The sequence below is a fragment of the Euleptes europaea genome, chromosome 4, assembly GCF_029931775.1.
Source record: "Euleptes europaea isolate rEulEur1 chromosome 4, rEulEur1.hap1, whole genome shotgun sequence".
Lineage (NCBI taxonomy): Eukaryota > Metazoa > Chordata > Lepidosauria > Squamata > Sphaerodactylidae > Euleptes > Euleptes europaea.
This window is the reverse complement of record NC_079315.1, coordinates 49,004,182-49,271,315: the sequence shown is the minus strand read 5'-3', so window position 1 is coordinate 49,271,315 and position 267,134 is coordinate 49,004,182. Positions and strand designations below refer to the sequence as shown.

General features: G+C 43.6%; 4 protein-coding genes across 4 annotated transcripts; 1 reads left to right on the top strand and 3 right to left on the bottom strand.

Annotated features, from left to right (window-relative positions):
* The first annotated feature begins 19,345 nt into the window (after nucleotides 1-19,345).
* KLF9 (KLF transcription factor 9) lies at nucleotides 19,346-38,368 on the top strand. The gene is made up of 2 exons (XM_056847936.1): nucleotides 19,346-19,923; nucleotides 37,697-38,368. The coding sequence occupies exons 1-2, from the start codon at nucleotides 19,398-19,400 to the stop codon at nucleotides 37,924-37,926; spliced, it is 756 nt and encodes a 251-aa protein (XP_056703914.1). The 5' UTR covers nucleotides 19,346-19,397; the 3' UTR covers nucleotides 37,927-38,368.
* Nucleotides 38,369-51,219: 12,851 nt separating this feature from the next.
* Nucleotides 51,220-136,184, bottom strand: SMC5 (structural maintenance of chromosomes 5). The gene is made up of 24 exons (XM_056847923.1): nucleotides 135,904-136,184; nucleotides 133,007-133,148; nucleotides 122,676-122,728; nucleotides 122,325-122,487; nucleotides 120,489-120,623; nucleotides 111,786-111,926; nucleotides 108,188-108,349; nucleotides 105,931-106,002; nucleotides 104,961-105,216; nucleotides 97,678-97,832; nucleotides 93,517-93,630; nucleotides 88,634-88,728; nucleotides 86,956-87,088; nucleotides 80,025-80,198; nucleotides 77,244-77,413; nucleotides 76,006-76,129; nucleotides 71,856-71,978; nucleotides 66,303-66,428; nucleotides 60,719-60,814; nucleotides 59,893-59,997; nucleotides 55,184-55,303; nucleotides 53,076-53,255; nucleotides 52,898-52,993; nucleotides 51,220-51,516 (listed from the first exon to the last, which is right to left on the bottom strand). Exons 1-24 carry the CDS (start codon nucleotides 136,182-136,184, stop codon nucleotides 51,388-51,390), a joined length of 3,345 nt encoding a protein of 1,114 aa, XP_056703901.1. The 3' UTR covers nucleotides 51,220-51,387.
* A 7,137-nt stretch (nucleotides 136,185-143,321) lies between these two features.
* On the bottom strand, nucleotides 143,322-211,157 carry MAMDC2 (MAM domain containing 2). Its single transcript, XM_056848979.1, has 14 exons — nucleotides 211,127-211,157; nucleotides 210,326-210,466; nucleotides 186,065-186,336; nucleotides 179,657-179,741; nucleotides 179,058-179,195; nucleotides 171,555-171,811; nucleotides 169,510-169,603; nucleotides 163,144-163,290; nucleotides 161,733-161,998; nucleotides 153,440-153,533; nucleotides 152,133-152,285; nucleotides 149,713-149,972; nucleotides 143,570-143,654; nucleotides 143,322-143,474 (listed from the first exon to the last, which is right to left on the bottom strand). Exons 1-14 carry the CDS (start codon nucleotides 211,155-211,157, stop codon nucleotides 143,410-143,412), a joined length of 2,088 nt encoding a protein of 695 aa, XP_056704957.1. The 3' UTR covers nucleotides 143,322-143,409.
* A 40,252-nt stretch (nucleotides 211,158-251,409) lies between these two features.
* Nucleotides 251,410-265,654, bottom strand: CFAP95 (cilia and flagella associated protein 95). Its single transcript, XM_056848828.1, has 6 exons — nucleotides 265,544-265,654; nucleotides 264,953-265,061; nucleotides 256,727-256,848; nucleotides 255,978-256,046; nucleotides 253,948-254,005; nucleotides 251,410-251,607 (listed from the first exon to the last, which is right to left on the bottom strand). Exons 1-6 carry the CDS (start codon nucleotides 265,639-265,641, stop codon nucleotides 251,410-251,412), a joined length of 654 nt encoding a protein of 217 aa, XP_056704806.1. The 5' UTR covers nucleotides 265,642-265,654.
* Between the last annotated feature and the right edge of the window lie 1,480 nt (nucleotides 265,655-267,134).

The window sequence follows — 267,134 nt, the reverse complement described above, 5'->3', positions numbered from 1 at the left end:
TGGTGCAGTCTACCTGGATTGCAACAGAGGACAACCTAGAGAGGGGGAGGGAAAAGGGCCAGGAATTCTCAGTGGCCAATAGAAACCTAGGTTAAGAAAGAACAGTGTTCTTTCACCAATCACAGAAGGTGATTTTTGGCTGGAATTATTTTCAAACTTTTCTGTGCTTGGCCAAAGACTATAAAAGCAGGTCTGGTTCCCAGACCAGGCCATTCCTCACAGAGGTTTGCGAAAGTTTGGTGGCAAAGCTTGGCTTTAGCTCCTGCTGCCTGATTCTCCCTCTGTGTTCCTGTATCCTGGTGCCTCATCCTAGCCTTCTGGATTACAACCTGCTGCTTGCATTGGCTTCCTTCCTTGCTGCCTGGAGGAGAAGACATCGAAGGGTTTGAGATATCATCATTTCCCTTTTTTTTAAAGTTGTTGTATTTGGTGCTTATTTTCTAAATTTTTGCTAGAAGCCAGCAGGCCTTGGCCTGTTGGTTGGGGGGGGTGTGATTTGGAGGGGGTTTGAGGTGGGGATTTGATTATTTTGGGTCTGCTTCCATTTCTCCACTGCTTGCTTGCTGTTTCATAGTTCCTTTTAAACCAATTGTTGTATCTGAGGATTATTTTCTAAATTTTGCTAGAAGCCAGCAGGTCTTGGCCTGTTGGTTAGGGTTTGCTAGTTTGAGGAGGTGATTTGATTGTTTTTCTTTGGGGGTTGTTCTCTGCCTCATTTCTGGCTTTCACCTGAAAGGAGGGGTGATTTGATTAATTGTTTGGGATGAGGACCTGCTTTGTTGTTATCGTTCTCATTGTTGCCTTTATTGAGAGGTTTTTTGTGGCAGTTTGGTGTCTGCTTGTGTTCTCTGGTCTGCATAAGGTTTTGGTGGACTTATTGAGTCTAGCACTTTCTCTTGGAAGGTTTGCTGTTCACTACCATTTTAGAGACACTACTAGCTTTAATAAGGGCCTATTAGGAACTTGTTAGGTTACATTTTACTCAAATTTAAACCATAGCTGTAGGGCTGCAGTTTCTTACCAATTAGGCTTCTGTTAGGCCTTAAAGAGCAAAGGATATCAATTTCCAAATATTTAAATAAATAGCTTAAAAAGTAATTGGCAGGCTCTCCTGGGCTCTATTGAGGCCAGTTGAGGTTACAGTTGCACGGTTAGTGAAGCAGTTCCTTGTAGAAAAAACTCCTCCTGGTTCCTTGGGAATTCATTGGCAGAGCACAGTGTTAGATAGGGTTTAATATTCTCAGTGCGGGTACTTCACATTTTTAAAAACTTTCCTAATTCCATCTCCAGGACAGTGTGAGAGGTTAAACTTGGGCAGGTCTAGACCAGGAACTCATCTCCGGGTAGTTGTTTAAAAAACAAATTATTTACACAAGGTTAGGGCCTCTTTTCTTCACAAAAAAAAAAACCCTTAGTTTTCTTGGGGGAGGGTTCATAAAAAGTTTTCAGGGCAGGGACTGATCATAGTACAGGAAAGGTAGCTAGGCCCTTAATTTCCCTGCATTACATAGAGCCAGAGTTTTGCCCAGGGGAACAATGAGTGGCAAGGATGCAGCTGAGAAGGGCCCCAGGAGCAAAGTGAAGAAGAAGACTAGAGGAGGGGAGGGCTGCAGCTTTCCCCTGACCTACACGGAGACCAGCTCTAGAGCCGCCGTCCACCACCCCAGCCTCTGGCTGGAGTGGTGCGGTGAAGAATCCACGCAGGACTCTTTGTCAAGGGGGCCTCTGGAGTTGCCCATCCACATAGGTGACTGCAGGTGCTGGCACTGGGCGGGGGTCTGCTGCTCAGGCTGTCCCTTCTCCTCCTGCTATTGTTGATCCTTCCCAGCAGCAGCAGGAGGAGCAGCCTGGGCTGTCTTTGGGGCTGAGCTTCATGGACATGAGTCTTTTGGAGCTCACCACAAGGTCCATGAGGGTGGTGGAGGAGCTTGCAGAGGTGCTGGGCCAACCATCACCTTTGCCTCCTTTACACCCCAGCAGTCCTTCCAAGGGGAGGCAAGACGAGAGGGTGGAGGAAGTGCAAGAGGAAGAGATGGGGGTGCACGTAAAGGTGCAGCCATCTCAACCCCTTCCCCCACCACTATCTCCCCCTGTGTCCCCTTGACACGGCATGTCTCCCCCAAGCTCCTTAAAGAAGGGAGCTCCAGTAGTGCCCGGAGCTGCTCGACAGTGTGAGTGCCCCTCACATCCTTGGTCTGGAAGTACTTCCACATGGTGGAGGATTCATGTAACTCACTATGCCAGGTGTGTAGGGCCCGGATCAGTCGAGGGAGAGACCTTAATCATCTCTCGACCTCCAGACTCCAGAACCATCTGATGAAGCACCACCAGTCGGTGCTTCTTCAGGGGGAGAGAGAGGCAGGTGCGTCGGTGGCCAAGGGGCAAGGAGCCAGCCAAGGGAAGAGTCGATCACTGACCTCACCTCATGTTCTCCCTGCTGCACACAGTGCAGGGTCTCCAGTAGGGAAGGGATGCCAAGCAACTCTGTCCAAGATGCTTGGGTGGCACTGGTAGGGTGCCAAGAGGTGGGAATAAGGTAGCAGCGAGAAGGGCCACTTGTCTCATTGGCAAGATGATCGCCATTGATGGGCTGCCCTTCAGCATTGTAGAGAGCTTTCAAAGGGTGCTCCATGACCTTCAGCCCTTTTAGCACAGTTGCTCTCATCTGACATGGCTCTGGTCATTCCCTTCATGAGAGGATGGCCAAGTTTCTGGAACCAGCCGAAGGATGTGAAGACTACATTCCAGAAGTGTGCGCACTGTTGCTGAGGCTGCGAAACGGTGTGACAACCGGTCTTCAGCCTCTCACCCAGCAGCCAATCTACATGTTGGTGACCATGTGTGACCCTCACATCAAGGGCCTCATCTCCGAGCAGGACAATCAGCTGGTGCACTGGAGAGATGAGCTCTCCGAGCATGTGCAGCAAATGCAAGGCCAAAGGGGGACCTTGCTAGTGGAGGAGGCAGGGGTCCAAGCTCCTCTGCCACTTGTCCCCTCCCACCTCCCCCAACCTGCCACACACAGACCCCAGGGCAACTGCCAAGATGAGCCTGGAGATGGATATCATTGGGCGGGTACTCAGCCTCTCTAGGAGGAGGAGACATATGAGAAAGGACACAGCGGCTGCGATGGTGAGGGAGTACCTTGCAGAGTCCTGTACAGAGTTGCAGTCCACAAGTCCGCTGAACTACTGGGCCATGAAGGAGTCGGTCTGGCCGGACCTCTCTCTAGTGGCCCAGAAGTTCCTCTCTTGCTCTCCGACCAGCAGTCAGAGTGACCCAATCTTTGGGGTTCATGCAAGGAGAGTTGTTTGAAGCTACCCTGAAAATTTGGGATCTCTACCTCCAAAAATGCCCCCACAGGAGTTTTGGAAAAAATCCCCATAGACTAAAATGGACCTGAATTTTTTTTTGGGGGGGGGGGGGGTAAACCTGGAAATAAAGCCAAATACCATTTCGCTAATTTCAGGTTTACAAAAAAAAAAAAAAAAAAACAGGCCCAATAAACCCAAAATGGAATTCCTCGTGACTATAGCAAATCCTGGTGATAAATGTGTGCACTGAAGTGTATTCCTCACCGATGTGTGTTCCACACTGATGTGTGTTCCAGTTAAGCCTTGAACATGGGCAAATTCTGAAGATGTTGCAACATCTCTTTATTTGGGTTTGCTTTCTGTTGATGCAGGTATTCTCAGGTTTCAACAAAAAATCTAACTTTTTGTTTTCATACTTTTTGGTATGTTTGTTTTATACACAAAAATTAACCCCCCCCCCTAAAAAATAAGGGTATTTGGGCTCCAACGGTTCTCCTTCATCTGCACGAATTTCAGTTTCCACCAGCTCTTGAGTATATGTAAACAACCAACACAACAGATGTATCTTGCCGCATGTCTGGAAGGTTATCTTGGAGAATGGTTGAGGAGCGCCCCCTATAACCAAAGCCTCTGTCCATTGCAGGAGCTGTGGGTTGGCTGGAGCAAAAGGCTCAGCTTTATCTTTTTCGGGAATTGCCAAGATAAGGGACAGTGTGTTCTGTGGAATGCTTTCTACGTGGCGGAGGTATAACCCTTATGTTCTATGCAGCGATGATGTCCTGGAACGAGGGACATTCCTCCAAAGGAAGGGAAATCTGGCAGCCGTAAAAGCAATTCTACCCCCCAGGAGGTCCCTAGCTGATGAGATCTTCCAGGGGAGGGGGACACCACAGCTAGCTGCCTTGCGGGGAGGAGGGAGAACTGCATGACTGAAGATAATTCACAGTGGGTCGCCGTGTTAGTCTGTCTGCAGTAGTAGAAAAGGGCCAGAGTCCAGTAGCACCTTAAAGACTAACAAGAATATTTTCTGGTAGGGTAGGAGCTTTCGTGAGCCACAGCGTGAGCTGTGGCTCACGAAAGCTCCTACCCTACCAGAACATATTCTTGTTAGTCTTTAAGGTGCTACTGGACTCTGGCCCTTTTCTACTACTGTATGACTGAAGAAATTCCCACCAAGCACGACTGTGTAATCTGGGGCACCCTGGATTTCACATAGTGCTGGCGCAAACAGCCTCACGTTTAAAGGGCGGAGGGGGGGGCTCTTCAGCGTAAAAACCCTTTCCAGGGAAATCTCATGACTGCGACTGTTTGGCGCTAGGACTGCCCAGAGGGGGGGGGGGGAGAGAGAGAAAGCAAACAGCAGGGATCGCGATGGCAGCTTCCAGGAGGGAAGCCACAGCTGCTCCTGCTCCTCCCTTTCTCTCCCCGCGGGGGGTGCTCCTAGGCGCATCGGGTCGGGAGAGGGGCCGAGATAAACCCCCAAGGAAAAGCGCCCCGGGGCCGCACCCTCGCCCCAGCTCCCCCGCAGCTAAACGGGATGCACTGTCGGCTCAGCGGGGCGGCGGCCGTCTCCGAGGAGCGTTAGACCATGCAAAGGGGGGGGGAGGCCGAAAGACCCCCCCCCCTTTTAGGCGCCTAAGCAAGCTCTCCCTGTTCCTGCCGGGAGATGGGTGCGGGGGCGAGGCTGCAGAGCGAGCGCTTGCGATGTGTGCAACACGGAGGAAGGAGGGCGCCTGGGAAGCGGAGGGAGGGGGCTGGAGGAGGAGGAGGAGGAGGAGGAGGGGAACGGCGGGTTATTTCAGGTGAAACGGGGAGGAGACGGAGAGAGGCAGCCGGATGGGCGGGGGGAGAGGAGGAGAGGGAGGCGGCGGGCGGGGGAGGGCTGTGACGGGCGGGGAGGGTAGGAAGGGAAACGGCAGGGGAGGGGTGCGTGTGTGGGGGATGGGGGTTCATCGGAAGGGGGAGGGATGGTTGGGGGCGGGCAAACAAATGTTATTAGGCGTGAGCGCGGCCGGGGGGGACCGGGGGAGGGCTGATGTCATGCCGCGCGAGGAGGGCATTTCTGGGTGGATGTGGTGCGTGCGCCAAATGTCTCTTCTCGCAAGGCTTGTTGTTTGGCAGAATGACCCGTATTCCAGAACACGACATCCCTACAGAAATTATTCATCTGAGATAGCTAGCTAGCTAGATAGATAGATAGATATCTCCATGGATTGACTCAATAAAGGAAGCCACAGCCTTCAATTTGCAAGATCTGAGCAAGGCTGCCAAAGACAGGACATTTTGGAGGATTTTCATTCATAGGGTCGCCCTGAGTCGGAAGCGACTTGACACACATATCTATCTATCTGGGTCGTGTGCTGCAGAACCCCTTCGCGTGTTAGACCAAGTCACAAAATGCAACTCGGGATTGTCGCATGTCCTGTTGGAATGGGGGGGGGGATGCGGGCGTGATTTTGATCTGACAGGTTTAGGTCACCTCCGTAGGGAAGGATGAAGTGAAAGGGAATGTGGGGACCTGGGACTAATGCGACGCAACGGCTCTGATGCGGGAGGAAGACATAGATGATAACGGGTGGTGGTGAGCCTTCTGGTATATTCAGCCAACAAGGTGTCCAGTGAGGTGGGAGGGCAAGGACAGAGAGAGAAAAGGAGAAGAATGGGAGCGGGAAGGAGGCCAGAGCGAACTGGTTTTTTAAAAAAAAGAAAAGAAAAGAAAGAAAACCACCAGCTACAGGAAACGCATCAATCTGACTCACAGGGTGAAGCAACAAAAGGGGGGGGTGGAAAGTACAACTTAAATGTGTCATTTACATACATGCATGCTACGGCTTAAAGGGATGCGAGTGGTGGCTTTTATTAAGGGGGAGGGGCCTGAAACGCCCCCCAGCGTGTACTGCTCTGTCTCAACGGTCTATTAATAAATATGTACCAGCCTGGGTTCATTTATTTAAATACTTATTTGTTTAACCAGCGTGGGTGGTACATCATAACGCCTCTCACCATCTCACACACACGTGTGTGTGTGTGTGTGTGTGTTAAGGAAGTGATGTAGTGCTCTCCCTTCAGAATACCTTGTTGCACGCCACCAGCTTCCCAAGCATATGTGTTCCATATAGATGTATCATATTGAGGGTGATGGCGGGTGTGGGTGGTGCTATCGCAACCCTGCACGGAGCTCATTCTGATGTTACAAGCTTTTGGCTCTGTAGTTGCCGTTAAAATGCACCAGTAGCCTCCTCAAGTGGCAAAAAGAGGGTTCATTATGCCCTGAATACGAGGGTCTCGAAAGCAGCCCTTCCCCAAGCAATAAAAGTGGCACAGTGATCTAGCGTTTACACTGAGTGACATTAACACTGATGATGGCCCGGGGCCAGAAGTCACGCAGCAACCTTAGCTGTCAGTGAAGCCAGCACTTGTTTCTCTGCCTCCCGCCTCCCCCTCCAAATCTCCCCTTTTTTTCTATCTGTTTCTGTCTGTCTCTGAGGTGTAGGTGCTAATTTCAGTGCAGCTCACGTGGGTCTGGGCGCCCTGAGCTTCATGCACGAGTTGGGGGCGGGCTCACCAGCCCCCAATCTAGGGCAGTTTGTTCAACTGCAGTAAAGGGAGCTCGATGTTCCAGCAGCGAAGGGATTTCTGAGAACTGGGACTGTGTCCTCAGATGAACTCCACTCCTTCTCCTCCTCCTCCCTTCTGCTGCCTGCAGAACAGCTTTAAAAGGGCGATGTCTGTACTTTTGCCTGAACAGCATGTGGCTTCGGTGCACGTACATCTGCAGCCTGCAGTGCAGTCTGTTAGTGCGGCCCCACCAATATTCGCTCTGCATTGAATGGGAGAATGTTACTGAACTTCTGTAAACAGTACTACTGGGGAATCAGGGAGAGTTGGGAAAGCTAAACTTGCCTGTGAGAACTGTTATAAAGGTAGCCATTTTCCTGATCAGGCAAACAGCAGTGTGTTTGTTTGCCTTTCTAATAAGATGATTTCTCACCACATGGAAGAAACTACGTCCAGCTTCAAAACCACTTAAATGGTGTGTGTTACTTCTTCAGAGTTCCTCTACTTCCTAAAGTGCTGTTTAGGGTTGGGCATATCCATAAACCCGAACCAAAAATAAACCCGAAATTAGCTGTTTCAGCAATATTCGGACTTCAGTTTTACCGAATGCCCAAACCTGATCGTCTGCCCGAAGCCAAATACGTGATCCCCCCCCCCCAAAAAAAACCTGAATAGATATTCAGCTTTTCGGGTTTCGACTATTCGCTTCTGCGGGGTCTCCATGTTGTGGCCTTGTTGCATTTAAAGGAGAGCTACCACCTTTCTTTGTAATCCTGCCCCCTGACTGGTTTCCAGGGCAGGGAGCAGGCACCTTGGTGTGGCCAACAGGAAGGCTCACTGGAGCTTCCCATGTGGCCAATGGCAGCAATGCATTTTGCATTGCTGCAAAGCCAGCTAGTGCAATCTACCTGGATTGCAACAGGGGACAACCTAGAGGAGGAGGGATGAGGACCAGGAACTCTCATTGGCCAGGTAAAGAAGAGCAGTGTTCTTTCACCAATCACAGAAGGTGATTTTTGGCTGGAATTATTTTCAAACTTTTCTGTGCTTGGCCAAAGACTATAAAAGCAGGTCTGGTTCCCAGACCAGGCCATTCCTCACAGAGGTTTGAGAAAGTTTGGTAGCAAAGCTTGGCTTTAGCTCCTGCTGCCTGATGCTCCCTCTGCGTTCCTGGCTGCCTGCCTGCTTGCTGCCTGGAGATAACATCGAAGGGTTTGAGATATCATCATTTCCCTTTTTTAAAAAAGTTGTTGTATTTGGGGCTTATTTTCTAAATTTTGTTAGAAGCCAGCAGGCCTTGGCCTGTTTGGTGGTGGGAGTGCTAGTTTAAGGGGGTGATTTGATTGTTTGAGAGGGGCACAGCTTCCATTTCTCCACTGCTTGCTGTTTCACAGTTCCACTGTTTGGATTTTGGGGGGTTTCTCTACCTCAGATCTTGCTGGCTTTCACCTGAAAGGAAGGGTGATTTGATTGAATATTTGGGGGGAGGACCTGCTTTGTTGTTGTCATCGCTCTCATTGTTGCCTTTAGAGAGGTTTTTTGTGGCAGTTTGGTGTCTGCTTGTATTCTCTGGTCTGCATAAGGTTTTGGTGGATTTATTGAGTCTAGCACACTCTCTTGGAAGGTTTGTTTAGCCAACCAAGACACTACTAGCTGTAATAAGGGCCTGTTAGAAGTTGTTGGGTTACATTTCCCTCAAATTTACACCATGGAGGAGGGGGGGCACCCCTTCCAGACCCCATAATATCGGACCCCCTAACCCAATCTTCACCAAACTGTACAGTTCATGCAAAGAGAGTCCCTTCAAGCTACCTAGAAAATTTGGGAACTCTACCTCCAAAAACACCCCCACCAGAGCTTCAAAAAAATCCCCATAGACTACAATGTGCCCAAATTTTTTGTTAAACCTGGAAATAAATCAAATACCAAAATTTACTGGTATGAGTATTTGGCTTTTTTCGGGTTTATCGGAAAAATTGGGCCCAATAAAGCAGACCCCGGAATTTACCGAAATTTTTTGTTTTGCACAACCCTAGCACTGTTAATATATAACAGGAGTACATACTACTAGGGCAGTTCCAAAGAAACAATCCTGCCTCCTTTGCATCCTGACTCCTTCAGATTCTGCCTTGCCTCACCAAGGACTCTGACATCAATTCCTTCTTTGTCTCCCTTCCGCATTCTTGTTCTTGTCCACCCACCCAATGCATGGAATGCTCTTCCAATAATTATGTACAGGCCTCACCCACTTTTTATTAATTTCCCTCCTAAAGACACAGCCATCAGACCATCTTGGAAAAAATGTTGGATGGGTAACTAGTTCTCAGGCTCTTTTATGCATTTCCTTATGGTACATCAGTATTAGACAACATATCTTTAGTGTGTGTCAAATGGATTTACTAGGGTCACTGTGACCCATTTGACAGAATATTGTTGAACATGTATCCAGAGATTCCAAATCCCAAATAGCAACTGGCCCTGGGTAAGTCACACTCTCTCAACTTCAGGTTTCTGTTTGTAAAATAGGAATATCAGGGTAGCTGCTTCACAAATCACAAGGGTAGTGCAAAAGACTGTAAACATTTTGCATAGTAAAGTGTTACAGATATAAGACAAAATCCAGTCAAAGTTAAGCATTTATTCTATTTGATACTGTGCATATTTTTATACTAAATCAAACAGGATTTATTTTCCCAGTGGGGACCCATTGTGGCTTGCAGCATTTTATCCTCCTCTATTTTATCCTTATGACAACCCTGTGAGGTAGGTTAGGCTGAGAGTGACTGGCCCAGGGTCAGTCAGCAAGTTTCCAAGATAGAGTGGGAATTTGAAACTAGATCCAGAGCCAGCCTGTCCACTAACCATTGGTGGAGGGGTGCCAACAAGCCCTGTTGCATACCCCTTCCCACCTACAGCATCAGGGTCTGTTGCGGCAAGCATTAGCTCTGGGAGATTCCCTCAGCCCCAATGGATGGCTGAGGAGAGCATGCTCTTTCTCCCTCTCCCTCCATCAGAGAGTCAGGCTCAGCCCTACCCTCTTCCTCCTTCACTCCATCTTGCCACTATACTTCACCTCAACAGGAGGTGAAGATGATGGGCAGTGGCTTCCTGCCTCCCCTCTCTGCCTTGCCATGGTGCGAGGGGGACACGAAGGGTGGGTGTTGGCTTCTCCATGGTGTACCACATCTTGGTGCAGTGCCGGGAGGACAAGGATGCCAAATGTCCGTGGGCTGACATTTTAACCTCTACACCATGCTGGTTCTCAAAGTACTTCAAAGTACTTATTGTATTCATTGCATTTTTAATGTTAATTAGTTACATTTTTAAAAGACTGCAAATTTTAGAAGACAGCAAATTCTAAAGTTTTAAAACATAAAAATGGCCAACAGAAAAAAATTGTGAGGGAATTTAAACGAGATACACACAAACACCAAGAATGCAAGTGATAACTGGCAAAAATTGTAAGGCCAGGGCATGGTACAATGCAAGGATTGTACCTGCAGTTCATGAGGTATACTGACAAATATAGTGTAAAAATGAGTGGGCACATAACAACCAAAAGGATTCCTAGTGAAACTGGAGGAGGAGACATCAATGATGTCAAAGGCCTGTGGACCCATTTTTGGATGACTGGACTAGATGATTTTTATAATCTTTTCGTACTCTTGGACTCCGGTACCATTTTATAACCTGGCATTTTGCAAAAATGACCCTAACATGGGAACAGAATTGCACTTGAACTGAGACTGCAGAGACTATCTTGATGTGTGCAGTACTGATCCAAGTGTGGCTACTTGAAGATACATTTGCAAAAAATGCACCTCACTCAAGTGAAGTGCATTTGATGATCATTTATTTTAGATACATTACAAACAATATAATGTGGGACTGCCACTAGTATATATGAATCTATGCTAAAGGAGTAAGAAAATCTCATCTTTGGAAAGCATACTGGAATGAATTAACATTCACTATCATATGTAGTCTGATTGCCGAATTTAGGATCAGAAAGGAATGTGAGATTGACTGATGACCTAAGCAAATGGGGAAGGGTCTTAGAGTAAAAAGTGAAGCCATCCTCTCGGTACCATCCATTGCTATCTCGTCAAGTGATACAACATATTGAGGTTTTGAACCATAGTATCCCAGCATCCTCCCTTGCTAATTATCAACCCAAGAAAAGTAGTTCTCTGGGCCAGTTTTGTGACCTGAAATGGTATGTACGTGACTATGAATTACTGTTTCAGAAAATTGGTCAAAACAACCCAGGGTCCACACTAAACCTGCTGTTCACTAAGCTTACAGTTTTCAAATGCCACAAATAACATTCTAGAAAGCGTATATGTTGAGTTGATTTAGTGATGTGTGACAATATCTTCAGTACACAGTAGAAAGCCCTGACCTGGATGGCCCAGGCTAGTCTGATCTCAGAAGCTAAGAAGGGTTGGCCCAGGTTACCACTTGGATGGGATGCAACTAAAAAATTCCAGGGTTGCTATTTAGATTGCAAACAACCTCTGTTTGCCTCTTGCCTTGAAAACCCAATAGGGTTGCCATAAATCGGCTGCAACTTGACAGTACTTTCCACCACAATGCAGTAGAAAACCATAGGAAGCAGCCAAATAAATTTAGGAGTTTTTTATTTTTAAATGTTTGCTGTTTTCTACCAATAGTAAATGTGCTAACTAAATTAGTTCTGTATTATATTTTAATACAGTTTACATGTGAAATCATGAATTGTCTCTGTTACTACCTGTGTAGTCCCATGTTACTATTGTTACTAACAGTGCAGTCCTAAACACTTGAGGTCAATGGGATTAAGCAGGTGTAACTCTTTCTAGGATTGCTGAGCAAGACACTTACCATCTTGCTATTTAAACACTATTGAAAGCATTCTGAACTCTGATTTTTTTACCTCATCTGAATGCTCCCAGATTTAACCTAATTTCTGCCAAGTTGGTGGATCCTAGAAAACAATGCAAACAGAAAGCATCTTTCTTTCTAATTAATAATAAATACAGTAAAGAACATACATGCAATTATAGTGAAATGATTTAAACATCATGCAAGGAAAAAAATTCCAATCCTCAAAGAAACACAGCACTTGGTACCTAAAACCTTCTTAAGCATTTGAATTTGAAATTGTGTAAAGTGCAGTCAAGTCGCAACAAATTTATGGTGACCCCAGAAATGGCCTTCCAAGGCAAGTGATTAAGCAGAGGCGGTTTGCCACTACCTTCCTCTGCAGAGTTTGCTTCTACCTTCCTCTGCAGAGTCTTCCTTGGAGATCTCCCTTCCAAGTACCAACCCAGCGTAGCTTCCAAGGTCTGATGAAATTGGGCTATATCATGCTGCCTTCTCTCCCATTTGAATTCTTGCTGCCATACTAATAAGGATTTGCAACTGGTGCTGAAGATTCACCCCCATATCTGAAAGACTGGGAAGTCTACTGTGATTGTGCCATTCTGACATCCTGTTTAGTATATATTAATATCAAATATGAATACTAATTTGTTTTGTAAAATTTCTGAACATGAACATAGCATAGCGTTCATAGTTCATCATTCAGACTTCAGTATGAAAGGAATTTCAACCCAGTATTAATTTTATCCTGTGATTCATGAAATAAACCAAGAACGTGTTGGCATAGAATTAAACTCATTTTTAGACTAAAAGCCCCCAAGAGAACGGAATAATATTGTCTCTTTCAGTGAATTTTTCCCATCTTTTCCCAACATGGAAAGCTTATAGTATACTTCCCAGAAAAAGCAGGCAAAGGACATTATTCCTTGCATCCTTCTTGGAAAAACCCATGCGTTTCTTTCATCCCTGGTCTCCATGGCAGGGGTTAAAAGGAAGAAGGCGAAGGCTTGCATTACACATCACATTGCTTTCATGTTTCTCTTAATCCAGACATACCTTGCTGAAAAAGAGATTAGGAAGCCTGACCTACAATTCCACTCAGCTGTGGACTCACTGGGCTCATCAATGTATTCTAACCTCCAAAATTCTATCTGCAACATGAAAACAACAATGTTGTTGTGAAGATAAAAAAGAAACCAAAATACCTCAGCCACCACATGGTTTATCTACAAATCTAAATGATCAGAAGAAACTGTGTTAATTCTGCCTTGATTCACATGTATCTGGATCTTGCTTATTCTCCATAACAAAAAAGGATAGTGATTTTTATTCTTTCCCTTCCGCTTACCCACACAATGGTTTTTCTCTTTCTATTTAAGAATGGCTCACTGGTTCTGACCTGAATCCCAATCCATTCTTCATTCATTCAATCTGAGGTCACTATGTTCCTCTTTTACATCTTTCCATTGGAGGCAGCTTAAGGTATTTGTTTCTTCTTTCTGGGCAGAGGGACAAGAAGCCATCTCTAACCCTTTTCAGTTTCATGACCTTGGCCCTGACGTCAATGGGGTAGTTTTCTTGAGCAAAAGGTGCCAGTTGTGCTCAGCATCTGCTCTATATGATTGTCCCACAATGTGAACACCTGTTCATTAGTTGATTGACAGTGCAATCCTGTGCACAGTTACTCAATTCTAAGCTCACTGATTTCAATGGGCTCAAATTAGAGAAACCCTGAATAGGATTTCAATGTGATTCCAGGAATAAATATCAAATTAGATTTGACCTCTTTTTATGGGTGGGGGGGGAATCCCACTTCTTTGTGTAAATGTTCAGGTTGTTGAATTTTGCAATATTTATATCTGAACTTATTTTAAGTCGCCTCTCTATAATTAAGAGTAATCCTGCTTGATAATGTGAGTATTTGGACAGCTTTAAAGAGAGGAATAAAGCACATCAGAAATACTTCAAAAGTGCAATAATTCATTGTGTGTTGCGGCAAGTACGTATGCAGCATTATTAAACTATGTGTACCTCATTTATAAAAATGAAAATTTAAATGAACATTATTATCACCACTAAGGAAAGAGAATAGCAAATTACTTTACTACAATTGCCAACCTTCAGGTGGTGGCTGGAGATCTCCCACTATTACAACGGATCTCCAGGCATCAGAGATCAGTTCACCTGGAGAAAATGGCCGCTATGGAAGGTGGACTCTAATCGCATTAGACCCCATTGAAGTCCCTCCCCTCCCCAAACTCCCCCTTCCCCAGTCTCCACCCCCAAAATCTCCAGGTATTTCCCAACCCGGAGCTGGCAACCCTAGATTTTACACAGCATATAAAGAACCACCAATTGTAAAAACTGTGGTAGTAACTTGGAAACCTTTGCAGGAGAACAGACAAAGCTCTTTCTGCTCATATACATCTCTTCAGATGTATATCATTTTGAGATCCTGCTTAAATTACTAAGAACAGGCCTTTGTAAATAGGGTCCAACAGAATCTGCTAAATAAATGACCAGTCTTTGGTGGGAAACTGTGATCTTAGCACCTACACTTTATAAAAGAAAACAAAATTTGGGGGAGGAAACAATATTTGAAACAGCATCCTGTGTAGTCGGAGCATTGCTCCCTTCCCATCTCTCTCTTCACCAGCTTGACTGGGAATTTTATGGCAATTCCACAGAGGAATATAATCCCAAACATTCAAACACATAATGATTTCATTGTGAATGCATGATATAAGGCTAGTACTGAAAAGTTCAAAGTGAGTCAAAATAGTCCAAATTCTGCTTGGAGCAGGTAAATGGGTATATCCCAGTCCCAACAAAGCAATAATATTGTGAATAAATAATGTTGATAGACGAGACAGAGAACCGTATGTCTGCCATTTCGAAGAATGACTTCAGTAGTCTACATATCATGCAATAAAGAAAAGATGTATGCATAAACAACCTTCCTCACATAGGACCAGCGAGTAGTGACCGCTTTGGAAAAGTATATTTCTTATTGTTAGCCTATTGTGCTGTTTGGTTTTAATTCCACAGAGGAAGAACATTTTGGGAAAGGGAGTGGAAGAGAGGGGACTCTCACTTCTTGGTCTTAGTGCTTCTTTCATTTGAACAGGATAATTAAAAGGATCACTGCACATTCCTGACACAAGAGGGGCTGGGAGAATCTATACTGCTGCATCTGTGCTGCAGGGATATCTTTTATCAAACTGTAAGCACCCTTCTGAGCTGATGTTCAGGAGTGCCAGATGGATTTCCAGGAAGACAGGCCCTGTGGAGTTGGAGTTCAACCAAATGGAATCAACTCTAGTCCATAGGCCTGGATTCTTCCCTAGGCCACCATAACCAAAACTTGTTTCTTGCTTGTTTCCTGCCTCTACTGCAATTCCTCCACCCTATTCTGTCATTGGTTGCACAGCACCTACTCCCCATTGTGAAATTTCTGGGAAATGCTATGTGCCATCTTCCTTCCCTAAAGTTCCAAGAATCTGACTCCTGGTGGTACACGGATAGACAGCAAAGCTAGTCTTTCACAGGGAGAATGTCACCTGTTTCTCTGCCTCATAAGGCAGATGTGAGGGTATCTTAAGATTGTGGCAATGCAGCTGCCAAAAGTATTCTTAAAAAGATGCCACAGTGATAAATATGAGGACCAGTTGGGTACCTTACAGAATTTATACCCCGCCTTTCTTGCATATCTGGAAACTCAAAGCAACTTGTAAAACAAATACAATTTAAACAAAGACATATGCACCACAATGTTGCAACATCTTGGGCTGTTGCTGGCTTCACTAGGCCGGCTCAGTAGTGCAACAGCCACAGGCTACTGCCCTTTGGCTCATGCCAAATCTCAAAGCCTCTGGCCATACCCAAGCTACATATCTGAAACAAAAAAAGAGCATAAACTCGGCCCAGATCTCATAAAACTGGCAGAGATATTCCTAGCCTCCCTCCCATATTACATTAGTAACATTATTATGGATCCACCTCACCATCAGGAAATATTTGATATCATAGTAGATGTGGATTAGATTGCTATCTTTTAATCTGATTTATATATGTTTTTAATTCTATGTTCTAATTTTAAGATGGAAATCTAATTCACACCTTATATTATATGATATTATATTACACATATTGACTGTTGGAAGCTGCCCTGAGCCCAACTTGGTTGAATAAATTGAATAAAAATAAAATAATATAAATATGAGGCTGCTGAATGAGATTGTCTGGAGCTGTGGGGTTGGATGTTACCGATATGCAGATGACATCCAACTACATATTTTATTATCCAAGCCTCCAAATCTTGGTTCTGAACTAATGCTTTGAGGCTGTGGTCAGGTGGCTAAGGCAGAACAAGATGAAACTGAATCCAGACAAGACAAGGTAATTCTGGTTGGGAAGGGTGATATTGTAGCAGGACTAAATCTACTTGTTCTAGATGGAGTGATGTTGGCTTTTTCAGAGCAGGGTAAGAGCTTGGGGGTGCTCATGGACCCTCCCTTGCTGTTTGAAAAGCAGGTCAGCATGGTGGCCTGGAATGCCTTCTATAAGCTTCATCTGATTTGCCAACTTTCTCATTACCTAGATGCAGCCTATCTGGCCACATTGACCTGAATTTCTACAATCTCATGGTTGGATTACTGCAATGTGCTCTACGTGGGGTTGCCCTTGTAGACAACCCAGAAACTGATCCAGAATGTGGTAGCCCAATTGCTGTCAGGAGCTAGCTGCCAGGAACATAAGTTGCCCATTTTGAAACCGCCACATTGGCTGCCGGTCTGTTTCCAAGCTCAATTTAAGGTGCTGATTATGATCTTTAAAGCCATTCACAACCTTCCTTACATACCTATACACCAATTATAGTCCCATGCAGCAATCTGTTGGCTATCCCACCACTTAGGGTGGCCCTTCTGGCATCGACCAGAGCCTAGTCCGTTTCCATTGGGGCTCCAACTCTATGGAATGGGCTCCACAAAGTGGTGAGCCCCTCCCCGGAGATCTTGAGGAGGTGCTGCAAGGTCTGCCTGTTTGCCAAGGTTTTTGAAGGGGCTTAAGTGGCAGGCACGTTTCAACAGGGGAAGGGGAGGGATTTGGGGTTTCCATTTTATCTTTGGTTTTAACTGAGGATGTTTTAATTATTATTGTATGTCGCCTTGAACCAAGAGGAAAGGCAGCTTATAAATATTTTAATAAATAAATGAATACATCTGACAGAGAGCTTTGACTCTAAAACTCTCATTCCCCCCAAAATCTCATTCGTCAATATGATGTATCACAGGTTGATGTACGCACATCCAGAAACATTGTTAATTCTGTACCAGATGGCGTAAACAACTGTCCAAGTAGCAAGACCCACTATTTGGGTTAAGAGTCTACATCAAGGCGCACAAGACATTAGATAAAAAATACCTCATAAGGTGCATTTCCAGATGTGTTTTTAATTAGTTTCTGTATTTATGACCACTGAGGAAGGCCTAATATTGGACATATGGTCCAGTATTGGTCATTTATACTGAATGTATATCAGCTGTGCATAAGAATTTTATCACGGATAATTTTATCCTGTGTTTTTATCTGTAACAGCCCGGTGTGTTTAACAATTTTATAGTGTACACCTTGTAATAAACATAATTATTTTGGGATCTCTTTGCCTTCATAGATGCCACCCCTTAGCGACACAGGGCACCAAAAGCTTTCATGCTGAATTGTGTGTGTAAAGTGCCATCAAGTCACTGCCACTCATGGAAACTCCAGCAAGGGGTATTCAAGGCAAGTGAGAAACAAAGGTGGTTTTCTATTGCCTTCATCTGCAGAGTCTTCCTTGGTAGCCTCCCCTTCAAGGAACAACCCTGCTCAGTTTCCCAGATCTAATGAGACTGGGCTCTTCCATGCTGCCTTCCCTGCCTGCATGTTGAATTAACCCCAACTCCATTGCCGACCTACTGCATCATATTTTAAATCGAGTTTATTCACTAATTTTCTTATCACTGGAAAGCTATATTACTGTAATTCCAAACAGGAAGGGTGTGTCCTGTCTGTTGCAGCAAAAGAAAAGTCCAGCGGCAGCTGCAAGACTAACTGGGTTTAAGGCTGCTGGAATAAATTTTGTTGAATCTTTTCAAGGTTCCACTGGACTAGTAATACATTGTTGTAGTTCACGGCGATCTCCCGGAGGACAATCCTGAGCCCTATAAAATAAAACCAGCGTAGCCATGATTTAATCAAAGACTGAGAAAACACACATTTTAATTTTATAGGGAAATTACGATTTAAAATTATACACGTATCGAGTTTATGGCGATTACTGTCGTGGCATAATCACCTTCTGCTACCAGTTTCCAAAGTTTACATTTGACTCCTAAAAGCTCTCGATTCCATCCAGTCTTCTTAGTTCTCCAGGTTTGTTCTGGGTGTATTTTTGATTGGCGGAGCCAAAGTTAGTGACATCAGCCAAATCACTTTCGATTGGCCAGCCGGTTGCTGGGACGATAGGAGAGTCTTAGTGAGGCATTTAACCCGAGCTCTGCCGGTCTGCAAAAGGCGATCCTGGCGAGCGGAGAGCGCAAGAGGCCGCCCGGGACGGCCAGCAAGCGAGGGGGAGCGCGGGGCAAGGGTCCCGGGCACCGCGAGGCGTTGCGCCGTTGCCCTCCCAAGCCGGCTGCATGCAAACTCCTGATCCCCCCCCCCCTCCAACCCGGTGCTTCTCGAGATAGGGCATCCTTCAGCTGGCCCGGATCGCCCTTTTAAACAGGGGCGGCGAGGCTCCGCGAGTAGCACGAGGCGCTGGGAGGGGGCGGCGCGATTGGCCGAGCCTCCCGTTTGATGGACACACCTCTCCTGCCAAAAAGGCCCTTCTGAGTGGAAGGGGGCGAAGGTAAACAGAGTTGAATCACTCTCCCGCCTGGCCAATTGGTGGTGGGGGGGTTGGGTTGGGTTGGGGGGGGGGCGGCGCTCGGCGGAACCTTTGCGTGATGGGCTTCTGCGAAATTGGTCCTGAGCAAGACCGGCGCTGCAGGCGAGGGGGGAGCGAGTCAGGCAGTGGGGGGGAGCCGCTGCTGCCAGACCTGGAGCCCGGGCGGAGCTGGCCACGCCGCGCCTCCTCCGGAGTGGCTGAGCGCTCCGGGAATCCTAAGGCAGGGCAGTGCGCGATCCACTGAGTCCCCCCACCCGGGCTGATTTTTTTTCCCTGCGGGTTGGGGGGGGGGAGAAGAGGGAACCCCCCCTCGGTGCTACTTGAATTCCTTGAAGTCCCCGCTGGCGACCCTGTTTTCCGGGGCGAGGCGGGTGTCCCCAGCCCCCCGGCGCGCTCGGGAGCGCATGAAAAGCGGGAGGGGGCCGGGGGCCGGGGGCAACAGGTAGGCTGGGTGCCCGGCTCCCTCTCGGGGGGGGCTCTCGGACGGCCGTGGTTATGTAAGCCGCTGAGCGGCCGGCGTGGATCCCTTGCCTGGCTGGCGAAGGCACCCCACCCCGACGCCTCCCGGGCGCTGCAGCCCGAAGGCAAGACGACGAGCCGCCTGCTGGTTGCAACACCCCCCCCCCGCCTCCCCACCCACCAACCCCCCCCCCCTGCGAGCGAGCGAGCAAGTTTTCGCCATTGGGCTCTCCTCCCTGTCGGGGTGGGAAGGGCGGCCGATCCCCGCCTGCAGGATGTCGGCAGTGGCTTACATGGACTTCGTGGCCGCCCAGTGCCTGGTGTCCATTTCCAACCGCTCCGTGGCCCGGCAGGACGTGGCCCGCGAGGCGGAGCTGCTGAAGATGCCCGAGGAGGAGGAGGAGGAGGAAGCGGCGGCCGGCGGGACCAAGGAGCTGAGCGACCCCAGGGACGCCTGGAAGGATTATTGCACTCTGGTGACCATCGCCAAGAGCTTGTTGGACCTGAACAAGTACCGACCCCTCCCGACGCCGTCCGTCTGCAGCGACAGCGTGGAAAGCCCCGACGAGGATGCGGGATCGGACAGCGACGGGACCACGGAGTCCGGGTCGAGCCCTTCCCACAGCCCCGTGGAGGGGCAGGAGGCCGGCGGGCGGCCGGACCCCCTCTCCCTCCTGCACGGCGGAGGGCCTGCCAAGGGGAAACTGGCCACGGAAAAAAGACATAAGTGCCCCTACAGTGGATGTGGCAAAGTCTATGGCAAATCATCCCATCTTAAAGCCCATTACAGAGTGCATACAGGTTAGCTGTGGTCTCTCTCTTTCCGAGGGACGGGGCGGGGCGGGGGCCTTCGGGGGGGGGTCATGCGATGGGCACACGGTCTGGTGACCGCGCAGCTTTGCCTGCCAGAGAGCAAAACCTGGTTAGGGAAACGCCTCCCGTGGCTTACAGGCAAACAGCGCCCCTCCCATGCGCGGGGTGTTTTGGTGGCGGTGTGCTTTCTCCCCCTCCCGCCCAGTCAGGTTGTCCTGGGTTGAACCCTTCCGAAAGATGCTGTGGTTATTTTCGCTCTTCTTGCCTTCGGTCGTCAGCATCGACATCCAATTCTTCTCCTCGGCCCTTCTAAGCAGTCGTTAGACCAGGCTGGCTCCATTTGGGCACAGGGTGTTGATACAAATGGTACATCAAGAGTGTGGCTGGTTAGGAGAGCCCAGGGTGTTTCACTGGCTTGTCATGCTGCTGAATCCTGTTTTCTGCTCATGTGTCTGTATATGACTGAGTTGTGCTTACACTGAGGAGATCTGACCAGTAGAGGAGCTGTTTAGTCCCCCAAAAAATGCTTCTTTCAGGCTGGAAGGAATTGAAAGGGAAAAAAACCTGTGTGGATGCTTAAGGTTGTGCATGTGTCAGAGCCATTTAGGGGTTGCCATCTTCTGGTTTCCTGGTGGCCCTTTTTTTCTTTACCAGAACGGTCCAGAGCTCTCCTAACAGACTCCTTAGATTGTTGCCTGGCATTATATTTGGATAAACCAGTGGGTAGGAAGCTTAACTATGATTCTCTTTAGCTTCGTCTAAAGAAGTATTTCAGAGCAGTATTTGGGTTAGCCTCAATGGCAGATGTTGGTTCCATAAACGTCACTGGGCGTGGCCACATCTTGGCGGTCATGGACTAATGACGTATTTTCCAAATTCTTGTGAAGAAACACGTGGATGCTCACGATGTCCAAAGGCTTTGGAATAATATCAATTCTCCAGTAACAGGAGTAAATTAGTTGGGGGGCAAAAGTCAGGGAAGGCGAGACATGGTGAAATCCCTGCCTTTGGAAAGTTTCTTATTTATTTATGTTGAACATTCACAATACTGTAGTTATAAGTGGATAATATGAAAAACCAATCTCCTTCCCTTTCCGGAAGAGTTTATTTCATTTGATCATTGATAATACGATGATCAGCTTTATTCTTATCCTTTAGGTTTTAGAAGCAGATATTGAATGTGGCTTCAATAAGATGATGCTTCTGTCTAAGGGAATGCTTATTGTTGATTCCCAGTCCCAACCATTTGTGAAAGGTTACATGCATGTCTAATACTTCACTGCTGAGCATATCTGGTACTTCACTGCAGTCATTGGACATGCATCCTTAGAATTTGGTGAATATGTTTAAAGATGAAACCAGATTACTTATGCCAGTTGGAGGAGTGCTTTTGTGGAAGACGCAATGGTTAGTGACTTCTACATTTTCCAACAAGGTTTATTGCAGCTTTATGAGGAAAGCTGATTATTTTTATGATATGGTGCTAGACACACTTTGCTACCTTAATGTGACTTTTCTATGATTAATGTGATGGTTATATATTGCTGGAGGGATGATTATATATTGCTGGAGGGCATGGTATAGCCTGATTTTGTCAGACATCAGAAATTAAGCATAGTGAGTACTTGGGAGACCACCAAGGAAGGCTCTGCAGAGGAAGGCAATGGCAAACCACCTCTGCTTGCCACGTGCCCTGACAGCCCCTTGCTGGGGTCAGCACATACATACAAATATATTGATGGTCACGTGCTAAGAAAGCATATGCCTGTATTTTCCTTGGTCTTTTCTTGGACACATAATGATAAGCAACATGGGATGTATGTTATGTTTAACTGTTACTTTCCTTTGCCGTCTCTGTAAAGAAACAGTTCAACCACAGAATGGCTGTAATACTCCCCCTTCTCTAGAAATGGGCTTTTTAGAGCAGACATGTTGCAACAAAGATGTTCAGTATCGTCTCAGGCCACTCTGCATGGTAAATGGAAAGTTTTCCTTTCCTGCTGATATGGATTTTTCCAGGATTTTTCCAGAATTGCTACATCTACTTTATTTAGAAAGCTGAATTACTATCCAGAATCCTATTTTTCCATAAAGCAGGCTGTTACACACCCTCGCCTAGCCTTTGTATGTTAGAGGATAGCGCCATTTGGCCAAAAGCTGCCTAGTAATATAGAAATGTGCCTGCCCTACCAGATCAAATTCTTACAAACTATTGTCATGATTTTATTTTATTTTAAAAATGCTGTGTGACACATACCTACTTGCGTAGCTCTTTTAAAGCTCTGAATACATAAGCTGGAGTCTTAGGACAAGGGCCAGGCAAAGGAGAAAATGATTTTTCTCAGTATTAGTTTTTCTTTTTTAGACATTTTTTTCTTTCATTTTGATTTAGCTGAGAGAAGAAGTAGTCTTCACACAGGGAACAAACACAAGAAGGTACTCCTGAAAAAAAAAAAAAACCTTATGTACACTGAACTGCATCTTCTTTACCAGGAGGGTGTGGCAAAGGGTGAATTTTGGTTGAACTTCCCCTGAAATGCCTTTTCCAGTGGCCTAGTTCTGGCTACCATGAGAGGAGACTTGGGAGCGAGTCCCAGTACTACTATTTTTGCTCACCGTGCTGACATCATATGTAGCGCAGGATGGAAGATGAACCGGAAAAGAGGTGTTGTAAGTCACACAACAGTGATTCCTGTAATGAGCAAGGCAGGAAAGGAGTGTAAAACTATAACCAGTTTCCTTATTATGTTAGAAGCACCAGACAGAGAGATCCATTGCTGAGAATGTCACATTGGCATTCCTTCCAGATTAAAAAAATTAACCAATAATATTTATGCACATTAGAGTTGACTTCTTTTGGGAATAAATATAGAATGTGGATAGGTGCTATGGAGAAAACTTGAGAAGGTGATGTATGTAAATGTAGTTTAATCAAATAAGAGTTTTACTCTAATGTCATCAATTTAAATGGACTGAAGTTTTGTCCCGTAGTGTAACCCTTAGTCTGAAGATGTGCATACTATGAAACGTTCCTTTTGTGCCACTCATTTATACTCTACAGACAACTGTTTGTTGAGGCCTTGTGCAAGGGAAATAATTGACCTATCATGTTTGTATATCAGCTCGCTTGCATTCTGCTTCAATGCTTTGTGAACACAGACTCTTTCCATCATGAAGCTTATTCAGTGAAGTATTACCTTAGCAACTTTGTATCTTTTACTAGCTGGAAGAATATTCTGGATAGAAGTTAACACAAACTGTATTTTCTGTTTTGCTTTGAAATTCCTTCAAGCAGCTTTGTTATTTAATTAGAGCTTCTAATAGTTAAATATTTCCTAAACCGAAAACACCATTGTACTCTTGGTTGATAAATCTCAACGTATTTTCATGTCAACCAGATTCAGTTGCCTCTGTAGTAAAAATATAACAAAAGTGGTATGCATAAGAAAACTGAGGAAGCCATATATAGACTTATGTTCAAAACCTTATTCTGTAGATCAAGATGGCTGTCACTGAGATAAGTCTGTGTCCTCAGCAAATAATATGTTTGACCTTCACAGTATTGTTAATGTTTGCTTGCCAGAATTAAAACTTATGGCTCCCATTCCACACACGGTGTATTCCACAGCTTCACTGTGGTATTTCCTGAGTAGACCTTCTCCTCCATCAGATGTGGGAGCTGTCTTCAGTGTTTTCTTCATTCTTAAAAAAAAAATCTTCTTTTCATATCTCCAGGCTTTAAGACGTATATAACAGGTATCTTAGAAACAAGTCTCTTCTTAGTTTGGATTTATCTTCTCTGTGTTTTTAAATGCAGTCCATATTCCTCATGTACCCTTAGCTATCCCCTTGTCTTGCATTTAATGCTTATCACATTCTCTCAGATTCATTCTGAAGAAGAATTCCTGTCATGGCACCCATTCATTTTCTGTTCTAGTGACACATTTTTTCAATGAGCGTTGATTAATTGGAATGGTGTAAGACTGCAGAGACATGCTCATCTTGATGTTCCCAAAGAGCTGGTGCCTGGAGATGTCACGAACAAGCAAGCAACAGGGCCTGTAACTCTGATGAAATGTTTCTCCTCAGACTGAGGAAGTGGTAGAGTTGCCAGGTCCCTCCTGGCCACCAGCAGAGGATGGTGGGGTAGGACTCGCAAATCCAGGTTTGGATACTCCTGGAGACTTGGGGATGGATCCTGGGGAGGACAGGGACCTCAGTGGGGTACAATTCCATAGAATCCACCCTCCAAAGTATCCATTTTCTCCAGGGGAACTGATCTCTGTAGTCTGGAGATGAACTGTAATTCTGGGTGATCCTCAGGTTCTGCCTGGAGGCTAGCATCCCTAGGAGGTGGTGCACTGCCTCTCCTGCCTTAGTAGAGAAAGATCCATTGGATTTGCATGGGAACTTTCCCTTTGTCCAGAACTGTGGAGGTTCTGGCCTTATACCAGTAGTGCTGCTGAAAATCTTTGTTAGTAGAAATGGGGGGTGGGGTTGAGCAACACAAAAGTGGTGTTGTTCTGTAAGCCTGAGGTAAGAATTCCAGTAGGATCAAGCTCTTTTCTCAGTTCGCAAATCAGAAGTTAGCATCTGGCTAGTTAAGAGCAGGAAGAGTGGTTTTTCTAGAAAATAAACAGAAAGTAATAGTTTCTATGATTGTACTACTTATGGCTCGAGGTATCCATGGAGTTTTTGGTTTCTAGTATAAATGATAAAAATTAATAATGTTTCCTTGAAGAATCCTCTGCCCCAGAGTATAACAAGGTAGGCGTTACCTTACAGTCTCTCACTGTATGCCCAATACATTTTATTTCCCCACAATTATGTGCTCACAGAGAAAAATGCAATGACTGAATGGGAGGATCATGGCTCTAGTCAGTAATAACTCTGGTAAATACAGTGACTACTGACGTGAAGGCAATAATTTCTCTTTTTCAAGAATCTCTTCATTCTCCATTCCGAATGCACATGTTAATCTGTACATTAGGTTAAGATATACAGCACATATATGGACAAAATTGACAGGTTTTAATAAAGTACTCATCACAGTTGTTTTCTAGTGCTGTCTTCTTCATCTGAAATGAGAAGAACCAAATGTTCTAGTCCAAAAAAAGAAAAAAAATACACATTTGAGGAAGAAGTACTGAGCAGCAGAGTGGTGCTTACTCATCACCCTTCACACCAAGTCTGGTAATTCTGGTTGCCAGAAACGGACATATTGAAAATGCCAGTATGAATCAATTGTTGCACCTAGTTCTGCTTAGCATAGAAGAACATATATTGCCTTTATAGTCTAACCCAGTGGTTCTCAAACTTTTTGAGTCATGGAGCACTTTTCAGGAGAGAAATGTGTCACAAAGCATTAGTTTTCACCTAGCACCTATATACTAAACCGAATGACAGTAGTATTTTTCTTTCCAATCTCTAACCTATATTTGTGTGTGCTTCTTAGAAAAGGAAAATATCTCTCTGGGCAAGTACATTCACGTGAGATCACTGCTTTCCTACTTGGATCAAGATGGCTATGGAAACCAAGTTAAGATCCCAATGTCTGGACTGTCCAATGAGAAAAGAGCCTTTCCCCTAACATTTGACTCCTATTCGACTCCTATGGGCCCAGTCAACATCTCTTGCCCCAGTGAGCAAAATATAACCTTTAGCCAATTTTCAAAATTCTGTAAATTAATGAAACTAAGAAGCAAGGTTGAAATTGCTAAAATTTGTAAAGCAACAATACTATTTGGCTAATAATAAAAAAGCAGTGTAGAGAATTCCAAGCTGATTGCATTTATTACAAGATGCAATTGTGCCACAGCAAAATAATTCTGTAGAGACAGTTAGATATTTTGCCTATTTTCCATACAAATGTTGGAGCACTCTGGAGATCCTGGTCTCTATTCTTGCTCCTTGAGTAGTGTGCATGTCTTCAGAGAACTGCTCCATCACACAGTAGTGTAAATTACCTTTTCCATCAAGCATGGGGATCGTGATCCATGAGCCAAAGTTGCATCTCTCATACTTGTCCAAAAGCTAATAGGTCATAGGGTTGCCTCTTACCTGATAATGGCGAGAAGACCTCTGGGTAATGCTTCCTGTCCTCCTCCCTTGCTCAGTGAAGTGACAGGGGAAAATGGAGGGAAACAGCATAGAGATTTCTGAAATTCCTAGAGTGTCATGATGACACTCCCCATTTAAAAACATAAAGTCACTTCCAAGTCACCCCCCACCCACCCACTCATCTGGGCAATAACAGGAAGATTGGGGGGACACCAGCACCCTGCCACATTGACATCATTTCTGGTGCAACCAGAAGTGACATGAGCACGATGACACACTAGCAAAAGATCGAAATTCTATGGTCAAACCATAGTTTCGGCTGTTGCAAAAGCATCACCAGCAATATTGGCAAGGCCCCACTCTGTTAGATGAGTCTCCCAAGGTTGCTAGCCTCATGCTGATCACCCTAGCTCCTGGAGGTTGCCAGCTGAGTGCTGACATCCATAATTGGTCATCAACTACATAGAATGTCTAATGGGTTAGCTGTGTGCAACAAAAGCAAGAGCACCTAATGGCACTTAAAGACTAACATAGTTTGTTGTTTTAAAGGTAACATAAGACTCCTTTGGGTTTTGTCTACATACAGAAACTTTTCTAGTGTAAGCTCTATTATTTAGGCACATTTTAGCATCTAGTAGGCATCATGCTCATACTAACAGAACTTTGCATACGTTAAATCTGAATCCATTTTCTTTCTTACCAGCATCGGTATCTTTGCAGCCACTGTGCATGTGTGTAATAGCATGCTGATTTTTGTGATCACCTATTAGAAAGAAAAGAATGCTTTGTAGGCCTGGTGCCAGCTGGCTTGAGTGAAGTATCCAGATGCTTGTGAACATCTGGATTAAGTGACAATGGAATTCTAAACTCAGATCAAGTCTTTGGAACTGGGTGTTCAGACTGTATTGCCCAGCCCATAATAATTTGCTTGGGATAATTAATACCAGAAGAATAATGAAAAACAAGCAGTAATCAGTACAAAAGCCCCACAATAACATCAGCCATTCTGGAACAAGAAGGAAAACTGATTTGAGTTGCCATCCATGAAAACTTAGCAGCTTTTGGACGGTTCTGAGATATCCATTGCTGAAAAGAACATGCATCAAGATGGAGGTGACAAGTACCACACTGTCTAGTGCTAATGCAGAAGAGTAGATGTGTGCCAGGAGGATGCCAGATCTTATCAAGACCCTGAGCTCTCTAGGAAGAAAGCAAGAATAGCACAAATTCCAGAGGTCTTTGGAGACAAAGAGGAATGCAAGGTATGTTAGACTGTCTTGTTTGTATTGTTCTGTGAGGATAGGATTTTCATGCTTGGGAACTATGGGAACATCTTTATCTGTCCCTCAAGTTATAGGGTAGACAAAAGTCTTGAGGACAAGATAGCTATATTTTTCCTGGGATTTGGGTTTTTCTTGGCTCTCTATACTTTGTAGACCAACTCCCATATGGTCTGTTAAAATCTGCTGTAATCTGACATATTTCCACTTTTTAGTTGTGCAGATAAACTGAGCAGACATTTAGTAAGAACTTTAAAATTTCCTATGCTGTGTAAATGCTGCTTGAGGACATCGTTCTCAGAACCATTTATTTTGAAGTAATCAACAAATTTTAGTGGGATTGTTCCAATATAAGCGAACACCAGCTCAAGGGACTATCAAATGGAGTATTCTGTTTCTAGGAGTGGTTAACCAGAGACTTCGGGGAAGCCCTCACACAGGACATGAAGCAGTAGCTCTGTCTTGTTAGCACCCACCAGCTATTAGCTCCAGGAAAAAAAAATTCAAAGTTTTTTTTCCCTCTCCACTGCATAGGAAACCAGTGCAGCCTCATCCCTCCCAGACACAAACACACCCTCTAGAATTTTCAGTAGCCCCCTTCCACAGGGAAAATGTCAAAGGGAGGAACAAAATATGACAGTGAAAGGCAGCATTCAACTTCCTGGAGGGGGGGTCTATTTTGAAGAAACAACCAATCTCCATAGGCTCAACTGCACAGAAATTCACAATGCAATCTTAAAAATACTTTCCTAGGAATAAGCCCCATTGAATAGACTTGAGTAGGATTCTGAATGGACCTACTTGGATTGCATTGTTAGTTCAATGTATACTTTCTTTTCCCATCATGTACAGTATGTCTAACGTCACATGAGATAAATTTTGGACCCTCCAGAATCCCTGGCCAATCTGGCCTGGAGGAAAATTGCTTCCTGACCTCAAAGTGGCGATCGGTACTATCCTAGGCATGCAAGAAAAGGCCAAACGCTGATGCAAACATTCCTGCCCTCCCTCTTATGAACTGCCTAAGGTCATAGAATCAGCATTGCTTGCAGATGGCCATCTAGCCTCTGCTTAAAAACCTCCAAAGAAGGAGAGCCCACCACCTCCCAAGGACACCTGTTCCACTGAGGAACCACTCTGTTAGAAATTCTTCCTAATGTTTAACTGGAAACTGTTTTGATTTAATTTCAACCCAATGGTTCTGGTCCGACCTTCTGGGGCAACAGAAAGCAACTCAGCACCATCCTCTATATGACAGCCCTTCAAATACTTGAAGATGGTTATCATATCACCTCTCAGTCATCTCCTCTTCAGGCTAAACATACCCAGCTCCTTCAACCTTTCCTCATAGAACTTGGTCTCCGGACTCCTCACCATCTTTGTTGCCCTTCTCTGGATATGTTCCAGCTTGTCTACATCCTTCTTAAATTGTGGTGCCCAAAAATGAGCACAATACTCTAGGTGAGGTCTAACCAGAGCAGGGTAAAGCGATACCATCACTTTGCGTAATCTGGATGCTATACATCTGTTGATACAGCCCAAGATCGCATTTAGCTTTTTAGCTACCGCATCATACTCCAGGAACACATGAACACATGGTTTATACTGCTTTATACTGAATCAGACTTTTGGTCCATCAAAGACAGTATTGTCTGTTCAGACCGGCAGCGGCTCTCCAGGGTCTCAGGTAGAGGTCTTTCACATAATCTACTTGCATAGTCCCTTTGACTAGAGATGTCGGGGATTGAACCTGGGACCTTCTGCATGCCAAACAGTTGCTCTACCAGTGAGCCACAGCCTCTCCACTGTTGATTCATGTTCAGTGTTTGGTCTACTAAGACCCCTAGATCATTTTTGCACACACTACTACTAAGACAAGTCTCCCCCATCCTATAATTATGCATCTGATTTTTCCTACCTAAATGCAGATTTCTACAAAGATCCTATGATACTTGCTGTTTCATTTTCAGTCCCCTGTTGATAGCTCCTACCATGGAAACTGCAGCCTGGGACTGGAATCCAGAGGGGCATGCTCCGATGTGTATCATCTGCCCGGTTTTTCCTGTCACCCTGAAATCGTTTATCCAAGCTCAAACCACAGTTTAGATGTGCAAGCTTCAAAGGAGGAATTCCATCTGTTCCCTTTGAGCAGCTCTCATGCTTGTTTGTTACATTCTCCTGAGCTCATGTAGGACCCCTCTGGGAAGTCACCTGAATGGGAAATGCAAAGGGGGAAACAGAACATGTTCAGATTGTTCACATTCTCTCCCCGCCTTTTCCCCACTGTGGGGATGGGATGTACCTTGAAGTTTCTGGATTTAGTTTGGTGCTTAGTTCTGGAGTTTGGGCATAAAAGGGCTTATTGCTTCATAGCCCTTCCCATGGGCATTCATTTACAGTTGCCAACCTCCAGATGGTGGCTAGAGATCTCCCGCTATTATAACTGATCTCCAGGCAACAGAGATCAGTTCACCTGGAGAAAATGGCCACTTTGGAAGGTGGACTATATTGCATTATACCCCATTGAAGTCCCTCCCCAAACCCTGCCCTCCTCAGGCTCCACCCCCAAAATCTCCAGGTATTTTCCAACCTGGAGCTGGCAACCCTCCATCCATTGCATTGTGTAACTACCATCTGAGTATACTTCCTGACCCTTATTTATTTTTGTCCCAATGGGGACCCAAAGCAGCTTACAACACCATTCTCCCCTCCTTTAGTTTATCCTCACAACAACCTTGTTATGTAGGTTAGGCTAAGAGCATGAGTGGCCCAAGGTCACTCAGCAAGCTTCCATTGTAGACTGAGATTTGAACCTGGATTTCCCAGATCCGCTCTAACCACTACATTATAGCTTGCTGGCACTCTTATCACATCACCTTGTATCTGGCTGTAAAGATGTGGGGAGGAGGTGAAGTCTGCACTAAATTCCCTTGATAAGAGAGGTGAGCAAAGCTTTTCAGTCATTTCCTTCCATAGGCCACTCCCAAATATACCTGCAGTTGCCCAATTGTAACAGAGTTCAGAATGGAGAGTTCCCTTTTGGAGGGACATTTTTAATACAGTTGCTGCTTAAAGTTTTATAAAATATTTAAGATAGTTTTAAATGTAATTGAAATATATATTGTTGATTCTAACTTTCCACTCCACTACTTTGAATCTATATAAGAGAAACAGTATATTAAGCGGTAATAGTTTAGAACTACCAAACATACCCATGTTGTACATTTTTTAAATGACCATTATATGAAAGCAATGAGAAGCAGCAAGAAGGATGGGTTCGGTGTAACACGCACCCTTTCTGGTTTTATCTGAAGCTTTGTGCATAGCCTTTTGGAATAAATTACATTGTAATAAAATGTGGGGTAGCATACTCATGCAGCACGTGCATTATATCATTTCTTAGGCTGGGCATCTGTCTGCAGTGTTTCAATCTGCTACTCCACATGAGTGTTAACTGGTATATTAAAATTGTTAAGTGGATGGATTCATAGCCAACCAGCAAGTGCAGGACAGCAATGTAGTCATGTTCTAAACTATGTTTTGCCTTCAAAAGTAATCTCTGCAAAGTTTTTAATAATGTCAGTGCTAAGTTTTATAAGCCAACAAATCTGAAATAGCATTTCTTTTTGCCTTGCCCCAAAGGAACTTCTTCCAGGGCCAGTGTATGCTATTTTCATCCAGAATATAATTATCTGTCTTTTCTGCATTCATCCATCCTGGTTTTCTTCTGCCATCAGTTAAAGTGTTTATTGGGTCAGCTTTTCCTCCACAAAATTAAACTGATTTTGGATCCACGCCCCCATTTACTAAATTGTTTCACAAGAGGACTCTAAATGAAGGGAACACAAATTGTTGCATTGGACGGGTTCCTTGCTACTCTGCCTGCACAATTACTCACATTAACTGCCTCTGTTTCTCGTTCCAGAAACAGCCATCACCCCACTTGGGAAGGCAAAGGTGCTTGTCACAACTGGAGGTGGAGGGTTGGCTTTAATGGCTGAAGACCTGAGAAAGTTCAGTGGAAGGAAACAGAAAATCTCATTCTTAATCTGCACAAAGACTTGACAGGAACACTTTGACAGTGCTAAATTCTTGAAGGCAACTAGATAAATCTTTTAAAGAAACCAATTTAAGGCAGAAGAGAGCGTAAATATCACAGAATCTATCAACAATGGTGTATAAAAGAAGCCTCCATAGCTGTAATTCCATAGGAATTTAATAAAAATAGGCAACTGCATGAATGTCTTATTCAGCACTCTTTAATGAAACACTTGGGTATGGAATGACAGCAGTTGTTGTTGGACTGCTTTACCTCTTGACACTTATTGCCTTCTTGTATATTTCCATCTCTACTACAGAGCAGACAATTTCCCAAAATGTGTCTTCTGGGTCTTATGGTGTGGTAGCATTTGCTTCATTTTGGGCCCTGGGTCTGTACTGTGTGGTTGTTTTTTAAATAAAGATTTACATATATTTTGAACTGGCCATCTCTGTTGCACATCAATCTGTTGCACATTGTAAAGTATTTGCAGAATATTATCACCACTCAACTATGTTGACTTAGTATACTAATAGCCTTCTGAATTTGAAGTTATCTTTCTACCATTTCAAACAAAACCACCGTTCTTAAAGATATTTAATGGCCCTCAGTATTACTGCTCATGTCCTCACTGGTTCAGCCCTCAATATTAATCATCCTATCCACTATTGTTGTACAATGAAAATGTATGTGCCCATAATACCCCATGTAACTGGACATGCGGTTCAGTGGTAGAGCATCTGCTTTACATTCAGGAAGTACCAGGTTCAATCCCTGTCATCTCCAGTTAAGAGGCTCAGGTGATAAGTAATATGAAAGACCTTTCCCTATAGCTGCTGCCACTCAGATTACACAATGCTGAGCAATGATCTGACTTGGAATAAGGCAGCTTCATGTATTAATGGAGATAAATAATGCTATTAACTACATTTCTAAATTGTATACTCACTACATTATTTTCTGTACCTGACCAGTTTGTCTAACAGTTATATTCACAAACGCAGAGAATTGAACAAGTGCATGGCATCTTCCAAAATTCAGTTACAAGACTTAAGTTATCAAATATCTTTAGAAAATCTTTTTTGCAAATGGTATGGAAAAGATCAGAAGAGAAAAGAGGGAAATGGGATTGTTTTGGCGTTAGAGAACAGAAGCCAGCTGAGAAAGGTAGTGAATTTTTGGGAAACAACAAAATGTTCATGGTTTTTCCACTTGAAACTTTTTCTGTCATCAGGTTTGCACAGAATGCACCATTGCTGTAAAAGACATCACTTTCCCCATACTATCCACTGGTGTTGTTACAGTGGAGGAATCTTAACTACCCTGTTACCAGATCTAAGCTGCCAATAAAAGATTCTAAACCCTAGAAACGTTTTAAAATGTTTTAGTGTCTCAGGCAATCTTAGATATATAAAAGAAATAATGCGTGGAAAGATCAGAGTTCCTTGCTATCTATAGTTTCCCCAGCTACTCAAGGATGCAAATTTAACAACATGCCATTTAAACATCACAACAGAGTCATTACTTTTCTTTTATCTGGAAGGAGGTCACTAAATTATGTTACCATCAGAGTCCTTTAATAGCTCTTTTATATTTTGCAATATATCAGTCCCAGACCCCTTCATGATCTCCAGAACATTTGCCACTTTGGCCTTCTATTCCAAACACATATTGTTCTATCTATCCATGTTAGGATTTTGCATATTGATAAACCTGAACTGAAAATAAACCCGAAATTAGCCGTTTCGGTAAATTTCAGGATTTGGGTTTACCTGATACCAAAACCTGGGGATAATGCTGAATAGGTGATTCCCAAAAACGCAGAATAGATATTCAGCTTTTCGGGTTCGGCTATTCACCTTTGCTCAGAGGCATGGCTCTGTGCTTTGCCCCCTTTTTCTTTCTTTCGTTTGACTGGTTTTGTTAGGGCCTCATAGTTGGGGCCCTTTTGAGATAGGGTTATTTAAAAGATGGGGCTCATCCTCCAACTAATAGAGCTGGCTTCAACAGCCACACACCAGGCTTCCGAAGGAAATTAATTCATCTACGTGGATGAGCAATCTCCTTCAGACAGCCCCCGTGGTCATGACTTCAGCCAGCTCCGATATCACCACCGCCACCCCATAAAAACCTGCTTTCCTCAAGAAGGTTGCCCTGAGGAGAGGCTTTGTTTCCCTGCACCGTGACCATCTCTTGGAATCAGATTTTTCATGACCACAATAAAGGACTGCTCACAGGATGTCGTTTGCCACCAAAAGGAATGTTTTCCATGCCTTATTTGTCTTGCATTTAAGTCTTTTTCCTCTGGAAGCTAATTTGCAAGGACAACATGAAAAGCGACCCAGAAATGAAGTAATCCCCCAAGACGTTGAGGCGCCAGCCAGGCAGTTGGCTCTTTCTGTCAGTCCTTGGTAACGCTGAACTTTTGAACCTGAAAACCGATGGACAGCTCAGCTTGCAAATGCCTGGAGGATGGGGGTGACCCCTTTGCGAGCCCATAAAATTGGACCCCCTGTCCCAAAGTTCACCAAACTTTGGTGACTGTCTAAGGAGAGTCCCTTGCAGCCATGCTGTAAATTTGGGGACTGTACCTCCAAAAATACCCCCCAGGAGCTTTGAAAACATCCCCATAGAGTATAATAGACGTGAATATTTCAGGAAACCTGAAAATAAGCTGAATACCAATATTTACCAGTATGGGTATTTGGCTATTTCATGTTTACCGGAAAAAAATTGAGCCCAATAAACCCAAAATTTACCAAAATATTTTTTTTGCACAACCCTAATCCATATCCTAGCAGCATAAATCTCATTTGGTTATCTCGGAAGACAACAAGAGTTTGCTGCTTTCCTTTGCCAGGACACTGACTCAGTTTGAAATAGTCTAATGCTTCATTCTTGGGTTGTGTTCTCCAGAAGTATAAAAATGTCTCTTGCTCAGGCAGAGTTCAGAGTATTGCCAATACAATGCTGAGTGCCAAGAACTCAGTGGATGTCCATTTAACACCTATGTGTATAGTTCTCGGGAAGCTGAGAAAGGTAGTGAATTTCTGGGAAACAATAAAATGTTCATGGTCTTCCCACTTGAAACTTTCCCCATTGTTAGGTAAACAGGTAAATCCAAGACCTCATTTAGTCATATTTGAGTTTCACCCAAAGCTGAATGCACAGACCTACCAGGGTTCAACTTCAAGGAATGTTGTGGACTCAAGCTACATTTTCCATTTTTGCTTTGTGTTTGTCTCCCACAATCAAGACAGGTATGGGCACTGCTCATCTCACTGTTCTGAGTTATATCTGAGGGCGGGCCTCACAAGCTGAGGTTTGGTGAGCATCTTCCAGTGATCCTTGTTATAATGCTGTTTGAGAACACAGTGTCCCTGCAATAACAATCATTCCTCTGACACATTATGAGGTGCCATACAATGGAGTCCTATGCAGAGCTACTCCAAGCTAAGCCCATTTATTTCAGTAGGTATTGACCTGGAATGATTCTGCATAGGATTGCACTATATGTTTTCTGGTTTGTGTCTCAGATCCTCCTTGTACATTTTTCAGCCATGGGATGATAACTCTCAAATCTTCAGACACACACAAATGACTCAAGGGATCATGCTTTTGATCATACCGAATCTATTAATGTTGAGTTAACTTTTATTTGTTCAAGTGGCTATCCCTTCAATTAGGGGTTTAGTAAGTTCTTACCACTCCTTAGAAGCCTAATATTGCTATTCCTACTGCTAATCTTCATGCATGCAGGAGTGCATATGTACACATGGAGAGCTTCCTTTTACTCTTTCAGATGGTACAATCATTCCCTTTGCGTGTGCAAAATGCTCTCTGCTGATGTGAATTGCAAGTGCAATAAGTGTATATTAGTACACACATGGGGCTCTGGAAAGGAGGAGGTAACTGCAAATCGTTCTAATGTTCAGAGGCCCAGTGGCTCTGTGCTTTGCAAGGTCCCTCTGCCCATTGAACCAACTAACCTTTACTTCCCTGTACTTGTATTCTTGCCAAAATTCTCTGTGTGCATATCAATTTAACTAAAAAATAAGCATGGTTTATATATAACATGCTGTGACCAGAGTTTGGAATTCCTGCATGCAGGTCTTGCCTTGCTACAGAGTTTGGACATTTCAGGCACTGTGAACAATCTTCTATGTAGGTAGGTTGTTTCTTCCCACCCAGGGACTGACATTTTCTTTTGAAATATAGCTCACTCTAGTGGGTTTGAAAGTATTGGAAGCAGTGAGTGGGTATGAATATCTGGCAGGTTATGTCATCTTCCCAGATCAGTAATGTGGATATTGGTCTTTCAGAGAGCAGGCTGTAGGAGGAAAAGCTATTCCTAATGATTGTTTGCTCAGGGTAAATGGCTATGTCATTAGTTATATGCATTTTGCTTTGAGATGGCAAGTTTTGACCCACTAAATCACATCAGGTCTTGTTGATGTATCTAAGGTAATGGACGGGGAGAGGGACGGAGTTCAATTTACTTAATCAAATCAGCCAGAGTAGTAGATACAGCAGATTTATTTTTCTCTATTTGTTTGGAATATGGATCATTTTTAGTCTTGTTCCTCACAGCTACAGTTGATTGTATTAAAATGCCACATGTGTGAGAGAGTGCGAGTGAGCAGACTTGTACATACAAAAATAATTAATCACGTCCTACAAGCTGCTCATGCACATGAAAGAGGGAAAGAAAACTGACACAGGTTTGTAGAGATGATTCATTGAAAACCAAGCTGACCTTGTACACACTTTTTGGCTCTTACTACATTGGCTACAGTCCAGGTGAAATGTTCTGAAGATCTTACAGTAATGATGTTGTGACCAACGTTCCATTCCAACCTGTTTAACAATAAAAAGCATTTATCTTTGGCAGTCACTGAAGAAAATATATCTCTGTTTGTTTGGGTAAGCGCTGAAACTATAAAAGTCAGTGAGACATAAAAGGACTTGGATGGTTGGCTTTCCTAGCAGCAGCCACACATACATGAAGGTTGAGTATCCTTGTATCCCAAGCAACCTCTGTTTGACAGGAGACGTTCTGTGATGCATCCACCAGCTATACTTATTTTTATGTCATCGCTGGGGTGGACCACAATCCAGTGGACAATCAGCATAATTAAGTTATATTGGAATGACAAGGGACCAAAATGGTCCATAACTCTGCTGAATAAAGGGGCCTGCATGCTGCAGTTAGTGGACTATGTTGCACTGGTAAGCAGTGTTGGAGCATACTGCCAGCTAGACTATTTGGTATGTCTAAAATGGGCTTCTTGAGAATTGGATCTAATCTCATGACTTTTCTGGTGTGAACTGAATTTTAAAATGCTGAAAAATTATAATAACTGAGATATTGTGTAATAACAACACAATAGTAATCAACGTCAACTAAATATGAAAATGTTCACAATACCATTCTATTGGGTTCCTTGAGTACATTTTGCTGTCAGAATGAGACATGTTTCTTATATGTCTTGAGCTCAAGCTCTTAACAGAGGTTGATACGAGTTATTACATGTTAATATTTTAAGGAACTCATTTGGGAAGGTCTAATTTTGCCTACACTTTGTGTTAGTGACCAATTTTGAATCAATCTTTCCATCACTTTTAAAAATATGTATTTGGGTGGGAGTGCATCTGGAGCCAATAAAAAAGCAAGAATACAATCTTTAAAAACAGCAATAAAATAAACTAATATAGATAATTGCAGTGGCAGATAAGAAGGGTCTGTAAAGACTATAAAGTATGAGTGATCGACTTTTCTTCTCTGAGTTTAGTAAAATAACCAAATGCACACAAATATGTTGCAGTATGATTACAGTTGTGTCCTTGATGTTCTACTTATATCCCCCCCAGTCCATACAAGGTCAATAATCTGCCAGGTTAAAAGGTTAAAAATCTTTTGCTATCTCTTGGCACTGGACAATTCTGAACTACTCTGCTGCTCCTAGGGCTAAAAACACTAATAAACATGACTTATTTGTTCTGTACAGATTAAAAGCTATAATGGCTATGGCTATATGGTAAAGCTCATGCTTTTAATATCAGACATTACAAGTTCAAACCCCCATCTTCTTAGTTTATAGGAAAAGTTCTCCATTAGGACCCTAGAGTTCTGGTACCTATTGCCAGAACTGGGCTATCTGTTCTGAGCAACCTGTTTCACTGTGTTTGGGCAGAAGGAGGTGCTTCTATGCCACAAATAGATTTTAATTAAAGCTGTTCCTACTGATGAATCCAGTGACACATTTAAGATTATTTTATAATACTTTTGGAGTCCTCTGTGCTGTATAGTTCACAAAACCAACCTCAACTGTTGTGTTCCTGCTTCCTTTAACTCTGTCATTTGATGTTTACCTTCCCACAGGTGAACGACCGTTCCCTTGCACATGGCCAGATTGCCTTAAAAAGTTCTCCCGCTCTGATGAGCTAACACGGCACTACAGAACCCACACTGGCGAGAAGCAGTTTCGATGTCCGCTTTGTGAGAAGCGGTTCATGAGGAGCGACCACCTGACGAAGCATGCCCGTCGCCACACTGAGTTCCACCCTAGCATGATCAAGCGATCTAAAAAGGCCAGCTCTGCCTCCTTTTGAATGACAGACTAGAATTGGAGGTTGGGTGGGAGGGGACAACCATTGTTGCAAAAGGCATAACTGATCAGCACAAATACGTCCACCACTGTACAGTAATTCCCCCTACTTGCATTTTGAAAGCACATGTAGCTGGAAGTTTAACATTTTGTCCCATCCACTCTGCTATGCTACCAACAACAGTCTTAAACCAGTGGCTGCTGGGTGGGAGCGGGGAGGGGGGCAGTGTGGGGTATCAGCAGAAATAATGCAACTTTTTTTGTAGTTTAAAGAATCAACACTGGTGTATATATGTCTGACTGGGTGGTTTGACCTGTGACAACACAGTAGTGATTCCAAGCTCTTTGTGATTGCTGTGTCATGGACATGTTTTGTTGACTAATGTAATGCTGCTTGTATTTAAAACAAAAACAAAAAAAGTTTAGTAAAACCACTTTCCAACTCACTCAGATATTTCTCAATTAAAACTCCATAGTACATATTCAGAAGAAGATTCACTTCTCTCTCAATGATCCATCCTGTTCAAGACTGTTAAGAAAAAAAACACATTACATCTGGTGTTCATATTTGCTGATCGGTATTTTTTTGAAAAAGGAAATAAGCTGAAATTTATACTGACGAGAACCTGTTTGGTACACAATCCAGGTCTTTTCTTTCTTTTGAATATAAGCTGTTTTTTCCCCCCAATGAAAACATGCTGACATCAATCCGATTCAATAAGCAAAAAGGAAAAACAAGAAATCAGCTCAGATTACTTCTGATGTCACATGTATTTTGGCTCCATTATTCCGTTGCCATTTACAAACAAGAACAACACCACAAGTCATTCTAAAGAATGCGGCAGAAGCTGGAGACCAGGTTTCCTCCTCCAACCCAGTCGTTCCTGTACTTTCATCTGAAAACCATATACTGTACTGTACTATATAAAAACCACTAACAGTGCTTTATTCTGCTGTATTTTGTTGGAATGAATGCATAACAGCAGCTACCATCTTTATAAGCTGCCACTTTTGTAAAGGCTTTTTCCTTATGATGAACTCTCTCTCTCTCTCAAAGGTGCATCCTCTACATCTACTTTGCCAGATTCCTGTGACAGCCAATGGGAACTGTGTGTGTTTATGGAAGCCTTTCCCCCCTCTACAAACAATTCCCTATGCTGATAGAGACAAGTAAAACTCATTTTTTTTAAAAGTACTTTTCAAGAGACTTCTACATTCTTCACAAATTGCAGCTGTTGTACAGAGTATGGGGGGAAAAACAATACCACAACCACAAAAAATGAGGTCATAAAAATCTAACATGCAGGAGGTGTGTCTTAGTATGTCTTGTGGCATGCCACTGTGTTCCTTGCAAACTCTACCCCGTGTGTCAGGCTTGAAACATTCAATGATATGGCAATATTTCATCTGTTGAAAAAGCAAACGGTTGCTCTTTAAAAGAAGAGCCAAGGCATCATTGGAGGAAACTTCCTACATCTAGCCAAGTGTTCAACTTTGTTAATGTTAAAAGCATGAAACTTACAAAGGTTGTTATCATGGACTTTCCCTCCCCCATCTCATGTAATGGTGGAGACCTATGTTTACAGACTTTCCCCCTCGGAAACATTCTACTGGTCTGCTGTTCTTTACTCCTCCTTCACAGAGAAGGCAGGAGCGGTGCAAATGTTCTATCTAAGGCTAAATTCATCCCCAAGGTAATCACATTGCAGCCAGTGGGGTGATACAAGGATCAATTTAACCTATCTTTGTAAAGAATCTGTACATACAAATCTTGTGAAGTACTCCTGCAATGACAGTATCTTCTTGTTTCACCTGATGAAAAGCTTGCTTCCTAGAAAAAAATAAAACAACATCTCAGAGAGTAGAGTATTCTACAATCGTCCGTGGCTTCCAGCACTAGAACTCAGTATGCATCTAGCATTTTTAATTGTTTGGTTCATTATAAAAATTGTGTCTATGTGAACAGAATGGCTTCTAATTAGAGGTGTTAGGGGCACTGAGCAATCTGTGGGATTTCAAAAACAAAAAAGGGATGAGTTTTCTTCAGTGAAGACATGTCAGGAAACCAAGCACACTTTCTACCTCCGTTTCAGCTTTTTGAAACGTTTGTTTTATGATAAACCAAAATTAATTTCTGGCGTCCAAAATAAATTGTAGGGACATTTGTTCTTCCTTATAGAAATAAGTAGTCTGGCTATTTCTATCACTGTAGTGTAATAAGTATTCTGCTTTACCAGTACTGTTAATGCTGCCTTGTTTGATTAGGGGTCAGGACCGTGTGGTAGGCCAGCAACTCACAACATAGCATTGTTCCAACTGTCCTTCCCTTCTATACAAGACCAATTATTAAGAGCATAAACTCTAGTAAGCGGCCTACTAATCCAGCAGTTGCTCAAACTTTACTGTTGCTCTGATGTCGGACAAGTGCAGTATTAGCTACACAGAGGCTGGATGCTGAATGCTGTTATTTCACCTTAAGTCCAACACAAGTCACAGGCACATACCACATCCTTGACAAATAATCGGGTCACATGGGCACAAGACGCAAAGACATGGTGGGACAGTGGTTAGGGGATTTGCCTACTTTCCAAATGGTTGTGGGATCATGCCTTACTTGATGACATGCTGCATGGTCACCGCCAGTCCACAAGTAAATTATAATGTGGTTGCTTCCATTGGGAAGTCCAAGATGTGCAGGCACCACGCTGGCTTCATCGCTCCTTTGCATAACGTGGACTATAGACATGGGGATGCCTTAATCACACCACCAAACAGCTTGGAGTAATACTTTGCTGTGCCCTTAAAATGCATTTCTGCACAAAGCTTAGGTATCCAAGCTTGAACGTTGTAGGCAGAGTATATTTTAAGACAAAAACATGTACGGGGGAAAGTGGGCAGGGAAGATTTAGTTACCGCTACTGCTTCTCCTTTGCAAATCCTCCCCTCTTTCTGTTGCTCCACGCTGGCAATGGTTCCCAGCCTCCTGTTTGCTGAAAAGTATATGCATAGACTCAAATCTATATGAAAAATGTGATACAGAAAAGGGTAAAGTACCTGCCGGGCCCCAGAAAGTACACATTTAGGCCACACCTCCAGGAGGTCATGAAATAGAAGCCTGTTTCTTTGGCTGTGAGCCTCAACATGCTTACTTGAAAGTAAGTTTCATTGAAATGAATGGAGCCTGTTTCCAAATAAATATTAGCATTGAGGTATATGTCATGCATCTTAGGAGTCTTCCAAAAGTAATCTACCCAGTTTTTTAACCACTAACACAAATGGAGAAAAGTTTGTCGCTTTTGGAGTAAAAGATAATAGTGAATTTAATGTGCAAACTCTACAATGTAGTAAAATCAGTTGTATTTTGTAACAAAAGGGAACTTGGGAAGAGACTGTTTTGCAAGTGTCGAGAAGAAAATCAAGTTATCTGAGAACCTATTTGCCACGTTACTCTGAAAATTCTTAAGAGTGCTGACGTTAAGACGGCTCCTCTCCTCAGTTCAGAAAGACTTTCCTAGAGAAACTATAGCTATAAAACATCTTTTGCAAACTATTTTGACGACTTCTATACAGGTCTCTTTTCCATTTGCCAATGGACTTAGCCCAGTATGCACCAGATCGGACATACTCTTCAAATGCTGTTTTACTACAGATTAACCATCTGTAACACTGTAAAATATCAACCTTTACAAGTTTAATCCATTTTATTTTTGTACAGTATTCGTATTCTTTCTAAGTTATTTTGCTGTCCTGTTTTGTAAATCACATGAAATTGTAAAAAAAACAAAAAAGTAGGCATAGGTGTTTTTGTACATATGTATATAAATTGTCCAAATAATAAAAAAAATAAAAATAAACTTGTTGCTTGGGATTTTTTGCATCTGTGTATGATTGCACTAAATGTAACTTGGATGTTTGGTAACTACTGCAGTAACTACCTTATGTATTATCCAATAAGCAAGTTTAACTAGACCATTTCATTTCCACTGAAAATAAGAACTCTGAGGAATCCAGTGCGGTTTGCAGAATCAGTTAAAACCAGTGTACTTTAGTTTCATTTGATCCTATTAATTTCAACAAATGCAGTTCTGGAGGCTGCAAAGGTTTCCTATTGTCAATAGCGGAAAATCTTTGCTCATGTGGTGTGTATAAGGACATTTTCTTTTTGTAACCAATGAAGGCAATCCTGACAGGAATGACTAAGATAACAATTTTGATCTTTCAAGAAGTGACAATTTTGTTGGCAGCAAGTGCAGAGCTGCAGGGTTCCATCTGGGATGTGTTTGTGCTCCTCTCCTTGCAGGTACTCAGTCTGGGTGGGGCCAGAGGGAAAAGCTCTTGGAATCTTAACCTGTGGTTTACAGCCTGAGACCTGCAGTAGGCAGTCTCATGGGCCAAGACCAGTTCAGATCTGTTTGAGTTTCCTTTGCTTAAAAGGCATTATTTGGATTTTGATCTAAGCCATTTTGGGGCCCTTTGGAGAGAAAAGTGGCATAGAAATGCTCCAATAAATGAGTAATCTACACACTTGCCATTTTGAGGATTATAACCTAAGGTGACGTGCATACAAACTGCAGATTTACCATGCAGTGTGCCAAGCTACAGATGATACAATGCATGGCTCACATGGAGCATGTCTACTAGGAACATTTGGAGATTCGCCTGGACACTCATTGGAAGCAGCATTTGTACCATTCAAATTACATGACTTAAGAACATAAGAAAAGCCATGGTGAATCAGACCAAGGCCCATCAAGTCCAGCAGTTCACACAGTGGCCAACCAGCTGTTATGAATTGGTGTGTGCATTGAAACAGAAGACCACCCCGGCAGAATTCAGAGCAGTGGTCTATCTCGTCCAGCATCCAGTTTCACACAGTAGTAAACCAAATGCCCCCAGAAGGCCTAGAAGCAAGCACAGAGGCTAACCCCCACAAAGCCACTGTTGCCCTACATTTGACAACATTCAGAGGATTACTGTCTCTGAACATGGAGGCTCCATTTCATCATCATGGTTCTTAGGTATTGAAAGACTTCTCCATTGTATAATCCCCTTTTAAAATTATCTAAGTTAGAAACTATCACTACATCCTGTGCCTGTGAATTTTCACAATTAATTAAAGCAGTTCCTTTTCATGAGGCCTGAATCTATTAGTTCAATAGGTTGAGAGTCTCTGTTCCTCTTAGCTTCGCACATTCTGTGTTGTGTGCCAAGTTTTACAAATCAGCAGAAGTTTCTACAACTATGCTGCTTCAATATGATGGACATGGACCATGGCACATTTCACAAGCAGCTTTAAGCCAGTTATTTAAATGGCCAACCAAGCAGGGTGAGCAAGAAAAGTATACCAACAAAGTATGGAAGCAGTTGTATTGACAGGTAACTCCCACGGTAAATTCTGGAATTGTTCATTGTTAAATACAAATGGGTGCAATTTTTTGAAACAATTCTGATCAATTTTGAGTTTTGGAAAGCTGTGATGTTGACAAACGCTTAAATGAGTTTGATCTATGGAACCCAGTTTGCCTGCTCAATAAAGCATATCTTTACTTTTACCTTTAAAAGCTTCACTTAGAAAAAAAAAAGAAAAAAAGAAAAAACTATTGAAGGGGCCAATATTAATGTCCGAAACAGGTAATTTTTCATTGGTTTGTAATTTATCATTACAGTTTGTAATTTATCACTACAGTAAAGTCTGAAGCTATCATTCTAATTTCCCGTAATCAAATTCTGCTCAGCAAACAGAAGATAAGGAGGATATAACCCTGTAACACATTTTCCTACTCCTACCCTGAGTCCCACAGCAGTTTCCACTTGATAAATGTTGCTGCAGGTTTCACCTGTTGTCTATTGTTATAAAGCATCCAGCATGTTGTTGGGCAACAACAGGGTGGAGCTTTGGCCTCCATGCCTTATGCGTAGGCTTTCTGGGAACATTTGGTTGGCCACTGTGGGAAACAGGATGTGGACTAGATAAATCTGTTGTCTGATTCCCCAGAGTTCTTATATTATTAGATCTTAATGTATTTATGATTGAGTAGCTACATGGCCGATCTTAATGAGGACAACCCTTTTATTATATATAGTGAGAGACAGAGGAAGGGGAGTCTTTTCCCATACAAAAAATAAAAATCCCATTCTCTGGAACATAATCATTACTGACTTCATACATTTATTTATTTACTTACTTCACTTGTACGCCAACTTTATCCCCAAAGGGAACCCAAAGCAGCTTACATGATTCTTCTCTCCTCCACTTTATCCTCACAACCACCTTGTAACATAGGTTAGGCTGAGAGAGCATGAGTGGCCCTAGGTCACCCAGCAAGCTCCCATGGTACAAGTAGGGATTTGAACCCAGATACTAGTCTAATACTCTTAACCATTACACCACACTGGGAGGAATCTTCTTAACAGCCTGTTTTAAAAAATGGCTTAAGTCATTTTGTGTGCCCTAGAAATACTAAAAGGAATCTTGTGGCCACTTAGAAGACTAACAGGTTTACCTTGACAACAGGATAGGTTTTCTTGAAATAAAACTGTCCTTCAGTGTTACTCCTCTGAAGATGCCTGCCACAGCTGCTGCCGAAACGTCAGGAAAGAAAATACCAAGACCACGGTCACACAGGCCGGATAACCTACAAGAACCAATAAAACTATAATGCCTGAAGCATTATACATTTTCCAGATGAGGATTGTTATACAGGTTGACATACAAGTTGAGCATACCTTATCCAGACTGCTTGGGACCAGAAATGGTCCATATTTTGCAATTTTTGCATATTATGAGATATCTTGGGGATGGGACCCAAGTCTAAACATGAAATGTATGTGTTATATATACTTTATACACATAGTCTGAATGTGATTTTAAACATTTTAAATAATTTTTTGTACATTGAACCATCAATGGCACTGCTGAGGGCCTGTGAGAAACGCCTATATGCTGGCTCAAAAGGTCCAGTTTTGGGGTCAGTCCCGATATCACATGTCCAGATAAGGGATACTCAACCTGTAGTAAGTCTGTTATTCTTTAAAGTGCCACAAAGTTGCTATTTTTTTTTTACATGACACCAACACCTGTCGCTACCCATCTGAAATATCCAAAAACAAAGACCATGTAACGACTTATAACACCACATCATAATACAACTCTGTGGATCAACACAGTTCCCTGCCTTTTTTCTCTTCAGAAATGCCATTCAGGAAATAGAAAATTGACTATTTAAGCAACATCAGCCATGGACCACTAGATGAAATTTAACTTTTGGCTCTAATCGGAGGCAAAATACAACACACTTGCATATTTTATTTAATTTCTATTTAATACCCCGCTCTCCCCGGCCAAGACCCAGCTCAGAAGGGCTTACAGAGAATAATAACCCATTTATCAATTAAAAACAATTAAAACAATATTTAAAATAGCACTAAAATTATGTAAACCAAATATCCTAAAACTACTTAGGCGCCTCTAAGTGTAAGAAGTTACAACTAGGTGAGCGGATGGACTAAATACAACAGCGGTGAGGGGTTAAGGAGGCCAGCAATCATATATAGGAAACCATAGCATGCAAAGCAAGCCCAAGCACCATCAGGTGGCAGAGACTGCATCCGCTCCCTGCCTAATATTGCCTAAGGATGATAGCATCACATGATGATTTTTAAGTGTGAACAAGCCAGTACTAGGCCATCGAGTATCACAGACAGAATATTCCTATCAACCTGCATCACCTCAAATGTTTTAAAAGGAAGTATTTCTCCACACAACACATAGTTAAATTGTGGAAATCCCTGCCCCAGGATGTGGTGATGGCTGCCAACTTGGAAGGGTTTCAGAGGGGAGTGGACATGTTCATGGAGAAGGCTATTCATGGCTTCTAATACAAATTAATACTAGTCCTGATGCATACCTATTCTCTCCAGGATCAGAGGAACATGCCTATTATATTAGGTGCTTTGGAACACAGGCAGGATAATGCCGCTGCAACTGTCTTGTTTGTGGGCTTCCTAGAGGCACCTGGTTGGCTGCTATGTGAACAGACTGCTGGACTTGATGGACCTTGGTCTGATCCAGCATGGCCTTTCTTATGTTCTTATGTACATGGAGCTGATTCAAGTTGCATGTCATAAGTGCATAGTGAGGAATCAGATTCCACAAAGACCTGCATGAACTGGCCCTCAGAACAGCAGAGGACAGAGATCTCAGTGCACATTTCTAGCATGGGACAGCAGGTGTTTAATTTTTAATGGGTTAAAACAGCTAATTAAGTGAAAAAAATGAGTGCTTGCAACTGTAGAAAACAGACCTCATTACAAAACAATGTCCAAACACAAACATCACATTACAGAAGTTTCAGTATCCTCAAAAGCATTAAATGCAAAAATATTATGTTAAAATATTGCATTAGTTAACTTAGTTGGATACGTTGTCATTCCCAGTAAAACTTAAAATTCACTATTTCCCTGGGTTGGATCCAAGGAACTGCAAGTGATACTCCACTTTTGGATCAGGTCTTTCCCATTTCTCCCAGTCTTCTGCAGCCCTTCCCCTGCCCAAAATTTGAAATTTTCTTTGTGATAGTTTGGGGAAACTCAGGAATAGTATGTAATATAGTACAGCAGGATGTAGCTCCTGTGGAAAACCTCCAGAAAGCAGATTCCTACCTTGCCTGAGCCAAGTGCTTTCCTACTCACACAAGGATACCTTTGGATCCAGCCCATTATATTCATCATATTGCCCAAATCCTCTTGAAACCTTCTGATTATCATCTATATGTTCTGTAAAATTGATATGTTCTGTAAAATATTTCACTTTTTTTTTTTAAATGAAGTATATTTTTCCTGCATTCTCTTCCCTTGCATCTGGCCCACAGTGCTTATTTTTTTCAAAAATGTGTTACTGAGACATACAGCTAACACAACAAAAAGCCAGTAAAAAAGCTCTGAAGACTGAAAATAAAAATTATCCCAGTAATACAGTGAGCAAGATTCATCTAGTGGCAAGATTAACAGTATCCTGAATATTTTCCAATATTCAAGGCCAGTTTCTTTTCAATCCCCACAGTTCTGGCCAGCTCATTTCTATGTTTACTCAGAAGTATGTTCCACTGAATTCAATAGATCTTACTTAGGGTTGCCAGATGCCCACTAGGAGAGGAGGATTCACTGCCATCATTTCCTATTCACTACTGGTACTCAATGGAGCAGTAGGGATACAGCTGGAGTACGGCATTGAGCAACACCATGTCACTTCCAGCAAGGAACCCACAAATGATGTTGCTGCATTGTGCAATGCTCTAGGAATTTCCCTTATCTCTGTGGTTTTTACCAGATTATCAGAGAAATTCTGGAGCATGAAGCAGCGTGGTGGCATCACTTCCATCTGGAAGTGACATCACAGCATCAAGCAACACCATTTCACCAGGTCTGCTCCCTCCCTCTCGTCTCTTGCTGATGGCAACCCTAATCTTACGCCTACGTGCAAAGGAGTGTCTGAAATTGCTACTGGGGAACAAATAAGCATGGTGTTCTCTTCTTAAGATCAGCAATGATGTAGAATTTCACACCTCAAAACAGAAGTGTATTCCATAGCCTTAAGGCAAAGGATAAAAATTATTCATTTAGTTCATTTAGCTCAATTATTATTTATTTAGTTCATTTCTCCCCAATGGGGTTCCAAAGCAACTTACATCATTCTCCCTTTCTCCATTTTCCCATCAGAACAACCCTGTAAGGTACGTTAGGCTGAGTGTGTGTGACTGGCCCAAGGTCACCTGGCAAGTTTCCATGGAAGAGTGGGGATTCAAACTCAAGTCTCCCAGATCCTAGTTCAACACTCTAACCACTACACCACGCTTGCTCTCAAAATGGTCAGGTATTAGTTCTTACTCCTTTCACTGATGAAGCCCTAAGTAGGGCTCCTCCCCAGAATTTAATAAGTAGAAAGGTCAAGAAGTAATTTTACGGGGAGAGGTACTCTGATACTTGTAGACACCTGGCTGAGAAATAATTGTGCAGCCTATATTTCAATATTGAATTTGGCATTTACCACAGAACCAACTGAAAATATTGCCATCTATATTTGGAAGGAGGTACGTTGCAGCACTGTGTGCAACACCCAATATTCCTCTTCTATCATCACTAAAATGAATTAAATTATTTGTATAGCATCACCAATGAACATTTTATAATCCCACAAAATGGTGTTCTAGTTGTTAGGCTCCCACCCTAGAACTTTATTAGGTCTGCTAAATTGTGTTCAGGTAGCATCTTTATTATTTACTAACATTATGCTGAATACAGCATGTCAGTCCCTCCACCACAGGTTCAGATCCTGAAGGAAGCCTGCTTTCAGAGACACTGTCCTTCAGTGTTACTCCTCTGAAGATGCCTGCCACAGCTGCTGGCGAAACGTCAGGAAAGAAAATACCAAGACCACGGTTACACAGCCCGGATAACCTACAAGAACCAATGAACTCTGACCGTGAAAGCCTTCGACAATATTCTGCTTTTCTATCTTCAACTTATTAATGTACATTCTGACAATACTATCTCTCCAGCTCCAACATTTATGTTGTTTTTCCTGGCTCAAGCATACGCCAGCCCTTTCCCACAATCACTCTTCTGAAAGTATTTATTTTATTTTCTTAAATAATGTATTAGCCACCTTTCTCCCTTGCAGAACTCAAGGCAACTTACCATAGAAATAAAACAATTATAAAAACACAATAAAACATTATAATTACTAAAACACATGAAAGGTCACAGTAAAAAAACTCCAATCAGGACTGCCAATAAATAACTAAATCAGTCAAATGCAGTCCTAAATAAAACTACCTGAAGATCAACAGTGAGGGGGCCAGACACACCTCCCTGGGGCGATTGTTCCATAATTGTGGAGCTGCCACTGAATGCTACACTGCTGCCAGAGACTTTTCAGCTGAGTGGTGTTTCCACACAGCCAAAAGTTTTGAAAATAAGCACACTTCCATTGAATTTATTCTCTGTATCCTACAACTTTGTTGCATCCTCTCATTGTCTGGCTGTTAGAATTACAGTGGCCTCTGGTGGCCAACGTTGGTAGCTGCCACTGAAGTATTCCTGTACAGGATGTAATTTGGCTAATGATTCAGTTTCAGCAGAACTTCTTTCCCACAGATGAGCTCTGTAGTTGAATGAGGCCCACACTGTCCTCTGCAGAGTCAGCATTTCATCTCCATGTACAGAAGGTAAGAACAAACGCTTGACAGTTGCAGACAATTCATATGACCCATTGTTAACAGAAGATACCTCAATATTAGAAGAATATGACCCCCTTCGAAAGTCTACTGCTTGGCTTGCATAATGGAAATCTACAACTATATTCTAAGCAAAGTTACCCGCCCCCAATCTAATTACATTGGATTCAATGGGCTCAAAAGGGTGTAACTCTGCTTAGGACAGCACTGTAAGTGACTAAAAGAGCTCTATACCTGCAGCTTAGCCCTTCAGAGAAAAAGAGTAAACCCTCCCTTGGCTGTGCCCTAATGGGCAACACTAGTACCTTTATTCACAATGTTAGCATTATAACTATTTCATCAGTTGGTGAAAGAAGATCACTGACCTCTGTATCACAATATGTTGTTATTGTGATCCTAACACACCAATATGAAATTACAGTAACTAACCCTAAAGACCTAATTGAGACATTATTGGATGGATTACACCAGTCATTTTTGCTGGCAAAAGAGGAAAGAGTTGCTCCTTTAACTATTAAAAAAAGCTACTCTGGGTAACATGGGCCCCATGTGAGCTCAAGCTATACAGGACAGGAGCTGCAGTGTACTGGGATATTGGACAAGGTCAAATATACAAACCAGAAGAATCCAACCCAATCATTTAAAAAAACAAAACCATAGTGAGATATTTTTTTAAATAGCTGAAAATTTGAAGCATTTACTCACATGATACCAGAAACTGGAAAAATTTTCCCCAAAAAAGCCAGCCTGCTTTGGGCAAGAAATTGTTGTATACATTTCACTTTTAGAAAGCAACAGCACATCCACCACAATCAGAGATGGCCAATTCTTAGATGGGTCTGCAAAACCTGCCTATTGTGCCTTCTGCTTGAGGATTTCTGAAGGATGTCAGGCCAGCTAAAAGTTCTCAGTATATACTTTACAGAAACTCAGTACTCTTTTAGGGGAGATTTAGTCACTGTATATGAAAAAAATCCCCAAACTTTCCACTCCCTATAGTCTTTTCTATGCTGGTAAATATTACAGCATACTTTCCTGAAAGCAAAACTCATGTCTGAGTAAATCTGTTAATCAAAACTTAAACTGATCCTAATTTATGAACTGACGTTCAAAGTATTTTCCTTGCAATTTTCTCGTATTGGAAAATTTGAGTATATTTCCTATTTCAGTCTTACATTTTGCAAAAGACCAGAAGCATTGAGAACACATATTGCCAGTTGGAATGGTTTCTAATATAAATTTATTATACAAAAATTGCTATAATATTTTTGGCAAAAGACGTATGTATACAAAAGCCATTTGGGGTAAAATTTACTATTTTCCATCACACAACAAAGGTACATTTAAAAAAATTAGCAAATGCAAGGCAAACAAATTGATCTCTCTGCTTTGAAGATTTAAAAAAAAAGACACTGCGTATTTGTTTTCAGGGGAGTCTGAAAGAATCTCTTCCTCCAGATCACAGTTTGATTAAGATGGTACTTACCTGCAAGTGAAAACCTGCACATTTTATACCTAGTGCTAAACATTAATTACAAACATCAGATCTTTAAACAGGATGTTTAACAAACTTTTTTGGAGTTCACAATTGTTCACAGTGACAATTGTTAAACTTTCCTATTGAACAGATTTGGTGAAATCTTTACCATATTACCTGCAAATCCAACAGGTATATCAGAACATTTACAGACATAAGAAAAGGATCTGAATATGTCAATGCTGTAAAAGATAGCCACAAGTGAAAGCCTGCAGCAGTAATGTTTCGTTTCCCCACCTATTGCCAAGGATTGGAATAAAGTTCTTCAGATCTAACCCCCCCCCCAAAATATGGCACACTGTCCTGAAGAGGAAAATAATAAAAAAGTAAAAAGATTATAAATACACGCATTATAAGCATATATAATATTGGCCTCTGAAGGAATATATATTGTAAACAGAAGGGCTTGAAGATATTGTGAACAAACCAGTGGAGGAAGACTGCATCACTCAGTTGAACATGCTGAGTTCTGACCTAAAGGTTAAGCCAAAAAGAACTTTTAAGATCTTGGTGATTTGTTGAAAAGAATTCAAGGTTCCTTCTTTTCCATAAGAACCTTGTATCTGAGGAAGTTATTAGATCTACTGATTCTTCTTCCAGTTCTTCTAAGAAAACAAACTTCCTGAGTTCTCCAGACTTCAACTAATTTTTGTTCTGGGTTCCAAAAAGCATTATGAAGATCTTCGTTGAATAGTCATGGCTGAAATCGCCGTCGTCTCCTATGGAAAGCCTTTATGTTCCATTTATTTGATTCTATCATAGAAGATCCATTGTACACCAACAACACAGTCATTTTCTTTGCATAACTGAGGTTCTGTAAGAGCTGTTAATAAACCAAGGAAGAAATTGCCATTAAACAATACCTCTTCTACCAAGCACTACAATTGTTTATTAATATATCTCAGCACTGCCCACAGACTTCTGCGCAGCAGCCGCATGTCATCCCTCAGGAACATATTGCTGTTGCACTCTCTCCTTTTTGACTCATCAAGGACAGGGAATTTTTTTTGTCAGGTGGGAAAGGCAACTCATGCAGAATAAATTATGATTACAGTAAGCTCCCTGTTATTATTGTTATTCTTCTTTATAGCGCTATTCATTACAGCAATCGTATAAACATCACTTCACTGATGATATCAGCAGCTATATTCCAAATGACATTTTGCTGCCATTAGCAGATTTTCAGGATCCATGAGAATATAGGCAAAGGCAGAAAGATTTTTAAAAATACAGGCAGAGATATGGTAAACAAAGGATCCCAAAGAGCAAATACAGAGAGATGTAGAAGATTTTAGAAAAGGAGTTGAAAGGAAGAACAGTTGTTGAGAAAGGAAAATAGGGAATGTGAGGGAGCTCCAATAAATGTGATTTTTATTCTAACTACGAATAGAGGCTGGGTTGGACCCTACTGAACAATTCTAACAGCAGATGTACTTTCTTCTAGCAGAACTCCTTGTTAGAATTTACATTTTGGTGAGAAATCAAAATATGTCCAGAGATGCCTAGAATAAAGTAATATGGGTATGATGTGGCCAAGGAAAAGCACTCTGAAGCCTACTGACTTCAATGGGAGAGATTTCAGAATGGGCTAGCATAAAAACCCAGGGACCTTTCATATATACTGTTTCTCCAGCAGGATCACACCCATTATTCAAATTTCCTTCTGGACTCAAAAGACAGGAAGGTTTCCCTGAGAGATGCAAGCCAGCCCTAAGCATCTATAAGCAGAGAGGGAAATCTTGGGAACATGTCTAGCAGCTATAAAAGATCAAGGCTGAGTTTCTGTTTCAGGTATTAAAGTCTAGGCACGGCCAGAGACCCAAACCAAAGGGCAGGAGCCAAAGAGTTTTTGGCCTGTGGCCTTGAGAAAGCTATCCCAGCTGGATGTTGAACCAGGCCTGGAGTTATATTGGATTTCATTTTTGTTACAGGTGGTTTGTTTAATTATATTTTTGTAAGCCCTTTTCATTCCCTAGTGGGAAGAAAAACGCAATATAAATAAATAAAACACAATTTAAATTTTAAAAAATGAACATCAAATGATAATAACTATACCTTGTATTGTGCCTCTGTGGTAAGAGGCAGCTGATGCAGCCAATTGAAGACGGCTTTTTATGTCCCTAGTAGCCCACCAGTTAGATCTCTATCACCACTCTTTCAACATCCAAGTAGATGTACCAAAGACACAGTTTTCAGCTACTCACCTTTGGTGTAATAAAGAAGTACTGAGAAGTACTCTCTTTGCAGGCAGTTTCTACCACCACATCAAAGACTCTCCTTTCATTAACTGGGTCCATTCCCTTTAAAAGAAATATCTGCATTAATATTTCTTCTCTCACTATTGAACATAGTTGAATTAGATTCACGGGCAAGCATACATACCTGATTTATTTCATCTACTACTCTGAATGGGCATCTATTGAGTTCCTGCAATGCCATCAAATACAACATAGTTGAAACACTTCTCTCCCCTCCACTCTGGTGGTGTGGAGTTAGTTCATGAAGCTGAGTGCTACTGCGGAACTTGACTCTAATCCGAATCCCATATTTATCATATTCTTCCTGTTAAGTATGAGAGAGAAGTATTAGAGATCCACAATTTGGCATATTGTTAACAACAATAGAGAAATACATTTTCACCTCACACAGCTGTACATTGTGTCAAAGTGAGTCTGACCCATGTTCAAATCCTCACGCAGCTATGACGCTACCTCCCTCTCTGTCTGCCTAATCTTTCTCAGAGGTGTTGCAAGAATAAAATAGGATGGCTCCACACGCATCCCTTGAAGGACTGGCAAGATACCAACCTAATCAAGAAATGGCAATATTAAAATGTGTGCATTTTAATGACATCAATATTTAATCAAAGACCTTCCAAAAATTAAGAAATCATCCTCTATTAAATAGGCACCACCTTTGAAGAAGCATTCTCTCTCCCACTCTTCTACACTTATGCCTGCCATTTTCCTACCTATGACTCTCCCATTTGGTCAACAGGTAGAGGCATCTTTGATGGTCCTCATATCTTGGAGGAGCTGACTTAGTGGCAAAAAAACAACAACACAATTAGTCTTCCTCACTGCTAATGCAAATTCCAAGCAGACTGCAATTCTGCACATTTCCTTGGAAATAAGCCTCTCTGAAATCAGTGGGCCTTACTTCCTGAGCAGGCTGACGTAGAAAGCATTTACTTCAGAATGAGTGGTTTCGTGTATATGCAGATATATACAAATTAAATTATTAATCTTATGCATTTAAACTGAACAACTGATTGATTAAAACTTCTTTAACTGGATGAACCTGTTAATATAGACAACTGAACAATGGCTTTAGAATATAGACAACTGAACAATGGCTTCAGAATTAAGTCAATGAACTAACTGCTGTGTTTTACAAGAATACTTACAAAGATGAGTTTCTGTTTACACACCGAACAATGGATATTAGCAATGGATCAGCAGAATGTTTTGCTGGTGTTTACATGAGGATATTTTTTAAAATTAAAACTAGCTTAATTTTTGTAATTAAAATTTTATTTTTTAATTTAAATTATTTATTTTTAAATTAACTAGCTTATTTTAAGTAGATTGGTTAGACTCCTGTGTAAAACCTCTGCTACACAGCATAAGGATTTCTACCCCATATCAAACAGCCCGTTATCAAAGTTATACACATTCATGGTTGTTCATAGGTACCCTAAGGGTTCCAGCCCTGTCACAAGGAAAGACAGGCTGTATACCTGTAACTGGTATTCTTCAAATGGCCATCCATGGGCTTTGCTCCTGTGCAGAGCTTTGATTCAGAAACTTCCAGTTGGTTTTTTACAAGCAAGGAGGTTCAGTGAACTCTGCATTCAAACCCTGTTTAGTTGTGGTTTCAGAGAGACAAGACAGCCCTGCATCCAGTTGTCTCCTTCCTGCCAACATGGCACTCATCAGTAGAAACACAGTGCACTTCCCAGGACTGTTCTGTTATAATGTAGTCCTATACCTGAATTGGAGAGGGTTGCATTCAGAGTGTCTAAGTTGATGGGCAGGTTATGCCTCCTCTCAGCTGGGTGATAGCCTGCATCCTGTTTAGTATGTCCCAGACAATTTACTAGGAGCTACTGAGAAGAGACCCAGCCCCTACTTGCAAAGACCTACCCTTTCCATATGCCTCCTCTAGCTTCTGCTTACTTGATGTGATGCAAAAGTATAACCAAGCCCTGGGAACTTGTTAAGTATTCCAGTTATTTAGCTGGTATAATACAAATCGTATTTAAGCTGCAGAGAATAAAAACAGACTTACAGAACTAGGTTGTTAGAGTTCAATTTGGAACACTACTATTAATTCTATTCTAGGAGGAGTGCTACTTCCTTACAGTAGCTGCTTCTACAATGACAATATTAAGCATATTACCCCTCATGCTTTAATTCTGGTCTTAAGATTCATAATTCACAGGGGGAAATTTCCTCGCCAAGTGTTAAATAATACAGAACACATAATACCTCATTTTCTGTGTGAAGATCCACTTCTCCTGCACAATGCATGGAACTAAAAAAACTACTGAACTTGTCATTGATTCGGTCAACCAGCTGTTTTAGAGGGTTTAGCCACTTTTCCTTAACCTAATAATGAAGAGATTGATGTTAACAGAAGTGATCTGGCAGCAAAGAGCGTTCATGCACAGCAGCGAATTCCAACTTGGGTAATGCTTTATTCAAAATCCCAATAATAGCCTTCTGGCATGTGGGCAGGGAAGGGTACCCTGGCTACTTACTGTGAGGGTCCTTTCTCCTCTGAGGACAAGGTTATCTTGTTTGGGTGATTCTCGCCACTTGCCCGGGGAGGCAGGAAGTAACTTCATTTCCTGTCCCTTTAGGCAGGAATCTCCCACCGCTCTTCAGTTCCATTCTTGCAGAGCTCCAAGGGACAGTAAAGAATCTCAAACCTGTTAACTATTATAAATGAGTGAAGAATATACTAAGAAAAAACTGTAAACAGTGGTCTTAGTCAAGTAGATAAAACAGTGTGACAAAGGACCAGTTGTGGATAGCTCTAGAGGAGAAAAAACAGAGCTTCTTGAACTACCCTTAATACAATCTCCTGCTACAATTGTTTCCAATTGGCTATCTAAGCACTAACCTGTACCTGTACCAGTCCCCCTTTTTTTGGGGGGGGGGGCAAGATGACCTTGTCCTCAGAGGAGAAAGGACCCTCACGGTAAGTAGTCAGGGTACCCTTCTCCCTCTGAGGAAAGGTCATCTTGTTTGGGACCTCCAAGAGTTGTCCATCCATCTGGGTTGGAGTTATGCGTCCTCCACTACATGCTGCAGCACCCTCGGCAGAAGAGAAGGTATTTATCCTGTAGTGCCGGACAAATGTGGAGGCCGAAAACCAGGTGGCTGCTCTACAAATTTCTTCTACCGATGCCTGCTTGGCAAGGCTGCTGAAGTAGCTGCGCTCCTCACAGAATGAGCCGTTACCCCCACCGGCACAAGAATGCCGCTTGCCTGGTATGCCTCTGAGATGCAGCTTCTAATCACAGAGCTGATGACAGACTTTGACAGCTTCTGTCCCTTTCGGGGCCCCAACAAGGAGATGAACATAGTTTCCATCCTCCTGATTTGTGCTGTACGTTGGATGTAGATGTGCAGGCTCTATGTAGATCTAGCCTATGCCACTCCCTCTCCTTACCCCACTGGGGTTTGGCACAGAAAGAAGATGGGAGTTCTTGTTGCCTGTGGAAGGCCAAATTCACTTTGGGCATGAAGGTAGGGTCCGGTCGCAGGACCACCTTGTCAGCCTGAAAGATACATACCCCTGAGTTGATGGATAGGGCTCCCAGTTCCGAAACCCAGCGTGCCAAAGTAACCGCAACTAGGAACAAGGTCTTCATTCTGACAAACTTCAAGGGCACCTTTCTCAGTGGTTCGAAAGGAGGCTTTTTGAGTGCCGATAATACCACATGAAGACACCAAGTCGGTAATCTGTGAACCGGCGCGGGCCTGAGTTGCGCTACTCCCCTTAGAAAGGACTTTATGTGCGGATGTTTGGACAGTTCGCATCCATCAAGGTTTTTTTTAACTTGCTGTGGTTTACTTTTTGGAAGAACTGAGCAGGAGCATGTGAGTTCCCTCCCTGAGTCAGGACCCTTCTGATGGGGAAGGGTTTTCATATGTAAAAATCTAGGATAGTGCTCACCACAGTCTGGCTGTATCCGAAGCCTAGGAACCTGTCCCTTTCAATAGCCACATGGTCAGCCTGAACCAACCTGGCTCTGGGTGGTGGATGGGACCCTGCTGTAACAGGTCCGGTTGGAGAGGAATTCGCCATGGAGCTCGGATGGATAGCTCCCTCAGCGTTGGGTACCATGGTCTCCTGGGCCAGTCCGGCACCACTAGGATTACTGTGGCCCATTCCTTGCGTACTTTCCTGAGTGCCCTGAGAAGCAAGGGAGGAGGAGGAAACATATAAAGAAGACCCTCCGGCCAGGGGGCTAGCAAGGTACCTGTCTGCTCTGCCTCGGTGTGACAGAACCGAGAATAGAAGCGGTCCAGTTGACGATTCTTGTGGGAGGCAAAAAGGTCCACCAGAGGGTTGCTGAACCTGCATACTATTTGCTGGAAGACGTTCTTGAGGAGAGACCACTCTCCTTCCTCCACCTGTTGCTGGCTTAACCAATCTGCGTGGACGTTCTGTATCCCCTGGATGTACTCGGCTCTCAAGGAGCAGAGGTGTTTTTCCACCCATTGCAGGATAGGTAGAACTTCTTGATGCAGCTTGGATGACCGTGAGCCTCCCTCGTTGATATGGGCCTTGGCAGTGGTGTTGTCTGTCCTGACTAACACATGCTTGTTCACCACCAGAGGCCGGAAGGCATCCAGGGCCCGCCTGATGGCCCTGATCTCCAACTGATTGATGTGTAAGGCCTGTTCTTGTTGATTCCACTGTCCTTGAGCCAGCTGGTCTTGTAGGGTGGCCCCCCAACCCTCCAGGCTTGTGTCTGTGTAGATCTGAATTGGATTCTCGTGAATGTAGACCAGACCCTTGTTCAGGTTTGACGGAAGTGACCACCAGCGAAGGCTCCTGCGTACCTGGGCCGGAATGTGAACCAGCCGGTCTCCTTTTGACAGAATCTGCCTCTGGAATGGTTAAAGAAGCCACTGTAGGGGGCGGGGGCATGAAGCCTGGCCCACTGTACACACCCCAGACAGGAGATCATCAAGCCTTGGAGTCTGGCCAGGGACATCAGCTTGGCAGATCTTGCCCTTGCCACCTTGCTGGCGAACTTGACTAGTTTCGACACCTTGTCTGGTGGGAGCGTCACACAATTGTCGACTGTGTCCAAGATGACTCCCAGGTGGAGGAGTCTCTGTTGCAGAGAGATGCTGCTCTTGGGCCAATTTATAAGATAGCTGTGCTTTTTCAGGCACTGGGTCACTTGGATGGAGCACAGATCAAAATATCATCCAAGTAAGGGTGTATTTGTAGGCCCTCCTGCTGTAAAGAAGGTATTAAGGTAACTAGGACCTTGGTAAAGATCCGGGGGCGGATGCCAAACCAAATGGAAGGGCTCGAAATTGCAGGTGTTCTTCCAGGTAGGCAAACCTGAGGAATTTTCTGTGTGCAGCATGAATGGGGACATGGAGGTACGCCTCCGTGAGATCTATGGATGACAGAAAGGCTCCCGGATGGAGAGCATCTATAATAGAGCGAAGCGTCTCCATCCAGAACCTATTGTGGAGGATAAAGTGATTTACGAACTTTAGATCCAAAATAGCCCTCCAGTCCCCGTTCTTTTTGAGAACCGTGAAAAACACTGAATAGATCCCTGAGTGGCGTTCCCCCACTGGAACCTGCTCTATTGCCCCTATCTGCTTGAGATGGTTTATGGCCCTTAGGGTGCGTAAATGCTTCTCCGGCCTGCGAGAGGTCGGTGACTGCAAGAAACAGTCTGGTGGGAGGCGTTTGAATTCCAGACAGTAGCCCTAGTGGATTATTTGCTGGACCCAGGTGTCCAGCTTTAAGGAGTCCCATTGGGACCTGAAGGCCTGTAGCCGACCTCCCACTGGCAGGGGCCTGGGGTCACTGCTTCCCCTGCTTTTGAGACTTCTCTGTCTTGTTGGCCCTGTAGGCAAAGGATGAGGAGGGCTTGCTGAACCTGCCCCCCGCCTGTGAAAATTCCTACTGGACCAAGATCCCAAGGGAAGGAGAGGGTACATCACCAAACGCTGCGGTGGAAGCTCCGCTTGATTCCAAGCCTGGAATCACTCCCTTGTTGCCACCAGGGGCTGAACGGGAGGTGCCGGCAGCCGCTTCAGTGGATTGCTGCGTTTGTGCACCAAAAAGCATAGGCATGTTGAGCTGGTTCCTTTTGAGCGCACTGTTCCCGCTGCAATTTTCTGGCTGAGAGGGAGTGCGCCTACGACCACCCACAGCAATCCAGAGCTGCTGCTTGACAGCAGAGGTGAGCCCGCCGTCATCTGAGTCCCCCTCAGACAGTAGAATGTCTTCTCGCTCGCTTGCCCCATCAGCCATTTTCTAGCTTTCCTTCCCGCTCCCAATAGAATGGAGGGGGGGGCGAGTTCGGGCAAAGGAGGTATAAAAGGAGAAAAAGCAGGATTCCCTAAGGGAGTAAAAGTAAGAATTCTAAGAAGGAAGAAAAAGTGCCAGAAATCACAATCCTAATCTCGTTGAGTTGGAGAACTCTCTCCAACCAGCCTTCCCTGGTTAGGCAGGAAGAGAAACTGAAGAGCGGTGGAAGATTCCCACCTAAAGGGACAGGAAATGAAGTTACTTCCTGCCTCCCTGGGCAAGCAGCGAGAATCACCCAAACAAGATGACCTTTCTTCAGAGGGAGAAGTGAAGGTGTACCTAGGCCATGCACCTAGGGAAGGAGAGGCAGAAGAGGTCATACCACCATTGAACCTCCAGAATGCCTAGCAGAGATAAAGATGCAACCTCTAGTTGCCCTGCCTCTACATATGCACAGCTCCTGATGGCTGCCCAGCCCCTGCCAATGCCTGTGCATTCCTGGGTCCTTGTATTTCTGTACAACTTCACACCCTGCGCTCACAGGCATGGGTGTGTGGGCTATATTTTTATTATAAACAGCCATTTACACTTTCGCCTGTATTGCACTGTGCTAGCAGTTACACATTTCAAGGTAAAACAACAGTGAAAATAGCAGCACCCACAACAATACACACAATACCTGTGAAATGTTTTGCCTAAAGTCTTCCAACTCTTTCTTCTTTTCCTGTAGTTCAAGTGTCATCTGCTCTATTTCTTCAGTTCTTTTATTACACTCTTCAACAACCTAGCAGGAAAAGTCTCTCGTAAAAGGCAGAACCTTTCAGATGGACAGCAAAGAGATTGCACAATCCAAATATTTAACTAAAAACACCACACTACTCATCACTAGTTCATATACAAAAATGACATTGCTGATATTATGTACTTGCAATACTTATGTACTTGCAATACAAAATGTATTTCCAAGCTCAAGTGAAGAGGACTCAGGACGCTGCCAAACTTTATGCTGCACGTGGTGGTCACAGATTCCTAATACCATATAAAGAGCTGGGAAGGAAGCTCCACTTTTAAGCACAAAAGCTGTGCAAATGACAGCTCAACATTCCATGCCTCACCTCCCCAGAACCCTTCACCCAGAACTTGTTGTCCCCTCAGCTGGCTCAGAGGCTGGGACTGATCCAAACAGGGAGAAGTGTGTAGAAGAAGGGAAGAGGTGAGCCACAGTTGAGGCAACCTGCTTGGTCCACTGAGCAGGCCTTGTGTTAAAAGAAATGAACCTGCTGCTGTCCTATGTAGTTTGAGCCTGAGCTAATCCTTTTTTCTATTTCTTTTAAAACACAAGAAGCATAGAACACATTGGTCTTTGGGAAGAACCTACTTAAAATTCTAATAGATTCAGACTCTGGCATTCACAACACATTGTTCCTGCTGCTTAGCTTATTATTATTATTACTACTACTAAGCAACCCAGTACAGTGTGGGAGTCAAATACAGGAGGTACGTACTGAAGCACTGAGGCCTGTGAAGCAGGAAGCTCTTGACTTCTCTTCATTCAGTGAAGCGTCAATTTCATCCAGAGTTTTCGGAAGAGCCTGGAATGCCTTAAAAAAAAAAACACCTTTTAATCAAACTTGTGTGTAAAATGGGAGATAGTTAAAATCCAACCAGCTGCAACCAGAGATTAAGACAGACCATGACATTGCAAATGCCTGATTTTTGACTTGTCAATTGCTCCAGATCTATGGCAGCTCTGCTTGTACCCCTAATTTCAACCACATGACCTGACTGTTCTCTAAGACATAGCAGATTAATGCAAGCTGCCCTGTGTCAGAATCTCCAGTGCTCCACAAACGTACATTTCTGTTTGCCACTAGTGATCACATTTTCGATTCTGGTGAGAGCTCTTGCCCATCTCTAGAACCTGCAGCACTGCAAAGGTCTCCCTAATCTTGCACTGAACCTTGGAGAATCTCAGTGCTACTGGGATGAACCCCTACCCTGCCTAGTTTGGAGCTATAAACCCTTTGGGGTATGAGTGTGTCTGAAGATCAGTCCAACATCACAGTCAAACCCAATGTCCCTCCTTTCTTGGGGAAGGGGTAGGGTTGATAGTGAACATATATTTTAATGGGCTAGCTAGGTCAGCCAAAACTTGCAGACATTAACTATCTCTCCCTCCCTTCATTAGGTTATACAAATATCACAGTGCAGTTACACATATTATGAAGCCAATTCCACACAGAAATGAAGAATTAGCCACCTTGCTGTCATATCCAAACTTGTCTAAAGGAGAAACATCCCTCACAAGCTCTCCACTTCCATTCACTAGAGGCAGAGCCTCAGGTTGAGGGAGAGTGAAGGGACTCACCCTCGTCTGTGTATAGATTGCTCATTGCATGCCACCTAACAGAGACAGGCTAATACTAAATTCTAGTACCTACAAACCAGACTACCAGGCAAGGCCTATGACAGTGTTCAGGTCCGCCATCTTTCTACTACTCATTCTCTGTGAATGCAAATAGCCAAGATCCCCAAAACTCTTTTGTTTTCTGGGAGAAAGATGGGCTGGGGTGTTCAGGAAAAACATTTAAATTTCTAACAATATGACTCAGCATTTCTCTCCACCATGATGAGCCTAGTGTTCACTTGCTTCCCTATTACAAAGACTCATTTGCCTATCAATCACATGCTGATTTAATCTTCCATTTCCCCCCCCCCTTGCTTCAGGTAAGCTGTTTACGGTTTCAAGTGCAGCTTCTAGGAAGAATTTTCTAACAGAGCGGTTAAGAACATAAGAACATAAGAAAGGCCCTGCTGGATCAGGCCAAGGCCCATCAAGTCCAGCAGTCTGCTCACACAGTGGCCAACCAGGTGCCTCTAGGAAGCCACAAACAAGACGACTGCAGCAGCACCATCTTGCCTGTGTTCCACCGCACCCAAAATAATAGGCATGCTCCTCTGATACTAGAGAGAACAGGTTTACAGCATGACCAGCATCCATTCCAACTAATAGCTATGAATACCCCTTTTCTCCACAATTTAACTATGCGTTGTGTGAAAAAATACTTCCTTTTATTTGTTTTGAATCTCTCACCCTCCAGCTTTAGCAGATGACCCCGTGTTCTAGTATTATGGGAGAGGGAGAAAAATTTCTCCCTGTCCACTCTCTCCAAACCAAGCATAATTTTATAGACCTCTATCATGTCTCCCCTTAGCCGCCTTCTGTCCAAGCTAAACAGCCCTAAGCGTCCTAACCGCTCCCCATAGGACAGTTGTTCTAGTTCCCTAATCATTTTGGTTGCTCTTTTCTGCACCTTCCCAAGCTCTGTAATATCCTTTTTTAGGTGTGGTGACCAGAACTGTACACAGTATTCCAAGTGTGGTCTCACCACAGATTTGTATAAGGGCAGTATGATATCAGCAGTTTTATTTTCTATTCCTCGTCTAATTGTGGCCAGCATGGAATTTGCCTTTTTTACAGCAGCCGCACACTGAGTTGACATCTTCATTGAGCTATCGACTACCACCCCAAGATCCCTTTCGTTGTCTGTCGCTGCCAGCACAGATCCCATCAGTGTATATGTGAAGTTGGGATTTTTTGCCCCAATATGCATCACTTTACGCTTACTCACATTGAAACTCATTTGCCATTTTAATGCCCATTCTTCCAGTATGTAGAGATCCTTCTGGAGCTCTTCACAGTCCGGTTTTGTTTTAACCACCTTAAATAATTGGGTGTCATCTGCAAACTTGGCTACTTTACTGTTTAACCCCAACTCCAGGTCACTGATGAACAGGTTGAAAAGCACCGGTCCCAACACAGATCCCTGAGGCACCCCACTGCTCACATTCCGCCATTGTGAGAACTGACCATTGATTCCTACTCTCTGTTTCTCAGTGGAACAGGCTTCCTCAGGAGGTGGTAAGCTCTCCTTCCCTGGAGGTTTTTAAGCAGAGGCTAGATGGCCATCTGTCAGCAATGCTGATTCTATGACCTTAAGCAGATCATGAGAGGGAGGGTATCTTGGCCATCTTCTGGGCATGGAGTAGGGGTCACTGGGTGTGTGTGTGGGGGAAGTAGTTATGAATTTCCTGCATTGTGCAGGGGGTTGGACTAGATGACCCTGGTGGTCCCTTCCAACTCTATGATTCTATTCTACATTTATACATTTAGGAGTTCATTTTCCCCCCTGAAACTCAGTATTATCATTTTTTTAAGTCAAAACTCTTCTCAGTAAATGAAGGAGCTGAGTTGGGGATATTAGCGCTGTGAATAGCTATAGCTGGCTTTTACTGGCAGACTAGCTGAACCAGTTTCCCCTGAGCTCGATTTTGAAGAGAACACTGTATGTCTGAACAAAACACTATGAATGAACTTCCACAGTGGCCCCGATGCTCAGATTACATATATCTGTGCACACCCCAAGTGGCTGAAGTGAAAGCTGTGACAGGTTAAATAAACCATCCAGCTCAAGTCACCCACTTTCTTGTGGGTACAATGTGCAGCTGCTGGGATTAAATTTTGCCTAAAACCAGTAAAGTAACAGGAGAAGCATTTTAGATAAAGAAAGTACACCCTTCCTGTCCTCTAGGAACCAAAGTCTCATTAGGATTACACGAACGTAGAGAACACACAGACATTCCCCGTCCTCTGTCAGGACATTTTGCAAAGTCATAAACAGATGAGAGTTTTTGTTTCAACTGCACTATAAGTACTGGCTCCTATGTGGATTCTAGCACTAATGAGGACAGAACTAGGAAGCAGCCTGCACTGACTCTCCAGAAAGGTTCACAGCAAGTTCTGAACAAGAAAGCTTTTCTCCTCAGACTGGGGTTAAAGACTATGGGGATGATCTCCTCTTTTTTGCTCCTTATGATGATTATTCCCCACAGCTCAGTAGAACATGTGCTTTGCACGCAGAGGACTGTAGGCTTCATCCCAGGCAACACCAATTCCAGAATCTCAGGCAATTGACTCCTGCCCAAGTCCTTGGACAGCAGCTGTAAGTCAGAGAAGACAATATAGGCCTAGATGCATCAGTAATCTCAGTACAAGGCAGCTTTATATGTTGAGGCATGTGAACTAGGAGTGTGCATAATGAAATTCCTGAGCCAAAGATATACACAAATCTCTGGTTCAGGTCAGTACACTGATTTTCTGGAACAGTAATAGGAATCTGGGGCTGTCGGTATAACAAAACTTCCTTCCCCAAAACAATTCTTTTTTAATTTTTCTTTTGAGTTTGGGTGCTTACCAGCCATGCAGTATGTGCTCATCTTTTTCTTTGACTCCCCTGAATTCCTGGACAATGTCATTTCTTCCTTCCAATCAGATCCTTGCAAGAGAGGAGGACAGAGAGCTCCCAGCCAACTATCTTTGGAAACAAGCTGCCACTATTCTTCGCTTCCTCATTTATGGGGAAAGGGCCTTTCCCCCCTCTGCAAGTAGGATGGCTGAGGGCATCTTGTCTGAAAGCCTGTAGAATTGGAACTGTTGGTCCAATTCGCTTGAAACTTGGGTGGTCTTGAGGGAACATGCAGTCCTCCCCTCCCTGCAATTTTGGTGTCATTTGCTTGGAAAATAGTCACCCCAGACCCCTCCTCCCAAATATCCCATAGGGAATAATGAAAAAGCTGCCAATCTCTTTCCTCACTTTGTGAAACAAACATACCACAACAAAGAAGCACAGCAAACGAGAGCTTTCAGCAGGAAGGTAAACATTTTTTTACTGCCAGACAGTCACTATAAGAGTAGGAAAATGAATGCAGACAGGTTTTTTAAAATGCCAGTGCCATTCCCCCTGGCCCGAAAGGAATCAGTGGAGAGACCTGAACCAGCACTAAGAGGCATCTACTTCAAGGGTCTCTAAAATTGAGCCCCTTGGTCCAATTCACTTGACACCTGGGGGGGTATCTTTAGATTAGAGGGTGGCGTGTATGTTCTGCACAAATGTGGTGCCATTATCTTTATTAACAGCTGCCCCAGACTTTCCAGTAGATTCCCCATTGAAAGTAATGGTCCCAAAGTTCCAGAATGCAAAAAAAACCAGGCAGATTTGAATCCTGAGCCAGTAATGCCCTACACGAACGTATGCAATTATGGAAAAAATATTCCCCCCTGAACCCTGGATATGAAAGTACAACAATTTTCTTCTTGATGCACACCCTAATGTGAGCCCTCTTGAGAAGAGATTAAACAAAAAACACCCCATTAGGGGCGGAGGAGAGATGGCATTGAATAAACCTTTTCAGATTCCACTTATCTTTGCTGTGCTAAACAGAAGCATCTCTCCCCTATCCCAAGATTCCTAACCTGAGTCCGGGAACAGTATAATCTTAAACAGTTACCCTCTTTAAAGTCCACTGAATAGACGTAGAAGGATGTAACTCTCCTTAGGCCTGCACTGTAAGCCTTCCAGAAGGAAGCATAAGGGTAGGAGGGGCATAGGTGTAGACCAGAAGCCCCTACTGCAAGTACGGTTTACCTGCACTTCAAAGCTCTCTCACTTGGCTAAGACTAGCTCCCCAAAAAGTACGGAGGGGCAGCACAGGAAAAAAAGAGATGGATTTCAAAGAGGAGATACAAAAAAGTGATTAAACAGAAGATATGTTCACCGTATTTCAGTTGTAATTATTTTTCTCAAGAGTAACTATTCATATTTTTGTGCAAAAGCTAAACTGCCTGTTAAAAGATCTTGTACCACTGGTAACATACAAGTGACAAGAAACCTAAAATATATATATTCAAGAAGATCACGATAAATAAGCCAATTTCTTTTTATGAAGTGCTAGGGAAAATTCTATTTTAGAGTACATAACATGACACTGTCCAATAATTTGGGGGTGGGGTTATGTCTACAATTTTAGAGGTATTTTCATAATAGTGGACAGTGAATGGAATGCAGTACATTAGAATGCAGCCTTGTCCGAAATCTATAAATAGACTGTTAAGAAAAGCAGAGAAAGGCAGAATTCCTCCACCCAACAGAGGTTCTGCCAGCAACAGAGGCAATGGTCAAGTGTAGTTCTAAAGAAACGTAACAGAGCAGGGCTTTGATAATACCATTATTCTGCCATGGTGATACTTACATAGTAATAGTCCTCAGGGAACTTTTGATCTGGGCCAAGGTTACAAGCCTGCCTAGCTTTACGCATTAAACCCTTACAGTTTTCACGGAGACTGAGTTTCCTTTCTTCCAGCTCCTTAAACTGTTGCTGTAACAGAGGGAAAAAAATAAAAAGCAGTATTATTGTAATGAAAATACCAATGATTTCAAATAGAAAATTGAAATTTAGTCTACCTCATACCTACAGTATGACCTACCAGGCCAAACAGCCACTTGCCACATATGGTAGCCCTCTGAGGACTCAGTGAGCCTTCTGGTTTTGCTACAAGAACAATATAGGCTTTATCAAGCAGGCCACAACACAGGGATTGTTGTCTGCATTTGGCATAGTGAGTCACAAAATTGTGCAGCATAACCCAGGCAGTCATTAAAGGTCAACTACACACACACAAAAAGCACAGTAGCAATCCATCACACAACGTTCAATCCTTCAGATTAACCATTATGTTCTACCAGAACTGATGGTACACAGAGGTTGAAGGAATGAGCTCTAATCCAGGAGTTATCCAAAGCAAGTTTCACCACTGACATAAACTACTAAATAGCCTTAGGCAAATTACTCATTCACAATACAGGGATATTAATACTGAAAGTGTTACATACGTATTTGGTATCAATATGATCAATAATAAATGGGATTTGTGGAACCAAAAAGAATGGCTTGCCAAAGTAATCTCTGAAAGGACCTTACAAAAAAAGATACCCTGTCAAACTCCTCTTTTCACATATATAAAAGAAACTTCAGCTCAGGACAGCTTGTTAATTTCATAGAGGAGCCCGGGTTGCCAAGTCCCAAGTTTCCAATCAATCAAGCAATTTTAGACCACAGAATCAAGTTGAGACAAATTTTCCCAGCATTCTCGCAAAGGTGGGAAATTTTTTCACCAAAAATACATTCTTTGAAGTGTTTTTTTGTGGGGCTCTGGGGGGAGCTATTTTTTGAGAGAGAGGCACCAAATTTTCAGTTTAGCTGCTGGTGTTTCTCCTTACAAGAACCTCCAAGTTTGTTGAAGATTGGGTCAGGGGGTCCAATTTTATGGTCCCCCAAATTTTCCTCCGTTGTTTCCAATGGAAGATGGATGGGGCACCCTCTTTGCCACTGGCACCAGGCCTGGAAGACTACTCTGCTACAATGCTAAAAAGAGTTAATAACATTGACATGATCAGCACCTTAAAAGCCAAGGCCAGTTTCTCACAGCATCTGAAAAACAGGCACACAAACCAATTTAACTCACCATGCCTCGAACATCTACGTAGGATCAGACAAAACCACAGCTTCTCAAGAAGGGAGCTTTTGTCCCTTATCAGTGGTAAAGAAATTTTAGATTTTTTATTTTTCCCATTCCCGATCCCTTTCTCTACCAAGGGTGAAAGAACTTATCTAGCTAGAGGCAAATCTGATAGGCTGCATTACTGCATTAAAACTCATCACAACATAATGTATTTTAGGTATTTTTACGTAATGCCATCGACATACTAAACTCATTTGACATTTTTGTTCATTTTGAAGACTTTTTGACCTACGTATGCATATCTTTGTTCAATGCGAAATAAGTGTTGCACACTAAGTACAACATTCTGACTGAGTTTCACTGCACTATAACTGAATAACTAAGAGCCTTCCAGTGGTGAAAAATAATACAAATTCACACAAAAAAAGTACAGTTTAAACAGCTACCTAAACTTAAGGTGGTTAAGAATCCACTCCCAGTCCATTATGAAGGACTGATGCTCCTTTTATAATTTTTTTTAAATTATAAAATTAGTTAACATGCGTAGGAAATGAAATCAAAATTTTATAATCTGTATAGTATTATACGACCCAACATGAATTTTGAAAACCCATATAAATTTTAATAGAACAAGAATTTATTTTAAAGGAAAATGACTATTATAACTGCTTTTTATAAAAAGGCAAGAAGCTACAGATAAAACACCTGTACTGTGTATCTGCGTTATATTTCACAGACACGTTTTATCATATTGGAGTCTGTCTCAAAGGCACCCCCAACTATGGGGAGACAAAAAAATTCAACCCTGGTGTGCTGCTCTCAGACCACAATACAGGGTATTGAAGAAAGACAATATGAAATAAAGCAAAACCATTTCATATATATTTATACTAATCCACAGGAGTTGTTCCAGTTGTTAAGACTGGGTAAATTCAACCAAGCAAGACTGTTCTATTCATTTTTTAAGACGGAATAAGTAAGATAATAGGGGAATACATGAGGAAAAGTTTATTTGAAGGAAACATGCACCTGTTGGGACTTCCAAAGAATGAGACTTTCCCCTCTTGTTTTGCAACACTGGATTACCACACTTCCTTTCTTGCAAATTACCCATGATCAATTCACTAATGCCTTGCTGACATTCAGCCTGGACTACGGAACATATTCTACACGGGGATGCCTTTGAAGATGGTTTGCAAATTTTGACCGGTTAAAAATGTAGCACCTAGAATGCTAAGTGGGGGCTCTCTACAATAAATATAGAACAGCAACTTTATATCGCCTATACTGGCTCCCAGTTTGTTTCTGGGCCCAATTAAAAGTCCTAGTTTAAAGAAGAAGAGTTGGTTTTTATGTGCCGACTTTCTCTACCACTTAAGGAAGAATCAAACAGGCTAACAATCACCTACCCCTCCCCTCCCCACAACAGACACCCTGTGAAGTAGGTGGGGCAGAGAAAGCTCTATCAGAGCTGTGACTAGCCCAAGGTCGCCCAGCTTGCTTTGTGTGTAGGAGTGGGGAAACCAACTCGGTTCACCAGATTAGAATCCGCTGGTCAAGTGGAGGAGTGGAGAATAAAACCCGGTTCTCCAGATCAGAGTCCACCACTCCAAACCACTACTCTTAACCACTACACCATGCTGGCTTTAAATCCCTCAGTGGTTCTGGATTGACATGCTCCACCCATAAGCATCAAGTATCTGCCTGTACTTGGAGATCTACACTTCAGAACTCCCTCTCAGGACCTAAGCTTAGCCTTTTCACTACAGGCTTTCTAACAGCAGATGGCCCTGTTTTTATGTTATTTTATTTTCTATGTTTTTAATATTCTATATATTAAGAATTATTAAATGTGTGTTTTTATTTATTATGAACCACAACTATATTTTTTATAAAATGGTAAGACTATAAACATTCGAATAAATAGACAGAAATTCTCTAAAGTATCAAAAAAATTCTATATTCTTCATTTTCCAAGTCTTTCAATTGGCTTTAGGAGGAGTGATGGCAGAAAGTCTAGCAAACCGCAACACTACTTCCCTGTGGAACTCAGCTAAAAATCAAGCACATTAATAATATTTCATAATTATTACAGCTGAACAGTTCCTACAGAAAGAAAACAAGATTGTCATGTTCTCAAAACATGTTCTAAAATAAATATTGTACATTGTGAATAGTACTCAGTGGATTTTTCTCCCCAAATGTGCACCAGTATATGAACCCAAAAATTTTAAAATCAATCCAAGTAAGACAATTAACAAGTTTCTCTCAAAACAGTTGTCAAACATAAAGGTGACTGTGCCAATTATCTGATGAACAGATGGGTCTAGCAATCCTTCCCACTGTTCCATATGGGTCATAAACACACATTTGCCTCTCACATTCATGGGAAACAATTCAATTGCTTCCCATGCAATTGAACAATTCAACCAAAATTGCTTAAGATAATGCTAGAGTTCTCGACCCAACATACCATGCTGAACTAGATAAACTAACAAAATCTGTAAATGTTCAAGTGACATGAGAAAATGCACATGCATGTTAACAAAGAAAAACATTTTAAGCCAAAAAGATAATGTTTTACTTGACTTAATGAATCCCTGTGTCGACAAGCTCACAGAAGGCACATATGCGGTATTTGTCTCCCACAGAAAGAGTGAATTGGATTTGCCTGTCTGCCACAACTTGTACAAATCATTTTAAAAGACTAACAGTAGAGTTTGGTAACACAGGAACAGTAATCATTCCAAAGCACACTGACAAAGCAATGGCTTAAGTTTTTGCTTAAGTTTTCAGCCTTCCTATTTACATAAAATCCAAGAAACATCAAACAGCTACTTTGCATAGGAACTGAAATGAATAGTTCTTGATCGTGTAATTGATCGTGAGTTTTTCTTTGCTACAATACTCGCCCAGGTTATTAAGGAGCCTTTTTAAACCAACTCTGGTTAAAGATAAGAGAGCCATGTCGTCTGCATACAACAGAAATTAGATTTCTTGTTGGCCTACAGACAGAGGGACAGAAGCAGGATGTTAGCTTTGGTACTATGTCATTGATATACAGGTTAAAGAGGGGGGAGCACAAGAACACACCCCTGTTTAACACCCTTCCCTGTAAAAATTTCATTTGTTAATGTACCCGAAGTGCCCACTCTAATTTTCGCATATGTATCTGAGTGGAGCTCCTTGAGAAGAAATGGCAATCTTTTATCAATGTTGGTCTTTGCCAGTTTCCCCCATAGTCTTTCTCTGTCGATGGAATCAAAGGTTGTGGCTAAGTCAACAAAGGCCACATATAAAGCCCCCGTTGGTCCGTTCATACCTGAGCATGCTAACTGGTGGAGTATTTGGTAGTTATCTAAAGTGCCTTGACCTCTCCTGAAGCCCATTTAGTGAGTATGTAAGATCTGGTTCTCTATAACCTAATCCTCCAGTTTCCATAATAGGTATTTCCCGTATATTTTAATGCTGTATCTAGGAGACTGATTGAGCGATAATTATTGGGATCAGACTTGTCCCCTTTTTTGTGAACCAAGTCTACGCTAGTCTTCCATCCAGTGGAAAATACTCCCATATTGTTTATCTGGGTGAACAGTTTAGCTAAGATCGGGGTCCACCAGCTAGGGAAAGCTTTGTACTGGTGGGAAGTAGTCTGTGCTTTGACACTAGAATGCTAAAGTGAGCAGGTGCCCAGCTTCTGAAGTAAATTAAAAACAAAAACAAAAAAACATTAATAGGTGCAAGGCTTTTTCCAGTGACAGAGTATTACAGTTTCATTACTGGGAAAATGAAGTACCCTGAAGCATAAATGCCTTCTTGGGCAAAGATGTTTAGATCCTTTTCAGTTAAACAGTGTGTTATTGCACTTGTGAGGAGCCCCGTGGTGCAGAGTGGTAAAGCTGCAGTTCCTTTTTAATGAAAATATGAGCTTTCCAACTTCTGTTTCTGTTACTGGGGTCCATGTAGGTAACCTATAGGGATCTACAGCTGAGAACTGTTTTAAGCCCTTATTAATAAATGGGGATGAAATAGACTCATAGAGTCTAGAAAAGTGATCGTACCATGTGATTTGGGCATCAAGCTGCAGAGAGGATCCACTCAATCCAGGGGAGACAAGCTTCCAGAAACAGGATATGAAGTACTGACCTAGTCATGGCCAGCCAGATCATTGTGAGTTACGCCTTTTTATATGGTTTTTCAGACTGTGAAGGCAGACCGGTATATTTCCCTTACATTTCATATACTTTGAAGTTCCTTCACCTGATTAAAAGAGAAAGTTTTACCTCAACAGCTTTCAGCTGTACTGATGCAGCTTTATATTGAGCCTGGAGTCTGTTCTTGTGGAAAGCAGCTGTAGTACTTTGTAGAACTAAATCTGTTCTGTGTTTGTTCAGGGTCATACAATTCTGCAGAACACAAACACAAAGACAAATATAATCTGGAAGAGGCTGCTGAAGAAGGGTGCATTTGCCATTCTTAAAACTAATACAATCACAGAGGCAAAGGATTGAATCCAACAAACCCCAAGAGTGATGACAAAGAGTTAATCTTTGAGAGAAGCTCAGAGAAAGGGAGTGGGCGGAGCTAAGGAACTCTCTCTGTTCTGAAGAAAGGGATTGATTCTGATATTGGTAACCTGCGTGATCAGTAGACTCTGAGAACCTGAGGGTTCAGATTTGCCTAAGCTGGTGTAAAACAAATCCTGTGGAGTGACAGGCAGAGACTGGGAGAAAAGGGACTCTTTCTCAGGTCACTGGAAGGGAATAGGCTCTGGGAAGGAGATTTTCCAAATACAGGGCGGTGTTTAGGGATTACTGCCACAAAAGCGGGGTATATCTATAGTGAGAACGGGAAGAGAGATTTGAGGAGAAATCTCCATATGTCTTTGTTTCTCTGGGGAAGAGAGATTGTATGGTCACCAACTTCCCTGATAGCTAGGCAGCAGAGTCTGAACAGAAACATCTATAAGAAGTTCTGGGAACTGAACTGAATTTTGTGAACTAAATCTAAGAATTGTATTACTGTACCAACTAAGCCATCTAAGATCTATGCCTTCTCTCAAGTGAAACTTATAAAATAGCTCTGGTTCTAAGCTTCTCCTAACCATAGTTTCCCCTCCAAACCCATCCCTTGTACAGTGTTTAATAAATATCTTATTTGTGTGTTAACTTGAAAAAGCCTCTGGTGTCTCATTTCTTCTTAGGTGAAATAAGGGGACTAAGGAGAAAGATTAAAAACTCCAACTAAACATTCGGGCAAACAAACAAGCAAGCTCTCTCTCCCTCAGTACCCAGTAAGGGGGATCGCGATACAAGGGTGGTCACAGATGTAGATCTTTCCTGTCCTCCCCCTTGCCCTTTCTCCCAGCAGAAGCCCACACACACACACACTCAAGAACCCCTATGTTTCCTCAACACAAAAAGACTGAGTTGCCAGAGGCCTGAAAAAAATATCCAGTTTAATGTCAAAGTAGGTGCACCTGAAATAGCAGGAATTTCTCTGGACACTCTCACATGGACGTTGCCCACCTGCTGGAATGCTCCAAACCTCACACTGATTAAAGGTCCTTGTTCTACAGCTCCCACAGGTCCCTCACACCCAGGGCCATGAGTAATTGACTCAGGTTTGCTGGACAATAACCTGAGACCACCAAAAAACCCTCAATATAACCTTCCCTAGTAATTCAATGCCTTGACCTGGATGGCCCAGGCTAGCCTGATCTCATCAGATCTTGGAAGCTAAGCAGGGTTGGCCCTGATTAGTATGTGGATGGGAGACCACTAAGGCATTATAGGGTCACTATGCAAAGGAAGGCAATGGCAAACTACCTCTGTAAGTCGCTTGCCTTGAAAACCTTAAGGGGTTGCCATAAGTAGGCTGCAACTTGATGGCAACTTCTACTCTTCTGTTTCCCCCAGCAGGTTCTGCACCCAAGCTTCCTTCCTCAATGTTGCAGTTGATTTATTTCCCAGACCTTTGCCATGTTTGCTTAATCACTTAACCCCCTTTCTTTTGGCTCTTGGCCCTTTATCCTGTGTTTGGATCCCCAGCTTCATAGCTGGTTTTGGTTCTGGAGGCACATTTTTTCTATTTCTCCCTTAGTTGTTGCCTAAATTGGGATGAAAGGGAAATCTAAGGACAGCCTTGCAATTACTGCATTGCAACATTGTTCTGTGTTTTTGCTTTTCTTGCATTTCAGTTTCTCTAAGCTTTATATCTTGTTAGGAGAAAAAATATTTTCTATTTGATATTCTCTATCTCATTTCTCCTTAAATGGAGTGCTGCACCAGGGACCAGTTACACAAGGTCCCAAATAATTGCCCTGGTCAGACAGTCTGACCCAACACATGTAGAGGACACTTCGCATATTACAGGCCAACACATTCCCTGATGACGGAACTTGTGGGACTTACCTGGACAAAAGGTCCAGGTACTGCAGTGAGGAGGGGGAAGTGGGCAACATTGCCTCCATCTTGCTCTTCTACCAGCATTGCTTCCGCAGCTGCAAGAGCAGGTTGGGGACAATTTTGCCTGGCTCTCCCTCACCAGTGTTGTGTCCAGGGCTGCTTCAGAAGTCTCGGGGACTGCTGGGGGAAAAGGGAGGCGGGAAAGATCAGCATTGGTAAGTACCTTCAATTTGAGCAAACATTTTGTGATCAGAGACAGCTATTGTAGTGGTATGTTTCATGTGAGACATATATTTAAATTTAAATGTAGTGTTTTACAGCAACTGGTCTAGGAGGGTCTTCAACTGTTCTTTCTGCTCTTCAGTTAGGTCCTCATTGTAAGTTGGTTGGCCGCCCACATTTGAAGTGGTGGTTCAGGGTAATTCTCCTTCTGATAACTCGAGGGGATCAGCCTCCAAGAGACAAGCGTCTGCCCTCCCCACATGCCATCGCTTCACATCGTTGATATGCAGGTGTTTCTGCTGGCTCGGGGAATCCCCACAGTGGACCTTGTAGGAAAAGGGTCCTAGGGCCAAAGTCACCAGGAAAGGTCTTTGCCAGGGGTCTTCCATGAGGGTGGCCGGTTTGTTGTGTGTAATCCACTCTTTGGCTTTGGTCGGGACCATGGCAATTAATTGCTCTAATACTACTTGGCCAGGACGGTCAAATACGGCCCTAGCAGGCGTGTCCAATGATCCCAGGGCCAACCCAATGCTTCAGCTGTCCTCTCAAAAGCTTCTAGGTAGCTTTCGATCTCATCGTCTTGGCCTAGTTTCATTAGAGGAACAGGGGGTAGGCAGGAGGCTCCGGCTGCTAGGATCCCTTGTGTACTTGCCCCAGCGTCTGCTGGTTTGCTGACTTCTAAGACATAGAGTAACTCACGGAGTAGCGATGCTTGAGCTTCCTGCTGTTGCCGTGCATTGTCCCGAAACAAGCGTTCATCGTGTTCTGCTAACCATTGGCCAAACTGAGTCAGATCCATTTCAGGAGGTTGGATGGCATCCTTGAAGCTATCGACTTCCTCTGGTTCCAGGGCGTGTTCCGATAAGGTGGTTGAGGGTAGTCTCAGCAAGGCTGGTCGCAGCAAGGTGCAAGCAGTTCTCCAACCCGGGTGGGAAGATATGGCCCTCGCCGCCTTATAGCAGGATCAGAAGTGCCCATATTCTCCACCACTTGTGGCGCTCAAACTGGCTCCGCTGGTGTTAGAGTAGGGCTCGACCCTTGTTTAGATGAAGCCGTCTTTGTAGTAGTTGTTACCCTGAAAGCGCTCCTCCATCTCAAAGGGGAGGGGGCAGGACACCCCTGTGCAAAGGTTGCACAGGGAGGCCAAAGAACAGGGTGGGGGAAGTTAAACAACACTTTCCCCCTGGTCTCTGCAGCCAATGAACCGTCCTTCCGTCTCAGCGTGGGAGGTCTTGGCTGTCCTCCCTGGCTAGAGCCTTGCTGGCCTCATATAGGGGATGCTCCGCCCCATGTCCTCTGCCCTCCTTGTCCCCCCCCCCCCCGTGTTGAGTGTATAAAAGGCCATCTGATGCTTCTCAGCTGAAGGCCCTTTTCCTGGCTCGGCCCTTAGCTGCCTCTCTGTGCCGCTCTCCCTCAGGGTAGTGTGCTCTTGCAGCCTGCCCCTCCCAGCCACTCTTCCACATGGCCATAAGGCACCGCACTGCCCTGCTGGCCGGTTGAGCTTGCTTCTGTGGCTTGGATGCTTGCCATGCCTGATTGTTGCTGCCACCTGGCTGTCCTCCCCGGGAACCTCCAGCTGCTAAGATAGGGGTGTCGACGGGAGTGCTGTTTCCCCATTCGAAGTCTGCCTCTGAGGAGGGCAGAGGGGTGGTGGAGAGTCCTGAGACAGGTTGTCGTGCCCGGGTCTCAGGACAGAGTAAATAGATACAAGCCATATTGAAAATATCAGTCAATATTCTCAACTATTAGAATTAACTCAAATTATACGCAAAACTGATTATTGCATAAAGAAATTGATGTTTACCTTTATGAGCTGCATAAATTCTGATACAAGTTTTACTTTCTGGGTATTAATTCTTTTTATTTTAACATTTGCTTGTTCAGATTCTTCTTCCAGGTTGATGGCATCTTGTTCCAGTTGTCTTAAACTGTGTAAGAAAGATTTATGGGGAAAATTATGTGGATCATGATGAAATTCCCAATTCAATATTATAGAAGCTAGAAAAATGGATACTCCTCACAACTGGGAGGAAGCATAACTACCTTTCAAAGTACAGAAAATCAGAGTATACTGTGTCAGGCATCTAAAATAACTGAAAAGACTCTGCAGAGCTTGTTGCTTTTACCAAAAACTTCATTTTCAATCATGCCTGTAGGACATATCTGTCCTAGAACATTTGATTACTTATTTGTATCTTGTTTGATACTAACAGTACACACAGGTTACACCCTGAGTAACCTTTGTAAGGTTGTTCCAAATTATTATCTGTTTCCCAATGAATTCAATTCTCTTTTAGCCATATAAGGCTCAATATTAAAAGTGTGGGGGTTTTTTACACACATGAGGACATTCTATTAACATTAAGAATCCAGTCAAAAATTGTTCAGCCCCACTAGGTTCAATGGAAAGACTTATAGTGTAGTCCTAAACAGATTTACATCCTTCTAAGTCCACTGAACTCAATGGACTTGGATGGGTTTAACTGTGTTTAGGATTGCACTGTAAAACACATGTTCGGTCCTCCCCACTGAACTCAGCAGAAGTTGAAGGAGCTCAGCTGTGAATGGACTTTGCTCTGAGTTTTTTTCTGTGTATTAAAATACTGATATGGTTTAGTAAGTACATATGCTATTTTCTACAGCATGTCTAATAGTTTTAAAGTCAAACACATTAACTTAAATCTCTGCGTGTATGTTTCTTCACTTATCCCTCTAAAAAATTTTCAAGCAGCTTTGTAAATGAAATAATTAATGGGTCTGTTCACATTCTGTGTTTACAGGTTATTTGTACACTATGTATCATATAGCAGACATGCAGGTGTTTGATTGGACCAGATATATCTTGATGTCCCCAAATAATGAAGATTTAACAAAATCTTTTATCATGGTCAAAATCTATTGGCTGAAGCATTTCCCCCCTAATTTGTGGTATAATGACAGTATATAGGTGAAATTAACCAGTTCTAAAACTTCTGAGACCTGTTTCTCTGCCTAATTTTAAAAAGTGATACTGTAACTAACGTGATGATATAAAATGCATACCTCTCATATTTCATACTAATTTTTGATTCCAGCTGTTTCCTTTTGTTTCTTTGTCCCAAAAGCTCCTTCTTCTGTTGTCTAAGTTCATTGTCTCTGCGTTCCAGAGATTTCAGTCTCTCCGATAGTGTAGTCATTTGAGAATTCAGACATTCCAACTTCCTATTAATTTGCTAAAGTAAATGCCATTTTAAAAATCCCTGTTCACATCATTTTCAATCATTTTAACTAAGCTTTTTAAAAATTGTTTATACTCCAAATGCTTGTTAGTGCTTTAAATCAGTGCAACCTCCTAAATGCTTAAGATCTGCACTACTTCATTTTCTATCATGTGAAAGTGACGCTGACCTCTAAGAAAAGCAAGGCCTCATCTGTTGATGTCCCAGAACTACAGAACACTCACTTTCCACGCAAGACTCATTTGGCTTCTTCTGTCACCCTTTGGAAAGCATGCTAAAACTTCTTTTTCAATAGGCCCTCAGAGATTATTTATTGCTTTTATTTTGCTGCATTTCTGCTGGTTAAATTTCTTTTTCTTTAGCAGATATTTTAATTTGCTGGTTATTGTCTTGGCTTTTTATTTACAACATTGTGACTTTTTATTGAAAAGCAAATATAAAAAGATGCAAATGGCAAACTTTGAGATCTTTGAGTAAGGTTTCACTTTGGCTACTAACAACTTCAGACATAATGCTTATGCCAGTGATGAGAAGCAGGTAATACTTTAATTGGTAAAAAATTAAATCATTTTGGGCTTTTAGCTGTCTTAACCTTCTAGTAGCTCAGATATCATTTGTCTAAAAGCCACTGTGCTCTTTAGTCATTTCTAAACAGTAAATCAGAAGTCTTTAGGTTTATATCTATGGTAGGCCTTCTACTTAGTGTCTCTGAAATTAGAGAATAAAGTATTTAATTTATTCTGCTGCTATTGTATTGTCCTTGTACAAATGGATTACTGTGAACAGTTCTGGTCACCACACCTAAAAATGAATATTGCAGAACTAGAGAAGGTGCAGAAAAAAGCAACCAAAATGATCAGGGAGCTAGAGCAACTGTCCAATGAGGAGCGGTTAAAGCGCTTAGCTTATAAAAAGGGGAGACATGATAGAGGTCTATAAAATTATGCATGGTGTGGAGAGAGTGAACAGGGGGAATTTTTCTCTCTCTCATATAATACTAGAAAACAGAGTCATCTGCTGATGGTGAAGGGTGACACATTCAAAACAGACAAAATGAAGTATTTCTTCACACAATGCATAGTTAAATTGTGGAACTCCCTTCCCCAGGATGTGGTGATGGAGTGGACATGTTCCCCAGGAGTGGACATGTTCATGGAGGATAGGGCTATCCACGGCTACTAGTCAAAATGGGTATTAGTCATGATGCATGCCTATTCTCTCCAGTATCAGAGGAGCATACCTATTATATTAGGTGCTGTGGAACACAGGCAGGATAATGCTGCTGCAATCGTCTTGCTTGTGGGCTTCCTATAAGCACCTGGTTGGCCACTGTGTGAACAGACTACTGGACATGATGGGCTTTGGTCTGATCCATCATGGCTTTTATATGTTCTTATGAAAAGTGAACTGAAAACTGACTGTCTAACAATGTCACTCAGACTTATTTTTGCCATTCTGAACCAGTAATTTTAATGTTTTTAAATGAATGTTATATTCTTAATATGATTAGCAGCTACCTTAAAAGCCGTTTTGGCTGAATGGCAGAATTTTTTTTTTTTTAACGAAATCAGTGGGCACTGTGTAGCAGGCTGCCAGCTGAGGTAGTGGCTCTCACAAGCTGATAACACAAGGATCCAATCAAGCAGAAATCCTCTTTCATGCAAATAGGAGCAATTGTATATTTAGGGTTTGCACAGCCAACAATTTAAAAACAGAAAGTAAAAACTAAAATTTGCACTATTAATAAAACTGTTCAAGACGGTAATTTGACTTTTGCACTATTATTGTGGAAGCAACGTTTCACGTCCTGTAATTTAATTTCACGGAAGGGCTAAACTAGACAGAAGTTCAGGAGAACCAGGAATAGATACACACACACACACACACAGGTTCTACCATATAAACAAAAGTCAGAGGGACCTGATACAGATCAAGATCACATTTAGGGCTTTCCAGGCTATAGCAGGACGCCTCCCAGCAATTCTTTTCTAAGCTTGCCAGTGCCTTAGGCATCAGCGGGAGAAAATGGGGGCGGTGGGTGGGGGGAGAGAGAAAGGTCTGGCACATCAGTGTCATGCCTAAACTGTAAGAGACACAGGATGCTCAAGCATTTTGCAAAGACTGTATGGTAAAACCAGAAGTAGCAAAGGCATGATGCCGGCATGCCAGAACCCACCCCCTAACCGCAATGGGGGGGGGGTGTTAACTGTTTTCCAGAACTCAATCCGCCACTACAATTGCTATTTGTTCTACAGCATTTTTGAAAACACAGGCACCATACATATATATATTTCTCCCAATGGGCAAATACTTTCTCTGGGGTTAGGATAATAACACGGTGGAGGGACAGTTCACTCCCCCCCTCCAATCAAGACTTAACCTCCTGTGGCTGCTAGTTATATTTACAGAAAAAAGTGAAGATTAATTCATGAGTCTCCAGACATCATGTCTACTTTGGTTCCAAGTGCACTTCAAATTACAGTTTTACAGTGGAAAACAGGTGTAACTCAGAATTGTTCATACTAAAGAATTTACTGGATTAACAGCTTCCACAATTTCAAATCACAGACTACTACAAATCATAGACCACCATAAACCAATTTACCTGGAGTTGAATTTCCAACTGCCTTCTTTCGTCTGTGTCCAATGCAACATTCAGAAACTGGGCTGGCCTTAATGATGTGTTACTAGAAACAGTTTGATTTGTGTAAGAAGACTTTTTTACCACATATCTTTCTTCTGCGGTGTAGAGTTGCCTCAGCTTGGTCTCGTTTATGACCTGAGCAAAAAAAAAAAAAAAAAAAGGCCCCAAGTACAATTGAATGAAGTGATTTGAAAGTGGGGGAAAATAATAAATAATCAGTATACCTGGAACAGCGGAATTAGCACATGAGATTTCCTAAGTGTCTTTTTCAACTGTTTTGTCATATTACAGAGCAAAGTCTTCATTAATTTAAAGGAAGAGCTCAGGACAAGAAAGGGAGAAGATTGCTACTTACGCCAGGTAAAACAAAGGTGCTGTTAGCTGGAAACATGGACTGACCTGTAACAGGCTACTAATTATCATTTCATTTGAGGGTCTTTTTTATGTTGCTGATCTCTGTCATTTTTTCTTTGTATCGTTATAACAATGTTCTATTGTTGTTTTAATATACTGAGATAGACAGCTTTCAGTACTACAGTTTTGTTTTTTTCAAAATGATGCTTGTAAGTCAACTAACAGATTCTTATGGGATGTTGGGATGGGACAGAAATTATCCGGTAATTGTAACATACTCTACCTCAAATCTCACATCTCAGAATATCATGAGTGCTAGTCCGAGTATACTACCTTCCAAGACTCCAGGAGAGCATGTAGTTTTGTGACATGGACTCTAATATGTACTACAATAACTGACTAGAACAGTGAATTTGAAAAATTGATAAAAGGATGCCTTGGTACTCACCGTGAAGGCTCTTTCTCTTCCGAGGCGAAGGGCATCTTATGATTGGGTGTTTTCCCGCTGCTTCCAGGAGGAAGGACCAAACAGAACTTCCTGTCTCCTTGGCGGGAAGACCGACCACTATTCTCAGTTACTGGCTTGCCTAGCTCCTAGAGAATTGCTAAACAAGACTGAGAACAGTACACATGTAAGGAAGGAAACAGGAGTGTTTAAACATTGAACAGTGAACCTAAATGACCCCGGAGGGTTAAATGGTAACTGGACCACCAAACGAGCAGACACTTGAGAACTACAGGTCCATCAGCACTAACGGAGTGTTGGCGAACAAGGTGTTGGCAGAGTGAGCGTCATCAACTTCTTGGTCTTTCGTCCAATTGAAAGAGGTGCATCCTGGTCTGCAGGTGTGTAGATATTTCAGCCGGGTGGGCCAGATGCCCTTCGCCTCGGAAGAGAAAGAGCCTTCACGGTGAGTACCAAGGCATCCTTCTCCTCCGAGGCAAGGGCATCTTATGATTGGGACCTTCTAGAGCTCCCATACTGGGTGGGTCAGTTCTCTTCCAGCACATGTTGTAGGACCCTGCGCCCAAATGCTGCTTGAGCAGATGACCAGGGTTAATTCTGTAGTGCTTGATGAATGTGTTGATAGTAGACCAGGTGGCTGCATGACAAATTTCGTCAACTGGGGCCTGCCGGTTGAATGCCGCTGAGGTTGCCGAGCTGCGTAGGGAGTGAGCGGTGATACCTTCTGGAGGAGTGACCTTAGCGGCCTTGTAGGCTTCTATGATGCACCTACGCAGAGTATAGCTTATGGAGGCGGACAACATTCTTAATCCCTTGTTGGGGTTGGAAATGTTGATGAACATAGTCAGATTTCCACTCTTCTGTTCTATCGATGTAGATGTGGATAGCCCTGCAAAGATCCAGGGTGTGCCATGATTTTTCGGCCTGACAGGATGGTTTCGGGCAGAATGATGGTAGGGAAATGTCTTGGGCTCGATGAAAGGAGGAATTTACTTTCAGTAGGAAGGCTGGGTCCAACCTTAGGACAACCTTATCTTTGTGGAACGTACAGAGACCCTTGTGGATTGAAAGGGCTCTGAGCTCCGAGACTCTGCGGGCCGAAGTGATAGCCGTTAAAAATAATACCTTCATCCGAAGAAACTGAAGGGGTATCTTCCGCAGAGGCTAAAATGGGGCCGAGGTGAGAGCCTGTAAGACCAGGTTCAGCTTCCAAGTGGGGAAGCGGTGGATGGTCGGAGGACGTGTGTGACACCTTTCAGGAAGGCAGAGATGTCCCTGTGTTGAGAGGTAGGAACGCCCTCTACAGAAGGAACGACTGTGGAGATGGCTGCGAGCTGATGCTTGAGAGTTGAGGCTGATAACTTCAGCCTTACGCCCTCCTGTAGAAATTCCAATATTTTACTAACTCCTGGATTTAAGGGGTTCACTTTCTTTCTCTGTCCCCATCTAACGAAGGCCTTCCAGGATGCTGTGTATATATGTCGCGTAGAAGGTTTGCGAGCTTCTAGGATGGTACCCACCACCTCTTGTGAGTATCCGCATGCTAAGAGTCTTGAGCGCTCAAGAGCCATGCGGTCAAGCAGAACCACTGGGGCTTTGGATGGGTCAGAGGGCCCTGCTGAAGCATAGTTGGAGTGGTTGGAATCTTCCAGAGCTCTTGTACAGAGAGACTGCGGAGTGTCGCGAACCAGGGTCTGCGTGGCCAAAAAGGGCCACTAGAAGAACCGTGGCTCTCTCCTGCTGAATCTTGCGCAGGACTCTGGGAAGAATTGGAATCGGTGGGAAGGCGAATAACAGCCCCTGAGGCCAGGGGAGAAGAAGTGCATCCGTTCCCTCTGCTCTTGGATGGTAGTACCTGGAAAACAACCGAGGGGTCTTGTGGTTGGTGGCGGACGCGAAGAGATCTATGACGGGTTGACCGAACCTGTCTGTGATGGCCCGGAAGATCAGCTGGTCTAGGGACCACTCGCCCTCTTCCACTGTCTGTCGGCTTAGCCAGTCTGCTTGGGTGTTCAGGACTCCTCTGATGTGCTCTGCCTTTAACGATTCCACATTGGTCTGTGCCCACTTGAAAATCAGAGACGTTTCGTGGTGAAGGGCCGAGGACCTGGTTCCTCCCTGTTTGTTGATATACGCCTTTGTGGTCATGTTGTCTGAATGCACAAGGACGTGATGGTGTTGAAAGTCCCTTGAGAACGTCAGCAAGGCTAGCCGTACCGCCCGAAGCTCCAGGAGGTTGACGTGGAGCTTCTTTTCCTGTGGCGACCAACGACCTTGTGCTACTTTGGAGTTGAGGGTTGCTCCCCAACCTTCCAGACTTGTGTCCGTGAAGACCTGCAGCGGATTGTCGTGGATGTAGTTCAGACCTTTGCCCAGATTGCATGGGTTGGTCCACCACTGGAGGCTGTGCTTCACAGAGAATGGCACTTGGATTAGTTTGTGTGTCTTGCGGGTGATGTCTCTTTGAAAGGGCCGGAGCAGCCACTGAAGTGGGCGAAGGTGGGATCTTGCCCATGGGACGATGTTTATGCACGAGACCATATGACCCATGAGTTTCGCTAGCGCCTTTAAACTGGATCTTTTGTTCAGTATTGTGGCCTTGGCTAAGGTGATTATTTTGTGGATCCTTTTCTGTGGCAAGGAAAGAACGTTCGTGGCCGAATTTATGTGGACTCCAAGATGGATGATGTTCTGGGAGGGTTCCAGTGAGCTCTTCTCTAGGTTGAGAATGTATCCGTGTTCCTGCAGGATCTGTGCAACTCTCGCGGTGTCCACCAGGGACTGGTGTCGAGACTAGGCGCATATCAGTATATCGTCCAAGTAAGGGTGGACTTGGATAGATTCCTGTCTGAGGGTTGCCATGATGGTAATGAGGATCTTGGAGAAGACTCGGGGCGCTGAGGAAAGCCCAAAAGGGAGTGCCCTGAACTGATAGTGTTCCTGGGCATAGGTAAAGCGGAGGAATCGTCTGTGAATAAGATGGATAAGGATATGAAGATAGGCTTCTTTTAGGTCCAGCGCCGTCATGTAGGTTCCCGGGAGGAGGGATTCTACGATAAAATGCATTGTTTCTATTCGAAAACACTTCTTTTGGATCCTGCGGTTGACAAATTTCAAATCCAAAATTGCCCTCCAGTCCCCGTTTGCCTTGGGAACTGTAAAAAAGATGGAATACACTCCCTGAAACCTTTCTTGGGTTGGGACCGTCTCTATGGCTGCCAACTGCTGGAGATGGAGAATGGCCTGAAGTGTTCTTTGATGTTTCCTCCTCTTTGCTGGTAATGGGGAAGGAATGAAGCGATCCGGAGGTGGGGTAGAAAATTCCAGGAGGTAGCCCCTGGAAACAATCGGCATAACCCAATTGTCGGGGTTTGATTGCTGCCACCTGCTTGCGAACACCTGCAGCCTTCCCCCAATGGGGAGAGACCTGGAGTCATTGGGAGTTAGGTTTAGCAAACTTGTCGGATTTGTCCGACCGGGCTTGTTGACCTTGCCTAAAGAATCTGCCGCCCTTACAAAATGGTCGGGAGTTGTTGTTGTTGTTGTTCCAAGACCCTTTCCTGGACTCTGACCTGTACCTGAAGGGAGCTCTGGGGGCACGAAAGGACTGGTAACCAGATGGGCGGTTGTCCTTTCTCAATTGCTTAGGCATCACGTGCCTTTTATCTCTAGTTTCCACTAGGATTTTTTCCAACTTCTCTCCAAATAACCTCCCTTCTTGGATGGGATAGGCCATCAATGTAGACTTGGCCTTAAAATCTGCAGGCCAAGCTCTGAGCCATAGGGCTCTTCTAACTGAGGTGACCGATGCCATGGAGTTGGCTGAGAAAGAAATTGCATCCAGAGAAGCATCAGCCATCAAGGAGGTTGCGTTGAGGACCCTATCCAGGCCAGTAGCCACACGTTGGTTCTCCTCCGGAACCAGCTGGATAAGTTTCTTTATCCAGAGGTAAGATGCTCTGGCAAAGATAGAAGTAGTTGTATTTGCTTGGATGGCCATGGCAGCAGCCTCGTGAGCCTTCCTGGTCAACGATTCTGCTTTCCTGTCTAGTTGGTCTTTGATGGATCCAGCACCATCCTCAGGAACTAGGCCGGGGTTTTGAAGGTCAATAACAGGTGCCTCCACAAGGGGGACCTTGAGAAGGCTCATTGCATGAGGTGCTAGGTTGTAATTCTTTTTAACCCCACTGGGGATTTGTTTCCCTGATGTGGGATTATCCCATTCATCTTTGACCGCTTGGAGAAAAAATTCGGGAAATGGCACCGTGTTAGTCTGGGGCCGTTTTCTAGGAAAGCACTTCTGCACCCCTCGCTTGCGCTTTGGGGTAGGTTCCTCTAAGGCTTCCTGATCCTCATTGAGGTCCAGTGCCAGTAGGGCCTTAGCTAATAGATTCTGAAAGTCGTCCCCAGAAAACAGCCTTGGCTGTTGCTTATCTGAAGGCAGCATGTCTTCGTCTGAGTCATATTCACCTTCTTCGCGCTCCTCTAGACCTGAGGACTGATCCTCCTCTAAGGAAAGGTCCTTGTCCTGAACCACTGTGGCCTGTACTGTGGCCTTCTTGGCCGCCTTAGTGGGCCACTTAGCAGAGGTAGAGGGGGCGGACTCCAGATTCTCTCTATCAGTGCTAGCAGGGTAGGAAGAGGATGAGTGTGGGGAAGCTTGTTGCACCACCCAGGGGAAGGGGGGGGAAGCCTCATTTGAAAGGCTTGGAAGGCTTGCCATTGCCTCTGCAGGGCCAGGTTGACCAGGTCATTAGCCTCCTCGTTGGTAAAAGTTCTCCCCTCACCTGCAGCGCTCGAAGGGGGGGGTTGCCACCTCCTGCCTGGAGTCCCCCTACCGGGAATCCGATGAGGTTCAAAGGCTGCACCGAGGTTGCAGGTTGAACTGGAGCCGTCTGCCTGGCGGATGATGGTGCGGGCTTGGAAGAGCCGACCTTCGGCTTGTTGGAGCGCCTCTTCCTTTTATGAGCGCCAGGGAGCAGCGCTACCTTTGGCGCGGCTTTTTGCGCCTTTTTCTTTGATGGCGCGGGCTCTCCTTCCTCGCCCGAAAGCGTCGCCACAGCTCCCTCCCTTTCCAATGATCTGCCAGTGCGGTCATTGGAGGGGGCTTGGGCGGAGTGGACCAGCCCGCCGGCTTGATAATCTTTGACGGAGAGGAGATCGTCCTCTCTCCCCATTGTTGCGTCGGCCATTTTGGTTGTCGGGACGACTCCTTCAACCCCGTGCTAACCCGCACTAGCGGGAAGGAGGGGAGACGAACAAAGGGGGGGGGACCAAAAACGGGGGAGGCAAACGAAGAAGGACAGTCAAACAGACACAAAAGGAAAAGGTTTTTTTTGTTTTTTTAAGAGTAAGCTAGAGCTAAACGTAGTTGCTGCTCTCCGGAACAAGGCAGGACAAAAACTGAGGATAGTGGGCGGTCTTCCCGCCAAGGAGACAGGAAGTTCTGTTTGGTCCTGCCTCCTGGAAGCAGCGGGAAAACACCCAATCATAAGATGCCCTTGCCTCAGAGGAGAATGCAAATGGAGAATCAGCTCTGAAAGATTTAATATTATGTGGCTGGACTCATTAGAAATATTACAATTTGCTATTAAGCAAGAATTGCTTTTGGAAATGGAGATGGTCAGAAGAAGCATCGTCTTAGTCACTACTAAAGCGGTAAATTTATACATGCGAACAGATTTTAGCTAAATAATGCTATGCCAATCTAAAAATGAAAATGATGGGGTGTACCCATAGAGATACCAGTGTGATATCATAGATATGACATCACAGTCAGGTCTGATACTGTAAATGTTTAGGCCTGAGATGTTTTACAGTTCTAAGCCCTTAACCTTTCCATTTGTTCAAAGAACTATAGAGATCTGAACATCAATTCAACCTTTAAAAAAAAACCTGAAATGTATTTCATGACAATTCTAACATCATGTAAAAGTCTGAAATTATATAGTTTGTAGTACATATCTATAATACACAGGAAAGGTTTCTAAGGTCTGTAATGTCCCACTGAACATTTATTCATCTACTTTCCCCTTCAATACAAAACCTCCAAAAGCAAGAAGCATCCCTCACCCTTTCAATCATATTTCTAGTCTTCTCTGTTCCCACAGGGACCTCATGTACGTGATACTGGTGGCATAAGTAACTCATCACAGGCTGGGGCGCATCAAATAACTCTCGCAAGTAGGAGAAAAACCCATAGCGTCTGAGGAAGAAAGAGAAGTAGTTTGACACATTTATCCTTTATCCATCATGAAGATACCATAACCAACTACACAATAAATAAGCAATTCTTCAAGAAAGTATGGTGGAAGAAAAAATACCTAAACGTACACATTAAGAGATCTTAGCCAGAGGTTAAAAAATGTCACTATTATACTATACAATACCAAAAGCCAATTTCTGCAAACTAACCATAAATTAAACTACACAGCACAAATGGTAAATAATTACCTAATGAATTAATCAAATATGACTTACTGGTCAGAAACATTCAACCAACAGCAGCTGAGCTGAGGCACTGCCATGCAGGCCAGAAGACGTGCTCTTTCTTAGGCTCAAAACAGAGCAACCCTCTGCCTGGCAATGAACAGGAAAGCTGAGGCAGGGGTGGTTAAGTAGCGCAAAACCTCTTCCTTCCATCACATAAGTTTGCACTTAATGTTTAGTAAGCTTTTTAAAGAAAATCACGCCCATTAATTTTCTTTACCAATAAGGAACAAATACTTAAACAGAAATATTTGATTAGGAAAAAAATAAATCATATGGTTTAAATGTTATATTCAAACAAATTCAAAGATTTATGTGGAAGTAATTTTTACTGGACTAATACTTGTAAAAGCATAGCATATACTTCACCTACACTGTTTACATTTAAGGGGGGGGAGAACCCTAAGACTCTAAAAACTGTTGACACACTAACAGTGCATTCCTAAGGAGAGTTATTCCAGTCTAAGCCCATTCATTTCAATGGGCTTTTACTCTAGTCTAAGCCCATTCATTCAATGGGCTTTTACTCCAGTCTAAACCCATTCATTTCAATGGGCTTAGACTGGAGTAACTCTCCTTAGGAATGGACTGGAACAGTACCATCCGAAGAAGAGTTACACCCTTGTAAGTCTACTGAAGTTAATGGCCTTGAAGGATATAAACCTGCATAGGTTGATTTTAGCACACCCAAGCACTGTGCGGTGGATAGGGTGGGCCACTCACCCACTCGGCCAGAATTTAACTCTCTTCTACTGGGACACCTCGGTTTCACCATCAGTCTCCCTGGTATTGCTTGCATTTCTTGTTAATTCCATATAGACTGGTGATTATAATGTCCCTTCCTTTGTATGAGACTTATAAATAAGAATTTTAACTGGATGTGTAGGTCAAATCAGGCGAATTCATAACTTTTTAAAAAATTGTAATTATTTCTGATTTTTCTCTCTCCCCTCCCCCCCTCCCCATTTACAAATAAATACAACACGCATGTCCTCTCACTCCCAGGGATAATCACCTCAAACACATTAATTACTATCAAGTTTTGCCTCTTATTGTATTGTAAATGGCATTGTTATTAATTCTCTCTATTTTGGAAAATTCTCCTCTCAACATCTCAGGTGGAAATCATGCGCTGATCTATGGACCACAGTCACCTCCACACAGGTAGCCAGTGTTCATTAATGTTATGCTCAGTTACACAAAGTTTTCCTGAGAGCAGGAGATGTGCTTAGGTTATAAGAGAAAATGTTTTAACACTTACTTGAGTTCTTCAATTGGTTTGAAAGGTCTGTTTTCAGCACACGAATCACTAGGAGCAATCACAGCATTCACTTTTAGTCTCAGCTTATCACGTACCTAAACCAAAAGGAAGTACTTTCACTAACTTAAAACAATAGTGAGCTGTGGCTCACGAAAGCTCATATCCTGCCAGAAAATATTTTTGTTAGTCTTTAAGGTGCTACTGGACTCTTGCTCTTTTCTATTAAAACAATAGGTACAAGACGTGTAACACAATTATTACAGAGTATGGTGGAACTGCTCTTTAGTGGTTCAGGAACCAGAAAGAAGGCATTACTCTTATGCCAAGCCAGTTAAGATGTTATCCTAGATATTGTTGGTTCCTTTCACAAACTCAAGCAGGTAGGAAAACAAAGAAAAGAAGCTGTACGTCACAGGATCTTCTAGGAGCCACATCCTATATCAGAAAGGGCCACTAATACATCCATTAAGGAGACTGCCATGATGGGCTGTCCAGAGATGGTCACTTTTGTATCAATCAACCTGATATTTTAAACATCAGCATTTGGTCAAGTCACAAATTTAAAGCTTCCTGCGGTGTCATCTAAGTGTAAAGATTAACACACAAGGGGGTTCTATATCAAGCTTGCAACCCTTTCTGTTCACAAGCCAAAACGAAAAGCTTGCATTGCACCTCGCACTCCAAAGCGATCTAACATAACTGCTCTCAGCAATGTCATAAGGGAGAGGGGAGTCTTCCTCCTCTTTGAGAAACATCTCTTGGAACATGTTCTTGATTGGCTTATACTGGTCAGGGGGTCAGTAGTTGTTTCCTACAAAGTAGTCTATAACTATCTGACAAGGGGAGAGAGAGTAATGCATGACCCTTAATACAATCAGGAACAGCAATGAGACTTAAAGCATCTCATACCTGATGCTTTCACTTATGCAGATTTGTCTGCCTTCTTGTTTGAAGCATATGTTTGGAAAGTGTGTGTGTGTAAAGCGCCATCAAGTCACAGCCGACTTATGGTGACCCTTTATGAGGTTTTCAAGGCAAGAGACATTTGGTGTTGGTTTGTCATTGTCTGCCTCTGCATAGTGACCCTGGTATTCCTTGGTGGTCTCCCATCCAAATATTAACCAGGGCTGAGCCTGCTTATCTTCTGAGATCTGACGAGATTGGGCTATACCATTCTGCCTTCCCACCTGTTAGGAAGTTAGACTTTGTTATTTTAATGCACCTACTTCCTTGTCTTATATTTAAGCCTGAACCTTTTCTCTAATCCTTTTAATAAAGCCTGATACTTTTTATTGGTGTGTTCTACTGTGTGTGTTAAGAGTCCAAACCCAGCCTTGGTTGAGCTACTAGAAGGGTATTTATTCCAGGGTCCCAAGTCCTGGACAAGGTTGGAAAAACCAGGTTGTTCACATGGGCCTCAATGGCACATTTTGATTTACCTACAACGCTTATTGAAATAAAAATGAGTTTTTCAACTTGAGGTCAGCATCAGAAGAATAAGGAAGCCTGATTAATTTGTTAAACTGGAATGCCAAAATAATTTCTGTTTCTGTTCAGTAATTCAAGCACCTACGTGCCAAAGCACATGGGTGAATCGAAAAACAAGTGCAAATTATTAAATATATATTTTTTAAAAGTTCAATCCCTTGGTTTAGATTTATTTATTTTTGTATTTCTAGCCCACCCTCCCCCGTCCAGGCCGGGCCCAGGGCGGGTTACAACATTAAAATTTCCAATATAACAATAAACAATAAAATATATGAAACCATAAAACCACAAAACAACCCAATTAATTTAAAAGATGGTTGCCATATATAAGTGCTTACTGTAGCAGATGAGGCCAACCATAATATATAATTGGTTCGGCTATCCACCCTCAAATAGATCACAAACTGAGGGTGGGGAGTAGGGAGGCCAGCACAGATCTCACTTAAACTCACCTGCGGCCATCCTCAACCATAGGCCTGGCGGAATAGCTCTGTCTTACAGGCCTTGCAGAACTCCTTCAGGTCCCGCAGGGCCCTGATGTTATTAGGCAGAGCATTCCGAGAACAGCCGCACATTCCTCGAGCCAGGGACCACCAACAGATTATTGTCAGCAGAGCGTAATGCTCTTTGGGGGGTATACCAGGAGAGGCGGTCCCGAAGATACGAGGGTCCCAGACCGTGTAAGGCTTTAAAGGTTAAAACCGGCACATTAAATCTGATCCGATACTCCAGCTGGAGCCAGTGCAGTTGTTGGAGCACTGGCTGTATATGGACTCGGGGCGAGGCCCCAGTAAGGAGCCTCGTCACCGCATTCTGTACCAGCTGGAGCCTTCGGGTCAGTCTCAAGGGCAGCCCTACGTAGAGTGAGTTACAGTAGTCTAGCCTAGATGATACATACTAGCTCCTACTTTTAAGACTAGAAAGAATAAATTTAACTACAGAGAGTGTAATTCCCTTATCACTACCAGCCAAGAGAAATAAAAGGCAAAAATCATGTGAGCAGACAGAAAACTCTGCAACAATAGGTGTTATAAAGCAAGCCCTTTGAGTGGAATATAAACCACAACTAAAGAAAAAATGACAATGGTTCACTGTCGGCTCTTCCGCATAGACAGGATCTCTGCGCAAGAGGGACTCCAGCACAACAGCCCACTGTTTCTGCCAAAGGCAGTGCATTTACTCAGGCTAAAAAGAAAAACTGAGAACATATTGGGACTGTAAGAAAGTTAAAATATTGTTGCTGGACAGGAAATAAAGTGGTTGAAAAGACACAATGAAGTGCAGAACATACTTTTAGCATCCTGGTTAATTCTATCCTGATCATACTTTCTTAACAATTCAAATGTTCTCTGCCTAACACTAGAGATTTCCAAAGGAGAGGATGGTAAAGCTACTCCAATGATTCTTCACTTTGTATCTCCTAAGATGCTCCAAGATGTCACATGGGAATCCTGCTGTGACCACTGTAGTAAAACCGGCAAAGAATCATGAACTAACAAAAGAAAAATCTAAATTTAACTGCAGCAGTCCTAAATGAAGCAGTAATTTCTGATGGCAAGGATTCTTGGCTTGACTAGCCAAAAAACCCACCTGAATCAGTCAGCTTGAAGGGGAGCTTGGACCTAAAGGGAAATGATGGCAAACTCCAGGGGGATACTTCCCATTTATCTTCACTTTCCAGTTTACCTTTATTTTTAAAGAGTAGAGTTCTTCCTTTCCTCTATTCTCCCTTTCTTCCACACTCCTCATCCCATTTAGTCCATTTGCTGCTTCAACTGGCTGCTTTAGAATTCTACAAATCCAACAATAAGTAAAATGGTGCAACAGCTAGGAGACAGTTGGCAGTAGGTTTGGAAATCCTACTGTTTTGTTTCCACTGTGCTGTTTTCAGGTTACCACTTTCCTGCTGAAGCCGGTTGACAGCATATCCCCTATGGCTGCACTCAGATGTTTCCGTTAGCTGGAATTAAGCCAGGATGTGCATGGATCCAAAGTTTTACTGGACTCATGCACATGCCTTACCTCTTCTCAAATGGGTAATTACCACAAGAAAGTAATTCTGGTTACCTCTGCACCTGTGAGCACTTGTCCCGTGGTAATCCCACAAACAGCATCCAGAGACAAAGAGTCCAAAAGAGAGCTGATTTAATGGAAAACATACAGGTAGAGCTTACAGGTACATTGGCACGAATGGCAATTGGGAGCACGGGGTAGGCCTATAAGGGAAAGTATTAGTCACAACAGGTCAAGGCGGCCCCCCTTCTACTGAGGAGCCGTTCCCACGGGAGATAGCACTGGAACAGGAATTCGGTAGTTAGCAAGTTTGGCCTTGAGAGGCACCTGGTAGAATCGAAACTAAAACAGTCAGAGTCTGACAGGCTGCTTAGAGCTGTGGAAAGCAGGCCTGACAGCACCATGAATGTATGTGCATGGGTTAATCATGCTCCTGTCACCAACCAGGGTTTAATCCAGACTTGCAATCTTGGTTGGGGGAAGGGTTAACGCCAGTTATTCCAAGCGTTTGCATTCATATATCACAAGCAAACTGAGTTATTTTCTTAACCAGCATTATTTGCACAAGAAAGGAGAAGCAAGGTTCATATGAAAGCTCACCAATAAGCCAGGTCTGTGCGCACCCCAGCTTTAAAGAAGTCTCTGAATATAAGCTTTGTGAATTCCTATCTCTTTCTTACTCTAAATCTAACATGAGTGTCTAATAGGGATCTTCTCTTTTTGTCCCCACTGTGTTATGAACAATCTTTGACCAAGTAAATGAAGAATGTAGGGTTGCCAACTCTCAGCTGGGAAATTCCTGAGGATTTGAAAGTAAAGCTTGGGGAGGGCATGGTCTGGGGACAGGAGGAACCTCAGTTGGGTATAAAGCCATACAGTCCACACACACACACACCCAAAGCAGTCTTTTCTCCAGAGGAACTGATCTCTGTAGTCTGGAGATCAACTGTAATTCCAGAAGATCTTCTGGTCCAACCTGTGGGTTGGCAACTGTTTCTGAATGGGTTGTTTCTGTTTCAGTAAATTAATTTATAAAAAATACAATATTTAAGGTGCCAGTTGTGGATGGGGGTTAATGGTATGAATTTATGGAAAGAAAGAAAGAAAGAAAGAAAGAAAGAAAGAAAGAAAGAAAGAAAGAAAGAAAGAAAGAAAGAAAGAAAGAAAGAAAGAAAGAAAGAAAGAAAGAAAGAAAGAAAGAAAGAAAGAAAGAAAGAAAGAAAGAAAGAGCTGCTCTTCAACGTTTTTTCATGTTACTGTCATAAAAACACACAATGCTGGATCCTAGCTAGGAAAGAAACAGCCTACTGTTAAGCCAGACTCTCCACTCTGGGGTTTCCGCCATCAAACCAACTCTGAATAATGAATAGCTATGTCCTTGCCTCTCTCAGAAATATTTCCATATCTTCTTTACTTTCAAAGACAAAGGCCCTCATATCATTGGATGAAATGTGATTTTCTACATATTTAGCATGCTTCTGGTCTTTCATATTGATCTGTACAGGAACAAACACAGCAAAGGTTAAAAAATGAGGGTGTGATACATAGAAAAATGATAATGAAATCTACTTAAGGTATTCAAAAATAATAAGTTCAGCTTTTAAGAGAAGGCTAGATATTAAAAGGCGGTGGGAGATAAAAAACTTTTTTCAGCCGTGATGAGCACAAGGTGTTGCTGGTTAACATCAGAATGTGCCTTTGGCATGCTGAGAATGAGAAACCTAAAAAAAGTTTTTAAGCCGAACTGAAAATCTAAAAGCCAATAATTGATCAAATGACTTTGTGATGCCAATGGGACACACAACTTCTTAAAAGGCCAAGGGACAATGTAGTAGCCCTTACAATACTAAGATTAATTTAAGATGATGCACTAAGTAAAGACAGCATGTAAGCCAAACTATTGGCTAGGGCAGGGGTCGGCAAACTCATTAGTCAAAAGAGCCAAATATCAACAGTACAACGATTGAGATTTCTTTTGAGAGCCAAATTTCTTAAACTTAAACTATATAGGTAGGTACACTGTTTATTAACTTAATAAACTGTAATTAAAGTTTCAAGTCTTAATTAAACTATAGGTACACTGAATAAAACTTGATATCATACTTAATAATGCTCTTTTTAATTGATAAAAATTAAATTGCAAGTCCCTGCCATCTCCCCCTCCCCATCCGGAGTCCTCGTCTGGAGGCCTGGTCTACCGCCATAAAAACCTATTGGTAGACCTGGCCTCCGGCTGAGTCCCATTGGGAGGCCAGGTCTACCCATTGGGTTTCTTGGCAGTAGACCTGGCCTCCGGAGGCCCATAGAAGCCAATTGGTAGACCTGGCCTCTGAAGGGGGACTTTTTCCCCTCCTCAGAGTCCAGGTCTACCACCAAGAAAGCCAGTGGGTAGACATGGACTCCCAATGGGACTCAGCCGGAGGCCAGGTCTACCAAAGGAAGCCTGCCCCGCCCAACAGATGATAGGCGGGTGGGGCGGGCCAGGAACCGCCGAGCCGCCCAGCAATCGCGCAACTAGAGGGGAGGCTTTAGCCTCCCAACCATTGAGGGAAAGGGAAAGGGGGACCCGGCCATTCTCCATGGCGGGGGGGGGGAGAGACAGCGCGCCCGCTCTCTCTCTCTCTCTCTCTCTCAGGTGTGCCGGCTCCACAGCCCGGCTGCCAGCGCGAGCGGGCGCGAGAGCAGGGGCTCCGAACCAAGTTCGGAGAGCCGCACACAACGGGCCAAAGAGCCGCATGCGGCTCGGGAGCCGCGGTTTGCCGACCCCTGGGCTAGGGAAATTCCCCAATTTGTTTTTCCTCCAGTTGAACGATTCCTTTCTTAATCAGTTATATGTCGATTATTTTCAAAGAAGACAAAAAAGTAGGTTGCCTTGTCAGTCCAGAAGACCCACTCCCCACAAAAAACTATGCAATACCTTTTATTAAGACCATTTAGCACCAGAGAATTGACCAACTACTAACTTTCAGATTGTCAGTTGGGGGGCTTCTGTTTCTTGCTTCTTGTTCTCGGCATGCCAAGGGCACATCCTTATGCCTTCCAGTCATACTAACCCTGTGCCTATTTAATCCAGCAATGTATTCTACACAGGATGCTAGCAAAGAGACCTTAAGATCCCCCCCATTTTTTGTTTTACTTTTTAACATCCAGCCTGATGAAGAGTTCTGTACAATGCAGATGTTTGCACACAGTATAAATGTCAATCTATTGTTCATTATGTTGTGACAAAGACAAAGAAATTCTTTAATTATGGGTGATGAATATGTGGTCCGCTTCGTACCTTACAGATGCAGCATGGGAGCTTCTACAGTGCTGCTCCTTCCTGCATCCCTCAGGCAACATAAAAAGATACAGGCTGTATAGGAAGAGCCTATGCTAAAGCTCCTTCTGGGCCAGCCCTATTCCTATTTCCAGAGTAACACGTGCATGGAAAGAAGGCCAGGACTTCTCATGACCAGCATGTTTCATGCAGAGTGGTGCAAGAATAAGTCATGCTAAAGTTGCATCTTTGCCACACAAGCAATGTGAGAATGGGGCCTTCATACAAACAATCTGAAACGTATAGGGTTGCCAACTACCAGATAGTAGCAGGAAATCTGCTAATTCAACTGATCTCCAGCCCATAGAGATCAGATCACCTGGAGAAAAATGGCCGCTTTGGCAATTGAACTCTATGGCATTGAAGTCCCCTCCCCAAACCCCACCCTCTTATGGCTCCGCCCCAAAATATTCCATCAGTTGCGAAGAGGTACCTGGCAACCCTAGAGATGTACCTTAGTACTACACAGCTCAGGCAGCATCATATATCAAGGGTAACCAAAAGTCCTGAGAAGAAGCCAATTTTGGGGGGCATTCAGAAAGATCCACACATTCCTAGGAATTTTTGACCTAACAAGGATTGCCTTGGACAATATATATTGCAGGAAACATATTTGAACAACATGAACTTGGCAGCAATTAACCAGGCCTGAAGGAAAAAGCGAATGGTCCTTAGATCAGGATATGCCTGTGATTAAGCTGACCAGATCACAGCACTTTAATGTTGATGGAAAAGCTTTTTTTAACATCACAGATCACAGCCCGAAACAACCTACTCAAAAGAACTGGTTAGTTAGGTTATCAGATGCAGAATAAGCTGTAGAAAAAAAGGTTCTGCAGGCCTCCCATCCTAGATTTTTAGTGCTTTTATGTACATCTCTCAACAGATAAATAAATACCTCACATCAAAACAACAATGCTTTTCTCGAAAATCAGTACTTTTAATGGAGGGGGGCATGCTTTCCATTGGACTAACTTACCAACAAAGAAAGGTTGTTACAATGGATCCTGGCATCTAACATCCTGAAGATATACTGCTTTACTTTCATATTTTTTTAGACATCGTTAGATGCTGCAGCTCCTGCAGAACCACTTTGATACTCTAAGAATTCTTCCACTTTGCTAGGACTGATGTGGCTCTGGGATCCACCACTCCATTAGAAGTATTTACTCCATTCACATTAATTTTTGTTACAAATCTTACAAATGGAGGTACTTTGGGATATTTAGGCCCACGTTCTATTTTAAGGCTGTATATTCTGTTTTCATAAATTGTTCTTAGAGGCCCAATGAACATGCCTGGCCATCTTGTGTCATAACTTCATCTTGTTCAAGACCCCAGCTATCAGTCCCATCACCTACTCCTTTCTGGCCTTCAAGTTCTTCCAACAGTCAAAAATTACAAGGAACTTTACTCCTGAGCCTGTGGTAGCCGCGATCCTGCACCACTGTCGTATACTGCTTTTAATTCATGGGGTGGATCCTAGGCTTGCCCAAGCAGAAGGCACTCACAAAGACAGATGTTTTCAGATTTTCCATAGCAGTCCACTGTGACTCCCCAAAAGATGCCTCTGGGGGTGTCAGGAAACTCCCTTGAGCAAAAAGCCATTGCATACAGGTGGACTAGAGAGGGATGGGAATTGGACAAAACCACCCAAAACCACTCTTGCGCCAATTAAGTTTACTCCACTGCACTTCCTCCACAAGCAGAAGAGAGTAGAGGTGATTTCACCTGATTCCCCCTCCTTACCACAGGGATCCTACAACTCCTGGCAAAGCTTTTGGGGGAGGAGTCACAGAGGTCTGTTGTGGGAAGAGGAAGATGTGGAAAGATCTGCCACAGTGAGTATCTTCAGTTTGCTCAAACACAGGATTCAGTCCATGATATGTACATATCACATTAAATTTTCAGAAGCTTCTAGCAAAGATTTTTTTTCACTTGCACAGTTGCATGAGGCGAATTAAACTCATACAGACAAATGAAGACATTAAAAGTACACGCATGCCAAATTTGGTAGCTCATGTTAAAACTGTGGATTATTTAGGAAGGATTTAGAAATGGGATTACAGTAGAAGTGACATTTAATTTTTAGTGATGACTAAACAGTGCCATCCTAAGCAGAGTAATACACTTCGAAATCTATTGACATCAATGGGATGAGAATGCTGTACCTTTGCTTAGAAAGGCACTGCAAGTAGTGTGATATTTAAGTGAATTGGCTTACTGAAAGCATCATGGGGTCACAGACATCTTTTTTAAACCGGTCTCTGTTCTTTCTTAGCCACAGAAGAGCAACGTGTGTATCTTCGTATCTTCGTCTGAGCTTCTCTTCCTTCATATTCATCATATTGTCAAACTGTACAATGCGATCAGTTTTCCCTGTAATTTTGAGACAGCTTTAAATGTCATGTTTACAATCACAACTACAAGCACTATTTAGATACTGGGAGTGGGAGATAGTAAACTTTCTTGGGCCAAATGTTTATACCTGGTCCATATATTTGTCATCCTCTTCTGTCATGCACTTACAATCTTCACAAGTGCCCAACAGAAGTTATACGAAAACGGACACCATAAATGTGGTTCCTAAATCGTTAAGGGAAACCAAACCTGACCACGGAGGGCTATCATCCACATGGTGACAACAACTGGAGGAACTGGAGGAGCAAAGCTCTACAGAAACAATCACCCACTCCAACTAGAGATTTAGGATCCACAGAGCTGTGCAAGGAGCTCCACATTTACAGTGGGATTTTCTGAGCCACCTTGTAAAACTATGCCCCCAGCAAGCTACTCCCAAAATTTGGAAGAACTTTAGAAATTGCTTTTCGAACAACATAAAGAACTATTATGCCAAAAAAATGGGGAAATCCTGGTGAATGGAAATGCTTACACACGATTAAGATGAAGGTCCAAAGAGCCCTTGAGAACAAACCTTGGATGACTTACTGTGAAGGTTCCTTCTGCTCTGAGGCAAGGAGGGCATCTTGTAACATTGGGTGATTCCCACTGGTCGCTCAGGGAGGCAGGATCAAATTTTAATTTCCTGTCTCCTGGGCTGGAATCGCCCACTCCTCATTTCAAAGACTTCCCAAGCCACAATGAGACAGGAAGGAACCAGAAGGCACACCTAACTAGAAAAAAAATGGAATAGGTGCCAACAGTTACATGAAACAGAGTGAAGGACAACAGAAGGACGGTAGAGGATCACTAAATTGACCTAAGTTGTCCTTCTCCCTTTAAGTATACTCAAACCTTGATTTGAGATTGTTCCATGACCTGCATGTTGAGCTTTGCCTGTTAGGCGCAGGGCAAGCTTCACAACCATATCACCAAATTTTAGTGACTTCTTCGTCTATCTTATTCATTTTGAGGTGAGCAAGATGCCCTCCTTACCTCAGAGCAGAAGGAACCTTCATGGTAAGTAATCCAAGGTTTGTTCTCTTTCAGGAGGAGGGCATCTTGCAACATTGGCACCCTCAAGAACTATGTTCCATTATTGGGTGGGTACTAGTTTTCTTCCACCATTTGCTGCAGAGCTCTTCGTGCGAAGGCTGCAGCCACTGAATCAAAGTAATGTAGTTAGTATTGTCTGACTAAGGTAAATGTGGGAGACTGCATTGTTGTATGCATAGCTCCCTAATCAAGACTGGGTCACAACAGTCCTGGGTTTAACTGATAAGTTGTGGAGAGGGCTATCGTGACTCTAGTGATGATGGCTGAGGACACTGTTGTTCAAACGGAGGGAACTAGTGCCTGTGTGCCTTCTCGGAGCTAAGACTGCTTTGCTAATGAAGAAAATTTGGTTGAACAACAGACACTGAATGATAGTAAGCTCAAGATGGGAGCTCCTCTAGGGGGAGCCTGTCGCGCACAGCTTGTCTGGACTTCAGGAGTTTATCTGGTAGCAACTTCACACCACGCAGTTCTGCTATGTACAATATCTACACAGAGTCCTTTGGCTGTTAACATTCACAGCTCTGAGCATCAGCATGCTCCGCCAGCATATATATTTCAGGCAAGAGGTAACTTACATTCACTACACAGACTTATATACACATTTATGACCAATCACAGTTCACCTGAGATGAGTCATTCTGGAAATCCCCATTCCTGGCTGTACAAACTGGATCAGACCAGCCTCATCACATGACTTAGCTGTCACTCTGATCAGTATGATCTGTTTAGCAAACTGCAGACTAAGCATAACTTTGACATATGTTGACACGCCTCCCTAGTCAAGCGTTTGTTAAACACAGCAATTTCTTTAAGTATTGACATCTTTCAGTATTCAAACATTTCAGTCTCCTGGCTTAGTGAACACCAACCATTCTCATTTCTGGAGACTTGCACCCCTAGGTAATTCTTAATAGGGCCTAGATGTTTCATTTTAAACATTTCCTGTATGGTCTGCATAAACCATTTCAACTGTTCCTTGTTGTGGTACATTAAACATACATCATCCACAAAAAGTAATAAATAACAGGTTTGTTTACATATTTCCACTTGATACAGACATGGATCAGACACACTCTGCTTAAACCCTTTTTTGGTTAAAGCATTTTTTATACACATATTCCATGCATGTCCTGATTGCTTTAAGCCATATAATGCCTTGTGCAATTTTAACACTGTTTTGGCATTTTGACATTTGAGCCCTGGTATTTGATCAAGATATAACTCTTCCTCAATAGGTGCGTTCAGATATGCAGTATCAAAATCAAAATGATCAACTAGCATTCCTTCTGCCCCAGCCTTGGTTAATGCAACTCTTATTGTTTCCATGCGAATCGTGGGGGCAAATGATTCATAATAATCCTGTCCAACCACCTGCGTAAATCCCCTCGCAACTAATCTTGCCTTATATTTAACATTCCCATTTGGCAAGGTTTTGAGTCTGTACAACCAACGGCAACTCAGAGATTTCTTATCTGCCGGCAATTCAGATAAGGAAAATACTTCTTTGACACCAATGAGTTATATTCCGCCTCCATGGCTTGCAGCCAAGCATTTTTCTCTTCTGAGGCTAGACTTAACACATCATTGTAATCAGCTGGAACTTTTACAACCACATGGTTAGCAGTTACACCATACATTTGAGGTGGAATACCTTTTGTAGATCTAGAGGACACTCTTGGCACTACTCTCTGATCTGCACTTTGTGCACTCTCAGAGTCTGCATGTATTGGTGACTGCACCTCCTTTTTTACTTCTGGCATGTTATCAGAATCATCATTCATAGGTAACAGTACTGTGGATGGTAATTGGTTTGCATGTATCTTTGGCCAATTAGCATCCTCACAGAATGTAGCTGAACGACTGAAACGTAATGCATTTTGGTTATTTACAAAACGGTAAGATTTCATTCCTGTCTGATACCCCAGGAATGTCAACTTTTTTGCTCTTTCACCACCTTTCCTACGTTGTTTCAGTGGTATATTAACCCATGCTTTACTGCCAAATATCCTGATATGATCCAAACTGGGATCTTTCCCATACAAAGCCTTGTATGGAATATTATTTGTGGCACTTGTCCAAATTCTATTTGATATATAACAAGCATTTTTTGCCGCTTCAGCCCAGAACATTTTTGGCAATCCAGCATCAAGTAGCATTGATTTTATCATTGTTTGCAGTACTCCTGCCTTTCTCTCTGCAACACCATTTTCTTGACTCATAGATACATTAGCAATTCTGTGTTCAATACCTTGAGTCTTAAACCAATGAGCCATTTCACCAGACATGTACTCGCCCCCAAAATCACTTTGGAACTTACGAATTTTATGCCCCAATTGCCTTTGCACATTGTTAGCCCACATCTTTATAGTGTCACACACCTCTGACTTCTTTGCTATGGGATATACCCATGTGAACCTTGTGGCATCATCTATCAAAAGAAGAAGATATTTTCTTTTAGATATACTGTCTGGGAAAGGGCCTACCACATCACTATGAACAAGATATAGAGGGGGTTTTGTTACTCTGTCACTCTTTGGTGCAACTGGGTGTGCTTTAGACTTACTTTGCTTGCACACATCACAATCCAGATATGTTTTGCACCCTTCAACCTTCTCTTTGCCCAGCAGGGCAAGAGTTTTATTCAAGGTGCCCCAGCCCACATGGCCGAGTTTTCTATGTAGCAAATGTATACATTTATGGCGTGGGTTTTTATTTAACACTGTTTGTGCTTTACCTGTCATGTTCTCTAGCACATACACATTATCTTTCAAATTCCCCACTGCCATCATTTTATCACCTTTGAGAATATTACAGCACTTATTTCTGAAAATCACACTGAATCCAGCAGAATCTAGTGCACTTATACTTAATAAGTTTTTCTCAAGAGAGGGTATACAAAGCACATCATTAAATGTATGGTTTAAACTTCCAAACATTACACTTCCTTCACAGGAAACAGTTGCAGAACGTCCATCTGCCAAACTTACATGACCTAACGCCGATTGATGTGAGTTCATTAGTAGTCTTTCCTCCCTCACAAATATTTGTGAAGCTCCTGAGTCAATTATCCAAGAGTCATTCAGGGAGTCTGGACTTGCTCTCACCAGCGTAGCTTGCTGTTTGGTCACAAATTGAGTCTTTTTTCCTTCTTTGTATTTCCTTGCAGCAGGGCAAAATCTTTGAATGTGCCCCTCTTTTCCACATCTGTAACATCTGACACGTAAAGCTACAGGTATAGGCTTACTTGCTTCAGAGACTTTTGCTTCACAGCTGAGGCTTGTATCCTTCCTTATCTCTTGCTTGGCACAGCTCCCGGTCTGGCCGACTGCCAACTCCCGCTGCGTATATCGCGCCTCCTCTGCTAACAATCTCCCTGAGATATACTGCAAAGATAATTTTGCTGCATCCACAGATTCAAGGGCTGAGATAAGTGAGTCAAAACGCTCCGTCAGGGAACTTAAAACAATAAACACCTGGTCCTGGTCAGAAATCTGTTTTCCCCTCTGAGCCAGCAGTTGAAAATATGTGGCTAAGGTATTCAAATGAGCTCTGACTGTCTCATTTGGCCCCATAGTCTTTCTATAAATCCTTCTCATCAGGGAAATAAGGGATCCAGCCGTGTCTTGCACATATACAGCCTTGAGGCTATTCCAGGCATCTTTAGCTGACCCCTGTCCCGCCACATGCACCAACTGGTCATCAGCAACACTTAATATCAACGTGGCCAATGCCTTCTGGTCTTTTAAACTTTCCTCAGGCGTGGGAGCTTGTGGGGGAGAATCCACATACGTCCACAATGACTCACGCTTAAGATAATGCTCCATTCGCAGGGACCACACGGCATAGTTATCTGCGGTCAGTTTATCAACCAGCAGGGCAGAAGCAGCTTGCGCCATGATATCTTCGCTCACCGGCAGTAGCTGATTATCTTCCCCTGGTTCCTCCTCTGACTCTGTCAGAAACAACTGAACCGTCTTCAGACTGTACATCAAGGTCCTCAGCGTCGCTGGCCTCTGTAGACATCCAAACCGCTCACAGCAGCAACTCACGGCAGTAGCTCACCAACTCCAATAGAACCTCCAGCTCTCAGCGGAGTCTATCTGGGCCCATAACCCTGTCGGGCACAGCTTGTCTGGACTTCAGGAGTTTACCTGGTAGCAACTTCACACCACGCAGTTCTGCTATGTACAATATCTACACAGAGTCCTTTGGCTGTTAACATTCACAGCTCTGAGCATCAGCATGCTCCGCCAGCATATATATTTCAGGCAAGAGGTAACTTACATTCACTACACAGACTTATATACACATTTATGACCAATCACAGTTCACCTGAGATGAGTCATTCTGGAAATCCCCATTCCTGGCTGTACAAACTGGATCAGACCAGCCTCATCACATGACTTAGCTGTCACTCTGATCAGTATGATCTGTTTAGCAAACTGCAGACTAGGCATAACTTTGACATATGTTGACAGAGCCTCCCTAAGGTCCCCCTATGCCCCCCTGTACGGCACAGCCCTGGCACAGGGAATCGAGATATAAGGCCCTTTTGCTAGTGTTATTAGTGATCTGTTTGCCAGGGGTTTTTCCCATTCAGCCTTAACCAGTGACTCAGACGTGCTGGGAGCAGTACTATTTTAACTGAGGCTATTCATATGTGAAAACCTTGGAACCCTAGGCCAAAATGCTTTCCTCTGGCTCCTCCAGAGTCTGGAGTTTTCTACATGACCCAAATACTAAGCACCATGTCTAGCAGGGAACAGTACTCCTCTTTGTAGAAGAGGCTGGTTATTACACCTCAGTTTGCTGGTTCGTCCCTTTGAAAGGAATTTTCCTTCCTCCTTTACCCTGTAATTAAGGATGGGAGGGGGTAGGAAGCATGCTGCGCCATGTGGCTGGGGTGGGTTCCTGAGGGGATAAGCTTCCTAGCTGCCTTATGGATCCATTTTTATGGAACTTGCCATGATAAGCATGAGGTCCCATCCTTATGCTTTCCTGATCAGAAGGTACTTGCAGGGGGGAGATTGGGGGAGAACCCTGCATTTCCCTAGTGAATGTGGAGGGGGGAGGGCAGTTGAGAAACTGCAACCCTTCCCAAGGGCATTTATACAGTTTGCGTAAGCAGCATTAAAGGCGGGTTGCCCCTCTCCCCTTAGCTGTTGCCGGGGGGGGGGGCATTATGTTACCATTCAATGAAAAACTCAGTCAGAACCACCTGCATCAATAGGCTGCCCTCTGGAGAGCTAGACATACTCTCACAGCTGCATAGGACCAAGCTGTTAGCCTGGGGGCCGATTTATTGGCCAGGCCTTTCCTGGTTGCCGCATCAGTGCTCTTTCCTGTGGCTGCAGTCAGCTTGCCCCTGCTCTCCTCCTCTGTTTTGACATGAAAACAGCTGAGGGAGGTTTTGTCGCTTCTTGCCCCAGCTCTCCTCCATTTTTCTGTGAAAATAGCTGCAGGAAGTTTTGTCGCTCTTCTGTGGTTAGGCCGTAACCGGATCCATCTGGGTCTTTCCTGTGGTTGGGGAGTCAATCTGTCTTCAGTGCCGCCGATCCGCCATTTTGTTTTGGTGGGAAGAAAAATACTGAGAGGGAAAGAGAAACAGCAGAGGAGGACAAGGTTGAGAGGAGAGAGGGTGAACACCAACTCAGAGATGGGATTGGGAATTAAAGTAAGAATTTTAAGAAAGAATAGAGTAAGGTACGTTTTTCTAGATTAAGAAAAGAGCTATTTGCAGCAGACAGCTGCTTCACTGCCGCTCTCCCTGTGCTAAGAAGAAAACAAAATGAGGAGTGGGTGATTCTAGCCCAGGAGACAGGAAGTCGAAATTTCATCCTGCCTCCCTGAGCGACCAGTGGGAATCACTCACTGTTGCAAGATACCCTCCTCCTCAGAGAGAGAAGCTAAATAATCCATGGCCATGCAACCCAATTGGGGAGGGATTCTATACTTGCAAGGTCAAGCACAGTCTGCCAGTTATTAAGCCAATATTCCAGTGGAATTATAAGTAGTATTCACTGTAAGTACATGATTATGCCCCCTTACCTTTTTGCTCCATTAATACAATCTCCTTTTCACTGAGCACACCCGCTACTTCACCATCAATATGTGCCTTCTCTTCCATCAAGTGTCCCAGTTCTGCATTAACAGAATCCATTTGGGGCTGAATATTATCAGAGTTTTCTGTGTTTCTTAGCTCAGCTTTCAAATCTTCTATCATCTTACGAATGTTGTCAATCATCTTCTGTCGATCTATCTCCTTTTCTCTCTTCATCCTCAAAGCTAGCTTAATCTTCTCAATCTAAGGAGGGGAAAGAAATCTTTTCAAAGTATGTTAATAATACAAAAAAGTTCCTTCCGTAACACACAGACAGATAACCACCGGACCATGTTAATATGCAAATTCAGATATTAATACATGTTTGAGAGTTACCTAAAGACTGGTATATTTAAAAGAACAGAAAAGCACCAAAATAATTGAAAAGCAGCTTGTATAACTGGCCAGAAGACTAATGAAGCCAAAATGTGCTTTACAATTCTTACTTGCCCGTCTGTTTGCCTAAATCATTGTTTAAAAGATTAGAATATCTCTAGATTTAAAATGCTATAAAACAACAACAGCTACATAAGCAAAAAAAAAAGATAGGGGGGGACGTTTCTAAATTTCCTGGAGCATGTGCCAAAGCAAATGAACACACAATTTTCCAGTTCATTACCACAAAATTACCATATCTACCTGAAAGAAAGAATAATTTATTTTCTAGTTGTGTTGACAAGAAACAGAGGGGGTTGTGTTTTACATGTTACAGGTATGTATGATAATGAAACTTTGTGTATAACCTTTTTTTCTCCAGTAGGTCAGCCTACATTCGAGGTTATCTTTTCAAGTAAATATGGTGTTTGCATCCATAAATTTTGCAACAAAACTGTACAAGGTTGCCAGATTACAAACACAAGAGTTAGAAAGTCACAGGTTTACAGTATCAAAGTTTAAAATATACCAACAAAATCTTACTTCTTTGTCATTTTTCTCCAAAGCATCTTGTTGCTGTTTGCATTTTCGGGACGTTTCTTGGATAGCTGCAATCTGTATACCAAAGGAATTTTTTAAAAGTTAAAAATAAATTGTAGTTATCATGAAAAAGTATTAAAGATTCACAAACATGCCACCTCTCTATAATACAACCAACTGAATGCATGAGACTGAATAGGTATATTTTTTTCAATTTGAATAATATGCTCCAAGAACAACGAGATCTAGTTCTATCGGCTCCTAGTCATAGAATCATAGAGTTGGAAGGGGCCATACAGGCCATCTAGTCCAATCCCCTGCGTATTGCAGGATCAGCCTAGAGCATTCCTGACAAGTGTTTGTCCAGCCTCTACTTAAAGACTGCTAGTGAGGGAGAGCTCACCACCTCCACAGGCAGCTGATTCCACTGTCAAACAACTCTTACTGTAAACAAATTATTCCTAATATCCAGCCGGTACCTTTCCACCTGCAATTTAAACCCATTATTGTGAGTCCTATTCTCTGCTGCCAAGAGGAACAGCTCCCTGCCATCCTCTAAGTGACGGCCCTTGAAATATTTAAAGAGAGCAATCATGATTCATTGAAATTACCAGTTATTACATGACTAGTAATCTCTAGAACTGGTGTAAGGATACAGTTTGTGAACTAAAGGGGTAGCTAAAGATATGATTATTAAACCCATGACAATTAAAGAAAATGGAAAACATGAACTACCAATGTGCTTCAAGCAACAATATCCTTCATTAGAGCAGCAAAAAAAATCAAATCTCAATATATTTAGTGCTGAGATGCTCATTATCAAAAGGTATTTGAAGCAGTTTTTGAACACAGTTCACTGGTGAAGAAAGAGGGCTGAGCAGAAAGGAGACTTATATCTCCCAAATGGGGAACTATATTTGAAGCTACACTTAAATTGAATATAAAATGTCATACACAAGAAGCCTTATCACAATTAACACTCTCCACCAAAGAACTCTAATTTAAACTGCTTCAAACATTCCTCCAATGAAGAGTAGCCAAAAATGCATCAAGACTTGGTATGTTCTATTAAAAGAAATCTGATGCCCAATTTACCATACACAATGCATTCTGTACATTCTTTTCCAAAGTGCAAAAATGCACTTCCTTTAGGGGAATGCAGTAATGCATCCTAGATTTCATAAACTTCTCAGAAAGCAAAAAGATAGTAATAGTACTTGCCAACCTGACATAGGAAACACAAATTAAATCAAAGCTTCACTAAATGAACCCTAAACAGAACAGCCCTGCCAGACTGAATCAGAGGCCTATCTTGTATGCCAAAGTAACCTATAAAGAGCACATCTGTGACACAGCTGGGTATCTAAACATACATCTCAGTCTAAAATTAAATTACTTCATAAACGCAAATATTAAAAATCTAATGGAGCTCATTAGCATGAAACTTTGAAGACAAATATTTTTGGTAGTTTTGAGCTAACTGGAAATTATACGGAAAGATCTCAGAACACCGACTGACCAGAAACTGAGTGTAACCTGCTTGCCAGCATAAGGTGAACATGCTAGAGCAGTGATAGTCCCTCAAATGGCACCCGTGGCTCTTACAAGCACAGATCCCCAATGTTGCAGTGCAGTTTGGTGCAGTGGGGCACAGGCATACAGTGGTCGTTTGGCTCTTTTGGTTGATGGTAATAGCAAATGGGGCTCTCTGCAAGCTTCGGAGCTAGTATCCCTGTGCTGGGCAAGGCATTTCTAATATGGAAAAGGAAGTGTTGACACCATTGCATTGATGAGAAAATTTCTGAAACACTGTGTTTTCTTCTCATCTACTTCAGGAAGAATAAGTTCAAGCAGGAAATTGGTTTTTTTAAAGGAACTACAGTTATGAGCAGAGATTAAAGTTGTTTGGCTATGCCACTATAAAGTTTGATCAATTTCTGAACATTGGTGTCTCCATTACAGCCAATGGAACCAGAAAGCACTTTTTTTTCACCTATGATATTTGGAGTCCTCCCACTCATCCTGCATTTGGGCATCCTGGACAGCTACAACTAGAACAAAAAAAGAATGCTGGAATGTGGCACCAGTCTCCAAAGAATGAATAGACAGGTTGGCTGGTACCAGCATAAGTAACAGGAGGTTGGGCTTCTGCCTTTGGCTGTTTAACATTGTAATAGCTTTTGTTTGTTTCACTTCAATGACAGTTTCATATTGATTGCCACTTACAAGCAAAGTGATGCTGCAAAATCACAATATGTACCTTTTCTTTTATTACAGCATCCAGTCTTGCACACCGCTCCTCAGCTTCTTGGATCTGACGTACTACTGGAGACTGTGCTTCTTTTAGTGCTCTTAATTCTTCCATCTGCCTATCTCGGCTTTGTTTCACCTCTTCATACTGCTGACGAGCATTATCATATACCTAGCAAGAAAAAATATGAACTAATGGAAGACTTTACACCCCAGTGTTTAAAACACCATAAGGGTTGTCTGACAATTCTGATGTATTCATTTGGTTAAATTTGTAATATAAACAAACATCACCATAAAACATTCTTCTGGTTTCTTAGCATTTTGTTCCCTTTGTGGGACATGCCCTTTTCTCTCTCACTAATATGTCATAAATAGGCTACATTCAGACATGACAATAAGCCCCAGTTTGCTTAAACCAATGTTTATGTAATAATCTCTGGTTAGTCTACCAGATGTTAACAAGAGATTCTGGTTTCAATATTAATCCCTTTTGGCCTGCTCCTTGCCTTCTCTCAGTATACTTGAAGCAGTTATTTACCCAAAGGACAGTGCTATTATTTACCCAAAGGACAGTGCTATTCAAAGCATTGTAGTTTGTTAATTCAGGCACCACAACAAGTCACAATTAGTACAAATTGTAATTAATAAACCAGTAATAAAACCCTAGCTTGAAATCACAGCTTGGAATCATCTCCTGCAGCTAAATGTCACGACTGGAATTTGATCAAAGCATGGGTTTTATAAACCACATTATACTGTGATGATTACATGAAGCCCTGCAGTCATGATTGCTGCAAAAGCAAAGAGTGCATAAAGTGATATTTCAGCATGTGGCCAAGATACACCCCTGCTGTATATTGTTTCATCGCTCAGAAGGTCTCAGAGGTCACCAGGTCTGGACCTGACAATCCTGAGATGGCTCAGAGCAGACTACTGAAATTGGCCACTGCCCACAGCTACAGGATAAGTCAATTTAATTTTCCCCCTGAGATCTCTCAAGCTAATTATCAATAGGACTGCTTGCTTCCGCATGAAACTGTCCTTTTGTTTAACGCTTCTGTAGAACTGTTCTGCATGCCCCTGTGTTTGGAGGTGAGGTGGTTGCTCACCAGAGTCTGCTCTGTGGTGGCACCCAACTCCGGAATGCCCACAGATGTCCAGCTGGTACCCAACTCATTTACCTTTAGGTACCAAGTGAACACCTTCTTGTTTATGAAGGCTGATACAGATGTGGCTGCTCCCCCCACCATTCTGCTCCATTGATGGTTTTTAATTAAAGGTTTTTAAATTTAATATTATAGTTATTGGTTGATATGGTTTTAATTTATCTTATGCTGCTAGCTATTGTTTACAGCTGATTATTTATAACTGATTCATTTTATTTATTATTATATTTTATTGGAAACCTTCATAGAGTTAGGAGTTGATACCTTTCTGGAAGACAGAAATCTTCATAATGTCGTATTTCATGACATAGACAGCATGCACAGCATGCTGTAAGCCTCACAGTTAACTCAAGGATCATATAATTAGTACAGATTCTTGGCTAATTTAGAATCCTGTGGATCAAAGAACAATCAGATATTCTTTGATGGTTCTCCATTTTGGAAGGTTTTTGTCAAATAGTGGACTCCCACCACTATCGGTTGATCTTTCTCTTTAACCCTTTCATACAAATACCCATAGTGTTCAGCTGTGCTTCTTTAAAGGGTCAGCCGTCATTTTACAAATTATGGCAGTAGTCAAACCTTTAAAGTAACCATTGTGAACATAAATATTTTAACTGATGTCAATAAATAGAGCGAAAAAAATTCTGAGCTCAGCTTGAGACGATGTTTTTTCTTGAAAAGTAAACAATAATCCAGAATCACAAGGATTTCAGCAGATGTTGAGTTAATCTGCTTTTGCTTGTCACAACAGAGAAACTCTTCCATTTTGAAGCATATATTTGTCTAAATAAGAACTTACAGATCCATATCTGGGAATCCTCCAAAGAATACGGTCACAAATTCATGAAGCCAGCTGTGACGATCCAAGAGTAACAAGGAAAATACTCTCCCCTGTTTATGAAGAGGAGTCCAGATTCCCCAGCTAATAGAAGTTATGCAATGCACTTCTATGAGAACAGGTCAGTAAGTTATCCAAAACTCATAGTACCTATAAAAGGAAATGCTCTGAGCCCAATGAAATAAATGTAGCTCAGTTCTCTAGCAATAATACATGGTCAGTAATCTATTATTTTATATGATTTATTGACACATTTGGATTTTTATCCTACCCTATCCTAATGGCTCATACCAGGCTACATATTTACAGCAGAAAAATCATTAAGAATTCCCCTCAGCACCACCAAAATGCCAACAAGATGTAATCCTTCCTGTATTCAGGAACTTCCAAAATATATCAGCGTGTATCCAAACATGCTTCGAAGACTTAAGAGCACCTAAGACTTTGAAAGAGGTTATGGCCATTTATGGTACATCCCCCCTTCCACTGCAAACCCCAAGCTTTCCCCCTATGCTGCTCCTTAGAGTTCACTCCCCCCCCAAAAAAAAGAGGGGGAGGAGTCCTATCTTTGCATTCAGTACATGGATGGTCAGTGATATGCCGGTATCCTTCTGGAGTCTGAAAAATCCAGCACTCAAGCAGGTACCACATGAAGACTTTGCTTATGCCTTTGGCCAGTGATATTCAGCAGCTTCGACACAATTGATTATGAGGTGTTCCTAGAAGACAGTTGGATTCAACAGGCATTTACTGAACTATCCTCAAGTGGTTCCTTGAAGATTCACAAAGTGGTTGCTCACTGGTTCCCTAAGACTGTATTTCACTTGTGTGGCCCTGTCCTGTTTCTATGTTTATCTGAGGTTGCTTGTAGAAATTGTATTTATTTATTTTATTCATTTAAATATTTATTAGCCGCCTTTCTGCCTTGCAGAACTCAAGGCAGTTTGTAACTGATATAAAGCACCATCAGTAAGCTGCTCATATTGAGCTCTCTCTCTCATTACCATTTGACCAAGATTCCCAGGTCTTGGTGCAATATCTACAGTGATGCCATCAGAGCCAGACTGTGGAGTGTAAATCTGAGGTACTGGCTCATGAGGGGTCACAAAAGTAGGCAGTAGCTTTGCCATGAAGTGTATGTAACTCCTTAAAAGATGCCCCTGTAAGACACCAGTCTAAAATTACTTAAGCACCGAACATCTGATGACAGCGAGGATCAAGGTATGGGCAAGCAAGCTGAATCAACCTGCCATATTTCTTTGACAGTTACACATATTCAATGGCTTCCCCTTCTGCACACCTATTCTAAAACACTGCAATTTTTGAACAAGATGCTATTATGTGATTGGCTCCACCTACCCAGCCACAATTTCATGACTGGTAGCTCCACTAAAGCTCTTGAAAAAAAATTAAGGAGATCCCAGAAATGATGTTTGCCCTCCCCTGGCCTAGTCTAGTAGGTTTAATGAGACTGGAGAAAATATGAAGTTGCTTTGAAGAATCCACTTTTTATGATCTGTCAGATGTTATTTTCAATTTTGTTACATTGTACTGAAAAAGCATATTTTCAAAAAGTCTCTTAAAAATTAAAAACTTACCAGCCAAGGTCTTTTTCTTTCAAGCATTGCAATTAAATCTAGATGCCGCTTATGTTCATGATATCGCTCCACATCTTGCTTACACCTTTCATTCTTTTGCTTCATTTTTTCTAGGTTAATATTTCTCTCCTTGCATGAATTCTGTCAGAAAACAAATCTCAAGTTACACTGATAGCTATACTTTGAACACATTTTTATGTAGTTAAAAGGAATGCAACTCACAACAGGACAAGGAATAAAACTTTGAACATGTATACAGGAAACGACAATCTGGCTAGACTCAAAAGACAGTGACTGCAGCTAGCCGTGGGGAAGAGACCCGCTGTCTCCCCTTGGTTGAACGTCTAGTAGAGGTTCTGGAGGGTGCTCCAGTCTTTGCCCCAGGGCAAGATGCCTTTCTTACTGCAGAGGAGAAGGAACCTTCACGGTAAGTAACCAAGGTCCCATTCTTCCTCTGAGGCGAAGAGCATCTTGGAGACAGATGGGATGTCCAAGAGCTATGCCATCAAAGGGTGGGAGTCGTCCGCGTCAATGTGCTGGAGCACATGATGGCAAAAGGCTGCATCCGCTGAGGAATACTCATTTAGGCAGTAGTGGCAGACAAAGGTCAAGACCGAAGACCACGTGGCTGTTTTACAGATCTCCTCGACTGATGCCCTCTTGTCGAATGCTGCCAAGGTGGCCATACTGCGGATCGAGTATGCTGTGACGCCAGGAGGGACAGGCCTGTTGTTAAGCCTGTATGCCTCCTCAATGCATTTCCGCAGTGTCCTATTGACAGCTGACTTGGAGTTTTCTGCCCTTGTTGGAGGCAGTCATGGAGAAGAAGAGAATGTCGGTCTGACGGGACGGCCTTGTACGGTTGAGGTAGATGCGCAGTGCCCACCTCAAGTTGAGGGTGTACCAGTCCTTCTCTCTGGGGTGCTGAGGATTAGGGGCAAAGGAGGGCAGGTGTTTCTCCTGTTGCCTGTGAAATGCCGTGTTGACCTTGGGTACAAATGTGGGGTCCTGCCTGAGGACCACTTTGTCCTTGTGGACCACACAGAGTCCCTGCCGAGAGGATAGGGCAGTCAACTCAGAGACTCTGCATGCCGACGTAACTGCTGTGAGGAATAGAACCTTCATAAGGAGAAACTTCAGAGAGACTTCTCTTAGAGGCTCGAAGGGTGGCTTGGTGAGAGCTCTGAGGACCACATGAAGGCACCAGGATGGGAATCTGTGGATGACCGGGGGCGCAGTCAGAGACACCCCTCTCAGGAATGTGAGGACATATAGATACCTTGAGGTGGTGTAGTATCCCAGGAGGGGAATAATGGCGGCGATCACTGCCAGCTGCTTATGTAGGGTAGAGGGCCTCAACCCCTGTTGAGCTTCCTCCTGCAGGAAAGCCAGGAACTTGGCCATGGAGGGAGTGAGGGGACCCACTCCCTTGCGCCTGCACCAAAGGACAAATGCCTTCCATGTGGTGTTGTATATTCGTTGGGTGGAAAGACGCGTGGCCACTATCATAGTGTTGACGATGTTGGGGCCATAACCGAGGTTTAAGAGCCGTTGCCTCACAATACTCAGATGGTCAAGCAAAGCCAGTCTGGACCGGGTGAAGGACAGGCCCCTGGTGTAGCATGTCCATGGAGGTTGGAATCCTCCACGGGGGTTGTATGGACAGCTCCCTGAGAGTGGAGTACCAAGGCCTGCGAGGCCAGTCGGGTGCCATGAAGAGAACCATTGTGCGTTCTTATCACAGCTTCCGCAGGGCCTTGGGTATCACCAACAGTGGCGGGAAGGCGTAGAGGAGACCCTGGGGCCAGCAGGTGAGGAGGGCGTCTGCTCTGGGGTGAACGTAGCGTGCGAAGAACTGAGGCACTTGGTGATTTGCTGGGGATGCGAATAGGTCTACAGCTGGTTTCCGGAAACAAGCAGTGATCGCTTGGAACGTCCGAGGCTGCAGCAACCACTCGCCCTCTTCGACCTTCTGCCTGCTCAACCAGTCGGCTTGTATGTTGAGCTCCCCCCGGATGTGCTCCGCCCTGAGGGATGTGAGATGTTTCTCTGCCCAGCACAGAGTTTGTGCAGCTACCTGATGGAGTGAGGATGACCTGGACACACACACACCCGCTTGTTCAAGTGGGCCTTCACAGCGACGTTGTCTGTCCTGATCAGCACGTGAGAGCCTCCAAGCCGGGGCTGGAAGCGTTGGAGCGCATTGTAGATGGCACTGAGCTCGAGTCGGTTGATGTGAAGGGCCCTCTCTTTCTTCGTCCATGTGCCCTGAGCCATCTGTTGATTCAGTGTGGCGCCCCAGCCCTCCAGGCTGGCATCGGTGAAGACCTATGCCGTCCCCTGGTGCCAATACCTTTGGCCCTTCTGATAGCGTATGGGCTGCCTAAACTCCTGGACTGGACTTGGCAGCTCCATATGCAGGCACTCGACTACTGTTCTGGCCAAGCGCCCGCCCCAAACGCTACGGAACGGTTGCTGCGCGCTCCGTTGAAACGGACACGGCTGCTCCTGCGAGCACCGTGCAGTCAGCAGCTAGGAAACCGATGCAAGGGCAACCTCCAGCGAACCTGAAGGACTCCATGATCCTGTGCATTCACTGTTCCAGCCGAAGCCATGTCGTGGAAAACAGACCGTCGCGTAGTCAGTGCCAAACACCCCCCCTTCCCATTGCGACATCCACCGCTTAATGAGCCGTCAGCAGCAATCCTGATAACAGCAATGAATCATTCTTCCAGCTATGCAGCAGCGATCCCCGGACGTTTGCTGAGATCGCACCCATTGTTCCAGAACGTTAAGCACTTCAGTAAAGATCTCTCGGTTTCTCCCGGGTTGCAATAGATTTCCAAATTCTCACTACCCCACCCCGGTAGCCACAGATTAATTCTTTTGTCACCTTTTGTCACCTGGGAACCTAGGAGGGGTAAACCCCCTCTCCCCGCCCCCAGCCCATTATGGTACTTTAGGTCTTTCCTGGCACCTTTGCCGTTACTCTGTCAGTTCGGGTTTTGCGCAGCCCGACCACGCTCCCTCCCGCCTTGCTGGTCAAGTCTACGGGAACCCCTGCCCCCATCTCAGCTTCAACTTTCACTCTGTCTTAGTCTACTTGAACTTGGACACCACTGCATCTGGAAAGGTAGATATTACCCCTGATCGATACCTGCCACGTTGGCATCTGTGCTTGTACTCCTCTCTTTGAATTTTTTAGATAGCTTGTATGTGTGCATGCAACACTGATTTGATTGAAAACTACATAAACTCTATTTAATCTGGAATCCATTGCTTCTGTCTCTATTTAAAGGTCACAGTTACAGGCTCTGGTAGACAAAGGTTGCGATACCGCTATAAAAATAAATATTTGTAATTTGCCATCTTGCTTAATAATTCCCCAAGTTAAAGGGCAATTTGGCTCACTTCTGCAGGTAGACTGGGTTTGCCCACCAGCGTAGGCTGTGCTTGGTGGAACTTGGGAGAGTCCGGCGAGTTTCTCCACTGAAGTATGTGCTGCTGGTAGGGCTTGAGGAACCACTGGAGGGGACTGGCATGTAGCCAGGCCCATGGGACTGAGTCTATGCATGCAATCATCTGATCCTGTAGCTTGACCAGGGAAGTAAGGCCAGTTGTACTGGACCTGATTGTGCGCCGGGCTATGGCGGAGACTTTGTCGGCTTTCTCTCTCTGGAGGTAGAGGGTGCTGCAGGTGGTGTCTATGATGACTCTGAGGTGCTGGAGTCATTGTGTTGGAGACATATGGCTCTTGTCCCTGTCGAGCAGGAACCCATGCACCTCTAGTACCTGCATCACCCTCCGTGTGTGTTGGATGGCTGTGTCTTTTGCTGGAGCGGCAATGAGAAGGACGTTGAGGTAGGGGTAGACGTGAACGCCCTCCTTTGTGAGGAGGGCCACCAGAGTGATGAGCACTTTCCTGAATACTCAGGGAGCAGAGGAGAGGCTGAAGGGAAGCACCTTGAACCGGAAGTGGCGACCTTTGTAGCTGAATTGGAGGTAACGGCAATGGCTGATGCAGATGGGTATGTGGAGGTACACTTCCGTCAGGTCTATTGATCGCAGGAAGTCTCCCGGGCGAAGTGCCTTGATGATTGAGCGAAGGGTCTCCATCCGGAAATGTTTGGCATGAATGAAATCATTGACATATTTTAAGTCCAGGATGGTGCGCCAGTCCCCCTTCCTTTTGGGAACACTGAAAAAGATGGAGTAAACTCCGGAGGATTTCTCTTCCCATGGGACGCTCTCGATGGCCTCTATCTGCCACAGGTGTCATATGGCCGCCAAGGTCCTCATGTGTTTGTTGTGGTTGGATGATATCGGGGACGGGACAAAGCAGCCAGGGGGAAGCTGTCAGAACTCAATCTGATAACCTAGCCGGATTATCTGGCGGACCCAGTGGTCTGGGTTGGCCTGTTCCCACTGTTGTCTGAAATGGCAAAGCCTTCCCCCCACTGGGGATGACCAGATGTCATTGTCACTTCTGCTTGGTGAAGCGGTCAGCTCTGTCGTTACTTTGGGCCTGGAAACCCATGCTGGGTCTGCCACCTGCTCTGGCTGCCCCCCATCCAGAGGGCCATGATGGTCGCCGTGTGTCAGGTCTTGGACATGGGAGTGGAAGGAGCGAAAGGATGGATAGGAGGAAGAGTGGTCCCTGCCGTCTCTCTTGAGGCTTCGGGGTAGAACCTTCTTGTCCTTTCTGTCCACAAAGATCTGGTCCAGTCTGTCCCCGAAGAGACGACCTCCCTGGCAGGGATAGGCCAGGACTATGGATTTTGAGGAAAAGTCAGCCGGCCATGCCCTTAACCAGAGCGCTCTCTGGGTAACCATGCTGGCCGCCATCGCCCTGGCACTGAGCATCAAGGTGGCGTCTGCCAGGAACATGATGGCTTTCTGAACTCTATTCATGCCCTCAGTGGCATGCTTGTGTTCAGGAGGAATGAGGGTAGCCAATTTCTGTGCCCACACGATAGCTACTCTAGCGGAGGCCTGAATAGCTGTGGTCAGGGTCTCGTGAGCTTTTCTGGAGACCAGGTCAGCCTGGGGGTGTCTTTAAGTGAGCCCATGCCGTCCTCGGATAGGAGTCCCAACGATTGCAGCACTGCCACTGGTGCATCCACTAGTGGAAGTTTTAACATGTCCATGGCATGTAGCGCCAGGGTGTACATGCTGCTGCAGAGCACCGCCACCTCCACGGGGACCCAGCTGGCAGTCTTGCTCTTCCCAGGCTCCACCGCGGGGACCCTGCCAGCCTATCTGCTGCTGCCAAGCTCCACTGCCTCCACGGTGGCCCGGCCGGCGATTCTTCTGTTTTCGGGGTACACCAACTCCACAGGAGCCCAGCCGGCCGCTCTGTTGTTCCTGGGCTCGACCACATCTGCGGGAGCCCGTGCAGTTGGCTTTCCTTACTGCGCCGGCGAGAGGAGTCCGGACACGTGGTCCTCTGGCCAGAGGAACCCATCTGCTCCCATTTCAAAAGGAACAGCCATTCGCTTGGTTGTAGTTTTTTTTCCCCTTGTAGGAAGAGATGCGATGAGGAAGGGAGCTGGCTGCTCCAAGGTCTAAGTTCACATCTGGTAAGGTTGCAACCAGAGCAACCTCAGTAGCTGCCTTACCCTAGTGAGGCAGGAAGGAAAACTGAAGACAAAGGGCGATTCCAGGCAGGAAGCAGGAAGTGGGGGGGTTACTACTTTTTGCCTACCTTAGAACCAGAAAGGAACCACCCATCTGTCTCCAAGATGCCCTTCGCCTCAGAGGGAGAATGCAAGTTTCCTCAGAACCACCATTTGCAATAGATTCAATGTAGGATTCACCAGCTGCCAGAGTTACCTGCCAGAGGGACATCCTCTTCTGGCATAGCCCTCAACAGGAGGGCTGCATTATGAAGACCAGCTGAGTCACAAGGGGCTGTCTGCCAGCAGAGCTGAGTCAGCATGCAGGCTTCTCCAGGTGCACTCAATGTCACAGTTAGGCACCTCAGGATCCTTCCAATACTCACAGTAGTTCAGCTTGGTCTCTCTTCACTGAAGAGCTTTGTCTTTGTGATAGTATTCTCTTGGTGAGATTAGAATCCATGGTTCCTACCTGCCACATAAGTGCTTTATCCAATGTATTACTGGGCAGATGAATACTTTCTGTGAGTGTGCAGTCATATGTTCTCATTTTGAATCTCCTTTGCCTGGAAAAAGGAAGCTATTCTTTAGCCCCCCTCCAACACTTATGCAGGGAAGGTCTGAGGCACTGTATTGGGCTTGCCTCAATGAGCTATGTGGTCAGAGTGGCCATGTTTCTTCCTCATGTGTTTGCCAGGCAAAATGTAAAATGATCACAGGACAGGACACGAACTCGTATCTAGAGTTCCCTGGACTGTGCTAATTCCTACTGATCGTGCCACAGTCTTACTTATAGCAGAGGATGCTGTGTTTCCTTTGTTCCTTCAGTTGTTGAGCTGTGTATGGGTGAAGAAAGGGCAATGTTATGGAAGCATGCCAGCACCTCTGCATGTAGACTGGCTGCTTCCATATATGGCTGACATGGGGGCATCTTTAGCAAGCTGCTTCATGATTAGTGAGATCACTATATTCTGTGTTCCTTGGAGTTGAAACTCTTTTGTACATATTCTTCCTCATCTGGGAGACAACAGGATACTGACTGGATACACCAGCACCACGCAACTATCAGCACTGTGCTGGAATTCTCATTTTATAATTGCTCCATGCCAACTTGCAATTCAACTGAACACGTGTAAAGAATTAAGATTTTAAGTAAAGTAGCCAGTTACCCTCAAATGAAAAGCAATTTTTTTAGCACTATTAGACTCACAAATTAGAATGGATGGCTGGATACCAATATACTGTCTAATTTGGTCAGTGAGCAAAAAAAATTGGCCACATTAAATCTCCCTTCAAATTGGAATAGTTACTAAGATAGCAAACAGATGCTGTACGACAAGCACATTTAAACATTTGTCCAAATATTCTATACTAACATTTTTTTCCAGTCACTACTCAATATTTTCCTAACACAGAAATGAAAAATGCTCAGATGTGAAGGGTTGGCAAGCTGACTATGGCAGAAACAGCAACAGGCTTGCCGTTCTAACCGTAAGTGAATAGGCACGGGCCAGAAGTGACACCAAAGGGCATCCTGCAGGCTGTTATCAGTCCTCCCAGGTTAGGAGGGAATATATAGACTCCTCCTGGTGGCATTCAGGACAATAACTTGCTGGTAATGCAACAGAGCAGATTAGAAAGAGCTAGAGCTGCTACATAAAACTTCCATCCTCCTCTAAAACTTTGCAGGTGAGAATGGGAACAAAGGGCTTGTTAAGATGCAGGCTAGCACCTCTAGTATCAGAGTGGATGGTACACAAGGAATCACAAAGGCCATCTGTACAACATGAACACTGGAGCCTTCAAACCACAATAAAGAGAAAAGATTATCCTCTAAGAGAAGGAAATTGGGTAAGTGGAGCCCTACAGTACCACCAAACCAGTATTTATTTAAAAATGCTTTTACCCTCCATTCTCCCACAAGCAGGACCCAGGTCAGCTCACAATAAAAGTCATTCTAAAAGGGATGTGACAATGAGCACCAAAAATCTCACACAATATGGATCAAATAGGTCATAGCCTTTCGCCCCCAGAGAAAAGTTCTTTCAGTGCCGGTGGCATGGAGGGCACCAGAACTAAACAATTGGTTTCTCTCAGCCCTGCCTGGAGCTCTCTCTCTCCTGTCTGAAAGCAGCAGGGTCCTGGAGCCAAGTTAAGGATTGTGATGAGATAAGCTTCCTTCTCGTTATGGAAAGCTTGGACATCAAACAGGCCTCTGGACAGAAGCTGGAGAACCAAAAAGGAGGGCTGGCCCCTCATGGAGTTACATTGTACTTCAATTATAAACACTTAAGCCACATAAGGGCCACCACACATATTTAGGATTCTCTTAGATGCTTTTGAAAATCTAGAGAGGGCCACATAATTATAACATCCCTTCCATCTTCGATTGTAGTTAAACATCACATCCCCATTTATGTTAGCACAGAAACTACAGAAAGCCAGAAATCTTGGTTAGCCTTAAACATGGGCTGTGGTAAATATGGTACCAATTTAGCATGTAACTTCTAAAGCAGAGTCCAGAGAAGACAGCACCGATGTAGCTCAGACTGATGTCTAAAGCAAACGAAAGGGGTCCTGCAGAAGAGCTCAGTCCTACATCCCTCATTTTTTGTGCCATTCTGGTTACAACACAGGGCTCTACACAGCCAATTCTAAAGACATTTATAATCCTGAACTGAGGAAGAATAACTGAGTCCCTACAGCTGACAAAGAGAGGTTCAGCAGAGGAACACCCAAAATACACTGAAGGAACCTTGATCACTGCCTGTCAAGATCTGCAGCCCTAGCCTATTCAGAGAGGGTAAAGGAGAAGATATAAACCTGAGAGAGGGAGAAAGTGGAAGAGCAATGGGTAAGGAAAGATGAACACGGATGAAGAATGACATGCTTTCCAGTCTTTGGACCAGACTGAGCTGGCACTTCAAGAGCAGCACATCTTCTCTGAACAAGAGCAGAAATTATCCTACCTTCAACAAAAAAAGAGGGCTTCCACTTCAAACCTGTTCTCTCAGGACTGAGAAATAGTTATGTATTCTTTTTCAATGTGTGTGGGGATTTAATACTTGTCAAACTTGCAACCACTTACTTCAAGTTCTCGCTCTCGGTGCCTGAAGTTCTTTAGATCACAGTGAAATTTGTACATTTCTGGAGGGCCCACTGATTTTTCTGTGGCTTCAAGTAGCTCAATCTTGGATAATTTTGCAAATTCCCCAACTTTGTCCTGAAAAGCAGGCAATAAAATATTTGGAGTGCTATATAAAAGCAACAAAATAATATATTCTAACAAAACCAACATAAATATCCAGCATATTATTAGCAATTATTGCAAAGATCATAGTAGGTGATATGACATTCAGGAGAGCCACCTCCAGTAAAGGTAGTTCCCTGGATGTGAGGGCAATCTGGCTGCGACATCTGTCACCCCATTGATTGCCAGGGTTGATCGGATGATCTGACTGGCTAGGCAGGTGTCCCCTATCTCCCTCGCCACTCCATGTGCATCCCTCCCGAAGCTGTGCGCTCGGTGGAAGAGGACAACCATCCCAGATAGAAGGAGTGTACCGTTCTTCGGTCAAGGGTATACAATAGCTGCGCTCCCCTGCTAGAACCTCCAAATAAGAACAAGGTCCATTTGTAGTCCCCTGTGCAAGCACCAAGTCATTACTGATCCATGGGGTGACATCACAGCACAACATTTACTAGGCAAACTATGTTTACAGGGTGGTTTGCCATTGCCTTGGCCAGTTAACCACACCAATGGTTCTCAACCTGGGGCCATATGGCCCCTCAGGGGGCCCCAGGATATTCCAAGGGGGCCACAGGTGAAAATTGCCTAAATGGGGGGCCAAGGCAGGAGACTAGGGGGCCACAGAGGGAAGTAAGAAGTGAAGAAAACAGAAACCCATGAAAACCTAACACATGACTTTCTTCATTGCACTTCTATGTATCATTTGCAACTGTGGATTTTTGTATCACTGTAATCTTGTGCAACTGTGATAGAGGCTTTGTTCTTCCTTGTATGTGGATATTGTTGTTTATTAGCATGTTGTATTCCCTTTTTGTGGGGTATTTTTTGTAAATTTCAGTTTCCCAATAAGAACTGCATGTGAGCATTTTGTGTGGCTGTTTATGCTTCTTTGTTCCTTGGCTATTTACAAACAAAACATTTAAACAGCTACGTTTCAACCGGTAAGACAGGGGGACCACAGGAAGGAAACAAGGTCGGAAGGGGGCCAAGGTCGGAAAAAGGTTGAGAACCACTGGTCTACGCTTTACCCCCAGCAAACTGGGTACTCGTTTAACCAACCTTGGAAGGATGGAAAGCTGAGTCAAACTTCAGCTGGCTACCTGAAACTGACTTCCATCGGGATCAAAGCAGACAATACTGAGCTTGACAAACCAAATACTGAGCTTGACAAACCAAATAAAACACCACTATATATTCACAAATAGTTCTGCATCCTATGATCATGGCACATGGAGCAACCTTCATAAGGGGGGGGATAACCCTCCCCCTTATAGCCACTTCCATGTGTATTCTTCAAATTTGTTTATTTAATGCTCAAAGACCAATCAATCGACAGCATAAGGGAAAGGTACACTATTAAACAACATATTAAATATATAAGCAGGGAAATATATGCATATTAGTCTTCATAATTTCTGCCTTTTGTCAAAAATTTATCCATCTTTGAATACTGTACATATTTTCTGCATTGTATTGCTCACAGTCCCTGTGCTCTCTTTATAATCTATTGCATTTCTGTAAGAATATTCATGAGAAGTTAAAAGGCAGAGCTAATTTTTCCATTCTCTTACAGTGCATTCCTAAGCAAAGTTATACCCTTCTTTGAAGTCAGTGGGATTAGGAGGGTGTAACTCTGTTTAGGAATGCACTGTTAATAACTTAATCCTTCCATACCTGTGGAAGAAACTGGCACAGATTGCCTACTTGGATGTTTAAGGCTGCAATTTGGTCTTCTACTGTTTTGAGGGTGGAAGGTTTTCCATTAACAAACCATGTTGACTGGTTGTTCGCCACATATATTTCTCGTGTGATAATGAGGTGGGATGGAATCTTAAACCTGATGAATAGAGAAGAATTATCACTTTTATCTACAGCACTGAAATAATACTAAGCAAGAAAAATAAGAAATACACAGACCCTACATATGCCCACCAGCTTCTCAATACTGTATCTTCCCCCCAAATTCTCAGAAAGGTAGTTCATTACATACAAAGAATGGAAATATGAACAAATCTGGTTACTCACAGCTCAATTTCAACTATTCCTTTGTTGCAGCCTCGCTTCACATAGAGACCAACCTACAAAGAAAAAAACAATTTTAATTTTAAAATACAAGAAACATGGGAAAAAATTTACAGTGCAATCCTAAACAGAGCTACACCCCAGTGAGTCAAAGGGAAAGTCAAGTTCCAGCATGAGTGTGTGTTAAATGCCATCAAGTTGCTTCCAACTTATGGCGACCCTATGAATCAATGTCCTCCAAAATGTCCTATCTTTGACAGCCTTGCTCAGATCTTGCAAATTGAGGGCTGTGGCTTCCTTTATTGAGTCAATCCATCTCTTCTTGGGACTTCCTCTTTTCCTGCTGCCCTCAACTTTTCCTAGCATGACTGTCTTTTCTAGTGACTCTTGTGTCTCATGATGTGACCAAAATACGATAGCCTCCGTTTAGTCATTTAAGCTTCTAGGGTCAGTTCAGGCTTGATTTGATCTATAACCCACTGATTTGTTGTTGTTTTTGGCAGTCCACGGAATCCGTAACACTCTCCTCCAACACCACATTTCAAAGGAATCTATTTTCTTCCTATCCGCTTTCTTCAATGTCTAGCTTTCACACCCATACACCCATGCACAGTAATAGGGAATACGATGGCATGAATTAACTTAATCTTGGTGGCCAGTGACACATCCTTACATCTTTTCTAGCTCCTTCATGGCTCCCCTTCCCAGTCTCAATCACCTTCTGATTTCTTGGCTGCCATCTCCCTTTTGGTTGATGATGGAGCCAAGGAATAGAAAGTCTTCAACAATTTCAATTTCCTCATTGTCAACCTTAAAGTTGTGTAATTCTCCTGTAGTCATTATTTTTGTCTTCTTCATGTTCAGCTGTAGTCATGCTTTGGCACTTTTTTTAACTTTCAGCAGTAGCCGTTTCAAGTCTTTGCTATTTTCTGCCAGTAATGTAGTATCATTGGCATATCTCAAATTGTTAATATTCCTCCCTCCAATTTTCACTCCACCTTCATCTAAATCTAATCCAGCTTTCCAAATTATATGTTCTGCATATAGATTGAAGAGATAGACAAGGATGTATTTTATCTCCCTAACCCTTTTGCCAATTGGAAACCATTCCGTTTCTCCATATTCTGTTCTAACTGTTGCCTCTTGTCCAGAGTACAGGTTGCACATCAAAATGATCAGATGTAGTGGCACACCCATTTCCTTTAAAACCAGCCATAGCTTTTCGTGATCCACACAGTCTAAAGCTTTGATGTAATCTATGAAACACAAGCTGATTTTCTTCTGAAATTCTCTCGTATGCTCCAGTAACCAATGTATATTTGCAATATGATCTCTAGTGCCTCTTCCTTTTCTGAATCCAGCTTGATCAGGCATTTCTTGTTCCATATATGGTAACAGCCTTTGCTGTAAGATTTTGAGCATCACTTTACTTGCATGAGAAATTAATGCGATAGTCCGATAGTTGCTGAAATCTTTGACATTTCCTTTCTTGGGAATTGGAATGTAAATGGATCGTTTCCAGTTTGTGGGCCATTGTTTTGTTTTTCATATCTGTTGGCATATTCTTGTCAAGATTTTGATGGACTCCGTTTCTGTGTCTTGGAATAGTTCTATTGATATCCCATCTGCTCCTGGTGATTTGTTTCTGCCAATTGCTCTTAGTGCAGCTTTCACTTCACTTTCTAAAATAGTAGGTTCTTCTTCAAAAGATTCTTCTTGGAAGGAATCTGTCACCCTTTCATCTCTTCTGTATAGTTCTTCAGTGTATTGTTCCCACCTTTTCTTTATTTTGTCCTGTTCAGTTAATGTATTTCCATGCTGATCATGCAACATGCCTAATCGTGTTTTAAATTTCCTTTTGATTTCTTGGATCTTGTGGAACAGATCTCTTATTCTTCCCTTTTTGTTGTTCTCTTCTATTTCTTTACACTGGTTATTATAATAGTTCTTTGTCTCTATGTGCGAGTCGCTGGAACGTTGCACTTAGACTTTTGATTCTGTTTCTGTCACCTTCTACTTTTGCTTCTCGTCTATCTTTGGCAATTTTAAGAGTTTCCTCAGACATCCATCAAGGCTTTTCATTTCTTTTGGCTATAAGAATAGTCTTTGCACATTCTTCCTTGATAATATCTCTAGTTTCCACCCATAGTTCTTCTGGTTTACATTCACTTGAACTCAGTAATGCAAATCTGTTCTTTACTTGGTCTTTAAACTCTCCAGGAATATTGCTTAGATTGTATTTTGGTGCTATGAATGTTCTGGTGTTTTTCTTAAGCTTTATCTTGATTTTCGATATTAATTCATGTTCTGTACCACAGTTGGCTCCTGGTCTTGTTTTAGCAGAGAGAATACAACTTCTCCATCTTCTGCTTTCAATTATGTAATCTATTTGATTTTTATACTGGCCGTCTGGTGATGTCCATCTATACAAGCGTCTATTTGGTTGCCTGAAACATGTGTTTGCAATGAACAAATAGAGCCTTGGCTACTTACCGTGAAGGCTTCTTCTGCTCAGAGGGACGAAGGGCATCTTCAAAATGGGTGTTTCCTTTTCCTCTTAGCTCGGGAGGCAGGATTTAATATTTAAATTTTTCCTTTGACTTCAGAGGGTAAACGCCCCCTAGAGCCAGTTAAAAAACTTTCCAAGCCTTATAGAAGTGACTGAGAAAAATCTTGCAACAATTAGTTAACAGTAAACTGAAAACAGGTATCAGTAATAACATGGAAAAAACTTGGAAAAGAGTAATCAGTAAAGAGACTACTATATTGAGACATAACTGATAACATTAACTTATGGAATGAATAGATACTAAGGTTAGAACGGACGTCTGGGCGGGCAAGATGCCCTTCGTCCCTCTGAGCAGAAGAAGCCTTCACGGTAAGTAGCCAAGGCTCTTTCTCGGCTCAGAGGGACAAAGGGCATCTTCAAAATGGGACATACAAGAGCAGTCCCCGCCCAGGGTGGGTCAGACGTCCTTTAATATGCTTTGCAACACTCGTCTGCCGAATGCTGCGTCTGCTGAAGAAAATAGATTTAATTTGTAGTGTCGAACGAAAGTCGACACCGACGACCATGTGGCTGCCTTACAAATTTCATCTATGGGAGCCTGTCTGTCGAAGGCGGTAGAAGTGGCCGCACTCCTGACCGAGTGTGCAGTTATGCCCCCTGGTACTGGTAATTTGCTTTCCATGTAAGCTGTTTTAATGCACATGGAGATTGTGCGGCTGATCGATGCCCTTGACATTGGTTTTCCTAATCTAGGTTGTGAGATGTTAATGAACAGGGCTTCTGATGTTCTGATACTCTCTGTTCTGTATATGTAAATGTGAATGGCCCTCCTTACGTCTAGTGAGTGCCAAGTCTTTTCCTTTGGTGTCTTTGGATTGGGGCAGAATGAAGGTAGGACTATGTCCTGCTCTCTGTGGAATTTTGTATTACACTTAGGTAAAAAGGAGTGATCATGTCTGAGGACTACCTTGTCCTTGTGAAAAGTGATAAGACCTGGGCGGACCGATAAGGCTCCTATTTCAGATACTCTACGCGCTGATGTTATTGCAGTCAAAAATAACACTTTCATCCTAAGCCATTTGAACCCTACTTTGGTGAGAGGTTCAAAAGGAGGTTTGGTGAGTGCGGTTAGGACTGTGTGTAGGCTCCAGGTAGGGAACCTGTGTCTTACCGGTGGGTTGATGATGTTTAACCCTCTAAAGAATAATTTGATGTGTGGGTGATTGGATAACTTATAACCTGCCACCCTTGGAACGATGGTGGCTACAGAAGCTAGTTGTCTGTGCAATGTAGATGTGGCTAAACCCAACCTTTGACCCTCCTGCAAGAAGGATAATATACCCAGTGTAGTCGGTTTGAGTGGGTTAAAACCTTTACGCCTGCACCACCTAGTAAAGGCCCTCCAAGTTGAATTATAGATTCTTTGGGTGGAAGGTTTGTGTGCAGCTTGTATAGTATTAACTATTTCCTCGCTATAACCTAAGTTGTAGAGTCTCCTCCGTTCAATGCCCATACGGTCATTTTGTACCATCCTGGATTGGGATGGCACACGGGACCCTGTAACAGTAGGTCTTGCCTGTCTGGAATCCTCCAGAAGTTGTTGTGAGACATTTGTACTAGTGTCGGGAACCAGGGTCTCCTGGGCCAATAGGGAGCTACGAAAATCACGTGTGCCTTCAATGTTTGTATTCTCCTCAGTACTCTTGGTATGAGAGGTAGAGGAGGGAAGGCATATAGCATCCCCTTGGGCCATGGAGCCGTTAGGGCATCCGTCTGTTCCGCCCCTTGTTGTGCAAACCTGGAATAAAACCGAGGTAGTTGGTGATTCAGATTGGAGGCAAATAGGTCTATTGCTGGAGTTCCGAATCGTTGTGTGATGGTCTGGAATATGTCTGGGTGGAGGGACCACTCTGCTTCGCTGATGGTCTCCCTGCTGAGCCAATCTGCTTGGACATTCGTGACTCCCTGAATGTGTTCTGCTTGGAGAGAGGTTAGGTTGGACTCTGCCCAGTTTAATATTTTTAGGGCCTCCTTGTGTAGGGTTGATGATCGTGACCCTCCCTGTTTGTTTAAATGTGCCTTTGCGGCCACATTGTCTGTTCTTATTAGAATGTCTTTCCCTCGAATCAGTGTCGTGAAACTTTGGAGAGCTCTGAATATTGCTCTTATTTCTAGTGCGTTTATGTGTAATTTTTGTTCCTGGTGAGTCCAACTGCCTTGCGCTATGTGTTCGTGAAGGGTTGCTCCCCACCCAGTTGTGCATGCGTCTGTGTAAATTTGTTCTGGTATTGGGAGGATAAATCTGAGACCTTTTGAGAGATTGTCCCTTTGTGACCACCACAGTAGGCTGTGTTTGACTTCTTTGGGAAGTAGAGTGTTTAAGTCTCGCTTCCTTTGAATGTCCCTCTGATAGGGTCTGAGAAACCACTGTAGGGGTCTCGAGTGTAGACGGGCCCATTGTATGGTGGGGATGCAAGCTACCATGTGTCCCTGCAGTTTGGCAAGAAACATGAGTTTGGATTGATGTGAATTGTATGCTTTCTTGGCCAGAGAAGAAATAAGGTTGACCTTTTCCTCCGTCAGGAATAGTTTGTTGTGCTGTGTGTCTATGACTACTCCTAGATGTTGTAGGTGTTGTGAAGGGTTTAACTTGCTCTTTTTGTAATTCACTATGAAGCCGTGTTTTGTCAGTTTGTCTAGTACTTGTCGTGTGTGTTGTAGACTTTGTTGTAGAGAGTCTGCACATACCAGGATGTCGTCTAAGTAAGGATGAATGCGTATGCCCTCTTTGCGCAGTTCTGCCACCAATGTAACTAGTACTTTGGTGAATACCCTTGGGGCAGATGTTAACCCGAAGGGGAGGGCCCTGAATTGGTAGTGCGTCCCCTGATAGAGGAACCTCAGGAAGCGTTGATGTTGTGGGTATATGAGTATATGCATGTAGGCTTCTGTGAGGTCTATGGATGTTAGGAAGTCCATTGGTCTCAGTGCCTCTGAGACTGACTTCAGTGTCTCCATTCTGAAGCGCTTCAGTGGGATAAATCTGTTCAGAAACTTCAGATCTAATATGGCTCGCCAGCCGCCATCCCTTTTGGGAACGGTGAAGAATACTGAATAGATTCCCAATGAGCGTTCCGATAGAGGCACTGTCTCTATCGCTTTGATATCTATTAGGTGTTGTATTGCCTCTGAGGTTCTTTGCAATTTGTCCTTGTTTTTGGGGGTTGGGGATGTCAATAGTCTGTTTGCAGGTATGTGAGAGAACTCTATTTGATATCCCTGCGCTATTATGTTTTGTACCCACAAGTCTACATGAGGGGTTGACCATTGTGGGAGAAAATGACTGAGCCTGCCCCCTACAGGCTGAAGATCGGCGTCACTGTTTTGATTGTTGGCCGGATTTGTTTCCTTTATCACCTTGGAATGAGGAGAACTTTGAATTCCTATTAAATCTACCTCCTCTCCGAAAGGAATGACGGTTCTGGCGCCATTGGTTATTTTGACCCCATTGGTTTCTACGCTGTTCGGGTCTAAATTTGTGTAGGGTATGGTAGGAACGAAAAGAGGAGGGGTTGGAGGAGGTCTTAAAATCTTTGTGAAGAGACTTGGGCAGTGCTTGCTTTTTGTCCTTAGTCTCCACTAAGATGGTATCCAATTTCTCTCCAAATAAGCGTTTGCCCTGATAAGGGTAGCCCATTAAAACTGATTTTGACCTGTGTTCTACCTGCCAGGGGCGGAGCCATAAGACCCTTCTAGCCGCTGCTGCAGTAGCTAGAGCTCTAGCTGCATAAGCCATGGAGTCTAGGGTAGAATCGGCTAGGAAAGACACAGCCCTTAGAATTCTAGAGACACCTTCACAGGCCTGTCTTTCTTCCTGTGGAATAATTTGAGATAACTTTCTGGCCCATATAATTGCTGCTCTCGAGACCAGAGCAGATGTAATTGAGGCCTTGATAGCCAAGGCGGAAGCCTCATGTGATTTTTTGCAGGCCAGCTCTGCCTTTCTATCTGCAGGATCTCTGATTAAGGCCTGGCCTTCTTCTGTGACTGTGTCTGAGGTGTGCAGTGTAGTTACTGGTGTCTCCACCGGGGGTACCCTGAGCATCTCAGAAGTGGCCTGATCTAAATTGTAAAATTTCTTTGATGTTATTGGGAACTGTTTGGAAGCCATTGGCTTGTCCCATTCTGACTTTATGAGAGAAATAAAATAATCTGGTACAGGTATCACTTTGTCTGGAATGTCGTGTATATGAAAGAATTCTTTCATCCCCTTTTTTGTTTGAGTGACTGAGGAATCAGTGTCATCAGAAAGATCAAGTGCTGCTAGAGTTTTAGAAAGCAGTAGAGGAAATTCCTCTGCATTGAACACTCTAGATTGTTTAGGCTGTTCAATTATGTCTTCCCCATCCGAACTGAACTCGCCCTCCTCTCTTTCAGCTTTCTCGTCAGCTGAAGATATTGATTCATCTCCCTCCTCCCCTTGCATAATTTGCTGTCCTGAGGAGTCTTTAAGGGCCGCCTTTGTGGGCCATCTACCGTCCCCAACGTAAGTATAGCCAGCATTAGCTTGCTTTGGGCGCGCTCCCAAGGACTCATAGTCCTGCAAAGCCTGGGTTTGCCTGGCTGAAGAGGGGGGTGGATATATTGGTGGAGGAGGGGTTTGGACTGCTCTCAAGCCTTCAGTGAAGGCGTCCTTAATGAGAGCCGAGAGCTCCGCTCGAAGAAAGGCTAACCCGCCATCTTGGGAGAGGGGGGGGGAATCCTACCAGAAGTTGATGTCTCCGTCGACGCTTCACGTCCTTGAGAGAAAGGCGAGCCGCCAGAGGACGGAGCGTTAATAGGCAAAGGCGAGCCGCCAGCCTGCTGGATCTCACTTTGCATTTGCTGAGGAGAAGCGGCAAGAGCCGCTGTATCCCCCGCGGCGCTAACCGTAGCGGGAGCCCATCCGCTTCTTTTTGGCGCGCCTGCAAGTCGGGCGGCGTCTATGAGGCGTTTAGCGCGCTTGCCGCCAGCCGAGACGACCCTCTTGCGCTTGCCGCCGCCTCCGCCGCTTGTGCCGTTTTTCTTTTTTGATTTAACCCTCAAGTCAATAGATTGACTGGTGGAGGGTATGTTAGGATCCGGCACGGCCTTCAGTAGGCTAGGATCTAAATCGGCTGACGCTATATAGCCGTCTTCTTGCCGATCCGCCATCTTGTTTTGGCGGGAAGGAGCTCCCTGAACACTTTTTGCCCTTTGTCTACTAAGGTAGATAAGGGAAGACAGATAAAAAGAATATATATAAGAAGAAAAATAGCAATATAGGTAAGAAATGTAGAATTAGGATAGAGTAGTTAAGAAAGGCAAGGATAAAAGATTCGTTTTCCTTGAAGCTGAGAGCTGCGAAAGGCTGCTCTCCCGATAAGGCAGGAAATAGAACCGGCTCTAGGGGGCGTTTACCCTCTGAAGTCAAAGGAAAAATTTAAATATTAAATCCTGCCTCCCGAGCTAAGAGGAAAAGGAAACACCCATTTTGAAGATGCCCTTTGTCCCTCTGAGCCGAGAATGTTGTCTTCACAGAATTCTATGAGTCGTTCTCCTGCTTCATTCCGTGCTCCTAGCCCAAATCTGCCAACAACATTTAACTCTGCTTTGTTTCCTACTTTTGCGTTCCAGTCACCTATGATTTTCAGCATATCTTGCTTAGGTGTGTGATCAATTTCTTCCTGAACACTTGCATAAAAACTTTCAGTTTCTTCCTCATCAGCATCTATAATTGGAGCATAAACTTGAATGATGCTTATGTTGACAGGCTTTCCCTGAAGTCTGATTGATATTATTCGGTCAGACTTTGCATTATAGCTCCTGACTGCCTTAGCTACATCTTGCCTCACTATTAAAGCAACTCCGTTTCTTCTGTTTTTGTCATTCCCTGAGTAAAACACTTTGTGATTTTCTGATTGAAAATGACCTAATCCAATCCACTTTCGTTCACTTACTCCCAGGATTGAAATGTCCAAACATTCCATTTCTTGTTTTACAATTTCAAACTTACCCTGATTCATGCTTCCCACATTCCATGTTCCTATTATATGCGTCCAACAGCTTTGGACTTTCCTTATGCATCCATTCACGTCAACCACTGAACGTCCTTTCGCCTTTAGTCCAATCGCATCATTAAGAACTGCACTACTTGTACTTGTCCTCTGCTCTTCTCCAGTAGCTGATTGAGTGCCATCCGACCTGGGGGTCCCATCTTCCAGCACTATATCTTTTTCTATTTTGGATCGTCTCATCATAGGGTTTTCAAGGTAAAGGTTGGTCACAAGTGGTTTACCAGTGCCTTCTTCTGCGCAGTACTAACCAGGGTTAGCTGTAGTGGCGCTACCATTGTCTACGAAAGATCCTCCGCCATAGCCCTTAGTTCCATAGTTCCAGCATAGCCCTTGTATAATCAAAATCCTAAAGACTTCCTATGTCTTAAATTTAAGCATCCAGGAAAAGTGAGTGGTACAATCCTAGGCATCTTTGTACTGTTACGTTTCCAAGAACAGAGAGTCTGTGATATCTCTGTGGCCAGAGATGCCACAGTGGAAGTATAAAGCTTATATTTTCACATCAGCATATGTTATGTTGTATGACAGAAAAATGCATGTGCATGAAGTTCTTGTCATTGCTTGTTTATATACTCACTTTACACCATTCAGTGGTACATGGATTAATTTCTTAACCATTAGCTTTTTACAGTGGTTCCAACATTCAATTCATTGAAGCTTTTTAAAGCAATTAAGAGAAACTGGGGAGAGGCTAGAGCTTAGCTTTTGGTTGCGGGGATGACAACCAGGATAACCTAATATTTACTTATATACAACAGTTCTTTTGTCATAGCTTTAATAAAAATTACAAGAAACTGAGAAGAGTTTAGGGTTATGTTTTGTAGCAGCAACAATGAGAAAATATGGTTGCAAATGTACAAAACCCTGTGTGTGTAAAGTGCCGTCAAGTCGAAGCTGACTTATGGCGACCCCTTTTTAGGATTTTCATGGCAAGAGACTAACAGCGGTGGTTTGCCAGTGCCTTCCTCTGCACCGCAACCCTGGTGGTCTCCCATCCAAATACTAACCAAGGCCGACCCTGCTTAGCTTCTGAGATCTGATGAGATCAGGCTATCCTGGGCCATGAAAAATCTAAATTTTGAGGGTGGCTTGTACAGCTAAAGGAAATTTGTCCAGGCTTGTGTTAAAGTAAAAATAGCACCTCAGCTTAACTGAACAAGCATCTCAATGAAAATCACAGGCAATTATTCTACAAAGTTCCAGCCAGTACTATGTACTGCATGTGGTACACATACTCAGCAGTCGAAGCAGAGAAGAAAAACAATGGTGCAGTGGTAAACATATTTTATTGTATTCCAAAGATCCCCACACATTTTGCTTGCTTCTTCATCAGGGGATCTGAAAAGCAACAGATCCCCTGACGAAGCAGCATGTAAAACATGTGGGGATCTTGGTGAGGAATACATTAAAATAATTTTTTCCACTATTCCACTGTTTTTCTTCTCTGCTTTGACTATGTATTGGTGAGGCCCCCTCATTTTCACACAAAATAGGCAACCAATTTTACAGTCATTCTCCATGGTGTCACAGTGCATAGTAGCCACTAATAGACAATGGAGGGAGGGGGGAATTAACCTTGAAAAGGAAGCAAAGAACATAGGAACGAACTGAGAAGAGCTAGCAGCATATTAAAAATCTGGCCTTTTTCATTCATTATATTATAATCGCCTTATGTAATGTTACACTAAAGATGTCATTGCAACTCCAACATGACCAAGAGTTATCCTCACCTTATCTGCTCGTCCAATGAAGGAAGGTTTTCCTGCCAATCCTAGGCATATGGCGCAAACAATACTAGATTTACCAGTTCCATTAGCGCCTACTATCATGTTTAAATGGGGTCCTGGAAACACCTCACAATTATCGTAAGTTCTGAAAGGTAATTTCATTAGCATTTAGTGCTTATACAAAGAAAAATAGAGAATCATCACCATTCAGACTAGCAATAGTTACTTCATTTTAAAGTATGGTGCTTCTTTCCAGAATAACCAGTGAAGGCTTTATTTTGCCACTTGAGACACGTTTACATGTTCTGCAGTATGTAAATATATTCTGTATTAAAACCAACACAATAAACTCAGGACTAAAGTTGGAATTACTGACATCCAGCACCAGTTGAAATAAAGTCTGTGCCTAGGGCGCAAGATGGCAAAACCTTTGTCACACAGGCATTTTGTCTGTATGGACCTAGGACTCTGCATTAGCAATGACAGGGGCAGATGGTGCCCGTGTGCCCACTTGCCCAGTTGTTTCGGATATCTTTCAGTTATTCAGTCTGAGGATGCAGACAAGGTCCTTGGAAGTTTGAGGGCTACCAGCTGCTACCGTAGTATGAGCTTTGCCTTTCCTTGCAACTTAAATCTGCAGGAAGGGGGGCAGTTAATGCCTCTCTGAGAGGCAGGGTGGTTGGCCCAGCCTTAAAATGGGTTATGGTGCTCCCACTACCCTGGACCAAGAAGATCTGCATAATCATTGACCAAGCTCCAATGTTCCATTCTTCAACAACGTGATTGGATGGGTGGTGGCCGGATAACTCCATGACTTCCAGGACAAAGCATATTGTTTGGATTCTTTCCAATCTGACGTTTGGCCTGGTTCTAGGACTGAAACAGCCTTGGCCACCTTAATAGATGACCTGTGCCTGGTGATGTGCAGATGAAATGCAATTATGCTGCTTCTCCTGGACTTCTCAGCAGCTTTCCTTTCCTTTTATCCCTTAGAAGCTCCTTGATCCATTGATCTTAAGCAGCATACTCAGCAGCTTTTGATACCATCGCTCATCGAATCCTTCTAGACAGTCTTTCAGGGTTGGGACTGAGAGGTACTATTTTGCAGTGGTTCCAGTCCTACCTGGAGGTTCCAGAATGTGATGCTGGGGTACTGCTGCTCGGCCCCTTGGCCCCCATCTTGTCCCACGCACTTTTCAACATCTACATAAAACATCTGGGTGAAGTTATCTGGAGGTTTGGACTGGGCTGTCACCAATACATAGATGACACTTAGCTCTATCTTGTGCTTCCTGCAGATCCCAGGGAAGCTGTAAAACCGTGACCTGGTACCTGGAGATGGTTTTGGAGTGGATGCAAGCTAATAAACTGAAGCTTAATTCTGACAGGATGGACATACTACTGGTGAGTGGAAGGTTTAACCCAGGATATAACTGGCATAACTGAAGGACCACCTATTCTCATACAAACCTACTCAAACCATTAAGTTTATCTTCCAATGCCTGCTACAGGTGCCCCATCTTCTGAGATTGGGTGGATGTAAAGAAAGGACCTTCTCGGCCATGGCACCAAAACTGTAAAAATCCCTCCCCTGGGATATATTTCTGTACCCTTCTGTCACTGTCTTCCACCAGCAGGTGAAGACCTTTGTGTTTTCCCCTCCTTCCTGACCTATATCTTAATAAATGCTTTACGTGTTTTGGTATGTATTGTAGTTTTGGTTTTAATTGTTTTTATAATGCCTTGTTTTAACGGTTAGCCGTCTTGCTTGGACAGAAAGGAGACATACAAGTTTTGTAAATATGTAAAATAAAACTTAGCTAAAACTCAGTAATCCAATTTTTACTAAGCACCTTTTACAATGATCAGCACTTCAGAGATAATATTGGGAAAGGAACTTCTCCATTTTGTCCTCCTGCTTTAAGAATTAGAACCATCATAATAATAAAAATTAATTGACCAAAACGATTGTGCAGTCTGTTGTTAAAAGACTGCCAAGAAAATATGTTTCTAAAAGCAAGTTGCTGTCAATCCAGCACGTAACCAACTATCTACAAATCCAATCAACAGAGGCAAGGGCTTATCAACATGAAAAACCCAGTATCTCCATTTCCCAACCCTCAGTTCTTATATGCTGCAGGAAGGGTTGCTTACAAGGGATTAGGCAGGGTATTTACCAGGTAATATATACCTCCCTGCCAAGAAAAGCTTCATTTGCTCATTTCCACACATCAAGCCTCCATTAGAGGGGCAGAGCTTTTTTTTTCCCCTCCAGGCTGTTGGCAACCCTGAGTCTGATCCTATCTTCCATTACTAAAAAGTCCACCCCACTGTACTCCATGGGTTTTACTCTGAGGTAAGCATGGACAGGAACCAGCCTTGCAACTCAATCCTTTGCTTGCCTGGTCCCAGGCATAACAGAGGAAGTGCCAAGTCTTCTCCACTCCTTTGGGGTCAAAAGCAATGTCAGGTAAAAATGGGGAAGGTCTCCGCTGCAGCTTTATCCGAACAAGGAAGGATGACAGCCTGGCTGCTGGAGGAAGGCGCTGAAATCAATGGGGGGAGGGCACACTTAAGAGTAAACGTACACAGGATTGTAAGTTCCATGTGTAAGTAGTAAGCATCTAGTTCTATGGTGTGAACCTAGCGCTGTCGACACGACCTGGCTCTGACTCTGGGAACATCGTGGCAGGGAGCAGGAAGGCGCCCACACACAGGCACCCCCCCCCCCCAAAAGGACAGCAACCTCAAGCCCTTCGAGCACAGCCCTCAGCAGAACCGGCTTCGGAACGAGAAGGGCCTCCCCCAGCAGCAGCTTCGCCCACACGTCACGTACTCGCGCCCCCGCCTCCTCATTGGCCCGCAGCTGAGCGGCCGCCCATGCGCTGCCGGGCACTCACAGGAAGTTCTCCATGGCGATCCTGACGATGGAACCTTCCACGAACGGCGAGTCTGCGTCCCCTCCACAGCCCACTTCCGGTCTGGCCGTCCCCACAGATCGTTTACTGCGGCGGTTGTCGCGGCTGGCGTTGCTCGCGCCTCCACCGTCTCCAGCCTCAGCGGCTCCTGATTTACGTTTCGTTCCGGTCGCCATCTTACAGCCGCCAGAATCCTTCCCCACAGCGGCTAGCGCGAGTTCTGCCCCGAGTCCGTGAGCCGGCGTCGCGCGCCCGCTTCCCATTGACTGCTAAAGCGTGACGTGCGCTACTGCATTACTTTGGGGGCGGGTGGCAGCTTCGTTGGTCGAAAGAAGAGACGACGACTAGGCGGGAGCGTAACAGTCAAATGCTATTGGTTATAAAGGTGATCGAATAAAGAACCCTCAACTTTCAACTGGATGGGCGATAGAAATAGGCGGGCCCTTGTGTCTATGACAGGTTTTGTGACGTTAGGAATGGCCAATAGCTGGTGAGGGATAATAATAATTGCATTAGATTAATGCAATAAGGAATTGGTTGTGGAGAAGGGGTTGGTTGCGATCCGCTACGGCTGCGGCTAAGAAAATGGGGATGTACTAAAACGAATGACAAGTCAGCCCATTGGAAGCAATGGGAGAGGCTGCTCAGCCCATTGAAGATAATGGGAGGGGGAATATCGGTTGACTTGCATGGGCTCCATTGAAATACATTACAGCACAAAAAGAGTTGCAAAGAAAATGTAGAATGGATTGCCCAGTAAGGTCTCTAAACCGTTCTGAGGTGGGGATGACAGCCCCCCAAGGGGACTGAAAGCCCCTGGGACCGGGATGTACTAAAACGAATGACAGGCTAGCCCATTAGAAACAATGGGAGAGGCTGAACAGCCCATTGAAGATAACGGGAGCCTGGATTGCCAACTGGCTTGCATGGGCTCCATTGAAATACATTACAGTACAAAAAGAGTTGCAAAGAAAATGTGGAATGGATTTCCCAGTAAGGTCTCTAAGCCCAGATACACTACCCTGGGACTGGAATCACAGCCCCTGGGACTAGCACAAGTGTTCTGGGACTGGATTGACAGCCCCAGGGGTGGAATGATGGCCCCTGGGACTAGCAGAAGTGTTCTGGGACTGGATTGCCAGCCCCAGGGGTGGAATACATGGGACACAAAATGCTTCGGCTACACCTAGTTTTAGTTGTGGTTTTCCACGTTAAGGTGCCTAATTCTACTGTTAGTTGAACATTCAAAATACAGTTGATAATGTTCTATGTTCTGCTTCAAATTCCTTATTGCACATAAGAAGAACATAAAAGCCATGTTGGATCAGATCAAGGCCCATCAAGTCCAGCAGTCTGTTCACACAGTGGCCAACCAGGTACCTCTAGGAAGCCCACAAACAAGACAACTGCAGCAGCACCATCCTGCCTGTGTTCCAATGCTCCTAATATAATAGGCATGCTCATCTGATCCTGGAGCGAATAGGTATGCATCATGACCACTATCCATTTTAACTAGTAGCCATGGATAGCCCTATCCTCCATGAGCGTGTCCACTCCCCTTTTAAAGCCTTCCAAGTTGGCAGCCATCACCACATCCTGGGGCAGGGAGTTCCACAATTTAGCTATGCATTGTGTGAAGAAATACTTCCTTTTATTTGTTTTGAATTTCTCACCCTCCAGCTTCAGCAGATGACCCCGCGTTCTAGTATTATGAGAGATGGAGAAAAGCTTCTCCCTCTCTACTCTCTCCTTACCATGCATAATTTTACAGACCTCTATTATGTCTCCCCTTAACCACCTTCTTTCCAAGCTAAACAACCCTAAGCATTTTAACTGTGCCTCATAGGGCAGTTGCTCTATCTCCCTGATCATTTTAGTTGCTCTTTTCTGCACCTTCTCAAGCTCTGCAATATCTTTTTAGGTGTGGTGACCAGAACTGTACACAGTATTCCAAGTGTGGTCTCACCATAGATTTCTACAAGGGCAGTATGATATCAGCAGTGCATTAATATTTATCACATTGCTGTAAAATTATATAAAATTATTACAATTAAATATTTTTATTTACTAGAGTGGATATTTCCTATATTTTCTTATTACACATTATTTTTCTGAATATGGCATCTATGTACTCGTTCCTACTGCTGTATGGTTGGGACATATTGAGAAAACATGGCCCCAGGAGCATAAAAAATATTTTCATTTAAGCTCTTGGTTTGAAGAATATAGTGATTAGCTAAAACAAAAAATATATAGTGGAATGTTGTATGGAGTGTAAAATAACAGCATTTTTAAATTTCTCAGTTTGATTTTAGCCAGTCCCCCTCTACGTCTACCTAAATTTTTGAATGGGCTCTGTCACTGAAGAAGCTCAATATGTTTATGTAATAAAACTTTTTTTATCATCTTGTTTTTTCATGATTACAGAATATTAAATAACCCCTGTCCCGTTTTTGCCATCCCAATGTCCCGTTTTTGTCTCAAGGAAATATGGTCAGCCTAATTCTGGGGCATGTAGTCGCTTTGGTTGTAAACTGTGTAAGTGTGGCCTCAGAGAACGTTAGTCCTATTTCAGTCAGTGAAGACACAGGAATAACAACAACAACAATAATCTCCTTTATTGGCATAAAATTGAAACATGGGGTGTCTGCATAATAACATAAAATTATTGCAGTTGAACATTTCTGACAAGGATAAAACTGTCAGAGTAACAAGTTGCCCATAATAATCTGACAGAGACAGCTGACAGGTAGCTGTCAGATCAGAGGCATCTAGGATGATGCAAGAGGCAGCAATAGCCTTGCAGGTTCTAGGGTGAACTGCAACTAACCGGTTTAAAGCAGTAAGGATGATGTAATACTGTGGCCAGGTCTGCAGGTGGCCTTATTGGTTTCAGGTGGAAATCTGTATATAAGCCTATGTAACTGTAACTCTGTGTTGGGAAGTTTGGTGGAGAGAAGTGTACGTCACGGTTTGTCTTTTATCTGTGCACTGTAAATTAAACAACACTGTTTTCTATAAAGCAAGGAGTTCTGGTGGTGTGTCCTGGATAACTGCTAATCCGACTGCTTCCACGTCAAAAACATAATAGATAAAAGAATGGCGGAATTAATAAAAGCCCTTTACTTAACTTGCTGACAAACATTCATAGCAAGTCTCAGAAATTGTGCTACCATCTCCAGTATAGCAGGAGAGTGATTATTCAGCAAGAAAAGAGCTTTAAAACAATCAGGAAAGTTTGACTTTTTTGTCAAAATAGGGCCTAAAAATTTGCTGCGAATTTCTGTATAAAATCTGCATTGGAAGAAGACACGTACAATTGATTTGGTGCAATTATTACCACAGGGGCAAAGTCTCTCTGAGAGGGGGATTTTACGAAATCTTCCCCCCAAAATCGCAGATGGCATGACATTGAATCTGGCCAGGGAGAGGGCTGACACAGGAATATATATATATCCTTATATCATTTCCTTATACCTTTTGCAGAAGATTCCTTATATCAGTTCATCGTGCCCATTTTCACCACTTCTCTCGGTCCTCCCAGTGTTTTCTCTATTCACACAGTAGAATAAATCATCAGTGAAAGTGGTTTACTGGTATATCACCTTTAGGAACATCCATACACTTGCCTTTTTCAGTAAGCAAGTGGAGAAAACATTGGGAGGATTAAGAAAAGTGGTCAAAAATGAAATCGTATACATTTCAATGCCATTTTCCCATTTTCTAAAATCCTGAAACTTTAAAAAAAAAACTAAGATAAGAAAGATTATTGGTCATGTTTTATTGAATTATGAGAGGTACTCTTTATTTCTCCACCAGATGTCAGTACAATATTCTAATATTACAGAATTACAAGCATGAACTCTTCCTAGATGCTGAAATGACTAAACTTTGGTCACATTATGAGAAGACTCACTGGAAAAGACAATAAATGCTAGAAAAATTGAAGGAAAAGAGGAAGACTCAATAAAGAAAGTGATGGCCTTCAGTTTGCAAGACCTGAGCAAGGCTGTTGCTGATAGTATGTTTTGGAGAACATTAATTCATCGGGTCATCATAAATCAGAAGAGATTTGATGACACATAACACATTCATTACAGAAGGGACAGAATTTTACCAGTATATTCTGTGGTAGTTCGTTTAGAAATCTCTGCTTTCAAGACACGTTAGAATATATTTACAATGACTGACATGGGACATAAAAATGATTTGAAATTAATTTGTTAGGAAAGAAAATGGAAAAGATTGATATAGTTAGGGGAAAGCAGAAAAAGAAATATTACGAGCATTTAAAAAAATAGTGGATGTAGTGAAATTGGATGTTCATATATTTCTTGACAGAAACACACAAGGTGGCACCCTTGAGCACACAAGTATAGAAAAGCGTCTTCCCGAGTAGGAAAGAGCAAGAGTCCAGTAGCACCTTAAAGACTAACAAAATTTCTGGCAGGGTATGAGCTTTTATGAGCCACAGCTTCTGATACAGCTTCTTCAGGTACAGCTAGTCATTCTAGCTCTATCTGAAGAAGTGAGCTGTGGCTCATGAAAGCTCATACCCTGCCAGAAATGTTTAGTGCTAGTGACAGACTATCATGGCTACCCATCGTGACCTACTTCCTGATGAGGTTACAGTTGAGGATACCTAAATAAGAATGCAAAAACATTTCATATACAAAAAAGTTCTATAGAAATAGTTTGTCACACTTTGTCTCTCTTGCTCCATAGATAAGGTCTTAATTCAAGAGATCACAGACCATTCTTTGGATTTAATATTCTATATGAAGGATGGATCCACAGCCAGTTTACTACATATTTGCATATGATTTCTGGCAAATTTCTCTTTAGCAGGATGATAAGGAAAGTGGCTTATCAGGTAGCATATTCAGTAAGTATGTAGTCCATTGACTACAATTAGTTTGATTTAGGTAGTATGTTGTGTCTAGGGTTGCCAACAGCCTGGAGGAAAAAATTACCTACCCCTTTAATAGAGGCTTAATAGATTTGAGACTGCTGCTTTCTGACTACTGGAGATCCATTTAGCCCTTTGCCCCATCATGCTTCTCTCCTGCCTGACTTGCTGCCTTCCACAGACCAGCAAGCTGAGTCAGAGTAGCAACTGACTGATTGTAAGCCGCCCTAGAGGAAAGGGGGTGAGAACGCTCCAATGATCCTTTGGTAGTCTTCGTGCATTCCCCCCACCCCACAAAAAAAAGTTTAAAGAACACAGAAAATGGCTGCTGGGAGGAATGGGGAGGGGACATGTGCTACACAGTGGGTGTTAACTATTGAGGGGCGGAGACATGAATAGCATCTCCAACTTGTCCACACCCTGGGGATAGTCATCTTTGAAACGGAGTAAGTTTAAGCGTTTGTTGATAACATGAATTTAAATGCTTGGAAAATGTTTCTGAAACCAAACGAAGGGGAAATGGTGTGGACAAAAAAAGATATGACATTTAATTAAACGTTGCAAATAATTAGTGCGGAAACCCCCAAAATCGCAAATTACAAAATATTAAATTAAAATACAGGATACCAAGAACAAAACTGCTTCCTAAGGCCATTTATCCTCCTGCTTCTCTTTCAAAGTCTTGCCTGAAGAGTTTCACTTGTCATATAAAAAAGGTGGACTATAGTGTAGGCACCCTTACATAAAGGGCTCTGTGTCTGCTTGCTGGTTGCTTCATTACTGATGGTGGGTTTGATATTGTACATTTATTTGGCTGTACTGTACTGGACATTGGTGCTACAGGATAGAGTTTTTTGTACTCACTTTTGTTTTATCCATGTGTTAAGTCTGAAGAAAGCTGAAGCAGGACCTAACTTGCAATTCAGTGATTGTGCCTTTATAATGTGTTTAATACAAGGAAGTTTCCACAACCTTGTCTATCTCTGCTTAGTGCTGTCCTAAAAGTTCTTTGGGCCTTGAGAACCTGAATGACTATCCTATCCCTGGAACCCCAGACAAAATGGAAATACTGGAGTGGGGGCAACCAGAATACAGCCATCAGTAATAATCTTATCACTTGCATAGGGATGTATGGGAGTACTAAGTCTTTCATTTATCCTTGTCATGGGGAGTATACAGCTTTTTAAAGATCAGCTCCAGGATTTTGATCTCCCCTTGAAAACTAACTGTATGCCAGTGAACCTTTAGACCCAGTTGTGAAGCATTCACTTCTTTAAGTCTTGCTTAAGAAAATGGCTGCTGCATTTTGGATCAGGTGTAGTTTCCAATCACTTTCTAAAGACAGGCCCATGTAAAGCACATTGCAGTGTTTGAATAGCCATGGTATGGATAATGATGGCAAAGATCTTTCTTTCCTAGGAGACAGTGCAACTGGTGCACCAGGCAAAGCTGATGAAAGATATTCCAGGTAACTTTTAAGTGGAGACAAATAAGTTATTTAAAGTTGTATTTTATTAGATAATTATAGAACAGCATATCACACGTTATACAAGTGTGCGTATGTGTACACACATACACACACACACACAATGCACACAACACATGACTATAGATGTTTGACAATCAACTGTGGGCAGGAAATTAAATAATCTGTGGCTATGATATAAAGACCACTGTGTACAAGTGTATCCACCCACTGATATAAAACTGCATGCCTAACTGAGTTTTTTGTAACTTATGCATGCCAGTATTATTGTATTGTACTTATATTAGAACATTTACAGCGGTTCATCTGTTGTCACAGGGATAACAAATGGATTCATTATGGCAACTCTTTGGCAAGAAATGGCTGTGTTGGGTACATTGTGTTAAGCAATTCTTTTTTACCAAAGAGGTCTGTCTGCCTGTACAACTAAAACAATAGCATTCGGCCTTCAGGTTACCAGTAGAGTTGCCAACAACGTGAAGAAAAAAATGCCCTGGCCCCTTAATACAGGCTCTATTGGCTGTTATTTACCTCCATGCCATAAAAAGTTTCAACTGCTTTTTTCTACACAATAAGCCTCTGTTAAAGGGGTAGGATATCTTTTTCCCCATTGGCTGTTGGCAGCCCCTAGTTATTGCTGGTGTCCAATGCTATTTTTGTATATCATAATCCTTATAATTCTTATGAACTAAATCTATTATTTGCCAAAACAAGACATTCACTGAATGCAGATTTGGTTAACACAATGACAGATTGTGTCCATTTTGCTTTCTTATGATGTGCTCAAAAATATTTATCTCCCAAAGCATCTGTTACCATTATTACACACTTGTGCAAAATTAATATTCCTTTATCATACCCAATGTCACATGCAAAATAAAATACAATAAAAATAAAATGAAGGAAACCCTGAGTCAGTAACTTTACAGGAAAGTCCAATATTGAGTCCTATATTGAGTCCTTGCCAAATTCTCCCCATGCCAACCCTAAACAAAACAGTCCAGTATTTCTTTCTTTAATAATTGAGGAAGAAGGGGAATGGGCAGTTTCTACTGGTTTTAGGCATGTGGTGTTTCACCCACTTCTGTAGAGCTCAATATTCAATTTCATTAAAATCAGCAGAGTATCCAGAAGATTGTATTGTTGCTTCTCCCACTTCTAGAGAAGGGAAAATAATAGGCAAAGCAGCTGTTTATTACTTTGAAACATACATTAATACATACTATAGATAACTGTAAACAAATAAAAACTACCTTTACAAGGTCCTGACTGAAACTTGATGTCATCAATAGCAGTGTCACTTTTAATTGATAACCCACGAATTGCCTCGAATATAATCTGTGAAAAAAATCCAAGAAGAAAGCTTGATATATATTAATATTATCAATATATCTAATTATCAACATGGCTCCATCTGTGAATACTTAAATTCAGAGACTGAAGCCATGAACAGACAAGACAGATCTTTCTACAAACCTGAGAAATGAATCAAGTTTGCTGAAAAATCTGAAATTAAAAAAAATACATTGGGGATTTAAGGAAAACCTCAAAATAACAGAAGCAGCACTTGCAGTGTTAAGAAACAAAGGCCCTCTAAGATCTTGTGGGGGTTGCTAGGCAACTACAATTGTATTGCTGGACTTCAAGCTTTGGTTTCTGTCAATAAAAGGCAGGGGGGCTTTCCAGAGTTGTTTTGGCCTGCCAGTCCACCCCTGCTCCCATCACTCCTGCCCAGGAGAGAGGACTCATCAGAGCTAGGCCTAGCAGCAAGTACCAGGCAACTTGCTGACATGCATTTTGCCTGACTCACCCAGATGCAATGCACTACTTTGTCACAGGCTTTGACATATACCGTATATACTCGCGTATAAGCCGCGTTTTTCAGCCCCAAAAATGGGCTGAAAAAGCCGGCCTCAGCTTATACGCGGGTCAATACGGGGGGAGGGAGGAGGGAGGAGGGAGGAGGGAAACTTACCGCCGTCGCCGCCGGGCCCGTGCCGCTTCCTGCCGCCGGGAGCGGCCTGGGGCAGCCTCCTGCAGCCGCAGGATGGCTGCCCTGGCCCTTCCCGCCCCCCCTGCCATTTTTTTCGGGAGGGAGGGGCCTTGGGCAGCCTCCTGCAGCTGCAGGATGGCTGCCCCGGCCCTTCCCGCCCCCCCCCCCGCCATTTTTCCCGGGCGGGAGGGGCCTTGGGCAGCCTCCTGCAGCCGCAGGATGGCTGCCCTGGCCCTTCCCGCCCCCCCCCGCCATTTTTTTGGGGCGGGAGGGGCCTTGGGCAGCCTCCTGCAGCCGCAGGATGGCTGCCCTGGCCCTTCCCGCCCCCCCCCGCCATTTTTTTCGGGCGGGAGGGGCCATGGGCAGCCTCCTGCAGCCGCAGGATGGCTGCTCTGGCCCTTCCCGCCCCCCCCCCGCCATTTTTTTCGGGCGGGAGGGGCCTTGGGCAGACTCCTGCAGTTGCAGGATGGCTGCCCCCGCCCCCCCGTCGCCATTTTTCCCGGGCGGGAGGGGCCTTGGGCAGCCTCCTGCAGCAGCAGGAAGGCTGCTCCGGGTCCCCCTGGGCCTCGCCGCCGCTTCCTCCCGCCGGGAGCGGCCTGGGGCAGACTCCTGCAGCCGCAGGAAGGCTGCCCAGGCCCCCCCGGGCCGCGCCGCCGCCGGACCCTCGCCGCTGGAGAGCCCTGTCAGGTAAGCCTGCGGGGGGGAAGGGGTTATAAGCCGACCCTCGGCTTATACGCGGGTGCCTAATTTTTCCCCATTTTTGGGGAGAAATTAGGCACCTCAGCTTATACGCGGGTCGGCTTATACATGGGTATATACGGTAGAGCACATGAACATGGTATTGGTGTTGTACATATGTAGAATTATTCAGAATATAGCACCACAAACACAACATACAGAAAATATATTTCCTTTTAACATACTTAAATGTATTTCCTTTTAAAAGGAAGAAGAATACTCTTATGCAAAAGGCTTTCTGTCTCTTACATTTACATTTCACTGTTCACATTCTTACAGACACCTTAATAAGTTCAAGTAACTTATCAAGTAACATTCACTGCCTACTGGAGAACCTCCAGTCTATCATGACCTACTGGAGAACTTCCAGTCTATCATGACCTACTGGAGAAATTCCAGTCTATCATTACCATTGGCCTACTGGAGAAATTTCAGCTTGGACATCAGAATCAGTACTGGCTACTGGAATATCCATTAATAGCATACTGCTAGAATTCCAGCAGGATCACAGATGTTAAATGTTATGACATCATAGAAAGGTGTACAAGTGCACTGTCCAAATTATACAAATATTGTAATGTGAACTATATTATGTTTTATGATTTGCATATGGATACTAGACTCCTAGAAATTAATGCATAAGCTCAAATGAAAGCTATTTTTCTATAGATGAGAATGATACTAAATATGAATATATAGAGTAATGATAAAGCTTAAAACTGATTGTTTATAGTTATCAATACAGTCTCCTGCCTTGAGAAATTCCAGCATGTTTAGGAAATAGGTGACTTGAAATATTGAAGGCTGCTTAAAATAGAGAAGTAACGCACAGCCTCAAGGTAACTGAAATAGTATAAATATAGACCCAGTAAAACTGGTACTTCAGACTTCTCTCTTAGAGAGTCTCAGAAAAGGCTGATCGGTATGTATGGCTTTACTAATATATTATTCTAGAATTTGAATTAGATACTTTAACCTAAATTAGTGGATTTTGACTGTTATATTTGAAACGTTGGATTAAGATTTTGACTAGTATGTAGAACTTGCTTGCTTAACAGTATACATTGTTACATACATTGTTGCTGCATATACATTGTTAAATACATTGCTGTTGAACATAAATACTTTATAACTTGCATTTACACATATTTACTGGAAGTATATCAATAAAAAGACTTGCTTTTTAAAAGTAGGTAAAGTAGTTGAGTCCTGCTTAGTAGGTGAATGGCTGAATAAGATAACATATCCCTTTTCAGGAAGGGGTCGATTCTAAGAGCCTAGTCTCTCGAAAGGCACTGACCCGCTTCAACTTGATGCCACACAACTAGCCACACAATTTTTGCAGTTGGGCCAGGTCCAGCAGTGGCCACCACACAACTTGCTACTGCACAACTTTGGCAACTTGGCCAGACTTTTCTTAAGGATATGCTGCCGGTGGAGGGAAGGAAGGAAAGCTAAGAGCCAGTGTGGTATAGGGTTAGAGTGTCAAACTAGAATCTGGAAGACCCAGGTTCACATCCCCACTCTGCCATAGATGTTTACTAGGTACTTTGGACCTGTTACTCACTCTCAGCCTAATCTTCTCACAGGAGGAGAGGAGAATGATGTAAGCTGCTTTGGGAGGAAGGTGGGGTATACATGAAGTAAATACCGTATTTTTCGCTCTATAAGACGCACTTTTTTCCTCCTCAAAAGTGAGGGGAAATGTCAGTGCGCCTTATGGAGCGAATGCAGCGCCGGCTGCCCCGGGAGCCGGCTGGGACGCCGCCAGCTGGGGCCAGGAGGCCCCTCCCAGCCACCCAGCGCAGGGCAGAGCAGTTTTACCTCCCCCCCCCGCTTCCCGGTCTCGAGGCTCAGCTGTTGGGCGGGTCCTCGGAACGGGAAGCGCGGGGGGGGTGTCTTTAAACTGCTCTGTGCTGCCTGCCCAGGCAGCGCAGAGCAGTTTAACCTCCCCCCACTTCCTGGTCCAAGGCTCAGCTGAGCCTCGGGACCGGGAAGCAGGGGGGGTGCGGAGGAGCAGTTTAAAGACCCACCGCCCCTCCTGATCGGGCTTGCCTGACTGGTCCCAATCGGGCTTGCAGCCTGGAAAGGGAGGCTGGAGCCTTCCCCCAAGCCCCGCTGTGCGCACACTCTGATCTCTCAGCGCATGCACACAGTAGGGCTTTGAAGGCTTCAGCCTCCCTTTCCACGCTGCAAGCCTGACTGATCTCAATCCGGCTTGCAGCCTGGAAAGGGAGGCTGGAGCCTTCCCCCAAGCCCCGCTGTGCGCACGCTCTGATCTCTCAGCGCGTGCACACAGTGGGGCTTTGAAGGCTTCAGCCTCCCTTTCCACTCTACAAGCCTGACTGGTCCCAATCCGGCTTGCAGCCTGGAAAGGGAGGCTGGAGCCTTCCCCCAAGCCCCGCTGTGTGCACACTCTGATCTCTCAGCGCGTGCACACAGTGGGGCTTTGAAGGCTTCAGCCTCCCTTTCCACGCTGCAAGCCTGACTGGTCTCAATCCGGCTTGCAGCCTGGAAAGGGAGGCTGGAGCCTTCCCCCAAGCCTCGCTGTGCGCACGCTCTGATCTCTCAGCACGTGCACACAGTGGGGCTTTGAAGGCTTCAGCCTCCCTTTCCACGCTGCAAGCCTGACTGGTCCCAATTGGGCTTGCAGCCTGGAAAGGGAGGCTGGAGCCTTCCCCCCAGCCCCACTGTGCGCATGCTCTGATCTCTCAGCGCGTGCACACAGTGGGGCTTTGAAGGCTTCAGCCTCCCTTTCCATGCTGCAAGACTCCGGTGTGAGACAGGAAAGGAGGGGGAGCACTCCACGGAGCCAATCTTTCCAGAAGCTTACAAGTCTATCTCCACGGCTGGCCTGAACATGCACAGTCCCACATGTGCCTGCACAGAAGATCTCTTGATGAACAACACTTACAGGAAAGTGCAATCCTGTTTTCTTGGTGTAGTAATCATACCTTGCAGAAAAAGATTCATTTAACAAAAAGATCCTATTGCTAAGAAATATTTCAGGAGAGACAGAGATGTCCATGTCACATGTGTACACACTGCACAGAAGCAACGAAGATGAACATTAAATATATTATCTTTGTGTGTGTGTGTGTGTGTAAAGTGCCGTCAAGACGCAGCCGACTTATGGCGACCCCATTTTGGGGTTTTCATGGCAAGAGACTAACAGAGGTGGTTTGCCAGTGCCTTCCTCTGCACAGCAACCCTGGTATTCCTTGGTGGTCTCCCTTCCAAATACTAACCAGGGCTGACCCTGCTTAGCTTCTGAGATCTGACGAGATCAGGCTAGCCTGGGCCATCCATCTCCTAATGAAATAATCATCTGTGTATCTAATCTGATCAGTTGATCTGCACAGTAAGGAATTCTTAGTGCCAGTCCCATGGTTGTAGAATTCTTTTCCAAGAGAGATCCACCAAACATGCCTTTTGTATTACAAACTAAAACCGTTTACAGCCCTTCAACTATTGGATAACTCAACTTTGACTTTTTTTTAATTAAGCTGTTTAAATTTCAGACTGTAAAATAATTATGTTAATACTATGGCTTTCTCTGCTAGAGACTGTGGAACCTAATAAGGAACATCTAAACACTCACTGCAGAAGATAAAATCTTTAAGTTGCTTAAGATGCTCCATCTGCAGCCTTTCCCTATGCCTACCATGTGTGGCTTATCTCAGGAATAAATAAATAGCATGGCATCTTTGGTCCTCCCCAGTGCCACCTATTGAGTTTTTATATTACTACTGATTCACTTCTACAACATGTTCTCCATTCTATAGTTATTTGTAGAATGTGATTGGTTTGGGGCATTTTTTGGGACAGTACTGTTTGAATAAAATATATATTCGATAAGGAATAAAGCAAAATGAACTTATAACAACTTTATGGCTGTAACTGTACTCCTTTTTAATGTTTTAGTCAATGCTTTGGCCTTTGGGTATTTTTTATATCTCATTGATCAATCATTACAGTATTACCCTGTAGCTATATGTGTTTGTATGTATGTATATTATTACCATATTATTATTTTATCATTGCTATTATTTTTTACAGTATGTACAGTATGTTATTTACTGCAATAGTAATTTTGGTAATGTCGAAGTTTACATTCGTAAAATCAAATGTGAGTTGCTCACTGATATTGTATATTTTACTTTTGAAGGAAATACTTTTTCCACATTCTGCCATAACTCTAACCACCTAATCTAACTTAACCTAACTTAACTTTTGCAGAATACAGACAAATTTTTCCCTTCACAAGTAACAGTGACGGACATGTGAGATAACCTAGTACAACAATTGTATACAAAATCTGAGATGTAATAGTTAATTTTTTAAAAAAAATTATAGTGATCTGTCATAGAACAACCACATTGAAGAAGATAACAGCGGTTACCCAGACCTCATTGCTGGTGGGAAGGGGCTCACTGTATGGCCCATTTTCAAGGACTCTCACCCCACTACCCTGTTCTCCATCATTTGGGCCTCAAGGTCCTTGCAAGGGCAGCAAGACCCTTTGGACCATGTTGGATGTTGCCCTATTGTTGCTGGTTGCGAAGGGGCCCCCATAGTAGCTCAAGTTTCAGGGCCCCAAAAACATAGGTCCACCACTGCTGAATACCTCTTATAATAGGATTCAACAGTGTGATGTTGGCTTACCTGGTGATATTTGTCACATGAATATTCTATAAGGCCTCTTAACCAAGTGATGCTTTGTTCACCTCGCCTTCTCCAGAGGAGGGTCTCATCCTTTTCACCATGCTTCTTCACATAAACATTTAATATCCCTGTCCCAGCTCCATACATGTGATAAAAAAATATAAGACACTGAGGCCTAGAAGTGCCTCGTAAAAGTCTTGATATAAGCCGTGCTTTCTGTCCATAGACCATGTTAGATGCCTCAATGTACATGTAGTGCCCTTTAAAAAAGAAAATGTAAAGTTTGTGATTGCAAGCATATGCTTTGCATTTGTCCTGCCAATTAATTACAGTGTTCACAGTTCAATTCAAAGATCCTGTAATTATATTCATTATTATTAATGCTTACATACCACAGTTCAAAAATACTTTTAATAGTTATGTAATGTATTAAACACAAATATGATAACACTTCTATATAATTTGGGGACAAATCTCTTAATCCATTAACTATGACTTTAAAAATATTCACTTTCCTCTGCATTTTCTGATCAGAGACATTCATGGTCTCACCCAAACTATTTTTCCCTCCAGAGTGTAAATTATGAAAAAAGAATAATTTATACAAACATGCTTAGTTGCTCAAATAGCATTCCTTGTTATTACTTGAAGTTTTCAAATAAAAGAGGCCAGAAACTTGCTTTTTTAAAACAATAAAGACAAGATTATTGGACATTCTAATATACTTAAAGTTGCATCTGAAAGATTATGTTGTCTGCTAGACATCAAATTCTGAGTACAATTTACATACATAAAATAGTTGTCCCATGGAAATGAACTTCTCATCTTAATTTGTAAATTACACTTTCATTATCTATTTTATTACAGATTGACACACCACATGCCTCCTCACCTATTACTCTGTCTCTCCCTCTCCCCATAGGCACTGACTTTTTGTGAAAAAAATGACCTGTCTCCCTCTCCTAGTGTATGTCTTACTATGAATGGTTCTATTGTAATATTTTCCCCACTAACAGCCCATTCCTGAGCTGAGGTGTACGGGGATGGCGGGGAAGAGGCGCAGCGGTGCCTCTTCCTAAGCCATTTCCCTGACACCGTTAAACAAAAAAAAAGCCGTTTCGCAGCTTTTTTTGGTTTAACTGGGGCTTTTCGCTCCATTGAAAACAACGCTGATCCGGCCGCTGGAGCAAGTGCACGAAAGTGGGTAGGAAGCTGACTAAGTGGCGGCTCCTCCCCCTGGAACGCCCCTGGAACGCCCCCCTGCGCCGGAGCAGCCTCTCCACGCTGTCGCCTGCGCCACGGAGAGGCCACACCGGCGGAGGGGGAAGGCACAGTCCCACAGCTCTCGGCCGCCAGTGGGACCAGCCTTGCCGCCCGTGTGAATGCGTGTAATCACGTGATTACACACATTTACTCCGGCAGCGAGGCCACGCCGCCTATCGACTTTCAGCCCGATTCTCAGGAATGGACTGTAAATCTTCATGTGGAAGCCAATAATTTGAATAAAATAATGTAGCTGTTTTCTGGAATAGTAATGATTCTGATCTTGAGGAAATTCTTCCCTTTCAAACAAGTAGGAACTTTCAAAGGTTTTTTTTCCTTTTAAAGAGTAAAGACAGGCTGAACCCCATTATATGAGAATTTGTTTCCCTGACTTCACCAACATGAATTGGTCCAAGGCTTACAGTGACTACTTTGAATACATTAATATAAACTATATGAAGTTGATCTCAGAATGTATCCTGAAATCTGGATGCAGTTCAGACTCTTGATTTAGGTAGTTTAGGAATCGCCTCCAGCTTTTTATTACAGTAGTAATAAAGTATTCCAGGTGCAGCCTGACCAAGGCGGTGTACAGTGGGACTATGATATCTTGCGATTTGGATGTTATGCCTCTGTTGATAAACCCCAAGATCGCATTAGTCTTTTTTGCCCCTGCATCACACTGGCTGCTCATATTTAGTTTATAGTCCACTGTACCCCACTGTATCTTGTTCACACACGCTGCTACCCAGAAGTGTATCCCCCATCCAGTATGCATGTTTCTCATTTTTGTTACCCAGATCTGTACTTGTCCTTGCTGAATTGCATCTTATTCACATTCGCCCACTTTTCCAGTGCAGTCAGATTTCATTGAATTCTAACTCTATCTTCTGGTGTGTTCACTGCTTCTCCCAATTTGGTGTCATCTGCAAATTTAATGAGTAATCCCTCACCTCCTAATTCAGATAATTTATAAAAATCCTGAAAAGTACTGGGGCCAGAATCGACCACTGTAGTACTCCCACTGGATACCTCCCTCCTACTGGACATCCTGCCTTCAGGACTATTCCACCTCTTCTCTAGACTGATTCTCTAAGTATCCATATTTTAGTCATAGCTGTCTAGTCAGAAAGTTTACAGTTTAAACTGTAACTCACCTACCCCAGTAGTATGGTCTCCTTTTGGTCCAGTGTAAGATGTAGGAGTCTGGCCTCTTCGCCTGTGCCAACTGCCCCGGTTTTTCTTTTGCTGAGTAAATGCACACTCATTTCTTTCAAAGGTACATTCTCTAAGAAAAGCAGGTAATAAGTCTACAACAAAGCATTTACAGAGTTAGAGCTGCATTTATATCCGAAACTAAGTTATACAGTTACATAACAGTGTAATGTGTAAATATGGAGCTTGGGATATACTATAATCCATACACAATTTAAGGAGCCAGGAATCTGAATGTGGCTATTTGATGTCTTTTCTGGTCACTTTCATTTAACATATTTGCATGTCATATTTATTTATTTAAAACATTTTTATGCCATCTTTCCACCCAATCAGGGTCCACAAGGCAGATCCTTAATAGCATTAAGCTTAAATTCACAAAATATAACTGATGTTCATTCTCATGTATAGGCAAATGTATTACTCGAATAAACATATCACATTTGTCTTGTTATGATTAGAGATGAGTATCATAATACAAGGACCATTAATTATGCATTTACACAGGCATTTTCCCAACTTATAATATTAATACTAAATTAATAGTAAATTTAGTAATATTTTATTTAGTAATATTAGTACTAAATTTAGTACTTAATAGTAAAGTAGAAGTTTATGAGAATTCAACATCCAAATTGCATCTTTGGTAATATGAATAGCATTCTAAAACGAATCCTTCTATAGTAGATTCAGCTCATGATAAGTGTGGCATTTGGGAATTTGATGTACTAAATGAAAGCATTCCTTCCCCCTGCCACAAAAGCCTCATTTGGAAAAGCTCCATAACTGATTTGTGCCCTGTGAGTAAGACTGCCAATGGCCTGGAGAAAAAAAATCCTGTCCCTTTAATAGAGGCTTAATTATATGTTATTTACCAGGTGATGTTATTTATTTATATCCTGAGATTCGAGGCAGATTATACAGTGTAAAAATAATGCATTAAAATAGCATGAGACATTCAATAAAAATGCAATATGACTAGGATTATAAAAAGAGAAATAATGCAAATAAAGTATCAGGCATGATATCATAAATAAATGCAGAAAATTGAGTTATTAAAGTAGAATACACGGAGTAAGAACATGATTATACATACGATGAACAGTGAAATAGACTACAATCTTGTTCTCTTTATAAAAGCACTTCCATGCCATGGAAAGCTTCAGCTGCCCATTTTCACACATTAATATTACTGAGGTGTGCCCACCATTATTAAAAATGTGATGGCTTAATATGTATATTATCTTACCAGTACTGTGACAGTTTCCCAAGCCTACTGATACATCATCCAATGCCACCAGTCCACAGTCCCAAAAGCTTTTACACCAGCTCACAAACACCACCTGACATTTAAAGAAAACATATGCCAATCATCTTAGTTTTTAAAATCATTGTTTGAAAACTCCTAAAACCCTCTTTCCCCACATACTGTATTGTTATACTTTTTAATATGCATGGAGTAATTGTTCTCTTCTACTCCCTTGCAATAATAGAAGGATTAAACCTGTTAATTCATTGAGTGTTGGTTGTCCTTTCGTCACTCTGTGCCTTTATGTAATTCGGTGCAGCATTATAGTATTACTATTAAATTATTACATGTGAACCATCTTTCTTCATCATGGCTGTGCAGGTACTCACATGGGTTTTGTATCTGCACAGAGCATGAGAGAACTTCCTGGAGCTGAAGCTCAGAAGCTACTGCCTCTCTACCTGAAGGGAGATGTTTTCCTCATGTTTATCCCTCACGGAGTGGAATGAGTGCCTTCCCACAGTTTTCTCTATTAACTTCATTTGTCTTTCTCCCCAATGGGAACCCAAGGCAGCTTACAGCATTCTCCTCTCCTCAACCCTTTCACGTAGGTCAGGGTGAAAGAGTGTGACTGGCCCAAGATCACCCAGTGAGCTTCCATGGCACAAGTGGGGATTTGAACCTAAGTCTCCAAGATACTTTACTTTAATTGGCTCATGTAGCCAATTTGGGCTTGAACAGTGTCACTCTGTAATTACAACTAAATAATTTTTAATTTTAATATTTTTAATTTTAACTGACTGGCAAAGAAACGTGGCAGCTGCCAATGTAGTATTAAAATCCACTGTTATGTATGTATATAGTTAGGCGATATGCAGGAGGGCACTTAGGAGCTTGAGTCCTGGACGAAGGATCCTAAGCCTGCATGCGCTATTGGTCCAAACCGGCACGCGCCATTGGCCCTAAGCCGGCACGCGCCATTGGTAACCCGGGGTTGTTTCCCCCCTATCACGGATCGGGGGGAGTGGCCGCGGGCGGCCAAGGGAGCATATAAGCAGGTGCCTGTGGTCAGCCACCTCCTGGCCTCCCTTGAGGGGGGCCGGGTCTTCGCCAAGCTGGACCTCACCCAGGCATACCAGCAGCTACCGGTGGACCCGAAATCGGCCGTGGCCCAGACCATAGTTACGCTTTCAGGGTGACTCGGCTGCAGTTCGGGGTCAGCACCGCCCCGGGCATCTTCCAGAACTTGATGGAGGACCTCCTCAAGGGCCAGCTGGGCGTCGTCCCCTACTTTAATGACATCCTCATCGCCGCCGGCTCTGAGGGTGAACTCCTTGAGCGCGTCCGCCAGGTGCTCTGCTGTTTCCGGGACGCCGGCCTCACGGTGAAGCGGGGGAAGTGCCAGCTGGGCCTGCCGCAGGTGGAGTTCCTGGGCTACTTGATCAACGTGGACGGCATCCACCCTACACCCGACAAGATCAAGGCCATCTGCAGTGCCCCGCCACCCCAGTGCAAGCAGGAGCTCCAGTCGTTCCTGGGACTTTTAAACTTCTACTACGCCTTCTTGCCAAACAAGGCATCGGTAGCGGAGCCTCTTCACCGGCTCTTGGACAAGTCCGCCCCGTGGTCCTGGGGCAAGCCACAGCAGCAAGCGTTCAAGGCCGCCAAGGGTCTTCTGTCGTCCTCCAGCCTACTCGTCCACTTCGACAAGGGTCTGCCGGTTGTGCTGACATGCAATGCATCGCCCTACGGCATCGGCGCGGTCCTCAATTACCTGTTGCCAGACGGTTGGGAGGCCCCAATCGCCTTTTACTCACGGACTCTCTCTTTGGCTGAGTGCAACTACACCCAGATTGACCAGGAGGCTCTTGCCGGCGTGGCCGGCATCAAGAAATTCCACGACCATCTGTACGGCCGTTCCTTCACCATCATCACGGGCCACAAGCCGCTTCTGGGTCTGTTCGTGCCAGATCGCCAGACGCCGCAGATCCTGTCCCCCCGCATGCTCCGGTGGTCAATCTTCCTCAATGCCTACGAGTTCAGGCTACTGCATTGCCCCGGTTCAAGCATCGCGAACAAGGACGCCCTCAGCCGCCTGCCACTCAAGGACACCGATCCCGACCCGTCCCCGGCCTACAACACCATGCTGCTGGAGACCCTGCCGGAGCCCCCGCTGCAAGCCCCGGACATTGCAGCCCATACCGCTAAGGACAGCACCCTCGCCCGGGTTCTCAACTGGGTGGGGAAGGGGTGGCCGGCCGCCAGGCCGGACAGGGAGTTCAAGCTGTTCGCTACGCGCCAGCACGAGCTATCGCTCAACAAGGGGTGCTTGCTCTGGGGGAACCACGTTGTAGTTCCGGCAAAACTGCGCACGAAGGTCCTGGAGGCTCTACACGCCTGCCATCCAGGAATCGTGCACATGAAGGCCCTGGCGAGGAGCTACATATGGTGGCCGGGCATCGACGCTGCTGTCGAGGCGTGGGTGAGCCATTGCTGACCCTGCCAGGAGTTGCGACCGGAGATACAGAGGGCCCCGACCCAACACTGGGAGTCCACACACACACCCTGGTCCCGCATCCACATAGACTTCGCGGGACCCTTCCAGGTTAAGACATTCCTGCTCATCGTGGACTCCTACTCCAAGTGGCTGGAGGTGGCCGATGTCGAATTCATGACCTCGCGTATTGTCATCCGGGAGCTGCACAAGGTTTTTGCCACTCACGGCTTGCCAGACACCATGGTCTCCAACAACGGGGCCCAATTCACCTCTGCAGAGTTCAAGGAGTTCCTGGGCAAAAACTTAATCCGCCACACAACCTCGGCTCCGTTCCACCGCCACCAACGGTCAGGCGGAGCGAATGGTCCGGATGACCAAGGAGGCGTTACGCCGCATCAATCGCCACAATTGGGACAGGGGCTAGCGGAGTTCCTCCTAGCCCAGCACACCACACCCAAAGCCGCGACCGGGAAGTGTCCAGCGGAACTCCTCATGGGCTGCCGGCCGAAAACGCTGCTCGACCGGCTACACCCTGATCTGGCGCCTGAGTGCCCCCGCCACAAGACCCCATTGGCTGCCCTGAGAGTCATGGAGCTGGAAGCTCCAGTCTACGCCCGCAACTACAGGGCGGGACCTACCTAGATTCCAGCCACCATGCAGGAATCAACGGGGCCGGTGTCTTACCGGGTCACCACCCTGGAGGGGCAAGTACTGCGCCGGCACATTGACCAGCTCCGCCGCCGCCCCGCGGACCTGCTTGTCGTTCCGGGCCCAGCGACACCACCCGCCGTTCCTGTCCCAGCGACTCCGGCGCGTTCCGGTGCCACTGCTGGACTACGAGCAGCCAGAGGACCAACGGTGCCCCAGCGACGCGGCCGCCACGGACGACCCAACGGAGGACACCCCTGCCGCCGCAGATGCATCCCCCTCGCCGGTGCCCCAGTCAGCAACCCCCGTTCCCAAGCCGCGCTGTTACCAGCACACCCGAGCACCACCAAGCCACCGGAAGGACTTTGTGCGTTCCTGCATTGTCCGGACTTAGGGGGGAGGGGTGTTATGAATGTAGATAGTTAGGTAATATGCAGGGGGACACTTAGGAGCTTGAGTCCTGGACGAAGGATCCTAAGCCTGCGTGCGCTATTGGTCTAAGCCGGCACGCGCCATTGGTAACCCGGGGTTGTTTCCTCCCCATCACAGATCAGGGGGGAGTGGCCGCGGGCGGCCAAGGGAGCATATAAGCAGGGCCGTTGCACCAAGTTCTCCAGTTCTGTTCTACACTATGATAAAGCGTTGTTGTTGGAACTCCGTCTCGACCTCGTGTGTCCTCCCCACGCGGACTTAACATTCACCCCTACTAAAAGGACCCTCAGATTATCCGATTCTTACACAAGGTTTTATCCATATATTTCTAGCCTCATTGAGCAGGGTACAACTAAATAAAGAAGGCTGAAGAGTATCTGTTTGGATAGGGTAAGCAGCATGGAGGTGTTATGGACACACTCATACAGGGAAGTCAAACTTCAGAATTGTCTATTAGTTACATTCAAGTAGCAAACATAAAGGGTCAACTTTCCTTTTCATAAGGAAACATTTCATTAAAGTTACTAACACTTTAGTAGATGCACTGTTTCCAATTTGCAACTGGAAAAAAAGAAGTTTTGCTGAAGATATGCCAAGATAATAGCAAGCAACATAATGCAGTACTGTGGTGAGAGATTACAGTATATTACATGGAAATTGGGCAATGGCTATTCTAAACAGCACCATCGCTCTTATGAGGAAAACTAATGAATCTTTGCACCAAGGCAAACTCATCAAGATCCAGGTGAACAACCTAACTTCATTCCTTTAAGGATTTGCACTTATTTATGCAGAACCAGATAGTTCTGTGCCAGACTCTGCTGCATTCCTTTGGGGCCGGGTGGGGGTTGAGTCATCCTCCATCCTTCTTTGCCTCCCTTAGCCTCCAGTGTCCTCTCTTTGGCCCAGATGGGTGTGGGGGCATGCACAACCCGTGAGATGCTTTGCCTAGTCCTGCCCCCTCCCTCCCTGCTGTGGCTTCCCTGTGGCCTCCTGGTGGCTGCATGCCTCAACGGCAGCCCAGTCCCTGGATCCGCACCCTCTGCTCTGGTGCACCCAGGCTGGCATTCGCCTCACCGTTATTTTGTTTAAAATAATGGTCACGGCGCTGCAAACCTCTTAGGAGGTGGTTCGTCTGCACCATTGCTGCATTGTCCACGGCAGCGGCGCAAGTACTCCTTCCCCCCATGATTCAGCTGTTAATCTTACAAATCCATTTTTCTTTAATCAACTCTGAAGCATGAATTCTTTTCATAATAGGGATACGAGTTGTCCTCAAATATAAATTATTCTTAGCCTTTCTTTTTCTTTCATACAAACACACATAAATATGAGGAACAGGAAGATTGTTACTATACAAATAAAAAGCATGGAAACACTACTGAAAGCAAAGCTCTGATTAGAAGATAATTTTCTGGCTGTTATGGAAGCACAACCTTAGAAAAGGTCTCTTTAGAACAGCAACTTGAACAAGTTGTTTTCCTAACAAAACCGCATACATTTCTGAAGGCTCTGTTGTTTTTAATCTATGGCTGCTTCCCCACAGCTGTTTCCACATGTATCTTTCAATGGAGCTTCCAAACGGCATTGTTCACTGCACTTTCCTTGCCTTTGCCTCTCCCTGCTCTACTGGAGGGCTTTTTAAAAAATTGGCAATTGACATTGCTGTAGCATTATAAACTACCTACTGTGGTGGTGGAAAGTGCCAGTAAGTCGTAGCTGACTTATGGCAAACCTGTATGGTTGTCGAGGCAAGAGACATTCAGAAGTGGCTTTTGTCATTGCCTGCTTTTTTGTAACGACACTGGGCTTCCTTGGTGGTGTCCCCCTGCTAGATCACTGAATTCCAAGATTTCAGTTTTTAAAAAGTGTTTAGCCCTTTCCTTGCAGATATATGCAAGGAATATCTCTGAAACAAAAGGGGCTACAGATTTTTTTTTTTAATGAAATGGGGAATTCAGAGGACCTAAACTATCTACTAAAGGTAAAGGTAGTCGCCTGTGCAAGCACCGAGTCATTACTGACCCTTGGGGTGACGTCACATCCTGACGTTTACTAGGCAGACTAAGTTTATGGGGTGGTTTGCCATTGCCTTCCCCAGTTGTGTACACTTTACCCCCAGCAAGCTGGGTACTTATTTTACCGACCTCAAAAGGATGGAAGGCTGAGTCAACCTCGAGCCAGCTACCTGAAACCGACTTCCATCAGGGTTGAACTCAGGTCGCAAGCAGAGCTTTTGACTGCAGTACTGCAGTTTACCACTCTGCCCCACGGGCTCCGGTCCTCTGAATTTCCACTTTCATTTTAAAAAGTCGCTAGCCCCTTTTGTTGGAGAGTTATAAGGGGAAAGGTGTATATCTGCAAGGAAAGGGCTAAATACTTTTTTAAAAAGTAATCTTAGAATTCACCAATCTAGAAGACAGATCATTATAATGTTATCATGCTATAGCAATATGTCAGTTACCTTTGGTTTTTTTTTTTAAGTTGTCTTTGCCTACATGGCATATGTGAGCAGGACTTGCAAAAATGCACACTTCTTGCCTACATGGCATATAAATATTATTTCCAAAAACATCATGCCAAACCAGATTTGGGAAAGACTGCAACAAATCAGGAGAACATGTAAAATGGACAAACATGGAATGGTGTCATGTGGATGCTCCAAAAAATTTTCCCACTCTGGTTTGGACGTCCAATGACGGCAAAACCTATGTGGAAGCAGCCTGATACTGATGTCAACCAAACTCTGGGACATACCAAGGTCTTTTACCACTTAATCATATTTAGATCCGCTAATCTGTTCTTACTAAAGGAAATAGCTTTGACTCAGCAGCATAAAATTCCCTACAACAACATATAGTCTAAAATATTCAAAAGTTTAAGTAATGTACATGAGGACTGATAGATGCAGATAGATTAACTTGCAGTTTTATAACAGCAAATTAATCTATCTGGATTTATTTGGTAGAATCTTATCTATCCAGTGTCTTGAGACGGTGCTTTCCAAGTATCATATTAATGCCTGTGACCCATTTGCAAGTTTCCTGTACACAAAACTCTTGCCAGTAAAATGCTTCAGAGGGCTAATTCAAACAGATTTAACAAAAACCTACACATGCTCAGAAACAAAGAGTTCTTTCATTGGCCTGCTCTGCATCTTTCCCAATATGGAGAGTCATCTGCAACGTGTACAGCCAAATACAAAATGTAGATTTGCTTTAATATCTGTATCAAGTACTCCATACTATGAGGAGAGGAACTCAGAGAAAAAATGTGGTCCTGAAATGTTTTTATCAATTGCTTCAAGCAGCAATAATTTTGTAACTAGAAAAACTATAGGGAAAGGCCAACAAAGAAAGAGAAAAAGATCCGATTCTATCTGATGTTAAGGGATGGATAAGAGACAATTTGCTTTCATGAACTGTTTACTATTTCCATAGACAACCAGAAAACCAATTACAGGCCTGATCAGACAACTGGATCTTTTCCTACATGAGCATATTATATATGAGTTTTATTCAAGCATGGGGAAATTACCACATATTTTAATCCTGCACAGAGGACATTATTAATAGATTCTCCCTGTCTCCAATGTGAACATTTCATGTTATTAACATTTTAATTTACCTTTCCATCAAAATGATAAACTCTACACACTCTTAATTATGGTACAGCATACAAGCCCCATAGCCAAATAATTTCTTAACAGTGACAATTAAGTGCACTTGCCCATAGAAGAGACCTGAGTAGGATTCTGAGCAGTACATCGTTGCAATTTACAAGTGAATATTGGAAGTACCTTCTTGTATGTAAAAGCCAATTGAGTTTCAGCCAGTCCATAATTCCACAAAGAGTCATCTGATGCAATTTGGCAAAAAACAAACAATTCTGCCAATATCAAATTGCAGCCACACTTCCCATTTCTTCAAGTAACCAAACACAGCATGGCTGTCACATGACCAAACCTAAGCCATTTGTTCATGTGTGGGTAGTTTTGTTTTGGGATACCATTTTTAAACTAAAAAATACTCAGTTTTTCTTCTGAGTGCTGAAGAGACTAGATAGCGCCCTGAATTCCACCATCTTCCAAAGGAGCCAAAAGAGTGTGACCCCCCCACCCCCATCTTTAACAGCCAGCCATTCCATCTGCTGGCAACTGACAGTAATATTAACTCATATGAATATATTCTTATTTTTTATGTATCACATTGAAAGTTTTTGTAGTTTAAAAGGGACCGATACATTCTTTGAATAAAAAATATAGGAATTTACCAATGGACAATTTCAAATTTAACTGCATATACTGATAATCATTGGTAGTAATACTTTGGTAGATGATATCTATCCAAATAGAAGTCCCTCTTTGGTTTGTTTGATTGGAAGCCCTTTACAATTCTGCACTCCTCAAGCCATTTAGCCACTAGCCTGGAGCATAGTGATACAGCAACCTTGCTTGAACCTCAGAAAGTCTGGGATAGGCCAGTGGCTAGATGGGACTTCCATGAAAGATGGCTTCAGTTCCATGATGGAAGAAAGTTGGAATATACAGGTAATAATAAATAGCTTACTTTTTGATCTGCAATAAAATTCTTACTAGAAAATTATTTTCAAAAATTTCAGTATCTGGTTTTATTGCTGGACCATTATCACTCACTTTGGACAAGTGGGGGAGGGGGGGTGAGGAAATTACTCCCCAAAGGAAATATCTGTAGTTACCTTGCAAGGCATGGGCTTTTTGAAGGTGATTTCAGCTTGAGTCCAGACTCCTTTGGGAGTTTCCAAAACAGACCAGATTTTTTCTTGAACCACATGGTTCTCTTCAAAGATATAAACAGCCAGACTGTCTCTCATTTTGAAAAAGCCATATAAGGCATAATAAAACTGCAGACAATACTGCAAATTTCCTGGCAGAGTGGGACTGTATAAACGGCCAATGTACCCAGGCTGTGATGTTAACTTTGTATTTGCCAGCAAGTAGTAACCTGCAAAACAATGTCATTTAAAAATACTTTTAACAATTTATTACAATTTACTCACTTCAGGAAACTTTCATCCATTTCATATATCTTGGTGCTACAGGGAATTTCCACTGGCAAATGTGAAAATTATAACACAGGTTATATAATGTGGTGTGTTTGTTAAGCTCTGTTAAAAAGAAAATCTCCTAAATAAGGTTTCTGCCATTAATATATTTTAAATTACACACAGCCTAGTTCCAGTTGACACTGCAGATTAACACATTTCAGTTTTACAGCAAACATGTTATTTTCCAGTTAGCTCTCTACTGTAAGGCAGACTCACTTTCAGGACTAGCTGAATACAGAGGTGAGGGTAGGGCATGCAGCCCATTCTCCCCTACCTTGCTTGAATCTCAGAAAGTCTGGGACAGACTTTCAGTGGATTGCCCATAAAAAAGCCTTCCTGGTACACAATGATGTAGAAGGGAAAGTGAAGGAGAGATATCTATAACTTTAATTTTTGTTAATCACCTTGACAGTACTCCTGAAAGATGGGATAGAAATGCAGAATGAAAATAAACAATGAAATATGCATTATGGCAAGGGTTGCCAGGTCCTCCCTAGCCACCAATGGGAAATTGGGGGGGGGGTAGGGTTGCCAGATCCAGGTTGGGAAACTCCTGGAGATTTGGTGGTGGAGACTGGGGAAGACCTCGGTGGGATACAATGCTTTAGAATTCACCCTCCAAAGCATCCATTTTCTTCAGGGGAACTGATATTTGCAGTGTGGAGATGAGTTCTAATTCTGGGGGTCCCCAGATCCCACCTGAAGGCTGGCATCCCAACAGGTTGGATCCCACATATCCATTCTCCAAGAGAGGCTTTTTCCTCCAGCAGAGGAAGGCATACCTTATCAAGGGGCTCTTCGGCATCGTGGAAGACTTCTTCCACTCGAGGAAAGCATCTCTACTATATAAGCATCTCTACAGATATGTCTCAGTGACAACATGTGCCAAACAAACAACATAAAAAGGCTTTAGAGGTAGTAAAACTGGGGGAAATGGTATTTACCAGAGGGTATTGTGTATGAGGTTATATACTTTCATCCTGTTGAGAAAATTTATATGCACGTCCAATTTATTCTTCCAGTCTGAGGGTTTTTTACTTACCCATTCCCGTAGTATGGTCTCCTGGCCTGTATGCATTGGGCTTTACTTTTACCCTGCTCCAGCCAGGGCCATCCTCGTTATCTTGATAAAAATTGCACAAATCCTCCTCAAAACTGCAGCTTGCTTCTGTGGGACCAAAGGAAACTTCTGAAAGGCAACAAAAAGTAAATACCTATAATAAATGTGTGTGGCTAGCAAGGCATACCTGAACATGAGTATTTGTCAAACAACAGTGCCTGGAATTCATTTGTTTTTTAATTTTTACTTGTTCATATCTAGTAGTTGAATGTATTACACAAAATATAGCAAATAATCTACTGTGGGAAGAGAATATTTTTCCTGTTTTATCCTTTTTAAGTGAATAAGCAAGCAATATAATGGGCCTGTGAGGAAAAATGAAAAACTCCATGTATATATTTGTATATTTGTAGTTGTAAATATCTATGTATGTGTATTAGAATGGATTTAATGTCTGGTTGTGTAAGGGAAAACATAACAATCATGCAAATTAAGGGATTGTAAAGTTAACCTATCAAAGAAGATGGAGGGGAAAATAGAGCTGTGGTATTGGTTTATAGCTGTATTCCCTATTACTATGTATGGGTGTGAAAGCTGGACATTGAAGAAAGCTGATAGGAAGAAAATAAATTCCTTTGAAATGTGGTGTTGGAGGAGAGTGTTACGGATTCCGTGGACTGCCAAAAAAACAAATCAGTGGTTTATAGATCAAATCAAGCCTGAACTGACCCTAGAAGCTAAAATGACTAAACTGAGGCTATCGTATTTTGGTCATGTCACGAGACGACAAGAGTCACTGGAAAAGACAGTCATGCTAGGAAAAGTTGAGGGCAGCAGGAAAAGAGGAAGACCCAACAAGAGATGGATTGACTCAATAAAGGAAGCCACAGCCTTCAATTTGCAAGATCTGAACAAGGCTGTCAAAGATAGGACAATTTGGAGGACTTTCATTCATAGAGTCGCCATGAGTCGGAAGCAACTTTACGGCACTTAACACACACAAGAAAAGAACCAATCAGGCAGCAGGGACAATGTAGCCATCTGATTGGCCCTTTTAGCAGTCTTGGATAAGAGGTAGAGGTTTCAATCAAAAGGTAGAGGTTTCATCCTGCTTTAATCTATCAGTAGACTGAGCACTCAGACACAGGAGACACAAAAACTCAGAAGGGAGACTCAGACACAGAGGAAGAGTTCTGGAGGACTTCCAAAGACAGAGCTGAAATCTAGATAACTACAGCAGAAAAATCCCTTACGATGTGGAAGGTGCCTGAAGAGCTGAGGACGCTGTAGACCAGGGAGGGCAGAATAGCTGTGGAGATAGCTAGGACCCAGCAGCCTGACTATAGTCAGTCTCAAAGGAGTCCATGAAGGGAGCTGCTACATTGGAATGCAGGGAGGGGGAGATTCCCCTCCCCCTGAGAATGCAGGCAGAAAAGCCTCCGAATATTGTAAGTTTTAAATTAACAAGGACAGTTCTTCAGAGTTCTATTGTTCTTGCTGTTACATATTAAAGAATACTATTTTGTTTGGATCTGAAAAGAAAAGAGTTATTTTTAATTGGGAAGCAAGCGCCTAAGGCTTAACTACATTTACCAACCCCAAGATCCTAACAGGGCCATTAGAGGCAGATCCGTGAATGCGTCCGATATCCCATTCAGCCTCCCTTGTCTACTTCCCCCTCAACTTAGTGCCTCCCAAAAGTTACTTCTGCAACAGAGCACACACTCCCATTTCCTTTAATGATCTGTTGTGTGGCCTGTATGTGTATGTATGCATCAGGGGGAGACTTCATTGAGCCTATTAGAATCTCGTGTACTGAGTCTGTGGCACAGTAGAATCTTGTCCATTTGAATATATGGCAAAAGACACCCATCAGTCTATCACCACTGTATGACAAATGGTTTCTACTTTTTTCTGCAATGAAAATTGGTCATAAAAACAAACAACAGGTGTCAAAAAATAACAAACCTTTTCAAGATATCATATTTAAAGGTATTACATTTTTGTACTACACCTCCATTTAAAAAATATATAATAGGGACAGGGTAAAAGCTGGAACGGGCATTAAACACATAACAGTTCCGCAAAAATTGGCATGCGTTGCAGACACTCCAGAACAATATTTTAGAAATCAAAATGTGGAGAGAGTGCACATTTATTAACCCTTTCCAGGCCAAAATGCCTCTGGAACGGGCATTAAACAAATAATAGTTCCTCAAAATATGGTGGCATGCGTTGCAGATACTCCAGAACAATATTTTAGAAATCAAACTGAGTAGATCTGCTTAGCATTTCTCCCAGACATGTCCTCACACAGTATTTGGCCCACGCTTGGTGCTGTTGGGAAATGTTTTTTTTCCTGCTTCCCCACTGCATTATTGTGCATTTGTGCATCTCCTGGGGTTTCCCCTGCTTGTCTCTAATTTTTCCCAAATCTGCTTGGCTGCAAATTTGTGAGAAATCTCAGCAAACCCTGAATGGCTGTAATGTGAGTAGGATTTTGCCAGGCCAACCCACACAACAGCCATCTTACCTTCCCGTCCCCAGAAGCAGTAGTTCACTCCCTCTGGCACCATGACTCTTTTTATCAGAACATGAACATCATTATATCAGTCTAATGTTATAACAATGTATCTTGGAGATTCTCTGAATTTCCAACTTTCATTTTTAACAAGTCTCTAGCCCTTTTCATTGCAGAGATATAAGGGGAAACATATTTTCAACAAAAGTAGCTAGACACTTTTTAAAAAAGAAAGGTGGGAATTTGGAGAACCAGAGAGACACACTGTTATGTCATAATGATATATTCAAATGTTATTTAAAAATGAAAGATGAACATTCTGGGGCCATTTTGACCCGGAAAGGGTTAATAGATGCACACTATTTATGTGTATTAGTTTTCCAAATATTCTGGAGGGCTTTTAACACATCCCAGCTTTTTGTGGTCCTGTTTGTTTAATGTCTGTTCCGGGGTGTTCTGGAGACATTTTGGCCTGGAAAGGGTTAATAAATGTGCACTCTCTCCACGTTTTGATTTCTAAAATGTTGTTCTGGAGTATCTGCAACGCATGCCACTGTTTTTTGTGGAACTATTTGTTGTAGAGGAAGGCACTGGCAAACCACCTCTGTTAGTCTCTTGCCATAAAACCCCAAAAGGGGTCGCCATAAGTCGGCTGCGACTTGACGGCACTTCACACACACACATTTGTTGTAAATCAGAGTCGAAGAATCGTGATTGTGATTACAGAAGAGTCAGATCACAACACACACAAAAACAGAGACAAAGACTTTTGTCTTAATCAAACAAAATCCTTTACTTATCTAACAGGATGGGATACATGTGGAGTAAAACAAATAATAATTCTTACTAACTAGTTTCCTATAAACTTGCTAGTTTGCACTAACAGGTAACTACAGGCTTAAACTCCATTGTCTGTGACCCAGCTCAGGAGAGCTGTGACAAACATGTTTCTGGTTTGAGATTCAAAACGCTAGTGTGCTCCAAAAAATTTTCCTGTCTAAACAAAGGAACAGGGCAATAAAACACAATTGCTGCTACCATACATGACTTAAGGATCGTTTACAATGGCGATTTGCTAACCAATAGAATACTGACATTTATCATCACATCATCTTATTGAGACTAACTTAACTGTTGACAAATTAACTCTTTAACTGTCTTGACAGAAATGGAACTCGCATTGTATCCCCAACACTATTATTTGTTTAAGGCCAGTTCCGGGGTATTCCGGAGGCATTTCAGCCTGGAAAGGGTTAATAAATACATGCTCTTTACGCATTTTGATTTCTACAATATTTTCGAAGGCTTTCACGGTCAGAGTTCATTGGTTCTTGTAGGTTATCCAGGTTGTGTAACCGTGGTCCAAGACCACGGTTACACAGCCCGGATAACCTACAAGAACCAATTCTACAATATTGTTCAGGAGTGTCTTTAAGGCATGCCACTGTTTTTTGCTGTATTACAATTTGTGTAATGCCCGTTCCGGGCCATTCCAGCTTTTACCCTGTCCCTATATAATACATAATAATTAATTTTTATAGTGTGACAGCTCTCTAACTTTAAAAACACAAAAATCAAGTTCTAAAGGGTGCTAAAAACTGGTTGTACTGTGTGGATGTGGTGATCTGGGGTTAGGAAAGATGGAGGTAGGTGTGGCTTGTACCTGGGAGGCCAGCACTGGTTCAGGGATCCCAGTGATTGAGGGATATGTCAGTGGGAGCCGGTGTTGTGGAAGGAGGTGTATGGGCATCTTTGGTCTCCTTCCAACCTGCTTCCTATCCCAAGATACAATAGGGGTAGGGGTAGGATGTTAAACCCATCTCTGACACAAATGTTGTGCAAGGCCAAGTCCAATAATAATAAGACTGCTGCGCTGCAAAGCTATTTTTCAGAGCATGAAGAGGATCTGGTGTGTGTGACTGAGACCTAGGTGAGGGAGAGCTGAACGGTTGCCCTGAAAGAGCTGGCTCCCCCAGGTTTCTCAGTCCTTCATCAGTCTCAGACAGTGGGCTGGTGGGTGGTGATGCTCATCCGGGAGTCTTTCTCCTTCAGGGCACTCCCTGCCTCAAAGATCTCTGGCATTAACTTTGTTGGCCTGGTGTGGGATGCTGAGGAGAATTTGGCTATCTGGCTGGTATACAGGCCACCTAGTGCACCAACAGATACCCTTACAGAAACCCCATGGAGAGCACATATCCAACTGGTGCTCTGCCAGCTTCACTGGTTCCAGATTGAATACCGGATCAGGTTCAAGGTTTTGGGATTAACCTTCAAGGCCCTAAACGGTCTGGGGACCACTGTATCTGCAGGACCACCTCTTACGGTACACCCCTCAAAGAGCTTTACTCTCATCAAATAACAAATTATTTTTGTTTCATTATTGGGTTATTTATTTGTTACACCTGTCCTTTTCCCATCAGAATGTCCACCAATACTTCCAATGGGAGGACAATCACGAAGTGTTGATAGGGTTTAAGACAAGTGTCTTCCTCTGATAAGAGCAGCTATTGCTGAATGAGCACTCCCAGAAGACCCAAAGGTGATGTCTCTTGGGATCTTCTGAAGCATCTCCTGTTCCAATTAGCTGAAGGGAAGTCAGGACTGACACTTTTCTTTGAGGAAGAAATAAGAGAACCAGCAAAATCGTCAGTTAGTATCACCACACATGGATGCTAAGTTAGGATCACTGAGGTAAATTAGCTTATTTTAATACAAATTTTGCTTTATAACATTTGAGTAATGCTGAAAACTTATATTAGTTTTCCAATTCAGTATTGGATTTAGTTATGCCCCTACTAGCCTATTCAAAATGCCATGAAAATAATTCATGACAAAGTCAATTTGTTAATCTCAGCTAGGATTTCCTCTCAAAAATGGATCCTCCCATGGCAGTTATTTTGTGTTTGCACTCTCTGCCTCTCTCAATGTTGCAAAAGTGCTTACAGGTTTAAGAACTCATTACTATGAATTAACAAAGCCTTACAGAATTTTTGATACACTGAAATTGTTCACCAGTATCACCACACATCATAAGAGTTTTCCCAGGGTGAGGCTCATCCATTGCATTTTGGGTGTGAAGACCCCTGTGATTTTCCCCAAATGTGGGAAACTCAATTGCAATAATTATGTTACTGGTGTTTTAATATTATTCTATGACATTGGTTACTTATAACCACTAATTTAAGCTACTGTTTTATGTGCTGATTATCTGATGACTGACAGCCCATTCCTGAGGGGGAGGGCTGCGCGGTTGACTGGAGGCAGCGCTGCCACGCCGCCTCCAAAGGAGGATCCCCCCCCTCACCAAAGCCAAACCCTTGCCCTTACCTGCAAGCCCCATGAGAACGCTCCATAGCTTTTAAAAAGATGGTGTATCTGCAGGTAAGGACAAAGGGGGCGTTCCCAGCCTGAAGGGGGATTAGGAAGCCTAAAGGCAGATCCGCCCCCAGAATGCTCCCTGGGATGATGATGCACCTGGGACGATGGACATGCGCCATCAGGACGCCGGAGGGAGGCTGCGCCAGCGTCCCAGGGCTACACTGCCATGGCAGCATCAGGAGGCCAGTGTGAGCAGCCTAACACCAGTGCCCATACCACTCTGGGTGGCGCAAATGGCTCGGGCGCCAGTGCACGTGACCCAGGCGCCAGCACAGGCCCTTGTCTGCCTCCTAAACACTTTCGGCGTCCCAGCTCAGGAATGAGCTGTTAGTGATATTTTTGTTATGTAGCAAAAAAACTGGTATTAAACAGAATGCATATTAATAATGCACATTCAAATTTCACTGACGTTTTGATACCAATTGGAAAAGAAATTGGAAAAAATATACCTGTCTGATTGCTACAAAAGACTGGAGAGAAAGAAACATCATCAAGGGCAATATATCCTCCTTTGGCACTATTGAAAGCAACTTCAAAAATAACCTGAAAACAAAACCATGGGGATGGTTACTTTATCACTATACATATGGTTTATTTCATTGCACATGCAGGAAAACTTTCCATGCAGCTTGAATTGCAAATTATTGACTATAGAGTAGGTTCTCTCTTGACTATGTCCATCGCTTCTGATTGTTATCCAGCAGCGTACATGAGCAGAAAAAAAGCTTGAAGTCACACTTTAAAACTGTTGCCCAATCATTAAAAGCATTTCACCTTTTTCAAAAGAAGTACCATATTAGGATCTAATTAGAATATGACTTAAGTTCCCCAGAATACTTACACATGGCAGAAAAGGTACATAGTAAACTGAAATATGGTAAATAGACATCAATGGGGTAGTCATGAGTTAAGTGATTATCTAATCTAAAATCAGAAAGTGTAAGAATAAATCTGCAGTCTAGCCATACTGATGACTGCAGGTAGCATCGTCTACACTTAGATTTTCTACATCAAGCTCAAACTGAATTATTCTTGCAAAAACTTTTTATTTAATTTCTCATTCAGAAAGCAATCTTTTGGAAAGAGGTTAGAAGGAACTTATAACCTCAGACTAACTGAAAACCTTTCTTCATGTCACCAAACCCTGATGTAAAAATACCCCAAGTTAAATAACAACAACAACATTTTGAAGTGAAGTCATATTAATAAAATACTTTTTGCCTGTTATAGTATTTATTTACATTTTTTATTTACAAAATGTTTCCCCCCCCCTTTCTGCCCTTACTACTGCCGCCAAGGCAACTAAATACTATTAGCCTTTAGAAAATGGATACCAATAGACACAAGATATCACGTAGTAAAAGCACATATAAGTAGTCATGGAATATAGAGGTATTTACATTTATGACACCTGTATGTGTCTATTTTCCCATGTTCCAGTTATAGAAGGATGTTGCAGCTGCTGGTTAAGTCTCCACTATACATACACACAAGAAGGTATGTGAGGTTTACATGCCATTTTCCTACATTGAAAATCCTAAATGAATATCCTTATAGGACAATCATCTTGTGCATAACTAAGACAAATGAAAGGTAGATGGTTACCTTAAGGTGGCTTCCTGTGAACACTAATCATGTGTTAAGGCAGGGGTGGGGAACCTTTTTCCTGCCAAGGGCCATTTGCATATTTATATCATCATTCAGGGTCCATACCCGGCATAGATCTCCTGGCGGCGGGGGGGGGAGAGGCTAGGGTTTCCAGGTCTCCAGCCACCACCTGGAGGTTGGCAACCCTAGGAGAGGCTATGCAGAGAAGGAAGGGGAGGGAGGGAAGGAAAGAGAGGGAGGGAGAGAAAGAGAGAGAGAGAGAGAGAGAGAGAGAGAGAGAGAGAGGTTCCGAGGTTCCTGGCTTCCCCACCCCACCCCCCATACACACACACACACGCAAGCACCCCGGCTGGGTGCAATCGGGTTGAAGCCTTCCCGGCCTACACACACACACACACACACACACACACACACATGGGCAACCCTGTGGCAGCAATGGCAGCGGCTTCCACAGGAGAGTCCGCGGGCCGCAGCCAATGATGTTGCGGGCTGTAAACGGCCCGCGGGCCGGAGGTTCCCCATCCGTGTTAAGGGATGGATTTTCCTTACAGCTGTCTGAACTGCACTGTTAGCGTAATGGGGTACAATGTTTTCTACCGCCACAAGCAAGTCCACACAGAAAACAGACCAAATATCCTCACTTTGGCAGTTGCTCATACTTCCTTGAAAAGTGCCATGGATACATGACAAAATCAGAGCTGGTTATGGAATAATTTATAAGATGACACTAACGCTCCAGTAAGATGTTCAGGTTGTATCAGAATTGAAAATATTTTTCCATTATACTTATGAGAAAGAAATGGCACTTCGAGAATCATTTTATGCAATGACACTTTGCAAACTAAAGAATACACAGGTATATAGGTCAAATATTTGCTGGCCTTACCTCCATTGGGTAGGGTGCATTGAAATCAACTTCTGCTAAAACCCATTCGGTATTCACAGTACTGTCTGCTTTCCAAAGCTCTTCATAAAAGCCATTTATATCTTTCATGTAGACTGTGAAAACAATACCACTGTCTTGCTGCATTTTATAATAAAAGGACAAACAGCCTGACATAGGTGTTGTTGTTCTAGGAGAGACCAGCTGAGCCACTTCCTGGAAATGCTTTACATACATAGAGTCCACATACATGTAGTGACCTAAAAATAAAGAAATCCTGTTTGTACACAATGTCCCTTTCAAACATCTAAGCTGAATACAAATACATGTTATGCGGAGCAGTTACAAACAGTACTGAGTATATACATTATTAGGAAGTTTACAAGAATGAAAAGAGAATGAAAGAGGACACAACAAATTATTCCTATAAGCAGCTTTAGGAGTCAATTTTGTTGAAAGTAGGATAAAAATATAAATAATACTACAATAATTGGAATAGTGGAAAGTGCCATGAAGTTGCAGCTGAGTTATAGCAAATCCAGAGGATTTTCAAGACAAGAGACAGAGATGGTTTGACATTGCCTGCCTCTGTGTAGCAATCCTGGACTTCCTTGGTGGTCTCCCATCCAAGTACTAATGAGGGCCGACCCTGCTTAGTTTCTGCAATCTGACAAGATCAGCCTAGCCTGTGCCATCCAGGTCAGGGCAATACAATTTTTAGCTTTTTAGGAATATCAGCAGTAATCTGTTTTTTTTGTTTGTTTGTTTGTTTGTTTTAAACAGATCTAAATGGTTGTGAATTAATCTTTATCTCATCTTCCTGTTGTAGTAAATGAATTACTTTTGTTTCTGGATTATTTTTCTATAGACAAACATACCTGCATCCTTGGGATTCCTGATTATTTCCCCTGTTATCCAGATCACTTTCACCAGCCACAAAGCATGACACAGTTACTTTACAGCATAACATAACAATGGCTAATACTAGGAAGATATGATGCCTTATCTAAAAAACAGTTGAATCAAGGCTACATCATAGGCAACAGAGGTGACTTTACTGCGAAGCAGCCACTTCCAGCAGCAAATTTGAAGTGCCACTAAATCATGGCAAGGTGTCAGTTGTTATGTTTCATCTGACTTGGAACTAATTATAAATAGTAAGCCCCACCCCCATTTACTGGCAGTCCCACAAAACAACTGCTGAACCTAAATGCAGATTGTAATTCTGATTCACATTGAAAGGTATATTCAGCCAGTTCAATAGGACTTAGATGATTATTACCATGCATGTTTGTGCACATCCATAATGTGCTACCTCAGACCTAAAACATCTTGGGCCAGTTCTGAATACTAGGTACGATGGGTTACTAGGTATGATGCCAACCACGTCAGCTACCTGGAGGGAAAAAATGTCCTGTCCCCTTAATAAGGCTTGATTAGATTTTATTTACCAGATGATGCTATTTGCTTCCATGCCACTAAAAAGCTTCAACTGTCCATTTCTACACATTAAGTCCCTATTAAAGGGACAGGGCCACATGTAGCCTTAAAGTTAATCAGAGCAATGATGAGATGAAGGTGGAAAATCAGAAGAAAAATGCAAAGGTTGGCACAAAAATGTGGAGGGGGCAACACTGTAACCCACAAGAGGCTTCATAGCTAAGTTTTTCTTCTGTGTGTTGGCTTGTGTGTACTTGTTGCTAGGGAGTAGTTTTACAATGGCAGCAAAAGTAATTGGCTGACGTTTTTCTAGCTGTTAACTTTAGTTATTGGACTATGAAGAAAACTGGCTTGACAAAGTCCTGTATCCCAGTATACTTCCAACATAGATTTTACATTGACAGTAATTTGTCCAAAGCTTTTTAGTTAAAATGTGTGCATGTCAAATTATATGAGGTAAGCATGTCCAAAAACTGAACTTTTTAAAACCTGCTCTTACCTATGTTAATTTAGAAATTTCTGGCCCATGGGGACTCAGCAGTAAAAATCTGCACCAAGAAAAGATGAATGTATAAATTACATAAAAGTTGTATGTACTTACTTAATTTGCATTATTTTATCTACCTTTAATAATCAAAGCACTGAAATCTGATCTCTATACTCCTGAAAATCTACTGAACCCTATCCAGGATTCAGCTGCCATATATTGTCTATATACATTCAAGCCTATATTTGTAGCCATGTGGACTAGAAACCTGCTTAAAAGTCTTTTCAGGATGCTGAATTTTGCCCCGGTACCAAATTATGTTTGTGTCTGCATGAAATATACAGCCCTGCATACTTGCTATGTTATCCATCAATCAGCAATCTAATAGCATGGGAGAAGTCTGGCACTTGGAAGCACAATGGCTGACTTCCAAAGCTACCTTACCTCATTTTGAAATTTCTCAGTGGTCAAGTTACTCTTTTTAACATATGGAAAGAACCAAATAAGTTGTAATAATTCAGTCTAGTCACATTTGGCATAAGTGTGTGTGTGTGTCCTGGAATCAACATTGCAAAGGTACTGACAATACCATCATAAGCACGTCTACTCAGGTCAATGTGATGCAACTTACTCCAAGGAAAGTGCTCTTAGGACTGTACTGCAATACTTCTACCCTAACTACAGAAAACTTTAGACACAGTGCTAGAATTCAAAAGAGCACATCACCCAACATTTTAATTTGCTTGCTTTCTAACCCTTACTTGAAGATATTCATTACTGATTTAATTCTTTGTTGTACAATTTTGTGATACATTAACAAGAAACTAAGGGCCATTCCTGAAAATTGGCCCAAAGCCCTTAGGAGGCCGACTACAGCCTCCGCCGGTGCAGGGGCCCACACTGCCAGCGCCCGGAAGGCGCACGCCGGCGTTAGTGGCCCCAGCACCTGTGTGCGGGGCCAGGCGCCACTCCCCAGCCGCCGCTTCCAGCCTCCGGCCGCTGGCACAGTCTGCAGCAGCGAGCCGGGAGGCGAGCCGGCACCCAAGGAGGCGTTCCCGGGGTGTAACGGCGCCGGCCATGGCCGACGTTACCTATGTTTAGATTACTCTTTTTCCATTCAAAGGCTATACATGTTGTTGGAAGATAGGAGCCCCATTCTTTAGTATTCGGGATTATTTTGGATTAAACAAATATGCAATTTAAATAAGTGCACACTTTTTAATTTATATACTCTGTATGTATTTTATATTCAAGTATTAGAACCAGATTTAAAAAAAATCTCTTCGAAAACAGTTTTCAGAAATCTGGTATTGTTCTTACATAAAAGATACTTTTCATTTTGGAATAAAAATGGTGAAGAAAACTCCTACTTACACTTATACTTTGTATGTGCGAAGTATCAAATAATTCCACAAGCTCGTATAATGCTGAGTGAATTTCTATTATCTACTTGACTAAATCATCTCCTTCAACTCTTCCTTTAAATTCAATAGATCACATGAAAATTAGCAGTCTGTTAATGAGACTAGAGCAGCCCCTGGATTTGACATCTGCTGTAACTTTAGAGCCAACTGCATCTGTAGTGCTCAGCTTTCCATTGCACAAATATAGCAGTTCGTGGTTTAGCGTTTTTGAAGAAGTTCAGTGTTCAAGAACCAAGTCTCATTCTCCATTCCTACCTTGCAAAAACACTGGGGACATAAACATTATAGCAAAGCAGTGTCTTGCAAGAAAACAGGTAACTTCCCTTGTCTCATTCCTTTGGTAAGTGGCTTGTTCTAGTTTAGCACCATAATATGTCATAACATATCAAAATATTCCTATGCTTTCTAAAATGCTGGAGTTTTATGTAATTTACAGAAGCTCACTAAAACACTGCTCTGTCCCATAGTACTCTGGCCTGTTTAATAGTTGCATTTTGTGTAACACAAGGGCTCTTACAATCTTTCTCAGCACTTGGGCAGAGAAAGCAGGGTGTTTCAAACACACAAACACCAACACCCAGTACATTCCATTGAAAGTAAAAAACAGCATTTGTACTCAGATGCAAATCCTGTTAAAAATAATACATTAAATCTCTACTTGGATGTACTTCATGTAGTTTCTACAGATAACTGACCTATGGTCTACACAAAGGCAAGAATATACATCCCAGCCATAGCAGCAGCAGCTGCAAGCAGGAACAAGTGAAACAGCACCCACATACCCCTGTAATGATACATCTCTTGGCAGGGAAAGGAAAATCCCTTTACAGGGCTAAAAAGCTGGGGTTTCAGGCCTGTGGTAATTTCAGGCTTCAGGAGGAATGTTTATATGGACAATCTGCCCAGAACCATCCTGCCATTTTCCCCTTGAGCAGGAGAAAATTAGGAATTTTTTCTTCTAGTTAAAACAGGGGAAAAGGAGCCATGATGTTATCTACACACTCCCATTTATTAGGGAGGCTTCTCACTGTGTGTCAATAATGCCTCTGTGGAAGCAGCCTATACAACAAAACATAGAAGAGTCCATGAAATTAAAGGAGCACACATTGCACATTCTTTACTATTAAGGCTCTTAAAGTGTCCTGTGGCAAGGCCCTCCGTGGACGTCCCGGGCCTTTCTCTGCCCCCGTCGCTTACCTTGGGGCAGGGAAATGGCAGCCAGGACTCCAGCGGCAACCCAGACAACCTGCAGGAAGGCCAGCAACTGATGCATGATCTGCCCGAAGCGGCATGCCTGGCGGCCATAAGCCCACCAATTAGCTGTTGATCAGGTGGGCGAGGGGGGCAGGGCCACGGAAGACACTGGCTGGGGAAAGCTAGAGCAAGGGTATCAAATATGCAGCCCATGGGCTGGATCCGGCCTGCGGAGGGCTTTTCTCCAGCCCTCGGAGCAGAGGCAGCTAGTCCCTCTTCCCCCCCTCCCCCGATCTTTTCTGGGCCTCCCGGGGCTGCTGCAGCCCTGCACGCCTAGCCGAAAGCTTTCCTCCCTCCCTCCCCGGGCATGCACGGGCTGCTGCGGTCCCCGTGTGCCAGCCTGAAGCCTTCCCCCCTCCCTCACCGGGCACGCATGGGCCCCTGTGGCCCCCGTGCGCCAGCCTGAAGCCTTACCTTCTCCCTCTTTGTCTTTCTCTCCCTCTCTTTCATTCTCTTTCTTTCTCTTTTCTCACCTTCTCTCTCTTTATCACTCTCTTTAACACTCTTTCTCTTTCTCCCTTTTTCTGTCACTCTCTCTCTTTCTCTCCCTTTCTTTCTCCCCCTCTCCCTCCCTTTCTTTCTCTCCCTCTCTTTCTCCCTTTTTCTGTCTCTCTCCCTTTCTTTCTTTCTTTCTTGTTCTTTCTTTCTTTTTCTCTCTCCCTTTCTTTCTCCCCCTCTCCCTCCCTTTTTTCTGTCTCTCTCTCCCCCTTTCTTTCTCCCCCTTCTTTCTTTCTTTCTTTCCTTCTTTCCCTCCCTTTCTGTCGTGGTGCAGGCGAGGAGCGAGGGCTGTAAGCTGTAAGCGTAGTCTGGAGAACAGTCCAAGGTCATTCACAGTGAAGGCAGAGTCCAAGATAGCAATACAGGCAAGGGAAGTCCAAGGCGTAATCAGAGCCAGTCCAGGAAGTCAGGATACCAGGAATCCAAAGGATAGCAGGGAAACAAGGCCGGTACACAAAGAGGTTGGTGACAAGTTGCTTGCACAACAGCCAAGCCTAACTGATGGCTTAAATCCCTTCCCCTGCTGCTGTAGCAGAGCCAGCTGATGCTGATGAGGCTGAGTTCACAGGTGGTGCTTCAGCCCTGCTCTTCCTCATCACTGCTACTGGGGAGGTTCCTCTGTAAAGCCTTCAGTCTAGCACTCTGCCGGCTCTGCTGCATTGCCAGACGAACCTGTTTTCTTCTCTGATCCAGTGGCCTTGGCGATGCCTCTGGAGACACTGCATGTTGCAAGGTGTCAGGTCCAACTGGAGTCCTTGAACTGGCAGGCTGCAGGCATGGTGAGTCATCTCCTGACTTTGGCTGATCCTCTACTCTGGCAGGCTGTAGGCCCTGTGGTTGTTCCTGTGGGACCTCTGCCTGAGGATGTCCCTCTGTTCTGGCTCCTATTTCCTCTTCGTCAGAGGAGGTCTCTGCAGGCTGACTCATGACACCTTCTTTCCTTCTTTCTTTCCCTCCTTTTTTTCTTTCTTTCTCTCCCTCCATCCCCCTCTCCCTCTTATCCGTTTCACTCTTTCTCCCTCTTTATTTATCTTTCTCTTCTCTTTCTCCCTGTCTTTCTGGACTGGGAGAGAGCTGCAGGCTCACCAGTCAAGGCAGCCAGTCCTCCCCTAGTCCAGATCTGGGCTGGTGAGTTTGCTGCAGGCTTGCCAGCCAAGGCAGCCACGCCACCGCCATCGCCCCCAGTCCAGATCTGGGTTGGTGAGCTCGCCAGGTAAGGCAGCCACCCCCTCCCAGTCCAGATATGGGCTGGTGAGCCCGCTGCAGGTTCGCCAGCCAAGGCAGCCACCCCCGTGGTTTAAATTTTTTAACAAAATTAATGGCAGGGACTAAAGATACAAACTTTATAGAAGACCCTTTCAAAGTCAATTAATGATAATATTCTTTTTATTTTATTTTTTACTTAAAATACAAACATACTTTACAAAATAACAATAAGACTTAAAAGAAAATACTGTAAGAATGTTATTGTTGTTGTTTGTGTTTTAAGTAAAAATCAATATCATTAATTGACTTTGACATGGTTCAGGGTGGCTGAAGGAAGACCTGGAACCCTGGCTGACTCTGAGGAAGAAGTGAGTTTGGACTCTCCCTCAGAGTGGTCTGGGGCCGAGGAAGTGGTCTCAGAGTGATCTGAAGCTCAACCCCCTCAGGGGCCTGGGGGGCTGGGAGAGCTGGCTGGGGAGGCAGCAGCTCACATAAAGCAACTTGTTACGGTTAATGCTCTTGCATGGCATGGACGCAGAATGTAATTATTTCAAGGTAACAAAGTACCGGTAAATGTAGAAAGATAGCTTTGATCAAGAATGAGGAACTGATATTGGGTTAATTTATTCATGTTTATTTTTATTCATTTAGCCAGAGTAATGGTCTATTTGAATAGCTGATGAGATTCCAAAGAAGTTATTCTGGGAACAAGGCCTGGATAAGTCATACCGTGTGAAGTTATTCATTACTACGAATGAAGAAGGAAGAGCTACCAGACCTTGAAACAAAACAGGCCTAAATGTAAAACAGTAGAAAAGAATATAGGGCACAGTTAACTTGAAAGTTGGGCAAAAGCACAGTTTTGTTCATGCACGCCATAGTTAAATATTGTAGAAGGAAAAACTGTTATGGAAAGTTGAATCTGTGGTGTGGTCAGAATTTGTTTTCAGGTGAATGCCCCTTTTATGTAAGAAATGCCATTAACTAAGTTTGCTAGAAGTGTATTTTTTTTAAGTTATTTTATTTTAAATATTTAAGTTATTTTATTTTAAATATTGTGGTCATGGTACTCCCATATTCAATGTCAGAAATTCAGGGCAGGAGGTTCCCAATAAATAAAACAGTAAATTAAAATTCTAAGTGGGACTTTCTTAACTTCTAGATCACCCGTCCATACAAATAACCTTTCTTGCTTACCAAATTCATCATTAAGAGTGTGATCTCTTGGAAGGATAGACTGTGAATTTCCAATATTGCCTCCGCCGACAAACCAGTTCACATTGGGATTCCAGCGGTTCATAAAACCACAGAGATGGTTTTCTTCAAAGTTACATTCTGCAGGTACAAAGAGGATAATTGATGGCTCTGACCTCATAGTACATAAGCATTTGTTGCATGGCACCATTAAACATCTGGTGTATTGGCCATAATCAGTCCAGTGTATTTGAGTTAGTTTCTATGAAATGCAAGCACAAGGAGCTTGTGGAGGCAGATCCTCCCCACCTTCCCCTTTCCCCAGCAAACCCCTGAAAAAATAACGTCAGGCTCAGGAATTTCAAGGAGACAACATGCACTGTGGCATGCAGTAAGGAGGGGGAACTACTGCATTAGAGTAATAAATAATTCACATGTCAAGTTCCATTATATATACTACTATGAGTCTCAATGAGAAAGGCAGACAATCAATCAATAAATATTGTGTTAACATTGCCCTAAACTGGAGTAATATTCCTATTGCATGTGGTTTCCACACCTAAGCCTCAGTTTTACTGGAAGTAATAAAATAGAAGTTATACCTATACAGTAGCCCGTAGTTATTTTAATTTCAAAAATTGCTATGCTGGCAGAAATTTCTCTTCCCAACACACCTTCTAGCACGATCTATAAAATAAGCCAAAAAGAGCATAATGTAAGTTCTAATGTTAACAGCTGGAGTTGGAGTTCTCAGTTCTGCATGGGATGGTATGACTCCTCTTTACAAGCATCTCTTGGAGTACAAGCCTATAGTGGGTAGAACCTATGGGTTTCAGCAGGTAAGGGCACTATCTATTACAAGAGAAAAAGAAAGAGAACTTGTCGCATAGTTCTGTACATCTATTTTCATGAATTTCTCTCCCACAATTCAAGTTCAGTAGCACCTCAAAGACCAACAAAATTGTCCAGAGTAATAGCTTTTGTGAGTCAAAGCTCATTTCATCAGCTATGAACACAGTGTCACGTTTCTCTAGCAAATAACATTTTGAAAACTTGCATTGTCAAAATCCTTTTGTATGGATAAATTCCAAGGAAGACAATTATATAAACGTTTGCTGTTTGTATAAAGTTGCTTAAACTAAGGTCAAAGTGGGAAGGAATCTTATTTGTATTCCAGGGAACCAGATTTGATTTTTTACTATGTTTTATGGCTACTACAACTTCCAGACAGACGTTTTGCTAAGAATACATGCTGCTATGGCTACAATGGGTATTCCACAAGCTGTTAATTTAAATTTACTTTTAATTATTTTAAAGTATATTTTAATTATATTTAAGGCATTCTTGTACAGCTTTTCCAGAAAAAGCATGGCCAGGACTTACCAACAGCCACTCATTGGAGGGCTTTAAGAGGGGAGTGGACATATTCATGGAGGAGAGGGGTATTCATGGCTATTAGTTAGAATGGATACTAGTCATGCTGCATACCTATTCTCTCTAGTATCAGAGGAGCATGCCTATTATTTTGGGTGCGGTGGAACACAGGCAGGATGGTGCTGCTGCACTCATCTTGTTTGTGACTTCCTAGAGGCACCTGGTTGGCCACTGTGTGAACAGACTGCTGGACTTGATGGGCCTTGGTCTGATCCAGCAGGGCCTTCCTTATGTTCTTATGCACAGGGCGCAGCTACCAAGACGAAATGGACCCTAGCAGCTGGGGAGGTTTCTCCTGGTTGCTTCCACCCTGCCTTGTGCTTGCCGGGTAGATCCGGCCCTCCTTGGCTGGCAGCATATCACTGCAGAGGAGGGTGACGGGCTGCTGCTCAGAGAAGGGGGCAGGAGCATGACTCACAGTGCATTCCTGAGGCACAGGCGCTGAGCCATGGCAGGGAGAGGTGCAGCAATGGCACAGCCAGGAGGCCTCCTAAGGGGCTTCGCGGCACCATGCGCAGCCAAGGAAAATATAAAAGCAAAAAGAGAAGGGTGAGGGCGAGGAGCGCGGCGGTGGCAGCGCTGGGCCGCCACGGCACAGCCCAAGCCCAGCCACGGCCATCAGAAGGCTGCAGGCGGGGGCTGGAAGGGCACAGCTGGCAGTGGGCGGCCACCAAAGGAGGGCGGTGGTTCCATGCAATCTCCACAAGGATGGCTGGGAGCTGCCAGCACTGCGACGCTGAGCCATGCCTTCTCAACCTCCCTTCTCACTCTACAGCTACCGTGGGAGCTGGCCAGCCACTGAACCTCAGCCACCCGAGTGCAGTCACCTGGTGCTGTCCGCCGTGGGCACAAGAGCCCCTTTCATGACCGCGCCCATCCCTCCCTGGGGTCTGCGAGTGCCGCGTCTGGCGTTGCGGCCCCCAACCTTCCTGCCACTCCCTTGGCATCACGTCAGGAGTCAGGAGACACTGTCTTCAGGGAAACCATCTTTATTGGGGGTCACCGGGGCATTGGGGAATAGGAGCATGCACAGGGAGGGGGTCGGGAAGATGGAGGAGAAAGGATGTGGGCTGGCCATGGTGCAGGGAGGGCTGGCCGCCGACATGACCACAGGCCCTTCATCCCAGCCTCTCAGCCGAGGCCAGGCAGGCAGCCGAGGAGGCACTGTCAGTCCTTGGCTCATGGGGACTTCGTCGGCCACCCTCATAGCGGCAGGTCGCTTTGCCAAATGGTGGCAGGGTGCAGAGGGGAGAAGTCCCGGTCACTGGCCGTCTCTGGAAGGGTGGTGGAGGCTCTGGCAGAAGCAACTTCCAAGGGGGGGGGGACTGAGCCACCGCGCCTCCCTTGTCGGCCCCCAGCCATGTCTGAGGTAAGTCAAGGGGCGCCCACCCTTGTCATGGCCACGTCTGGACAAGGGCCACCCCAACCTGGTGGGCGACGTCTGACCTGGTCGCAAGGGCCAGGTCTCTCTCCACAGGGACCACTCATCACTCCTGCAAGACCAGAGGAAAGAGAGCTTGCAGGAGTCTCCAGGGACTATCGCACCGCACCGCACCCACCTCAGCCCCCCTCCCTGGCCCTTCCCCCACCTTCCTGGCCCCACAGCAAGCTCTGGCCTGGGGTTTAGGGACTCGTTCTCCTGGTCCAAGCAGGCTGAGTGGGATCCTGTCAAGGGCCCCTGGTTGGCAGTGGCCCCAGTGTAGGCTGGCCGGTCCGGGAACAAGATGAGCCAGCCAGGCAGGAACAAACGCTGACCCTCCAGTGGATAAGGCCATGGGCTGCTGCTGGGGGACCCATAGACGGGCGACTCCCGACCCTGCAAGCCAAAGTAGAGAGCCATCAACCCTTCGCCTGCCTCTCTGCCCATGGAGGGCCTTCTCACAGAAAGCCGTCTGATCAGACACCCTGCCTGAGGCAGGGGATTGGCCATGAGAGAAACTCACCCCAGCAGCCACCCCCTCAGTGGGCTCTGCGGCGCCACTGGTGGCTGCCCAGATCGTTAGTCCCCCACTGCTGTGCGAATGGGAGTGGGGAGGGGGCATGCAGGCCAGTGGCCAAGGCACCCTGGCCCCTCTAGTCACCCTTTCTCCCTCCCCCTCCATCCTCTCCCATTCAGTCTAGTCACCTCATCCTCGCCGCCCTCGACCTGTGAAGTCCAGGTGTGGAGCATGAGGGAATGTGAGTACCAGGGCGCCCACACACAAGCAGACACTTTGGAAGGGGTGCGGGACAGCCTCCCCTGAGCATCCACAGGTGAAAGTGTGGTGCGATTGGAGCAAGAGTAGCAGGAGAGGCAGCCCTCCTGGAGACAGGCAACACCTGGGGGGGTGGGCCCACGAGGGCTCATCCTCCATTGACAGAATCCAGCTGGTTGTCTGTTCTTGACACTGCAGTGTGCGCCCACCCCGTGAGGAGGGAGCCCACCCCATGAGGAGGGCTTCTATTTGCGTTGGTGGTGGTGATGATGATGGGAGTCATGGTAGGATTGGAGATGGAAAGCATGGTGGTCGACCTGGTGGGAGTAATGGTGGGTTTGCAATGATGGTTGAGGAGCCTGAGCGGCCCATGTCAGACGACAGCAGATATTCGGGTTCCAGGGTAGGCTCAACACCTTCACTTGGAAATTAGCGGCCGGGGCCCGTGATCCCCTGCTAAGCCCACCTGATTGGATGGCTGTTTCCGCACCTGTGCAATGCCCGAGAGCAGCTGCGAAGGAGAGGCAAGCAGCTGCAGCAAAAGAGCCTCAGTCGACTGCCTTCTACTGGGTGCCGGAGTCGGACGGGTCAGGAGGGGAGTGCCACCGAACATAGGCTGGCCCCGGAAGAAAGGCCAACAGAGACAGGAATGTGCGCAGGATGTCTGAGATGACCCCCAGGTGTGTTTCCGTAGCCCCCCAGTATGGGCACCCAGAGACCAAAATAGCTTGCCATGCAAATTAAGGGGCGGCTCCTGGTGGCTGGCCTTTGTAAGGGTTCCCTAGCAAAGCACTAGGGGCTCATTGGTGGGCCACCTTGCCCCCCAGTCCACCCTCCGCTCCCATCAGAGGTGCACCCACACCACCCATACACAGAGCTCCCCCCAGTCCTCAAAGAGATGGCACCTGCGATTAAAGGAGGAACAGGGCACACCTGAGGATGTTGGCATTGAGCCCTCCCTTGGGCAGGCCAACTGTAGCAGCTCCACAAGACCCTCCCGTCGCCTTCCCTAAGCAAGAAGTAGGTGCCCCATGTAACAAGAACAACTTTATTAGAAAAATCCATGGTGAGCAAGAGGTAAGAGGGCATGGGTAGGCCGGGAGGGCTGAGCACAGAGGTTGCTGCCCGTGTCTGGGTGTGTGTTTGGGGGGACAACAAGTCGCCACAGAGGATGGAGGCGGCATGAGCAGTCCTGTCGATTTGACAGCATGGGGGGGTGAACGTGGCCCAGCGGCCCACAGAGAAACCTGAAACAAGAAAAGGGGTGTGAGGGGGGATGGGTAGCAGACCCCTGGCTGCATGTGGGTTGCCCAGGGGGTCTGCCAGCTGTGGCATGGTGGTGGTCTCGGGCCTCTGCTGGTGTGCGAAGGCGGCTGGGTAGTCCTCAGGCTGCCCATGGAGGCTGAAGAGGGCTAACTGAGAGCGCGGCATGAGTTGTGGGCGGGCGCCCTGAGGGCAGCTGCAGTGAAGGATGGGCAGAGTGGCAGTGAGGTGGCGGCAAGCCCGTCCTGGCCAGGGTGGCCTCAGCATCTGGAAAAAAGCAGAGAGATCAGAGGCGGTCTCGCTGAGGGGTTTGGCAGAGGCTCTCGCTAGAGTGAGGGCAGGTGTGCACTTCCACTGCTCCAGTGGAGAAGGTAGAGGGGGACAGGCTCCCAGCAGGCTGGAGAGCTCGCCCGCCCACAGCCCGAGTTTGCCAGGGAGACTCCCACCCGAGAGGTGGCCAACCCCCAGTTTTCAGGGGCGGCCCAGGCAGAGTCCCCTGACAGTGGGAGCTGGAGGGGTGAATGCGCAAAGTCCCCCCAGAGTGGGGAGATGGAGGAGGTATTGTGCACAGTTCCCCGAGAGTTGGGAGTTGGAGGGGAAAAATGGCAACCCCCTGGCACAGACCGGCAGCATGCCAGTGCATGCGAGGCTTACCTTTCAAGTGAGCACCGGCTTTGAAGTGCTGCTTATGAGGGAATTTCCTTCCTCCGAGTGCCCTCCCCCGGGGGGGGGGGTGCTGCCACTTCCTGGGCTGGCCCCATTGGCCAGGCTGCTAGTCGGGTTCCAGAGGTGCCAGGCAGAAATGGGTGGTGTTTTCACGCGGCACAGAGATGAGGATCCAGAGCGATTGCATGGCAGTCAATGAGCTATGCCAGGTAAATACCTGGCATAACTTTTTGGCAGCAAAAGTGGGTGTTCCCGTCCTGAAAGGGCCTTAGGAGGCCTCATAGCCAGAGAAATGCCCCCGCGGGCACCACCAGCCGCTTATGCGTCTCTCAGGCACTGGTGCGGCCCTTGCACTGGTGCGCCAGCGCCTTCCCCCTCTGCCGCCTGCCACTGCTGGCCTAACTCCACTTATGCCAGCACCCAGGCCTCTTGCGCCGGCGTGCCTTTTGCGCTGGCGTAAGGCCCTGCGGGCCTCCTAAGCACTTTCGGCTCCAAACCTCAGGAATACGCTATCAGGCATATCTGTGTGCTTCTGCACCCCCTTGGCCTATGTAGGCCCTCTCTAGACCAGCCTTGCATGCTGGCCCAGCAGGCACCCACCATCTTATGTTCTAATGGCTTTGTTCTGTTCCTTCGTCACAGCTTTCGGCGGTTTGGCATTGGGCCGGATCCATTTATGGGGAAGATGTTCCTGTGTGCCTGCCTTCCCCTGCTTGGGGACCTCCATAAGGGGTCTTGGGGTTGAGTCCTACTGCTAATGCCGAGCTCGGGGGCATTGTTTGGCTCCACTCCCAGGTGGCGAAGGTACCACTTAAAGCTCTGCGTCCTAGTGAAACCACTAATTTGCCACTCCATGGTTGCCCCCCAGCACTCAGGTTGGGGATCATTTCATCGGGAGCCAGGATGGTCGCCTGATGCCTAGATCTATGCCCTATGCTTTAGCAGTGCTCCATCTGCTGTAATCAATAAAGCTGTGGCCTTCATTTACCCACTTCTTGGTGTTATGTGTTTACTTTCTTCATTTCTACACGGTGCTGTTCATGCCCTTGGGACTGCAAATGAATCTGTTTGAAAGGGCTTACAGACCATAAAAATTACATAATATAATAAAGCTCTACATATATTCAAATAGTTTAATATAAAATCACAGCAAGCCTAAGAATCACCATATGGAATATGATGCAGCTTGGAAACTTGGAGAGCTGGATTTCTCCCCCATCCCAGCAGCATATTCTTATGAGAAATGATGTGCAGCACAAGCGAAAAGACACGACATACATACATTTCCTGTAGTACTTTGTCCACTGATCGTTGATTGTAATATTCTTACCTGGATGAACATTCTTACAAGTGAAATCATTAAACCCAAACAAATAACAAGTTTAAATGGAATCTACATGATTGGAAGCTTACAGGGGCAAACACAGAACTTTGGTCAGAAGTTATGCTTACCTTGTACTTGTTTGTACTGTTTCTGACATCAAGACTAGCTATGAGCCAGCTTTCTGAGGTCTCTGTGGTTGTCCAAAGCAAATGATCAAAGCTTTCTCCTTGTACTCTTAGATACAGATTTAAGGTGGTTGGATCTACAGGCAGCTCGGAAGATGTTGCAATCTGATATATAAGTCTGATACAACTCCACTCTTCAGAATGCAGATCAGGACTGAGTAATACAGCTGTGTCACCATTTGTTCCATGTGAGGTATCTACAGAAATGTAATGACCTAATAAAGCACAAACAATATTATTAATATTTATCATTATTTTTTCCCAATTATTAACTGGAAGGTTTTGTGGCATTTATCACTGGATAATCACAAGCTACTTTCCCTTCTATACGCTAGGTTCCATATGCTACCTTCCCCCAAAACACCAGGTTTGGGAGGAGGAACCCATTTTGACCTCAGAATGTCTATGTCAGTGTTGTTCTGCTTGGACAAAAGCTGCAGTGAACAGAGAAATGGGGTAGGATCTAGTGGAGGAGCTTATAGCATCCAACCCACACACTTTATTTTTAAGACACATGCACATAAACCCATGTCTTACAATGAATAAAAGTATTATTTAGGAGGGTAGCACAAAAATTTATTTCCCTGCAATCTTACATGTTTGGCAAATTTCTAGATCCCAAACTGGAAAATGTGTACATTTACTGGGAACAAATATGTACATTACTATTCCTACATAGCGTTGGTACTACATATCTTAAGACCAGGGCGGCCAAGACCTCAGTGGGGGGTGGGGCATCCCCCACTTTCAGATTCCATTGCCTGCAGCTACTCTGAGTAGTGGTGGGAGAAAAAAAAACTTTTTAAAAATGCAACCTCATGTACATACTGGAAATTTTACCAGAAGTGACAAAGGGTAGCTCTAGGAATCACCGGAAACTCTATGGCTGGGGCCCCCAACCTTTCTGTGCCTGTGGGCACCTTCAGAGTTCTGACAGCATGGAAGGTGCATCCACAAAATGGCTGCCACAAGAGGAGGAGCCAGACACAAAATGGCTGCTGTAGCTTACCTTCACTCACACAGTGAAGATCCTTGTGCTGTGGTGGCAGCAGCTGATGCCAAAGCAACATTTTTAAAAATCTGCACAGCATGTTGGTGGGCTTCATGGCACCCATAGGCACCAAATTGGGTACTCCTGCTCTATGGTTTTACTTTGTCATTTCCAGGGTAGTTCTAGGAATTGCTAGAAACTCTACAACTTTATATAAAGCTACCCTTTGCCACTTCCTGTAAGCACAAAAGGCAGAATTAAATTTAAAAAAAAATTGTCGAAGGCTTTCACGGTCAGAGTTCATTGGTTCTTGTAGGTTATCCGGGCTGTGTGACCGTGGTCTTGGTATTTTCTTTCCTGATGTTTCGCCAGCAGCTGTGGCAGGCATCTTCAGAGGAGTAACACTGAAGGACAGTGTCTCTCAGTGTCAAGTGTGTAAGTGGTGCAGGACAATGATTCAGCTCAAACCCAACCCCTTTCTGACTATATATTTACTCTTCCTACACACTTGACACTGAGAGACACTGTCCTTCAGTGTTACTCCTCTGAAGATGCCTGCCACAGCTGCTGGCGAAACGTCAGGAAAGAAAATACCAAGACCACGGTCACACAGCCCGGATAACCTACAAGAACCAAAATAAAAACTCCTTCAACTCTGCCTTTCCCACATCCCTCCCATTAGTTGGCAGGCACTGCCTGGCAACCCTGCTTAAGACACATGTATGCCACTCATGTCTAAGACTGCAATCCTAAACACACTTACTAAATAAGCAAGCTCTATTGTTCAATTAAGTAGCTGAACACATGCTTAGTAGCACTTCTGCATAAATATGCTTAGTATCATAATGGCCCCAGTCAAAAGGGAGAATGGAGTCACACAGCCTAATCTATAAATCACACATAGCTTAAACTATAAATCACACATCTGTGATTTATACTTTTTCACACACTACCATGTTCTGTTTCCAATACACACATGGTTGAGTGTCACATCAGAAAATAGTAGAGAAACAACATTATCCTTTGCAGGCACAATATGGCAACTGGTGGAAGGTGGGGTTGGTGGGTACTTACTGTTGGCGGTGCAATGACATCACTTCCTGTGTGACCAAAAATTGACATCATGATGCTCTAGCATTCTCCCAAAACTCTATGGTTCAACCATGGTTTTGGCTGAATGGTAGAGTGTCACCCGACATGATGAAATCATTTCTGGGTTGAGCCAGAAACAATATCATCATGCTAGGGATGATAGCCTCCCCCCTCCATTTCTCCATTTCTCCCATGCTAGGGATGATTGCCTCCCCCCTCCATTTCTCTGGGGAATTTTCTCCTGCCACCCAACCTACCAGCAGCAGGAAGTGGCAGAAGATGACAGAGGTCTCCCACTGCTAGGTAGCAGCTGGCAACACTAATGCTTTGCTAGCTGCCAGTCTTTTGAGGACAATTCCTAGCTGGTACTATTACTTTTACAACTTTTACAGGATACTCTAAACTGTGCCAGAGTTAAGCAACCATTATATCCACGAATGTGCACAACAGAAAGGAATCAGATTAACAATACAGATTACTACACTGGAAATGCTTTGAAAGCTGCCTATCAAATGATTTCAAGTTTAATAATTTTCAAAACGCATCACTGATAATGCAGTTTGACACAACGGAATTTTCCATGCAATTAGGCTAGCACACATAATAAGCAGTGTTCTGATTGTGTAGACTGGCACCACACGGAAGCATTTTCCTGTAGCACCTATTGTGGAACTGTAACATTTGTAACTATGTCTTTAATTAGTCTATAACCCTAAGCAAACATAAATTCAAGCATAAATTCCCTTGAAATCAATAAGGTTTATTTTTATATTAAGGTGTAAGTTTGTTAGGATCGAAGCCTGCAGCTCAACAGTCAGAAAATATAATGCTAAAAAATTACTCCTGAACATTCTAATTGTTTTATGTATACCAACAATTGCCCTGACCTGGATAGCCCAGGCTAGTCCAACCTTGTCAGATCTCGGAAGCTAAGCAGGGTCAGCCCTGGTTAGGTACTTGAATGGAAGACCACCAAGGAAGTCCAATGTTGCTATGCAGAGGCAGGCAGTGGCAAACCAGCTCCAGATTTCTCCTGCCTTGAAAACTCTGAGGTCCCCATAAATCGGCTGCAGTTTGATGGCAAAAAACTCCAATAATCAGTTAGTATTCAGCCCCGTGGCGCAGAGTGTTAAGCTGCAGTACTGCAGTCAAAAGCTCTGCTCACCACCTGAGTTCGATCCCAACAAGAAGTCGGTTTCAAGTAGCCGGCTTAAGGTTGACTCAGCCTTCCATCCTTCCAAGGTCGGTGAAATGAGTACCCAGCTTGCTGGGGGTAAAGGGAAGATGACTGGGGAAGGCACTGGCAAACCACCCCGTAAAACAAAAGTCTGCCTTGGAAACGTCGGGATGTGACGTCACCCCATGGGTCAGGAATGACCCGGAGCTTGCACAGGGGACCTTTACCTTTACCTTATAAAAAAAAATAATCAAACTTCCAACATAATCTTGCTTTTATTCAAGATTAACGTTGTATCTCATTCTTAACCAGGCCATAGAGGGTGAAACAAAAACCTACATAATGGAACCAGGGGCAAATGGAGGATTTTTCTGAAAACATGAGGGAAACCCCAAATTTTGCAAAAAAATCTCAAATCTTTACCAAAAAAAAAAAAAGAAGAAGAAGAAGCAACCTACTAAGATCTAATGAGAATATATTATGAGATCTTGGTGGCTGTTTTATTGGTTGCTAGACAACGAGCACAATATTTCTAAATCTTCCAAACCTCGGTTTCTGTCAGAAAAGTAGGGGGAGCAGAGGTGGACTGGAAGACCAAAACCACCCGGGAAAGGGCCCCACCTCTCCCTGTCATGTTCCCTGATGGAGGGAGGATTCACCGAAGGCAGTCCTGGCAGCAGCCACCAAACAAGTAGTCCAAGCAGTGGCCACACTGTGACTCAGTCAAGCAACTTACTACCATGCAACTTGTATGACTATAGCCTATATATCTATTCTCAAAAATGGCCTCATCTGTGAATACTTAAATCCAGAGACTGGAGCCATGAACAGACAAGACAGGTCTTTTGACGAACCTGAAAAAGTCCCAGGTTTGCACCCCACCCAAAAAATAACAGAAGCTGCACTTCCAGTTTTAAGAAACAAAAGCCCCCTTGGTGGCTGTTTCTAGGTAACCAGTTTTGCTGAGCTTCAAGTTTTGGTTTCTGTCAGTAAAAGGCAGGAGAGGGGTGTTTGGTTGCCCTTGCCCAAAATGCACTGTTATTAGAACACCATATTTTATTAAAACCGAACTATGCCATCTAATCCAGAGCTAATTACACATATTATGAATGAATGAATGAATTTTATTAGTGGTCAAAGACCAATAAAGACACACTATATGTAACAATCTTACAGCATTTCAAATAAAGTAGGATATAAAAACGTATCAACATTAAAATCAAATTACCGCATAGTAATTTAACAATTATCTCTTTCCTATAAACAAAACAGCCATCAGGTTTCTCCACTTTTGAAATCCAGTAGTTTAAGCTCAACTTTATCTGCATCTTTGATTTTAATTTACTACGTACTTTAATCTCCGCAATGCAAAATTTGGCAACCTGTCTTGTGGTCAAAGGGTTTTCATACGCCAGTAGTTTTCCAAATTTATATTTGTTAGAATAACCAGATAGATTTTTCAATAGTGGGGATAATATGGCGAGTTGAAGCTGATTGTAAATAGGGCATTTAAAGAAAATATGCTCCCTAGTCTTGACTTCTCCAAGTTGCATGGACAGATCCTCCTCGCAAGCGGAATCTGATCATATCTACCTTCCATTACAGCAGATGGTAGTACATCGCATCTAGCTAGTGTAAAGATTCTACATAGTTTGATTACAGTTATGAAAGCGGCGCTAGTATATATCTGTTTTTTGTAGATGATAAGAAGCTGGGTGTCCTTGCTATATCATGCTGTTGTTCGATGTCCTCTACCCTTTGTCTTACAATTTGTTTAACAGGTTTTTTATCCAACTTCATTAGGTCCTATGGGGATAGGCCCAATCTCTCTAGATCATATCGGACCGCTTTTTCCCATTTAGATTTATATTGGTCTTGTTCAAGCAGCGGTAGAAGTCCTTGCTAGGATTGTTTTACTTTAAGCCATTGATAGCAGGACATCAGCCAAATCCATGCCCTCGCTCTAATCATGCCTGTTTCAAGGTGAGCCATAGAGTTAGAGACACAGGAAGGAACCTGTAAGATGGCACGCAAAAGCTTAGACTGTACCTTCTCTAGCCGCCCTAGCAATGTAATTGATGACCCTATATAAGATCAATATTCCATCAGAGACAGTGTTTTTGCTTGGAATAGCTTTAAAGCAGCTGAAATGTAGAAACCTCCCCTTGAATATAAAAATTTAATTATAGCATGCGCGGAACTCTCCGCACGTTCTGCCACATAGTTACAGTGGGTGAGATTTGACCCCGATGCCTGTAAGATAAACCCCAAATATTTAAAGCTATTTAATTGTTCGATACTATTGTCATTTATTTTCCAAGTTCGAATTTTTGGACGTTTCCCAAAGGCCATTATTTTAGTCTTACTATAGTTAATCTGTAAGTGTTGATTATCACAGTATTCTGCAAATCTATTTAGTGCTCGTTTCAGTCCCACAGATGTTCTAGATATGACAACCTCATCATTGGCATAAAGCAGTATGGGTATATGTCGATGTGCAATTTTTGGTGGGTGAACATTTGTCACACTCATATAATTAACCATGCCGTTAATATAGTATATGAACAGCAGTGGTGCTAGAAGGCATCCCTGTCTGACTGCTTTTAAAACTTTAATTTGATTGGTAAAATGTCATCTTGGGCTGTATTTAACTCTCAAAGAAGTACATTTATACATGGCATGTATAAGGTAAAGTAGTCTTTTACCCATATTTGAAACTCTAATTTTTGCCAAAATTTAGGTCTTGAAATCGAGTCAAATGCTGCCTTCAAATCAATGAGGCAGCAAATAATGAATTTGGGCCCTTTGTGGTGTATTTCTCAATTAAATGCTGTAATATCAAGCAGTGATCCAGTGTTGATCTGCCCTCTCTGAAGCCATCCTGTTCCGGTGCTATTTGATCTTCTTGAATTAGCCAGAGTTGGAATTTATCTAATAAATGTCTAGTATAGAGTTTGCTGATGAACTTATAACCCTCCCTCCCCGGCCAAGACCAGGCTCAGGGCGGGGAACATCATCAACATATCAAACATTAACAATAAAAGTAATAATTCTAAAATTAAACAATAAAACCCAATTAAAAACTCTAGATGGCGCTCAGTTTGATCTATAGTGCCCGGAATAAGCAGTAGGTTTTCCCCCCCCAATAATGAGAGTAACATAGAACAAGGGGGGGTTAGGGAGGCCAGCAGAGAATGATACCCGCTGCTGTCCTCAACTGTAGGCCTGGCAAAAAAGCCCTGTCTTGCAGGCCCTGCAGAACTCTTTAAGGTCCTGCAGAGTCCTAATGTCACCAGATAGAGCCTTCAACCAGGGCCAAAAAGGCCCTGGCTCACATTGAGGACAGCTGCACACTCTTAGGGCCAGGGACCACCAGTAAGTTGTTATCTGATGACCATAAAGATCTTCGGAGGGTATACCAGGAGAGGCAGTCCCACAGATGGAAAAACTGGGAAATCTTGTGGAGCAATGAAAAACTCCTATGATTTTTTTTCTTTGAAATTAATGGAATGCTTTTTAAGACAAGGTTTTACTCACCCAAAATGAATAGTATGGAATTCAGGGGACTTTTTCTTTAATTTTTCCAATGGAAATTTTGAGGAGCACTGGGGAGGGGGGAAGCTCCTATGATGTGTGTGTGTGTGTTAAGTGCCATCAAGTTACTTCCGACTCATGACGACCCTATGAATGAAAGTCCTCCAAAATGTCCTATCTTTGACAGCCTTGCTCAGGTCTTGCAAATTGAAGGCTGTGGCTTCCTTTATTGAGTCAGTCCATCTCTTGTTGGGTCTTCCTCTTTTCCTGCTGCCCTCAACTTTTCCTATCACGACTGTCTTTTCCAGTGACTCTTGTCATCTCATGAGGTGACCAAAATACGATAGCCTCAGTTTAGTCATTTTAGCTTCTAGGGTCAGTTCAGGCTTGATTTGATCTATAACCCACTGATTTTTTTTGGCAGTCCACAGAGTCTGTAACACTCTCCTCCAACACCACATTTCAAAGGAATCGGCTTTCTTCCTATCAGCTTTCTTCACTGTCCAGCTTTCATACCCATACATAGTAATAGGAAATACGATGGCATGAATTAATCTAGTCTTGGTGGCCAGTGACACATCCTTACACTTCAAAATATTTTCTAGCTCCTTCATGGCTGCCCTTCCTAGTCTCAATCTCCTTCTGATTTCTTGGCTGCAGTCTCCCTTTTGGTTGATGGGGGAGCCAAGGAATAGAAAGTCTTGAACAATTTCAATTTTCTCATTGTCAACCTTAAAGTTGTGTAATTCTCCTGTAGTCATTACTTTTGTCTTCTTCATGTTCAGCTGTAGTCCTGCTTTGGCACTTTCTCTTTTAACTTTCAGCAGTAGTTGTTTCAAATCTTCCCTATTTTCTGCCAATAATGTAGTGTCATCGGCATATCTCAAATTATTAATGTTCCTCCCTCCAATTTTCACTCCACCTTCATCTAAATCTAATCCAGCTTTCCTAATTATATGTTCTGCATATAGATTGAAGAGATAGGGAGATAAAATACATCTTTGTCTGACACCTTTGCCAATTGAAAACCATTCCGTTTCTCCATATTCTGTTCTAACAGTTGCCTCTTGTCCAGAGTACAGAGTACAGAGCTCCTATGATATTTTTTCCCATTTAGAATGAGAAAAATACTTTTTAAGAAAATGTCACTCAGTCAGATTGTACACTATGAAACAGTCTGAGGGCTTTCCCCCATATTTTCCATTGGGAAATATGGAGCAGCACTGAAAAAACTCATAGGAAACTTTTTTTTCTTTTGGAATTAATGAATTGTGCAAAGATATAGGATGCAGAAGTTTGCAACTTTCTCTCACTTTAGTATTTAGTATATTTACAATTTTCTTGTGGAAAACTAAGGCATTTCATAAATGTCAATATAGTTTTATATCCTAAGTTATCAATTATGCATTTTATGTTGTTAAAGCAGCAAAATAGATTTAGATTTGATAGGAAACTTAATACTGCATATATTTCAATTTTCTCAAAATTTCCATTAAAAAAGGAGTTTAAAAAACCCTTTTTCCCTCATAGCTTCAAAAATTCCAAAAATGTTACATCTATATGGCATGCTGTATGTACTTTACTGTCTGTAAGGAGCCCAAGGAGACACTCTGGGACACCCAGGGCATGTGGTGGCCATGTACTTAGCAGTCACAATCAGGCACAGGTCTCAGGTTCATATCCACGATAAATTTACAGATGCATTTCTACCCACTATGGCATTTACTTCTCTTCAGCCTCATCTGGTGTGTAATGTATGAAGGAGTTCTGTCCATTTTGAGTTTCTGTTCTTAACAGTGAAGCCTCTACATCACTCTGCCCCGACAGAGTTACCAACCTCCAGGTACTAGCTGAGATCTCCTGCTTTTACAACTGATCTCCAGCCGATAGAGGTCAGTTCACTTGGGGAAAAATGACAGCTTTGGCAATTGGATTCTATGGCATTGAAGCCAAAGATTGGCAACACTGCATGGAAATTCAGATAGCAATCTTAATCCATTTAAACAAAGACATTTTCCAGCATCCCAATACAACCTGCCATTATTTCTCTACGTTTATTTTTTTGCTGTAAGTTAAAGAAACCAAGGTAGATTTTATATATAATATGCATGCTTATATGTACATAAATAATAATTCTAAATAAAATGTTACATTAATATTTGCAGTGAAAAAGTAAGATGATGGTAAATTATAACTAACGATGTAATCCTAAGAAAAGTTACAGTTCTAAATCCACTGAAGTCAATGAATTTAGAAGGGTGTAACTTTTCTTAGGATTACATTGTTAGTTATAACAATGCTTATAACTCTGCTTAGACTTGCACTGTAAATGGGACAATTGGCGGGAGAATCGCCAGACAAACCAGCCATGCATAACCAACCTCTATCTTCTGGGTGCTTACTACTCCTTCAAATTTGGTGTCATTTGAAAATTTAATGAGTAGTCCCTCCACCATCAAGATCATTTATAAAATACTGAAAAGTACTGGGCTCCAAACTGATCCCTGTGGCACCCCACTGGACACCTTCCTAAAATCACATGAAATGCTATTGACAACTACTCTTTGGATGCGGTTCTCCTACCAGTTTCCTACCCACTTAAATGTCTTAGTCTGCAGTACTCCAGTTTACCCATCAGAACATCATGGGGAACCTTGACAAAGGTTTTACTGAAATCCACGTTGATGGTGTTCCCATATCCAGTAAGCTCGTCATTCTATCAAAGAAGGAAACGAGGTTGGTCTGGCAGGGGACAAATCCATGATGACTTCCCCAGATCACCAAATTGTCCTTCAGATGTGTTCACTATACAAAAGTAGTTAAGGGATATATAAGATGTCCTTATTAAGAGGAGCCGATATCATTAGCTGGAATAATTTTATTTATTTTATCAGTGCAGGTAACTGATGGGGTGCAGTGGAGCCAGGTCTCCTTTATATGTGCATCGCTGTATTCCAGAGAAGGCCCACCCTGGTTTGAGCCCTCAGCAATCAACCTGCAGACAGCCCAGGCTCCTCCTTGCAAAGCATTTACTGATGTACGAGGGAGATGGGCCATGTACTTTCTCTCTAGCTGGGAGGTCTTTGGGTCAAGGATAATTGGCACCTCACAAGAGGTTCCTGTCCCAGTTCCACAAGAGGCACTCTAACCCCAAGGTCCTGGTTTAATTTCCCACTCATCATCATTAGGTGCTTTGGAACACAGGCAGGATAACGCTGCTGCAGTTGTCTTGTTTGTGGGCTCCCTAGAGGCACCTGGTTGGCCACTGTGTCAACAGACTGCTGAACTTGATGGGCCTTGGTCTGATCCAGCAGGGCCTTTCTTATGTTCTTATCATTCAAATGGTGCCTTAGGGTGCTCACCTAAACTTTACACTTTGATCATTAACACACTTTGCCCACACCGATATCCTAACCAGATGACACTGATACCTAATGGAAAAATACACCCCCTTGATCATCAGAGTGGAATAGATGTGTGTATTGGGGGGGGCAGCTTGTGGCCAATTGAGCCGCAGAGACAAAAAATTCCAAGACACCTACCAAGAAGCGACCAGCCTGTGCCCACACTGAAAAGTTGGAAAAGAGGGTGGACGAGTACCTTGTCCACAGATGGGTCAAAGAGATGGGGAAGGGCACAATATAGTCTCCTCCTATGTCTCCTCTCACACAGTGTATGCACCCACCCAGGGATTCCAACACCCATCTACTGGCTCCCTTCCACGGGCCACAATTCTGGAGAATCTCCAAAGATATAAGATGTACATCCCTTGCATTCAGGTAAACAGATGTTTGTCTAGCTCTTATTATTGTTTACATATCATCATCAAAATGAATTTCGATACAAAATCAGAAAATTAACAAATGGTTAAAATACATATAATGTAAGTTGTACATTATGTAATTTACATAAGTTGAGAGGGGAACAAAGACAAATAAAACCCTCCTCCCTCAAACAGGCAGTTACTAAGACTTAGGCTGTTACCGCACTAGGTATTCCCAGCGATGTATTAAGAGTTTGAAAATGTTATGAAAAATACTGTTCGCACTTTCTATGTATTCCCACCAATGTATTAAGAGTTTGGAACTGTTATAAAAAATACTGTCCACACTTTGTTTGGCCCTTTTAGCTGTGAAGACATCTTTCAACCATTTTTTAGCCGTGGCATCCAAAAACCCTTTTAAAGCGATGTTTTTTATAACATTTCCAAACTCTTGATACATCGCTTGGAATACCTAGTGCGGTAACAGCCTTAGTTAGCTGCTTTCGGATCCTGCTTGCCCGCAGGCAAAATTTTGCAACTTTATAAGTTATCTCATGGGAAGAGTCTGCAAGGAGGCATAAAATTGTTTAGATCTTCCCTGTATAAGTGTCAAAACTGGAGAAATATACTGTCAGATGTCATTATAAAAAGGGCAGTGCCGCAGACCATGGTCAATGAACTCTACTTTCCCTGTCTTGTTTACGTCGAATTACATAAGCATACCAGTGATACCTACACATGTATGTACATTGATAAATTAGAGGCTAATTTATCAAGGAGTCAGGCCTCGGCTGCCTCACTACCAAAGCTTCCGGAAGGATGGGGAAAAGCAGGGCAGCGGAGGAGCTGGGCGGGCTGGAGAAAGACGGGTGACAGGCGGCACAGAGGCTCGACGTCCAGAACCTTGCAGGGGCAGCAAGCCCTGTCGCAGCAAAGACGCGAGCAATGCAACAGGGAGCCCTGGTACAAACAGCCCCAGCTCAGCTCCAGAAAGCTGCAGGAAGCGGCCAGGCGAGCAGCCTGCAGGAAGCCAGGGGCCCCACCTATTGTGCACCACAAGTCAGGCAGGAAGGCCCAGGGTGGGCCAGAGAGGGGTCGAGGTGAGCCACAAGCCCCAGCAGGGCACCAAACCTTAAGGCCAGCTCAGGAAGCCTCCTTATATGGCCTTCTGGGGTGGAGCCTGGGGAAAGCCCGGGAGGAGCCTGGAAGGGGGAGGGCAGGTCTGAGAAGGACCTTCCTTATAAAGCCGAGCAGGAGGCTGAAGCTGAGGAGGAGGCCACAAGCTGCCAGAAGCTAGAGGCTAGAGGCAACCTGGCAACCACCGAGGGAGAGGACAGCTCAGACTCTCTCTTGGACTAGTCTGAAGCCAAGGAGGCTCCTCCAGTGAGAGCTAGAGAGGTCCTGGAGGGTACTCTGACTCCCCCTTCCAGGTCAACACATCACATAATGCATTATGGTTCCTGAACTGATTTAGAATTTAGAATCTTTCAGCTTACAACTGTCTACTGTCCATTGTGGTACAAGTTATCCTTCTACAGAATGCATTCAGAAATAATATTTCCTTTCTGTTCCTGAACTCCACTTAGTTATGAATGGGGGGGTCACTCTGATGCATTTGCTGGAAGGGGAAATCAGATCCCCATCTCCACCCAAAGTAGTGCGGCAAAGTGTCACTTTTAGTGTATTGGGAAAGCCCAGAGCAAACACCAAAGTATCTGCTAAGTAGTCATCTTCCTCTGATGGACGTTCTGGGGTTCACCTGCAAGGCACCAAAGAGCCAATTTGCCCCATTATCAAACTGCAAGCCTCAGCAACTGGGAATATTAATAGTGAATTTGGTTGTGGAGGGAAATAGAGAGCAAGCCCCTCCACTGCAGTTGGTCCAAAGAAAGGAGAGGGCCCTGCAGCAATGCCCCCCCCTTAGCCCAGTCTTTATCTGTCTAGTCCAGGGGTGGGGAACCTTTTTTCCGCCAAGGGCCATTTGGATATTTATAACATCTTTCGCGGGCCATACAAAATGATCAACTTAAAAATTAGCTGACCAAGCCCCAAACAGGAAGGTGCCCCAGATGACTCCCCCCCCCCCGGTGTAAGCAAGCAGGCAGGCATCCAACCAGTGGCGCACTCGCCCACCTGGTGGCACAGGATGGTCTACTGTACCAGCCAGGCGTAGCTGTCCAGCCGCACGCCAGAGTTGCTCCTGCTCCGCATGGTCGGGGCCGGATTCTACAGCCGGCTCCTGCTACCTCCACCTACACAGGGATAAAATGAGGACACACTGGCTAAGAACTCCCCCCCACCGCGCATTCTGGCACTGCCCCCTTTAACCCCTCCAATGTCACCACTTCCGCCCCCAGTCCTCTTGTAGTACAGAGGGAATACATTTCTCCATGGCCCGGATGGGAAAGGGTTAACACAGTTTCTTAGGTGGTCCTAGCAGCTCCATAGCTAATGACTCTTCTGCAAGGGGGAAAGAAGGTTCCTTTTCTCAACAAAACAAACTCACATCTGCCTTGAATAGAGACTATTCCTGTCCGCGGGAGGGGGCGGATCACCAGTCTTAGATCCTTCTGAGCTAGAGATCTGCCAGGACCCATGAAGGGCCAGACCAAATGATTTTACAGGCCTTAAATGGCCCCTGGGTCTGATGTTCATCACCCCTGGTCTAGTCCATTCGTTCAGGGGAATAGCTCACTCAGAGAGGAACAGAGACTGGCCCATCCCCCAAACAAACAAACAGAGTGATGTACCACATAGCGTATGGTAGAAGGTCCCAGGTTCAATCTCCAGCCAAAAGGTACATAAATAATGTAATGTACACTAATGACTCCAGCCCACATACGCCTACAGACTGCTAACATATGCAAAGTCGTTAATATTGACTTTAGGTGGTTTAGCTGAGGCTTTTAGCCAGCAGAAAAAGGTGCAAAGGAGTGAATGGAATGCCAGAGAGGACAAATCCATAACATGCTCAATTTAAGCAATAGATGTTTAAAGGATAGATAGTATATGCCTGTAAAAGTGGAGTTCACCAACATATCTAACGTCATTTCTTTAGTCTTGAATAAAAACATTGGTTATCGCTCCCCAACAGTGACAATTTTACATGCTGAGTCATGCAAACTGAACACCATCCTGTAATGATTGAGCATTCTTGGCCAAAGGTTTGTTTGTTTATACACTTGCTACCCAACCTTTCTACTGAAAAAAGGTCTCAGGATGGATTACAATAAGTAAATAAAACCCCAATAACATTTCCATCAAAAGAAAATTAAACCATAAAACCAAATAGCAATTTAAAATACATACTAGGGCCCCACTATGCTTAACTAACATTTTTTAAAGAAGCAAGAGTACAACGCCCACACCCAAATAAACATTATTAATTTACTAAAAGCCGAGAAAAATAAAATCTGGAACAAAAAGACAATTTTGGAGTATAATTTGGTATCCCACAAAGTCCCTCTGAAAAAGAACTGTTTTAACTGATCCCCAGAAGTCCATCAATAAAGGAATAGTGAAACCCTGAAGTTACCAAGATGTATCGACAGGTTCATTGGCTGCCCAAGTGTAGGTCATCAAGCAAAGAGATCAAGACAGTTTCCTGATACGTAGATAGTAATTATGTTTTATCTTCTTCATATATCATCTAATATTTCACTATTATTCACCTCTTGTATAATTTCTACCCATGATTACATTTGGCAATGGTTTTCAGCTGTGACCCAGAGATAGGGCTGCCAGGCACCTGGTTGGGGCAGGAGATCCCTCAATCCCCTGCTCTTACTGCCTGCCGCTACTCTGAGCAGTGAGAGGAGGGGGTAAAAAAATTATAAAAAGGGACGTTATATCATGTCACTTCTGGTACAGAAACCACAAGTCACAGTTGCCCTAGGAATTGCCAGAATTCTATGGTAAAAAAAGGAGAGTTTCCAGTGATTCTTATAGCTACCCTTTGCCACTTCCAGTTTTTCTACCAGAAGTGACATGACACCGCAGCCAGCATCGAGGCCCTCCATGTCCCTGTCCCCCAGCTCTCCTGCTGGTTGCCAGGCAGTGCCCTATTAGAACACCCCAGTGGGGAAGGGCTATGGCTCATGGGCAGAGCTATGCAGAAGGTCTCGGGTTCAATTCTTGACATCTCCAGTTAAAGGATCGGATAGCAGGTGATTATACAACCCTGGAGAGCCACTGCCAGTCAAAGTAAACCATACTGACCTTGAGAGGCCAATGATCTTACTCAGTATAAGGCTGCTTCTATTGGCAACAATGTGGAAAAGGTTCCCTGGAGACAAAGTGTTTGAAAACTGCCGCACTTTCGATTGCATTCATTCTCCAAACAGAATGTATGATTGTGTGTGAAATCATAAATAAGAAGTACTCGCAAAAAACAAAGCTTTGACACTGACACATAATTTTTAAGTTATTCATACTTATACAGAGGTCCATTCTAAGGCCTCTCTCTGCCATCATAACCATATAAGACAATTGTGTGAAAAGCCCTTTTTAAAATAGAAGTTACTAACATAACAATCATGGTTTAGTACTTGTTTTAAAATAAGCACTGAAGTAGCTATATTTAGGGAACAGACTGTAACTGATTTTTAAAGAATCTCATGTTTCCTCTCATTACATAAACATAGACCCTTAGGAGAAACAATGAACCTATAAAATATATCTGGGGAGAAGTTCCAAAATTCTCATTAACATTATTTTGACCTGCCAACTATTATTTGCAATCCACAACTTAAATACTATACTTAAACTGGCTAAGCCCACTTAAATAAATGGAAGTAAGCTGGTTTACATAAAAATGTTTCTATTTAATGATACAGTCACACGGCCATAATTTTCATATAATTACAAAGAACTTTGCTATCACTTTATCATTAACATAGTGCTTTAAATATGCAATGTGCTTTGCAAATCTGACTTCATTCATTCCCCCTATAATCTTGTGAAGGCAACTAACAAATATTTCCAATGTACAGATGGAGAGCTGAGGATGAGAATCAACGACAAACCCAGCAAACATTCCCAGTAAGACCAAGGCTAAGCAGAGGTCTGAAACTTGCAGCTCATTCCTGAGGCTGGGGCCGAAAGGGCTTCGGGGGTGTGCAGGAGCTTATGCTGGCGTTAGGGGCATTTGCGCCATCCAGAAAGGGTCAGGCAATGGCGTATGTGAAGGTAGGCCGGCGTTGGGAGTCGGCTGCTGGCAACAGCGCAAGCTCAGCACCAGTGCCACAAAGGAAGCCGCCATCCCCTGAAGGGGCGTTCTCAGAGGCGTTCTGAGCACTAGGAGCATTCCAAAGCACTTTCGGCCAAGGAACACCCACTTTTTGATGGTGCAAAGTTATGCCAGGTATTAACCTGGCACAGGCCATTGAGGCCCATGCAGTCTCCTTTGCAACCAGACCAGTCGGCCAGAGAGTGCCCCGCCACCTCGCCCTGGCAGCTGTGGAATCTGACTAGGTGGCCGGCCAATGGTGAAAGGCAGGAAGTAGACATGCCCCTGGGGGGGACTAGTCTGGCTGAGCGGGAAAGCCTTCAAAAGTGACACTTCGAACCAGAACTTCACCTGACAGGTAAGCCTTGTGCGGGGCAGCATGCTGCCAGACCGCTCTCCAAGGTAGGGACATTGTGTTTTTCCCCCTCTCAACCCCTTCTTGAGGGGAGCTTGGGCTGGGCCTCCCCTGGATACCAGGGGAGGACGGCCTCATGCGCGACTGCCTCGTGTGGTGCGTGCACAGTCCGCACTATGTGCCTACGTTACTTCTGGGTTTACTCGGAAACGACGCAGATGCTCTATCAATCTCTGCCAAAACTCTATGATTTCCAAAGAGTTTCGACGGAGGTTGCTAGAGCGTCCACGTCACTTCTGGGTAATACCGGAAGTAACGTGGAAGAGTCGCGCGGACGCAGATACACACATTGCCCGCCGGCCCTCAGGTGGTCAGTGGGCAGCCCGGTGGATTGGCAGAATTTTACCCGCCACCACAATCTCCCACCCTCAAAAAACTGAGGAGCAGGAGAAAAAAGGTCAGAAAATAGCCTCTATAGTGACACACTAGGAATTTCCCCATGTCTCTATGGTTCTTACTGTAGACATTAGACATTTCCCAACCTCCACCCTCCCCAGGCATTTGACAAGGCAGGGCTGGCAACCCAACTTAAAACTATTGCACACATTACAGCCACAATATGAAGGCCATTTGAAATTGCTTCACGGAAAGATTAAAATTTTCTCTCTAATTAATCACATGGATGTAGATTATTGTGGGATTCAGGACTTGTTCTGCAAAGCACAGAAAGATTAAATTATTTGTTCATGCACTGTTTCTATACCTCTCTCTAGGAAGCAATATCTGGGCCGGCCACATCTCCCACTTTAGTACATACGTGGGGCTACATGGTGACTACGTGGGGCTGCCCTTGAAAAGTGTTCAGATACTTCAATGGGTGCAGAATGCTGCACCCAGGATGTTGACTGGAGTGGGTCATAGGGGCCATATCACTCAAGCGTTGGCCCATCTACACTGGCTCCCACTCTGTTTCTGGGCACCATTCAAGGTGCTGGTGTTGACCTTTAAAACTCTATATGGATTGGGACCAACACACCTGAAGAATGTCCTACTTCCTTATGAACCTACCTGATCATTACAATCATCTTTCGAGGCCCTGCTTTGGTTGCTCTCATCTTCTGAGTTTAGGTGCATGGCAACTTGGGAAAAGTCCTTCTCCATGGCACCAAAACTCTAGAACTCTCTCCCAAGAAAGATTTCTGTTGCCGTCTCTCTCCAGCGGGTGAAGACTTTTTTGTTTCATCCGGCATTCACTCAATGATCCCTCCTTCCTGCCCTATGTTTTAATTGTTGGTTTTATGTACGTGCATTTTATTGTACAGTATGTATATTTTTGCTTGACTTTAAATGTTTTAATTATGTGCTTTTATTTTTACCATAGGGACTGGAAAATTTCTACAGCATCACCGTGATGCCATGCCATGACTTCTGAATACATTACCACCATGTTCCACCTCTAAAAGCTCTCAGGAATTGCCAGTATACCATATACAGTTGCTTTTTAGGGACAAGCTTCTGAAGTTCCAATCATGGAATTTCAGCATCACATTCAATATGGCTCTCAGGTGCCTGGCTTTTGGGAGCAGATACATTTCTACATTAGACCCGAGTCTATCATGTGGACTAGCAATAATCATAATAAACACCAGCTGCATTAACTCAGTAAAACAACACACAGGAACATCTATAGATTAACTAAAAACTATGTAAAGAGCACTAAATTTATTTGACAAACCAAGGCAAAGTCCTTTCTTACACAAGATTTATATTATAACTCCCATGTTCTTTTAGAAATGTTTAAATATCATGCATTTATTTTATTGTGTTGATTTTAGTATATGTTTGTCTTTTATTTTGATTTTATGCAATCCTCTTGTTTCCGTTGACAAGGAGCTATGGCCATAAATTGATAGTGAGAGGCAAAGCTACAAATGTATAAATCCATTTTCTGTTTATATAATTGAACCTTGGGATGCCTGCTTGTTCCCTCCCTGTTTAACATCTTTATTAACGATCTGGTGCCACATCTCAAGGAGGGAGCTAAACACCCCCCTTATCTTGCTGGCCATCCCATACCACTTTTACTGTATGCGGATTATGCGGTTTTGTTGGCAACATCTGAAGTGGGATTGAGGTCTACTGTTAATCTCTTTCTGGATTACTGCGAGCAAGAAGAACTTACCATGAACTACGCTAAGTCAAAGGCCCTTCATTTTTCTGCCATCAGGAGAAGAGGTCCTCAGTTTTTCAAGGTAAAAAAGTGTCAGCTTGAATGGGTTTCCACCTTCCGCTACTTGGGCATTGTCTTCAGCTATAATCTATTTTAGCCCTGACCTGGATGGCCCAGGCTAGCCTGATCTCATCAGATCTCAGAAGCTAAACAGGGTCATCCCTGGTTAGTATTTGGATGGGAGACCACCAAGGAATTCCAAGGTTGCTGTGCAGAGGAAGGCACTGGCAAACCACCTTTGTTAGTCTCTTGCCATGAAAACCCCAAAAAGGGGTCGCCATAAATCGGCTGCGACTTGACGGTACTTTACACACACACATATAATCTATCTTGGTCTGCCAATCTGGATCATGTGAAGAAGACATCAAGATCCACTACTGCAATGGTGGAGAAGTTTTATCGAACTAAGGGGGCCAAGCGTATTCCGTCCGCCATTGAAGTGTATAATGCGAAGGTGGTTTCCCAAATTTTGTACAGAGCAGACATTTGGATCTCCGGTGTTGATGAAAAATTGGATTCTTATTTGAATAATTTCCTTAGGAGAATTACTGGAACTCCCAGGTGTGTTGCTGGGACTGCCCTCCACATGGAATTGGCCCAACCCTCGCTCGAGGCACGTGCGTGGAGGGCAATTAAGCTAAGGTTTAAGTTGTCCGACGCCAGTCTTCCGTCCCAAGCAGGGTTTCTCCATCTTATTCTCAAGGATCCTGCCCCCAACCCTTGGCTTACTCTTCTAGCGCAAAAATTAAAAGCACTGGGACTCCTAATTTCCGCTCCTACTGATAATCTTGTGTCATCCCAATCAGCGGTAATTTTGAAGAAACTGAAGGAGTTAGATTGGGCCAGCACGGTTTCGAGGGCTAGACGTACTTTTTCCAGTTTGGCGCTGGGGCTCCCTCCACCAGAGAAGCTTCCAGACTTTCATACTACGATTCCAATTTCTTCACACCGGCGGGCTTTTCTCTTGGCCCACCTGAATGTCTTTCCTTCTATGGTTATGTTGGGTAGGTTTAATGGGATACCCTATTCAGATAGTCTCTGCCCATATAATATGGGTGAAATTGAAACCTTGGACCATTTGATGCTTCGTTGTCCTCGCTGGTCTCAGGACAGAGAGGCCTTTATTGCTCCAATTCTTACCAACTTGAACCTTCCTTCACATTCCTGGGTGTTGTCATTTTTGCTTGGCGATTCAAACAATGGTTTGGTAACATCGAATGTGGCACTCTTTCTGGCCAAGGTTGCTGCTCTTAAGAAGAAAGAATTCTCAACGCCTACCTTTGGTAACCTCTAGTTAGTTTGCTCCGCCCCTAGTCTAGCTTAGTCAGGAAATTTTATTCCCCGGGCTGACGCCTGGTTTTTAGCATTGTTAATCTAGTATGGTTTTTATGCATTTTAAGTTCCTCTATGTCTTTTATCCCTTCCCTGTTTCCCTATCCCTCCCTCCTTTCTGGGTCCAAGACTGCGGTCATAGACCTAATAAAATTGAATTGAATAATTGAACCTTTGAGACATAAGCATGACATAATGCACAAGGTCAATTTTGTAACAGTTGCCATTTTCAGTAGGGGAAAAAAGGGTTGTGTTTGAAAATTGTTTGGAAGTGTCAGTTAATACAAAACACAGTGGGCCAGAATGATTTATAAACTACACCGGCTCCCAATTTGTTTCCAGTGTAATTCAAAGTCCTGGTTTTGCTCTTTAAAGCCCTAAATGGTTTGGGTCCAGGCCACTTGAACAACTGCCTCCGACCATACGAACTGGCTCCAGGACTTGAGATTGTGCAAGAAAAACCTTGCTGCAGGAGAGACCCGGCTCACTTAGAGGCACAGGACCAACTACTAGATTGTCGAATGTAATTCCCTAGAAGGTATGTTTGTCCCCTACCTTGCTGGCCTTCCAAAGTTGCTTACAGTCTTAGAATGCCTCTGACAGTAGTTGATGCTGTAATTATTCTGTCTAGGGTTTTAAATCTGATTTTATTTGTTATGGAACTCTATTACTGAGAGATTAACCGGGAAAATAACCATACAACAGTTAACTGTACAACAGGTTAAATTTTATATTAGAAAGAAAAATGCTACATAAATTATTATCATATTCTGTACATGCTAAGCATCTCTGAACTGCCCATGATTTCTGATATGCATCTCAACTGACCTAGAGCACCTTTATTGCCCTGAAAAACAGCAGAACCACAGAAAACTATCTTTTATATACTCAGCAACAGATCAGCATCCTTGTTGAACATGTTGTTTGCTTCAAATGTATGACCAAATTCCCACTTGCCACTTAAAGCGCTTTTCAGCCCTACTGCCAATGCTGGAGTGCACAAATGACAAACAGAAAGACAGTTGTACATGTGGTTATATCCATGTTCTGATATGTGAAATGCATAAAGCAGTTTTAAGTGTTCTTATATCACTTTTTTAACCTACTGACGGCCATGTAGAAGGAAAGTTAGTTTACTATCCCATTTTAACCTTCCCGTGTTTTATAACGTACATGCAATTTTATTCTCAAGCTAGCTGAGTAAGGTTTAGACAGTCTCCATAATGGCATACAAGAAAGTTAAATATTTTGCCAAATTCCAGCCTGGAATAATTTTTTGCCAAGTTAGAAACTTATGAAAAATAGTGGTTATAATGGAAATACTGACAGGTCTTACATATTAAGTGTCTCAGTAAGCCAACTGTCTTATCAGAGTCCAATTTATAAGCCAACTGTGAGTTCTTCCATTAAAAATTCAGTGACAGAAGCTTAGCTGTACCAAGGCTAGCAGCAAGATGCATTCACGCAAACTAAAATATTGGAGCACAAAAACAATGTTCAGAAAGGCAGAAAACTTACTTTTTCTGATCCAAGCAAAAATAAATATATCAAATGCTCTGCCACACTGAAAAATAAATATATCAAATGATCTGATCTACCCTGACCATTGGTCACACAGGTTGCCTACAACACTATATAATCACCCTCTAATTAATCCATACTGCTCAGGCATAACAGCTTCAGATCAATCACTGTGTGTCTTCAAATAAGGAAAATTAAAAGAGCTGCACAATGCTAAATCATTCATTGTACCAGATAATGTTGTAAAACTGAAGGTACTTTCTCCTGTGCTGACTTCCTAACCTCCAGGTACTAGCTGGAGATCTCCTGCTATTACAACTGATCTCCAGCTGATAGAGATCACCTGGAGAAAATGGCCGCTTTGGCAATTGGACTCTATGGCATTGAAGTCCCTCCCCTCTCCAAACCCCGCCCTCCTCAGGCTCTGCCCCAAAAATCTCCTGCCAGTGGCGAAGAGGGACCTGGCAACCCTAACTAGCTGTCTTGGAATATTTAACTTTATCTTAGGGACATCTCCAGGCTCCAGCATGATATGCTTTCATCTGACCTGCTCTCAAATACACTTTACTCTGTGCTTTGGCTAGTTTCCTGTAGCTGTTCAGATACGGAACATCCTTCAGTAATAATAATAATAATAATTGCAAGATTGCACTTAGATTGTAAGCCTGTAATCACAGTGTGTTTCGGGTTTTTAAAATGTTGTATGGTGCCTAACAATTTAGAGCACTTTATAAACTAAGCCAACCATAGAACTGGAGACAATGACTTCGTTCCACTAAGCGAGCAGCCTTCCTCCACTAGAGAAGCCTTCCTCGGCCACAGCAAGTCTCCCTCCACCAGAGCAAGATTTCTTATGTAAAGGAAGTGAGTCATTGTACCCAACTGTTAGCATTTATATAAAGAATTATACCATTCAAAGTACATCACAGACACTATGTCAGCAATTCTTAAGACAATCCCATCAGGAAGATTGGTATTATTATCCCCCATGTAATAGATGTAGGGCTGAGCAGTACTGTTTGGCTCGGGTCACCTCATGGCTGAGAAAAGATATGAACTGGAGACATCTCATCTCACACTTTTATGTCAATACATCAGTTCTGAAGTCATGGTGCCAGGTTGTTATAAAATCTAGTGCAAGGCAGCATGCGATCAAAAGACGCTCTTGTACAGCTGTTGTTAAAATCCAAAGAATTCCAGCTTTATTGTGGATTTCTACATTTTTAAACCTGGCTTGCATATCTGTATGTACATTGCAGCACCGCAACTTGACCCAAGCCAAATCCAGTTCACCCCTGTGGGGTGGCACACCATGGGCTGATAATCCTCTTGTTTTTGCTGCCTGGTTAGTGCCACAGTATTACAAAGGTTGTATCTGGTAAGCCACAGCTCCTGGCCTGCATGTGATTTGGTAGGTCACAAACTGTTGGCCAAATGCTGAGAAGCTCTTATCTATGTATCACCATCTGCATGTCTTCCATGTGTGAAATGGACATCATAGAACAGATACAAAAGCCAAAAAAGGTCAAGGCCTGGGTTGTAACAGAATGTATACTTGAAGGTGGGAGGGGGTGCTAGGAGACATTGGAGAGCACAACTGGCACAATGGCAATTTTTTTAGATACTCTTTAAAAATGTTCTTCACATGTGAAAGGATGTACAAAGGCTATATATCAGAGCTGGATGTTTGTTAGCAAAAAACAAACAAACCCACACACTTCTGGATCAGAATGTAATGTGTGTGTGTGTTAAGTGCCGTCAAGTCGCGTCCGACTCATGGCGACCCTATGAATGTAATATACATAGTCAAATCAGACAACACTTTCAGCTTTTCACTTCTTCTCCCAGTATATTTCTTCCTGCTCCCAGGTGAATATATGAAGTTGTCTTATATCTTTGGTCCATACCAGTCATACTATTGGTCTATCCCAGTCAGTACTGCCTACTGTAGCTAACAACAGCTCTCTAGGTAGAGGTCAGGGTAGTACAGTAGTTAAGATCTGGGAGACCCAGGTTTGAATCTCCACTATGAAACTCACTTGAAGCAGATGTGGCTCAGTGATAAAGCATCTCCTTGGCATGAAAAATGTCCCCGGTTCAATCCCCACCAGGCTAGCCTGGGCCATCCAGGTTAGGGCTCAACTGCAGGTACCAAGGCTTAAATCTGGGGGCTTCTGCGTGCAAACCAGATGCTCTGCCACATACTTTCCCAGTTCTAAGGCTGAATAGTGAAGCCCTGTTTCAGTTCTTATTCTTTTTGGATGTTAGTCTGTCATATCAATGATTTTTCTGTAGTACTGCTGGAAGTCTTTCCTAGAAATACATTTGTATACTTCACTTGCTTCCTTTTGGAAGCAAGAGAAAACATTCTTATTCCACCCAGCTTTGAGGAGTCCTTTTTTGGAAGACAGATTAAACAAAACTTTAAAAAACATTAAGAAAGTAATGACAGAACTGTGTAACACCTTGGCAACGTTTGGTGAAAGTAGGCATAGAAATGTTGTGAGGAAGATTATAATAAACTGAGGAAGATTCAGTGCTAGCACCTGACACTTAAGCACATCAACAGACTTATGTGCTGCAACATCATGCTTTATGAATATATACTGTAGTCCCTAAGACTAAAGCCTATGCACATGTACTTTAGAATAAACCCCACTACACTCTGAGAGTTAATTCCAAGTAGGCATAGGATCAGCGAGCATGTCATCAAGGAATTTTTCCAAATTTGACCCTTAAATGGTGTTCTATGAGCTTCCTAATTGTAATCCCTTTATTTGTATAATGTTTAATAACATAGAAAGATATCACTGTTTTAAAATACAATTTCTTCCAAAGTAAGTGTATAGTAACTCAGTCAACCATTTATATTAGAACCCAAATGAATGAAGCCAGCATTTCCACATTAGAGTGCCCTCCTCGGCACTGAAAGCACCTTATAATATAGAGAACACTGTTAAGTAGGAAAAGCAGTGCCCGTACCTTCTTCTTTCAAAATCCAAGGCAGAGATGTGAAGTCTGACACATAGCCACAAGCACTGTCTTCAAAGGCACAAGAGCCAGCGGAGAAGTCAAGGGTTTCACCAAACTGCAAGGCTAAAGAGGACAAAGCGAGCTCAGTTCCTAACAGGCACAGAGCAAACTGGGAATGAAAGGCGCTGCATCACCACTATGCTTTTCAGGAAAGCAGCCCTCGGATTAACGGGGAGGCACAGGCGGACACAGTGGGCTACCCCTGAGAGGGCCTGTTGCCGTGTGCCTCATTGTCGTTCCTTATATATATATATATATATAATTTTTTATTATTTTTATAACATAAACAAAACAAACACAATAATATTAAAAAAATTAAAAAAGAAAATACAAAAGAGTATCTATATACACTTATTAATACATTCATGGTTACAAACTTATAAAGTTCCAAAAACAAAAAACAAAGATACCCCTTCGACCCTCCCACCCACCTTAAAAAGTGACCCATCACCCGACTTCCGAAGTAGTGTCTAAACAATTTTAAAAATATCTATTAACAGTAAAATATAAAAACATTAAAACTAGTTTCTATAACTCCTTAATTAAAATAGTAAAATCCATTTTTGCCGGTTTATCCCAATATGTGACGGTTTATCCCAATATGTGACGGGATGTCGTTCCTCGCAAAGTTCTCTCTCCAAACCGGAGGGAGGTCCTGGCTGGCGGCGCTGCTGCCACTTAAAGCATCCCCCATCCTCAAGCGGCGCAACGACGGAGCCGGCTCTCCATCCCTCCCGCCGCCCCGCTTACCTTGCAGGGCGAGGAGCCACAGCCAGACCATCGCGCGGGGGGCACCGGCGACGCTCTCCGGCACCGAGGTCACGAGCGAGGCGGGAAGCGGGGCAGAGAGCGGGAAGACGAAGCTGCCTGTCAAGGAGGGCGCGCGCTGCTCGTGAAGGGGAGGCAGGCAGCCGTTGGAAGGAGAGCGCGAGCCAGAGAGGGAGGGAGGGAGGGAAGGGCCGAGCCTCGCTGGGCTAGGCTAGGCTAGGCTGCGGGCGGCCTGCCAGCAAGACAGCTGGGCCTGGGCTCAAGCGGGCGGGCGGGCGGGGGCCGCTCGACGCTTTCCCTCGGCCTGGAGGAAGCCCCGCAGCCTCCAAGGAGGGACCTTCTTCTTCCTCTCCCAGACAGCTACTGGCGGCGAGATTTGCGGGAGGGGTGGGATTCCTCTCAGGAAAAGCTAGAGGGAAGTTCTTTGCGCGCAATGGGTGACTGTTAAAGGCACGGTCTGGCCAGGCCACAACGGTTTAGTGCCATAAATGTGCAGCTGTTGTGTTCCTTTGTTTCTTTCTTTTCTTTCTTTTAATAATTTTTTTTTATTTTTCTTCACTTAATATATCCATTAAAACAATATAACAATAAAAAGAAAAACAAATAGTATTTCTAGTTTAACAATCGAATGACTTCCCCCTCTCCCTCTTCCATCTAAAATTAAATTGCACAATCTTGTGCAAACGGAACTAATCCCCACATTTATTTTAATTAACCTGTTCTTGTCGTATCCAACACTATTAAGTCAATACCTAATATAAAAATTAATACAAAGTATTAATAAGGGATTAGGTCAATGAGTATCCTTTAAATGGTCCTGTTAAAAAATAATTTTCACAGTACATTCTCCAAGCCTCCCATTCCCCCAAAAATTGTTCATTATCATTCTGATTTATCAAAGCTGTAAGCTTCGCCATCTCGGTCAATTCCAGCATCTTTTTTATCCAGTCTTTTTTGTCTGGTATCTCAACTGTCTTCCATTTAGCTGCATATATCAATCGAGCAGCCGTGGTGGCATAAATCAAAAAAGTTCTATGAGTAAAAATGGTTTGTGTTCCTTTGTTTCAAGGGGTCCAGTCCAGAGATCTTTCTTTCAGGCAACACTTTTTGTTGCTGGCTTAGGTCACATTTTCCAGCAGATTCTCCACAGTGTGGGAAACGGGATTCCCTCCACCCGCTCTCCCAGCTTCTCTCCCTGCTGTGAGAGCATCACGGAAAACTGAAGGCAGCAGGGCAGACAACGTTAGCTGGGCCGGTGGCTGGGAAAAAAGAGAAGGGAGCAGGAAAAGGGGACGAGCTATGGGGGCTTCCAGGGGAAAGGAAGAGGAAATATTGAGGGGGATGAAAAGGAGATTCTTCTCCCACCCACCCCCGTGCTGCAGCACAAGTCCTCGTAGGTCTCTTGCTTGTTTAAACCTAATTTTCAAAGCTCAGCCTACTGTATTCTGATATTTACTGGATATTCCCCATAGCCCAGGCTTTCAGCATGATGCACTCTGTTGGCAACAGTCCTGGATCTCCCACTTAGCCAAATTTTGCTCAGGGCAAAACAAAACTGACATCTGCTTCAAATGTATACACAATGTCGTATATATTTTAATGAACTAGGCTGCGGTTCTGCCAATTGCATGATGGAAATTCGATACAAGTTGTACTGTGAATTTAAGATGAATTATGCGTGAATGTTTCTTGCCTATGTATGCTAACATGCCAGTATGAATGAAAGCTGGGTGATATTCTGATATTTGAATTTTCCCTCTTCTGTGGGATAAAATGAGTTAAATAAATAAATATTTCTTAAAGCTGCCAGCAAAAGCTGGAAAAATCCAAATCTCCCAGTAGCTGAACTATATGATGGGAGGGGGGGATGGACTGGGCAGAGATCAAGAACAGTTTTACTGAACCTTTATAATTACCAACAGCTTTATAGAGTAGTAACAGTTGCAGACTTGTTGTATGGGGTGCTTGATGATTCACAAAACAGATTTCTAACTATGTACTTTTAAAACTATGTCACTCTGAGAAGATCAGATGTCATTCCCAGAGGATCTCAGAGCCTTATTACTTCTTAATATATTCCAGAATGGCTGGGTAGGAGAAAAATATAATTACAACATTTTATCTGTCTAAAGAAAATGTCAGGATATTCTTATACAAAGATAGGATGATGTACAAATGAATTCTTCTAAAAGATGCAATTGTAGGTATACTTATGACAAAGGTTAAAGCATATGAGTATTCAAGGGCAACAATAGTTTTCTACTGATTATGGTTCTGAGGGTATTGACATATGGAGAGGGAAACTGGATCATGCCCATTTGACCCTGATCCCTGACTTCTACATATTAATGGGCTATCTTCACAGAGCTCATGATTAGCAGAATCACACTACTAGGGAAGTAAGAACATAAGAAAGAAGAACCCTGGTGGAACAGATTAGTGGTTCACCTAGTCCATCTAGTCCAGCAAACCAATTCACACAACAGCCATAGAGGCCAATGCCCTAGAGGCCACACCCTGAGATTGTGTCATAGCACTGGTACAATTGCTACCATGCCAATGCAATATAATCGTATGCTCTCAGGGCAGAGCAAACTGACTCAGTCATACTTTCAGGAAGCTTCTAGTCCACTAGGGATGCAAGCCTCCAGGTGGGACCTGGGGATCCCCTGGAATTACAGCTCATCTCTAGATTACAGAGATCAGTTCTCCTGAAGAAAATGGATGCTTTGGAGGGTGGACTCTATGCCATTGTACCCTACTGAGGTCCCTGTCCTCCCCAGGATCCATCTCCAAATCTCCAGGAGTTTCCTGACCTGGATCTGGCAGCCCTCCCCTCATTCCCTTCCGGTGGCCAGGGGGGACATGGCAATCCTAATTCCAACACTTTATGTTTAACCCTGATCCTCCTCTGCTAGCTTGGTACTGTTGCAGTAGCAATGATATCACTCCTTTTTTATTTTTGGGTGAGTTTGCAAGTTGAATGAGAGATCACACACCTGTTGCTTAGATCATTCTTTGGCTTGGACATTTAGTTGGAACAATTACAGAAAAAGGCTACTTTTTAGGGGTTGTGATTGGCCTCTTTATCTTGGTATATCAAATGATCTCATATGCACTTGCTGATTGGCTAGTTGCACCTGTATTGCTTATCTGTTATTTAGAGTCATCAATCAGATATTTAGAAATAGGCACATGATTGTGAGAAATTAAACTTAGAGAAAGATAAGACTGATTTATTTCTATAAATAAGCACTCCTGTGAAAGGCAAATCAGATTTCTCTGGCTTAAATCATAGAAGCAGAGGTTTAATATATCTAGGTGAGATATTGGGTACTTTGGGTTTTTTTGATAATTCCTAAAAGCAGAAACAAAAGCTGAAACCTGATTTGTTTTAAACAACTAACATCAAATATAATATGAATAAACAATGCTGGGAACACTGATGTTGTTGGCATGCATTTCTACAATGTCTGTGGTTCATTCACTTTTGTCTTTATATTCTGTCTTGTTCCATAAAAATAATCTTTATTTAATAAAAGATACACGATTATACAGGTGTCTTGTCTAGTTGCTGATAGGTCAAAAGAGAAAAAAAACCAGATTGAAGTCCCAAAAATTATTTTTGTATTATCAACAGTTAGAGGCAGAGGAGTTTCTCTAACGTGATAAATGCCTTGGAAAATTGTTCAGTGGGAAGTCTCTAACAGGCTGAGGGGGATATTCCCACGCTACAGTACAACATAGCAGTACTAAGCCAGATTCTAGCCAGTGGTGGTCCAGACCTTACACGGTTCTGTATCTGGTGTGGCTAGATTGTGCACGTCTTCTACATGACAACAATGAACATTTCATGGTTGGGAAGGATATCGGCGATAAAGATGAACGTACTTCCTAGATTGAATTTTTTATTCCAGTTTCTGCCGATTGATATTCCAGACAGAACAATAGAAAGTTGGCAAAAACAAATCAACCGATTTGTATGGAACAGGAAAAAACCGAGAATTAGATTCAAAGTGTTACAAGACGAAAAGAAAAGAGGAGGATTAGCATTACCTAATCTCAAATTATATTATCATGCTGCCTGTCTAACTTGGATTACAGAATGGATAAAATATCCCCAAACCAGACATGTTATTCTAGAACGAGCGGACCTTGGACAAGGTTTTCACAAAGTTCTGTGGGACTCCACAACAAAAATTCAAAAAGACAAAGCACCAGAAGATTGCAATGTTAAAATAGCGCTATTGAAAGTATGGAAAAAATACAAAAAGAGAACAAGTCCTTCTCCACCATCCATGATGTCGCCAGTTGAAGCTTATCATGATAACGTTAAATTAAAACCGGGTGTCCATCTTACTTACAATCAAATGATAGAGCCCACAGGAGAAATTAAGACCTTGATTAATCTTCAAGAAAAATTTCAAAAACTCAACTGGCTGACTTACCTACAATTGAGGTCCAACTTACAAAAAGATTGTTTCTATCCTCAGCCATTTCGTGAACTAACAGAATTTGAGCAGATAATATCTAAAAATGATTCACATTTATTAGGAAAAATTTACAAGCTTCTTTTAAAATACGATACAGAAGAAGAACAAGTGAAAACCAATATGATAAAATGGATGCAAAATTTTGGACAAATGATTAATATGGATTTATGGGGAAAACTTTGTACTTCCGAATTGAAATATACCGTTTCTCAAGAAGTTAAAGAAAATTGGTATAAAACTTTTTACAGATGGTATTTGACTCCTAATATGCTCTCCCAGATGACTACTCCCGGAAAAAGAGGCGCTTGTTGGAAATGTCAAGACACGGACGGTTCCTACTTTCATGTCTGGTGGACATGTCCAAAGTTACAAATATATTGGAAGAAAATTCATCAAGAACTTCAGTTGATGTTAAATACCAAGTTCACATTTGATCCTAAATTCTATCTACTCAGTATAGTGCCACCAAACTTCTCCTCGAATTCTCACGATGTTTTTAAATATGCTACTACTGCAGCCAGGACGGTTCTTGCTAGAACCTGGAAACAAACTTACATACCTGAAATAGAAGACTGGAAAGAAAAGCTACTGGAATACGCCAGTATGGCTAAGATGACTTTCGAGTTAAACCTAAAGTCTAGTGAATCTACAGAGCAATTTGCCGTTAAGTGGAAGTCATTCTATACTTATATGAACTCTAGTTAATTGAATGCAATATGTTGGATATGTATTATTTAATTAGCATTAAACAATTGCTGATTAAATTTTAGACTTTTACAAAATAGAACATCAACATAAGCAGAATAACTGACTGAATGACACTTTGTATTAAAAAAATTTTTAATTTTATTTTTATTGCTGTATAGATAATGTCTTTTAATATACAATTGAGCTTATTTCATAACACTGTATTGTTTTTATATTTACAATGATTTATCCCTCCCCTTTTTTCCTGTACCCTCTCACTTATACAAATAAAATCTTATATAAAAAAAAAAATCATCTTGTATAGTTTTGGTATAGATTCAACTATGATCTCATATGCACACAATGCCTGAACTGACTAGATTGTAAATACAAGCCTAAACTGCAAAGCAACAAAGACATACCAGGCCCATTATGTTTCAAACCTGAATATAACTCTATATGAAAAGGCTCAGACAATCAAAGAGATTACAGCTCCCAAAGTAAACCATCTAATTAAAGCAACTTAATTACTTTTTTTCTAATTCAGGCAACATCCGCTCTAAAAGTTCTGGTTCTCTCTTCTCTGGATATATTAGACATTCAAGATATTAGCCCTTTCTGAACTGGAAAGTCTGCAGATACGTTCGCTTGCTCAGTCTTCCATCATTCACATTTCAGTAGATAAATTCCTTGCAGAATGGACTGCTAGCTCCATTCTATTTCTACTAAATTGTGCTGATGATGGGTATGTAACTCTGTGAGTTGAAATGTTGTCACCTTGGGCTGCACAATCAGGCAGGCATACAATAACAACATATTTCCCTGTACATTATAGTTCCGTTACATCACTTTTCAATAGGAGAAGCATAATATTTTCCAAGGTTCAAAATACTGCTACATTCCCAGTAATGAAGCACAGTGTTGAGAAGAGAGGTACAAACCCTGCATAACAAATGAGAACCATATGCAATGGTTATGCTTTAGAGGACTTCTGCACTTCCTTGCATCATAGCAAGTATACCTAGGTGACTCTTCCAAGTGAGGGAGGCAACCAAGGTGTGCACTTAACTGATGAAGCAGCTGTTTAGTCAAGAAGCCAAAATGCCAGCTGGAACTGAGAGAAACAAGGTAAGGCTTTGCATTTTAGCTGCACATAGTTGGGGCCCAAAGCATCTATGATTTTCAAGGAAGTTCAATAAATCCAGAGAACAGGGATCTAACTCAGCCCCTGGAGACTCCCTCATCCAAGATGCCCCTGATTGGGGGGATGGTGGCTAAAACCATTCATAAAGAATATATTGTCTAGTAAAGTACTATCGAATCAATTTAAAGCACATTAATCTGCCCATACATGGGTCCCGCAGGATTTATTGTACTTTCTTCTGAGTTAATACTCATAAAATAAATCTGAATTTTGCAAGCGAGAGCAGGTGGACCCATTGCATGATGAAGAGTCTCAATCTATTCTTGGATTTGACAAGAAAGACTTCAGACCTTCTGAAATCCTCTCAAGAAATACCCCTGGACAGCTTGGATGGATGACTTGCTCTAGATTAAGCTTTATAGCAAATGGATTTGTTCTCTTTGATCAAAAGGAGCCAACATTCCAGAGAAGCAAAAGGTTCTTAAGGGGGTTCCCTTTAGCACATTTTTAAGTACATTATGATGTTTTATAAATGGTCTCAAATTTTCCTTTCACAGAAGAAAGTGGGAATTCCATACAAAACACATAGGCTGAGATTAATTCTCAGGTCATATAAAATTATTTTCTTTCTTATGGACTTGTTTCAGTTGCCAGACTGATTTATAAGACTTTATTCACAGTACATTTAAAGTTTGTAACTCTGACTTCATTTAGGGATGTGTGATGTGGGGTGGTCCAAAGATTTTTAGGGAGTGCAGCTGGACACCATAATCTCTATGCACATTTGTCCTGGGGGCACCCCACTCTTGCCACACTTTGGAAGAGCTGGCACAAGAACTAGACTGGACCAGGAACCAGCCTACATCCCCTTGGAGGGCACATTCCTTTGAATGAGGGGGTGTATGATATATTGTGGCCCAAACTTTATTTTTGGGTGCAGAGGGCACACAACTGTTCCAGTTCCTTATTCAAATCTTCTTCACTATACAGGTTTCTAGGGGGAACAACCCAAATAGAAGCTGGTGGTGCCAGAACCATTGTTTGGACTGGGCAACAGTCTCTAGATTGTGGGAATACATGGTTCAGGGTAGTCCAGCGATTTTTTGGTGGTGCAGCTGGGCCCCAGTGCCTGCATGTGCATTGTTCCAGGGGGCATCCCACTTTGGAGTAGCTGGCACATGAACTGGACCAGGATCCAGCACATGTCACCTTGGAGGGCAGAGTCCCCTGAATGTGGGGGTGTATGATGTGTGGTGGTCCAAACCTTATCTTGGGGTGCAGAGGTTTTAATTTGACCTCGATATTTGTGGTTGGATTCAGGAACTAGGAAATGTGAATAAGGAACTGGGAACTAGAAACGAACTGGGAACCATCTTCAGCCTCCTCCTTTTTCTTTTGGAGTTACAAGCATTCAGAATGGTTTCATGTGTGGGCTTGAGCTAAGGGTTAATGAAGTAGATGAAAGAAGCTTCAGATTCACAGGCTTCAGAAGTGGCTGTAGAAGACAAGAAGGAGCAATGTGTTCCTGCTTTGCTCTAAGCATCAATTATTTCATTGGCCTGTTATGAGATAGTTGCTTTGGCCAAGGTGTTCCTTCATTAGCATAGTAAACTGCCCACCCTAAAGAGAAATTTGCCTCCATTTTCCGATCATACGATGCCTGAAGAAACATGTTGTAGGTGTAACAGGACAAAGTATGTACAAGGTGGAGAAAGAATGATGTATGCAATGATTGACAACCTGACAAGTATATAACCTTATGCTGACCTAAAGTAGTTGCTTCTGCCTTTGGACTAAAGTAGTTAATAAATCTTTAAACTTTCTCCCTCCATGATGTGCTTGTTGGGCTGGGACACCATGGAAACAATATTGTTGGTTTTAGAACTGCTTTTGCCAATGCATGGATGAGGCTTCATTCCCTTTGTTTAGCAACAAGTCCACTTCCACAGAGCTGTTCTGTGATAGCTTCCAGGCAAAGGCAGTATAGCAAACAAGAAACAAAGAAAAACAATCTCTTTATGGTCAGAGATCTGTATATAATCTTCCCCTCTTCTCACTCCCTAACGGTAAATTGACTGCCTTTCCTGTTCTCACTGGAAAGTGACACTAGGCCCGTGTTGGCGAACCTATGGCACGCGTGCCGGACTTGGCACGTCGAGCCATCTCTGTGGGCACGCGCGGAGGCTTTAAAGGGCTCAGCGCGGAGCCCTTGAAAGCCCCCTCCCTTCCCTGGACTCTTCCGCCGGGCTTTGAAGGGCTCGGAGCCATTCAAAGCCCCCCGCCCTTCCCTGGACTCCCCGCCGCCCAGCTGGGAGGAAACCTCAGTATTCAGGTTAAATTGCCGTGTTGACACTTTGCGATAAATAAGTGGGTTTTGGGTTGCAGTTTGGGCACTCGGTCTCTAAAAGGTTTGCCATTACTGCACTAGGCCATTTGGTCTTTCAAGCCCCTTTAGTTACTCTTTTGTTCTTTCTGGCTAGGTTATCTAAAGAGATGGATATCCTGACCTGGATAGCCCAGGATACCCTGACCTTGTCATATCTCAGAAGCTAAGTAGAATCAGCTCTTTAGTTCTTGTATGGGAAACCACCAAGGAATTCCCGGATTGCTTTGCAGAGGCAGGCAATGGCAGACCACCTCCAAACCTCTTGCCCTGAAAACCCTATGGGGTTGATATAGATTGGCTGCAACTTGACACACAAAAAGAGCTGGATGGCTGTTATGCTGGGAGATGTCATGCCCTTTATTTTGTTCCCTTCAAGTCCTATTAGCCAATAAAATGCACCTACTAAATTCTGAGCATATGTAAAGTACAGAGCCATTTACAATAAATCTTGAAGGAAATTTCAGGGTGCAGGACATTTTACATGGGCATAATCTGTCAACGATATCAGTTGTCTTGATTTAAAATGGAAATGAAGCACTTCAAAACCAGTCGTTGCTTCTTAATTATCAGCTCCAGAAAAACCATTCAGTTGATTTCTTTAAAGTTCAGAGGAAAATAAGTATAGGAATTTTATCTTTAAAAAAGGGGGGGAGAACCCTACATATGTATAGGACAAAATCATTTTAAAATTTAAATTCAAAGCCAGTTCAAACCCAGCACCATAATCATTTTTAATTCAAAAGAAAATGGGACGTTAACATAAGTTGCAACCTCAGACATGCTGTTTCATATTATGCCTAACAGTATCTTACAGTATTTTCCCCTGGCACAAGCGCTAGCTAGGTTATGGCCCAGAGGCATATTTTGAACAAAAATTACCATCTCCACATCGTATCTCAGCTTCATCTTCTAAGAAAGGGCCTTCAGCCCATGCTATGACAGGTCTAGTCTTGAACTATCTACCTACCATTTTTAACCCCACCCTTCTTCTACAGAGCTCAGAATGCTATACATGGTTTTATCATGTTATCCTCTAGACAATCCTGTGAGATAAGTTAGGTTGAGAGAGAATGACTGGCTCAAGGTCAACCATTAAGCTTGATGGCCAAGTGAGCATTTGAACCTGGATCTTCTCAAACCTAGTCTTGATGGAGTCTTACTTCCTGTTCTAATACTGTATGCAGTGATACTAAGAGTAAAGCACCACACTTCTCTGTTGCTAAACAAGAACTGAGACACCTTTGCCATAACAATAGCCTGTCACTACAATTGCAGCAAGAAACACAGTTGCTATTTTGGAAGCTCAGCTGACCTGGTTAGAATCAATCCCTACTGATCAAACTATAGTTTATAACCCAGTGGCTGAAAGTGTGCCTTGTTAGACACCCACTTAATGTTGTTCCCCGTTTGGATTTTGTCTGCTGAATGATCTTCCTTGTTCTAATTTATTTAGCACTTGTTTTTCTTCCTTGCATCGGACCACCACATATCATACACCGCCAGGTTCAGCTGCACTCCAAAAAATTCTTTGGAACACCCCACATTGTACATTCCCACACTCCAGAGGCTGTCTCCTGCAAGAAGACATACAATTGTGCCCGGTCCAAACACTGATTCTGGTATCACCAACTTCTTTTTGGGTCCCCCCACCCAGGAAACCTGTATTGCAAAGAAGATTTGAAGAAGGAACTGAAACAGTTGTGTGCATTCTGCACCCCAAAATAAAGTTTGGACCACCACATACCATACACCCCCACATTCAGGGGACTGAACCCTCCAAGGGGGTGCATGCTGGGTCCTGGTCCAAAGTCTGGTTCTTGTGCCAGGTGCTCCCAAGTGGGGTGCCCCCAGGATAAATGCACATACAGACACTGGGGCTCAGCTGCACCCCAAAAGAATCTTTGGACCACTGCACATCACACATCTCCACACTCCACTGACTGCCCCCTGCAAGAAGACACTGGTTCTGGCATCACCGGCTTCTGTTTGGGTTGCCCCCTAGAAACCTGTATTGCGAAGAAGTGCTGAATAAAGAAATGGAACAGTTGTGTGCCCTCTGCACCCAAAAAGAAAGTTTGGACCACCACATTCAGGGGACTGTGTCCTCCAAGGGGGTGCATGCTGGTTCCTGGTCCACAGTCCAGTTCTTCTGCCAGCTGGTCCCAAGTGGGATGCCCCCAGGACAAAATAGAAGGCAATAGCCCCCTTAGCATATATGTTAAAGCTCTCCTTGCAGACCACCTGATAGCTGATAGCAAAACCTCTTAATTACATCAGTAATTAGAATTCCATTCAGAAAACTTGGAACCATTCTTTTAAATACCCAGATTTCCTGGTAATACCATCAAGTTGCAATATAGGTTTAGCCAAACCCCTCTGAGTCACCTCCTTCTTCCTGGGAAAACTCTCCCAAAACATTTTCACTCTTCTGGAAATCTATAACAAATACTTAACAGTACTTATTCAAAAGAAACTAGGCATTGTCCCTATCGGTTTCTACCTCTTGTCCTTTCTAACTCAAAGTTCTAAGCTAATCAAAGAGCAATCAATTCTTTATTCCTGCCACTGTTTGGTTGCCAGTGAAGCCAGAATACATTTCTGGGTATAAATATACCCCCCAAATATAGCTGATTCCCCCCAAAGTAAAAAGAGACCTGTCTAATTGGTGTAACACTGTCATTGGCCATGAATACAAAAGACATACCTACCAGAAATAATTAAAGTAATAAAAGAATTTAAAGGAGATACTCCAAGTCAGCTGAGGATTAGGCTCATCAATCGTTGTGATCCTGATACATTAATTGCAGGCAACCACAATGAAATAATGACTTCTTCAGTACTACAAAAAATTTCTAGTGAAGGGAATCTTGTTGGACGGACAGACTGCAACACTTTCCAAGGCTGCATTAACATACAAGGGAAGCAGGATGCTGCTGAACATTTTGTTCATAAAACTGGTCATTCATATGTACAATACATTGTTGTACCACCTTTTGAATTACACATGTATATGGAAGTGCAGCTTCACTTGCTAAGTCACTTACAAACATTTAGCCAAAGAGAGTTTGTGGGAGATCTGGCCCATTCTTCGGGTGACAGGAATATTCAGTACGAATAAATTTCCATATAAAGTGTTTCAAAACTAGTATTGACAGGGAAGTTCAAAACTCTATGGTGTGAGTGAGCAATCCACCACAGCCAGACAGCCCTATTACCTTTGAGTCAGGAACTGTTTAATTGGAAAACAGTATGATCAGAATGCTATAAATGTAGCTTCTCCACAAAGACTTTGATGTTTGGAAATGCCAGACATCACCACCCTTTGTGGTCATACAGGCCAGCTGTGCACTTAATTTATTTACATGAACATTATTCTGTGGCCTAAAGCAATAAACTAAAGTACCATAATATGTAAGTTGCTCTTATGTGGCATTTTGCTTTTTCCTCCTTACTACTCCTTTAACAGACTTGAAGTCTAAGACAGACTATTGAAGAGGATAGGTGCGGGGGGGAAACACAGAACCTCTGAAGTGAACGATGGAGAAAATTCTTGACTTCAACTGCAGTGATTTAACTGGGAAATGATTCTAGCCATCATCTTCTTTTAACAATGGGGCTACTACCAAGCACGTTTGTAGCAAATGCATAGCCTGAGCACATTTACTTAGCAATATATGACTGCAAATCCAAAGAACACTTTCCTGGGGGTAAATAAAAAGGGACTTCTTCATAGACCTGTTTAGGATTGCTTCCCATTTGGGTTAAGGATGAATCCCCAGAAGCAGGCAATGGCATTTTGATAGCACTTTATGCACACACGCAGGTGTGCATAAAAGAGGAGCAGTTTTGCAGCCTGATCCTAAGCATTTTCACTTAGTGGACCCTCCAGTGTGAATACCATTTCATCCTTACAATACAATCCTAAATAGAGTGACTCCAATCTATGTACTATGTGAGGGGGAAAAGTATTTGATCCCCTGCTGAATTTGCCCGTTTGCCCTCTGACGAAGAAATGACCAGTCCATAATTTTAATGGTAGGTCTATTGTAGCTGTGAGAAACAGAATAACAACAGGAAAACCCCCAGAAACTCAGAAGACAAAAGTCAGAGATTGATGTGCATTATAATGAGTGAAATAAGTATTTGATCCCTTTGCAAAAGATGACTTAGTACTTGGTGGCAAAACCCTTGTTGGCAATTACAGAGGTCAGACGTTTCTTGTAGGTGGCCACCAGGTTTGCACACATCTCAGGAGGTATTTTGTCTCACTCCTCTTTGCACAGCCTCTCCAAGTCAGTAAGATTTCGAGGCTGATGTGTAGCTACTCGAACCTTCAGCTTCCTCCACAGATTTTCGATGGGATTAAGGTCTGGAGACTGGCTAGGCCACTCCAGGACCTTAATGTTCTTCTTCTTGAGCCACTCCTTTGCTGCCTTGGCCGTGTGTTTTGGGTCATTGTCATGCTGGAATACCCATTCTCGACCCATTTTCAATGCCCTGGCTGAGGGAAGGAGGTGCTCACCCAAGATTTGATGATACATGGTCCCGCCCATCGTCCCTTTGATGCAGTGAAGGTGTCCTGTCCCCTTAGCAGAAAAACACCCCCAAAGCATAATATGTCCCCCTCCATGTTTGACGGTCGGGATGATGTTCTTGGGGTCGTAGGCAGCATTCCTCCTCCTCCAAACACGGCGAGTTGAGTTGATGCCAAAGAGCTCGATTTTGGTCTCATCTGACCACAACACTTTCACCCAGTTCTCCTCTGGGTCATTCAGATGTGCATTGGCAAACTGCAGATGGGCCTGTGCATGTGCTGTCTTGACCAAGGGGACCTTGGGGGCTCTGCAAGATCTCAGTCCTTCACGGCGTAGTGTGTTACCAACTGTTTTCATGGTGACTATGGTCCCAGCTGCCCTGAGATCATTGACAAGTTCCCCCCGTGTAGTTCTGGGCTGCTTCATCACCGTTCTCATGATCATTGCAACTCCACAAGATGAGATCTTGCATGGAGCCCCAGACCAAGGGACATTGACAGTTAGGGTTAGGGTTAGGGTTGTCACCTTCTCACCAAGCTACTTGGCAATAATCTTGTAGCCAAGTCCAGCCTTGTGCAGGTCTACAATCTTGTCCCTGACATCCTTGGACAGCTCTTTGGTCTTGGTCATGGTGGCTAGTTTGGAATCTGATGGATTGCTTCTGTTGACAGCAGAACCCTAACCCTAATCCTAATCTGGCTGGTTGATAGGGGATCAAATACTTATTTCACTCATTATAATGCACATCAATCTCTGACTTTTGTCTTCTGGGTTTCTGGGGTTTTTCCTGTTGTTATTCTTTCTCTCACAACTACAATAAACCTACCATTAAAATTATGGACTGGTCATTTCTTCGTCAGAGGGCAAACGGGCAAATTTAGCAGGGGATCAAATACTTTTTCCCCTCACTGTAATTGATTTCAATGAATTTAGACGGTAATTTTTTATAAGGTTACACTGTTAATTTGTCAAGCACTTCACCAATGTTATTAGTGCTTGCCTTCACAAGCAAACATTTTTATATGCTTATTTTGGGTTCTTAAACAGTCTTTATGGCTCAGATATTCCAGCATATTCGTCTTCCCGGTGTATTCTTTTCTTCTCTGCATACCTATGAGCTTGATAAACTACTTTCTGGTTGGAGAAATGAAGTATTGATTGTCTCAGAGCGTCCTTTGCAATGACTTATCTTGAAATAATAAGCAACAACTCACTCCATTGTCTGCGTTGTGTGTGTGTGTGTTTGTGGGAGTTTTGGAGGAAAGCAGCTTCTCCTCCACTCTCCTGCAAGCAGGGACATCAGGCTAAGATTATGTTAATGTCTGGCTTGGCCCTCAGTCTCACATGAATGCTACTTTATGTGCTAATTTTCACTGGTGAGATGCTACAGTTTTTAAATGTCAATATGTCTTGAATGAAAATTCAGCACAAAGAGCCGAACTACATGTTCAGTTAATGGACACCCATGACTGGATTCCTCAAAATGTTTTTGACCTTACAAAACATCTGGAGGTACTGATTCAAATTAGGGCTGTGGCACTGGCCAAAGGACAGGGTTAATTCTCCTCCACCCTCTCCCTTTTCCCAATTAAAACCCATCCACCCTCACTGCAATTAGCCCCAGCAGGAAAAGACAGACATCTTCAACATAATGTGGAGCTTAGAATTTGGGACCTGATTTTTCCTCTCCCTCTCTCTCTCTCTCTCTCTCTCTCTCTCTCTCTCTCTCTCTGTATTTTTTTTAAGGCTTGCCACCAGACTGCTTCCTCTATGTGAGGGTCTCTGTCTTTGTGTCTCTGCCTTCCATCACCTGCGGTATTATCAGTGAACTCGTAAAAGCAGTTCACACCTTCTGGTCTCAGGCGCCAGGCCTGATGGCCCATGTATCTTCCCCCCCCGCTGTTTTCCTGCCAGTACTCCCTCAGGCCGGTGCGGCCTTGGAAGTGTGATAGCCGCACCAGACTTCCTGGGATCCGTCTGATGTTTTGTATTATGCCAAGCTTGTAACTTCCCATAACAATAAGTGTGAACCCCAGTGCCCCAGTGCCCTGGAGTCAATATATTCTGTAAACCCGTATAGCCCCTCACTTGCAACTTTCTACCTGTGCCTGTCTCATCTCCTGAAGGCTTCAATAAATCTATTGTTTCTGTATCAACGTCTGAGCAACTGATTTGGAGAAGCAAACTCAGAGAGGGGGATCTCTCACATTAAGTTGCAAGTCCTTGCCTCTCGGACTGCAGCTGTACCGCTTTGGACAGAATGTCAGCCGACGAGGATACCACCCCTATCCCCGATGCCCCCAAGGCTCCGGACGAGCCGGAGAAGCCGGACCCGAAGGAGGAGGGAGCCAAGCCAAAGAAACCGAAGGGTCGCGCCCCCGACCAAGATCGGGACGAACGTCCCCGGGGGCTTACTTATTGGCTGGACTCTCCCAAGGGCTGGTCGCTCTCGCGGACTGCGGCGAAGGATCGCCGGTTGGCCTTCCCCAGCACGGGACTCGAAGGGGACCCGGCCCGCAAAGAGGCCCTCATGGAGGAAGAACGAAAGCAGTGGCAGGAAGACCGCCGGGCTATGCAGGAGCAGATGGAGACCATGCAACGCGTAATGGGTGAGATGGCCACGGCCCTAGATGCGCTGAAGTTGCAACCTCCAGCCGGTGCTCCCCCAGACGGGGCGCCGGCAGTTCCGCCCGCAACCCCTGCCCCCCCGGCCCGTCGGGACCTGAAAGTCACGTATGACGGGTCGGGAGACCAATTGACCTTTTTTATGGTCCAAGTGGACATTTTTATGCGGGAACAAGGCCGAACCTTTGTTTCTGAGGAGTCCCGGGTGCAGTACGTGGCTTCCTTACTGCAGGGGGAGGCGGCTGCCTGGATGGTGTTGCAGTATGAACTCCGCTCGCCGGTACTGCGAACCCTGGACGAGTTCATGGTAGCACTCCGAAACCGTTTTGAGGACCCGACTCTGGGTGAGCGGGCTAAAGCCTCCCTGATGCAACTGCGCCAAGGGACTAAGTCGGTGGCGCAGTATGCAAGTGAGTTCCAGTCACTGGCTAGCCGAATTCTGGACTGGAGTGAAGCTACCTTGGTACAATGTTTCAGGGAGGGTCTCAACCCAGACCTCCAACATTGGGCCTTCATGCAAGGGAACCCCCCGGATGTGGAAGGTTGGGTTCGCCATGCTGCTGACATCGAGAATCGCAAGCAACTCCTGAACTTGTCCAAGCAACGGCTTGGGCGAGACCCCAGGCCCCGAGGTGACCGTGGCCGGGAACTCCGGCAAGGGGGTGGCGGGGGTCTCTCGGCCGCGGAACGCCGCAAGCGGTTCGAGGCCGGCGTCTGCCTGATCTGCGGGGGAAAGGGTCACTTTGCATCGCAATGCCCCTCTCGCTCAGGCCGTCCGACCCCCCCCCGCCAAACCCAGGCCGAGCCGACGAAACCGGCCGCCGACAGCCAGCCTCGCCGTAGAAGCGGACCACTAAGCCGGCGCTCCGGCGCACCCTCCGCTCTCCACGCGCGCCCCCAGGATGGGGCATCCGACTCTACGGTCCCATCGGGGTCCCGGATTACAAATACCGTCTTTGATTCGGACGGCTCCCCGGAGGCCACCACCCCGTCCCCCTCTTCCAGCGAGGAGGAAGAGTGGGAACAGCCGGCAAAAAACGCCGTCGGTCTGCTGTAGAGGGGGCTCCGCAGCAGACCGTCCCTATCGTTGTGCAAGGAGCTCCACCGATGGTAAGCGCCCAAGAGGACAATGTATTTGTGCGTGTTCATCTGTCCCTACCCAAAGGGGGTCCCCCGTTAGAGGTCCCCGCGTTGATCGACTCGGGGTGTGCCCGCACCATGATAAATGAGGAAACTGCCAAGAAGTTGGGGGTCCGGCGCAAGCGGCTTCCGGGACCCCTCCGTTTTTCCCAAATGGACGGGAGTGACTTTAAACGGGGCCCTGTGACCCACAGAACTGCAGCCGTGATTATGTCCGTGGGGGAACATTGGGAACGGTTGTATTTCACCATCGCCCCTATTGTAACCCCTGTGGTGTTAGGGATGAACTGGTTAAGGGGACACAATCCCTCCATTGATTGGGTTAAACGGGTGCTTTCTTTCCCCGAAAACCCCTGTGGGTTGCATGACAAGGAACGGGTACTCAGAACTCCAGCCGCCGCACTGGTAGGGTCCCCCGCCCCAGTCTCTCCACAGTTACCCTCTGAGTACTCGCAGTTTACTGATGTTTTCGATGTTAGAGAGTGCGACGAACTGCCTCCCCACAGAGAAACGGACTGTGCCATCGAGATCGTAGGGGAAGGCAAACTGTCTAAGGGAAAGGTTTACCCCATGAGCCCCAGTGAAAAGACTGTATTACGGGACTATCTGGATGTCAATCTGGCGAGGGGTTTCATACGCCCCTCCAAGGCTCCTTATTCAGCCCCAGCTTTCTTTGTAAAGAAAAAGACGGGAGATTTAAGACTGTGTATTGACTTTCGCAGACTGAACGCAGTCACCCAGTCTAATGCTTACCCCCTCCCTCTTATTCCTGACCTTCTAGCACAATTAAAGGAGGGCCGAATCTTCACCAAACTGGACTTGGTAGAAGCCTACCACCGCATTCGCATCAAAAAAGGAGACGAACCCAAAACGGCCTTTTCCAGTTGTTTTGGGATGTTTGAGTACCTGGTCATGCCGTTCGGACTTTCGGGGGCTCCGAGTGTCTTTATGCAATTAATTAATGAAGTTTTGCATGATTTACTGTTTCGGGGGGTGGTGGTATTTCTCGATGACATTCTTATTTACTCTGAGACCATGGAAGAACATGTGCGCCTAGTGCGAGAAGTGCTCCAGCGGCTGCGGGAGCACAAACTGTATGCTAAGGTGTCCAAGTGTGAATTCCACCAACCTTCTATTACATTTTTGGGGTATGTGATTTCCCACCAAGGGTTGGAAATGGACCCCGCCAAGGTCCAGGCGGTGCGGGACTGGGAAACCCCCACTACCCGCCGCCAACTTCAACAGTTTTTGGGGTTTGCCAACTTTTACCGGAATTTCATTCCCAACTTTGCCCAAGTTGCGCTTCCCCTCACTGCCCTGTTACGTACCAAGGACAGGGGGGCTAGCGCCGCACTCCCCTCAGCCCGTCTGCAATGGTCTCCCCAGTGCCAGCAAGCTTTTGAACGTTTAAAGCTACTTTTTTCATCCGAACCCGTTTTGGCTCACCCGGATTGCACCAAGCCCTTCGTGGTGCAGGTGGATGCCTCGGATGTAGCAATGGGCGGGGCCCTATTGCAGAGGGATGAGGGGGGACGGTTAAGGCCGTGCGCCTACTTCTCCAAGAAGTTTTCCCAGTCCGAAATCAACTGGGCCATTTGGGAAAAGGAGGCAGCAGCGGTCAAACATGCCCTTACCATATGGAGACACTTCTTGGAGGGGGCCGAACTGCCGTTCGAAGTGTGCACAGATCACAAGAATCTTGAGGCTCTCAAGGGAGCTAGAAAACTCAATGCCAAACAAATTCGGTGGGCCCAATTTTTTGCAAAATTTCGGTTCACCCTCAAACATGTCCCTGGCAAAGAAAATGCCCTAGCTGATGCTTTGTCACGACTTCCCCAGTATCGCAACGATTTCGATCGCCCCGTCGACTCCCTGTTCACTCCCGAACAGCGAGGGGAAGTCCCTGGCTTAGCCGTCACCACCCGATCCCAAGCCCGCCAACCGGAGACCCCCCCTACGCTCAAAGGTATCCCGGAAGTGTTCCAACAGCGACTCCGGGACGCCTCCTTGCAGGAGGAGGAGCACAATCTCCTCCCTCCTGGCTTGGAACGAACCAACACTTGGTGGGTGCAGGGGGGGAAACTATATGTCCCATCTTCCCTTCGCAAGGAAGTATTGGGACTTGTACATGGGGCCAGGCTGGCAGGTCATTTTGGTTTTGTAAAAACGCTTCACCTGGTTCGAAGGCAGTTTTGGTGGCCCGGTATGAGATCTGATGTGGAGTTGTATGTGCGCAGCTGCCCCACCTGCGCCACAGCCAAGAAACGGATGGGAAAACCCCCGGGGCTTCTCAAACCGCTTGAGAACCCCTCCCGTCCCTGGGAAGTCATCGCCATGGATTTTATCACCGACCTACCTCCAAGTCGGGGGAAAACGGTTCTCTGGGTTATCACAGACCTCTTTTCCAAACAGGTTCATTTCGTTCCATGTGCAGGTCTTCCTTCAGCCCAGGGCTTAGCTAAACTGTTCATCACGCACGTCCTCAGGCTACACTCGATCCCGAGGAAGGTCCTCTCCGACCGGGGGGTCCAATTTGTTGCCAAATTCTGGCGGGCTTTCCTAAAGTTAATGGGAGTGGAGGAACAGGGCCTTTCTTCCGCCTATCACCCCCAAACGGATGGTCAAACAGAACGAGTAAATGCGGTAGTAGAATGTTATTTGCGCTGCTATGTAAATTTCCACCAGGATGACTGGGTTGACCTGCTGCCATTTGCCGAATATGCGTACAACAATGCGCCTCATTCCTCTACCGGCTTTAGTCCCTTCCAAGTTATATACGGGACGGATTTTGGCCCTTTCGGTTCTGCCCCCGTCTCGCCAGAACTCCAGTCTACCCCTGATCTTCAGGAGTGGATTCAGGTGGTTAAATCCACCTGGCCATGGTTGCTCAAAAATCTGGAAAGGGCAAAAAGCAAGTACAAGGAACAAGCGGACAAACACCGGTCTCCGGGATGGGAACTCAAAGTGGGGGAGCAAGTCTATCTGTCCACCAAAAACCTCCGCTCTCTTCGCCCCTGCAAAAAACTGAACGACCGTTATGTAGGACCTTTCCCCATTACCAGAGTAATCAACGAGGTTACCGTGGAACTGAGTCTCCCTAAGACACTCAAGGGGGTTCATCCAGTCTTCCATATAAGCCTCCTCAAACCTTATGTAGCAGCTCCCCAGTTCCACCCCCCTCCCGCTCATGAGATTCCTACCGTAGTAGGAGGGGACACCCATTTGGAAATATCCAAGGTTTTAGATTCCAAATGGAAGAAAGGGAAACTGTTTTACTTTGTTCGCTGGAAAAACCTTGGCTCCGCTCATGACGAATGGGTGGCCGCACCCCACATGGCAGCTCCTCGCTTAGTCCGAGAATTCCACCTTGCTTATCCCGATAAGCCTCATCCTCCCGGAGGGGGGCCTTAAGGGGGGCAGAATGTGAGGGTCTCTGTCTTTGTGTCTCTGCCTTCCATCACCTGCGGTATTATCAGTGAACTCGTAAAAGCAGTTCACACCTTCTGGTCTCAGGCGCCAGGCCTGATGGCCCATGTATCTTCCCCCCCCGCTGTTTTCCTGCCAGTACTCCCTCAGGCCGGTGCGGCCTTGGAAGTGTGATAGCCGCACCAGACTTCCTGGGATCCGTCTGATGTTTTGTATTATGCCAAGCTTGTAACTTCCCATAACAATAAGTGTGAACCCCAGTGCCCCAGTGCCCTGGAGTCAATATATTCTGTAAACCCGTATAGCCCCTCACTTGCAACTTTCTACCTGTGCCTGTCTCATCTCCTGAAGGCTTCAATAAATCTATTGTTTCTGTATCAACGTCTGAGCAACTGATTTGGAGAAGCAAACTCAGAGAGGGGGATCTCTCACACTCTAGCTATTTTTATTTAGACTGAAGTCTGCAGTCTGTGGTTTGCAGCATCAGCTGGCTTCATCAAGATTTGAAAACAGTGGCTTGTCTATGGGTTAGTCAGAGCAGACTAGAACTGCCAACGCTTTAAGTAATGGCTATTGTGTCCTGAGTTTCTGCGGGGGCGGGGGGTTGCTTGTGGCTTTCTTGACCTGCTTGAAATAGAAAACCATAGTTGATGATGACAGCCAATGATATGGTACAGAAGAAGAAAATATTAATTATATAAGATGCCAAATACCAAAATTGCCACATCAAAAGAGTTGAAAGTGATGGGATCTGCAAAGTTCCAACAGACTACAAAGTGGACATCCCTATATCTTTTTTTAAATTTTGTCTCAGTAGGCAGAAAACATACTTCTTTATTTATTTATTTTTTAATTTGATGGAAGTCACTGTAGCAATGTATGGTAACTAGCCACCGTAATTTGCTGGCTCATCTCTCCTCCCTTTCTTAAAAAATGGAACCACCACCGCCATCCCCCAGTCTTTCAGAATGTGGCCTGTAGCATCAATATATGTGAACAAGGCTGCCAAGAAGGGGGCCCACCAGCCCTCATGTTCCTTAAGGAATTCAGGGTGGATCCCATCCTCTCCTGGTGCCTTCCCCTTTCTGTAAACATCCAATATGAGAGCATATTTCCACCGGGGAGACTGGGGGCCACTCTGGCAACTCTCCTGAGGCTACTGTTGGCATTGCCTGGATGTGGGCTTCATTGTACATATTCCGAAAGTAGGAAACCCACTACTAGCAGGAATTACGGCATCAAGAGGGGTATAATAATCTGCTAATCGATTAGACGTCAGGTGCCAGAACAGTGAAGAGTTCTTTTCTCTGGCCACCTGAATAAGCATCCACCATTGCTCTCTTATGAAACTCTGCTTTTTTAATTTTTAAACACCTTTTCTGGGTCATCATAATACTTTGCGCTTCCTGTTTAAAGTGCACTGGAGCGGACATAACATTTCTATAGACCTCCCCAAGGGATCTTTTTGCAGCCAAGCAGACCCTATCAAACCACGGTTTAGAGATTATGACATAGAGATCAGGATACCTAGCCCTCCTTTCAATCTCCCTGGTCCTTTCCCAGGGAAGGCATCCACCCTAAAAGTGTGGAAGCCATCCAGATTCAAATGGACATCTGTCCAAGTCTCCTGCAGGGCAATAATATCATAATTCCTACGGTTGAAAGGGATATCGGTACATTCAGAGAGACAACAAAACCAGCCAGCCACATTCCAGGATAAGACATTAATAAATTCTTCCCGATTATTATTCCTTGCCAGTCATACATCAGGTTCCTCTCCATGAGCTCTTGACTGTCCCTCTCCTATGTCATTCCCACTATCTCGAGCTGAAATTGTTGCATCTTCTGGGACTGGATAAGGCTCCATTAGGGTGGAACCTGATGTCCTTGCCCCTAAAAAAGGTTGGTGATGGCCCATCAGCACCCATTTCTTTCTCCAGAGGGGTGGCTAAGCTGACAAATATCGTGAATAAAAGACCACTGGAAGAATTTTTAAAAAGAACTGGAAATTGTATTATGAAATGTGGCAGAATAAAATATGTGTAAGAGCTCTTAAAGGAAAATGCAATTGCAGGTATTAAATAATCCCTACCGCTCAGGTCCGTTGTGGAGTTGAAGGCCAACTTACTAATAGCATTCACCTCTTAAAGGGGGTGAAACAAGGTTGCCTTTTGGCCCCCATGCTGTTTAATTTTTATTTTAATGATGTGATTCCGTTTATTCAAAAGACAGCTTATCATGCACCAATATTAGCTGGTCATGAGGTTCCCATTTTGCTTTATGCGGATGATACAGTCCTTTTGTCTAGATCTGAGGTGGGCCTTCGTAAGACTATTAATAGGTTTATTGATTATTGTAACCAGGAGGGTCTATCAGTTAACTATAGTAAATCAAAAGTAATGGTTTTCTCAAAGAAGATCAAAGTAAAACGAAATCCATGGAAAGTTGAGGGGGGTGAATTAGAGATGGTGTCCCAATTAAAATATTTGGGAGTTACTTTTAGTCAAAATTTGTCTTGGAGACCTCATCTTAGCTTGGCAAATAAAACTGCCAAAGTTAATTCGAACGCTTTGTTAAGATTCTTTTATTCCAGGGGAGGCCAATATGTTCCTATGGCTATTACAGCTTTCAATGCCAAAATAATCCCTCAGTTTCTATTTGGAGCTCCCATTTGGATTAATGAAATCACGGAGTCTGTTGACAATATACTTATACATTTTCTGCGGCGTTTGACAGGCTCTCCAAAGTGTGTGGCGGGAACGGCACTTAGAATGGAACTTGCACAGTGTTCTTTTGAATCTAGGGCCTGGATTGCTGCCTTCAAATTAAGGCTGAAGGTTCTCTACTCAACTCCTAACATCCAAGGGGGCCTGTTACATAGATTAAAGGAAGATAACTACAGAGGGACGTGGGGAAGACATATAGATAGTAAACTGGTACTGCTTGACCTTCCACCATTAGTTCTTAACAACTTAAACTTTTCTGAAGCATTTAAATTAGTAAGGTCAAGGGTGAGAAATCTTGAGTGTGTTAGCACTACATTCCGCGCTAGGCGCGTATGTTCTACCCTTGCACTGGGGATTCCCCCTCCTGAGTTCGTGCCCTCTTATGTGAGCTTGCTGACAATCCCAAGCCATAGACGTGCCTTTATGCTTGCCAGATTAAATGCTTACCCAACTGCAGAGATGTCAGGTCGTTTTGCGAAAACTCCATACTCAGATCGAGTTTGTGAATGTAAATCTGGAGATATTGGGACTTTACACCATCTCTTATTGTTTTGTCAGCACTGGTCAGCTCCTCGGTTGCATTGGATCACCCCAATATTGTCTAAATACAAACTTCCCTTGGAGTCCTGGGTGATATCCCACATAATGGGAGATATTCATCCTGATATCACTAGTTCTGTTGCAAGATTTTTGGCGGAGGTGATGTCGCTCAAACGTCAAAACAAAACAAGCACGTAAACTGCGAGTTGAATGTTGAAACAGATTTTGTGATTTCAATGAGACTGGTTCAGGGGGAATATATTGTTATGGTATTGGTGATGCTATGTTTAGTAATTGTTTTCTACTGTGTTTTAACCTTAAGTATACGTTGGGTGTTGTAAATTGATTATGTGTTGTTGTATTATGTATTATTGTTATGGTTAAGCTCAAGACCTTTGGTCAAAGGAGCTAGTAAATAAATGGAATGGTATTAAATAATGATAATCAATTAAACATATTGATTAAGGAGAATAGACATGGTAGTCTAGACTAACATTCTAGATGTAAATGTTTAGAAGTTTATATTTTATGCCTTACAGGAAAAAAAATTCTGATAGGTAAAAGTTTATATTACTAGATCCAGAAATAATAAACACTGATATTTACTCTCTAATGATGCTAAGTGAGAAATTTAGTATAAAACACTAGTACTATATAATGATAATCAACTAATGTAATTCAAATAGTTTGGATGAAGGTGTCAGCATATACTTAGACCGCTTTCATTTTGTAATAGACTTATTTTATCCTAAGATTTAAGAATGAGTTTTTTAGATTCATGTAAGAAGGTATAAAATTACTCAGACCCACTCTGATAGAGATCTTATTGAAGTATTGTATGTTGTACCCTTAACTTCAGTAAGTTTTAATGCCATACAGTCCACCTTCCAAAGCAGCCATTTTCTCCAGGTGAACCAAACTAAATCAGTTCTGTTGCCCTGTGGCTATAGATATGTCCCAAATGTTCAAGAGGGGGCAGACTGTACGACATTTCATGTATTATTTTATTACTATCTCTGAGTATATGATCCCTTTTCTCTATGGGTGGTAGTCAGGACATACATGGATGGCAAAGGCTCAACCCAGACCACAGCATGGGTGGATACAGGAATACATCCTTTTGGGTTTGCTGAAAGTAGAATTGGAGAAGGTATGGGAAGTTTGGATTAAGTTACAAATGAATATCAAAGAATTAGGATTCTACAATGGGCAAGAATTTGTGGCAGAAGGAGCAAAACAATGGGCTGGATCCAAAAGTGCTGTTTTGCCTGCAGAGCAACAGTTATACCAGTGAAACAGAACTTCCATTAGTAGAGGAGGGGAGGGCAATTTAGGCTTTAAAATGGGTTTAAAATCATCATCTCCCAAGCCAACTTTTCTAGCTTCTAGTCTACACTAGCTTTCAAATATTTTTCCCAAGCTCCTGACCGATTGTGCTCAGATGCTGACAACCTGTCACTTTACAATTAATGCAGTTCTATGTGTGTGAATTTCAGCTTACCAAGTCATAGCAAAAAGCATGCATGCCATTTGTATGAAGGTATTAAAAACAAATAACAAGAAAAGAACATTCAGGCAGGAGGTCCTTGGCTCCATATTTATAGAAACTTTGCACTATGAAGAGTGCAGAACAATCCAAAGAGGAAAATTCCCCCGGGCATTAGTTAAGAGACAATCCACCACAGCTTTTAAAAGCATCCAACCCAATCATAACAATACAAAATGGGGAAAGTTCGCAGCTTGCTTCTACCCTACTGAGAAAACAGTGAAAACAAGTTGAATCCATGTACTTTATAGAGAGAGATCTGTGTTTAGCTTTCCTAATGCATCTTAAAGCACCCCAAAGCTCAAAGAAAAACAAATAAAAAACTCTTCTCTTCCTTTCTTCAGCAGTTTAGCAAAAACATTTGCAAGATCAGGAGGAAAACCACACCAAGGCCACAAGTGGGGCACCCCATCTGTTTCTTTTGGCGAGGTGCCAGTATTTTCCTGAGAATATGAGCAGCATTCTTTTGTCAACTGTACTACAGAAAAACTGCAGCAGTTCTAACAAAACAGAGTGGAAGGGAATTATCTGCCACATAGGCTGATTTATTTTGCCAGGTGCATTGCTATGCACATAACTTGCAAATCTTTTTTTCTTTTTACTTGCATCCAATTTGCATTAAAATTAAGGTTGACCTTGACTAAATTCAGCAGCTGTTAATTTTTAGGATGTTACTGTAGTTTTCTTTAGTGCTGATCAGTGTCAATTTGAGGCATCTGTAATGCAAATCCAACCTGCCCTGTCTGTTCTACATGGCACATCTGAGCTCACCTTTCTCAACTGTGCCCAAGCAATGGGCTGTTGCTAGAGATGTTGACCTGTACTTTCCAGTTTCTGTCATCCATTCTGGTTTTGTTCCCTTTATTCTTGTTTAAAATCTCCAGCAAATTATTCAACTGCTCCTTTTTTCTAAATGAAAAGACTTGTGCCTGTGTTTTGGGTAAATCCATGAAAAGAAAGAGCAAACAACAATTATGATTGCTCTTATATTTTTAAAGCATTTTCAACATGGTAATGTTTGGAAGTTAACTTGAGGACATTTTCTTAATGATAATGATGGCCATCATGAGAAGAGTTCTCATGAAAGTGGAGTCATAGAAAATGGGAGATTTCTTCTCCTTTAGTTCAGTTTGATTTGCATTGAAATAAAACAAGGTTACCCGTCATTACTAGAATTCCCACGTTATCATCCCTGTAGATGTCACTGGTGTAGATCTTGCAGTGTAGATCTTGCAGCTCAGGTACATCATAAATGACAACCAATACAGCATTGCACTAAGCAGGCAATCCTAAATGGAGCCCCATTGATTTAAGCCCATTGATTTAGGACTGCCCTGGGATTCTAATAATTGTCACTGAGGACATGGTTTGTTATGGTAACATTCATTTGAACTCACTTAAATATGTAACTTTTGTTGCTCATCCACTGGACTTAAATCAATAGGGCTTATTCTGGATACATGTGTATAGTATCAAGGTACAAAGTCTATTATTTCAGAACATCATTACTTCATAGGGAAAAAATGAATGTCTTTTAATTAGGTGATATCTGGGATATTCCTATACAGGTTGAGTATCCCTTTTCCGGAATTCTTGGGACCAGAAATGTTTTGTATTTTGTATTTTAGAATATTTGCAAATACATAATGAGATATCTTGGGGATAGGACCCAAGTCTAAACACAAAATTCATTTATGTTTTATATATGTTTTATATACACTTTTATACACATAGCCTGAATGTAATTTTAAACAATATTTTTAATAATTTTGCATACATTGAGCCATCAGAAAGCAGCTTGGTATGCTGCTGAATAATGTCTGCATGTCAGCTCAAAATTTCTGTATGGTTCTTTCTGTATTTTGGATGTCTGGATACGGGATACTCAACCTGCATTTGTAAACTGTGGTCTGTCAACCATGTCCCATTTCCAGATTGTTCTTCAATGCTTATTAATGTCCATGGGACTTGTATTGGTTCTCTGGACTGGAAGCAATCTGTTAAATATTTCCTTTGGCCTAAACCAATAATGTCTTCTTACATCTATATTGATATGGTTTGACCTAACCAGTGTTCCACTTTTAAGATTCTGTTGACTTTTCCTGAATTAGACAGTGCTTTTTCAAAGATTTCAAAGACTTCTTCAACTAAATGAAAAATATCAGTAGCAAATTCTTTCATATATAATCTGCACTAATGAAACATTCTATTTTCATTACATTTTATAAAGCAAAGTGTATCAACCAAGCATAGCAACCTCTTAGCCTCAGTTTTATGTGTATTGTTATAAGACTGCCTCCATTTGGTTTGTTTCTCTCCCAGGATCAGCTTCTCTCCTGTCTTCCACATCATGTCAATGATTCTCCCCAGATCCTCCTTGTGTCCATCTAGTTCACAAGCACTTGAGAGTTCCCTGTGAGAACTCAGTTCTTAGGTGAGTTAGGGCCCAATTCAGATCAGGCTCATGATGCACAAGGAGAAGGGACTCAGCCTTCCTCCTGTACTATTTTTGCAATCTGAAATGGCCTCAGGGAGTTCTGTTTGATCCTTTGGGGGCTCAACATGTACTGATTGGGTGCATAATTTCCTTAATGAGGCAAATAGTGCTCCTCTGGGGTAGTTTTGGGTCAGGCAAACATAGGGGGAAGCCATTAGCACCCTTTCCTCATACTCCACAGTCCCAGTCCAAATTATACCCTGTGAATTGTGATCCTAGTGGGAAACTCAAAAGTTCCCCACTAAATCTCAAAGACTGTCCTTGTAGATCAAAACCCAAGGACTGTGTATTCATTTATTTACCTCATTTATGCCCACCCTTTCTCCCCAAGGGGGAGACAAAGTAGATTACAACATTCTCCCCTTCTCCATTTTTTCCTTCACAACAACCCTGTAAGGTAGGCTAGGCTGGGAGTATGTGACTGGCACAAGATAGCTCAGCAATCTTCCATGGCATGAACTTGGTTCCCCAGCTCCTAGTCCAACATTCTAACCACTACTACACCACACTAGCTTTCCTATAGTTAGACTCCACTGGTCATGCAGAAACAAAAGACAGAGAACTAACAACGGGAAAGGACTGCATCCGATCAAATCAACCAAACTGGAGTACCAAAGCCATCCTAGGCTGAAGGCTTACTTTCTCCAGTATCTGGTCAGCAGACTGTTCATCAAAGACCTCTACAAAATTTCAATTAGGGCCCAATATTAGTTTGTTGCTTATGGTCACATTATGGTCCTTGCTCCTTTCATCTTCCTCCTCCTCTAGAGCACAAGCCCTGATATAACATTTCTTGGCTTGATCAAGGTCCAATTCACTGTGACAAACACAGTGACCAAATCACCATGAATTGAAGTTTGTTTAATCTACACAACCAGGATTCTAAACTGTGGAGTGGGAAACAAACTCCAGTGCCTTCATTTGGACATCACAGCAGATTGGAGCCTGATTAATGCTGGAAGTGTTCAATTGAGCTCCAACAAAGAGATTGGAGGGAGAAGGGGAGTGTGCAAGGGGAGTTTGTGCCTGATAGAAGTGCAAGTGCATTGTGATGACTGAATGCAAAAAGTCAGCCTTGGTCACAGACTTTTAAAAGCAAAGAAAGCAAAGGTTGTAAAGCACTTTATAATTTTTAGAGCTATATCAATTGTTAAAAGACTAATAGGTTCATGTAAATGATAATATTGTTTTTGTCAACTTGTTTCCTAAGATACCTTCTTATCTTTTAAAACAAATGTAACTCCTAAAGTCCTCAACAATTTTAAAAGACAAACATCTGTCTGGATTGGTTTTACAGTCACAAGATCCCTAGAAATAGCCCTTTCTTCCCTATCAGAAACAGCTGGTTTTTTCCCTTGACTTATTTCAGTCTTATATGTCAACACACCAAAAGATTCAGATGCCATGCCAGACATCTTCCCAGCCTTTAATTTTTACAGAAGTAACCAAGGAATGTTTCAGCAGATAAGATTTTTTGGAAGTTATGCCTATCTATTATATACAGTAAGCAGTTATATGCTTAAAATGTACCATCAGAAAATCACTGCAAGAGGCAAGAGAAATGTGCTAAAGATACAAAGTAATCTGTTTGGATATAATCCTTAATCTATAATCTTTCAAAAATTTTGTTGCAACAAAATCAAACAAAAACATAAAAACACAACTTTATGCTATTTCACTGAAATATTATATGCCATATTCTTATTTTCATTTATTTAATTTATTTGATTCATTTTTACCCTGAAATGGTAAAAATAGGAACCCGAAGCATCTTACATCATTCACCTTATTTCCATTTAATCCTCACAACAACCCTGTCAGGCTGAGAGAGTGTGACAGGTCCAAGGTCACCCAGCCTCCATGGCAAAAGTAGAGATTTGAACTTGGGTCTTCCATATATTAGTAATAAAATAATGATAATAATAATTTTATTATTATTATTTATATATATTATTATTTATATGTATTTATATTTTTCCCTCCCCCATATAGGGTTGCCAGTCTCCAGGTGGTGGCTGGAGATCTCCTGGAATTACAACTGGTCTCCGGGTTAGAGATCAGTTTCCCTTGAGCAAATCACTGCTTGGAAGATGGATTCTATGGTATTATACCCCACACAGGATCCCTCCCTTCCCCAAACCCCGCCCTCCTCCAGGCTCTACCCCCAAATCTCCAGGTATTTCTCAACCCACAGCTGGCAACCCTAGGTTCACAACATTAAAATACATCGATAATTTGTAAGAACCATAACAATAAATAGATGAAAACACAGCATAACAACAAGTCTACCGTGATAGCGCCTAATTAACAGTAGTTCAACACTTAACTACTACACCACACTGGGTGCACACCACACTGGCTTTCAGCACCACAACAGCTAATTTTCTGGATCAAGGCGTCCCCAAAGACTCAAGGTCTGGGAAGGGATATATGAGAAAGGACCATTATGAAAGAAAGTGAAACATTTATTTGGTTATGGTTATTAATTAATCATCAGGGCCCAGCATCCTTGCCCCTAGGCAGCATCTGCTCATATCAGAGACTTGAAAGGAGTGGGTGGCCATCAGAAAGAAAAGCAAGGGGCAAAGGGAGCAAGGGAAGGAAGGTTGTGTCCTCTTCATTTTCCTCACCCATCATGATTTATCACAGGGCCTTCATCTGTCACCTCTAGAACAGGGAAAAATTGGTTCAAAGTGCCCTACCTTGCCAGTATACTGCACTGATAAGTTCATGTCTGCTTCCTTCGTCTTATCTGGATTATGAGAAAAGCACCATGCAGTTATAGGAGTCTGTTACTACAGCAGTCTTTCAAAAAGGGAGGAAAGTATGAATCAATTACTGCCTGTCATAGAAGGCTTAAAATTCAAGTCATATTGGACCAATTAGGTGATGAGAAATCTACCAAGGGAAAATGTTTATGCTATTGAAGTATATTCCAAGTTTTATATTTTAATGGAATTATATTACTAAATATTTACAAATACAGAACCTAAAACTATTCCTTTATTGTAATAAAAGCACCACATTCAAGTTTTCCAGGAATTAATGAAATCATAAGTTTTAAAACAAATTCTGAATATATTGTGGATTCCATTAGCTCTGTTTTGACTAGCTCAGCTGTCAACAATGTTCATTTAGAAGACAAGAAGTAAATGCAGCAGAGGCAAATTCCCAATGTCATTGCACAGAGTTTAAACAAAGATCTTGGTTTTTCTTTAGGAACTATTTTCAGGTCCAGTCTTCTGAACAGCAAAACATTTACATAAAACATTTTTCCACTCCTGCTTAATAACAAATGGTTGAGTAAAGGAAACTGAACTGTCATGTGACTGGCTTCATTTCTTAAACTGTCTATTAGAAGAAGGGCAAAACTTGTTTTGGAGAGAAGCAATTCTAAATGTAGAATTGTCATTATTACTTGAAAATCATAGGTCAATAGAGTGTTACCATGCTATTCCCACAAAACGATAGGAAGGGCATATCCCTTAGTGGAGTTGGAAAGCCCCTGAGCTCACAGGGTGGATTAAAGGGAACAGAAAAAGAGGTGACCAGCATTGTAATGCCCATAAGGCAAGGCAATCTTACTCGATAGCCATGGACACTCATTTACTTTTGCCACAGGGATGTCACCAAAAAATCCCCTCTCCATTATCACTAATTCTCTGTCTCATACATAGGGGCTACAGTATTGTGGATCTTTACTATTCAACTCCATGTCTCTGGTGGATTCAGAATTTTTGTCATTATCACAGCATTGCCTTTACATACATTCTGAGTACTGCCAAAAGTTACAGTGGGAAGGGGGATCAGTTGCCATTTATTGAGCAAAACCAGATTGTTACCATGACCCATCTTCAAGACACACTATGTACCGTATAACTGCAAATTTGAGTTGCAGCAAGGGAGGATGCCTCCAAATCTTTGGGGATGCTTTGAATGTGACAGAGCTGAAAATGCTTGTGATGTCTTGAGCACAGAGGTCTTGGATCAACCTGAGGATGGAATACTCCTCTAACTGTAGAATGTGTGTATATCCCTGACCTGGATATCCCAGGCTAGCTAAGCAGGGTCAACCCTGGCAAATATTTGGATGGGAGACCTCCAAGGAAACAGAAATATTGTTTCAGAGAGACAAGCACAGTTTAAGAACTGCTTGTTCAGGGCTGACATTTCAAGAAGTATACTTAATCCCCTAAAGGTATGGAAGAGGGTGGTTCCTATTTACTGTAAAAGATTAACTACTAATACTGTATTTCTATCATTGGGAGAAAACGCATGGTCGCTTTAGCCTCCTTTATTCCCTGCTTCAGCCAGGATTCAGCCAGGATTGAACGCATGTGTTTCGCCAAAAGTGCGTTCGATCCTGGCTGAATCCTGGCTGAAACAGGGAATAAAGGAGGCTAAAGCGACCATGCGTTTTCACCCATTGACTTGCTTTCAGAATAGTCACATACGAAGTTCTCATCCTTTGGCAGAGGTAGATTATGTCTTCACATTTGGTTGTATGGAAAAATGGTTTAACGAAAGGATTGGCTATAGTCTCAAACCCAAACTACACTTTATACAAAAATATATGTAATCATAGTCCTACGGTTCTTAAAATAAGGACAAGCCACTTCCTACAGGCATGATCAGGAGCAGAGAGCCAGCCGCAAAAGGGATGGAATTCTTAACCCATTCCTCACCTTCCATTTCTGCAATCATTTTTTATTAGGTGTGTGTGTATAATATATATATATTTGTGTAATATATATATTTTATATATATTTGTGTTCAGTGGCTCATTTTTCTCCCTCTACCTCTTTATGTCTAATTACCCACACTAGAAGTGACTCTACCTTGTATCTAGAATAAGGTGTGACAGGGCCCCCCCTCCATACAGAGTCATGTACCTATGAGGGCCTGACATGTGCAATTCTTCCCTCAATAAATGGCACAGGTTGGATGAATCAGATCTTTACATGTATAGGCGTCTGCATGGAAGGCTTATGTGAGAACAGTATTGATGCACAGTGGCACAGAGAAGAGGTAACATCTGTACAAGGATATAATAGTTGGCCTTTGATTTTATTTTTCAAACTACCAACTGCCAAGTGACACACATTGTGTAATAATAAAGAGTCTTACGGTAGCTTGAAGTCTAACACATTTAACATAACATGATTTTGAGGCAGGGCTCATTTCCCCAGATGCTTGAAAGCTTATACCACAATACATGTGTTAGTCTTTAAGGTGCCACAAAGCTCTTATTATTTTGGCTGCAGCAGAATTACAATGCAATCCAAAGGCCACTTTCCTGGAAGTAAGCCCATTGAATAGATCTTAGTAGTATTATGAGTAGATCTGCTTAGGACTGCACTGTAATGCAGCTACCCCTCTGGAAAGCTGTTAGATATAACTTGCACTAAAAATATACACCGGGGTGTCGAACTCATTTGTTAGGAGGGCTGGATATGACATAAATGCCACTTGGTCGGGCCAGGCCGTGTGTACCAAATAAATAAATACCATAAAATGTAATGCCAGATACTGGAGATACAAACTTTATAGAAGACACAGGCAAAGTCAATTATTGTTTTTTACTTAAAACACAAACAAGCTTAGAACAATAACATTCTAACAGTATTTTTTTTTATTTAACAGTCTTATTGTTATTGTTTTAAGTATGTTTGTATTTTAAGTAAAATCATTAAGTAAAAAATAATATCATTAATTGACTGCATGTGTCTTCGATAAAGTTTGTATCTCTAGTCCCTGGCATTATTATTTTTTTAATTTTAAACTCAGGGGGCTGGCTGCCTTGGCTGGCAAGCCCACAGCAGACTTGCCAGCCCAGATCTAGACTGGGGAGTGGCTGTCTTGGCCGGCAAGCTCGCAGACAGCCTTGACAGCCCCCATATAGACCAAGGGAGGGATGCCTTGGCTGGCAAGCCCGCAGAAGATCACCAGCCCAGATCTGGACTAGGGAAAGGGTGGCTGCCCTTGACTGGTAAGCCTGCATCCCTCTCCCAGTCCACAGACTGGAGCAGCCTTGGGAAACCCAGAAAGGGAGGGGGGAAGGCTGCTGGCTGGGCTCACAGGGCTGGAGCGAACTCGGGAAGCCCAGAAAGGGAGGGGGAAGGCTGCTGGCTGGATTTGAGGCCAGAGAAAAGTGTGCTGCATGATTGACACTCCTGATATACACAATTATGTTTCTTCTTTCTGGAAACAAAATACAAGATTGGCTATGACCTTGTGAATACTGCAAAGAAGGAGTTCATTTGTTGGATTTACGCACTTCAAAGTCACTGAAACCTCTCTCTGATAAATGACAAGCCTACTTTCATTGGAATCAAAAAGCAGTTTACTAAAGTACTCCCCATCATAGCCAAATGTTGGAAATCGCACATCATTTTTACTGTATTTGATTGCGGATTAATATTAGTTTCCCCAAAGGCTTTTCAGATGTTCCTTTATAGAACATTATCATATTGTATGGAAGTAACAGGTGTATGGCTTTAAGACTGAATGTTGCTTGGCGGAGAGTGATTGATTGTTGGACCTTGATTGGTGTGTGTGGGATGGGGGGTTTAAGGCATTAGCCTTGTCCTGGAGACAGCTGTTCTTTTTTTCTTCTGAGGATCCTCACTAGTGAGTAGGATAGTTTTATTTGCTTGTTATGAGCGTGAGCGTTTTCTTTATGTTCCTTAAAACAAACTTCGTCTTACAAAATTAATGAGCGGAACTGTGCTTGTTGTGAGTGCAACTTTCACGGGGAAAAACAGAAGGCCGGAGAAATAAGGCTTTGGAAAAGAAAAGCTCTCAATCTTATTATTAAATGAACCATACCTTGCCCATTGGGAGTCTGAAAGCATTTCAGACCTGGGCGAGAGGTTGCCAGTTGACACATGGTCGCAACAAAGGAGACCCTGGGTGTGTTTGTACCACAGCACGCTGTGAGTAGCTCTGAGGCTTAACAAGCAAAGCAAGTTTTTTTTCTTCTAGTAAAGTCAACATGAGTTCTGGTCAGAGGGCCTCACTCTCTGGCAGTCTGCCTGACCAAGTGATTTATAAAACAGAGACTGCTGGGCCATCTGGTTGCACTAAAGATCCCCCCCCCCCCTGAATTGCCACTGAGGCCACAATTCAGCATTGAAGATGATTTGCAGGGCCTAGGAATAAGTATGTTGGACTATAAAGAATTGCCAAGTGTTCCCCAGAGACGGGAGCTGTATTTGGAAACAGAGCCATGTTTATGGCAAAGCGCAACACGAAGTAGACCAAGGGAAGATTGTTTTGGCATCCCATTTAAGCGACTGCAGTCTTCAGATATTGTACAGCCAGCAGGCAATGGAGTTAATTCTTTTGTGAATGCCCAGCTGGCTGCACCAATGCCTTCTGCCAGCATTCACCAGCATTCACCAGCAGTGCCACCTGTAGCACCAATGGATCAGCTATGTACTTCGCTAACTCAGTTTCTTGGGCAAAGTGGACAACAGATGAATATGCTCCAGAACCATCTCATCCAGAACCAGGATGATGGATGGTCCTGTCTAAAGTTTCCAGAGCTGAGGCCAGGCAAGGACATCTCAGCTTTCTTTGCCTTGTTTGAAGCAATAGCAAAGGACTATTGTCTCCCTGAGAGAAAGTATATGGGAGTAATTAGGCGCTGTGGGCATGGAGAAGTTGCTGAGCTGTTAGCTCAACTAGCCCCAGACCAAGCAAGAGACTATCAGTATTTTAGGATTTTGGCCCTCCAACAATTTGGGGTCTCTACAGAACAACTGAGAAGACACTTCCAACCTGAGTCCAGAAGAGTCCTATAGTGCATCTGTGAGTAGAGCCCATAGAATGTGTGTAAGGTGGGTGGAGAGTGCACAGCCGTACACATTTCAAAACCTGCTGGAGTTAATAGTGAGAGAACAAAATTTTCAAGCCATCCCTCAAGAGCATGCGGTTTTAGCTCGGGCCCAGGGACCTGTGAATACATGTACACTTGCAGAGGTGTTAGATGAGGTTACCGTTGCAAGCCAGCCTTTACAGTCCAAGTACTTTGGGTTTGTTAAGTCTGAGGGGGATCGGCCACCTTTGCCCCATGACGGTCAAGGTCTGATGAGTACCAGCAAAGACCACCAGTCCCAATTTCTAGACAATACCTTCCAGCCCAAGCAGAGGCTTTGGTTTAGGAACAGAGGGAACCCATCAGCCTTATGCCAGCAGTGGGAGTTTGCTATCACTGGTGGAAAAAAGGTGCTCTGCAGCAACCAAGGATCCATTGGATTGCAAGCCAGCTGCTGACTCTGCAGTTAAAGACCAGCACCAAGAAAGGCAAAGGGAGACAGAGCCTCAAGAGAGTCTTTCAATGGTCTCCTTAGGAGAAGCTCTTCAAACCCAGATGGTACATAAGCAAAGACCTTGTGGGGGATAGTGACTGGCCTGCTTGACAAGTGCAGTTAAGAAAACAGCAAAGCCAGCCCCAGGGTGCAGTCCAACTATCAGATAATAGAATTGAGGTGAATTGTATTGATTTGATTGTCCCTACGAGGCCCATTTCATGCTATATGAGCCAAGAACAAGCTAATGGTGCTCTCAAAAGAGAACAGTTCATGTAGAGATACAAGAGAAAGCTGTCCTTAGAGCAACTTGGGACCGTGGGGCTGATATGTCATCTATTTGTGAAACTGCATTTCATGACTTAAGGCTATAACCAGATGGGAAGGTAGAAATTCAAACTTATGATGCCCAGCCTAAAGAGCATAGCAGAAGGGTCACTTAAAAGACGGGGCTCACCCAGTCCCATCTGGAGGGATATAGCCTCCAACTAAAAGTATCAGCTTTAACAGCTGCTTTAACGGGCTTCTGAAGAAGACTCCCTCACCCGTGCAGATGAGCAATCTCCTTCAGAAGAGCCGCCTTGGTGGAGACTTTAGCTGCCTCCGATATAACACACTCTCCATTAAAACCTGCTCTCAAATTGAAGGTCACCCTTCATTTACACATGTCATGACCATCTCTTGAAACCAGGTTTTTGATGACTATATTAAAGGACTGTTCTTAGGTTGTCATTTGCCACCAAAAGAAATGTTTTCTGTGCCTTATTTTTCTTGCATTTAAGCAGATTTCCTCAGCTTGGAAGGTAATTTGCATGGACATCATGCAATGCGAGTCAAATACGAACAAAAACCCCAGACTCTGAGGCGCCTTGGCTCTTTCTGCCAGTCCTTGGCAACGCTGACCTTCTGAACCTGAAAACTGATTCACAGCTCGGCTCTCACAAATGCCTGGAGGATGGGGGAGACCACTTTGCAGGCCCATAAAATAGGACCCCCTGTCCCAAACTCCACCAAACTGTGGTGTCCGTCTAAGGAGAGCCCTTTGCAGCCATGCTGTAAATTTGGTGACTCTACCTCGAAAAACGCCTCTGGAGCCTTGAAATAAATTCCATAGACTATATGGGCCCTCTCCTTGAGAAAAGTACAGGTTAAGCTGAGGTGGATAGACTAAACCTTCTTCTTAACGATGAATTCCCAGACATAACAAAACAGGTGGCCAGGTTCTGTAGACTGGTATGTATTATAAGGAAGGCCAAATTGATTCATACTGTCCTTTCCAGCTCTTAATGGGGATTTATGATTTTACTAAATAATGTATTAAGGACATTAATTGCATTCGTTTATTAATGCTTATGATTGAATTTTAACCATCAGCATGCGTTCCCGGGTTTGTATTCCTTAGAGGTTGGAAGTGTGACTGTTTTAGAGTTTTGAATTTTATCTGGAACTGGTCAATTGACCGTAATAAATATATTGTATTGTATATATTGTATTGTATTTTCCATAGACTATAATGGGCCCGAATTTTTTCTGAAAACCTGTAAATAAAGCAGAATACCCATTTACTGGTATGGGTATTCAGCTTCTTTCAGTTTACCTGAAAAAAAGGGGGAGCAATGAACCCAAACCTGAAATTTACCAGAAAATTTTTTGGCACACCCCTAGCACAGCTAGGAAGATGTATTTTTCTAAATTTCTTCTCTGAATACTAACTGTAAAACAGTTTGATCCTAGCTGGCTCTTGATCGATTGTGGGAGTTCTTAGTTACTACTGATATTCTGATCAAACTGCACATTCTTCATTTTACTATAAGCTCTGTTTTAGGGGTGTTTTAGAGCTCCCCGCCCATCTTGCTGGGAGTCCCGGCAAGGCGGGCAGGGGGACTCCCAGCAAAGTGGGCGGGGAGCTCTTTGTTAAGATCCACCATGCCAAGCTTAGCAGGGTGGATCTGAAGGATGCCCCCCTGCCCGCCTTCCCGGTACTCCCTAGAAGGTGGGCGGGGGTGTTTTAAAGAAATCCACACTGCCAGGCTTGGCAGGGTGGATCTTAACAAAGCCCCCCCCCCCGCCCGCCTTTCTGGAACTCCCGAGAAGGCGGGCAGGGGGTGCTTCAAAGAGATCCACGCTGCCAGGCTTGGCAGGGTGGATCTTAACGAAGCAGGGTGGATCTTAATGGAGCGCATTGTTAAGATCCTCCCTGCCAAGCTTGGCAGGGTGAATCTGAAGGAAGCCCCCCCCCTTGCTGGGACTCCCAAGAAGGCGGGCGGGGGGTGCTTCAAAGAGATTCATGCTGCCATGCTTGGCAGGGTGCGCAGGTTTGTGTTAGCCTATCTCACACATAACATCTCTTTCACAGCAAAGCACAGCAAAGCAGAAGCATTATCTCGCTTTTAGGATGTAAGGTTCCGAGCATTAGCACCAGAGGTGAACCTGCACCCGGACCCATTCCCAGCCAACCTGGAGAGACCTAATTTTGCAGGGAGTATTTAATTCCATCGCATCCTCTACTCTGCACTCATACTCGAGGGCCATTGACAAGGTACTGGCTTTTGATTTGGGTTTAAGTGGAGGCGGTGCCCTGCCTTTTCACAAGACACAATATTGCAGTACCTGGCGGGCATGAGGCAGCAGGGTCTGGAACCTAGGACCATGTCCCTACATATCACCGCCATTTCTTTCTTTAGTAAGGCATATGGCTACACTGATCCCTGTCGGGTTTTTTCCATACTGTGGGTGGTTCAGGGTTGGAAGTGGATGTCACCCCGTCCCCCTGATGCCAGGCGTCCTATAACATTCCCCATCCTCCAGGAGCTGGTGAGTCATCTGCCTACAGTGTACAGCTCAAAATCTGAAACCAGGTTATTCACTGCAGCTTTCATATTGGCCTTTTACAGTGCGTTTTGTTGCAGTGAACTTATCCCTACTTCTGCCCGGGATAACTCTGGCCAGGCCCTGGAGATTGGGGACGTCACAGTCTGCGCATCTTCCCTTACCATCAGGGTGCGGAAATCAAAAACTGATCAAATGGGCCACAGGTCTACCATAGTGCATTGTACATTGGGCTGGCTGCTATGCGAGGTCATCAGGATGGGGCAACGTGCTGGCCTTGGAGAGGCTACTAACCATGAGATGGATTGGCCATCGGGGCATGTGTCAAGAAAACAGTCAAGAAAAACGTTGCACTCTTCGGCCCTCCTGACGCCATGGTTATCCAGCTTGGGGAGAATGATCTGCCGGCTTAGAAAGGAATTGTCTTAACGTTGGCTGCTATAAGAAACCTTGGTGACCTGCATTCGCAGATGCTGCGCACCCGACTGTTCTGGTCACAACTGTTGGAACGTCAAGTGTGGTGCAATATGGATGTGCCAGACAGAGTTGATTTTGCCAGGAAAAAGGTGCGCCAAGCGGTTGGTCACTTCATTGAATTGGTTGGGGGCGAGGTGATACGCCACCCGGACATTTCCTTCAAGCAGTCTGAACTGTATTATCCCGATGGTGTGCACCTGTCTGATTGGGGACAGGACCTGTGGCTCCATGATATTAGGGGCTCTTTCCTTTGTTGGTCACAACAGTAGGAGCTTTGGCAGGAGCAGGGCAGCAGCCCTGCTCTGTGGCGATTGGGACTGATCCAATCTGGGGAAGATGTGCCTGCGTGCCTGCCTTCCCCATTTTAGGGACCCCCATAAGGGTCTTGGGATGGAGTGCATCATGGTTGCCCAGCTCGCAAGCTATTTATTCACTCCCTGGTGGCATAGGCTTCACCCAGAGATCTATGTCCTGGTGGGGCCACCTATACGCTACTCCAGTTGCTGGCCCAACATGCGGGTTGGGCCGTTCTATCAAGCTATCCCTGGATCCGTCCCTATGCTCCGCCAATGCTCCATCTGTTGTCATCAATAAAGCTGTGGCCGTTTGTTTTCCCCAATATATCATTGTCTGTATTTTATTGGTTTACCTTTCCCCGGAGGAACCATTTGCCCATCGGATCACAATAGTTTGGTGTTAAGTGTGAACCAAACCCATATGTCCCTTGCGCACGTGTACATATGACAGTGCAGAAAGATTTGTTAGAGAACCAAGGCGCTGTAGGTGCTGAAGTATTTGAGATTTATTTATTTAGCAGACCAATTCCACAAAAATCTCACCAAGATATACTGATACACGTTATCAGCACTTGTGAGTTATCAGCACATGTGAGCTGTCAGCACTTAATAAGTATCTTCATTCAAATTTGATAGTATTGGGCTAGTTACAGGAAGAACCTTTTGCTTTAGATCTGAGTTGGCATATATTCCACTCTCATCCTGCCACGTGTTGATACCGTGTCTTTTGTAGCCTGCTGTATCAGTAAACTGAGAATGACATTTTCTGTGAATCACAGAGTATCCTCCTAGGTGAGCAGTAACCTGTGGAAAGAAACATTTATTTATTTCTATTTTCCCCTTCCACTTTTTTTGCCAAGAATTGACCCCCCCAAACTGGCTCAAAAGAATCAAAATCTAATATGAATGGTAATCAAAACTCACTACAAAATGTTCCAGGGGCAGGGGATTCTCAGCTGCCTGTATTCAGACACAAGGGGAGAATCAATACCTTCATTTCCCAGTTGCTACCTCACTTCTTTTTGATGGCCTTGTTAAGGTCTCTTGGAAACTGGAGGGAAAGGGGCTCTTAGGTGAAGATGGTTCCAGGCCCAATAGGAAGGGTGGCCAGCTGCATCCTCCCCTCCTGCTTGATGGACTCATTGATGGAAGCTTGGGAGATAGAGTCTGCAGCTAGAAGCAACTAGAGATGTCCATTAAAGCTGCATTCAGATATCAGAAACAAACCACAACTTGTTCGTGATGAGAATGAGCCTGAAACACTTGGGCTTGATGCTTCCTCCCTTCTCCCCTTGCATGCTGTGCCAAAAGTGAAGACTACCAGGTCTAAGACATCACCAATCTAGCAATTTGTTGTGACATCCAAATCAAGCACTTTAATAAACTGGGTGTATTTATGCCAAAAAGCAGGATTCTAAACCATAGTTCAATCCTGAGGGCAAGAAACAAACTCCATTTTGTTAAACTGCCTGTTTCAGACATCAAAATGAACTGTGGTTATATTGAAGGTGTCCTAAACCACTAAGCTCTCAATCTTGGTATGGTGCATAAAGGGGGAGGGCAAGAGAAGGAACTTGTGAGCCAAGGATATCTGGCTCATTTTCATCATTAACTAACTGTGGTTTGTTCATGACATCTAAATGCAGCCATAATATACACAATTTTCTCTTCCAACAAAAATATGTCACTACACTAAATGGCCCAGATTCAGGGGTATACTAAGATTAGATGCAGCAGGTTTGTCCACAAACAATAGGCTTCTACTTTTTTCCTGTGCTACAGCACATTTACTTACTGGTTTTACATTTAATTAGAAAATTCAGGTTTGCTCCTATCAACTACAACAAGGCAATATCTTGCTAGGTTTCAAAAGGCCCTTGGATGGGGCCCAAACTGGCAGTGGTCACTTGGCACACAAGGGTTTTGAAGCTCTCCCCTACCAGTGGCAACAGGGGACGATGTGTGGCTCCTACCCCTTACAACTGTAAAATTGCTGCTATAGCCTAGAGCTTGAGAGCAGCTTTAACTATAAAACCACCTCTCATAAAAAGATCTGCCAAGTCTGAGACTCCCTCATAAAATGTATAAAATAATTGTAGTTCTGTGGCAAAACAAAGGCTTTTCTGTTTTCTCGGTGGAGAATTCATGCCTCATTTTTCATTTGTTACAAAAAGCACTGAAGGGTAATTACTCTATATACTAGTATAACACACTGTTTCTTGTTTTTAAATATCTAGTTTGGATCTTATGTTTTAATAGAACAGATACATGTAATTCTTATGGAAAACATAAACCGTATATGATTGTATTCTAAAGACCACGGAGTGAGACACATTTCACATATTAATTTGAATCTGAAACAAAGAGCTACATCTATAGCTACAGGGATGCAATGCTGTGGTGATCAATGAGATCAAAATGTCCAGAGTATTCATAATATGTGTGGGAGATCTTTCATCAAGATAGCTGAATGGTTGTGTGTGCATTTGTATAAATACTTTCTTTTATGGGCTGCCACAGTTACAAAAATATCTGACCGTGATTCTTATTCTGCTGAAATCCCTGGTGCATAAAGTAAGGAACCCAGATCAAATCTTTATGCATCAGCACACTGTCCTTCCTCATGTACACATTCCATTTTACTGCATCTCACACATACTCATAATGGCATATTTTTATAGCATACCATGCACACACAGTGATCTCTCAATTGCCCTGTAATAAGTGCAAGTTCAAATGCTATGATTTTTTTCTCTCAAATATCTGCATTGTAAGCTTATATTTCTTAAACCTTTTAAAGATAAAAATCGTGTTGCTCCAACTTTTCTCAAAGGCTTGGCTCCTGTACTTCCCTGTCACTTGCACAGCACAGCCATGCTTAAGAAGAAAGCGCCTGGTGTGGAAGAATGTGCTGTGTACAAGAAAACCATACTGAGCAAGCAGAAGAAAGTATAGGTTTCAAGCCATTGTCTAAATCTGCTAAATTGCTTAGCAATAATTAAAAACTGGACGTCTTAGGTCCAGTCTACATGTAACAATAGCTTGGCAGAGGTACTTGAAAGCACCTTTGTGCAGCAGCTGCTACATCATATCTGTCATATGCAAACATTGCAGAAAAGCCCCTTTGTATTCCCATGCACTTACATATGGAGTGTAGTCATATGGTGGAACATAGTCTCTTCGGTAAACTGTGTCTAGAAACCTGTAAAACATTATATACAGTTTTGCTTGTTTGGTTGTTTGTTTTTGCTGGTGACAGTATTAATAAATTAATATTATACATTATATATAGCAGGGCTAGTTTTATTTATTACATTTTTTATCTGAGAACATACTGAAAAATAATTTGAAAACTATAATTAAATCTAATCTATTTGTTGTTCAACAAGCAAGAGAGCTACGTGGCCAAAGAAATTGTAAACATTATTTTCTAAAATTCTTCACAAAGCAGTCTGAAATGTTATTACATTTTACAGAATTTGTTCTTTGCTTTTCTGGACTTGGCCCTACTGCTCCTCCAATCAAAAAGTTAATTTTCAGCCACCTTTGGTTTATTTAAAATATTTAAACAGAGTTGCACTTACCTGTAGCTGTTGTTCATCAAGTGGTCTTCTGTCCAGGCACACATGGGACTGTGCACATGCAGGCCAGCCATGAAGAAAGATTTTTCTACCTTCTAGAACTATCGGCTCGACAGAGCCTCCTCCTAGCCCAGTGTGGTTTTCCCGCCTAGTCACCTGACCAAGGGGGAGGGAGTGTTCTTCCCTCAGTTTTCCTACCTGCCACCATGAAGAAACAATCGACCAAACTAAGCCAGATTCCCACAGCGGGGCAGGAGGGAGGGATGTGTACCTGCATAGAAGACCATTTGATGAACAAAAGTTACAGGTATGTGCAACTCTGTTTTTCATCTTTGCATCTTCTGTGCAGTCCCACATGGTAGAGTAGCAAACTTCCTTACCAAAAAGGTGAGTGTGAGATCTCTCAGCAAAATAGCACTGCTCTCCTCACAGTTGCTTCCTTTCCAGAGTCCACTTCCATTGAATAATGTTTGATGAACGTTGACAGAGTAGACCATGTCGCTGCCATACAGATTTCCCGGAGGTTGATCCTGGAGTGGAAGGTGGGGGAAGCAGCCTGCAGTACTGGTGGAATGGACTTTGACTTGAAGAGGACACTCTATCTTTGCCTTTTCATATGCCAATGAAAACATGATCCATCTAGAAAGCATCTAAGATATACCCCTGCCTTTGTTCGCTCCTTTAAAACACAGGAAAATATTATCCTGTACCCTGAAATCTGCCATCCTACTCAAATAAAACAAGAGAGCTCGTGTAACATCTAATGTGTGTGATGTTTTTTCTGCATTTGACTCAGAGTTGGGAAAAAACACAGGCAACACAATGTCCTGGGATAAATGGAAAGATGACACAACTTTACGTAGAAAGGTCAGGCTGGGACAAAGGACCACTCTGTCCTTGTGGAACTTAGTGAAAGGAGCGTCATAACGAAGAGCTGTGAGATCGCTCACTCTCCTGGCCGATGTAATTGTGACTAGAAATGCCATCTTGTAGGACACGGGAGAAATGTCACATGATGCCACTGGCTCAAATGGGGGCCCCATTAGCTGAGTCAGAACTAGAACAAGACTCCACTGGGATGCAGGCATCGATACTGGTGGGTAGGCATTGTTCAAACCTTTCAAAAACCTTTCTGAGTGTGGATTAGAAAATAGTGACTTCGAGTCAATTCCTACATGGAAAGCCGATAATGTGGCCAAGTGCATTTTAATAGAATAATTGGTAAGACCAAGGTCCTTTAATTGTAACAAAAATTCAAACACTTCAGGCAACAAACATCATTCAGGAACTAGCCTTGCCATGTGGCACTTTGAAAACGTTTGCCATTTGGCATTGTAGGATTTCTGAGTAGATGGTTTATGGGATGACAGCAAAATGTCTGCTACCCTGTCCAACCACTGGTTCATTGGTGGATTCTCCAAGCTGCCAGGTATAATGATGTGATATCATCAGGAAACCTCTGATCAGCAGGTCTTCGTGAGGTGGAAAAATTAATAGATGAACTACAAATAATGTAAATAAATAATGTAAATAAATAAACAAAACACTGGCATAATCACCAAACAAACGTTTTCTGCTTTTGTGAATACTAACATCGTAAAATGATCTGGGGAGTGACGTGGCAATGCAGATCCAGCACCTATTTCAGGAAGGCCCGTCTCCCTGCAAATAAAGAGACAGTTTTCAGACGATAAGCAACAAACCAAGAACAAGTTCAACTGACTTTAGTAACATTTTAAAAATAATTAACCTAACTCCTATTACTAGCCATGGAAAAAAGTATCAGGGGTCATTAGATCAATCATAAATATGCATCAGAAGCAAGAGTGTTTATCTTCATGACATTTTCATTTTACAACATTTTACAGCTTCATTTTGACACAGCTGACAGCACTACTAGGGCTATCATACAATATATTTGTGAATGGTCACCACTGCTCTCTACTGGTTGGAGCGTAACAAAGTGGTTCTAAAAGGTATTCATTTCTAACTTTGCTGCTTAGCAACAAGCAAAGCAATCCTCATTCTGACAAACATCTACAGTATAGAGTACAATCTATCTCAAAAGCATGGAGGAGTCAATATGTCATATTTACTGGAAGATGCCATTTATTCTATCCAATTCCTATCTGGTACTCTTTGGGTAAATTGCCAACTCTACCACAGAAATGCTGGAACCAGCGTAGGAATTCTTGGAATCCAATAATAATCATATTCAATATTTTTGAACATGAGTAGTGGAACATATAAAGAAATAAGAGAAGGAATAAGGTATTTTAGTACATCCTATAAAACAGCATTATTTGAATGCTGCATATAGATTCAGAAGCATTCAGAAATACCTGCTAATAACTGCTTCTTCAAAACTATCTTCATCCAACAAGGGCTTCTTAATATTCAATTCCTGATATTCTTTAACTCTAAAGGGCTGTGACATATAATCTTGATATGTGGTTATCCATTTCTAAAAAATAAGTATTTTGGAGAAGGGAACAAAGTTTACAAATACAATAGCAGTCAGCTGATTATTATGTGTGATGTACAATTATTTGTTTCCTGTATTGTTTTAAAAACTAGTTCCAGGCCCATTAATTTGCACTGGTAAGGAGTGTTTTCTTGGAAGGGAAGTTCTCTCCTTTCCCATTTTCCTTCTCCTGACTCTTCTCTCTCCCATGCTCAGCCCTACCCCACTGTATCCTCACTGTTCCTTCCCTCACTACTCCAATGCTTTGTCATTCTACTAACCACCACAGCGTTTTCAGCCTAGCAAACTGAGGGCAGTGGTACACCTGGAAAGCAGGCTTGGTGCTATACATTTTTGCCCGCTGCCAAAGAACCTGGATGGAAGGGTAAGCAGATGCAGAATTTTTCTCCCACCTCCTTGGCCTCATTTACATTATTGATGCCACTGCCAGAAGCAAAGTTTGCTAGATAAGGACTACAACTGTTCCCAGAAATTAACAAATTGGCACCAGAAGTACTGGGAATACATCACTCCTCCAGCTTCTGGGAAAGCCACAGAACATAGGGAAGTCAACACAAGTCTGCTGCTTCCCTCTTCTTTCCCAAATTGGTTCATTGCCTTCAGTTCCTTGGACATGTACTGACCATAAGAATAGAGCATGGAAGAGTGAGCAGGCTATTTTATATATAAATACTTTTTTAAAAAGCGCTGTGCATAGATCCATGTTCAAGTTTGTACTTATAAGGCTGAATATATATTATTCTTTTGTTTCATCTACATGGACAACAAACATTTACACTAGTGGCATATGTTTGCATCAATATTGTAACACTTAACCTAATGTAATCCTAAATCTTAAAACTGGATTTGGGATTCACCAAAGAAACATTATTAAGGCATTTGGATTAAGCAGATCTCATTAACATCAAGTAAATGCCCCAGAACATGGCCCTAAGAAGTAAGGTAGCTTTAACTTTCCAATTTTTTTTTTACAAACTGGTGATCAGGTGGTAAATATAGCCCTGCTTCTCACCTATTCCTCTCCCTATCCCTCTGCTGTACTTCGCAGAGCTGGTGTACACTATACATGGAACACAATTAGTACTCAACTAACATTCAATAGCTCTTGGCTGAGTATATGCATTATCTCCATATAAAATTAATTGTATTTAGAATGAAAGCAAGGGATATGAAAGTTGTGGAGATTAATTTCTGATGGCTCATTCACACATTACTGGATGATACAGTTGACAAGTGATGACCATGCATGTAATGATATGTATCACAAAATGCAGTGCTGGTTCTAGGTTTTGACGGACCCTTGACAGAGAGTGCTCAGGCATCTCCTCTCCTCCTCTTATGCCCACCACCAGTAGCCCTACTCACACCTGCCTTCCTGCCCTCACCCATGTATCCCCACCTGCCTATGCATCCTTCTCTGCCTGCTTATGACCCCTCTCACAGCCACCTGCGTGCCCTTTCCTCAAGGGCAGTAGGAAGGGGTGTGTGGCTGGGAGTGCTACTGCACACTCTTCCTTAGCAGTTGTGGGAAGCCCAGGTAGCTAGGAGCACTGGAGGTGGAGAGCTTGTAAGCAAGTGGATGAAGGAAGGGTATTAAGTCAGATGGCAGAGGAGGTTTGTGGTCAGGAGCTGGCGGCAGCAGGCCCTGCCAGAAGCCCAGGCCCCTGGCAAATGCCCCATTTCATGAATGGAATCTGCTGATGAGAACAAGTGTAGCTTAATATCTCTATGCTGATATAAGAATCAGCATGCCCAGCCCTGCCCTGCCCTGGATGGCCCAGGCTTGCCTGGCTAGCCTGATCTCGTCAGATCTCAGAAGCTAAGCAAGGTCAGCCCTGGTTAGTATGGGGGACCACCAAGGAATACCAGGGTTGCTGTGCAGAGGAAGACACTGGCAAACCACCTCTGTTAGTCTCTTGCCATGAAAACCCCAAAAGGGGTCGCCATAAGTCAGCTGCGACTTGACGGCACTTTACACACACACACACACACACACACACACATGCCCAGCCCTATACTGTTCACTGCTGTCCCTGACCCCATCACCTGATCATCCCAGATAACAATGGTACCAGTCCCCCTCTCCCACCCCGTGGCCTAGCAAACACCTCTTCCCTCTTCCCAGGTGAGCTGCAGTAGCTTTACCATGTCTTAGCCAGGAACAGAAAAGCCCTTTAAAGGGCTAAATGGGGGGGGGGGGGATACAGTCTTTGCTCCATCCCTCTCCAGATTTGCTGAGATTGGGCATCTGTATGGACATTCTTCCTGCAGTCAGCCCACAGCTTCTCCTTTGAATTGAAGGTTTGCCTTTGAGATATTTTAAAGGAGAAAGTCCCGAGAGCTCTAGAAGTATAATATGCATACTGTTTTATTTATACTTATAAAGGCATTTAGATGCTGGAAGGAACGGCACTGCTTTACCTTTGATAGCTGTATAGAGAGTGAATTTAGGTAGAAGCAGCTTGTTTAAGTATTGCCAGAAGGAAAAGAGTTGAAATATCTTTTACATGAACCTTAATCTCAGTTAAACCTGAACATCCTAATACCCTGTTGAATTCAGTGAACACTCTGCACTCTTCTGAGCGCTCTGCACTACCCAGCCCAAACTGTAAGTTAAATACTGTCCAGTCAAAAATAATTAGTACTATTCCTTTCCTTTTCCTTTTATCCCTTAGAAGCTCCTTGATCAATTGATCTTGAGCAGCATATATCTAGCGTTGGAGGGATATAAGGAATTAGTACTCTTAGTACTATCACTTGAAACATAGGGATATTAGTGATTTTCTAGTCTTGGATCCTATCAAGCTAATAATATTTCTAAGAACAATTTGACCAATACTATATCCTGTTTAAGAATGACTGCCAGTGCCATCTCTGATATATCTAGGATGGCAACTAAATCCTATGCTGAAGTTTCCTGAAGGTATGCCAGCATATACAGGAGATATGCCAGCATGACTGGAGGACCTCATAACACAGGACCTAATAACAGCCATAGCATTGAGGGCTCGTTTACCTGCTTGTACTTCAACATGATATGCAATAATTTGTCAACATTATCTATCTGTTGTTTACAAAATGCACACACATACACACACAAATGATACAAATCTGTCATAAAGAAAACATTCAGAAAACAGTTGTCAAAAAGGGCAAGAGTCCAGTAGCACCTTAAAGACTAACAAAAATATTTTCTGGTAGGGTATGAGCTTTCGTGAGCCACAGATGTTCTGAAGAAGTGAGCTGTGGCTCACCAAAGCTCATACCCTACCAGAAAATATTTTTGTTAGTCTTTAAGGTGCTACTGGACTCTTGCCCTTTTTGACTACTGCAAACAGACTAACACGGCTACCCACTGAGAAAACAGTTGGACAGCATTTCTATTTCCCAGAATGCTTTCTTGCTGACAGGAAAACAGACATTTTTTTTTTTAATGTTCAAATGAGGCTCCAAGTGAAATGGCTGAATCTTATCAGGATGTTTTTCTTAAAATCTGACTAAAGACCCACAATTTGTCAGCCATTACAGGGATTAGTCATTTTAGTAAAACAAAGAGATTGTAATTCCAGATAGCTTGTCATCAAGGCAGCTGAGAATGGTCACTGTGCTCAGTTCGAATACATTTAAGTTTTACAGAGGAATGTCACAGCCTATATTTCTTGCATCCCATGGCCTTTTGAACCCCACTTTCTTAATTTTCCCCTCTAACGATTTAGCATTAGTGTGCAACTCAGAATATCCTTTATTTATTTGATCTCTAATCAATGAAAGGCTATATACCAATAAATCTGTTAGTTTTTAAGATGTCAGAGAATAATTGTTTGGTTGTGATGCAAAGAACCAATATGTTCACCTCCAAAGGAACTAGTTTTAGCTGGATTAGAGACGATGTTAAAAAAACAACACAAATATAACATAGGCTCTTGTAGGTTATCCGGGCTGTTTGACAGTGGTCTTGGTATTTTCTTTCCTGACATTTCGCCAGCAGCTGTGGCAGTGTCATGAGTCAGCCTGCAGAGACCTCCTCTGACGAAGAGGAAGTAGAGGCCAGAATAGAGGATCAGCCAAAGTCAGGAGATGACTCGCCATGCCTGTAGCCTGCCAGCTCAAGGACTCCAGTTGGACCTGACACCTTGCAACATGCAGTGTCTCCAGAGGCCTCGCCAAGGCCACTGGAGCAGAAAAGAAAACAGGTTCGTCTGGCAATGCAGCAGAGACGGCAGAGTGCTAGACTGAAGGCTTTACACGGGAACCTCCCCAGTAGCAGTGATGAGGAAGAGCAGGGCTGAAGCACCACCTGTGAACTCAGCCTCATCAGCATCAGCTGGCTCTGCTACAGCAGCAGGGGAAGGGATTTAAGCCATCAGTTAGGCTTGGCTGTTGTGCAAGCAACTTGTCACCAACCTCCTGGTGTACCAGCCTTGTTTCCCTGCTATCCTTTGGATTCCTGGTATCCTGACTTCTTGGACTGGCTCTGACTAACACCTCTCTGCAGGCTGACTCATGACAGGGACACTCATCCTTTCTTCAAGTCAAATATATAAATTTATGTCGGTACGTCTCTGGAGAGATCTCATAACGGTTGAGTATGGTGGCTTTAAGCCGGTTGTAGTTGGTCCCCTACGTCTTCAGTAAGGCCTTGAAGGCAACTTGTGCAGGGCCAATCAGATATGGTCCCAACACACAAGTCCATCTGTCCTGGGGCCACCTGGAGGCCTCGGCCATCCTTCTGAAGGCCTCCAAAAATCTCTCAATCTCGTTGTCAGGGCCCAGCTTAGTCAAGGGTATGGCTGGTAACCTGTTTGCTCGTACTGCCCCAAATCCAGTCCCAGTGGGGTTAGAGGTCTGACTGGCCTCTAGAGCTTGCTGGAACCATTGCAGCATGGTAGCCTGGGTCTCTTGCAGTTGGCGGGCTAGATCTCTGAATAATCACTCATCTCGTTCTGCTAGCCACTGACCAAACTTTCTTTTTCGTTTTTTCTCTCTCTCTCTCTCTCTCTCTCTCTCTCTCTCTCTCTCTCTCTCTCTCTCTCTCTCTCTCTCTCTCTCTCTCTCTCTCTCTCTCTCTCTCTCCCCCCCCCCGTTGCCAGTCACTCTCCCGCCCTCCTCCTCCTCAACCTTAGCCTTCCACCACTTTTATGGGAGAAGCTCTCCCTCCCCCTGTCCTGGCCCCATCTCCCTGAGGTTTGAAAGGGGCCCATCATTCCCTGTGAGCCTGCCCCCTCCCTGCCTTCCTGCCAGCCATGAAAAAACCTTGCTGTGGGTGCCGCCCTGCTTCCTGCAGGCCTCTTTCCTGGGTCTCGTCAGTGGGGCTCTGGGAGAGGGCTTCTGCCCTCGCTGCAGCCTGCTGTGTCTTCCTGGCTCCTCTTTGGATGTCTCCGCTCCCCCAACACCATCTTCTCCCGCAGGTGGGTCTTGGTGCTGGCCAAGCTGCACATCAGCTTGTATGGGCTATGGGCGGGGCACTGAGTCCGAGCCGGCCAGGCCTGAGTCCCATGGCTTGGGACACAGGTGCAATATTTTTCCCAAGCTGAATAATTTGTTGAAGAGAATTGTTAGTCCAATAGCAGTCTGGATTGAATTCCTATGCAATTGCAATTAAACATTCACATATTAACAATGCTGATACCGTTTTGCTATTCTGGAAAATCATACTGTTTGCTTATTAAACTAGTGCTCCAATGAAACAGGATACATGTGAGGTCACACATGCATATATAAGCAGATATGTTCCTATAAATAGCCTGAATGGGAGAAGACACACTGGGAACCAAGTAAGCTGCTCTTAGGTCTTCAGGGGAAGAGCAGGATATAAGATACATAATAAGAATACTCTTGTGGCTTTTTCTACAGTAATTATAACAGCAACCCAAGAACACAACAACAAAGTTAAATCTTGTATGCATTTTATGCTCAGGAACTAGGATAAAAATTTAAAAAGTGAATAATTTATTTTACCAATACAAATTTAATATATTTACTAGAGACCCTGTGGCATGTTAAACACTAACCCTCATACAGGGCACTTTCACATATGCTGAATAATGCACTTCCAATCCATTTTCAATGCACTTTGACAATCGTTTGAAAGAGAATTTTGGCATTTCACACAGTAAAATCCTGCTTCAAAGTGCATTGAAAGTGGATTGAAAGTCCATTATTCGGCATGTGTGAAAGTGCCCTCAGATATTATGATGATTTCAGCCTTGGGATGATAGTGCTTGCTTCATCAGATGTATGAAGCCAAACAGAGAAGGTAGAGAATATACATATTATTTTCAAATGCTATACACAAAAGGAAAAATTAAATTTACAAAAGGGCAAGACAAAGATCACAGAAATTCAAAGAGTAGGACTTGCTGATTAGGATAGCCAAAAACAAAGCTGTGAGATTTCTTTAATAGCTTACAGAAACTGAAGACTGCAATTTTATATATATTTACTGGGAAGTAAGTTCCACAGAACTCAGTGGAAATTTGCTGCTCAGTAAACAAGCACTAGAGTGGCTTATATTTATTTTCATCACACAGATACTTTGATGAAATATTATGAACAAGCTCTGTGTAGGCTGATAGACTCTAAGAAGGTGTGTATAGTTTGGAATGAGAGTAAGTTTAAACATCCTATTAGCCGAGTACAAGCCCCTTGCATGAGCTCAAGCAGCACAAGATATCAGCTTTTACTTTCTTTGCTAACGAACAGAGATGTGTTCTTTTAACTTCTGGAAGTGATTTATTTGTAGACTTTTAGTTTACCTCTCTGCAACTTTGTTTATCTTTCAATGAACCCCATGAGAGATTGGAACCCATATCCTCATTAAGTACAAGTGAGGGACCTACTAGGACTTGTGGGATCTCAATTTTCCCTCCCCTATTTCTTCTTTTCCTGTCCCCATAGCCTCTCTCCATTTCCTCCTTCCTTCTCTTCTTCTAGCCTATCAGGTAACCTAACTTTACCTGTCCCACTGTCTTCAGCTTCCCCTCCTTCCTTCCCCCAGGCATCCTCCGCCTGGGAAAACCATGGCCCAGTTGCACAGTGCCAGATGCTGGGCTGGCAGTGGGGGCACTTTCCTCTGTATCCCACACCCCCACACTTTTTTCTCTTTTTCTCCTTCTAGAAACCCCAAAATCCTCACATTTGTCTGTTTCCTTCTCTCCTTCCCGCCCCCCAAACAAACTACCTTTTATCTGCTCCCCATGTTCAACTATATCTATTTACTTCATCTATATCCCACCTTACTCCACAATGGTGACTTAAAGCAGCTAACATCATTCTTCTCCCCTCCTTTGTAACCTCACAATAACCTCATAGGTAGATTGGGCTGAGAAATATGTAACTGGCTCAAGGTCACTCAGTGAGCTTCCACAGCAGAGTGTGGATTCAAATCTGGGTTTCCCAGACCTAGTCTTAAACACTAACTGCTACACCCCGCTGACTTTCACGTTATGGCTGCTGATGAACAGGAGCAAGCAGCCAGGCCTATCCCCATGTCAAAGGACAAAACAGGCCTGGAAAGGGCTCTGCCCTCTCCCCATTCTACTGTCAGAAACCAAAACTTGAAGGCTGGCAATATTGTTGTGGTTGCCTAGTAAGCCCCACAATGGCAACTGCAGAGGCTGTCCATTTCTTAAAGGTAGAGGAGTTGTTTTTATTATTTGGGTGGGTTAAACCCCGCCCAATATATTTTAAAAAAGATTTAATATTTTTTCCTGAAAACTTGGGGCTTTCTCAGGTTTGTAGAAAGATTTGTCTATTCATGGTTCTAGTCTTCAAATTTAAATACCTACAGATAGGGCTACGTTGATAACAACCGTGTCCATTCCAGTCCTTACATATGGACTCATTGGGGATTATTTACTACAAAACCTATGTGCCACAACTCCTACACTCCCCTACCCCACCCCCATTTCCCCCTGTAATTGTGGTTTTAAAATGTTCGTGTGAAATTTTAATTTCATATTCTGAATATAAAGATGTGAGATCTGACTCACAAAACTTTACACTGAAATAAGCTTGGTTAGTGTTAAAGGTGCCACTTGCTTTCTGTTTTCTGTCACATGCATGTGACAGAAGAGATTCTTACCTTATTTATGGTACCAAGTCTCCAATAGGTAGAGCGACATAAATTTTTACAGCCCAAAGGAATTTCATGTATGTCATAATCCTTTGGTTCAGCCTCTCTGCTTTGGTGCCTTTAAAAAAGGAGGTAGATAGCTGAAATTAAGCAATTATGGGCATTTCTATAAGACATTTGTAACAATCACACCAAAACATACCATCATCTATGGTCATATTTTTAATTCTGGGAGGTACTGTGAACTTTTTCAAAATACAGCTTGAAAAGCATTTTGTCCAGAGACTCTGGCAAGACACAACACCTGCTTCAAAGAAACCAAAATGGAAAAATCAGCTATCAATAATACCCATGCCCCGATAAAACCTGAATAAATGTAGTATTCTATATAAAAACAGTATAGTCGATGGTATTTTAAATCTCATGTGGAAATAAGCAAAATAGTCCAGCCTTCACATTCCCAGGCAAAGTTCCAAATCAAAGAAACTTGTGAATATATTTTGGACTGAAAAGGAGAAAACTAGAGCTAGGGGAACTTGTGCGGCGCCAGCTCCCTCTTGCCAGCAGCAGACAGACGAGTCAACGATTCCTTTTACTTACCAGCGGTGCACAAACGTGGGTCTCCCATAGTAGGCACAGTTGGAGCGCAAAGTCAACGCTCCCTTGCGCTGCATCACATCTGGGGGGCCTAATTCCATTTTCAAACATTTGTTTTTTTAATCGCAACTCTAGGGGCCTTCGTTCCACCTCGTCCGAGATCCCTCGGTATGAAGCTGGAAACAGCCATAGGGAAGAAGCAGCAACAGACGGTTTACATCGTTTTACATGCCGACACACTCCAAACTCCCCCCCTCCGCACTCAGTAAATACTAATAAAACGATTCCTCCAAACTTCCAAACCCTTCACGATCTAACTCTCGTTGACAGATAGGACGTATCAGGCAACCGTACGCACTCGTTTCCATAGTAACCATAAAAACTGCCAAGAGAACGAAAACTCAGAAATCATTCCGCTCCAAGGCCGGAACTACTTTGTTGTTGTTGTTGTTGTTGTTGCCGGGCGCCCACTGCGACCCTTGAGGCTATGGAGGCCAGGAAAAAACTACATTTCCCAAGATGCAACCGAACACTTAGCTCACGGGTTGGAGGACAGCTTTCTCAAATCGGAACGGCGACACAGACCCCAAGCTTATAATAAGGCGTATGTGTACCCGTTTTGTAGAGGGTAGGTCGCTGGAAAAACCGAGGAAGAAGCGGTCACCTTTGCTATACCCTCTCGTAGACAATTTCTAAAATGAGACCTGAAACCGAGGACTGCCTGAAAGACAGCTTTATAAGCCAATGTGCAGATGTATCCACTGGCGCGGGAAACTCACTTTTCACCCTTTCAGATTTATCATTATGCGAGAAAGACTGCCTATCTAGTAAGCCCTGGTTCAAATTAGATTTTGTACGTAGGATTGCCAACTCTATATGCGGTTCTGGTATCTGTGTATTTTAACAGTTTTTTGTTGGTGCGTTATATAATTAATAAGTTAATAAACGTTTTTTTTAAAGGACATTCATCCATAAATTGGGATGTACTAAAACAAATGACAGGCTAGCCCATTAGAAACAATTGGAGAAGCTGCACAGCCCATTGACGATAATGGGAGCCTGCATTGTCAGTTGACGTGCATGGGCTCTATTGAAATAAATTACAGCACAAAAAGAGTTGCAAAGAAAATGTGGAATGGATTTTCTAGTCAGGTCTCTAAACCCAGATACACTACTCTGGCACTGGAGTGACAGTCCCTGGGACTAGCACAAATGTTCTGGGACTGGAATGGCAGCCCCCAAGGTAGTATGACAGCCCCTGGGACCAGCGGAAGTGTTCTGGTACTGAAATGACAGCCCTAGGGGTAGAATGACAGCCAGAAGTGTTCTGGGACTGTATTGACTGCCCCAGCAGTGGAATGACAGCCACCAAGGTAGTATGACAGCCCCTGGGACCAGCGGAAGTGTTCCTGTACTGAAATTACAGCCCTAGGGGTGGAATGACATCCCCTGAGACTAGCAGAAGGGTTTTTGGACTGGAATGATAGACCCCAGGGGTGGAATGATGCCCCCTGGGACTAGCAGAAGTGTTCTGGGACTGGATTGACAGCCCCAGGGGTGGAATGACAGCCCCTGGGACTAGCAGAAGTGTTCT

Bases quoted from the DNA above. Each gene is read 5' to 3' on its own strand.
- KLF9 (XM_056847936.1), top strand. From the start codon at position 19,398: ATGTCGGCAGTGGCTTACATGGACTTCGTGGCCGCCCAGTGCCTGGTG. The intron at 19,924-37,696 runs GTTAGCTGTGGT...ACCTTCCCACAG, and splicing joins CCATTACAGAGTGCATACAG to GTGAACGACCGTTCCCTTGC.
- SMC5 (XM_056847923.1), bottom strand. From the start codon at position 136,184: ATGGGAAGCGGGCGCGCGACGCCGGCTCACGGACTCGGGGCAGAACTC. The intron at 97,833-104,960 runs GTAAGGGGGCAT...TCAAAATTACAG, and splicing joins TGTATTAATGGAGCAAAAAG to GGAAAACTGATCGCATTGTA. The intron at 76,130-77,243 runs GTATGCATTTTA...TTTCTTACACAG, and splicing joins ATTAGTATGAAATATGAGAG to TTTAAGACAACTGGAACAAG.
- MAMDC2 (XM_056848979.1), bottom strand. From the start codon at position 211,157: ATGGTCTGGCTGTGGCTCCTCGCCCTGCAAG. The intron at 179,742-186,064 runs GTAAGCATAACT...CTTATTTTATAG, and splicing joins ACAGTACAAACAAGTACAAG to ATCGTGCTAGAAGGTGTGTT. The intron at 152,286-153,439 runs GTAAGATAATAT...GCTTTGTTGTAG, and splicing joins GGGAAACTGTCACAGTACTG to ACTTATTACCTGCTTTTCTT.
- CFAP95 (XM_056848828.1), bottom strand. From the start codon at position 265,641: ATGGAATTAGGCCCCCCAGATGTGATGCAGCGCAAGGGAGCGTTGACT. The intron at 256,849-264,952 runs GTAAGAATCTCT...CTTATTTTTTAG, and splicing joins GACTTGGTACCATAAATAAG to AAATGGATAACCACATATCA. The intron at 254,006-255,977 runs GTTAGTATTCAC...AATGTTTTACAG, and splicing joins TCCCCAGATCATTTTACGAT to GTTTCTAGACACAGTTTACC.